Here is a 243,793-nt window from a genome sequence, read left to right on the forward strand (position 1 = left end):
AGAAGGAAAATACCTACAATAATAAACCGAAAACAATTAAGAAAATGGTAATAGGAACATACATATTGATAATTACCTTAAATGTAAATGGATTAAATGCTCCAACCAAAAGACATAGATTGGCTGAATGGATACAAAAACAAGACCCGTATATGTGCTGTCTAAAAGAGACCCACTTCAGACCTAGGGACACATACAGATGGAAAGTGAGGGGATGGAAAAAGATATTCCATGCAAATGGAAATCAAAAGAAAGCTGGAGTAGCAATTCTCATATCAGTCAAAATAGGCTTTAAAACAAAGACTATTACAAGAGACAAAGAAGAAGGACACTACATATGATCAAGGGATCGATCCAAGAAGAAATACAACAATTGGAAATATTTATGCACTCAACATAGGAGCACCTCAATACATAAGGCAAATACTAACAGCCATAAAGGGGAAATCGACAATAACACAATCATAGTAGGGAACTTTAACACCCCACTTTCACCAATGGACAGATCATCCAAAATGAAAATGAATAAGGAAACACAAGCTTTAAATGATACATTAAACAAGATGGACTTAATTGACATTTATAGGACATTCTATCCAAAAACAACAGAATACACATTTTTCTCAAGTGCTCATGGAACATTCTCCAGGATAGATCATATCTTGGGTCACAAATCAAGCCTTGGTAAATTTAAGAAAATTAAAATAGTATGAAGTATCTTTTCCGACCACAACGCTATGAGACTAGATATCAATTACAGGAAAAAAATCTGTAAGAGGTACAAATACATGGAGGCTAAACAACACAGTACTTAATAACCAAGAGATCACTGAAGAAATCAAAGAGGAAATAAAAAAATATTTAGAAACAAATGACAATGAAAACACAACGACCCAAAACTTATGGGATGCAGCAAAAGCAGTTCTAAGAGGGAATTTTGTAGCAATACAATCCTACCTTAAGAAGCAAGAAACATCTCAAATAAACAACCTAACCTTATACCTAAAGAAATTAGAAAAAGAAGAACAAAAAACCCCCAAAGTTAGCAGAAGGAAAGAATCATATAGATCAGATCGCAAATACATGAAATAGAAATGAAGGAAACGATAGCAAAGCTCAGTAAAACTAAAAGCTGGTTCTTTGAGAAGATAAACAAAATTGATAAACCATTAGCCAGACTCATCAAGAAAAAAAGGGAGAAGACTCAATAGAATTAGAAATGAAAAAGGAGAAGTAACAACTGACACTGCAGAAATACAAAGGATCATGAGAGATTACTACAAGCAACTCTATGCCAATAAAATGGACAGCTTGTAAGAAATGGACAAATTCTTAGAAAGGTATAACCTTCCAAGCCTGAGCCAGGAAGAAATAGAAAATATGAACAGACCAACCACAAGCACTGAAATTGAAACTGTGATTAAAAATCTTCCAACAAACAAAAGCCCAGGACCAGATGGCTTCACAGGCGAATTCTATCAAACATTTAGAGAAGAGCTAACACCTTTCCTTCTCAAACTATTCCAAAATATAGCAGAGGGAGGAACGCTCCCAAACTCATTCTACAAGGCCACCATCACTCTGATACCAAAACCAGACAGAGATGTCACAAAGATAGAAAACTACAGGCCAATATCATTGATGAACATAGATGCAAAAATCCTCAACAAAATACTAGCAAACAGAATCCAACAGCACATTAAAAGGATCATACACTATGATCAACTGGGGTTTATCCCTGGAATGCACGGATTCTTCACTATATGCAAATCAATCAACGTGATACACCATATTAACAAAATGAAGGAGAAAAACCATATGATCATCTCAATAGATGCAGAGAAAGCGTTCAACAAAATTCAACACCCATTTATGATAAAAACCCTGCAGAAAGTAGGCATAGAGGGAACTTTCCTCAGCATAATAAAGGCCATATATGACAAACCCACAGCCAACATTGTCCTCAGTGGTGAACAACTGAAACCATTTCCACTAAGATCAGGAACAAGACAAGGCTGCCCACTCTCACCACTCTTATTCAACCTAGTTTTGGAAGTTTTAGCCACAGCAATCAGAGAAGAAAAGGAAATACAAGGAATCCAAAATGGAAAAGAGAAGTAAAGCTGTCACTGTTTGCAGATGAGATGATACTATACATAGAGAATCCTAAAGATGCTACCAGAAAACTACTAGAGCTAATCAATGAATTTGGTAAAGTAGCAGGATACAAAATTAATGCACAGAAATCTCTGGCATTCCTATACACTAATGATGAAAAATCTGAAAGTGAAATCAAGAGGACACTCCCATTTACCATTGCAACAAAAAGAATAAAATATCTAGGAATAAACCTACCCAAGGAGACAAAAGACCTGTATGCTGAATATTATAAGATACTGATGAAAAAAATTAAAGAAAGATGTTACAAAAAATGGAGAGACATACTATGTTCTTGGATTGGAAGAATCAACATTGTGAAAATGATTCTACTACCCAAAGCAATCTACAGATTCAATGCAATCCCTATCAAACTACCACTGGAGTTTTTCACAGAACTAGAACAGGAAATTTCACAATTTGTATGGAAACACAAAAGACCCTGAATAACCAAAGCAATCTTGAGAAAGAAAAACGGAGCTGGAGAAATCAGGCTCTGTGACTTCAGACTATACTACAAAGCTACAGTAATCAAGACAATATGGTACTGGCACAGAAACAGAAAGATAGATCAATGGAACAGGATAGAAAGCCCAGAGATAAACCCATGCACATATGGTCACCTTATCTTTATTAAAGGAGGCAAGAATATACAGTGGAGAAAAGGCAGCCTCTTCAATAAGTGGTGCTGGGAAAACTGGACAAGGACATGTAAAAGTATGAGATTAGATCACTCCCTAACACCATACACAAAAATAAGCTCAAAATGGATTAAAGACCTAAATGTAAGGCCAGACACTATCAAACTCTTAGAGGAAAACATAGGCAGAACACTCTGTGGCATAAATCATAGCAAGATGCTTTTTGACCCACCTCCTAGAGAAATGGAAATAAAAACAAAGATAAACAAATGGGACCTAATGAAACTTCAAAGCTTTTGCACAGCAAAGGAAACCATAAACAAGACCAAAAGACCACCCTCAGAATGGGAGAAAATATTTGCAAATGAAGCAACTGACAAAGGATTAATCTCCAAAATGTATAAGCAGCTCATGCAGCTCAACATTAAAAAGTGAACAACCTAATCCACAAATGGGCAGAAAACCTAAATAGACATTTCTCCACAGAGGGTATACAGATTGCCAACAGACACATGAAAGAATGCTCAACATCATTAATCATTAGAGAAATGCAAATCAAAACTACAATGAGATATCATCTCACACCGGTCAGAATGGCCATCATCAAAAAATCTACAAACAATAAATGCTGGAGACGGTGTGGAGAAAAGGGAACCCTCTTGCACTGTTGGTGTTAATGTAAACTGATACAGCCACTATGGAGAACAGTATGGAGGTTCCTTAAAAAACTAAAAATAGAACTACCATATGACCCAGCAATTCCACTACTGGGCATATACCCTGAAAAACCATAATTCAAAAAGAGTTGTGTACCACAATGTTCATTGCAGTTCTCTTTATAATAGCCAGGACGTGGAAGCTGCTGAAGTGTCCATCAACAGATAAATGGATAAAGAAGATCTGGCACAGATGTACAGTGGAATATTACTCAGCCATAAAAAGGAACGAAACTGTGTTATTTGTTGTGAGGTGGATGGACATAGAGACTGTCAAACAGAGTGAAGTAAGTCAGAAAGAGTAAAACACATACCGTGTACTACCACATAGATACGGAAACAAACAAACAAAATGGTCATGAAGAACCTAGGCGCAAGATGGTAATAAAGATGCAGACCTACTAGAGAATGGACTTGAGGATACGGGGAGGGGGAAGGGTAAGCTGGGACGAAGTGAGAGAGTGGCATGGACATATATACACTACGAAACGTAAAATAGATAGCTAGTGGGAAGCAGCCGCATAGCACAGGGAGGTCAGCTCGGTGGTTTGTGACCACCTAGAAGGGTGGGATAGGGAGGTTGGGAGGGAGGGAGATGCAAGAGGGAAGAAATATGGGGAGATATGTATATGTATAACTGATTCACTTTGTTATAATGCAGAAACTAACATTGTAAAGCAATTATATTCCAATAAAGATGTTAAAAAAAAGACTACATTTATTAGTCTCCATTGCAGCAAGGGGTGACCATGTGACTACATTCTGCCAGTTGCATGAGAGTGGAAATGAGGCATGCAAATTGGGGTCTGGCCTTTCAAGCAGTGGATTTTATTTTATTTTTTCCATAGGCCCTTTTGACAGCGTGGAGTAGACTAAAGGCTCCTTTTTAAAATATTATTTTTATATGCATCAAGTAAATACTTAGAATTATGAAGGAGACCAATTATATGACATACTGATATCAAAATATTAAAAGAATAAATTTGTGATACAGTGATATAGATGTTTATCAACACATTCAAGAACAAGTTTTAGCAGCAGGTTCATGGCAGAATTATGAACATTAGGGTTGCTTTGGGTGAAGGTGGGAGAGATATTTCAGAGTAGGGTAATGCTTGGATTCAAAGCACTTAGGCTTCTCTGGGTTCTAAGAGTAAATGGACTCTATTCTCATGTTTTCTGGACTCTAGAAACTTCTAAGTTTGTCCCAATCCTACCCAAAGTCCTAATTCTCAAGCATCACTTAAAGGAAAATTATAGATGCATAATGGACATGGCTTTTCTATGAATTAGGAAGGTAAAGAACAGGTTCAGGAATGTTTTTAAGTAAGACGGGGACCTTTTAAAGTATTCTCACTCTGGTTTACTTGATTTTGTAAACCCAGCTAAAAGAAGTAGTATTTCCTTTATTGGGCTCCTCAGTACTTAATTCATTTATCCATCCATCCATCCGTCCATTCATCTAACAAATATTTTTTGAGAAAAATGAATCTGCTATAGTCCAGACACTATACTGGGTTATCTAAAAAATGTTGGCGACTCATAAACTTGCCAGATGTTGTGTAGTGGGTGTGACCTGTAGTGACAGGCCAACGGCACCTCAGCCTTAAGTCTGATCACATCTGCCTGTCCAGTTAGAACAAGATAGGAATTAGGTTTACAAAGCACTCTTAAAGGGATAGTGAGGAACTAGATAGTTTTTGGCTCCCTGTTTCAAGTTTGTCGTATAACTGCCTGATCTTTTCTGTGAGTATCTGGGTCTCTCTTTGAGCAAACTGCTGGCTTGTAATAGGTCAGTTCAGGGAGAGCATACAGTCATTCCTAGGAAATTTCCATAATAAGAAATTCTCTGTGACCCTAATGATTCAAACTGGCCATCTGAGTTGCTCAAAATCACTGGGAAATATGTTGCATCCTAAATTTCCATTTATTTATGTCTGACTTAGCCTGATCTTTTAAAAACTGCATGGCACTTGCTATATTGAGTATTGCTATATTTAATGCTCACCTTGGAGTAAAGTAGAAATTATGTCCTTTTTAAAAAAAACAAAAAACATTTGAACCAGGTTGAATCAAAATCAGTTTTTAAATTTTAATTGGTTGATGGGAAAATAAATCTTTCTGAAATGAGCACAAAAAATATATGAAAGTAAATCTTTCCTGGGAGAATCTACAATATGTCTGTAGGTTTAGTTTTTCTTTCCTTTCGGGCTCATCCTTGGACATTTTCTCAGGTTTCCTGCCTATATCAGATCAAATGAAATGATGTATGAGACTGGCCTTGTAAGCACCACTGTTCCATGCAAAAAGAAGGCATTGCCACTGTCAACTAATGGCCTAAGAAGTCATTTCCTCCAAAAGAAAATAGGTGGTTTTCCCCATTATGTATCTGTTTATCTTTTACTTTTGGCTTGTTTATTCTTTTTTGTATCTGTGTGTAACTGTAAACCATTTATTAGAGAGGACTTTGAATCCTGTCTCTCAATTCTATCAAGTATTTTTCTTGGTGGATTCACTTGAGCCAAAGACTTCTAGATTTTCTGTTTAGTGGTTTACTGGATTTTTGTTACTTGTTACCCACATTCCCACAGAGAAGGGACTTCTGATAAATGGAAAATAATTTCATATCAGAAGGAGATAAATGTAACTGGCAAAGAAATGAATAGGTAAGATAAATGAGAGTTGTATGGCTGCTTCTGGACCTGCCTATTACCACCATATTATCCTTGATGTATTTAAAAGCTATCTCTATAATTAAGTAAATGGAAAATGGCAAATGGTTTATTTACCATTCTATGTTCTCTTAAATAAGGGGTTCAGATATTGGAGTGGTAAAATGTGGTAGGGTGGGAGTGTGTTGGATGGCTTTCTTGACATTCTTTTGAAAAATTTGCTTTACATTGGCAGTCTCTTTGCTAATCGTAATAGTAATAATGATAATTAAAAGCTACTATCATTTTAGAGCACTTACTATGTGCTAAGCATTTTATATAAATTATCTTCACAACAAAAGGGGAAAATAGATGCTATTATTTGCTTGCCAATGCCTATATATGTGTGTATATATATTTTTATATATAGATATATAAAGTAGTAAGCATATAATGTTGATATAATTAGAGTGGATTAGTTATTTGCATTAGGATTTTGACAACTTGTAGGAGTTCTTTACCAGATTTCAAGCCTCATAAAAGTCTTGTGAGACAGGCTGGCAGCCAGCATCTTTATATAGGCAGGGCTTGAGCCTGATTCAGTTTTTTGCCTAGCACCTAACTTATTTTTAGAATGCAATACATAGTAATAAAAATAAAATAGTGAACAACAATATAATCAAAGTAATACAAATTTACTTCTCAGATTAGATGGGCTCTCACTGGAATTTCTTTTACGGTGTCTGAGGTATTCCTTGTCTGGCAATAGAGATGGAATAAAATTACACCAATTTTAGATTTCTTTTAATAAAAATTATTCAAGCTTTCAACAGAATAGGTCAGCAGCCTCTCCCTGTGAGTAAGCCAGGCAGAGCTGGAGTCTCCACTGACTGCTTCACTCCTCCTGGCACATTTGCCTTGCCACAGTGAGCTTGTGTGTGCCCTCCACACCTGTGGGCATCCTCCAGCTGCGTCCACAATCCCCGGGTAACATTAATCACCACCCCTCTGCTTCCAGACCAAGTTAGGACTTGTTGGCACATGGGATGTAGTCAGGGTGTCACTGAAGAAAAATTACTTTTTGGGACCCACACAGGGCTCATGGCATCTGCTGCAGTATATTCTTCACAATTCCATATTCTGGGCTTCAGTCTTACAGCTCCACTGATGTGATATTGCTAGGAGCCTGGAATTCCTCAGATACAGGGAGACAGATTACTTTATCTGGCTCACAACAGACTCCATGTAAAAACACAATGTTAGGGTATTTAACTGACAATGAGAAATGTAACTGCCAAAAAGAATTTCTCTTAGTGAAATCTATATGAGAAACTAAATCTTAATCAGAGGGTTGCTTGGTTAGCATTAAAGCAGGGCAGGGAAGTTAGCATAATGAGTTGAATATTTAAAGACCCCAGGGTCATGTTAGTCTGGGACAAGGAATCTTGTGGCCACCAAGATGGGAAACGGTAAATTCTTAAGCCAGAGCATTTCTACCCGTGGAAGTTCCCTGTCCTGGAGATAACTAGTGCCTGCTGGAGACTGTTGGATGATGCTGGAAATATTTTCCCTGGCTACTGGCACCTCCCCAGTGCACTGCACTGAGTAGGCACTAAGAGAAAGATAGTTAAACAACAAGCCCCTATAGCACATAGACGTAAATGCCTTTATTCTAATCCTACATTCACATTGGGAAGTGATCATATTTCTGAACTAAGATGCCAGGTAGTTAAAAAAAAATTCATCTAGCTAGAGGATAAATGTGGTAGATTAAAATAAGCCAAAAAGGGCTTCCCTGGTGGCGCAGTGGTTGAGAGTCCACCTGCCGATGCAGGGGACATGGGTTTGTGCCCTGGTCCGGGAAGATCCCACATGCCGCGGAGCGGCTGGGCCCGTGAGCCACGGCCGCTGAGCCTGTGCATCCGGAGCCTGTGCTCCGCAATAGGACAGGCCACAACAGTGAGAGGCCCGCGTACCGCAAAAAAAAAAAAAAAAAAAGCCCCCCCCAAAAAGTGGGTGGGGTGCAAATCCCATATAGATGTTTCAATTTCATTTAATGGCTTATTTATGTAGATAAGAGCATTTTAAAAAACAGACACTTCCAGGAAGTTTAAATCTACCTAATATTCATAACTTAGTACACTTAAATGAATAATTTTTGGTGACATATAATGCTTGACTTACAGAAAATGACAAGATACAGAGAACAAACTAGTGATTACCAGTGGGAAGAGAGAAGTGAGGAGGGGCAAGATAGGATAGAGGGTTAAGAGGTACAAACTACTCTGTATAAAATACATAAGTACAAGAATATATTGTATAGCACAGGTAATATAGCTTATATTTTATAATAACTTTAAATGGAGTATAATCTATAAAAATAATGAATCATTATGTTGTACACCTGAAATTAATATAATATTGTAAATCAACTATACTTCAGTTTTAAAAAATGACAATCAAGAACTTTACACAAGGGCCTCCCTGGTGGCGCAGTGGTTAAGAGTCCACCTGCTGATGCAGGGGACACGGGTTCGTGCCCCGGTCCGGGAAGATCCCACATGCCGCGGAGCGGCTGGGCCCGTGAGCCATGGCCGCTGAGCCTGCGTGTCCGGAGCCTGTGCTTCACAACGGGAGAGGCCACAACAGTGAGACGCCCACGTACCGCAAAAAAAAAAAAAAAAGAACTTTACACAAGAAGAGGCAGAGACCCACAGAGTTGAAGACATACAAACTGTTAGAGGTAGAAGCAAAATATACACTTGCTTAACTTTCAGTCCAAAGTTGTTTGCGTAATTAAGTACAGCTTATTTTTCTTCTATCACCCAGTTGATATGCACCAAATAAAGAATGGAATTTGGGTTTGAGAGAGAGGGAGGGGGTAAGGGGTAATTATTTTGAAAATGACACAATGTTAGGGGCCAGGGAACCTAAGTAGAGCCCCAGTGGAAGGTCCCAGGGTGCAGAGAGGACCATAATGGACATCTTCAATTCTGCAGTTTTTTTAGAACTGGTCAGCGGCTCTCATGACAGATTTTGGATAACTTTATGTTCTATTACTTCAACTACATTAGTTTTGTAATATACAAAACACTCATCATCAAGTACATGAGGGGAAAACAGAGCTGTGGGAAGATGATGACACTAAGACCTGGAGATCCTGATTAATGGATAACTTATGAGAATGTAGCAAACTCATTTTTTTTCATTCTATATTTATTGAGTACCTCTGCCCAGATATGCCCTGGGCGTAACCCAGAGGACACAAAGATGAATAGCATATGGTCCCTGCACTCAAGAAGCCACAGTCCAGTGAAGTCTTTCACTTAATCAATTACAGTTACTGCATAATATACCCGATGATCCAAAGCTATATAAGACATGGTGATAATATAGAGATAGGAGAACATAATTCTATTGGGAGTGGTCAAAGAAGGCTTTCCAGAAAAGGTGACCTATGAAGTGGGTTTTGAGTAATGAATAGCCTTAACCATGGCCTTAAGCTGTTACCTCATCCCACCACACCCCTGCTTCATGAACCCTGTGCTACCCAGTTTGCCACTCTTAACTGCACCATGGATTTTTCCTTAATTGCAGTGCCTTTTCTCTATTACTTAAAAAATAAAAAAGCTTACTTGTCTTTCAAGGCCTATCTCTAGCACCCTCTAAACCAGAGATCAGAAAACTATGGCTTGTGAATCAAATTTGGCCCACTATTTGTTTTGTAAATAAAGTTTTATTGGAACATGGCCATATTCATTCAAGTATCACCTTATAGCTACTTTGGTGTTACAATAGCAGAATTAAGCAGTTGTTTCAGAGATGGCATGGCCTCCAAAATTATGTATCCTTGAGATAATAGTTATTTAACTTTCATGTTTCAATTTCCTTATGAGTCACATGGCAGTAATTATTAAAGCTGCAGCATGTTTTTGTAATGATTAAATGAACTGTTGTGTATTTGATGGATGCTGTGATGTGGCACCCTCATCCCTCTTCTGAATGAGGATCTGTTTCCTCAGTTGTCAAAAGATAGCACTTAACTGTCAACCTTCTGCTGTGTTGGAAGAAAACTTCACCTCAGGTCATGACTCTTTTCTGGGGCAGCGCCCATCTAATGACTAATTACTCTGGCAAGTATGGACTTACCCCCCTACCCCCCAACTCAGATCTGTACCAGCACCAGAGGTCCCCATGGATCATGGAAATTCAGGCTTTTCCTGTGCCTGATCCTGCTATTTTCCTCACTCTTCCATAGGTGTTGATCTCAAGAGCATTCCCGAAACTCCTTCTCAGGGTCTACACCCAATGATCCCCACCTGGGATAGTAGATACCAGGATTGGTCTCCAAGCATAGGCACTAAGGTGGCATTTTGGAGCTGATCACCATCTCCTGGCTGCCAATGTGAGTGCTGTCACTGGTGGGTAGAACATGCATAGCCCAGGCACCTGTGCAGTTGTTTCACCAGTCATGACCTACTAGTGGAAGGGGATGTGCTGGCTGATGCTCTGTGTCAGGCATTTGAGAAGTGAGAAGGAAATAGTAATCTTAAGGGCAGTGAATTGGCTGGCTGTGGTCAAGTTCCACTGATGCCCTGGAAAAGGGTAGCAAAAGAGCTGAGGTGGATTAATCAGCAATTAAATCCTAATTGTGAAGACCAGATGGCCTCCCTCAAAACATTAAAAAAAACAGCTCTTATATCATAAATTGAGGATAAGGGGTTCAAATACGAGGACCAAGGCCAGGATTTAATGGTAAGAGTAGCTGAGGCAGGTTTGTTATGCCAAGGTTGGGAAAAATGGGCCCCTGACACAAGGGATGGGTGTATCTGTGTGGGTCCCCCCCACCCTCCAAGAATCTTTAATTTCCAGATTACCCTGAGCCCTCTGAGCCTGCACAAATGGCCCACTCTTCCTCTCTGTTAAGGGCTAGATACACACACACACACACACACACACACACACACTTTCTCTCTCTCTCTCTCTCTCTCTCTTTCTCTCTCTCTCTCTCTCCATGCTTGAAGTTAATCCTCTGTACTCATTCAGGATCTCCGCCATCTCCCCTCCCAATCACCAGGTCAATAACTAGGATTAAATCACAATATACCTCTGCCAAGGACCTACTGGAACTGCTAAGGGAGGAAAAGGACTATCCCCCTATAGTCTAACTTCAAGACTAGCCAACTGGGGAAGTATGCATGGGACTGGGTTCTGAGTGTGCCCGGCCAAGGTGGGTGGACAATAAATTTAGATATGAGAGTTTGCCAATATGAGAGCATTTGCCCACAGTACAGGATGTAATAATATCCTGGCAAGGACCCAAGAGAAAGGATGTGAATGTGTTGCAGGCTGGCTCCCAGAGCATGGAGAAAGCAATGCCCCATACTAAGTGAGGTAGAAATGATGGGATTGATGTGCCAGACAGATGGAGAAAGGAAAGAACATGTTTACATGTTCTTTACACAATGGAGAAAGGAAAGAACGTGTTCAACAGCTCTCCTCCCTTGCCCAGTTTGACAGTAAATGACATGTGCAGCAGTCTCAGCCTAGTTTTATTATTGCTGTATCATTCTGAAGATGTCCAAATCGGTCAAGAGGATGCAGATTTGTGTCAAGAAGAGTACTCCAAGAATGTCCCATAGGGACACAGTAGTCCAGACACACTGGGAGATACACAGACCATTGAGGGTTCTGCTGGATCCAAACAGTTATAGTTTCTGGAATCCTCTTACCTCCCACCACCACATCCTCAACCAGATATCCCTGTATCTGTCCTAGGTGTGCAGATTTGTGGCTCTGGCTTATGGGACCCCATTATGCAGGGCCGCCTTGTATAGTTGTGTCTGGCTATGAGATGGGGCCATCATTTCCAAGGACAAAGTGTAACAGAGGAAGAAAAGGAGGCAGCTGGGTGCCCTTTGTGTGATTATCAATTTCAGGAGAACTGTTCTTCTCTAATAACAAGAAGTAATTTTTGCTTAGGAAGCAATCTCTGAGCTTTCTCTTTTCTGGTCTCCATCTATATTATTTATTGATTTGCAGGTTCCAGCATGTCAGCTATTTTACATGAATTCTTTTCTATTTTAAAAATCAGTAATGTATATAGTTTAGATACTATTCGGACATCCCTTGTGTATTGTTCTTTGGGAACGTTGAGCTGAGAATGCTTGCTTTTATATTAGCCAAGTGACCTTAGCACACAAAGAAATTATTACTCATCATTTTTTTAACATCTTTATTGGAGTATAATTGCTTTACAATGTTGTATTAGTTTCTGCTGTATAATAAAGTGAGTCCCCTATACCTGTATCCTCATATCCCCTCCCTCTTGCGTCTCCCTCCCACCCTCCCTATCCCACCCCTCTAGGTGGTCACAAAGCACCAAGCTGATCTCCCTGTGCTATGCGGCTGCTTCCCACTCATCCATAAAAAGAAACAAAATTAGGTTATTTTTAGTGAGGTGGATGGACCTAGAGTCTGTCATACAGATTGAAGTAAGTCAGAAAGAGAAAAACAAATACCGTATGCTAACACATATATATGGAATCTAAAAAAAAAAAAAGGTTCTGAAGAACCATCATTTGTTTTTAAACTCCGTGGCCTTACATCGTCCTATTTTCCATGGGTAGAATACATATTCACGTTGGTTGCAGTTTAAGGAGAGTTAAGAAAGCTCCCTTATTTTCTCTTAGACTGACTTTCTAGAAATATTCTCCCCCAAAGTGTTTTAAATTCCACTATAATCAACACTGTTGTACAATAATGCTATGAATGGGTCCAAAGTAGTCACTCTGCATAATCCAGTGCTGCTTTAATGCAAGGTTCAAGACATAAGCCCAGGGAGCCTGCTGGAAAGACTGAAGCCAATGCCAAATCCCATTACATTGGAATCTGAGCTATCACAGGACTGTGTTATCATCGTTTCATTCCATGTTTAGCAAACTGGTCTCTGGTTACTCGTTGAACGCTCCCTGTGTTTCTCATTTACTGCAGAAGAACCAATCGGATTCTCTCTTTACTCTTTGTCTAAAGAGTGGAAATCACTGATATAATGGGGAGCAGGAAGACCATGAAAAAGGGAACAATAGGAGAACAAAGGGAAGGGATTCAGCAAATAGGTATAAACACCAGTTTGGGGCTGAAACAGTTTGCTCAAATAAAAGACCAAATAGGGTGATGGAAAGAATTTTGAGTTAATTGCCAGAGTTCTGAGGCTCTTAGAGAACCAGTGTTGCAATGTTGGATATAGCAGTTAATGTTTGTTTATCTCAGTTACTTCATCTATAAAATGCAAAGTACTATGCTTGCCTTGCCCGTCTCCCTGGCTGATTGTGAAACCCAAGTTTATATTTCTGATGACTCCCTGTGAAACATACTGTGCTCTAGGAAGGCACTTGGTTTTTGTTATGGATTTCTGAGTGTGTATAAATCATGCCTCAAAATCTACTGGGGGGCTTCCCTGGTGGCTCAGTGTTTGGGGGTCCGCCTGCCGATGCAGGGGATGCGGGTTCGTGCCCTGGTCCGGGAGGATCCCACATGCCGCGGAGCGGCTGGGCCCGTGAGCCATGGCGGTTGGGCCTGCGCGTCCGGAGCCTGTGCTCCGCGGCGGGAGGGGCCACAACAGTGAGAGGCCCACATACCGCAAAAAAAAAAAAAAAAAAAAAAAAATCTATTGGGAAAGTAGTTGGGTATAAAAGAGTACATAGAACTGAATTAATATTTATGAGACATATCAAGAATAGAGGAGCGTCTACTTGACAGTTTTGCCTGGTTGCAATCCTGGTACTGCTATTATAGAGCTGAGGATGTCCCAGTTGACCAGCTTCCATTGGGGGAACTGTGGTTTTGGCGAAGAAGGTGGCTGGTCCAGATCACATCCAACTATGATATCCAGTAACTTGGGTTTATTGTTGGTTACTTCTCAGTTGAGTGATATTTCTCTGGAAGCACAAGATTCTACAGTTTAAGGAAGACAGTGTCAGCTAAAAAAGAATTCCTGCTCCATTTGCTTTGTTTTGTTTTTCTGTATCAGTATCCACAGTTAGCTATTCATTGGCAAGGCTGACCCATTGACAGGACTGACCCATTGGCAGACTGACCCAAAACTACCCAGCATATCAAGTTCCATTTGATGTTTGAATGAGCATTATAAAAGCTATTATTGAGAGGCCCACAAGACTGAAATGATTACCATAATAGTTTTTCATAAAAAATAATAAATTTTTACAATTTGAGGGGAAAATATTCCATTTTTAAGCAGTAAAAATGATAGCACAATGTGTGTTATATCTTGACGTCAGCAAGGCGCCAGACAGTATTTCATAACATTTTTGAGGGAGAATTGTAGAAGTATCATGTAAATGACAGTGTAATATGGAGAATTCAGAGCTGATTAAACCCATACATCAAAATGTATTGACTAATACAGTCAAGGTCAAGCTGGAGTGAGGTTCTGGAGGTGAGCCATTGGGCTCTGTCTTTACTCATGACCTACTCATCTCTTTTAACAGTGCCTTAGGTCATTGATTTGTTTAGCACATAACAAATCTGTGGATGGCATAAGACTTTGAGAAATAATTGACACATTGAATTAAACCAGGTCATTATCATTAAGGATAATGTAAAGCCTTTGATTTAGGTTCAGGAAGTCAACTACATTTGTATAGAATGATACTAATAATGGGCTAGAAAGATTTAAATATGTAGTGTGTCTAAATAACAAAATATGTATGCTAATGGAGCAGGTGTTACCTGAGACTGAAATAATAGAAGTCTTATGTCCAGATCAATGAAGATAAGTTTCAGCGTATTTATTTCTGTACTTTAAAAAAATATTCTGACAGTTCCAGGTGTCTTCCTTGAAATGAGATATTGACCAGATAGAGGCAACAGAGACATTTATTGAGGACCTACTATGTACCAGATTATGTGCTAGGTGTCATCCAAATCTCACATCTCTGTGAAACACTTTTAAAGAAGACGTAACAACTGAACCTCAGAGAGGTTAATAAATTGTTTGCAGTGAAGCTGAGATTTGATGTCAGGTTGATGTAACTCCAAAACTCATAGCCACACCACCACATCAGGCTCCCAGAGGGCTCTAACCTCTGAAGGGAGCAACCTGGGGGTGGGAATGAACGGAGGTAGCTACGAGTAGAGGAGAAGTGAATTAACATTTATTAGGCATCTACTATTTGCTAGACATTTTACATGCATAGTCTCAATTAATATAGTAACTCAACAAAATAGGTGTTATCACATACCCATTTTAATATGAGAAAACTGAGGATCAAATGGCTAAATATGACCTAGGCATTTTGAATGTATAGAAATATTGAACCACTATGTTGTATAACAGGAACCAACATAGTGTTATAGGTCAGTTATATCAATACTTCAAAAACAAGCAAGCATGCAAACTCATAGAAAAAGAGATCAGATTTGTTATTAACAGAGGCAGGGGGTTAGGGTGGGAATTGGATGAAGGCAGTCAAAAGGTACACATTTCCAGTTTAAAATAAATAAGTACTAGGGATATAATGTACCTGATAAATTAACACTGCTGAATGTTATCCATGAAAATTGTTGAGCATAAATCCTAAGAATTCTCACTGCAATGACAAAATACTTTTTTTCTATTTCTTTAATTTTATATCTATATGAAATAATGGATGTTCACTAAACTTATTGTGGTAATCATTTCATGATGTATGTAAGTGAAATTATGTTGTATACCTTAAACTTATACAGTGTTGTATGTCAGTTATATCAAAATAAAACTGGAAGAAAAAAATAACTTACCTAAGGTCACCTAATAAATAAGTGGTAGAGTCAGGATCAGGCTACTCATCTGTTCGATTCTATGACCATGGTTTGCCATTAGTTCCCCAGTTTCAGATATAACACATATATTGATTTTGCCCAGTCTGTAAATCTGTGTTGTAATTAACTTTTTAGAAAAAAAATCTCAATTTTTAAAACTTAAATTCAACTATTTAAAAAATATATTTATTTATTTATTTATTTATGGCTGCGTTGGGTCTTTGTTGCTGCACGTGGGCTTTCTCTAGTTGCGGCGAGTGGGGGCTACTCTTCGTCGCGGTGCGCGGGCTTCTCATTGCGGTGGCTTCTCGTTGTCGAGCACGGGCTCTAGGTGCGTGGGCTTCAGTAGTTGTGGCACATGGGCTTCAGTAGTTGTGGCGCACTGGCTTAGTTGCTCCACAGCATGTGGGATCTTCCCAGACCAGGGCTCAAACCCGTATCCCCTGCATTGGCAGGCGGATTCTTAACCATTGTGCCACCAGGGAAGTCCCTAAACTCAACTATTTAACTGGAAAATTGTATACAGAACCATAAATGAGAAGCCAGTTATGCCAAATCTATAAAAGAGAAACTAACACCCCTTTGCTATAAACAAGAAGAGACCATAAACATAAGAATGTTATAAGCAAAAGGATGTTGGATACTAGCTAGATATTGTTGCCTGCAGAAGGTTCTAACTCTGAGGTTCCCTTTCTCTTTGTTAGAAAGCGAAATTAGCATGGTTACTAAGCCGTTTAGGTCCTGACCTGTAAAGAACTGAAGAATTCAAACAGAAGTAATTTTCTCACAATAATTATATGTAATTCAATGCTGTTTAATGCAGTGTCTGTGAGATAGCTGAAATCATCTCCTGAACCATCTGAAGACATCTCAGCTTTCACCAGTTGTTCACATCCAATATTTTTGAATATACTCTTTACCGTTCTTCTTAACTGCCTTGAAGAATAGTAGGATGATGAATCTGGTAGGGGGAAAAAAAGGCTTAGGACAATCACCACCATTTCAAATTCTGGAGGGCTGATATGTGGGAGATAGTACTTATTTCTTATTTTATCCTCAAGAAAGTCAAACAAGGACAAATTGTGTGACACCTTGAAATACAACTTTCAGTTCAATGTAATATACAATATGAACATTAAAACTAACAAAATAAATGGCTATTGCTCAAAGAACTGAGTTCTTTGCTCATGAAAATTGATAGTGGACCATCTTCCAAGATTGATATAAAAGAAATGATTCTTTTGTTTGGGGGATTGAAGTCAAATTAAAGATCATTTAGAACTTTAAGATCATTTTCAACTCCCATCATTCTCTGTGATTCCATGATGCTGCTAGGAGCTCAAAGATCACTGGACATTTAAGATCCTATAGCTGATGATCTTACCTAGACAAAGATTTTTCAACCTCAGCACTACTGACATTTTTTGACTAGAAAATTCTTTGTCCTCTGACTTGTAGGATGTTTATCAGCATTTCTGGCCTCTACCCACTAGATACTAGTAACATCCCCCCCCCCAGTTGTGACAACCAAAAATGTCTCCAGGCATTACCAAATTTCCCTTAGGGAGCAGACCACTCTTGGTTGAGGATCACTGTTCGAGACCCACTTCTCTCTGTGCATATTTGCTCTTCTGAGATAGTAATCAGTAAGAAGCTTCTTAAATATTTATATCTTACACATACCTTTACCATTGCAATTAATGCATTTAACAAACATCTACAACATGCCAGATGCTGTGTTAAGCACTGTGGCTACAGTGGTAAAGGAGACAGAGCCAGTCCACACAGAGCTCTGTGGTGGGTGGATGGGATTGCAGGGGTCGAGGGGAGAAGTGACAGACCTGTATATGGTTTATCACAGTTAACCTGTGTTACTGTCTGTTTCCACCATTATCTTGGGAGCTTCCTAAGGGTGAGAACCACGTCTTTGAAATCTTTGGGTTCCCAGGGCCTAGCTGAATGCCTGGAATATATAGTAGGTGCTCGACAAACATTTGCTGACTAAATGAATGAGAGGGTAGAAGATTGGGTAAGGGCAGGAAATGGTAACATACCCAGCACATTAAACCACCACCACAACAAAATCAACCATGTTTAGTTGATTGGGGAAGGAGGAAAATTTATATAGTTTTTGTTAGGTCTTGTGGAAGATTAATATCATTGCATCTTTCCATAGTTTCATTTTTTTTAATCATAGAGTTTTACTAAAAGCCAGGAATAGAGAAATCTCAGAATGAGGGAAGTATACTTATAGGGGTATGGGTAGGGGGGAGGGAGGGGAACTTTGGCTCAGAGGATTTCCATACTTTCATTGTATATTGTTTTTATGAGCATTGTCCCTTATCCTAACACATCTAGGAATATAAAAGAAAGATGAATCAGGCATGACCGGCCACCCCTCTTTCTAGCACTTTACCTTAAGGTTGACAAGTAAAAATTTGACCCAGAGAAATAATCAAAGCAGTGCTTTTTGTTGTGGCTCATTTGAATTAGGCATTTTGGTGTATTTGGTCTAAGTGCAGATTTACTGAATTTCATTACCAATTTCAAGATGGCATGAGGGATAAGTAAGGATTGGGAAGATTAATGATCAAATTGACATTACAATGCTATATGTTTTAAGTCATTAAACTATCTCTCCATTGAAATAACCACATCAATATGTCCCATATCTGGAAATGACATAATTTACATAAAGTAAGTACATGGCAAATAGAGAAATTCCTTATGGCACCAAAAATGTTAAATATCTTTCTTCTAAGTCATAATGGCTGAATCTCTGACCCAGATCTATGTATTTATGTCCTTCTAAGGGAAGAGCAGTCTGTAAATAAAAATTAAAAGAGTAGTTCACTCTGCACTTTATTTTTTAAAAGGTCCCTTACACTTGTGATTCTTAGTGTGAGGACAGGAACTATTTCACACTTATTTTTATATCCCACACAACACACAGCACATTGTCTTACTCATAGGAGGCACAAAACAAAGTTTATTGAAGGAAAAAAGAAAGAATGTCACAATATAATTATTTCATGTACCTCACGGATTCTGTCATACTTCACCAATATTTATACCTGTTATATAGTTGACCCTTGAACAATATGGGTTTGAACTGCTCAGGTCCACTTATTGTATATATATATATTTTTTTTCAATAAATATATTGGAAAATTTTAATGGAGATTTGAGACAATTTGATAAACTCTCAGATGAACCATGTAGCCTAGAAATATCAAAGAAATTAAGAAAAAGTTAAGTATGTGAAGAATGCATAAAATATATGTAGATGTTAATTGATCCTTACATAGGCATAAGGTGAATGATATTTAATATAAAACTAATAATGTGTTAGTTTTCTTACTGTTTCATAATTTTGCTTTCAGAGAATTACATTACTGTTCACTATGCCTCCCTCTTTCATAATTGGTGAAACTGCATGCACATCAGTCTGTCATCACAGGTAAGTGATTTTTTTAAAAAAATGAAGTTTCCAATACTGTATTATGAATATGATTGTAATACTGTATGCCATAAAAATTTTATAATGATTCATTCATTAGTGTATAGGGTAGGCTATACAATCGATATGTGAAGGAATTGTATTGATTACACTAGGCTACCATATTGCTGCTGCTTTATTATCATTGCATGAATCGTTACACCTGTAAATAAATATTAATTTCTTTTTCACATTATCTTTTCATTTTTGATGTCTAGTGTTAATAATAACCTCTACAGTATTTTACATCATATAAGACAATTTTGATATAGGTACTAACAGATGATTCATCTTGTAAACAGGCAATTCAAACTTACTGTAATGATAAATACAATACCGTACTGTAAATGTATTTTTGCTTACTTATGGTTTGCTTAATAACATTTTCTTTTCTCTAGCTTACTTTATTGTAAGAATACAGTATATAACACATATAACATACCAACTATGTTTTAACTGTTTATGTTATCAGTAAGGCTTCTGGTCAACAGTGGGCTATTAGTAGTTAACTTTTGGGGGAGTCAGAAGTCAAACACAGATTTTTAACTGCTTGGGGGTCTGCACCCCTAACCCCCAAGTTGTTCAAGGCATCACATCTCACATTGCCCTCTATGGTGATTGTTGTGGGACTGGGCATTGGTCCAGTTGGGGCAAATAAGGCAAAGAGCTGTCTGTTCTTGTTTTCCTGGAAATTTGGAGGAAGGTTGTTTGGTGCTTCCCTCAGTTGAATTTGAGAGACTATGAAGTCTAGAGCTGTTGCTGCCATGTTGTAGCCATAAGGAGAGATATGCTAGAGAATTAAGTCTGTGTGAAGGAGGGATGGAGGAGGGGGGAGAGAGGGGGAGAGAGGGAGAGAGGGAGAGAGGGAGAGAGGGAGAGAGGGAGAGGAGAGGAACAACCGGGTGCTGTAGACATTGACGGAACCTGCAACCAAGCTGTGCCAGAAGCCAGTGAGATTATGTTTTTGGTTTCGTGAGACAGTATATTCTCCTTTGGCTTAAAAAGTTTGAACTGATCTTCTGCCACTTTCAACTCATAGTCTTTACTTACACATGCCCTAAACTCAAATTACATTTTCTTCATTTCACAGCATATTATAGTATTATACACACTATGGCAATTTTAATGCTGCGAGGGGGAGATGAGGGTGTCTGAGTCGGGGGTTTAGGGTATATAATGTAACATTAATTCATCTAATATTTACTGAGTCCCTATTATATTCCATTGCACAAAGAATTCTGAAAAACAAACTAAACTTATAAAAGCAATTAGAAAAACTGCTTTTCTTAGATGTTTTTATTCTCCGATTAGGGCTAGATTTTTGTTCTAAATATAATCAATCGTTTTGCATTTCATAAGGAAGAGTCTTCTGTAAATGGTAGGTTCCTTCATTTATACATAATATTAAAAATGATCCCTTTAGAAATATGCAGAGAGGAATTTTTGACATTTATAGTTTCCCAAATAAATTTAATTTTATGCATTCAAATAATACTATAAGAATTCCTCAGAACTCTTTTTTTCCCTTTAAAAACATCATTATTTTATCATTTAATTTGAGTTTCAGTTAGCCTTTAATTTCCATATCTGAAGAGGCTCTAATTGTATAGCTTTTCTAAGGATGGTAATATTTGGCTTTCTGCTGGCGTGGAGTCCAACCTTGACATGGCTTCTAGAAGCATGGACTCTATAGGCATGCAGTAGCTGTTATAATATATTGACTATCATGTCATTAGCTGGCACCAGCATTTTCCCAACTTTGGAACCATGATTGCTCAAGCCACTTGAGTTGTGCATTGATATCCTTGAGGAAAACCAACCTTTCTCTGTGATCTCAAGAATTAACACCTAAGTAGTATTCACTTAATCCTCTAGGTCTCAGTCATTGATGTGGCATGATGGATATGTGTAAAATATACTCTTTTAGTTCAAGGCAGAAAATTAACAACTAATTCTCCAAAATGTGTGCAATCAGGTCAGTGATTCCCTATCCTAGTTTGGTTTTTATCGATCTAGAGTCCCAGGATACTAAGGAGGATTATTCAACAAATTTAAAAACATATTCCTTAAGCTATTTCTAACATTTCACAAAGCCTAACAGAATTTGTCCAACTTGAGATAGATTGTATGGGCTACATGAAATGTTAGATCTGCTTTTGTTTTGAATTATGTTAACTCAGCCTACTGATACTAGACAGTTCATGTTGATCAGCAAAATTTGATTGGTAGTTAATTTGGTCTTTAATCAAAGATAGGGAAGTAATTTATTCAACAAAAATTTATGTCAAGGGCCTCCCTGGTGGCGCAGTGGTTGAGAGTCCGCCTGCCGATGCAGGGGACGTGGGTTCGTGCCCCGGTCTGGGAGGATCCCACATGCTGCGGAGCGGCTGGGCCCGTGAGCCATGGCCGCTGCGCCTGTGCGTCCGGAGCCTGTGCTCCACGACGGGAGAGGCCACAACAGTGAGAGGCCTGCGTACAGAAAAAAAAAAAAAAAAAAAAAAAAAAAATTATGTCAAGCATCTATCTTATCTTCTTGATGGATAAAGTGTTTTAAAACTTAAGATCTTAGCAGTCCTTGAGAGTAAAGAAGTATGGAGCCAGTGATAGTATGTGACCTTCCATCTTATAGATGGAGAAACCAAGCCAAAGAGGTGGAATGCCTTTCTCAAGGCACCACTGGCTAGTGGCTAAGCTGGAACAGGAGTCTATAGATATTGATTCTATCTGGTGCTTATCCTTTGATATTAAACATAGGAAAATATCTATGTTAGGGCAGAAATGTAGACAGAGTAACATCAGGTCAATAGTATTTGCTTTGAGCTTGCTGTCATGACATGGAAAGTGGCATAAGGTAATCTCTGCTCAGGTGCTACGTGATTCTAAGCATCAGTAGTGTGAGCAGGTGGAGATAGCTACTCACATGGTACTGAAAGCTTTCCAGCCAGGAAAAATATCTTCCTGCACCAGCCTGGCATAAAACCTAATTCAAGTTGAAACACAATCCTCTCATTTTCCATTCTTCATTAAAATTCAAGTGAAATATATGCCTTTTCCCAAATTTCTCTAAATTTAATTGCCATTCTACAAAGTAGAGGTAGCTTCTCTCTAGCTTAGTTTTCCTTTCTACAAACTTCTAGGCTGTCTATTTTTTGTCTTTTCTATACTTGAACTTTTCTAAGAAAATCTCAAGGGTGCTAATGGCAATGATATATCTGCGTAGTGAGATATGAGTATTTTTTAAAATAGTCAAATCTTGAAAAATGAACATATATCAGTTTTACAAAAGTAATAAAGTAGCTACTTAAAAATACAGACTTCTTTAAAACAAATCACATAACCTCTGCATTGTTATCAACATGTGTCACTTCAGCCTTAGTCTTAAGTGCCTTTTATTATATTCATATAATTTACAATTTGATATGTAGTATATATGATAATATGCTATTTGCCAGTCATGCTAGGGAAATGTTATAATAACACTATGAAAACTAATCCTACTCCTAGAGGTGATGGAGAGAAAGAAGATTAGTATAAATTGCATATGGACAAGATAATATGTTTCATACACTGTTACATCCACAGAGCCTGGCAGAGTGCCTATCATAATATAGATTTCCAATAAATATTGGCTGAATGAACAAACAGAAGAAAATATAGAGGGACTAGTACCATATTCTCATAAAAATCGGCTCAGTGAGGCTTGAGCCATTTCTCTGTTGCCAGTAAATGCAGAAGTGAGATATTCACAGACATAACTACTGCTACACAGATAATTTTCGGGAGCCAAGGGTGCTCCTTTGATGGGTATGCAATCCTGTGTTCCCACTTAAGAAGCGGAAAAATCATGATCATTATGATTTGCCATCTATCAAGGCTTCCTACTCAGGAGCACACAGTTTTAAAAGAAATCAATTTATCCCATCTCAGATTTTTGGTGTGTGTGTTTTTTTCCCTAAAGCATAACGAGCTTGTCAGAGTTTCCATGGTGAACGTGGGGCACCATGGAAACTGATAGATTTAGCTACACGAAAAGAATAAATAAAATAGGCAGGCATTTATTTCACTATGCAATGACAACTTCTCTGCCAGATAGGAGAGGAAAGTGGCTTCTCATTTAACCCGCCTGACCTTCACTCTCCGTGTCTCTTGAAAGTGTGAGTTATTCTCACTGGATCATTTTACTGACTTATGTTGATTGGATTGTTCTTCTCCTCGAGGTCCATCAGTCTTACTTTGGTTTTTCTTCAGGGTAGATCTGTATGTCACTGGCAACTGTTGAAAAACCATGTACAATGTGAAAGCTGTAGATGACAACCCACAATGCGGTGACCAAATGAGTCATGGCAAAATTGAATGGAAATTCTTCACAGTCTACTGTGATGAGACAATGAGTGAGAATAACTGGAGTTAAAACCCAGGTCTATCCTATACTAATTGGATAGGCAAGCCAGCTGCCCTGAACCTCAGTTTCCCCATCTCTGAAATGGTTAAAATACATCCTCTTCCTACTTTATAGGGTTGTTGTGAGGTTCAAAATGAGATAGTAAAAGAGAAAGTTTTTTAAACAGTCAAGTTCTATCTAGCAGGAGAGATTGACCAGCTGCAGGTATAGTTACACTGATAAGGTGATCAAAATGTCAAAACTGGTCATGCTGTGGTCCTGTTCCTTGCTTCACACAATTAGAGGTTCAGCTTCTATGGGTCCCATCCAGTTGTTGTTGAGTTTGAGATCATGTGGCTCCATCTGAAGAACGGAAAAATGTGATCTTAAGAAATGAAGCTTTTCGGGCTTCCCTGGTGGCGCAGAGGTTGGGAGTCCGCCTGCCGATGCAGGGGATGCGGGTTCGTGCCCCGGTCCGGGAGGATCCCGCATGCTGCGGAGCGGCTGGGCCCGTGAGCCGTGGCCTCTGGGCCTGCGCGTCCGGAGCCTGTGCTCTGTAGCGGGACAGGCCACAGCAGTGAGAGGCCCGCGTACCGCAAAAAACAAAACAAAAAAATAACAAAAAAAAGAAATGAAGCTTTTCAACTTTTCTGCATGTTTGAAAATTTTCACAATAAAATGTTAGAAAACTAAATAAATGAAATAAAACTCTTCCTTAAGTTCTAGTCCCAGTGAATTGCTCACCATTAGCACACACCCGCTATTCTCTTCTTTTTTATTACTAAAATATAGACAATAGAGTCATCTCTTGAAATCCAGCATTTATATGTTTATTGAGCAGCTCCTACTGCTCAGACGCTGTGTTAAGGCGGTACAGAGAAAGAAGGGAAGGAAGAAAACATGGTCCTTAAGGAAACAGCAATCTTCTCAGGGAGACAGACTGATAAGGAATACTTATAGCAACCCCACAAACTCAGAGGAGGAGCACTTAACACCTGAGAGAGAGAGGAGGTGTAAAGATTTCCTGGAGGTGGGCGGGAGTGCACAATTAAGATGAGGGATTTAGCCAGGGGAGAGTGGGCAGTAAAATGAGGCAGGCGCAGTATAAAGTGGTATAAGAGCGCTGCAGGCAGAGAGATCGTGAGCAAAGCAGATGCATGGTATGTGGGATACTGGAAGAAAAGCCTGAAGAAGCAGCCAGGGCTTCAGGAAGCCTCCGTGACAAGGAGAGTCTCTTTTCTTCGGTAGGAAGTGATACGTAGGGGTAGGGCACTGAAAGTGCATACCACCGTTGGATTTCCTCTAGAGAAACTGAGTTGGTGAGGGTTGAAAGGAGCCATTATTGGCAGGGAACAGTGATCCTAGAAAATAGCAGTGAAATGCACATTGAATAATAATCTCTATGGCTCTTTCAGTTCTAATATTGCATGAATTTAAAATGGGCTACAGAAAGAGCTGATGAATACGAACAGGTATTTCCTTGAGACTTCGGAGGCACGATAAGCACCACTTGTCACATACTTTGCCCTGGTCAGAATAATTACACTAAACCAGAGGCTGGCTTGCGGTGTGCTTGAGCTGTGTTTCAAAGGTAAATATTAAAGCTCTGCACTCCTTTCTTCCTCCAAACCTCAGTAGCCTCCAGAACGTTTCCCTAGAGATAACAGGATGGGAGTCAAAATTGCAGGAGGACTAGGAATTTAACGGAGTCTCCACCGCTGAGGGTGGAGAACAGGTGAGAATAGTTGGGAAGCCAAGGTTTCTTGACATGTGGCTGAGCGGAGGGTACTGGATCCTGAGCGAGGTGCCTACACCTTGGCTGGGAATGGAAGTGAAATTGTGCCCTGCTTGGAAGAGCTGACACTTACCTGAGAAGTGCTAATGCCATGTCGCCTGGAGGCCCATGGCCATATCTTCTGTTTAAGAAGATCAGCTTTATTCAAAGCTACACAATGATTAGTCATTCCATAAGGCCACATGAAACAATGTCAATAAACATCAAAACACAATTCCCCAGCAATTCTACTACCTCAACAGAATGACTGCCATTGTTTGGTACACTTTTTAAATTCTAGCCATTATGCCCTAGGCTTTTCCTGATTTTAACCATAGCATAAATGCCATTAAAAAAAAACAAAAAAAAACCTTGCCATTTTATTATACGTAATTCCTACAAGGTTACATATATCCTGTATTGTTTTCAATAGCTGCATAATATTCTACTAAGTAAACAGATTCTAATTCACTGAACTAGACTGAATTGTTGGACATTTAGGTGGCTTTCATTAAAAAATCTATTAGCTGTATTTATGCTAGGAAACCAATATATCTTTTAGAAATATTTAATTGATTCCTCTTTTACAGTGACAGCCAGACATTTTCTTCACTTTTCTTTCTGAGGTTTGTGTGTATACAAGCCTAGATCAAGAGGATGTTTTCAGTGTTCTGTCTCTTGCGACTGCAAGCAGGGAGTGTGGTCTGCATAATCAGAAGTAAGCAACAGGGAGAAAGGGCTGATGTCTCCCAGAGGCAAGTGCAAAGCTCTCAGTTTCCTAATCTCAGGGCTTCCTAATCTGAGTTCTTGGCAGGTGATCAACCAGCTTGGTGTGCCTGGGACTGAGGAGTTTCCTGCATTGTGAGACTTCCAGTGTTACAGCAAGGAAAGTCCCCATGAGTTGGTCACCCTACACCTTGTTAAGGGGGAGGTGAAGGAACTGAGAAGGGAATGAATCATTTATATAAGCTACCCTTGTGTCATAAAAGCAGCAATTCAGAGAAAGCTTGCTCATGCACGGCAATGTGAAACCCTTATCCTTTATGTAGGAGCCAAAATAGATATTTATCTCAGGTTACTGCTCTGCTCCCAGAAAAACCATTCATTCATTCATTCAATATGTATGAAACACCAGGCCCTGTTCTAGGTATAAGACTCCTGTTCTTGTGGTGCTTCTATTACTCTGTGTGTGTGTATACTGGGGGAAGGGAAGCAGAAGTAAATGAAAAAGCATAAAATAAATGAGAATGGATATGATGAATGCAATAGCAGAAACAAAATAGTCTAATGCGATAGAAACTGCCAGGGATGGGGACGTGCTCTTAGCTTGCTGTTGGAGGGAGGTTACTCCGAAGAGCTGACACTTGAGGCAAACCAGTGATGAGAACAGCCAGTCACGTGAGTATCCACAGGAGGCGTTAGGGGCAGAAGGAGCAGCATGCGCAAAGGCCCTGAGTGGAAACCGTTTTTTCTTCCTGGAGGCACTTAGTAAAGTACTTTGTGCACATACTGTAGGGAAGGAATGCTGGCCTAGAATCAATCTTAGCAACCACCCAGTCCCAGTTCCATTTTCACAAACAAGGATAAGGATGCTGAGTCCCACCTGCATTGACCATAGTCTCTTGATTCCTAACCCAGGACTCTTTCCACCAAGCCATGCCACACTGCCATTTCTAGCTACTTGGCTTGAGTACTTAATTTTCTCCCCCTGTACAACTGGAAGTAAATCAAAGAGATTCATTTATTTTAGGTATGAGAAAAACTGGAATTGGAGTTGTTTGTGGGTGGACACAAGGGCCAAAACATTGGCCTCAGGTGAAGAGAGGAGCTTTGAGGTCGAGATTAGCCTCCACTGGTGGGGCCCCCATAATTCTGTAAGACATGCTTTCAGAACATCAGGTTAGGACAAATTCTGCAGCCCACAGAAAATGAAAATGAAACTGGTTGGTAAAGTAGGCAGCCCTAACAGACCTGTCACCATGGCACTGAACTTGTGCCCGTTCAGACCTTGTGGTTACTACAGGTTGAAGAGGTCCAGGGTTTGGCCACAAATAGTCCTAAGAGTTTAAAGGGCAGAGAAAGCAGATAGATGCAACTCTGGGCGTGCCAACTAAAGGAAGGTGGAGGAAGTTGGGGCCCGCCCGCGGCAAAAGCAAATTTAATGACCAGTTAAAGGTACAGGGATGGAATCCTGAATCCTCCAGCTCCTTCCTTCATCTCCCACTCCCTGGGTGGGTGACAACAACCAAGGCTTAAAAGAACCGCAGCGTGAACGGTGATTTTGGAAACTCAAAGCGTTAACGTATCAAAAACTAAAGCAGGGGAGGAGAGACTGGAACCAACTCACGGGAGAAAAAATCCTATTGGCATCGAGGAGGCAGGGAGCCAGCCCCTGGGCGCGGTCTGCAGGGGGCAGGCGATCGCGCGGGGAAGCGGGGGCAGGACGAGGCCGGCGCTGGTGCCGGCTCGGCAGCTGCCCGCAGCCGCAGGGAGTCCTCGCCGCGCCTCCGCCCGGTGCGCCCTCCTTGGGCCGCGAACTCCGCACTGCGCTCCACCGCTGACATGTGTGCTGCCCGGATGCCGCCCCTGGCGCACATCTTCCGAGGGACGTTCGTCCACTCCACCTGGACCTGCCCCATGGAGGTGCTGCGGGATCACCTCCTTGGTGTGAGCGACAGCGGCAAAGTAAGCGGGTGCGGGGTCTGGCGCACCCTGACGGGCGGGCGGACAGGTGGAAGGAAGCTCGCCGCGTGAGCCGCGGAGCCCGGAGTTAGCTTCGTGTGGAGCGGGCGCCGAGGCGCTGGAGTTGAACTTGAGCGTTTTGGCTTTGGGAGAACGCCGGGAGAGCCCTGGAACTGGGTTCGTGGGCTGGATTGGGAGTAAAGTGTTCCCAGGTGCTGGGGAGCCGTGGAGTACGCACACCCACGATTGGTTCGACAGCCGTGCAGGCTGTGGTGGCAGGGAGCGAGGCTGTGCCCTGCCAAATCTTAAGAGATCATTAATAAACTAGCACCGCGCTTCATTCATTTTTGTATCTCAGGAGCCTGACACAGTGCCTGGCACCGCCTAGGCGCTCCGTAAATTTGATTGAATTTATTGTGAAAGAAATAACAGAAGGGTCATTTGACCAGTGTTGTTGAGCCCTTTCAGTGCATTGGAATAAGTAAAGAACTGAGTTAATTCACCTGATCATTCAGCAAACAATATATGAATGATTCAGACTAGACAACTTGTAATACTGGAAAGGATAGTCTGAGATAAATTACCCACCCAACCCCACCCCCCAGCTATTTGCATCAAAGCAAGCAGTTCCATTTTAAGCTTCAAAATGTCTTCTATGAGAGTATCTTTCACACTTACATTTCCAAAATCAGGATTTCTGCAAACGACATAGGTAACTTGACTGTTCCATACACACCAGTGCTAACTCTATTGGCAGTGGCCTGGCCAGTTTCAGTGAAAGCCATTCCATTTTTAGGAGAAAAATTAAAGATAGAGATGGGTTATTTTTGAGCTTTTCCCCAGCTACCGGTTTAGTTAGCATAAGTACACATATTTGGAACTTGTCAGCTTGAAGATACTATTCCTGACTAAAGATGCTTCCGAGTCAGTGACAGTTTTGAATCGTGACTCTTACATTTGGGGATAACTAAACCCTGTTTTCTTTTGGTGCTTAAAAATCTATACTCCCTGTGTATATTCAGGGAGCCTGCTGTTGTGTTTCCAAGGTGATGAAACTCTCAGAGCTCTCCCAAATGGGGAGACTCAAGTAAACCCTGAGACTGATGAATTGTTGCCTTGGGTACTTGACCCTCAAGTTTCAGGGACGCCTTAGGCTTGGGACAAGTCCCAAGAAGCAAAGGAAGAGAGACTGCTAAACCAGGGAAAGATTAGAGGTATTTGCTTAATCACAAGGAATTGTTCAACAATTAGGTTTCTTTTTACAATTTAAATTTTCGTTTCCAAAATTTGAATTGGTAGGATAGCAGGTGAGAGAATTGACTAGGGGACTGGCTTTAACCAGTGGAGAGGAGGAAGAAAAGGAAGTAATTTATCTAAAAATTTACCTTTTCTGGGGGTTGTACAGAAGAAGAATAAAAGAGTGTCCTGAACATGAAATTAGTAGTTGAGTCAGGGAGTCTGTTCATAACTAAGGAGCATATTGAAGTTATAAATTTAGAAAAATGCCATTCCCCCACAAGATAAAAGTAACTAGGAATCAGATACAAAGGTGAGTTAATCAACTGGATTAGATTTACAGTATACAATGTCCTAATCAGTGAAATGGTAACTGTTTTATCGCTCTCCTCCTAAGTGCAAGGCAGTTGATTCCTGACTGTGTGTAAAGGGTGGACATGTCATATATATTTTAAGACTTGACTTCTTTCATTTTGAAAATGGGACTGCCTCACCTTTAGAGTTGCTGGGATAAATATATTATTAATTTAAAAATTTTCAAGGTCCTTACAGAAAATTATATTCCCATGAAGTAAATAAATATGCAGTTGATCTTTATATTTTTACTGAGCTCCCAAAGCTGTTCTCAAACCTTGGGATGAATCAGAAACATCTGGGGTGCTTGTTAAAATTCCAGTTCCTGGGTGTCATCTTCAGAGAATCTGAATCTGTAGGCCTGGAGTAGGTCCTAGGAAGTGGCATTCCAACAAAGGTCCCAGGAGATTCGGACACAGGTAGTGGATGGATTACATTTTGGGTAACCTCAGTATATAGGTTATGTGATGCAACCAGTTATGTGGGGTCTTGGGTGCTCAGTTCTCCGTTTCAAGCCCTGGGCTGGGGTAGCATCTCAGAGAGACAGGACATGATTTCCTCTGTCCTCTCTCTCCCTTCTAGACCTAATCTTTCATTTCATTTAGGCCCAGAGAATGGTAATGATGAACTGCTTTTAGTTCATTAATTAAAACTCATGCAAAATTAGGTTAATTAAAAAAAAATTCTCTAGTCAATATTTTAGTATTGGGCATTTTGAATTCAGGGTTATTTTTTCTACTCAAGTGGCGTGTAGCTTTTTGAAAGAAAAACTCCAGCATGTGTAATTCATTTGCAGATAGGTAATTAATTGTGAGACACTGTGTGCTCAAAAATGACTAAATTATCTGATTCTTCCAGCAGGGTCAGGTTGACTTTAAAGATAGGTAAAGATGTCTTGGGTCTTTTAAGCACACTTAGCTGAAAGCAACAGCAAGGAAGAGAATCGTTTTGGAAGTAGTGCCCTGGGGTCGCAGGAGCAAGTCCTGTGGAGACCTGAGTTCAAGTCAGGTCTCCACCACCTACATATTCAAAGTCCATGGGTGAGACCTTAACCTCTCTGAGCCTCAGTTTCCTCACTTGTAGAATCAGATACTTTTGCTAAGTATTAAATGAGATAATGTATGAAAATGCCTGTCACTTAGTGGATACGCAACACATACCATGTTCATTTTGCCCCCTTCCTTCCCTCTGTGCCTAGCAAATCCTTAACCTCTTGTTCACTGTAGCATTTTTGCATATTTCCACATGGTGGCACCCATGCAGGCCAACAGGTAGAGAAGGAAGCCATGGCCTGGGATGAAATATGTGTGTTGGGGGGAGGTCACTGGACCTCTGGTGTGCAGCCTCACTGCTCATGCCATTGACCCTCTGGGACACAAAGATGCATCTAGGAAGAAAGATCTAAACAGCATTTGCTGCCAGTTCGCTAGCACATCATTTTCAGTGTCTCTTTTAGTCTTCAGTGTGATTATTTCGTCTTAAAGTTGGGAAAGTTGAGACTTGAAAAATCATGCATCCAGAGATGGATTTTGAATTAACATGGCCAAAGCCCATATTCCCTCCCTCCCTCCCTCTCTCGCTCTCTCTCTCTCTCTCTCTCTCTCTCTCTCTCTCTCTCTCTCTAATTGGGGTATAGTTGCTTTACAATGCTGTGTCATATTCTGCTGTGGTCAACGCAGAGGATGGAGCTGAGCTCCCTGTGCTATACAGCAGGTTCCCACTAGCTATCTACTTTACACATGGTAGTGTATATATGTCAATCCTAATTTCCCAATTCATCCCACCCCCTTCCCCACCAGTGTCCACACATCCGTTTTCTACGTCTGCATCTCTGTTCCTGCCCTGCAAATTGGTTCACCTGTACCATTTTTCTAGAGTCCACATATATGCGTTAATATAAGATATTTGTTTTTCTCTTTCTGACTTACTTCACTCTGTATGACAGACTGTAGGTCCATCCACATCTCTACAAATGACCCAATTTTGTTCCTTTTTCAAAATGGCCATCATGAAAAAATCTACAAACAATAAACGCTGGAGGGTGTGGAGAAAAGGGAACCCTCTCTCACTGTTGGTGGGAATGTAAATTGATACAGCTGCTATGGAGAAGAGTGTGGCGGTTCCTTAAAAAACTAAAAATAGAACTACCATACGACCCAGCAATCCCACTACTGAGCATATACCCTGAGAGAACCATAATTCGAAAAGACACATGCACCCCAATGTTCATTGCAGCTCTATTTACAGTAGCTAGGACATGGAAGCCCATATTCTCTTTACTAGAGTAGCCCACCTCCCTGAGGCACAGTCCCTGACCTCAGTGAACTTGCACTTTTAGCAGGGAGGCTTAGAATTGTACCTGTAATAAAAGTGGATTGATTCCTGAACCAAAGACTGGGCTCATTGCTGGAGATACACTGATGAGTGAAATATGCAAACTCTGCCCTGCTCTTGTGAGGTTGATCATCTCATGATTAACAGAATCTGCTGTGACCTGACAGAAGTTGAACTAATCTGGGAGGTAGGGAAGAGCCTTCTAGGTAGAGGGAATAACCTGTGCAAAGGCCCTGGGGTAGGAAGGAATGAAAACATCAAGGTGGTTAGAATCCAAAGTTCTAGGAGAGGATAACACAGTGTAAGTCTTGAGAGGTAGGCAGGGCATAGGGAGTTGGGGGAGGGATTGTGCCATGACCAAATTTTGCATTTTTTTTTAAAGATCATTTTAGCTTCAGGATATAAAGAATGCATTGGAGAGGAGTTAACTGCAGGCAAGGAGATCAGATAGGATCCTGTTGCAGTAGTTTAGGTGAAATGGGATGAGGCTTAGAAGAGAGAGGCAGTGTAATGTATCAATTAAGAAATGAACTCTCAAGAGTACTTCTATCACTTATTACCTATGTGAATTTGAATAAGTTACTTAACAATTCTATTTCCAAGTTTCCTCATGTATCAAATGATTACTATAATCTACCTCACTGGGCTATTGAAAAGACTAAATGAATTAATAATTGTAAAGTGCATAGAATAATGCCTTGCAGCGTAGCACATGCCCAGTAAACATCGGCAGTTACTATCAGCAGTGAAGGTGGAAAGAGGTGGACAGAATTGGTAACTATTTAGGTCAAATTAATTGGATTTGATGATAGGATTAGAAAGATGTTTGTGAATGTATTAAATAGTATGGTGGGATACAAATTGGTTGGTGGTAGGAAAAACTTGATGAAGGAAGCCAAAATTGAACTGGACATTAAAGAACACATAGGACTTGAACATGCAGACGAGGGTTAAATAGCCCTGGTTAAGGGAAATAAGTCAATGTTCTGTAATTTCTAAAACTGCTAGGAGGAGCAAGAGTTGTGTTTCATCTGTGACTGCATCATCATCTTGCTTTACCAGGAGTTCTCATAGTCTGAATCACAAATCTTAGTGGTTGTGTGTCATCTTTTCCTTCTGCTTGGGCAGGTGAAGACCCATCTTCCTATAAGCTCAAGACCTCAGAATATCTTATCATTTTGAAGAGGGGATTTGGGATAAGCTATCCCTTCTGAGGCTGCTGAATCAGGGCTTCACTTTCATCAGAAACGTGTTCATGCCCAAGGATCACATTATCATCCTGTAAATTCCCATTTTCTGGAAGGCAGATTGCTTTGTTCAAAATGCTCATGGCAGACCCTGTTGGTTACCCACTCACTAGCCATAACCACTTCTTTGTTATTAACACTTTCTGAGTTTGATAGCCTGCAATATACTTGGCTCATGGATAGATCATGGTGTAAGCCAGTCATAGTAATCATAATCCTGTTTGCTGGATACTTATTTTTCCAGTTTCCTGGTAGCTAAGGGTGGCCAGTGATGACATTCCAGCATTCAGGAAGTCATCTTAGAGGCTTCTGGGAAATATTTTTTTCCCTAATAAATAGACACAGATGTGGGAAGAGAAGTCCTTCCTTTTTTGGATACTTTCATGCGAGGAGTGGAGCTGCTGCTGGAAAAAGTTAAGAGGTTTTCAGAGGCATCAATCTAGTCCCTCTTTGAACATTATTGAATACATACGTGAATTACATCATTGAGTAGTTAACGGTCCCTGGAGCTGCCTACTACGTTGACTTCTTTTGCGAGATAATGAAATGTCTTTATTATCTACCCTTCTGTCAATTGCAGCTCAAAGCACCTCTGACAATTATGCCACTTTGTCAAAGAATCATATTATTTTTCAAAGGACTGCTAGCTGCCTTCTCCTTTTTCCATTTCTGTCTTCTCCTTATTTGCCAAAAATGTCAGTGTCTTTCCAGGCACCCATATCAGTATTCAGGTCCCCCCAGTTATCCCCTGGGGTATCTTTGTGCACACCCCTTTCCAGTGTCATTGGCGCTGTCCAGCCTTCCATTGTCTCTTGCCTGAAGTATTACAGGAACCTCCTAACCGTTTTCTCTTCCCCCATTCTAATATCTCTTCCACATTACTGACAGTTACTTTCCTGGAGCAGTGTCATGTACCTTCTCTTTTGTAACTACCTATGGCTCTCTATTGCCTCTAAGATCCACATGCCCCAGGAAGATATTTTAGACACGACATTTGGCCCTAACCTGCTTTCCTAATACTTCCTCCTGTTCCATCCTTCTCTCTTGCGAATAGCAGTAGGATTACCATGAGGTATCCACAAGCTGAGGGATATCTATCCATGCCAATTTCTCACTGTTTCCCAGCACATCATATCTTTTTACACCTCCACTTCGTTGGTGCCAATCCCTCAGCTTGGAATAGTCCTCTTTTATATAATCCCTTTTCCATTCCATCTCTGTCAAAATGAAATCTTGCTTTTCCTCCAAGGCCCAGTTCTGATGTCCCCTTCTTCCCAAAAGCTTCTCTGGCGACCATCCCCCAGTTGAAATAAATTACCTTTTGTTTTTCCATAAAATTTGCATATATATTCAAACCAGTGTTTTCCTGGTGGTCAAGAGCATGGCTTCTGGAGTCAGATTATGTGGATTCAAATCTCAGCTCTGCCACTTACTTGGAAACATTTCCTAACATATTTGAGCCTTGGTACCCTCACTTATAAAATGTGGACAACAGCACCCTGAAGAAGAGGTAAGGCAGATGAGATAGTGTGTGTAAAGCACTTGGCACATAGTAATTGCTCAATAAATACTGGCCATTGTTATTATTTTTCTCTCGCTAAAGTGATTATTTCACTTTTGCCTTTGATTATACTTAGGTTTATAGAATGTTCTCACTCACTGAACTGATTTAAAGTTCTTTGACAAATGGGAGGTGAACTGGAGAGAAGGTAACATTTATTAAGTCATAATTTGTGTCAGACACTCTGCCAGATTCTTTATACGTCAACAGTTCTGAGATGAGACCACACCATCATCATCATCATCTTCCTCTTCATTATCCCTACTCTACAAATGAGCAAATGGAGGGTCAGCTAGTTAGTTGACTTGACTGCAGTCACGGTGAGTAAGTGGCAAAACCAAGAACCACACCCAAGTCTGTCTAATTTCCAAGGTTCGTGCTCTTTCCAGGAGTTCCGGCTGCCTCCTGTCATGAGGAGGGCTGACACTCTATTGTCTTTAAGGGTCCTCAACATTGTCTTATTGTTTTAACACAAAGTAGGTGATCAGAATAGTGTTTTGGGGGCTTCCCTGGTGGCGCAGCGGTTGAGAGTCTGCCTGCCGATGCAGGGGACATGGGTTCGTGCCCCGGTCTGGGAAGATCCCGCATGCCGCGGAGCGACTGGGCCCGTGAGCCAAAATTGCTGAGCCTGCGCGTCTGGAGCCTGTGCTCCGCAACAAGAGAGGCCGCGATAGTGAGAGGACCGCGCACCGCGATGAAGAGTGGCCCCCCGCTCGCCACAACTAGAGAAAGCCCTCGCACAGAAACGAAGACCCAACACAGCCAAAAATAAATAAATAAACAAAGACATCATATAAAATGATGATAAAAAAAAAAGTGTTTTGAAAGTGATGTATAGTACAAAGACATTTGTGTGTGACGATTAAAAAAAAAGACATTTCTAATTCCAGAGAGGTTTTTTTTTTTTTTTTTTTTTTTTTTTAAAGCACTATTTGACTTATTCTTCGAGGCCTTGAAGCAACACTGCTGGGCATGACTGGAGTTTGCCGCCCTTCTGGTTGTGTAAAGTTGTTTTTTAATTCCTGGAATTTCTTGGCAGTCTGGTTGATTCAGCGCTGTGGCTGTGAGGCAGCATAGGTGTTGGTGTATCTGACACATGGCTGACTGTCCGGGAGCTTCTGACAGGTGCAGAGGTGGTGGGCAGGATCTCCTGCAGGCCTATGGCATGCCCATTCACTTAATGGGCATTGATCTGACTATTTAGGGATAAAGGCCAGGTGGACATCCCTTACCTGCAAGAAGAGAATCCAATCGGTCATGTGTTTACAACCCCCTTTTTGTAGAAAAGATTTAAGGCAGCTCTAGAGGGCACAGGCTAGTGGTGATGCTTTTATACATTTAAGGGAGAAGAGTCAGTTGTTGGCATAAAACAAAGCTAGGAATTAGATTTAAAATGCATCGTGAAATGCCCTACACTCTTATTGGCCTCTAACTTTCCTAGGTGCCAGCCATTAAAAGGACACGTGTTACCTAGTTGGCAATATCAGTACTAAAAGCAGTTGCTCAAGAGGAACACCCCTGTTCTTGATGCTGAGTTCAGATAGAAATTTCTCCTAGATGGACACTGTCTCTTATAATTATGCTTAACAACTTTCCAGTGCAAGGTAGCATTTCATAGGATTGCCTCTCTCTTTTTTTTTTTTTTTTTTTTTTTTTTTTTTTTTTGTGCGGAATGCGGGCCTCTTACTGTCGTGGCCTCTTGCATTGCGGAGCACAGGCTCCGGACGCGCAGGCTCAGTGGCCATGGCTCACGGGCCCAGCTGCTCCGTGGCATGTGGGATCCTCCTGGACCGGGGCACGAACCTGTGTCCCCTGCATCGGCAGGCGGACTCTCAACCCCTGTGCCACCAGGGAAGCCCAGGATTGCCTCTCTTGAGCTGAAGATGTGAGGGGAAGAAGGGGGTCCATAAAACTATTCTGTAGGGCTGAAGCTGTGGGGAGGGGACAGTGGGAGGTGGTCCAGGTACCCAGGTCTTGGCCGATCTGAAATGTCCTAGAGATAGACTTCAGGATGTCAGAGGGGTGGCAGGACCCCATGTCTTCCAGGTACTCCTAAGAGTGGTCCTTTTGATGGGGTTTTGATGAACACCGGGTGGGGGGGAGCCTCGTAGTTATTGGCATAGCCTGGAGTGCAGTTTGTTTTGTGTTGCCAGTAAAATGCAGAACCACCTACCTTTACTGCTAATCTAGCTTTGTGGATGTTGAGGAGCCTCACAAGAGACTATTCAACAATTTCAAACCCGTTTACATCGGTTAGAAATCCATTTCCATGGTGGCCATGGCTGCCCTTTGTGACCACACGATGCTACACTTGGGTGCTAATCCCAGCCATCTGTCTGCCATTAATTACTATGCTGTTCTGTCCAGGCTGGAAAGGGCTTTCCTGTAGGTCAGCTCAGTGGCAACTCCACAACCCTGTGCTCTGTTTGTTCTAGAACAACTCATACAGACTGCTGTGGTCACACTGGTCTTAATATTTAGCTTCCCCTCTAGGAGAACAATGTGTTCTTCTTTCCTGGTGCATCCAAGGCACTAAGAAAACAAAATACAAGAGAAATTCTCAGTTGGTCCCTCAACTACAATGGTAGGTTTTAAAAATGAGTTCCATGGTATATTTAAATTATGATTTTAAAAGTTTGATCAATAAAGATATAAGTAGCACATTTGTTATATTAAGCAGATGTGCATTAAAATACTATAACATGAATAAAAAGGAAATAAATTTTGTGTGTAAGTCATCTTCTTACATTGCATTGGGTTTCTAGCCCATGACACTGGGTTATAAACTCGTAGACAGGAGGTACATGGATGGTGCTATTGCTCACGTTAACAACTACAATAATATTGAACATTTATTTATTTATTTATTTATTTATTTATTTTTTTGCGGTATGCGGGCCCCACACTGTTGTGGCCTCTCCCGTTGCGGAGCACAGGCTCCAGACGCGCAGGCTCAGCGGCCATGGCTCACGGGCCCAGCCGCTCCGCGGCATATGGGATCCTCCCGGACCGGGGCACGAACCCGTATCCCCTGCATCGGCAGGCAGACTCTCAACCACTGCACCACCAGGGAGGCCCCTTGAACATTTATTAGACACTTGCTAGATTCTGTACTCAGTGCTTTGCAAAGCATAATTCTCCTGACTACTTTATAAGGTGAAACTATTACCGATTCCTGATTAGGTTCTTTCCTTACCTGGTTATTGTTCACATCAATAAGGTGAAATTACTTTTTTAGCAGCAAACAGAAACATCATTCATTGGCCAAAGAATGGAGAAGGAGGAGCTCATGCTCTAAAATCACCTTCTCCCCATTACAGGCAAGGCGAAATTCCTATAGAAAAAGGTGAAGGAGGCTACGGGGCACGGGGATCTTTTATTATTCTGACTTGTGGAAAGGAGTGGTGATATTCCAGAATGCAGCTCACGCCTATTTTCAGCCCTTGTATGGTCCTTCAGTGTCTGGGTCAGAAGTGGGTTTAACCAGTATGGCGCAGGTGGGAAGAGATCTTATTACAATGAGATGGTAATGAGCTGTAGAGAGACCTTTGTCCCAATTTTTAATTTGGCTAGCTTATGCCAGTTTCTTGTGGTTAAGCCCTCTTGTTCTAATTATGTAAAAACAACTAGAAGATACAGTCAGTTTTTGGTTTTCTGCAAGTTTGCCTGGAGTAGAGAGTTTACCGGAAGTGGGGCACTTCTTTGCCTCCTTGCCTAAGACAGGTGCACTTGTGCTTTACAGAGACAGTTTAGGTACAGATGAAGGACCCTTGACTTGATCCCCTGGGTGACAAAACTTTTCCTTATTTTATTGACAAAGAAACTGAGTGTTAATCCTAACTCTGAAATAAATATCTGATTACTATACATCGGATGACTTCTCTGTCCTAAAGCCACTGTGTAGCTCTTTGTTTTCAGATAGTCAAATGGCAAAGTTATAATAGCGTTCTGTACTTAAATTGTTAATACCAATTTAATCCCTAAGATTAAAGGTGAAGACAGATTCATCTCTTCTGATACATTTTTTAAGACTGAGCAATAGGGAATTTACTGGCAGTCCGGTGGTTAGCACTCTGCACTCTCACTGCCGAGGGCCCAGATTCATTCCCTGGTTGGGGATCTAAGATCCCACAGCCACAAGGCGTGGACAAAAAAAAAAAAAAAAAAAAGATTGAGCAATAAATGTTGATCATCTCCCTCAAAATCTTACTTTGACATTATTTCCTACCTTCTAAAAAGCCTCACCCTTTTCCTTTATGAAAGCATTGTTTCATTGATGTTATTACACTAAATTATTGACTCTAAAGGATAAATTACATTAACTTTATTTTTTTTCTTTTTTAAAGTATCTCATATATTTTAAGCATCAAACAGTATACTACATGCTGTGTTAGATATTTTATCTTTTATCACATTAATACTCTACAATCATATGAGGTAGATTTTTTTTCTCTTATATTGGAGTAGAGTTGATTAACATTAACATTAACTTCTAATTGAGATCTGTTTTTCAAAATCTTTTGACTGTTGAAGTTGGTGCCTTTGCTTGTGAAATGGTGATTTGTTTTTCATGAATTAGTTATTCATGCACTGTTACCTGAAACCGTTTCATAATAAATACCCTTAATGCCTTCTTTTCTCATCATGGTTCTGCTCAGGTTGGCATCACCATGAGACCTGCTTCTATAGTCACAATGCTTTTGCTCTTCTCAGCCTGTTACTGGGTTTTAAAAAATTATTTTGACAGAATGAACTTTCCTCAGTAACCTCCACCTGAAAACCCAGCTGTGTTGACCTCAATTGATCAACCAGCTATTGATTCGTGAGTTAAAAAAAACTTTGAAGGCTAAACAATTATAAGGTAATTCTAATTTAAAGTGAGTCCTTCTAGGCTTACATATACTGATACAGGAATTTTAAGAACCCAAAGATTTCCCAATAGTTTAAATGGACAAAAAAGTGTATCGCATGACCATGCAACACTCTCCATTCACCCACACACTTATATACACACATATAAAACATATTTCTGGAAGGCAGTATTAAAATTAAAAACCTAAGTAACATTTAGTTTTGTAGAGTAGGAGTGGAGAGGTGGGGACGTGGAGAAGAATTTTCACGTTCCACTTTATAACTTTCTGCATTATTAGTTTTTGTTTTATAATTTTCCATAAAATTCACCATTTTAAAGTGTACAGTTCAGTGTCATTTATCACATTCACAATGTTGTACAACCATCACCACTAACTAGTTCCAGAATATGTTCATCACCCCCAAAGGGAAACCCATTAACCATGAAGCAGTCACTCCCTATTCCTCCCCTCCTTCCCCTGAGCAACCACTAATTTGCTTTCTGTTTCTATAAATTTGCCTATTCTGGATACTTTATGTAGATGGATACATATAATGTGTAACCTTTGTGTCTGGCTTTTTTCACTTAATGTTTTCAGGGTTCACTCATGTTGTGGCATGTGTCAGAACTCCTTTCCTTTTTATGGCTGATTAATCATTGTATAGATATACAACATTGTGTTTATTCATTCATCAGTTGATGGACATTTGAATTGTTTCCACCTTTTGCCTATTGTCAGCAGTGCTACTCTGAACATTCACGTGCAAGTTTTTAAAACCAATTTATTGTTTAAAGTTGTTTTATGGTTCCACATTGCTTAACTGTGGGATAATTCCTGGCCTAGCCTTACTAACTGATTGCCCCACCTTTCTTATTGTTTATGCCCTTGTGTCTTTGTTTATGCTCCTCCTTCACCTTCCTTCTGCTGGTTGAATGTACCTTAGAAACTAGTTTAAACGTTACTTCCTCAATGAGGTCATTGCTGACATTGCTCCCTGCCTTCTGTTTGCACGCAGAGCTGAACCTGGCTCCTTTGTGCCTCAGTTTCTGCTTGGCACCTCTTTGTGGCTCTTTATTTTGTGAGTCTCTCCTATAACCCAACCTTGAAGGCAGGGGCCATGACTTGATCACTTTTGTATTCACGACTCCTAGCACATGGTAGGTAGGCACTCAGATGAATATTTGTTAGATAAACGGTGCTTAGATTTTTTTTACTGCAGGATAACCAGGTTGGAGAAGTTCACTTTAGGATCACCAAAATGTACAGCCAACTAAAAATATCTTCCAACTAATTGTTTGAATAAGAACTCTGGGTTTTTCTAATCTGGATGTTTGATACAATGTACTTGGCCACTGGGAGCTATAATTAGTTTCATGGCCTAGTGAGTAATTAAGAACCCTGGAAGAGTAGATTCTGAATGGAACTCTGAGACCTCATAAAGTTTTCAAATGCCTTTAACTTGGACTGTGTTAAGGATCTGGAATAATGTAGATTATTTAGGCCTGCTTACTCCCTTTGGTTTTATATTATGGTTTAAGTGTTCACTTCTTCATAAAATGGTAATTTACTTGAAATGTTGCTTGTAAATTGCCACTTACAATTTACAGTCCTGGAACATGGTAGACCCTCCAAACACAATAGCTCTTATTATCCATCTCCTGCCCCTCACAGTACTTGGTGCTTTAGCACAAAATCAGCATTCAATAAATGCTTCTGAGCAAAAGAATGAACAGAATGGGCTGCTATACTCTGAGAGTACACTATTCCTTTTGACCCTCAGATAGACCTGGCTGTGTAGGCAGGAAATAGTTATCAACATGCTGATCTGATTGTAGCCAATATCTGTGAAGGTGCAACAGAAGAAGTAACATTGTTAATGCCTTCCAAGAGTGGGACAGATTTTTTTCTTTGTGCTCTTTAACCTGGAAGCTGTTTCCCTCCTGCCATGTGGAGGGTGGTCTTATGTAAGCCCTAACTAGTTTTTGAAGTGCAAAACACAGGGAGAAGCTGTTCCAGCTCCCTGGGACATGAACCTTCAGCTCCAGCATGTGGACTCACTAGCCTGTGGAGTTAGTGCCCTTGGAGCTCGTAACAACTGATAATGGCTGATGAAGAGCAAAGACTTAAAGGGGTTCAGGATAAAATGGTGAGCAAAAGGAATGCAGATACTGCCTTATTTGTACTCATAGTCAATAATCAAATGAGCATGAATAAGTACATGATCTCTACAAAGGAAAAATGTAGAGTGCTATGGAGGTATGAAGCCAGAGGACCTGGCTTATTTTGAGGAGGTGTTTCAAGATGCATCCCTAGAGAAGTGACATTTGGTTGAGTCTGAAGTCTAAATGGAAGTTAACTAGGCAAAGGAAAGGAGGGGAAAGGCAGTGCAAAGACCCAGTGGGGTGGAGGAATTAGGAACCTGTGATGGAGGATGGGGATGGAAATAGATGAAGCCAGAGAGATAAGCAGTAGCCATGGCAGTGTCTTTGTTGGCCTTTCCCTTTCTTTATTCCAAGGGCAATGGGAAGGCAATGAAGACTGTTAGAATGAAGAAGATAGATCAGATTTGCATTTTAAAAATATATAAACAGTCACACCTGTCAGAATGGCTATCATAAAAAACCCCAAAAATAACAAATGTTGGCAAGGATGTGGAGAAAAGGGAAACCTAGTACACTGTTGGTGGGAATGTAAATTGGTGCAGCCACTATGGAAAACAGTATGGAGGTTCCTCAAAAAACTAGAAATAGAACTACCAGCAATTCCACCCTTAGGTCTATATCTGAAGAAAACGAAAACAGTAATTCGAAAAAAGGCATGCACCCCAATGTTCATGGCATCATTATTTATAATAGCCAAGATATGGAAGCAACCTAAGTGTCCATCAACAGATAAATGGATAAAGAAGATATATATAAATGAAAACAAACAAACCTACATATATGTGTGTGTGTATATATATATATATATATATATATATATATATATGAATTGCAGGGTGGAGAACAGACTAGAGCAGAGCAGGAGTGGTTGCTGTAGGAGATGTGTTGGAAGGAATTGCAGTGAACCACGAAAGAGAGGTAGGTGGTGGTAGACTTGGAGAGAAGTAGGTCCATCTGTGAGACAATAAGGATGCAAAAAACTCAATGGGATTGGGTGACAGGTTGGATATGGGGTGGGGACAAGCCTCCCCTAGATTTCAGGCTTATACAACTGGATGGATGTGGTGGACATCACTGAGTTAGGGAACAGAGAAAGAGGTCAGACCCTGAGGTCTGTTTTGGTCATGCTGAGTTGAGGTGCCCTTGAGATATCTGAGTAGGAGATAGTGGAGTAAGGATTGAGCACCAGAAGGTGATGTCATAGAAGGCAAAAATGGGGATACTTGAAGATGGAGGGAGCAGAGCAAATGTCACATGTTACTGAGAAGTAGAGGAGGAAAAATACTGGAAAAATGTCCAATGGATTTAGCAACATGAGATTATTGTTGAACTTACAAAGACTTATTTTGGTGGAGAGAGAGGGTGACAGTCATCTTGGTTTGGGTTTGAAATGGGTGAAAGATAGGGAAATACAGATAGTGATCATAGACAACTCTTCTGAGATAAGTGTGTAATATCTTTATTTATCATAAAGTGCCTCCAATAGTAATAAAATACAAATAAATTATGTATGTTTTATTCCCCCAGTTAAGTTATTTGAGGGCTTTTCTACAAATGTTTTATGCTTGTAAAAGTTACATAAGCACTAATATTGCCCATTTACAAATATTTGAGTGGACGCTAAAGCATTGGCAAACGTATATGTGCCAGAGTTTAGAATTAGTTACAGCCTTCTTAATAATCATTTTACTATTTTATCTCAGAAATGTAATTTAGCACCTCAGAGTCACTGGAAATCTTGATATTCAGTCAGTATTTTTGTTTCAAAGTGTGGGATGCTACTAGTGAAGCTATTTTCATTTTATTAAGACCAAACAGGGAAGGCATAATTTTTCTATACATTTAAGGTTGTTTTGAAATTAAAACAAACAAAAGCAGGTAAGACAATCGAAGCAGATGTTTCCTGTATTTTAAATGTGCTTTGATCCTGGGGAAGCACTTTTGGACTCCTCCCTTCTCTAAGGGAATTAAGAAAACCTCACCTCCTCCCTCTCTCCCAGGTGGATGACTGTGCAAGAAAGATTTAATCCAGTTAAAAAAAACCACGTATAAATGACTCACATTAGGAAGGAAAACTGCAACCGTTATGTGTATGAATGGAGGCCTAAACAATCATTCTTTTTTTCCTTCTCTGTCCAGACAATCAAGTAGGAAGGAGGAAAACAAGACTTATGCTAGATTTATGACAATTGAAATTAGAATAAGGAAAACTATCCGTGTAATCTAGACAGGATTGGATTCTTCAAAAATGCCAAATCATTGGGTACGTAGAGTGAGAAGACAGTTAAGAGGAAAATATGTGGAAAAGCAATGATGTGACAATTATGATAATATAAATACATCAGTTTACATATTTTTCATGTCTTTGGGCCTCCCCATCTTTGTGTCTTTCCCTGAATGCCCTAACCCCTCACTCTTCCCTACTTATAACTTATCCATCACTTCCTCCAAAACACAACCTGATTTTTCTTGTCCTCACTGATTTCTCCTTTCTATGAGTTTTCACAGCTCAGTTCATAATGCCAATTTGGCTCTTAGAAACATGCCACTGTGCACTGTTCTCAGTTTCCTATCTGCACATAAATTTTATTTCCTCTTCCAGAAAATAAACTTTCAAAAGGCCAGAATTATTTCTTATACATTTATCTGAATCCTTAACAGTTTGATGGGCATATGATGTACATTTAAACAATATGTGTTGCCTTGAATCATTACCAGGTAAAATGCGTTACTGAACATGACAAAAGGTAGGCCAAGGAGTATATTTTATACAACTTCCAGCCAAATCTTGGCATTTTTCCTCCTAGCCTCTGTACCTAATGATTTGTTTGCCATGCACCCTGTACCAGGCCCTTGGTGAGCACAGGTGTGACTTTCTCAGATGAATTTGGAAGGTGTTTGTAATTTAGTGGAGGTGTATGTCTGAATCCCTAAAGCTGCATGGTGGTGTACTGGTCAGTATCACTTAACCAGCCATTGAGCCCATCTTGTCCTCCAGCGTCAGCACCTCAGTATCATTTCTTGTCCTTTTTGTATATGCAGTAACTCTCACGAAGAAGGTGAAAAGCAACCCACACTTAGCATATTTATAAAATGTTTCTATGTTCTTGAAAAATTGATGACCTCAGTTTTTGTAACAGTATTATTTACCATAGCCAAGATATGGAAGCAACCTAAGTGCCCATCAACAGATGAATGGATAAAGAGGATGTGGAAAAATATATACAGTGGACTATTATTTAGCTATAAAAAGAGTAAAATCTTGCCATTTGTGACAACTTGGATGGACCTGGAGGGTATTACGCCTAGTGAAGTAAGTCAAACAGAGAAAGACAAATACTGTATGTTTTCATTTATATGTGGAATCTAAAAAAGCAAAACAAAGAAATATAACAAAACAGAAACAGACTCACAGACATGAGAACAAGCTAGTAGCTGCCAGAAAAAGGGGAGTGGAGAGAGGGGGGTGAAATAGGTGAAGGGGATTAAGAGGTATAAGCTACCAGTTATAACATAAATAAGTCACAGGGATATGATCAATATGTTATAGTCAATATGTTACAGTAACTTTGGTGCATAATCTATAAAAATATCGAATCACTACTTGTACACTGCAAACTCATATAATATTGCAAGTCATCTATACTTCAGTTATTTAAAAAATGAGCAAGTGAAGATGTACTGCTATCAAAGCAGTTTCCTTTTACTAGCATTGCTGCTGCTGTAGATTATTAATTTCTTGAGGGCAAGGATTTATGTCTTACTCCTATCACATTCTCCAGGCTGGGCACATCATCTGGTAGACAGAATGTGCTCAGCAAATATTTGACGAATGAATAAGTAAGCAAATGATTAATTTCTAAAAAAGATAAAAGATTGTATAGCATTTATTGTGTGCCAGGCACTAGTCTGAGTCTTTTACGTATATTAACTCATTTAATCATTACAACAACTCTGTGAATTAAGTACCATTATATCTCCATTTTGCAGATGAGGAAACTGAGTCACCAACAGTTTGAGTGCCTTGTTCAAGGTCACATAGCTGGAAACTGATGGAGTTAGGGTTTAAATCTACATGGTCTGGTTCTAAAATCTGTACTTTTAGCAGCTCTGATTTGGGAGAAATTAAATGCTGTATGGTAATCAAATATTTGGGGATATATGAAAACCTTAGGATATAGTCACCAGTCTCTGTTATAAAATTTTTGTTTGCTTTTGGCTTTTTGTCTTACCAGAGAAAACTCATAAGACATTTTGGCAGTTTGTCAGTAAACTTTCTAAAGCAATTATGTGTCCTTTCCAAGATCACTAATTTGCTAATTCTTACTCAGGTTTTCAGGGACGCTGTTATGTCGTTACAGGTCAGAGCTTTGGAACTGGGGGCGTAGGCACTGGCCTTGGGAGTGGGGAAAAGTAAACTAGTGTCAGTGCTTGGCTTTGGCATCCTCATACAGGAGAGGGATTTGCAAGGCCAGTAGCGGGGCTTGTTCTGAATTTCTTTTATTAGCTTCAAGAGTTGAGTTTGTTGAGCTAATAAGCAGGCAGTTCGGTGAAACTCACAGTATGTTGGCTGTGTGAAATCTAATGTCAGGTCTATCTAGAGCCACCACAAAGAAAAGAGAGACAAACAAGAGGGAGTATCAATCACATGGAATATTTCTGATTGGACTCAGATTTTATTTATTTTTTATTTTTATCTTTTTCACACACACACTGTATTTTATTTTTACAAGAGATAAATAAACTGGCACCAAGCATTGTAAATAGATGACCACAACATAAACAACAATGATTGCAATTACCAAACACGGAACACACTCACGCTATGTCATAATATTGACATTTAGTCCAGTAATCCTCCACTGTAACAGCTCCTTTACTTTGCAGTGAAAATTGATTTGTATATTTTTTGCCTCTGAGTCCTTGTGGGATTTTTTTTTAAATTCAAACAGAAAGTCACAAAAATTATAATCATCCTCATCAGTTCACTCAGTCCCATGTAATTAATTTTTTTTATCTTGATCTTTTGTTAGCACTTTTATGAATTCATCAGTTTTCCATTAGAGTTCTGAAAATGCTTATTCATTCAGTTCAGCAGTATAGTCAGTTACCAGAAACCTGTACTTGTCAGAGTCTTTTCCATGAATTCCTTGAAGATGAAACCCTTTTATAGGAACATATTTGCAAAAGCATCAGAGTACACCCAGAACTGTCTGTAAATGACAAAAGACTTAAAAATGACCACGGTTAAAGATTTGATGAAAGTTAATAATAATGCAATTGACAAGGAAAGATTTTATTTTATTTTATTTATTTTTTTTTTGTTTTTTTTGGTTTTTTTTTTGTGGTATGTGGGCCTCTCACTGTTGTGGCCTCTCCCGTTGCGAAGCACAGGCTCCGGACGCGCAGGCTCAGCAGCCATGGTTCACGGGCCCAGCCGCTCCGCGGCATGTGGGATCTTACCAGACCGGGGCACGAACCCGTGTCCCCTGCATCAGCAGGCGGACTCTCAACCACTGCGCCACCAGGGAAGCTCTATTTTATTTATTTTTAATAAATTAATTTTATTTATTTATTTTTGGCTGTGTTGGGTCTTCGTTGCTGCACACGGCATTTCTCTAGTGTGGCGAGCGGGGGCTATTCTTTGTTGTGGTGCGCGGGCTCCTCATTACGGTGGCTTCTCTGTTGTGGAGCACGGGCTCTAGGCATGCAGCCTCAGTAGTTGTGGCACACAGGCTCAGTAGTTGTGGCACACGGGCTCTAGAGCACAGGCTCACTAGTTGTGGAGCAAGAGCCCAGTTGCTCCGTGGCATGTGGGATCTTCCTGGACCAGGGCTTGAACCTGTGTCCCCTGTATTGGCAGGTGGATTCTTAACCACTGCGCCACCAGGGAAGTCCCAAGATTTTATTTTTAAAATCTACTCTTTTGGACATAGAGCCGCAATTTGACAAACCTTGGCTGCTCTGCATGCATATTCTCTAGATGGCCACCATGATTTCCATACATGTTCATATCTACTTTTAAGTAGGCTTTGTAAATCAAACCTTGGACTAATTGTCCTGATGTAACTTACTTAAAGAGCTACTCCCAGTCGCAGGTACAAAGTCTTGGGAGTTCTGTTTGGCAGAAACAAATGGAACCAAAATTTTGCTTTTCTACTTTCATCCAACTCCCTATATGTAGTCAATCTGATTAAAACAAACAAACAAACAAAAACCCAAAAAACAAACCTGGCTACTGAGCTCACACTGGAATTGGAAATTGTGAAACATTTGGTTTTCCAGGGGCACTAGGAAGGTCTTTGTAATTAATGTGATAGAAACAAAGAGGTTTTCAATTTCACCACATATGATAGAAAAAATAGTAATTAAAAAAATGTATCTTCGGGCTTCCCTGGTGGCGCAGTGGTTGAGAGCCCGCCTGCCGATGCAGGGGACCACGGGTTTGTGCCCCGGTCCAGGAAGATCCCACATGCCGCGGAGCGGCTGGGCCCGTGAGCCATGGCCGCTGAGCCTGCGCATCCGGAGCCTGTGCTCTGTAACGGGAGAGGCCACAACAGTGAGAGGCCCACGCACCGCTAAAAAAAAAAAAAAAAAAAAAAGTATCTTCAAGCTCTGAGAGCAGGTAAAGGTCCCCTGAACCTCCAGTAGGAGGTGCTCTTGCTAATTCATACAGCTGTGTCCCAATGACCAAATGGGATGAAGAGAGATGAACTGTAAATTAAACAAACACAATGATGCATAATGTTTTTTTCCTCCTTTAAAATTAGGGAATATGACATCAAATAGCATTCTCTGGTTGCCATAAAAATACAGCAGGAAAGTTGGATTAGAACCACAGTTTTTACTAATGAATGCTGTGCTCATGAAAACACATAATTGTCCCTGAGCTCTTTTTTTTTTTTTTTTTTTTTTTTTTTCTTTTTGCGGTATGCGGGCCTCTCACTGCCGTGGCCTCCCCCGTTGCGGAGCACAGGCTCCGGACGCGCAGGCCCAGCGGCCATGGCTCACGGGCCCAGCCGCTCGGCGGCATATGGGATCCTCCCAGACCGGGGCACGAACCCGTATCCCCTGCATCGGCAGGCGGACTCTCAACCACTGCGCCACCAGGGAGGCCCAGTCCCTGAGCTCTTGATGTGAACCAATTGCAGTAGCTTGGGTGAGGGGGCATTTGCACATATTAATTTTAAAGATAGAATACTGGTTGGCAAAAATGACTCTCCTAGTACTATATTAAAGGATACAGCAAGAAGCAAGGAATATACATAAAGACTGAAAGCAAAATAAAGCTCATTGCTGTTTTCATTGAGTACAGATTTCTTAGAACTTAATAACTGGATTTCTGTGGAACTGTATTTAAAGGAAATTTTATAGATTAAATATTGTGAAAAAATGTATTAGGCCATAAGTTGGGATACCTGAACTAGAGAAGGGATTCTGCTACTCATAGGATTGTGTGATCATGGGCTAGTCTGGATCCTTTGTATGTCTTTCTTCCTCATCTGTGATGTGGGTTTGGGGATATGGTCCCCCAGAAAGGATTTTTATTTTCTTCTGTTGGGAGCTTGGGACCGTTGGGGTCACCGGGCACTTTGAGCTTACTGCTCATTGTTCCTCTTTCACCCTAGAGCCTCTTTTTAGTCTCTCTCTCTCTCTCTCTCTCTCTTTTTTTTTTTTTTAAACCTTGATACTTCCCCTGTGTCCTGCAAGCATTACCTAAAAAGTCTTATGCAGCATAGAGTTATTTGTACCTTTAGAGTATCTCACCCCTTATTTATGGAAGCAGAAATTGCTGGTGTTATTGAATACTTACTCTATGCCAGGCATTCTTTTGAGCATTTTACTTGTGCCATCTCATTTAATGCCAACAACAACTTTATGAGGAAGGTAGTATTTTTATTCTCATTTTATGAGCGAGGAGACAGAGGTCTAGTGAGATTAAGTAATGATTTGCCAATGTTACACAGCTGATAAATGCTGGAACTGGGATTTTAAAAAATACACCAAAAAAAAAAAATCCATGCACATGATAGGAAATTCCAAGTTTACAAAAGGATATATGTAGTGGCTAGCAGGTCCTGTTTCTGTTCCTGTCTCCTAGACATGACAGTGCCCCTCCCAAAAGACAACCACTATTACCAGTTTCTTATATATTTTTCTAGAGATAATGTACAACATATAGAAGCTAATATATATAGTACGTATTCAAATACTTATATATTTTTATATATTCATTTTTTTCCCACAAATGATGGTCTACTAAATGTTTAATGCTTTGCTGTATACTTTAAGCCCTCCATATGTTCAGGTTCTGCATCTGGGGGTACAAAGGGTCAACTCTGGGACTTGAGCATCCCTGGAGTTTGGTACCCTCACAAGTCCTGGAACCAATACCCCGTGGATACTGAGGGATGACTCTTTGACATCCTTGCTTAACAGTAGATAAAGATTTGCCTCATTTTCTCACTTTTCCACAATTTTCCATTGCAGTGATGGGCCAGAATTTATTTCAGCATTCCCTATTGATGAGTATGTAAATTATTTCATCTGTTTTGTTATTACAAACAGCGTGCTGCTGGGATGTAAACTCAGATAATCTGACTCCTGATCCCTACTTCTTTGCCAACCTTCTCATGTGCTTTCTGCTAAGGAGTTTCCTCTGTACTCTGAAAATGATGATGAGAAACATTTTAAAATAGGGGAGTGACATGTCACCAGTGCTCTGTTGTTGAAAGAGACCTCTGGTGGCTGCAGGGAGGAGAGTCTAGATAGAGAGGAGTTTGGAAGCAAGGGTATTCTTTTTTCAGTAATTAACACCACTTTCCCCTTCACCATGTGGACAATGTGATCTCATATTCTTCCATCTCCAGAGACCTCCATCCTCCTTCCACTCCAGCCACCAGCATGGCCTCATGTGGAATCTTCGCAGCTCTGACCACGACCTGTCCCTTGCCTCGTTCCCAGCCCTCAATTTTCATGGGAGTGGGCCTTACCCTGTTCTCCTCTGTCTGGATTTGATAGAAAAATAGAAATAACAAAACTAGAAAGTAACGTTTCTTGAATTCTTACTCCATCCCTGGCATTTCTCATTCATTACCTCTTATAATCTGAAGAATTATTAGTTTTATTTTAAAGGTGAGAAATTGAGCCTTAGGAAAGTTAAGTAACTTGTCCAAGGATTTTCAGATAGTAAGAAGCAGAGCTTAGATGCAAACCCAGGTCTTCATGGTTCCTGAACCTGCACTCTCAGCCCTCAGATGATGCTATCTATGTTTTTTTCAGAGGGTTGGATGCCCTTAGCCCCCCTGTACTGGGTTAGGCTGAGGGTTAGAGTTAAGGCTGGAGCTAGGGTTCACCTTAGGATCGCCCCTCTATCTCTGATGCCCAGCCTGGATGTGGCCTGCCCCAGGCTGTTTGGGGATTGCTGGCTCCTGGGGGACATGGGGGCTGGCACGAAGCTCAGCCCTGCCCAGTTTCTCTACATTCATATTGTCAGTTTCATGTTTAAGGATAAGCCTTTATCGGCCACTCTCTCTATTTTGAAACTCCCTCCCTCTTTTTTCTTCTTGTTCTGATTCTTTTCTTTCAACCTTTCTATATTTGAGTTCCTTTGTATGTCTACCACTTCGGTGCCAGAAATACCAAGGACCAAGAGCATCACTGTCTTTTGAGGAGGTTATACTTTAGTGGGGAGACAAATAGATGAACTCTAGATTATACTGCAGTGAGTTTAGTGCTTGTATCAATATTAGCTTCCTATGGTGTTACCACAGACTTGGTGGCTTATAACAACACACATTGATTCTCTTACATTTCTGGAGGTCCAAAGTCTGAAATCCATTCCCCTGAGCCAAAATCAAGGTGTCAGTAGGGCCCTGCTCCCTCTGCAAGTTCTAAGGGCGAATCTATTTCCTTGCATTTTCCAGTTTCTAGAGCTACATGTCTTGCATCCTTGATTCCTGGGCCTTCCCTCCATCTTCAAAACCAGCATCTCTCTCCAGCGGTCACATTGCCTTCTGCTTCTGTGTCAAATCTCCCTCTCCCTCTGTCCACTAAGGACACTTATCATTGCATTTAGGGTCCACCCCGCTAGTCCAGAATAATCTCTCCATATCAAGATACTTAATTTAGCCACATCTGCAAAATGCCACATAAGGTAACATTCGCAGGTTCCAGGGATTAGGAACTGGATGTTTTTGGTGGCCATTATTCAGCCTACCACATTGCTGATGGCAGGTGCATGCAGACATTGCCAAAGAGCAATTTCTTTAGCTTGAGGGGTCAGGTCAAAAAAGGGCACCTGAGGAAGTGGTTGACTCTTCAGTGGAATTCTTAAATAGATAGGAGTGAGCTTCCATTCATTCCATTCATTACTCCCCAGGCCTGTCTCCCTGACTTTACCTTTTCCAATTCCTTTCCTGGCTCCTCTCACCCTTCTAGACTTTAAAAATCAGCCACAAAACCCCAGGCTTCCCCTGTCAGCGCTTCTCACTCCATCTTCTCTTCCCCAGAAATGTCAGCCTCTTGTAGGGGTTCACATTCACCTCTGCACAGATGACTCCAATATCCATCTCCAGACCTGTGAGTTTCAGTCCTCTGCCCACACCTGCTGTTGGACAGCTCTGTCTGCAAGTCCTGCTCCCGTGCGTCATCTCCCCTCTACACCTCCAACTCACATCTCCTTTGGTTGTCATAGTTCTGTCATTTCATCCTCTTCTCTCATTCAGAGACTTAGTATTTATATATATCCTCACTGTTTCCTCTGGATCCAGTGCACTACCAAGTTGTGTGTGTCCTTCCTTAACATTCTGCTCCCATGATACTTCTTCTCTGTCTGCTCCTTTCTACACTGGCCATTGCCTCTACCCAGATGAACCATTCAAATGGTTGGCTAAGGGTTCTTCCTGTCTCTGAACTCTCCTCCTAACTTACCTTACGATCATTGCTCCGTTAATTTTCATCTGCGACCCTTGTTTAAAAACTTCTAGAGGAAAAATTCTAAACTCCTTTGTGTGACACTTCAAGGTTCTTCAGAGGCCAGCCCTACATCACATTCATTTATTCATTCATCAGATGTTTAGTAGGCATCTCTCATGTGTTCCCCTCATGCCAGGAAGTGGAGGTATGATAATAAGTAAAAATAGACATCTCCACCTTTGTGGAATTTGTCATCTAATGGTAAAGACAGATATGAATAAAACAATAATTATGAATATGTGTGAAGTTGCAGCTGTCGTAAAACAGTAGTTCAGACTTATGTAATGTCTGTGATGTGTCTGTCACCAATCTAAGCATTTTACCTATGTTTCATTTAATCTTCACAACATGTTCATAACTATTATTCCCACATTACAGATGAGAACACAGGCACAGAGAGTTTAAGTAACTTGCCCAAATTTATACAACCGGAAAGGACTGAAGTCAAGCATCCTGCTTCTAGATTTGTGTATAGAATAACCACGATGTTGTATTTTCATAAAGAATAGGTGCCTGGTGCTTAGAGAATTGTTAATTGGGGGTGGGATATGAATGAGGGGTGTTATGAGGAATTTGAGCTCATCAGGAAAGGCTTCCTAAGGAAGGACAGCTAAACTGAAATAGGAAAAATCAGTTGGGATTAATTGGGCAAGAGGAAAGAAAGGTGTTCCATGCAGAGGGGGGGAAAAAGGCCCGATGGTGGGGAGAGCAGGCTGCTTACAGAGTCTGAAATGGGACCAGTGTGGTGGAGCAGAGAGAGAGGGGGAGGGAGGAACAAAGAGTGGGATTTGGCTGAGGTGGGATTAGGCTGGGAGGCAGGTAGATGCCAAACCACCCAGCACCCTACAGACCATGTTATGAATGTTTTTCTTGACCCTAAACACGGTGGGAAGCCATTGAGGTTTTAAGCAGGGGGTAAGAGAGATGTGACAAAGGTTTCTGGATTGTGCCCTGAAATGATGTGGTCTCATTTTCTAGAACAGAAACTCTGGAAAGGGACTCAGTTCAGGAATAAGATCATGGACTTTGTTTGGACATGTTGACTTTGAAGTGCTTTGTGAGAAATACTAATGAGATATCAAGGACAATGTCAGATATAGGAATCTGGAGTCCATATAGAAGTCTGGGCTGGACCTTTAAGTTTGGGTGAGCAGATGGTGCCACACTGAAGGAAATGGTTCCTTCATTATATGAAGCATGGAAGGACGCAGCCTTATTTCATTGACCATTTGTGACAGAGAGATGAACTTGCTGAAGGAATTCTCTCCTGCTAAAGAGCACATTAAGACCTATTTGTGAGGTCTGTGTTAATCTTTTGCAGCAGATTTGAATGTGGGTTGATAATCAGCCAGAGTGGGAGGAATTAATTTTAGATTCCTTCTCTACTTTCTGCTTTTTACAACAGAATACTATTGGTAATCATTTATCCTTCAATGATAGGAACTAGTTTTTGGAAATTGTGGTTTGAGTGTATTAAAAGGAGACTGGCAGGAAAAAAAGAAAGAATAAAAAAGCTCTGTGAGCAGGCTTCTTAAGATTACAATGTACCCTTAGTGTTCACATCAAAATGGATTGTATTTGTTAGCTATTGCTGCATAACAAATTACCCCAAAGCTTAGGGGCTTAAAGCAACAATTTATTATCCTTACAGATTCTTTGGGTCAGGGATTCAGGAGCAGTTTAGCTCAGGATGTCTCATGAGGTCTCAGTCAAGATGTTGGCCAGGGCTGAAGTCATCTGAAGGCTTGACTGGGGCTGAGGGATCCACTTCCAAGGTTCAAGTTCATTCACATGACAGTAAGCTGGTGCTTACAGTTGTGGACATCAATCCTTGGTTTCCCCCCATGAGAGCTTCTCCTAGGTCTTTTTAAGTATCCTCATGGCAAAACTGGAGGCTTCCTCCCATAATAATAATCCAAGAGTGAAAGAGCCAGATGGAAGCTGTCCTTTTTATCAGCTAGCCCAAGAAGTCACATAGCATCATGAGTTCTTTATTCCAAGCACATTATGAAGTTTGGTACACCTCAAGGCACCTTTTGAAGAGAGGAGTGTCGAAGAATTTGTGGACATGTTTTAAAGCTACCACATGGATGTTTAGAATCTGAACTGTGGATGGAGCCTCCATTCTCATCCTGTATAGGAACTAAATTCTGCTACAACATCCTTGACAGATGGTCACTCAGCCTCTGCTTAACACTTCCAACTATGAGGAGTTCACTACGTTGTACGTCAGTGAGTTCCATTTATATCCAGTTTTAATTGTTAGAAGCTTCTTCTGTTCATGAACTTGAAAACACTATTGCTGACTATTTCATTATTGAAGCTAGTTTTGCTGCTCTAGAATGGCACTTTTATGTCATGACTTTTCCATTATTTGCAATGATGGTAATCTTCTTGACTTCTCTCTTCCTCAGACAAAATACTGTCAGTTTCATTCAGAGTTTACTCTCATGTTTTGATTTCAGGGTCTTTCCACATTCTGGTCACTTTCCTATAAAAACATTTCAATTCAGTTCATCCCTCCACAACTGAAGATCAATTAGTCCTGTACCCCAAGCTAAGTGTAAAAGAACACCACAAGGTAGTCTTCACTTTGCATAATAATGAAGGACGAGAAAAAGGACACTGAAAGCTGAAATCATGCAAGTAATTTTAAGAATCAATGGGAAAAATTATGATTACTCTGAGACCTTTTAAAACTGTTAAAACATTAAAAACTTTCAGATCTAAATGCATGGGGAAATGAAATAAACAGTGAAAGTAGTGTTCATTTAGTATACTGTAATTTAAAACATTAGAAACATAGATAAAGTGTTTCATTTCTTTGTTTCAAGAAAACTTAGCAAGAGTAGTTTGAACAGTGCTTGCCTTTTTCTTCTTATCATAAAACTGATAATACAGAGTAAGCATCTTTTGTTTGCCTTGCAAATTGTCATCCTGCTTTATAAATTTGGATCAGCTTCCAATATTTTATCTTTTGAGCTCTGAATGTCGTGTGAATATCTCTGAGACACATCTCAATGAATGAAGCTTTCTGCTGCTGTTGTTTCTTTTGAGACATCTTCAATCACTATCCTCGTTTGTGTCAATAAGTTCACCTCCACTAAGTTCCTGGGGCCATAGATCTAGAGTATCTTGAATGTGGGCAGTGCCAACATTCCCAACGATAAGCTGTTTTTTCCATAACTCCATTTATGTTAGATTCAACTTTCACTGTTTGTGCTATCATTTTTCATTCCTTTGCTGCACTTTCATCTTCGTTGAGCAGTTTGCTCTTTCAATTATTCATTTTGTAAAATGCTGTGTGAGTTCATTGCTGGAAGACAAGGAGGCAACACAACTACATGCTGTTTTGTCTGTGTATTGAACTGATGCACAGTGACCAGTCACCACAGACTTTGGAAGAAGTGATGTGATTGGCTACTGATCATGATACACATCTGTTTATGTATATAATGATTTGTGGAATGGAGAGTGAGGAGCCACGTTTGCACTTCATTCAGTCACTCACAGTTAATGTACCATGGTAACTGATATTTGAACCATGTTGTTGGGGGCTGGTTTTATTTAACTGTCTCCATGAGATTTATGTACATGAGAATCATGCAAAGCGAGGACTGCCTATATTTATACAAATTCGACCTTAGAATCCGTTTCTATAGGCAACTATTCCATACTGCTAATTTTGAACTCACCATTCTTGCTCTTACCAGGTCTCATAATCTTTACCTCGTGCATTTGATTTTCCTTAAATATAAATGTTGGATTTTTACTTGTATTCCTGTTCAGCTTTGTCTTATTAGTCTTAGCCCGTGGCTATCTTTTAAAAACTTGATTGTGCTACCTAGGGAGCAAACTGTCCCTTCCAAATTGTCCTTTTCACATTTAAGCCATTGATAAGAACAGGGCTGGGGCAGAGCTCGGTGATAAGTCTCTAGAGCTCTCCAGCCACGCTTCCCTCATCCTATTAATCAACCCTTTGAGTAGGAGTAGACAACCAGATATGAATTTCTCCAAATCTGCCTATTTTGAGCTTGTTCAACAAAGTTAACTTTCTGGTGCCTTTCTGAAATCAAAGCACACTGTGTCAGCAGTTGCCTCCTGAAATAACCCCTCCGGTTACCATGTCAAAAATCAACACTACTCATAATACCTTACGTTTATGGAGAACTTTTACAGTTCACAGTTACAGTTACAGTTCTCCATTAAAAAATATTTTGCCTTGATAGCATTGAAAGGAGATGTGGCAGATATTCTTACCATATTTTCAAACATGATGAGTCAGAAAGGTTAAGGGATTTGCTTTGTTCACAGAGATAGTAAATCCTGATTCTACCTAGATTTACTAGGTAGAATCTTGATTCTTTAGTTAAGTCTAGTGTATTTTTTGCCACCTCGGACTTCTCAGATGAAGTGCCTACAGTAAATACAACAAGAGAGTTTCTGTAATGTTTTTTCTTTGTTGATTTATTAGACCAGTCTTATAATCCCCTGTCCCACAGAGTCTTGTATTGGTTTGCTAGGGTCGCCATAACAAAGCACCACAAGCTGGGTGGCTTAAACAATAGAAATTTATTGTCTTCCAGTTATGGAGGATAGAAGTCCAAGATCATAGTGTTGGCAGGGCTGGTTCTTTGTGAAAGCCGTGAGGGAAGGATCTTTTCCAGGTCTCTTTTCCTTGGCTTGTTGATGGCCATTTTCTCCAGGTGTTTCTTCACATCATCTCTCTATTCACGTCTCTGTGTTGACATTTCCCCTTTTTGTATGGACACCGGTCATACTAAATTAGGGCGCACCCTAATGACTTCATTTTAACTTGATTCCTTCTGTAAAAACCTCATCTCTAAATATTCTGAGGTACTGAGCATTTAGGACTTCAACGTATGACTTTTGGGGAGACAGTTCAACTTATAGCAGGTCTCTAAGGCAGATTTTGTATTTGAAAATAATGATCAAAGGAGCAGGCTTGTGTAGCCAGTGTAGGTAGTACATGCCTGTATTTTCTTATCCATATCTATGCAGTCTGATGAGATAAACTTTACCATCAGTTGATATCCCCTTTCAGGTTCCAAAAGAGAGAGTGGGTGTTTTTCCTAAAGTCATTCTCAGTTGTCCACTTGCTGAATTTAGTCTCTGAAGATGTCTTTTGTAAGGCAGCTGCTGAAATTATTAGCTTGTTTAATGACTTCAGGATTCAGACGTGTCATTTAACCTTGGCTCTGAGATTTGTGGTGAACTTGGCTCAGTGCTTAGTTATGATTATACTCCCATCTAAGTAGATTCCTTATTCCACAAATTGGTTAAGGCGTCAAGGGATTCTTAATTTAGGGGACAAATAAATTAGAGAGTAACAATTTGTACCCCCAAAACATTCACAGCTATCAGGTGCATGTAAAGATTGTTTAGCACATTACTGACCTTTTGTAAGAAGAAGGGACAAATATAATATCCTTTTAGATTACTAGCATCAGCATCAGAATACTATAAATGTTTCACCTGTGTCACTCTGTTTTCGCATTGCCTCTACCCTCCTGTAGTTTTACTTCTTGGTCATTTGGGCGTTCCACAGAGCATTAATGCTCATACCAACGTGAGCATTTGATATGACACAGATTTTGCTGTTTAAAAAAAATTACATTTAGTGTGAGTGGAGAAATTTTTTTGCTCATATATTGGCTCACATAAAAAAAAACAGTTATAATGTTTCTGTAAGGTGTAATGAATGAAGACATGGTGAACCCTTCTGTTATCTTTGACGCCTCCTATATCCCATTTTCTTCCCTTCTACTCTGGTGAAATCATTATCCTAAATTTTATGTTTATCATGTCCTTAACTTTTCCTTATACTTTAAGTATTTGCATTTCTAAACAAATATACTGTTTAAGTTTTGTAGTTAAAAATTTTAACTCCCCATCCCATTTTTTTCCCTTCTACTCTGGCAAACTCATTATCCTAAATTTTATGTTTATCATGTTCTTAACTTTTCCTTATACTTTAAGTATTTGTGTTTGTAAACAAATATACTGTTTAAGTTTTGTAGTTAAAAATTTTAAACTTTTTAAGTCATTGAGAAATTACTTAAATAGTTACAAGAGTAATATAAATAACTCTCATATAGCCTTCACCCATGTTCCCCAGTGTTAACATTTTACCATATTTGATTCACAGTTCTTCCCTACTCTCTCCAGATATATGTTTTTTCTGAGTAAGTTACACATATCCTTTTCCAGTTTAAATATTTCAGTTTGTATTTCCTAAACATAAGGATGCTGTCTTACGTAGTCATATGCAAAAATCTAGATCAGGAAATTAACATAGATATAATTCTACCACGTAATCCACAGATCCATTCAAACCTTGCCCATTGGTCCTATAATATCCTTGGTACCTTTTCTCCCCCTTCTGGTTCAGGATCCTCTCCAGAGTCACAACTGCATTTAATTGTCATGTTTCTTTAGTTGCCTTCCATCTGGAACAGGGCTTCAGTCTTTCTTTCTCTTTCATGTCCTGGTTAATTTTCAAGAATACAGAATAGTTTTTTTTTAGGAGTATATCTCAATTTGGGTTCATCTGATGTTCCCTCATGTTATGCATTTTTTGGCAGAAATGATGCTATGTTCTTCTCAGTGCATTATACCAAGAGACACATGACCTTGATTTATCCCATTATTCTTTTTTTTAACATCTTTATTGGAGTATAATTGGAGTATATACTCTAACTTATTGGAGTATAAAAGGCTTGTTGCTGTGGAACAGAGTAAACTGCTCCTTGGGCCATTGTGAAATAGCTTGGCCATCTAACAAAATAAGGTAATATATATTGCAACACAAAATCCACTCAGGCACAGTAATGGGAGATAAATCAGATAAAAATGTGAGGTCTCAATGATTTTTGAAGCTTTTGGACAGAGATGAAAATTGCCATATTAGCTCAATTCATATCAAACAGATTAATGGAAAAGATGAAGTGAGACTGCTTTTTAAAGGATAACTGTCAGCCTATAAAAGTAGAATCGGGCCTCCCTGGTGGCGCAGTGGTTGAGAGTCCGCCTGCCGATGCAGGGGATACGGGTTCGTGCCCCGGTCTGGGAGGATCCCATATGCCGCGGAGCGGCTGGGCCCGTGAGCCATGGCCGCTGAGCCTGTGCTCCGCAACAGGAGAGGCCACAACAGTGAGAGGCCCGCGTACAGCAAAAAAAAAAAAAAAAAAAAAAAAGTAGAATCAAGTGAACTCATGTTACGAAGGCACCAAAGGGTAGCATGAAGGACTTAGATCTTCAGGTCCAATATTCTCATTTCACAGATGAAGAAAGAGACCAGGATATGTGACTTGTCCAGGGTCACCAGGCAAGGCAGGAGTATCTGCTGGACTTGACCGATCTTCCCTGAGATTCTTCCAGACCTCTGTGACTGCTTCTCTAACCGTATAAACCAAGAGTCAGCACACTTTCTTTTTTTTTAACATCTTTATTGGAGTATAATTGCTTTACAGTGGTGTGTTAGTTTCTGCTTTATAACAAAGTGAACGAGTTATATATATACATATAACCCCATATCTCTTCCCTCTTGCATCTCCCTCCCTCCCACCCTCCCTATCCCACCCCTCTAGGTGGTCACAAAGCACTGAGCTGATCTCCCTGTGCTCTGCAGCTGCTTCCCACTAGCTAGCTATTTTACATTTGGTAGTGTATATATGTCCATGCCACTCTATCGCTTTGTCACAGCTTACCCTTCCCCCTCCCCATATCCTTTCTCTAGTAGGTCTGCATCTTTATTACTGTCTTGCCCCTAGGTTCTTCATGACCTTTTTTTTTTTCTTAGATTCCATATATATGTGTTAGCATATGGTATTTGTTTTTCTCTTTCTGACTTACTTCACTCTGTATGACAGTCTCTAGATCCATCCACCTCACTACAAATAACTCAGTTTCGTTTCTTTTTATGGCTGAGTAATATTCCATTGTATATATGTGCCACGTCTTCTTTATCTATCCATCTGTTGATGGACACTTAGGTTGCTTCCGTGTCCTGGCTACTGTAAATACAGCCGCAACGAACATTGTGGTACATGATTCTTTTTTTTTTTTGCAGTACGCAGGCCTCTCACTGTTGTGGCCTCTCCTGCTGTGGAGCACAGGCTCCGGACACACAGGCCCAGCAGCCACAGCTCACGGGCCCAGCTGCTCCACGGCACGTGGGATCCTCCTGGACCGGGGCATGAACCAACGTCCCCTGCATCGGCAGGCAGACTCCCAACCACTGCACCACCAGGGAAGCCCCATGACTCTTTTTGAATTATGGTTTTCTCAGGGTATATGCCCAGTAGTGGGATTGCTGGGTCGTATGGTAGTTCTATTTTTAGTTTTTTAAGGAACCTCCGTACTGTTCTCCATAGTGGCTGTATCAATTTACATTCCCACCAACAGTGCAAGAGGGTTCCCTTTTATCCACACCCTCTCCAGCATTTACTGTTTGTAGATTTTTTGATGATGGCCATTCTGACTGGTGTGAGATGATATCTCATTGTAGTTTTGATTTGCATTTCTCTAATGATTAATGATGTTGAGCATCCTTTCATGTGTTTGTTGGCAATCTGTGTATCTTCTTTGGAGAAATGTCTATTTAGGTCTTCTGCCCATTTTTGGATTGGGTTGTTTGTTTTTTTAATATTGAGCTGCATGAGCTGCTTGTATATTTTGGAGATTAATCCCTTGTCAGTTGCTTCATTTGCAAATATTTTCTCCCATTCTGAGGGTTGTCTTTTGGTCTTGTTTATGGTTTCCTTTGCTGTGCAAAAGCTTTTAAGTTTCATTAGGTCCCATTTGTTTATTGTTGCTTTTATTTTCATTTATCTAGGAGGTGGGTCAACATGGATCTTGCTGTGATTTGTGTCATAGAGTGTTCTGCCTATGTTTTCCTCTAAGAGTTTTATAGTGTCTGGCTTTACATATAGGTCTTTAATCCATTTTGGGTTTACTTTTGTGTATGGTGTTATCGAGTGTTCTAATTTCATTCTTTTACATGTAGCTGTCCAGTTTTCCCAGCACCATTTATTGAAGAGACTGTCTTTTCTCCATTGTATATTCTTGCCTCCTTTATCAAAGATAAGGTGACGATATGTGTGTGGGTTTATCGCTGGGCTTTCTATCCTGTTCCATTGATCTATATTTCTGTTTTTGTGCCAGTACCATGTTGTCTTGATTACTGTAGCTTTGTAGTATAGTCTGAAGTCAGGGAGCCTGATTCCTCCAGCTCCGTTTTTCGTTCTCAAGATTGCTTTGGCTATTCAAGGTCTTTTGTGTTCCCATACAAATTGTGAAATTTTTTGTTCTAATTCTGTGAAAAATGCCATTGGTAGTTTGATAGGGATTGCACTGAACCTGTAGATTGCTTTGGGTAGTATAGTCATTTTCACAACGTTGATTCTTCCAGTCCAAGAACATGGCATATCTCTCCACCTGTTGGTATCATCTTTAATTTCTTTCATCAGTGTCTTATAGTTTTCTGCATACAGGTCTTTTGTCTCCTTAGGTTGGTTTTTTCCTAGGTATTTTATTCTTTTTGTTGCAGTGGTAAATGGGAGTGTTTCATTAATTTCTCTTTCAGATTTTTCATCATTAGTGTATAGTAATGCAAGAGTTTTCTGTGCATTAATTTTGTATCCTGTTACTTTACCAAATTCATTGATTATCTCTAGTAGGTTTCTGGTAGCATCTTTAAGAGTCTCTATGTATAGAGAATATACATATTCTCTATGTATATATCATCTGCAAACATTGACAGTTTTACTTCTTCTTTTCCAATTTGGATTCCTTTTATTTCTTCTTCTTCTCTGATAGCTCTGGCTAAAACATCCAAAACTATGTTGAATAATAATGGTGAGAGTGGCCAGCCTTATCTTGTTCCTGATCTTAGTGGTTTCAATTTTTCACCATTGAGAATGATGTTGGCTCTGGGTTTGTCATATGGCCTTTTTTATGTTGAGGTAAGTTCCCTCTATGCCTACTTTCTGGAGGGTTTTTATCATAAATAGGTCTTGAATTTTGTTGAAAGCTTTTTCTGCATCTGTTGACATTATCATATTGTTTTTATCCTTCAATTTGTTAATATGGTTTATCACATTGATTGATTTGCATATATTGAAGAATCCTTGCATTCATGTGATAAACCCCACTTGATCATGGTATATGGCCCCTTTAATGTGCTGTTAGATTCTGTTTGCTAGTATTTTGTTGAGGATTTTTTTTTTTGCTTTATAACAAATTTAATCAGTTATACATATACATATGTTTCCATATCCCCTCCCTTTTGCGTCTCCCTCCCACCCTCCCTATCCCACCCCTCCAGGCGGTCACAAAGCACTGAGCTGATCTCCCTGTGCTATGCGGCTGCTTCCCACTAGCTATCTACCTTACGTTTGGTAGTGTATATATATCCATGCCGCTCTTTCACTTTGTCACAGCTTACCCTTCCCCCTCCCCATATCCTCAAGTCCAGTCTCTAGTAGGTCTGTGTCTTTATTCCTGTCTTGCCCCTATGCTCTTCATGACATTTTTTTTTCTTAAATTCCATATATATGTGTTAGCATACAGTATTTGTCTTTCTCTTTCTGACTTACTTCACTCTGTATGACAGACTCTAGGTCTATCCACCTCGTTACAAATAGCTCAATTTCATTTCTTTTTATGGCTGAGTAATATTCCATTGTATATATGTGCCACATCTTCTTTATCCATTCATCCGATGATGGACACTTAGGTTGTTTCCATCTCCGGGCTATTGTAAATAGGGCTGCTATGAACATTTTGGTACATGTCTCTTTTTGAATTCTGGTTTTCTCAGGGTATATGCCCAGTAGTGGGATTGCAGGGTCATATGGTAGTTCTATTTGTAGTTTTTTAAGGAACCTCCATACCGTTCTCCATAGCGGCTGTACCAATTCACATTCCCACCAGCAGTGCAAGAGCGTTCCCTTTTTTCCACACCCTTTCCAGCATTTATTGTTTCTAGATTTTTTGATGATGGCCATTCTGACTGGTGTGAGATGATATCTCATTGTAGTTTTGATTTGCATTTCTCTAATGAGTAAAGATGTGGAGCATCCTTTCATGTGTTTGTTGGCAGTCTGTATATCTTCTGTGAAGAAATGTCTATTTAGGTCTTCTGCCCATTTTTGGATTGGGTTGTTTGTTTTTTTGTTATTGAGCTGCATGAGCTGCTTATAAATTTTGGAAATTAATCCTTTGTCAGTTGCTTCATTTGCAAATATTTTCTCCCATTCTGAGGGTTGTCTTTTGGTCTTGTTTATGGTTTCCTTTGCTGTGCAAAAGCTTCTAAGTTTCATTCGGTCACATGTGTTTATTTTTGTCTTTATTTCCATTTCTCTAGGAGGTGGGTCAAAAAGGATCTTGCTGTGATTTATGTCATAGAGTGTTCTGCCTATGTTTTCCTCTAAGAGTTTGATAGTGTCTGGCCTTACATTTAGGTCTTTAATCCATTTTGAGCTTATTTTTGTGTATGGTGTTAGGGAGTGATCTAATCTCATACTTTTACATGTCCCTGTCCAGTTTTCCCAGCACCACTTATTGAAGAGACTGTCCTTTCTCCACTGTACATTCCTGCCTCCTTTATCAAAGATATGGTGACCATATGCCCGTGGGTTTATCTCTGGGCTTTCTATCCTGTTCCATTGATCTATCTTTCTGTTTTTGTGCCAGTACCATACTGTCTTGATTACTGTAGCTTTGTAGTATAGTCTGAAGTCAGGGAGCCTGATTCCTCCAGCTCCATTTTTCGTTCTCAAGATTGCTTTGGCTATTCGGGGTCTTTTGTGTTTCCATACAAATTGTGAAACTTTTTGTTCTAGTTCTGTGAAAAATGCCAGTGGTAGTTTGATAGGGATTGCATTGAATCTGTAGATTGCTTTGGGTAGTAGAGTCATTTTCACAATGTTGATTCTTCCAATCCAAGAACATGGTACATCTCTCCATCTATTTGTATCATCTTTAATTTCTTTCATCAGTGTCTTATAATTTTCTGCATACAGGTCTTTTGTCTCCTTAGGTATGTTTATTCCTAGATATTTTATTCTTTTTGTTGCAGTGGTAAATGGGAGTGTTTCCTTGATTTCACTTTCAGATTTTTCATCATTAGTATATAGGAATGCCAGAGATTTCTGTGCATTAATTTTGTATCCTGCAACTTTACCAAATTCATTGATTAGCTCTAGTAGTTTTCTGGTAGCATCTTTAGGATTCTCTATGTATAGTATCATCTCATCTGCAAACAGTGACAGCTTTACTTCTTCTTTTCCAATTTGGATTCCGTTTATTTCCTTTTCTTCTCTGATTGCTGTGGCTAAAACTTCCAAAACTAGGTTGAATAAGAGTGGTGAGAGTGGGCAACCTTGTCTTGTTCCTGATCTTAGTGGAAATGGTTTCAGTTTTTCACCATTGAGGACGATGCTGGCTGTGGGTTTGTCATATATGGCCTTTATTATGTTGAGGAAAGTTCCCTCTATGCCTACTTTCTGCAGGGTTTTTATCATAAATGGGTGTTGAATTTTGTCGAAAGCTTTCTCTGCATCTATTGAGATGATCATATGGTTTTTCTCCTTCAGTTTGTTAATATGGTGTATCACGTTGATTGATTTGCGTATATTGAAGAATCCTTGCATTCCTGGAATAAACCCCACTTGATCATGGTGTATGATCCTTTTAATGTGCTGTTGGATTCTGTTTGCTAGTATTTTGTTGAGGATTTTTGCATCTATGTTCATCAGTGATATTGACCTGTAGTTTTCTTTCTTTGTGACATCCTTGTCTGGTTTTGGTATCAAGGTGATGGTGGCCTCGTAGAATGAGTTTGGGAGTGTTCCTCCCTCTGCTATATTTTGGAAGAGTTTCAGAAGGATAGGTGTTAGCTCTTCTCTAAATGCTTGATAGAATTCGCCTGTGAAGCCATCTGGTCCTGGGCTTTTGTTTGTTGGAAGATTTTTTATCACAGTTTCAATTTCAGTGCTTGTGATTGGTCTGGTCATATTTTCTATTTCTTCCTGATTCAGTCTTGGCAGGCTGTGCATTTCTAAGAATTTGTCCATTTCTTCCAGGTTGTCCATTTTATTGGCATAGAGTTGCTTATAGTAATCTCTTATGATCTTTTGTATTTCTGCAGTGTCAGTTGTTACTTCTCCTTTTTCATTTCTAATTCTATTGATTTGAGTCTTCTCCCTTTTTTTCTTGATGAGTCTGGCTAATGGTTTATCAATTTTGTTTATCTTCTCAAAGAACCAGCTTTTAGTTTTATTGATCTTTGCTATCGTTTCCTTCATTTCTTTTTCATTTATTTCTGATCTGATTTTTATGATTTCTTTCCTTCTGCTAACTTTGGGATGTTTTCCTTCTTCTTTCTCTAATTGCTTTAGGTGCAAGGTTAGGTTGTTTATTCGAGATGTTTCCTGTTTCTTAAGGTGGGATTGTATTGCTATAAACTTCCCTCTTAGAACTGCTTTTGCTGCATCCCATAGGTTTTGGGTCGTCGTGTCTCCATTGTCATTTGTTTCTAGGTATTTTTTAATTTCCTCTTTGATTTCTTCAGTGATCACTTCGTTATTAAGTAGTGTATTGTTTAGCCTCCATGTGTTTATATTTTTTACAGATCTTTTCCTGTAATTGATATCTAGTCTCATAGCATTGTGGTTGGAAAAGATACTTGATACAATTTCAATTTTCTTAAATTTACCAAGGCTTGATTTGTGACCCAAGATATGATCTATCCTGGAGAATGTTCCATGAGCACTTGAGAAAAATGTGTATTCTGTTGTTTTTGGATGGAATGTCCTATAAATATCAATTAAGTCCATCTTGTTTAATGTATCATTTAAAGCTTGTGCTTCCTTATTTATTTTCATTTTGGATGATCTGTCCATTGGTGAAAGTGGGGTGTTAAAGTCCCCTACTGTGATTGTGTTACTGTCCATTTCCCCTTTTATGGCTGTTAGCATTTGCCTTATGTATTGAGGTGCTCCTATGTTGGGTGCATAAATATTTACAATTGTTATATATTCTTGGATCGATCCCTTGATCAGTAGTGTCCTTCTTTGTCTCTTGTAGTAGGCTTTATTTTTAACTCTCTTTTGTCTGATATGAGATCGCTACTCCAACTTTCCTTTGATTTCCATTGGCATGGAATACCTTTTTCCATCCCCTCACTTTCAGTCTGTATGTCTCCCTAGGTCTGAAGTGGGTCTCTTGTAGACTGCATATATACGGGTCTTGTTTTTGAATCCATTCAGCCAGTCTGTGTCTTTTGGTTGGCGCATTTAATCCATTTACATTTAAGGTAATTATTGACATGTATGTTCCTATTACCATTTTCTTAATTGTTTTGGGTTTGTTATTGTAGGTGTTTTCCTTCTCTTGTGTTTTCTGCCTAGAGAAGTTCCTTTAGCATTTCTTGTAAAGCTGGTTTGGTGGTGCTGAATTCTCTTAGCTTTTGCTTGTCTGTAAAGGTTTTAATTTCTCCATTGAATCTGAATGAGATCCTTGCTGGGTAGAGTAATCTTGGTTGTAGGTTTTTCCCTTTCATCACTTTAAATATGTCCTGCAACACTGTACTGGCTTTCAGAGTTTCTGCTGAGAAATCAGATGTTAACCTTATGGGGATTCCCTTGTATGTTATTTATTCCTATCCTCTTGCTGCTTTTAATATTTTTTCTTTTATTTAATTTTTGATAGTTTGATTAATATGTGTCTTGGCATGTTTCTCCTTGGATTTATCCTGTATGGGACTCTCTGCACTTCCTGGACTTGCTTGACTATTTCTTTTCCCATATTAGGTAAGTTTCCAACTATAATCTCTTCAAATATTTTCTCAGTCCCTTTCTTTGTCTCTTCTTCTTCTCGGACCCCTATAATTCGAATGTTGGTGCATTTAATGTTGTTCCAGACTTCTCTGAGACTGTCCTCAATTCTTTTCATTCTTTTTTCTTTATTCTGCTCTGCAATTGTTATTTCCACTATTTTATCTTGCAGGTCACTTATCTGTTCTTCTGCCTCAGTTATTCTGCTCTTGATTCCTTCTAGAGAATTTTAAAATTTCATTTACTGTGTTGTTCATCATTGTTTGTTTGCTCTTTAGTTCTTCTAGGTCTTTGTTAAACGTTTCTTGTATTTTCTACATTCTATTTCCCAGATTTTGGATCATCTTTACTATCATTACTCTGAATTCTTTTTCAGGTAGACTGCCTGTTTCCTCTCATTTGTTTGGTCTGGTGGGTTTTTACCTTGCTTCTTCATCTGCTGTGTACTTCTCTGTCTTCTCATTTTGCTTAACTAACTGCGTTTGGGGTTTCCTTTTTACAGGCTGCAGGTTTGTAGTTCCCGTTGTTTTTGGTGTCTGCCCTCAGTGAGTAAGGTTGTTTCAGTGGGTTGTGGTTGGTCCCCTTCCTGGTGGAGGGGACTGGTGCCTGTGTTCTGGTGGATGAGGCTGGATCTTGTCTTTCTGTTGGTCAGGACCACATCTGGTGGTGTATTTTGGGGTGTCTGTGAACTTATTGCGATTTTAGGCAGGCTCTCAGCTAATGGGTGGGGCTGTGTTCCTGTCTTGCTGATTGTTTGTTACGGGGTGTCAAGCACTATAGCTTGCTGGTCGTTGGGTGGAGCTGGGCCTTAGCATTGAGATGGAGATCTCTGTGAGAGCTTTTGCCATTTGATATTACATGGGGCTGGGGAATCTCTGGTGGTCCAGTGTCCTGAGCTTGGCTCTCCCACCTCAGAGGCTCAGGCCTGACACCCAGTCTGAGCACCAAGACCCTGTCAGCCACATGGATCAGAAGAAAAGGGAGAAAAAAAAAGAAAGAAAAATCAATAAATAAAATTCTTGAAATAAAAAATATTATTAAAGGGCTTCCCTGGTGGCGCAGTGGTTGAGAGTCCGCCTGCCGATGCAGGGGACATAGGTTCATGCCCCGGTCCGGGAAGATCCCACATGCCGTGGAGCGGCTAGGCCCATGAGCCATGGCCGCTGAGCCTGCGCGTCCGGAGACTGTGCTCCACAACGGGAGAGGCCACAACAGTGAGAGGCCCGCGTACTGCAAAATATATATATATATATATATATATATATATATATATATATATATATATATATATATAATATATATATATTATTAAAAATAAAAAAAATTAAAAGTAATTTAAAAAAAGAAAGAAGAGAGCAACCAAACCAATAAACAAATCTACCAATGATAACAAGTGCTAAATAGTATACCAAAAAAACCCAAAATGCACAGACAGAATCCTAGGACAAATGGTAAAAGCAAAGCTATATAGACAAAATCACACAAAGAAGCATACACATACACACTCACAAAAAGAGAAAAAGGAAAAATATATATATACACACAAAACGAAGAGAGCAACCAACTCAATAAACAATCTGCCATTGATAATAAGTTGTAAATACTAAACTAAGATAAACATAAAACCAGAAACAAATTAGATGCAGAAAGCAAACCCCAAGTGTACAGTTGCTCCCAAAGTCCACCGCCTCAATTTTGGTATGATTCGTTGTCTATTCAGGTATTCCACAGATGCAGGGTACATCAAGTTGATTGTAGAGATTTAATCCGCTGCTCCTGAGGCTGCTGGGAGGAATTTCCCTTTCTGTTCTTTGTTCACACAGCTCCTGGGGTTCAGCTTTAGATTTGGCCCTGCCTCTGCATGTGGGTTGTCTGAGGGCATCTGTTCTTCACTCAGACAGGACGGGGTTAAAGTAGCAGCTGATAAGGGGGCTCTGGCTCACTCAGGCCGGGGGGAGGGTGGGGTATGGAATGTGGGGCGAGCTTGTGGCAGCAGAGGCTGGTGTGACGTTGCACCAGCCTGAGGCGCACCATGTGTTCTTCCGGGGAAGTCGTCCCTGGATCACGGGACCCTGGCAGTGGTGGGCTGCACAGGCTCCTGGGAGGGGAGGTGTGGATAGTGACCTGTGCTCGCACACAGGCTTCTTGGTGGCTGCAGCAACAGCCTTAGCATCTCATGCCCGTCTCTGGTGTCCGCGCTTTTAGCCGCGGCTCACGCCCGTCTCTGGAGCTCCTTTAAGCAGCGCTCTTAATCCCCTCTCCTCGCACACCAGGAAACAAAGAGGGAAGAAAAAGTCTCTTGCCTCTTCGGCAGGTCCAGACTTTTTCCCGGACTCCCTCCCGGCTAGCCGTGGTGCACTAACCCCCTGCAGGCTGTGTACACGCCGCCAACCCCAGTCCTCTCCCTGCGCTCCGACCGAAGCCCGAGCCTCAGCTCCCAGCCCCGCCCGCCCCAGCGGGTGAGCAGACAAGCCTCTCGGGCTGGTGAGTGCTGTTCGGCACCGATCCTCTGTGCGGGAATCTCTCCGCTTTGCCCTCCACTCCCCTGTTGCTGTGCTCTCCTCCGCTACTCCGAAGCTTTCCCCCTTTGCCACCCACGGTCTCCGCCCGTGAAGGGGCTTCTAGTGTGTGGAAACTTTTCCTCCTTCACGGCTCCCTCCCACTGGTGCAGGTCCCGTCCCTATTCTTTTGTCTCTGTTTTTCCTTTTTTCTTTTGCCCTACCCAGGTTCGTGGGGAGTTTCTTGCCTTTCGGGAAGATTGAGGTCTTCTGCCAGCGTTCAGTAGTTGTTCTGTAGGAGCTGTTCCACATGTAGATGTATTTTTGATGTATTTGTGGGGAGGAAGGTGATCTCCACATCTTACTCCTCTGCCATCTTGAAGGTCCCCTGTCTCATTATTCTTGATGTTAACTTTGTTCACTTGGTTAAGGTGGTATTTACTAGGTTTCTCCAACATAAAGTTACTGTTTTTCTCTGTAAGCTAAATTTTGTGAGAGATATTTTGAAATTATGTAAATATCCTGTTCCTTAACAAATTTTCACCCACTAGTTTTAACATTCATTGATGATTTTTTGCATGAATCATTTATTACAATGATGGTTGCCAAATGCTCATTTTCTAATTTTGTCATTCCATCCACATGTATTAAGTGGTATTCTACTGTAGGGAAGAACACTCTGTTATTCATTCATTCATTTATTTAGACTCAAGGATTCCTATTTTATTTACTGGGGTTTAATTCATTATTATTATTATTATTTATTTTCATGCTCAAATTGGCCTATATTTGGGTAGCAGGAGCGTCTCCAAGAGGGTTCCTAGGTGTTTTTTACCACTTTCCAATCGCATCTTTAGCATTTCCTCACTTTTGACACTTCTATTCCAGACTTATGTTGTACTTTCTGTGCTCCACCTGTAGTGTCATTCTGGTTCTTTCTAGTGGAGAATGATATGTAGAAACCAAGATCTGAGCATTAGGGGTGCTGATTAATACAGGGTGTCATTGTTTCTAGGCCCTTTTAGCAAATAGAGCTAGGAAGGATAGACATAGACACACACACACATATATTTTTCTTCTTGGTCATTTGGGTGTTCCACAGATTACCAGTGTGAGCATTTCCTATAATATGGATTGTGATGTTTTTAAAAAATAACATTTACCGTAAGCAGAGCCCACGTGTATGTGCACATGCATACACCTGTGCACGTATATGTATGTGTATATCCTTCTTAGCTCTATCTGCATATGTGTGTGCATACATGCACTTACTCGTTTATTTATTGATCTACCTAAGTTAAAAGCCATGAGTTGACACAAATACCTCCAATTCAAATCCAGTGTGACAGAGTTTGTTTTAGCCTTTCCCCTTTCCATTTTTGAAACTCCTTTCTGAGAAGCCTGGCTCTCATTATTCACAATATATTTACATACTTGCCTGTTACCCTCATGTGTAATCACCATGGTGGCTGTCTCCTTAGCCACATCTCTGCACATTTAACTTGCCTCTTTGACTCTGTACTTCTCCAGTCCCAGTGCCCTTGGCACTATTAGCCTTCTCAGTCTTGACCATCCCCTTTCCCCAACTGTCTCCATATGCCTGGCCCTAGCAGGCCCACCAACCTGGGCTGTATTAAGGGAAGGGAAGGAAGAGGAAAGACACTAAGAAATATATTATAAAGAAAAAGAAACAAAAGGGGAGAGCTGTTTTATTTATTTCTGTGTGAAATGCTGTTTTAAAAATATATAATAGTGTTTAGTAGCCCTTACGTTGAGGCTGACTGTGGTTCAAATTCTAAATTTACCACCTACCAGGTGTGTAATCTTGGGCAAGGTACTTAATATCTCTGTGCCTCAGTTTTCTCACATGTAAAATGGGGCTAGTAATAATACCTGTCTCATAGGGTTCTGGTGAGGTTTAAGTGAATTAATATGTTTAAAGTGTACAGGACAGTGTCTTGCACACAGTATTTTTTTTTTTTTTTTTGCCTTATAACAAATTTAATCAGTTATACATATACATATGTTTCCATATCCCCTCCCTTTTGCATCTCCCTCCCACCCTCCCTATCCCACCCCTCCAGGCGGTCACAAAGCACCGAGCTGATCTCCCTGTGCTATGCGGCTGCTTCCCACTAGCTATCTATCTTACGTTTGGTAGTGTATATATGTCCATGCCGCTCTTTCACTTTGTCACAGCTTACCCTTCCCCCTCCCCATATCCTCAAGTCCATTCTCTAGTAGGTCTGTGTCTTTATTCCTGTTTTACCCCTAGGTTCTTCATGACATTTTTTTTTCTTAAATTCCATATATATGTGTTAGCATACAGTATTTGTCTTTCTCTTTCTGACTTACTTCACTCTGTATGACAGACTCTAGGTCTATCCACCTCATTACAAATAGCTCAATTTCATTTCTTTTTATGGCTGAGTAATATTCCATTGTATATATGTGCCACATCTTCTTTATCCATTCATCCGATGATGGACACTTAGGTTGTTTCCATCTCCGGGCTATTGTAAATAGGGCTGCTATGAACATTTTGGTACATGTCTCTTTTTGAATTCTGGTTTTCTCAGGGTATATGCCCAGTAGTGGGATTGCTGGGTCATATGGTAGTTCTATTTGTAGTTTTTTAAGGAACCTCCATACCGTTCTCCATAGCGGCTGTACCAATTCACATTCCCACCAGCAGTGCAAGAGTGTTCCCTTTTTTCCACACCCTCTCCAGCATTTATTGTTTCTAGATTTTTTGATGATGGCCATTCTGACTGGTGTGAGATGATATCTCATTGTAGTTTTCATTTGCATTTCTCTAATGAGTAAAGATGTTGAGCATCCTTTCATGTGTTTGTTGGCAGTCTGTATATCTTCTGTGGAGAAATGTCTATTTAGGTCTTCTGCCCATTTTTGGATTGGGTTCTTTGTTTTTTTGTTATTGAGCTGCATGAGCTGCTTATAAATTTTGGAGATTAATCCTTTGTCAGTTGCTTCATTTGCAAATATTTTCTCCCATTCTGAGGGTTGTCTTTTGGTCTTGTTTATGGTTTCCTTTGCTGTGCAAAAGCTTTGAAGTTTCATTAGGTCCCATGTGTTTATTTTTGTCTTTATTTCCATTTCTCTAGGAGGTGGGTCAAAAAGGATCTTGCTGTGATTTATGTCATAGAGTGTTCTGCCTATGTTTTCCTCTAAGAGTTTGATAGTGTCTGGCCTTACATTTAGGTCTTTAATCCATTTTGAGCTTATTTTTGTGTATGGTGTTAGGGAGTGATCTAATCTCATACTTTTACATGTACCTGTCCAGTTTTCCCAACACCACTTATTGAAGAGACTGTCCTTTCTCCACTGTACATTCCTGCCTCCTTTATCAAAGATAAGGTGACCATATGTGCGTGGGTTTATCTCTGGGCTTTCTATCCTGTTCCATTGATCTATCTTTCTGTTTTTGTGCCAGTACCATACTGTCTTGATTACTGTAGCTTTGTAGTATAGTCTGAAGTCAGGGAGCCTGATTCCTCCAGCTCCATTTTTCGTTCTCAAGATTGCTTTGGCTATTCGGGGTCTTTTGTGTTTCCATACAAATTGTGAAAGTTTTTGTTCTAGTTCTGTGAAAAATGCCAGTGGTAGTTTGATAGGGATTGCATTGAACCTGTAGATTGCTTTGGGTAGTAGAGTCATTTTCACAATGTTGATTCTTCCAATCCAAGAACATGGTACATCTCTCCATCTATTTGTATCATCTTTAATTTCTTTCATCAGTGTCTTATAATTTTCTGCATACAGGTCTTTTGTCTCCTTAGGTAGGTTTATTCCTAGATATTTTATTCTTTTTGTTGCAATGGTAAATGGGAGTGTTTCCTTGATTTCACTTTCAGATTTTTCATCATTAGTATATAGGAATGCCAGAGATTTCTGTGCATTAATTTTGTATCCTGCAACTTTACCAAATTCATTGATTAGCTCTAGTAGTTTTCTGGTAGCATCTTTAGGATTCTCTATGTATAGTATCATGTCATCTGCAAACAGTGACAGCTTTACTTCTTCTTTTCCGATTTGGATTCCTTTTATTTCCTTTTCTTCTCTGATTGCTGTGGCTAAAACTTCCAAAACTAGGTTGAATAAGAGTGGTGAGAGTGGGCAACCTTGTCTTGTTCCTGATCTTAGTGGAAATGGTTTCAGTTTTTCACCATTGAGGACGATGCTGGCCGTGGGTTTGTCATATATGGCCTTTATTATGTTGAGGAAAGTTCCCTCTATGCCTACTTTCTGCAGGGTTTTTATCATAAATGGGTGTTGAATTTTGTCGAAAGCTTTCTCTGCATCTATTGAGATGATCATATGGTTTTTCTCCTTCAGTTTGTTAATATGGTGTATCACGTTGATTGATTTGCGTATATTGAAGAATCCTTGCATTCCTGGAATAAACCCCACTTGATCATGGTGTATGATCCTTTTAATGTGCTGTTGGATTCTGTTTGCTAGTATTTTGTTGAGGATTTTTGCATCTATGTTCATCAGTGATATTGGCCTGTAGTTTTCTTTCTTTGTGACATCCTTGTCTGGTTTTGGTATCAAGGTGATGGTGGCCTCGTAGAATGAGTTTGGGAGTGTTCCTCCCTCTGCTATATTTTGGAAGAGTTTCAGAAGGATAGGTGTTAGCTCTTCTCTAAATGCTTGATAGAATTCGCCTGTGAAGCCATCTGGTCCTGGGCTTTTGTTTGTTGGAAGATTTTTTATCACAGTTTCAATTTCAGTGCTTGTGATTGGTCTGTTCATATTTTCTATTTCTTCCTGATTCAGTCTTGGCAGGTTGTGCATTTCTAAGAATTTGTCCATTTCTTCCAGGTTGTCCATTTTATTGGGATAGAGTTGCTTATAGTAATCTCTCATGATCTTTTGTATTTCTGCAGTGTCACTTGTTACTTCTCCTTTTTCATTTCTAATTCTATTGATTTGAGTCTTCTCCCATTTTTTCTTGATGAGTCTGGCTAATGGTTTATCAATTTTGTTTATCTTCTCAAAGAACCAGCTTTTAGTTTTATTGATCTTTGCTATCGTTTCCTTCATTTCTTTTTCATTTATTTCTGATCTGATTTTTATGATTTCTTTCCTTCTGCTAACTTTGGGATGTTTTTGTTCTTCTTTCTCTAATTGCTTTAGGTGCAAGGTTAGGTTGTTTATTCGAGATGTTTCCTGTTTCTTAAGGTGGGATTGTATTGCTATAAACTTCCCTCTTAGAACTGCTTTTGCTGCATCCCATAGGTTTTGGGTCGTCGTGTCTCCATTGTCATTTGTTTCTAGGTATTTTTTAATTTCCTCTTTGATTTCTTCAGTGATCACTTCGTTATTAAGTAGTGTATTGTTTAGCCTCCATGTGTTTGTATTTTTTACAGATCTTTTCCTGTAATTGATATCTAGTCTCATAGCATTGTGGTCGGAAAAGATACTTGATACAATTTCAATTTTCTTAAATTTACCAAGGCTTGATTTGTGACCCAAGATATGATCTATCCTGGAGAATGTTCCATGAGCACTTGAGAAAAATGTGTATTCTGTTGTTTTTGGATGGAATGTCCTATAAATATCAATTAAGTCCATCTTGTTTAATGTATCATTTAAAGCTTGTGTTTCCTTATTTATTTTCATTTTGGATGATCTGTCCATTGGTGAAAGTGGGGTGTTAAAGTCCCCTACTATGAGTGTGTTACTGTCAATTTCTCCTTTTATGGCTGTTAGTATTTGCCTTATGTATTGAGGTGCTCCTATGTTGGGTGCATAAATATTTACAATTGTTATATCTTCTTCTTGGATCGATCCCTTGATCATTAGGTAGTGTCCTTCTTTGTCTCTTCTAGTAGTCTTTATTTTAAAGTCTATTTTGTCTGATATGAGAATTGCTACTCCAGCTTTCTTTTGGTTTCCATTTGCATGGAATATCTTTTTCCATCCCCTTACTTTCAGTCTGTATGTGTCTCTAGGTCTGAAGTGGGTCTCTTGTAGACAGCATATATATGGGTCTTGTTTTTGTATCCATTCAGCCAATCTGTGTCTTTTGGTGGGAGCATTTAGTCCATTTACATTTAAGGTAATTATTGATATGTATGTTCCTGTTCCCATTTTCTTAATTGTTTTGGGTTCGTTATTGTAGGTCTTTTACTTCTGTTGTGTTTCTTGCCTAGAGAAGTTCCTTTAGCATTTGTTGTAAAGCTGGTTTGGTGGTGCTGAATTCTCTCAGCTTTTGCTTGTCTGTAAACGTTTTAATTTCTCCATCAAATCTGAATGAGATCCTTGCTGGGTAGAGTAATCTTGGTTGCAGGTTTTTCTCCTTCATCACTTTAAGTATGTCCTGCCACTCCCTTCTGGCTTGTAGAGTTTCTGCTGAGAGATCAGCTGTTATCCTGATGGGGATTCCCTTGTGTGTTATTTGTTGTTTTTGCCTTGCTGCTTTTAATATGATTTCTTTGTGTTTAATTTTTGACAGTTTGATTAATATGTGTCTTGGCGTATTTCTCCTTGGATTTATTCTGTATGGGACTCTCTGTGCCTCCTGGACTTGATTAACTATTTCCTTTCCCATATTAGGGAAGTTTTCAACTATAATCTCTTCAAATATTTTCTCAGTCCCTTTCTTTTTCTCTTCTTCTTCTGGAACCCCTATAATTCGAATGTTGGTGCGTTTAATGTTGTCCCAGAGGTCTCTGAGACTGTCCTCTGTTCGTTTCATTCTTTTTTCTTTATTTTGCTCTGCAGCAGTTATTTCCACTATTTTATCTTCCACCTCACTTATCCGTTCTTCTGCCTCAGTTATTCTGCTATTGATCCCATCTAGAGTATTTTTTATTTCATGTATTGTGTTTTTAATCGATGCTTGATTCATCTTTAGTTCTTCTAGGTCCTTGTTAACTGTTTCTTGCATTTTGTCTATTCTATTTCCAAGATTTTGGATCTGGGAAATAGAATCTTGGATCATCTTTACCATCATTATTCTGAATTCTTTTTCAGGTAGACTGCCTATTACCTCTTCATTTGTTAGATCTGGTGGGTTTTTATCTTGCTCCTTCTCCTGCTGTGTGTTTTTCTGTCTTCTCATTTTGCTTATGTTACTGTGTTTGGGGTCTCCTTTTTGCAGGCTGCAGGTTTGTAGTTCCCGTTGTTTTTGGTGTCTGACCCCAGTGGCTAAGGTTGGTTTAGTGGGTTGTGTAGGCTTCCTGGTGGAGGGGACTAGTGCCTGTGTTCTGGTGGATGAGGCTGGATCTTGTCTTTCTGGTGGGCAGGTCCACGTCTGGTGGTGTGTTTTGGGGTGTCTGCAGACTTTTTATGAGTTTAGGCCACCTCTCTGCTAATGGGTGGCGTTGTGTTCCTGTCTTGCTAGTTGTTTGGCTTAGGGTGTCCAGCACTGTAGCCTGCTGGTCGTTGAGTGAAGCTGGGTGCTGGTGTTGAGATGGAGATCTCTGGAAGATTTTTGCCGTTTGATATTATGTGGAGCTGGGAGGTCTCTTGTGGACCAGTGTCCTGAAGTTGGCTCTCCCACCTCAGAGGCACAGCACTGACTCCTGGCTCCTCAATTTGGGATGATGTGTTGTCTATTCATGTATTCCACAGATGCAGGGTACATCAAGTTGATTGTGGAGCTTTAATCCGCTGCTTCTGAGGCTGCTGGGAGAGGTTTCCCTTTCTCTTCTTTGTTCTCACAGCTCCTGGGTCTCAGCTTTGGATTTGGCCCCGCCTCTGCGTGTAGGTCGCCGGAGGGCGTCTGTTCTTCGCTCAGGCAGGACAGGGTTAAAGGAGCAGCCTCTTCGGGGACTCTGGCTCACTCAGGCCGGGCGGGAGGGAGGGGCACGGAGTGCGGGGCGAGCCTGCAGCGGCAAAGGTCGGCGTGACGTTGCACCAGCCCGAGGCGCGCCGTGCGTTCTCCCAGGGAAGCCGCCCCTGGATCCCGGGACCCCGGCAGTGGCGGGCTGCACAGGCTCCCGGAAGGGCGGTGTGGGCAGTGACCTGCGGTCGCACACAGGCTTCTTGGCGGCGGCAGCAGCAGCCCCAGCGTCCCACGCCCGTCTCTGGGCTCCGCGCTTTCAGTCGCGACTCGCGCCCGATTGCGGAGCCCTTTTAAGCAGCGCTCTTAATCCCCTCTCCTCGCGCACCAGGAAACCAAGAGGGAAGAAAAAGTCTCTTGCCTCTTCGGCAGCTCCAGAGTTTTCCCGGACTCCCTCCCGGCTAGCTGTGGCACATTAGCCCCCTTCAGGCTGAGTTCTCGCCGCCAGCCCCAGTCCTCTCCCTGCGCTCTGACCGAAGCCCGAGCCTCAGCTTCCAGCGCTGCGCGCCCCGGCGGGTGAGCAGACAAGCCTCTCGGGCTGGTGAGTGCCGCTCGGCACTGATCCTCTGTGTGGGGATCTCTCCGCTTTGCCCTACCCAGGTATGTGGGGAGTTTCTTGCCTTTTGGGAGGTCTGGGGTCTTCTGCCAGCGTTCAGTAGGTGTTCTGTAGGAGTTGTTCCACGTGTAGCTGTATTTCTGGTGTATCCGTGGGGAGGAAGGTGATCTCCGCGTCTTACTCTTCCGCCATCTTACCCGGAAGTCGCACACAGTATTTTTATTATCAGACAACCTATCATTGTGAAATATGTTGTTTTTTTCTAATAAAAAATTACTAAATACCAATGAATCATTAGTGATGTCTTCAGTAGAGATAAGAAAAATTACTATGGTTACTTTTTCATATATCAAAAAGTATATGTTTTCTACAGGAAAATAAGGCAGCCAGAATTGGTACTTTTCCAAGAGTTTTTTTTTTTTTTTTTAATCAGGCTCTGAAGTTAAAGGAAAAATCATTAAAAGTTATTGCCAATTAGAGATATTAGTGTAAGCCACTGGGATGGTTTTCAGATTATACAGTTTTAATTGCATGCATCTTTTTAGGAGTGTGCATCAGAAGTTGGCAGTCTGTGGCCCACAGGTCAAATCTAGCCCACTGCCTGGTTTTTATATGGCCAGTGAGCTAAGTGTGGTTTTTACATTTTTTAAAAACTTGTTTATTTTTATTGAAGTACTGTTGATTTACAGTGATGTGTCAGTTTCTGGTGTACAGCAAAGTGATTCAGTTTCATATATATATATATTTTTTTTTTTTTCATATTCTTTTCCACCATGGCTTATTATATGATATTGAATATTTCCTATGCTATATAGTAGGACCTTGTTTTTTAAACCTATTTTATATGTAGTAGTTTGTATCTTCTAATCCCAAACTCCTAATTTTTCCCTCCCCCACCCCCTTTCCCCTTTAGTAACCATAAGTTTGTGTTCTATGTCTGTGAATCTGTTTCAAAAGTAAGTTCATTTGTGTCATATTTTAGATTCTACATATAAGTGATATCATATGGTATTTGTCTTTCTCTTTCTGACTTACTTCACTTAGTATGATAACCTCTAGGTCCATTCATGTTGCTGCAAATGGCATTATTTCATTCTTTTTTATGGCTGAGTAGTATTCCATTGTACATATATACTACATCTTCTTTATCCATTCATCTGTCAGTGGACATTTAGGTTGCTTCCATGTCTTGGCTATTGTAAATAGTGCTGCAGTGAACACTGGGATGCATGTATCTTTTCTAATTATAGTTTTGTCTGGATATATGCGTAGAGGTGAAATTGCTGGATCATATGGCAACTCTATTTTTAGTTTTGTAAGGAGGCTCCACACTGTTTCCACAGCGGCTGCACCAATTTACATTCCCAACAATTCCCAACACCCTCTCCAGCATTTGTTATTTGTAGCCTTTTTAATAATGGCCATTCTGACTGGTGTGAGGTGGTCCTTCACTGTAGTTTTGACTTGTATTTCTCTAATAATTAGCAATGTTGAGCATTTTTTTCATGTGCCTATTGGTCATCTGTGTGTCTTCTTTGGAGAAATGTCTATTTAGGTCTTCTGCCCATTTTTACATTTTTAAATGGTTTTAAAAATAAGAATATTTTATGAAAAGTGAAAATTATGTAAAATGCAAATTTCATTTTCTATAAGTAAAGTTTATTGGAGCATAGCCACACCTATTTGTGTATATCTTATCTATGGCTGATCTTGCTCTACAGTGACAGGATTGAATAGTTACAACAGAGACAATATGATCCACAAAGTCTAAAATACTTAATTTAATGTATGGCCCACTCTCACCACTATTATTCAACATAGTTTTGGAAGTTTTAGCCACAGCATTCAGAGCAGAAAAAGAAATAAAAGGAATCCAAATCGGAAAAGAAGAAGTAAAGCTGTCACTGTTTGCAGATGACGTGATACTATACATAGAGAATCCTAAAGATGCCACCAGAAAACTACTAGAGCTAATCAATGAATGTGGTAAAGTAGCAGGATACAAAATTAATGCACAGAAATCTCTTGCATTCCTATACACTAATGATGAAAAATCTGAAAGTGAAATTAAGAAAACACTCCCATTTACCACTGCAACAAAAAGAATAAAATATCTAGGAAAAAAACTACCTAAGGAGACAAAAGACCTGTATGCAGAAAATTATAAGACACCGATGAAAGAAATTAAAGATGATACAAATAGATGTAGAGATATACCATGTTCTTGGGTTGGAAGAATCAACACTGTGAAAATGACTCTACTACCCAAAGCAATCTACAGATTCAGTGCAATCCCTATCAAATTACCAATGGCAGTTTTTACGGAACTAGAGCAAAAAATCTTAAAATTTGTATGGAGACACAAAAGACCCCGAATAGCCAAAGCAGTCTTGAGGGAAAAAAACAGAGCTGGAGGAATCAGGCTCCCTGACTTCAGACTATACTACAAAGCTACAGTAATCAAGACAATATGGTACTGGCACAAAAACAGAAACATAGATCAATGGAACAAGATAGAAAGCCCAGAGATAAACCCAGGCACCTTTGGTCAACTAATCTATGACAAAGGAGGCAAGGATATACAATGGAGAAAAGACAGTCTCTTCAATAAGTGGTGCTGGGAAAACTGGACAGCTACATGTAAAAGAAGGAAATCAGAACACTCCCTAACACCATACACAAAAATAAACTCAAAATGGAATAAAGACCTAAATGTAAGGCCAGACACTATTAAACTGTTAGAGGAAAACATAGGCAGAACACTCCATGACATAAATCACAGCAAGATCCTTTTTGACCCACCTCCTAGAGAAATGGAAATAAAAACAAAAATAAACACATGGGACCTAATGAAACTTAAAAGCTTTTGCACAGCAGAGGAAACCATAAACAAGACAAAAAGACAACCCTCAGAATGGGAGAAAATATTTGCAAACGAAGCAACTGACAAAGGATAAATCTCCAAAATTTACAAGCAGCTCATGCAGCTCAATATCAAAAAAACAAACCACCCTATCCAAAAATGGCCAGAAGACCTAAATAGACATTTCTCTGAAGAAGATATACAGATTGCCAACAAACACCTGAAAGAATGCTCAACATCATAATCATTAGAGAAATGCAAATCAAAACTACAATGAGATATCATCTCACACCAGTCAGAATGGCCATCATCAAAAAATCTACAAACAATAAATGCTGGAGAGGGTGAGGAGAAAAGGGAACCCTCTTGCACTGTTGGTGGGAATGTAAATTGATACAGCCACTATGGAGAACAGTATAGAGGTTCCTTAAAAAACTAAAAATAGAACTACCATATGACCCAGCAATCCCACTACTGGGCATATACCCTGAGAAAACCATAATTCAAAAAAGAGTCATGTACCACAATGTTCATTGCAGCTTATTTACAGTAGCCAGGACAGGGAAGCAACCTAAGTGTCCATCAACAGATGGTGGATAAAGAAGATGTGGCACATATATACAATAGAATATTACTCAGTCATAAAAAGAAATGAAATTGAGTTATTTGTAATGAGGTGGATGGACCTAGAGACTGTCATACAGAGTGAAGTAAGTCAGAAAGTGAAAAACAAATACCGTATGCTAACACATATATATAGAATCTAAGAAAAAAAAAAGTCATGAAGAACCTAGGGGCAAGATGGGAATAAAGACACAGACCTACTAGAGAATGGACTTGAGGATATGGGGAGGGGAAAGGGTAAGCTGTGACAAAGCGACAGAGTGGCATGGACATACATACACTACCAAATGTAAAATAGCTAGCTAGTGGGAAGCAGCTGCAGAGCACAGGGAGATCAGCTCAGTGCTTTGTGACCACCTAGAGGGGTGGGATAGGGAGGGTGGGAGGGAGACTCAAGAGGGAAGAGATATAGGGATATATGTATATGTATAACTGGTTCACTTTGTTATAAAGCAGAAACTAACACAGCATTGTAAAGCAATTACACTCCAATAAAGATGTTAAAAAAAAAAAAGAAAGTGTGCTGACTCTTTGTTTATACTGTTAGAGAAGCAGTCACAGAGGTCTGGAAGAATCTCAGGGAAGATCGGTCAAGTCCAGCAGATACTCCTGCCTTGCCTGGTGACCCTGGACAAGTCACATATCCTGTTCTGTTTCCTCATCTGTGAAATGAGAACATTGGACCTCAAGATCTAAGTCCTTCATGCTACCCTTTGGTGCCTTTGTAACATGAATTCACTGGATTCTACTTTTATAGGCTGACAGTTTATTTTAAAAAGCAGTCTCACTTTATCTTTTCTATTAATCTGTTTGATATGAATTGAGCTAATATAGCAATTTTCATCTCCATCCAGAAGCTTCAGAAATCATTGAGAGCTCACATTTTTATCTGTTTATCTCCCATTACTGTGCCTGAGTGGATTTTGTGTTGCAATATATATTACCTTATTTTGTTAGATGGCCAAGCTATTTCACCATGGCCCAAAGAGCAGTTTATTCTGTTCCATAGCAACAAGCCTTTTGCCCACATTTGCCATCTGGTGTTTGAAGCTGTATCTTGTGGAGATTTTTTTTCATTAGCTGACAGTCATTACTCATCTGCTTTTGGCTTTAGTATATTTGACATTCTCATTATTTCTCATCCTAAATAGTCTCTGTTTTAAGTAAGAGAGCACTTGGAGTTGTTTGCTTAATAGAAGGGATTCAGTTTCCTCATCTGGAAAACAAGGGCGTTGAATGAGGTTCCTGCCAGTTGGCACCATCTATGATTTTATGAAACTTGGGTTTTAATGACTTATGTATGTGATTGACAGCCCACCTAGACTGTGGTCTGTGAAGAGGAAGGCCATGCCATAATAGGCTCTCTTGATGATGAATAACTGAGTAAGTGAATGAATGGCCACATAAGCCCAGGTAACATCAAGATGAGAGAGCCATTGCCCCATAAAGGCAATATCAATGGTATTTTGTAATTTTCCACATTCATTTTCCACAGTATTTTTAGAGGTTTCCTAAAAATAAATCTCAAGGCCATGACCTACAAAGCCCCTTGCTACCTCCTCCATCTGATTTTTTACTACACTTTCTTCTAGTCTTTATACTATATCCCCACTGGTCGTCCTGGTATTTCAAAACATGCCAAGCATCTAATTTAAGTTTAATTTAAATATACGTATCAGGGTCCTTGTACTGGCTCTTTCCTCTGCCTGGAATGCTCTTCCAAGAATATGCAAGTGGTTTATTCCCTTCATGCAAATCTGTGCTCAAACATCATCTCTCAGAGAGACTATCACATCCCACATCTTATTGTATCCATTTACTTTGCTTTATTTTTCATCATAGCACTCACTAATATATGCAATGTGTCTTATATTCATCTATCAATTTATTGTTCCTAGCCCCTGGAATAGTGCTTTGCACACAGGAGTCACTCAAGCAGTAATTGTTGAGTGAATACATGAATGAGAAGAAGAAAAAAATATCAAGTACTTGATTTGTGAATTAAGGTTCTCTCCAACTCCACTGTTAACGTACACACCTGTCTATAACACAACTTGTAGTTTTTTTGCCTCTATGCCTCTGCACCTATCATTATTTACCCCTTCTATCCCTTTCCCTCTAATTCTGGATACTTGTAAGTCCCAAATCCTACCCATCATTGTCTGAGTTCTGTCTTTTCTTTGAAACCTTCACTGACCAGGCCCACTATCTCTTCATCTGAACTGGTGGGACCAATGGCACTCTGTCATCATGCCCTCCCCCATCTGATTCATTATCTGTCTCTGCGTATCTTAACTCCCCAACCATAGGTCTATGAGTAGAGATTATTTTTATGTATTTCTATTTTGTTTTACTTTACATTTTCATGTATATTTTAAATGGAATTGACTTTATTGTTTTAGATAGAATAAAACATTTACTCTTAACAATTTTGAATCTGCAAAGATATAAAGATGAAAGCAAAAATTACCCCCAAATTCTACTGTAAAGAGAAAATAACCACTGTGAACATTTAGACACAGCAACCCCCTCACACACACCATATTCTTATAAAAAATTGGATACCATATATGTTATCTAGTACCTTAATTTTTTTTTGCATTTTTTAAAAAAAACCTTAAGATTATATCGAGGATAATTCAGTAAATTTGTCTTCACTGATACTTTTAATTGCTGCAGTTTCATCATATTTAACCAATCCCTTATTTGACTGACTCTGAAATTATCTGCAATTTTTAGCTATTGCAAATGTTTGATGTATATTTTTGGGGTAAGCGGGATGAGAGATTTGAAGAGAGGGTAGACTTGAAATCATCATGGTGGAGGGATGGAACATGAATTGACTAGAGAAATACTCTTCACATTTGTTTTTACTAATGTGCCCCCTAAAAGAATTTTGAAAAATTCTGTTTGCTTTTGCATTTTTAGAAGTTGGTATGTATAGTTTTTATTAAATTTTAAAATGTTTAAAGCTTATAATTTCCGGCAAATTGTAAATATATACATGTTAAAATTAAGCTATGCTATTACTTTTTAAAAGATGTCTGATGGAATCAAAATATAGTGGTTTGATATCTACCTTAATCTATTTTTCAAAAAATCATGAACTAGCTCCTTATTAATGATCTGATATGGTATACAGTTCCTTTTTCTTCTAGAATTACTAATTCTATTCTCCTTTTCTTACAGAGTTTGTGCTAATACAGTATAGTTTTACACTTCAAAGCCTTTTACTGGTCAACAATTGCAATGAAATTTGTGTGCATAAATTTAAATATTTAAAATTTCCTGGGACCACAAGGAAATTTTAAAATGTGTATTACACATTTTGAAAAGTAATTTGTTAAATGTATTAATAAAATAAAAAAGCTGTTTTTCTCTTCCAACTAGGTAATGTATCTATGGATGAGTGTTACTTGTTAGTAGAATTAAATAGGAGCAGTATCAGTTTTTTTCTTATTTTTCATTTTTATAGATGTAAGTGCTGAGAAACATTTTCACATTAATCAAGTAGATGGGAAAGGGCAGAGTTTTGTTATAGCGATTTTCCTCAATCCTTTGAACTCCTTTTGAGTTACTTGATAAAAAAAATTGTGTATAAATTTATTACTAAAAAATACTTCTAATGATCTGTCAGTGGATAAGCAATTAGGCCTCCTGTCAATTTTATTGACAGTAAAGACAGGGCTGGAGAAATGTCTTAGGGGGCCAGGCACAGACGTTGGCTGGAGCATCTTTGAACTTGATGACTATGGATATTCTGTCTACTGTGTGGTGTGCTTGCCCCAGTGCTGCCTGGCTCCTCAGGTGCAGCCCAGAGAAGCAGGGCTGGGTTTCATCAGGGTTGAAAATTCAGCACATGTGTGTTAACTAAAAGATATAAGAAATATGAAAAAATAGCTGGTGGAATCCAGGCTGGACAAGGAAAGTGGTGAAAGATGGACTGGGGGAAAGCAGAGAGGAGAAAGTAAAGGAAGGGCTCTTTAAGGTGTGGCAAACAGGAAAAAGAAGAAATGGTGGTCAGTTGTGTGATTCCGTAGTTTTAGAGGTAGAACAGTTATGGGTCGTGAACATGCCCAAGGTGTGGCCATGACGTGAAGTTCATAAACTTCATTTGTTCATAAACAGATCACATGAAGATGAGTTCATGGAAGTAGGTGCTATGATCTCAAAAGGGTTGTCCATGTTTATATGATAAGGAGTGAAGGCAGGGCTTGCAGTGGAGAGATAGAGTGTGGGGCAGGCGTCAACAGATTTGAACAATGAGAGAAGGGTGGTAAAGCAGAACAACAAAGAAAGAGGAAGAATGCCTTGAAAGCTGAAAGGAGTGGGTCTTAAGGGAGCTTTCCATGTTTACAAGAAGCTGCAGGAAAAATGGTTTAGAAATGGCCATGGTGGGTATGGAAACTCATTGCCTGACCCTGATGTATGAATACCTGTCATTTGAGAAGGGTAGGGAAGGCCATGTCCTCAGGGAAGAGCCCCAGTTATCAGGAGGGAGAAACTCAGAGCAGATATTGAAGACACAGGGAAATTTGCTGTTGACGGATGGGCAGTAACAAGAGGTCACAGTGAAGTGGAGAGTGGTAGGAGCAGGTCAGGAACAAGAAAGTAGCACAGAGCTTTTTGAAGAGAATGTTACAGATCAAGATCCCTGCTGTGTATTTGAGGAGCAGGTGAATTCTAGTTTTCATGTTGACTGAAGAAAACAGAAAGAGGGCAGGTAGATTTAGTCCAGTGGTCTCTGAGGAGTAGGGCCTTTGCCCAACTACTCAACATCAGCTTTAAGTTCATTTAAGATGTGTCTTGCTTGGTTGAAATAATTGAGGCTTACATGCTGCAGACATGCTGAATTATTATTTTAACATATTTTTGCTTTTTATTGCCAGTATATCATTGGGATTATTTTTGCGCCTGTATTTATTATTAATTATTTATTTAATAATTACATTACAAAAGGCATTGGCTTATATTATAATTTTTATTCTCTGTATATCTGTGTTTATGTATATTGTATATTTTGTCAGGTTTTGGTATGAGGATTATGGTAGTTTTAAGAAACAGAGAGGTGTCCATTGTTTTCCATGCTCTGGAGCTCTTAGCACAGACATTTTCTGTTCTTTGTAAGCTAGAAAGAACTTTGCTATAAAATTCTCTGAATGTGTGCTATCTAATATGGCATAATAAGCACCTGAAATGCAGCTAATATGACTGAGGAACTGAATTTTTAAATTTATTATTTTTATTTTAAATTTAATTTCTCATTTAAAAATTGATACTCATCTCAGTGTTTCAGTGTTTTGGGGACAAACTGGTTATGTGAGTCTATGTTTTGTAGATTATGTAAAGTCTAAATATACAGATGAAGTATTTCTAATGAAAATTTACCAGCCAGATTGAAATGTACTTTAAATGCAAAATATACCCTGGATTTTAAAGACTAAGAAAAAGTAAAATTAATAACTTTTACATTGATTTTATGTTGACATGATAATTTTTTGTCATAGCCACCTATGTTGTTAAATAAAAGATGTTATTGAAATTAATTTTACTGTTCCTTTTTACACTTTTAGTGTGGCTATTAGAAAATTTAAAATTATAAATGTGGCTTGCATTTGTGACAGGCATTATATTTCTATTAGACAGCATGGTTCTGAACCATGAGCTTTTCTAAAAGGTAGTAAAACTTCCTCAGTTTCTTTTTTTTTAATTTTCATATCTGCTTTTATTTATTTTTAATTAATTTTTATTGGAGTATAGTTGATTTACAATGTTGTGTTAGTTTCTACTGTACAGCAAAGTGAATCAGTTATACATATACATATATCCACTCTTTTCTAGATTCTTTTTCCATTTAGGTTATTACAGAGTATTGAGTAGAGTTCCCTGTGCTATGCAGCAGTTCCTTATTAGTTATATACAGTAGTGTGTATTTGTCAATCCCAATCTCCCAATTTATCCCTCTCCTCATTTTCTTATAGAGTTACTGGTTCATTCAGTTTTCCTATCTCTCCAGAGTAAATTTTGATCATTTATATTTTCCTCAAAAGTATTTATTTCAAATGTATGAATCTAGTACTTTACAAATATTTCCTTTCTTCCTCCCTCCCTCCCTCCCTCCCTTCCTTTCGGTAATGGTAAATGTTAAATCAGCTCTAAGATACATTGATAAAATTCTGTTTTTGTGATTTTCAATTAATTTTGTATCTGCTTTGACATTTATTGATTCAAATATATTTTTAGAATCATCCAATTACTTTTCTTTTTTTTTTTTTTTTTGCGGTATGCGGGCCTCTCACTGTTGTGGCCTCTCCCGTTGCAGAGCACAGGCTCCGGATGCACAGGCCCAGCGGCCATGGCTCACGGGCCCAGCCGCTCCACGGCATATGGGATCCTCCCAGACCGGGGCACGAACCCGTATCCCCTGCATCGGCAGGCGGACTCTCAACCACTGCGCCACCAGGGAGGCCCTACTTTTCTTTATTTGTAGGAATTACATTTTTATTTTCTCTTCTGATAAAAATTGCTGTTTTTAAAAAAGGATATCAATGAATAGAGAAGTCAATATTTATTTTATTTTATTTTCTGTTCCACAAACTATTTTTCCTGCAGTATATTGCCTTCTAATTGTTTAGATAAATTTTATATAAAAGTTTTCTTTCAATATTTCATGTTCCATGAAACATTTATTTTTACAATATTGCATTTAAAAATGAAACAGGATATGTCCTGCACATATATTTCATTTTTCTTTGTCCTTTCTTGCTTTGCAATCCACTTTTACAGAGAAAGCAATCACACTGAACTTAAAAAGAATCAACAATAGATGCAATGTATCTACCATTTAAATGTTCCAGGGATGTGCTAACTTCTTAATTGAAATTACTATATTTAGCCTTCACAGTAGCTCTGTGAAGTATGTACTGATGGTATCCTCAGTTTGCAGATGAGGAAACCAGACCAAGAGGGATTGGAACCCATCCAGGGTTTCCCACCTATTGCCCACGGACTCACACTCTCCATGGGAGAGATCATTCTGTTAGTTTCTCATGCACACTACTAGAAAAATATAGCAGACCTCTTTATAGCAGATGTCTAGCATCAGAACATCAACATAGTTCATGCTAAGATTCCACTGTCAGGCAATTATTACATGCAGTTATGTTCAGTGTTAATAAATTGTCCCGTGGTATACTACTACTGTGTTCTGGACTTGGGATCCTATAACAGCCTAACAAAAATCTTTCATTCATCTGCAGTGAGGTACACTTTCTATAAACAATTGTTTCCTTTAATCATTTGGGGGGCGGGGAGAAATAGATACCAATTAGCCATTTTTAATACTGTGTATCTTCAAATTAGAATTTTTGAAGTCTTACTTATATCTATAGAATGGCAGAAAAGGAGAAACTTCATACAGTTTACTTCTTTGGGCAAGCAAAGGCAAATCCCTGTCTTTTTGCCTCTGAACTCTATCCCATTTGCTGTCAAATACCTTTTAAAATTAATTTAGCTATGGTATAGTCTCTTTTAAGATTTAGATATTTAATAACAACAAATGACTATGGTTCATTAATTTGTGATTCTTTTCTTTCTTTTTTTTTAAAGATAGTGTTTTTGGAAGGAGCGTCCCAACAAGAAAAGCTGGCCAAAGAATGGTGTTTCAAGCCATGTGAAATAAGAGAACTGAGCCACCAGTAAGTCAGAGCCAACATTTTTCCCTTTTACTTGATGCTGTTAAATAGCCTCAGATGATAAGAACCTGTCTTGAGAGACAGAGAGGCTTTTTTTTTTTTAAGGATGAGGTGGGAAAGAGAAGGTAAATAGAGAACATGGAGCTGAAAGACAGAAACTTTGAAAACTAGAGGCTGCCATCACTCATTTACTTCTTCAGCAAATATTTGTTGAGCTTATTATGTGTTGTGTAGGAATAGGATCTGGAGGTGAAAATGATCTACAGAGCCTTGGTCCTCACTGGGTTTACGGCCCATGGGAGACAGTGAGCATAAACAAGTGCACAGATATGTAAGCATGACAGTGATGCCTTCTATAAAGGAAGTAACGAGGGAGCATGATAGAGATAAACTAGTGCTGTGGAGGGGAGTTTGGGGAGGAATAACTCTGACAGTGTGCTTAGGGAAGACCTATCTCCAAAAGTAGCATTTGAGCTACAATTTTATGTTCCAGCTACTTTAGTGGTTAATATTTGTGCCAAATGTGTTTCCTGTTGATTGGTCTACTCTCTTCATAGCCTGGGTGATTTGTCTTATAGAAATGGGCATACTTCTTTTAAACTCAAAGATTTTGTCTGGTTTCAGGCCAAGTATGTTTCCAAAGTCAATGAAAGTTCCAAAGTCAACCGAAATCGTTTTCATTCTAAAAACACTTTTATAACTTGGGAAGTGGCTTTAGAGTAATGTAGTGAGAACACTGAATTAGGAATTAGAACACCTGCCATGAATCCTCACCCTACAGCTCTGTAGCTGTTAGATGGAAAGCAAGCCACTTCCCCTGTTTGACCTCATCTCCTGGGCTGTTGGCAAAGGATTGTCCTAGATTGTGGTAGACACCTTGTCCACTGCAGGAGGACTTTGAATTGTGTTCCCCCTTAGTCTTTGAGGCAGAGGAGCTGGCCACAGTCCAGAGAGATGGGGTGACTGACCCTAAAGTTTTGTTGCATTTATACTCACATCTCCTCCTCCTTCCCTTTCTGTGCTGCCTCCCTGTTGGCTTAGAAGCATGTGGCCAATGGGCACGCAGATGAGTCCAATGGGCATGGAGATCATTTTAGGCGCCTCTGCTGTTGCCATCTGTTTCCTCTGCTAGATTTTCTTGAGAATATAGGTTGAGGAATAACTGACATTTATAAGTCACCTTCTTGCATTGCTTTGTCATGAAAGATTAGAAGGTGGCTTGCGAGTGGATGAGATGGAGGTTGGGAGAGGGTGGGAGGATGGTGGAGTGGCTGGAGGATGGGCAGTGAGGTGAACACATCTGTGGGTCTTCATATCCTTTTGTCCCTCTTTATGAGGCTGCTTTTGGAGTTAAATACATCTAACAAATGCATATTCCAGGAGACCTATAAGCACTACACACAGAAAAGTGAGAAGGTAAGAAAAATTGTGAACTTTGGTGGAAGACTAAAATCTTTGAAGAAAAATTATATTTAAAATGCAAAGTAATTTTTATATCAAACCTATAAGATAGGTACAGTTGTATTTCTTCAAGTCAGGATTAAAATACATGATGTCTCTGACAGACTGTTTAATAGAATCAATGTACCTACAGGTATCTCAGCACCGTGTGGATTTTTTTTTAAATGAAAATTACAGCTGGAGCACTCTGAGCTGTGCTTTGATAGGAGTGGATCAGACTATGACCATGGACCAGAGAGAGATTGACAGGGCCAGGATTAGGGTGAGGCAAGTGAGGCATTCACCTTGAGCACAGAATTTAAGGATTTTGGGGAGGGCAAAAAACTTACTAATCAAGATAAATAATACTTTAATGCAGTTTAATGCAGTATTTTTAAAAATCAAAATTAATGCAAAAACCCCACAATGAACAAAATACCAAAATTTTTAATAAGGACAAGATGTTGTTTGTTTCACACCCTTGCATTTTTGTGCAATGAAAGAGTGGTTTTCAAACAGCCCAGGATTCCCAGGCCCTTGGGACCATTGCATCCCCAGCAGTGCATGTTGATGAGGGTTGCCAATAGTGTGCAAGCAGCCTGAGTAACTTAGGCTGTTCTATAGAAGTTCATGTATTTTGATTGTAGGGCTTTTTCTAGCATTTTCCACTTGGTTAAAAGACAGGTGGGTGTTCTGACAAGTGTATACAGGGGCACATATTGTTCTTTCTCTTTTTTTACCAGGTTCTGGTACAGCCTAGGCAGCACTGCAAGTTTGGGATGTGAAGTTGATGGTTTTTATCCGGGGAAAGTTGAGATTTTCTGAGGAAGTTAGGATAGTGATTAAGTAAAGTGAAAAGAGCAAAGTGGAAAAGCAGAAGGAGAAAGGAGAGCATTTTCACCTTCTCCTGCTTCAGCCTTCAAGCCCCCCTGCTTTGCCTGCAGTTTGACTTTTGATAGCAACCATTTAGCTGCAAGTGGTATCTTTTTTTTTTTTAATTTTTTTTTTTTTTTTTTTTTTGCGGTACGCGGGCCTCTCACTATTGTGGCCTCTCCCATTGCAGAGCACACGCTCCAGACGCGCAGGCCCAGCGGCTGTGGCCCACGGGCCCAGCCACTCCGCAGCATGTGGGATCTTCCCGGACCGGGGCACGAACCTGTGTCCCCTGCATCGGCAGGCAGACTCTCAACCACTGCGCCACCAGGGAAGCCCTGCAAATGATATCTTGAGGGGAGTTCTAAGCCTGGCTGGGCCACTAATCATCCTCAAGCTTCCTTTGATCTTTCCATAGAATGAGTAGCTGGGCCAGTGACCGCTAATCTCACGTGCAGCTCTGACAGTCCACACACTCCTGCATGTACTGCTATCTGTAGTAATCCTGGAATATAACTTTCATTATGTGAATGTTTCTATTAATAAGCATTTCATAATACTTCCTGTTTCCTAAAAAGGATTACTAGGCTTTCTGGGTGAAAGTTAAACTTCTGATACAGTAAATCCTTGCTCCCTGTCGCCTCTGAAGACTTTGTACCTGTGTTATCTCCTTGAGTTCTTTCATCTCTGGTACCTTCAGAATATGCTCAGGTTTCTCCTACATGGAAAACAAAAAGTGACTTTCACTCTTCCCCTACATTACCATTCTAACTTTCACTACCGAATAGTTTTTGCCCAGTACTTTCTCTACACCTGTCTTTCCTGTTCATGGCTCTCTCCTCAGCACCTAGGACAGTAACTAAAACATACTAGGACTGGGTAAGTACTTAGATAATAAAGGACTGCATCCATGTGAAATCAGGTGTCATTGTATGGAAATGAAAGCTCGCAGGGTCTGGACTCTTGCAGTTTTTAACACTGGTCACTGTCCTGCACTCCTTCCCCAAATTGCTGTCCTCAGCAACTCTCTGTCATAGGTGTCTATCTTCCTGACAATGATTCTGTCTAGATTGAGCATGACCTCTTCCTCAATCCTACTCTTTAAGTGGAGGCTACTGCTCAAGGTTTAGTTTCATTCTTTCTTCCACAGAAATCTCCGGCACCACCAACTTCTAGGGTTACCTAATCAGGGGAGACTGTCAAATCTGAATGCCATCTTTAACTCTGTGACCTCTTATCCCATGTGTTCAATTGCTTTTTGGAGACTTGCAGGTCATACTTTGACTGTAGGCTTAGTATGACATTGTCCCTCCCTCAAAATGGACTTTCCTTTTAAATTCTCTGTACTTCATGTCATTTATTCAGCATCACATGCTCAGAAACTTACTCTGACTCTTTCCTCTGCTAACTAGAGCTAATAAAAATCAAGTTCTTTCTCTCGTATTTATCCTTTTCCTTTATTCAGAAGTGCTCTCATGCTTGAGAGATTGAAAGAGTGTCCCCACACGTGCCTGCCACCACCAGATTCAACTTCCTAAACCTGGGGTTCAATATGTCACAGTTCTGCCAAAGAAGATAAAAAACAAAGGATCAAATATTCTCATGATCCCCTCCTTCTTGGCTACAGAATAACAAATACATGTTAATTCACTAAATTGAGTATTCAAGACCCTTTCTTAAAAAAAATTTTTTGTAGTTGTTTTTTAGGAAACATTTTTTATATAGTAAAGTGCACAGATCTTATATAATTTGATAAACTTTGACAAATATATATTTGTCAAACATACCAATCAAGATATAAAACATTCCTGTCATCCTAGAAAGTTCCCCTGTGCTGCTTCCAGTCACTGTCCAGCCCCTTATCAGCAGCTACTGTTTGATTTCTATCACTTAGATTTAATTTTGCCTGTTTTTGAACATCACATAAATGTAATAACTCAATATGTACTCTTCTGTGTCTGGATTCTTCCATTCAAAATAATGTTTTTGAGATTCACCCATATTGTTATGTATACTAGTAGTCCAATCTTTTTCATTGCGAATAGTGTTTCATTGTATCAATAGACCAGTTTGTTTATCTATGTTCCTGTGGCATTTGGATTGTTCCCCCCCCCCCAGCCCTTTTGTTATTGGTGTATAATTGCTTTACAATGTTGTGTTAGTTTCTGCTGTACTAACTAATGAAGTGAATCGGCTATATGTGTATATCTGTCCTCTCCCTCTTGGATACCTCCCTCCCACCCCACCCACCATCCCACCCGTCTAGGTCATCACAGAGCACCGAGCTGAGCTTCCTGTGCTTTACAGCAGGTTCCCACTAGCTATCTATTTTACACACGGTAGTGTACATAATCTCCCTAATCTCCCAATCTCAATCATAATTTCCCAGTTCTTCCCACCCTCCCCTTCCCTCCATGTCCACATGTCCATTCTCTACATTTACGTCTCTATTCCTGCCCTGGAAGTGGGTTCATCTGTACCATTTTTCTGGATTCCACATATATGCATTAGTATACAATATTTTTTCTTCTCTTTCTGACTTACTTCACTCTGTATGACAGACTCTAGGTCCATCCACATCTCTACAAATGACCCAATTTCATTCATTTGTATGGCTGAGTAATATTCCATTGTATATATGTACCACATCTTCCTTATCCATTCATCTGTCATTGGACATTTAGGTTGTTTCCATGTCCTGGCTATTGTAAATTTGAGGTTAGTATGAATAAATCCCCCATAAAGTCTTATATGATCCTTTTTGTAAACATATGTTTTATTTCACTTGGGTAAATTACTAGGAGTGAAATTGTTCCTTCTGTCTCTCTGTGTTTGTCTCTCTTACACACACACATACACACGTACACACATCCTCTCTCACCCCTGATGTCCTCAACTAGATTATAATCTCTTTGAGGACAAGAAGATGTCTTATTTTTCTTTGGACTCAAGGTGTAGCACAGTTTCTTAAACATAGTAGATACTTGGGAAATATTATTTGATTGAACAATTCAACTACATGAAGAAGTCACACTGCCATTCCATGTTATGATGATGGGGACAGTAAAAGCCCCCAGGACTGAAGTGTTCTGAAGAGGTCAGTGACTGACGCCAAACAGGAATCTGTATTTCCTTCTCCCTCTCTGCACGCCCCCTCGTTGTAGGCCCACTTACTGCAGCCTTCTTGAAGTGCTTGTAGGTTGCCACTGCTTTTCATTTCCAGAGTGAATGAAAAATTCAGAGTGTAGTGACGAAGAATACTGAGGCTACTGCCTGGGTTTGAGTCTAGGCTCTAGAGCTGAAGTTGAATGATTACTCTTTTCAAGCTATTTAAATTTCCTGAGCTTGAGTTTACTCTTGTGAAGATGGGGATTACAATACTACTTCTTAAGTTTGTTGTGAGCATTACATCATCATCACAACTAATTTTTTTGGTGCTTTCCGTTATCTAGGCACTGTTTTTGCAAATATTAACTCAATCCTCACAACAGCCCTACGGTGAAACTCTATCTCTGTTTTACGTAAGGGGAAACTGAGTCACAGAACAGTTAAAGAATATCCCACTGCTGGTTTATGGTGGGGCATAAATTCAAAATCAGGCAGTATCAGTCAAGAATGTGTATACTCAAACCTTATAATAAACTGCCTTCCACAAATAAGATGATGTACGTAGAATGCTGTGCCCAGTGCCCAGTACATGTCCGACTTCAGTAAACATTACCTGCTGTCACCATCATCCTTATCATCATCACCACCATTCCTAGTTCTCATTTTAAAAAAATAAAGCATTTATAGATACCCGTGGCTTTATTTGTCTTCCATTTAAGTGGTATACATTTTGAATTGGTACCATATGGGATTCTTTATTATGTCCAATTCTGAGTTCGAGTTCCTTATGTATATAAAAATGTAACTAATATTTCCTTGCGGTGATGGTGGTGGTGGTGGTGCATACTGTATTTTAACAAATATCTGCTTGGATGCAATTAGACAATAGACACCAGTGAACCAGATTATTTCTTTAGAAAAGCTTTAAGTGTCTATTAGCATTGGGCTGCCTCAATTCTGTGGGCAGTGCCTCTGAAAACTCTAAAAAACATCGTTCTAGGACTCGCTGTTATAAGAGTTAATAGAAATAGGAAAATTGATGGGTGGAACAGTGGAGTGATCAGAAACATGTGGAGCATGGTTGTCATAGCATTGCACCTGTATCTTCACTTAACTGTTTATACCACTCACCCACTGACACTCTCGTCTTCTCAGATTGCCCTTCCCTAACCAGCCTCAGTTGGCTTTTGTTGCTTCTCTTTCAGAACTCAGCCCCTCCATCACATGGGACAGGACTAGATTTCTTGCAGTCAGCCAAGGTCAAGGTGACCATTGGGACTAAAATTGTGGCCATTCTGTTTCTCATCATCAGTCATCCTTAGTGACTTGTGTGTAATTCCTCATCATGGCTCTAGAAGTTTTGACCTCCTCTCTCATCTTTGCCCTCTGTCCTACAACCCCCAATTGTGAGAACAAAGTCATACAATTAAACTGTAGCTTCACACATTTCTTGTGCAACGACTGCTTTGCTTCTGCTCAGTGCTGTGCTTTTTCCTCCTTTCATGATCTCTGGTAAACTTTATACCAAGACATTCCAATTTAGGACTGTTACCTCTCCTAGCAGAGTTTCATTTTTATTTTCTGATCTCTAAATAATAGAATAATTTACATTCATCTGATTGCACTGACTCTAAACCTGGGTGGAGTAAACAGTTAAATCACTGTATAGAGAAAATGTGATTTAAAGATATGGAAAATGACTAAAGATGTTATTAAATTCTTTTCTCCTTATCTTAATTTCCAGTGAGTTCTTCATGCCTGGGCTGGTTGATACACACATCCATGCCCCTCAGTACTGTTTGGCTGGGAGTAACGTAGACCTCCCACTTTTGGAGTGGCTGACCAAGTACACATTTCCTACAGAACACAAATTCCAGAGCATCGACTTTGCTGAAGAAGTATATACCAGAGTTGTTGTAAGTATCCTGCTTATGAGTATTGGTGCATTGTGTTCAGTCATCTATAGAAACATCCATTTCTTGGGGGCAGATTTAAGTTATTAAAAATAGGCAGTTAAGGCTATAATAGACTGTACAGACTTTTTTAGTTCTTTCACAGCTCAGTGAGTTTCTGACCACTTCACCTGCATAGCTAGCCACTAGCAAAGAGACAGCTTGAATCTAAATCCTCAAATCCCCTGGGTTCTCATCACTCTCACTTCTCATTTTACTTTACTAAATTTGGGTTTAATGCATATGTGTGTCCCTTTACTCTTGCCAATCCACAGTGCTGTTCTAGGTACCATATGGAATAGCTGTGTAACCTTTAGAAAGTTTTGTGACTCATTTTCCCCATTTGTAAAAAAACAGAGATAATGATAGTACCTACTTGTTAGGATTGTTATGATAATTAAGGGAGTTAATATTTGTTAAGCTCTTAAAATAGTGCCTGACATATGTATTTGCTTTACAAAATTCCCAAGGAAATCTAAAATTAAACTTTCAAGTTATAGTGAGAAGGGTATCACATTATTTTGGTAGCTTGGAAAGGAAGGAAAATAGGATGGTCCCCTCTTGCAGGGCCTGCGGGAATGTGATGAGCATTAACCCAGTAGAGGGAGCTATGGAGCTAGTTCAGTCAGAGAACAGTGGCTGTGGTGTGTGCCAACTAAAGGCCCTGAAATGTCCTTCCTTCCACTCTATCAGGAAAATCAGTTCCCTTTATTCTACTCCAACCCTATGCCCAGTCCACTCAGCAGCCAGAAATAACTTCTGCAGCTGAGAATTAAAGCTGCAAATACCCTATCTGACCGCTAACTCTTGTTATCTAGCATACTTAGTCTGAACATTCCTGCATTTTTATTGGACCCACTGATGGTTTTTCTCTTAAAGTAATGGTGTGAGGGTGATAATATTATAAGCCTTATACAGTGACCTAGCCACCCTGCCAGTTTCCCAGATCTTGCATCATCCAAGCCTTAAAGAGTAAAAGCAAGTGCTATCATTTATATACTTGCCTTGCTTAGTTATAAATTCAGTGTAATTGTGGACTTTACATATTTAGCACGGATCCACATGACACCAGGAAAACTGAGAAGGACTAAGCCTGTGTTGGAAGTTGCTAGTGCATTGTGTTAATGAATTGTGTTAACCACATCAAATCTTTTTATTCTCAAAATTTATTTATACCTTGCATTGTTCTGAAAAGGGTTAGAGATATCTTAAAATTGCATTGTATACAAGAGAAGAAAATGAGTCATGAAATCACAGCAAAGGAAAAAAAAGGAGGAGGAAAAATAAAATAAAGCCAAGAGGTAAATGTATACCATGGGGGTCCATGCACTTGTTAGGATTTGTCACACATTTGGCTTTAACTGACCCAGAGAGGGAAATCAAAGTATTTGATGTCAGTGAGTACAAAATAGGTGTTATTCTCTACAAGTATTTTCGGTGTACACATCCTCTGTTTCTGATTATGAGCAGGCCCATAGACTTTAAGAGCTGGATGAGCTGAGAGTATAATTGACATTTGTTTAAGAAAGTTGAGATTTGTTAACTAGAACCTGTCCCTAAGGCTGAAGACTGCCTGTGGCAATGCAAAGGGGGTGCCAAGGCAGTACCCATGAACCAAGACATTTTTTGTTTTGTTTTTTATTTTCTGCCTCAGAAAACAGTCCTGGATCTATTCTTCAAGAAATGGGCAAGCCAGACCCCAGAGTTTTGCACCACAGATTTTGACAGTGATTATTTAATCTGAAAGTAATTTAAAGTATATATTAGCAAACATCTCCTAAGATTGTTAAGAAAAAAATCCCAGTAAGTCAGTCCTGGAATATCACCCTTTAAACATTGCAAACTGGGTGAGAGATTGCAGTTTCAAATTGGACTTTGGACTGGAATGAACCAAAAAGACTCGAAAGTTCAGGAATCTGTATATTATATAGATTATAGTCAAGGGACTGGAGAGTGAGATTCTTGGTAAATATGCCAAGACAAACTGGTTGCAAATATTCTCCTGGATAATAGAATGAATATGCTTACTCTATGGGGTTGTCAAATTCAGCAGATAAATTCAACTAATTCCAAAGAGGTGTCAGGTCATTAAAGTACAGGTGAAAAGACAAGGATTCAGGCCACTCTTTTCCCCTGTTTTAGCTCATGGAAATTGTTAAGGGGCCTGTTGATACTGGCGCTGAAGCTCAGTAGTAGTTTGCAATCTATTTTGAGCTCAAAAGGCTTGGTCTCAAGAATTGACAATTCTTATCAAGAATTGAAAGCAGGGGAAAGGTTGGGAAGCACAGCCAATATTTTGATGTTATTCCTGATAGATTTCTTTATAAATTGGAAAGTCATCATTAATGGAAAAGCCCTCTCAAAAGCTTATGAGAAACTAGGGTGGAACAGATGCCCGGGAACCCAAACATATAACATGCGAAGAAGAAAAGTAGCTGCATTTTAGACGGCTTACCTAGTAAGATTTTTCAGCCAAATTCTTTCCTTACTTTTTATTTATTTATTTATTTATTTATTTACGGTACGCGGGCCTCTCCCTGTTGTGGCCTCTCCCGTTGTGGAACACAGGCTCCGGACTCACAGGCTCAGCGGCCATGGCTCACGGGCCCATCCGCTCCGCGGCATGTGGGATCCTCCCGGACCGGGGCACGAACCCACATCCCCTGCATGGGCAGGCGGACTCCCAACCACCACGCCACCAGGGAAGCCCCTTTCCTTACTTTTTTAACTACATAAGTCACACACATGTGGCTGAACGCAGTGGGAACCAACAGGAGTAGCTTTGGGGTTCTTTCTTCTCCCCCTCCTTCCCTCTCTTCCTTCCTTTTTTTCCCCTCCTCTATGGGCTCTCCCTGTCCTGTCCCTTAAATGTAATTTGGGCCGATTCTTGAACTTTCTATTCTTTTAGTTTGTTCCAGTCCAATTTGAAACTGCAGTTTCTCATCTAGAAGCTTTTCTGTATGAGAAGTGTTTTCCCCACTGACTCAGAGGAAGGACTTGCTGTTGGTGGCTGGGTAGTACTTCCATTGTCATTGTTGCTAATTAGCTGAAATTTTCCATTTTGATCTCCTTCTTCAAGCCCCTGTTTTAGAAAGGTGTTTAAAGTGTTGAGAATTTAGAAAATGTCAGATTACACTTCTGTTTTAATTTTGAGTTTCATTTTATTTTGCTTAGTAAATGTAATGTGTGTGGTTATTTTTCTTGGGAATTAGTTTACTGTTATTTTATGACCCAATAAAAGGTCAATTTTTATGATTATTCTACACATTTTTAAACAGACTGTGTTTTCTCTGTCAATATGACTTTTAAAAATATCTGCTAGATTAGGTTGTTAAAAGTGTTAAACAAGTCTTGTATCATTTTCCTCTATAGTCTCCCACATAATAAGACAAGAAACTTAAATAGTCTTCCCTTCAAGATGCAGCCCCCTCACCATGTCCTGTGTTACATCACGTGAGATTTTAGTTCCTGGTTTTTTTTCTTTGCCATCTACATACATTTAATTTAAAATGTTTTTTTTTAATTTAATTTTTTTTATACAGCAGGTTCTTATTAGTTATCAGTTTTATACACTTCAGTGTATACATATCAATCCCAATCTCCCAATTCATCACACCACCACCCCCTGGCCACTTCCCCCCCTTGGTGTCCATATGTTTGTCCTCTACTTCTGTGTCTCAATTTCTGCCCTGCAAACCGGTTCATCTGTACCATTTTTCTAGGTTCCACATATATGCGTTAATATACGATATTTGTTTTTCTCTTTCTGACTTACTTCACTCTGTATGACAGTTTCTAGATCCATCCATGTCTCAACACATGACCCAGTTCCGTTCCTTTCTATGGCTGAGTAATATTCCACTGTATATATGTACCACTTCTTCTTTATCCATTCGTCTGTTGATGGGCATTTAGATTGCCTCCATGACCTGGCTATTGTAAATAGTGCTGCAGTGAACATTGGGGTGCATGTGTCTTTTTGAATTATGGTTTGCTCTGGGTATATGCCCAGTAGTGGAATTGCTGGATCATATGGTATTTTTATTTTTATTTTTTTAAGGAACCTCCATACTGTTCTCCATAATGGCTGTATCAATTTACATTCCCACCAGCAGTGCAAGAGGGTTCCCTTTTCTCCACACCCTCTCCAGCATTTGTTGCTTGTAGATTCTCTGATGATGCCCATTCTAACTGGTGTGAGGTGGTACCTCATTGTAGTTTTGATTTGCATTTCGCTAATAATTAGTGATGTTGAGCAGCTTTTCATGTGCCTCTTGGCCATCTGTATGTCTTCTTCGGAGAAATGTCTATTTAGGTCTTCTGCCCATTTTTGGATTGGGTTGTTTTTTTAATATTGAGCTGCATGAGCTGTTTATATATTTTGAAGATTAATCCTTTGTCCGTTGATTCATTTGCAAATATTTTCTCCCATTTTGAGGATTGTCTTTTCGTCTTGTTTATGGTTTCCTTTGCTGTGCAAAAGCTTTGGAGTTTCATTAGGTCCCATTTGTTTATTTTTGTTTTTATCTCCATTTCTCTAGGAGGTGGATCAAAAAAGATCTTGCTCTGATTTATGTCAAAGAGTGTTCTTCCTATGTTTTCCTGTAAGAGTTTTAGTGTCCTGTCTTACATTTAGGTCTCTAATCCACTTTGAGTTGATTTTTGTGTATGGTGTTAGGGAGTGTTCTAATTTCCTTCTTTTACATGTAGCTGTCCAGTTTTCCCAGCACCACTTATTGAAGAGACTGTCTTTTCTCCATTGTATATCCTTGCCTCCTTTGTCATAGATTAGTTGACCATAGGTGTGTGGGTTTGTTTCTGGGCTTTCTAACTTGTTCCATTGATCTATGTTTCTGTTTTTGTGCCGGTATCATATTGTCTTGATTACTGTAGCTTTGTAGCATAGTCTGAAGTCAGGGAGTCTGATTCCTCCAGCTCTGTTTTTTTCCCCTCAAGACTACTTTGGCTGTTCAGGGTCTTTTGTGTCTCCATACAAATTTTAAGATTTTTTGCTCTAGTTCCGTAAAAGATGCCATTGGTAATTTGATAGGGATTGCATTGAATCTGTAGATTGCTTTGGGTAGTATAGTCATTTTCACAATATTGATTCTTCCAATCCAAGAACATGGTATATCTCTCCATCTGTTGGTATCATCTTTAATTTCTTTCATCAGTGTCTTATAATTTTCTGCATACAGGTCTTTTGTCTCCTTAGGTAGGTTTATTCCTAGGTATTTTATTCTTTTTGTTGCAGTGGTAAATGGGAGTGTTTCCTTAATTTCTCTTTCAGATTTTTCATCATTAGTGTATAGGAATGCAACAGATTTCTGTGCATTAATTTTGTATCCTGCTACTTTACCAAATTCATTGATTAGCTCTAGTAGTTTTCTGGTGGCATCTTTAGGATTCTCTATGTATAGTATCATGTTATCTGCAAAGAGTGACAGTTTTACTTCTTCTTTTCCAATTTGTATTCCTTTTATTTCTTTTTCTTCTCTGATTGCCGTGGCTAGGACTTCCAAAACTATGTTGAATAATAGTGGTGAGAGTGGACATCCTTGTCTTGTTCCTGATTTAGAGGAAATTTTTCAATTTTTCACCATTGAGAATGATGTTTGCTGTGGGTTTGTTGTATATGGCCTTTATTATGTTGAGGTAGGTTCCCTCTGTGCCCACTTTCTGGAGAGTTTTTATCATAAATGGGTGTTGAATTTTGTCAAAAGCTTTTTCTGCATCTACTGAGATGATCATATGGTTTTTATTCTTCAATTTGTTAATATGGTGTATCACATTGACTGATTTGCATATATTGAAGAATCCTTGCATTCCTGGGATAAATTCCACTTGATCATGTTGTATGATCCTTTTAATGTGTTGTTAGATTCTGTTTGCTAGTGTTTTGTTGAGGATTTTTGCATCTATATTCATCAGTGATATTGGTCTGTAATTTTCTTTTTTTGTAGTATCTTTGTCTGGTTTTGGTATCAGGGTTATGGTGGCCTTATAGAATGAGTTTGGGAGTGTTTCTTCCTCCGCAATTTTTTGGAAGAGTTTGAGAAGGATGGGTGTTAAGTCTTCTCTAAATGTTTCATAGAGTTCACCTGTGAAGCCATCTGGTCCTGGACTTTTGTTTGTTGGAAGATTTTTTTTTTTGGAAGATTTTTAATCAGTTTCAATTTCATTACTTGTGATTAGTCTGTTCATATTTTCTATTTCTTCCTGGTTCAGTCTTGGAAGTTTATACCTTTCTAAGAATCTGTCCATTTCTTCCAGGTTGTCCATTTTATTGGCATAGAGTTGCTTGTAGTAGTCTCTTAGGATGCTTTATATTTCTGCAGTGTCTGTTGTAACTTCTCCTTTTTCATTTCTAATTTTATGGATTTGAATCCTCTCCCTCTTTTTCTTGATGAGTCTGGCTAATGGTTTATCAATTTTGTTTATCTTCTCAAAGAACGAGCTTTTAGTTTTATTGATCTTTGCTATTGTTTTCTTTGTTTCTATATCATTTATTTCTGCTCTGATCTTTATGATTTCTTTCCTTCTGCTAACTTTGGGTTTTGCTTGTTCTCCTTTCTCTAGTTCCTTCAGGTGTAAGGTTAGATTGTTTATTTGAGATTTTTCTTGTTTCTTGAGGTAGGCTTGTATAGCTATAAACTTCCCTCTTAGAACTGCTTTTGCTGCATTGCATAGGTTTTGGATCATCTTGTTTTCATTGTCATTTGTCTCTAGGTATTTTTTGATTTCCTCTTTGATTTCTTCAGTGATCTCTTCGTTATTTAGTAACGTATTTTTTAGCCTCCTTGTGTTTGTGTTTTTTATGTTTTTTTCCCTGTAATTGTTTTCTAATCTCATAGTGTTGTGGTCAGAAAAGATGCTTGATATGATTTCAATTTTCTTAATTTACTGAGGCTTGATTTGTGACCCAAGACGTGATCTATCCTGAAGAATGTTCCATACGCATTTGAGAAGAAAGTGTAATCTGCTGTTTTTGGATGGAATGTCCTATAAATATCAATTAAATCTATCTGGTCTATTGTGTCATTTAAAGCTTCTGTTTCCTTATTTATTTTCATTTTGGATGATCTGTCGATTGGGGTAAGTGAGGTGTTAAAAGTCCCCCACTATTATTATGTTACTGTCAATTTCCTTTTATAGCTGTTAGCAGTTGCCTTATGTATTGAGGTGCTCCTATGTTGGGTACATAAATGTTTATAATTGTTATATCTTCTTGGATTGATCCCTTGATCATTATGTAGTGTCCTTCCTTGTCTCTTGTAACATTCTTTATTTTAAAGTCTATTTTATCTGATATGAGTATTGCTACTCCAGCTTTGATTTCCATTTGCATGGAATATCTTTTTCCATCCCCTCACTTTCAGTCTGTATGTGTCCCTAGGTCTAAAGTGGGTCTCTTGTAGACAGCATATATATGGGTCTTGTTTTTATATCCATTCAGCAAGCTTGTGTCTTTTAGTTGGAGCATTTAATCCGTTCACGTTTAAGGTAATTATCGATATGTATGTTCCTATGACCATCTTCTTAATTGTTTTGGGTTTGTTTTTGTAGGTCATTTTCTTCTCTTGTGTTTCCTACTTAGAGAAGTTCCTTTAGCATTTGTTGTAGAGCTGGTTTGGTGGTGGTGAATTCTCTTAGCTTTTGCTTGTCTGTAAAGCTTTTGATTTCTCCATCGAATCTGAATGAGATCCTTGCTGGGTAGAGTAATCTTGGTTGTAGGTTCTTCCCTTTCATCACTTTACCATGCTACTCCCTTCTGGCTTGTAGAGTTTGTGGTGAGAAACCAGCTGTTAACCTTATGGGAGTTCCCTTGTATGTTATTTGTCATTTTTCCCTTGCTGCTTTCAGTAATTTTTCTTTGTCTTTAATTTTTGCCAATTTGATTACTATGTGTCTCGGTGTGTTCCTCCTTGGGTTTATCCTGTGTGGGACTCTCTGCGTGTCCTAGACTTGGGTGGCTATTTTCTTTCCCACGTTAGGGAAGTTTTTGACTATAATCTCTTCAGATATTTTCTCGGGTCCTTTCTCTCTCTCTTCTCCTTCTGGGACCACTATAATGCGAATGGTGTTGCGTTTAATGTTGTCCCAGAGGTCTCTTAGGCTGTCTTCATTTCTTTTCCTTCTTTTTTCTTTATTCTGTTCTGCAGGAGTGAATTCCACCATTCTGTCTTCCAGGTCACTTATCCATTCTTCTGCCTCAGTTATTCTGCTATTGATTCCTTCTAGTGTATTTTTCATTTCAGTTATTGTATTGTTCATCTCTGTTTGTTTGTTCTTTAATTCTTCTAGGTCTGTGTTAAAAATTTCTTGCATCTTCTCGATCTTTGCCTCCATTCTTTTTCCAAGGTCCTGGATCATCTTCACTATCATTATTCTGAATTCCTTTTCTGAAAGGTTGCCTATCTCCACTTCATTTAGTTGTTTTTGGGGGTTTTATCTTGTTTCTTCATCTGGTACATAGCCCTCTGCCTTTTCATCTTGTCTATCTTTCTGTGAATGTGATTTTTGTTCCACAGGCTGCAGGATTGTAGTTCTTCTTGCTTCTGCTGTCTGCCCTCTGGTGGATGTCTAAAATGTTTTCAATTTGGATCCTCTTTGTTTTGGATTTATTTTCTTAGATGATGATAATCTTTTCCAATAAGGTGGGTGACAAACAACCCAAATCCTTGAACTACCAAAAATGGTTTTAGTTTTTTCTGACTCTTGAATGATGCACTTCAGCTACAGAGAGAATTCTTTTTAAAATGATTTTCCCACCAGCATCCAGTGTGCTGATGTCAATCTCATTCTCATTCCCTTCTAGCTAATTTGCTGGCCTTCAGGATTTTCTTCATTGTTGAGGTTCTGAAATTTCACTTATAGATATGTTTTTGTTTTTTTCAGTCCATTTTCTTTAATATAGTATTACTTCTGTTCTGGAAAATGAATTTCTTTCTCTCTCTCTCTTTCTTGTGCATGCATGCTCATTTATTTTCTCTGCCACCCCCCCACCCCATTTCCCATGCTCTTAGTATATTCTTCCCTCCAATCTGTTCTTTCTTTCAGCAACTCTTCTTAGAAAAATAGTGAAACTTCTGTGTATACTTTTGCACTACATTCTTAGAGAATGCCAGTGGCCCAAATTGGCAAGTTATTAATTCACTCTCACTGTTACAGTAGCCTGTTCCTCTGTCAAGGATACAATGTCCTATTCTATGCACATAACAATGCTTATTTTAGATCATTTTATGCCTCTTGTTGCTTTAGTAAGTCTGATTCCTCATGTTTTCATTCAACAATATTTACTAGGCACACATGAGGATCCAGGCACTTTTCTGGTTGCTGGAGATTGAATTTGATGCCTCTGTCATGGTGTTAACTTTTCTCTTGGGTGTGTGATTATGGTAGCAAGCTAGCACATCCTTTTCTATAGGTGACAGGCTATATAAACATCCTTTACTTGCAGCCAGAAATATTTTTTTTTCATGTGCAAAGTGTCTTAACATTTGAAAAGATTGACATAAAAATCCAGTTTTCCTAATTCTCTTGCCCTTCATTACTAATTGAAATCACTGGTCTCTCTTTTTTGTTGTTGTTTTTTTAACAGTTGGCTGAAGCTGAATAGAGGCTGCTAGGATACGGCATGTTCTTCCCTATTACTTTAAGTCCAAATTATTTTCCTTCTGCAGATGTTTACGTTTCTAATACAACCCCATTCTAGTCAAGAGTCCTCTTATTTCACAAATGAGGAAACTGATGTTGAGAATGTAAAGCAACTTTCTCAAGGTCACACAGGTCATAATATGCAAGAAGCAAGAACTCCAGTGCAGTTTTTCCTCTGCACATTAAAAAGCTTCTGCTGTGTGTGGGGGCTGGGGGCATATGGGAAATCTCTGTACCTTCCTCTCAATTTTGCTGTGAACCTAAAACTGCTCTTTAAAAATGTCTTAAAATTTTAAAAGAGAAGAAGAAGAAGAAGCTTCTGCTTAAGACAGACCCCGCTCAGGTCAATCAGTACTCTTCCAAGTGCTCAGAGAAGTCAGGCAATATCAGTTCTGATTTCTTTCTCAAAATCTTCCCACTGCCTTCTATTCCTTTGTTTCACTCTGGTCGGGATTGTCTCTGGCACTGCTATAATCTGGGCATTCCCTTTGGTTCTCCTCTGTGTTTAATTCCCATTTTCTGGACCTAAGAAGTTCTTTTTCTTTGCATTACTCTCACATTTTTAAAAACACATCTTCTAGGAGCTTACTAAGCTCTTAAAGGAGAAAAACATTCAAGATTTTGTGTATCTAATCATATCTCTATTCTATTTTCACACTTGACTGATAATTTACCAGGGTATAAAATTCTACTTTAAAATAACTTCCCTCCTTAAATCAACTATACTTCAATAAAATAAATTTTTTAAAAATTAAAAAAAACTTTCCTCCAGAATTTTAAAGCCATTGTTCTGTTTTCAGCATCACTGGTGATAACACCAGTGCTATTGTGATTCCTGCCATTTGTCTATGACTGGTTTTCTTTCTCTGGAACCTTTCAGAATCTTCACTTTACTTGTAGACTTAATATCTCACAATTATATGCCTTACTTGGCTTCTGTTTTTCATGCACTGAACTGAGCGTTCTATGAGGATTTTCAGTTTGGAGAGACTAGTATTATTTCTCAGACAATTTCACCCTCTCCATGTCCTTTAAAAAAAAAATTTTTTTTAGAACTTTAATTCTAAATGTTAGATCTCTTAGATTGAGCATAATTTTCTTATCTTTTCATCCTTGACTTTCACCTTTCTTCTCTGAGAAATTGTCTTCTAATTTAACCTTCTGTTGACTCCCATATTTCATTTTTAACATTTTTACTTTTGGAGAGCTCTTTTTTTTTTTTTTTTTTTTTGCGGTATGCAGGCCTCTCACTGTTGTGACCTTTCCGGTTGAGGAGCACAGGCTCAGGATGCGCAGGCTCAGCGGCCATGGCTCATGGGCCTAGCCACTCCGTGGCATGTGGGATCTTCCTGGACCAGGGCATGAACCTGTGTCCCCTGCATCGGCAGGCTGACTCCCAACCACTGCGGCACCAGGGGAGCCCATGGAGAGCTCTTATTCTCTGATTTCCACAGCATTCTGTTCTTTTTTTGTGGATACAATATCTTCTTTTATTTCTTTGAGATTGTTAATCATAGTGTTGTTTTTTTTTTTAAATCAAGCTTCCTTCTGACCTACAGATTGCCTGTTTCTTCCAATATTTTATCCATATTCTTTCTTCCTTCCCCTCTCCCCTTTTTTATAGTAGCTTTCCTCCAGTGTCTGTTGAACCTTAAATGTACATTCATATTTAAGTGTGATGCTCCAAGATGCTGATTAGAAGATCTGGGTGGGGTAGCATTTGTTGACTGGTAAACTTCATTATATGATGAACAGTGAAGGTAGTAAACAGCCCTTTAAATTTTGGGTCCCAAAAGTCATTGTGAGGACATCTTCCTTCTAGAGCCATTCACCTTCTCTCGGAAGAAGTCCTTCAGTCCTGCCAGGACTGGTGGAAACAGTACATGTGGCATTTTGGGGAAGATGACCAAGGGTCCCAGAGGTCAGCCAGATGTCCACTTAAACCTCTTCTTTTCAGCCTATGCCTCACCTTGTCCTTTTGGACTTGTACCCTCTAAATACTATCCAATTTCTATAGAGGGTAAATCTGTTCTGCAAGAAGCAGGTTAGGGGTGGTTGGCTGATTTCAGCAGGAAAAAGAGTCCTGCCAAGGTTTAATTATCTGTATACAGACTTTCAGCCAATTCCCTGTTAACAACCACATGCTCCTCTCTCTTTCCAAGTTGCCTCCGGGTTCTTATACTTGTTTTTTCTTCTGAGAAGATGTTGAAATACTTCCGCTGCTCATGTCTCCTCTCTGCTTATGGTTTAATAAATGTTATACTCCTTTACTGTATTTTAGTAGAGATTTGCTGAGGAAGAGAGATGGATACATGTTATCAATCTGCTAGGATGAACTAAAAATCTGGCTGAATAACTGTATCCTGTAATCGCTAGAAAAATCTCATTTATTCACTCCCAGATGCAATAAAGTTTGCATATTCTTAAACAGTCCTAAAAAAATAAGGAATTAATTAGTATCACATTTTATAAATTCTGCAACACAGAACTGTGTGAATCTAGGAAATCGAAAGCATCAACTTCTCTAGCTAACACTTTTAAAATATAAATACTTTTACCATTTGCCTTAACTACATTTCATATTGAGATGGCATGCCTTTAAATAAAACATCTTAAAATTGAAAACTAAAATTCCATTTTCATCTGTATATACCATGTGACTCTTCTGGGCACAGGCGATTCATGGTTTTTGTGATTTATTTTTAGAGGAGAACACTAAAGAATGGAACAACCACAGCTTGTTACTTTGCAACAATTCATACTGACTCATCGCTGCTCCTTGCCGAAATTACAGGTGAGGAGATGAAAGGATGATTTACGGGCACGTGAAGTATGTCCAGACCATGCTGGCAGTGACTTATACTTGTGAGCAGTCCTGCCTTTTAATTGCTAGAATTTATCACTGCATTTCTTGCAAGTAATTAGGTATTTGTGTATCACTGTGGCCCTTGAACTTTTTCTGTTGTTTAAGTAATTTGATTATTTACTTTTAGTTTTTGGCTGCAGAATGATGTAAATGGGTCTGAATTTTGTGTATTAATTTAGGGCTTTTTGGAACAGGTTTACTAATTCTAGCAATAGCAACAGTTTATCTATCAGCAGATAGATCTTAGCTGTTGGCTAGACTCAGGGCACTATGCTAGATGCTGGGAACAGAGTAAAACGGAAAATAGTCTCTGCCCTTGAGGAACCAGACAGGATTAACTGATTAATAGGTACGTGCACTGATTAATGACTTTAATAATAGCTGTACTGCTTTTACTAGATGCCTGGTATTGTGCAAAGAACTCTACGTGGATTAGTTCAGCTCAGTTGCAAACAGCCTTCTGGCGCAGTTATTCAGGTCCTTGTGTTACAGATGGATAAACTGATCCTCAGAGAGGTTATGTAACATGCCCAAGTCACACAGCTAGTAAGCAGAGCTGAGACTGGATTTACACTGATGATTCCAAAACTTGTACACAGTACAGTGCCTAGCACATAGCAGGTGCTCAGTAAATACTGTTGACTGATGTGCTGACACTACTGCTTGCTGGCCAAGGTAGTTTATACCAAAGACCTCAAGGGTGACACTGAAAGTAAATATTGCAAATTTTGGAGGAGACAGAATGAACCCAGAATTGGATCACCTGGGAAGATTTCATTGAAGGGATCTTTAAATTGGGTTTTGAAGGGAAGATAAAATGAGGAGAGAGGAAAATGCCTTTCAGATAGGAAAGATGACATGGGGGTATGGGGACAGGAACGTTCATAATGGATATACAGGAGGCAGGGAACAGAGTAGCTGAACTAAAGGGAAGGATTCATGGCATGGTGGGATGGGAGAGGTTGGGCAGAGGGGATGGTTCAGTCTCTGGAGAGATTCAAATATGCATCAGACTCAAAAAAGTTTTCAGCGAGATGAGGTATGTGATGAAGGTGGTGTTTTAAGTAAGAATAATCTAATGGCCAGGTATTACAGTGAATTACAGGGGAAAGAGAGAGATAGAAAGACTTCTGAAAGACCCAAGACAGAGGTGGAGACATTGTTGAAAAAATGAACATTGCCTCATGTAGCATCAACTTTCTAGCTGAAATAGAATTCCTCTAGAACCTTTGATAAGCACGAGGTTCTTCAGTGCCGAGAACTGCTGGTAGGAGTAAGTAAAATCCCCCACAGATAATGATATTGGCACTGCTACACTTAAGAATAGCGACAGTATCTTTTCTAAGCCCACGTGCCAGCCACTTTACATACATTATTGGGTATAGTCCTCATAACCCTGCACATAGCGGAGGACACTGGGCACATCTGGGTTTAGACCTTAAGCAAATAATATCCTTCATTCTGGGAGTAATCAGAGGAGTAAGGTGCTAATGGGAGAACCTTTACTACTTACACAATTGATCGAGTTCTTGTTATTGTTCTTAAATGGTGTGATGATCTTTTACATTCTCACTTATGTTTTTAAAACGATTTTAATTTAAGATGTTTTAAAGAGGCTTAGTAAAGGTACAGTTTGGGAAAGAAACATGACTTTAGATTCTTTTTGTGTGTGTCTCACAGATAAATTCGGGCAGCGGGCATTTGTGGGCAAAGTCTGCATGGATTTGAATGACACTGTTCCAGAATACAAGGAAACCACTGAGGAATCAATCAAGGAAACAGAGAGGTATGTTTGTCTTGATTTGTCTTATGGAGTTGGAGATGGGAAAAAGAAACCTCTTTAACCCAGGCAGAATGTGCACATATATCACTGCCTGGGTTTGCCTAACTTCATGAAATTGATCTGATCCTAAGGAAAATGTTGCATGTCAGTACTATTTTTGTATATCAAATCGTATGTTAAAGCCTCTGGGAACTTGTTATAGGACTCCTAGGGCAAATCCCTTTATAAAATGAAGGATTTTTTAAAAAGTAAATGATTTACCCACTCCTTGTCCTTCGTTATAGACTGGGGCTTCTCCTGTAGCTTAAACTTATTTTACATGGGGATATGCTAGTGATACCATAGGTACTTTTTCTATATTTCTTTAATGGCTTTTCCATGGTGCCTTGAGGATTTGACAAGGAATTCTGTTGTATGACACTCAACATCAAAGAGATATAGAAGAAAATTCTTTAGGTTTAAATCTTGCCTAAGACCAAACATATCCTGATGCACGTGTGAGAAGTCCAGCTTTTCTCCATTCCCCAGGCCTCCTTCACCTTAAGTGTGTCCTCTGTAAAGCGTGGCTTAGGTGCTGCTATGTTCCCATAGAGAGAAGGAAGCACACACTTTCCCTTTAGCATTTGGCCATATGCTCAACTTTTCTATGAATCTGTGTTTGTGGGAATAGTGAACCCTGATTCACATTTTATTCTTAAAGAAAGGATTACCAGAAAGCAGGAAGCTATAGCTCACAAATATTTCCAGCCAGGGCAGAAACAGTTATTTCATAGGCCCTACAGATACCACCATCCCTGCAGATATATTTGGTAAGATCACCATCCCTGTCACTACCCATTTCACAACCATGTCTGGCCTATTCCTTCTGCTTTACTCCAACATCCATGCCCAGTAGCACTCAGCCTTTGAAAATAAATGATGCTATTGTGATTTTGTGAGCAAGCAGCTTCCACTTTAGGGAAACTGGGAGTAGAGAGCCCCATGGCTTCTAAACACCTCCAGATACACAGGACTCCATGACTCTGATATCCATGGAACATAACATACTGCAGTATTCCCCCAAACAGAGCTTAAGCTGGGAATACTTGTGAACAGCCTGGCTGATGTTAGATGATAAAATTGCATTTCCCTGTGATTTTGCACTCCATCGCTCTGGCTGCAAATGAGAAAGCAGGGTAATTACTACTTGTTAATCCTTAATTAGTGGTGGTGAAACATGTGCAGCATTAGAAATGTTTACATGGAAATCAGGACATGTAAGGGTCATGTTTTCGTGCTTTTAAAAATTTAATTTGAAAAATGCCTAAATTTTCTAACTTCCCGTTTGTTGCTTTATTTCAGATTTGTGTCAGAAGTGCTCCAAAGGAATGTAAGTAAACTTGTTCCCAGCTCGTTTTTTAATTGCCTTCCTGTTAGTTGTAGGATTTGTTATTAAGCTGTTTGGTAGAGGTTAGCCTGTATACGTTTGGCTTATTCCATGCATGCAGAAGTATTTTCCTAAAGCCTTAAATTGTTTTCATGGTGGATGCATCAACTCAGCTCAGGAAGGTCGGGCGTTTTTTACTTTCTCAGTGGTTTTCCCTCCCTCTCCTCTGGGACCTTCTAATTTCATAGGACAGGCCAGTGGGGAGGCAGGAGAGGGCTTCATGCATGTAGACAGATTGGTGGCAACTGGATGTTGTGGCATGGTTTGTTGGCTACATCACCATTGGCTCTGGCCTCTTGTACCCCCTGATCTGGTCTGAAACACAGGTGGTGTCCAGCCCTGATGCCCCAGCCAGACTGCCTTGGTCCATAGATGTGTGCATGTCGTGTGGCCTGCAGGCACTCAGCCAGGCACCCCGTTCCACAGTGCCCTGGTGTTGGTGATCCTGTGAAGACAGTGCTGTTTTCTGTCCCACCCCCAGCAGGCTGGTCTATGGCTCTGCTGTGCAGTGTCTTAGATTTGCAAACCAGACTCGAGGCCTCACCATTTTTTAAGGTCTGATTGGAAGCCATAGAAAACCTCAGTATTTCTTTCAGTCTAATCTTGGGAGACCTAGGTGCAGCTTTGTGGATCGTTATCCTTGCCGCTCTTCTATGAATCCTTCTCTACTGCTCAGCCTCAAAGGTGACATCAGAGCCATGCCTGCAACTAATTAACAGTCCTCAGGGAGGCCATGGCCAGCATACCACCCCAAGATGTCGAAAGGGGAACAGGCCACCACTTCATTCTTAGTCTTCCCAGCACTCTCCCTTAAAACGTCTCCTCTGCCTCCTAATCCTCTTCATAAAAGCCACCCAGTCTAGGCCTGGTCTGAGCCTTCATGTGCCTTGCATTTGAGATGGGATCTTCTTCTACTGAACTTGGTGCTACAGAATATACCCTTCCTTGTTCTCATCCATGAGCCATTTCCATGAAACCCAGCGCTTCTATCCACTCCTGGAATGAAGGACTATCCCTAGAGATGAAGACATAAAATCATTTTGTGGTATGATATGCATTTCCTTACCAAGTGTTTTTGATTATTTCCAGTATTCTAGAGTGCAGCCCATAGTGACACCACGTTTTTCCCTTTCCTGCTCTGAGACTTTGTTGGGTGAACTTGGAAACATCGCGAAGACCCGTGATTTGCACATTCAGGTGGGCACTTTTCTCCTATTTGCCTCTGTCTAGACCTGCAAGACTTCTCTGTACCCTAAATTCTGGCAGTAATCTCGTAATCTCCAATTCTTTTACTGAGGTTATGGAGGAGGTGGGTTTCCCCTTTTCTCTTTTAGTTCTTTTGGTTGGCAATTAACATGACATAAAGCAGATTAACAGGAGAAAATCAAATTTATTATGTGCATACAGGAAATCCAAGTAAGTATGAAGAATTCCAAAGACAGAAAGGCAAGGTGAGGTATATATATATTCTGGACTAAGTAGAAGGAAGCAGGGGTCTGAGGTTTCAAGGGGAAATAAGGTAATTCACTGGAAGATAAAAAGAGTTAATATTTGGTAAACAAAAGTTTGCTGAACCATTCAAAGACAATGGGACACAGACAAGTTTGTTCAAATGGGCTTTGCTAGGTCCCTCTTGTCTACCATGCCTAATACCTTACTACGGTTATCTATGGTAATAGCTCCTTCCTGGGACAGGCCTCCTATCTTAAATTCTTTTAGGTGGTAAGGAGGGAGTTCAAAGGTTCTTCCTAAGTCTTTTGGACCTTGATTGGTTTTTAACTCAAAATAATCTACATGGGCTTCCCTGGTGGCACAGTGGTTGGGAGTCTGCCTGCCGATGAGGGGGGCGCGGGTTCGTGCCCCGGTCCGGGAGGATCCCACGTGCCGCGGAGCGGCTGGGCCCGTGAGCCATGGCCGCTGGGCCTGCGCGTCCGGAGCCTGTGCTCCGCGGCAGGAGAGGCCACAGCGGTGGGAGGCCCACGTACCGCAAATAATAATAATAATAATGTAAGGTCGGATCTTAACAAACGGCATCGCGAAACAGAGGAAAGCTTCAAGTGAGCTTTATTAGGGGGCGCTCCCGGGCGAGGTTCACTGGTCTGAGAGAAAAGGGCCAGAGAAGTCGCACCTGGGCGAGGGTTGGGCAAGATTTTATAGGGGAAGAAGGGAAAGGGGTGTGGTGAATCTGGGGGGGCGCAGGGTATTCCTTATTTGGTGGTCTCTTTGGGTATCGTGGCAATATCTGGTGCCGGTTGCATCAGTCTTGGGACCGTTAGTCCCGCCCCTCGAAAGGCGGGAAGGTTGGGCTGGGTGGAAAGTCCCCAGGTCAGTACCTGGAACTGGGTGGTCCGGAATGTCTCCAGGTCAGTTTCTGGAACTGGGTGGTCCGGAGAGTTTCGGTCTGATGCAACCTGTGAATCTGATTGCGTTCCCCTGCCTCGGGCCAGTTGGCCTTACAAATAATAATCTACATGCCAGAGTGGCACATCTTGGGGGCGGCCTGCCTTTAGCCCCATAAGATCTCAAGATACAGCATCATAGGACATAAGGTCCCTTACAGATATCACCTAAATCTAGTTCTTTAATTTTTTAGTTAAAAAAAGTTAAGAAACCTGAAGTTCCTTTTGCCTTCAATCTTCTCTGATCTGGCTCCGAGAGATGAGGACATCTTAAGTAACCAAGCAAGATCAATGGCAAACTGGTTACCTGGTCTCTGTAGGATACATTTAATGCATTTCTTTCCTGCTCTCTTTTATTTGATACTTTCTCAGTGTTCTAGTCCTTCCTTTTTGGAGGAACCGTCTATTATTTGAAAAGCAAAAAGAACCTAATTTCCACCTTACCCAAACGGATTTAAAAGCCCTTTTGTTCCAAGTTTCTTAATTTAAAATCAGGAACAAAACAGTATATCTTACTTTGTCATTAAGCGGTTGCAATTTAGGAATAAAACACTTTCTAAATCTTCCAGCTGGGTTAAAATTGGGAGCTCCCCTGCCCCCATACTGCACTAAAATTCTCCCTCTTAAGAGCTATCTTAAAACAAAGGGCATATCGGGGAAAGGCAACACATAGATCCTTTATCATTTTTTAGGGTGGAAGTGTTTTTTTTTTTTTAAGTTTATCTTGTTAGGACTCATTACTATTTTCATTCCCCCCCCTTTTTTTGATGGGCTATGATATTCAATCCCACACAATTACAGGGGAGGAAAAAGTTATCCTTGACCTATTTAGGGTCCCTGGCTGGGCCTGAAAGCTAAACTGACAAAGCTAAACAGGAGAAAAGCATACAAATTTATTTCATATAAGGTTTACATGGCACAGGAGCCTTTATAAGGAAACAAAGACACAAAGAAACAGACCTGAGTATTTTTATGTTAGGTGTGGTGACAAATGTACAGTCCTGGAGGAACATAAGTTAAGGAGTACGAGGTAAGTATAGTAAACTGGGGGAAACTTAGCAAGGCCTTTATCTTCTTGGTTCCCTTTGTCTTCAGAGATAAAGATGCTCCTTTCCTCTATGTATAGGGCAGGCGCCTCTCATTTACAAGTTTTTTGACCCGTTTCAGGGGAAAAGGGTGGGGGCAAAATCAGAGTGACCTTCCTGCTTCTGCCATTTTCTCAAACTCCTTTGGCATAAAGTATTCAGTATTCCAAGGTGGCACATTTTGGGTTCGTGTGTCCTGAATCCCAGAAACACACAACAAAATCAAGTATATACTTACTGGCGTTGTATATATGTGTATAACTGCATATACTCAAATCTACCAAAATGACACAAATCTCTTCTGATGCCCATGCCCATTTCTTCAGTGGTCTGGAGTTCCTCAAGGCCAAGGATAGAACTCATTCTGCAGGTAGAACATTCTGTTTTTAGTCCATTGCTGTTGTTTTATTTATTTGGTTATGCATACTCTACCTCAAGGAGAAAGGGAAATGGCATTGCTGTTCTTGGAAGTGGTAACTTGCTCATGAGTTATTTCCCATTAATATATGGTCATCACCAGTTGGTCAGAAATGATTTTTGTTTTAAGTGAGGGGTTGGGATGGTTACACTTACGTTGTGTCTCCAAAACACTTTATGCTGTCTCAGGTTTGTGATGCCCTGGAGAAAGGACAGTGCGGGGGCCAGGACTCACTTGTTTTGCTTGCGTGTGGATTCTTATAGGCTCTTTCTTGACGACCGCAGGACTGCCTAGCTCTGTTATTTTCAAACTGTTTCCTGCAGAAGAACTCATCCTGGAAGCTGACAAAGGGGATAGAATGGGGACAGGGTCCCAGAGTCCTAACCCTGCTTCATCCTGCGTAGCAACTTGTTTATGCTGTTTACATATTGAATTTCTATGATTTTTTAAAATAAGAATAACACATCTAAAGCTAAAAGAATTTGGAAAATCACTCATCTATCCCAACCCTTTTATTTGAGAGGTGAGAAAATGGAGGCCCAAAGAAAACAATGGGCTCAACCCTAAGACACATAACTAGGGTCAGAACTTGGGCTAAAATTCAGCTTTTTAATTCAAATTTCAGCTTTCTATGAGTGAACCATGATCTGTCCTTTTGATGGCCAATGAACTCTTCTTAAACGGCCAACACCAGAAGAAGTAGGTGACCATGAGTAGCTAGGCTCTTGACTCTCTTCAAGGAGTAGTTTTTATTTTTACTTATTCTTGCTATAGTTTGGAATTTGAAAAGACTTTGTCAGAAAAACATTACATGGGTTAGGGTTAGGATATTACATGTTCATATAATTACATTTTCATAGTTTCTTTGTCATATATATCTTATATAATAAGAATTGTTTCAAATAAAATACACAAGAATCATTTTTTTTACATAGGCAAGTAGGAACCATCCATATCATTTGGGGGTAGGAAGTATAATTTCTAATGGTATTTTACATTAAAAAATTGAAAATACTTCTTTTCTTTTAGAGCCATATAAGTGAAAATCGTGATGAAGTTAAAGCTGTGAAAAACTTATACCCTGGTTATAAAAACTACACAGATGTGTATGATAAAAACAACCTTCTGACAAATAAGGTAAGTTGTACATCATGATATAATCTATATGAAGCAGGGCATATTTATCTAAATTTTAAAATCTCAGTAGTAATCTTCAGACTTCTATAATACACGTGCTTTTGCCAAACTAAAGTACAGAGTGTGCTTATGCATGTGTGCGCAGAATTAAAAATGGGCCTGAAGTTTCATCCCTAATGAATAAATCATTAAATTTATTGGTAAATAAATCTAAAAGCTTCTTTGAGGTGGGAATGTCATGTGGTCCAAGGACATTTTGTCAGTATCCATTAGAATGTAAATGTGCATTCCTTTGAGTTAGAAAATGTATTTCTGAAGATCCATTCTGTAAGGACTATGAATAGGGATGTTAATTACATATGAAAGTTAAAAAATGGCTATCAGTGGGAAAGTGTTTAAATTACAGAACATAATTAGAATTTTATCCAACATTCACAAAGAATGAAGTATACAGACTTACTTACAAGGAAGAGTGTACAGTATTGTTTGATATGTGTGTATACGTGCGGGTGCGTGCTCACTTAGTAAACACTGTCTGGAAGACACACATTGAACGTTAAAAGTGATTCTTCCTGAGGGAGAAAGCAGAGGACTTTTTACATTTTATTTTTAAACACTCTAAGATTGCTTTGTAAAAGAAATGAGTATTACTACATTTATAATTAAACAATTTTAAGTTAAAAAAATTAATACGAGTGAGGAGAGACCTCATTACAACAATATACCCCCTGGCCTTGGCATTTAATGAAATGTATGAACTGCATGGAGAGTTTAACTATTACAGCAAATAAATTCTTAGGGACTTTGTGCTCAGAGATCTGAATGTGACTGATTTGAAAGGTTAATACTCTGCATAGATCTTATTTATGCTACATCATAATTTTCATCCTTCTCTACATATATTTCTATATAATTAATAAATTAGCCTTCAATTTGCATGTTAATTTTACTTGCATAGAGGTCAACTGGACCAACCCTCATTTATTTTATAGATTAAAAAAGAGAGAAAAAGATCCACAAATGGGTGGGACTTTCATAATCCAATGTTTTCACAGGCCTTTTCTGAGGTGTAATTTGTACACAGTGATTTTATACATACAGGTAATCATCAATGTTCTTGTGAAGATGATAACAGATAAGTCACAGCTTTTATGTGCACCTATATCTTGTTGTGAGTGAGGACTGACTTAAGCATTTTTGAGTGGTAGACTCCATATAGGATGCTCTTCTCTCCAGACAGTGATGGCACATGGCTGCTACCTTTCTGAAGAAGAACTGGATGTATTCAGGGAACGAGGAGCATCCATCTCGCATTGTCCCAATTCTAACTTATCGTAAGTAGGCAATTATTGATTAGTAGATTATGAACGTTTGGGTTGCAAAGTAGCAGCCAAATACCTTTGTTTTCTCAGTCATTCCTCCAGTATCTCTCTTCCGTAGTTATGTTCAATTGGGATGTGAACTAGATAGAAGGATACCTACCTATACTGTACTGGGGAGACAGCACTTAAAAGAGGCTATTTTTTGCAGAGTATGCATTTGAAGAGCACCACATCTCTTAAAATTTCTGAGTTTGCACAAAACAGAACAATAGGAAACAGAGTTCAAAACCAATAGCACTGAGAACTTAGAGCTAAGGACCGAAAGAGTGGATGTGCCAACCAGGTGTTCCAGAGAGAGTGTACTGACCTCATACTACTTTGTGTTGTACAAACTACTAGAAATGTGCACATTATCAGAAATGGTGCAATGCTACTAGAAGCCAGCACCCTTCAGTAAATGTCATGCATGCTGCTATATCTGACGAGGTGCACTTAGGAGGGGCCTTGTCCTACTGTAATTCGCCCAAACAAAATATTTATACCTGGTTCTTAACCTTTGAAAGGTTATAGATGCATAAGGGAATCAGATGAAACTTGTGGTCTGGATCTTCAGAAAAAAAAGCCCATAGACACAAAAATGCTGCATCTAATGGCAGGTAATTCAAAGATTCCATAATGCCAATCCTTGGACGCTAGGCTAAGAATTCATGCTCCCTGATTAGATACAGAAAGGATTTCTCATTTCTTGTGTTAGTTGGCCCAGAACAGAGCTAGAGGCAGGTTGGGGTGGATTATTCATATATTCATTCAATAAATTTATTAGCTTCTGCTAGATTTTTTTTTAAACATCTTTATTGGAGTATAATTGCTTTACAATGGTGTGTTAGTTTCTGCTGTAAGACAAAGTGAATCAGCTATATGTATGCATATATCCCCATATCTCTTCCCTCTTGCATCTCCCTCCTTCCCACCTTCCCTATCCCACCCCTCTAGGTGGTCATAAAGCACCAAGCTGATCTCCCTGTGCTGTGCGGCTGCTTCCCACTAGCTATCTGTTTTACGTTTGGTAGTGTATATATGTCCATGCCACTCTCTCACTTTGTCACAGCTTACCCTTCCCCCTCCCCATATCCTCAAGTCCATTCTCTAGTAGGTCTGCATCTTTATTCCCATATTGCCTTTAGGTTCTTCATGACCTTTTTTTTTTCTTCTTAGATTCCATATATATGTGTTAGCATACGGTATTTTTTATTTTACATCTTTATTGGAGTATAATTGCTTTACAATGGTGTTAGTTTCTGTTTTATAACAAAGCGAATCAGTTATACATATACATATGTTCCCATATCTCCTCCCTCTTGCATCTCCCTCCCTCCCACCCTCCCTATCCCACCCATCCAGGTGGTCACAAAGCACCGAGCTGATCTCTATGTGCTATGCGGCTGCTTCCCACTAGCTATCTATTTTATGTTTGGTAGTGTATATATGTCCATGCCACTCTCTCACTTTGTCACAGCTTACCCTTCCCCCTCCCCATATCCTCATGTCCATTCTCTAGTAGGTCTGTGTCTTTACTCCTGTCTTACCCCTAGGTTCTTCATGACATTTTTTTATTTCTTAGATTCCATATATATGTGTTAGCATATGGTATTTGTCTTTCTCTTTCTGACTTACTTCACTCTGTATGACAGACTCTAGGTCCATCCACCTCATTACAAATAGCTCAATTTCGTTTCTTTTTATGGCTGAGTAATATTCCATTGTATACACGTGCCACATCTTTATCCATTCATCTGTCGATGGACACTTAGGTTGCTTCCATGTCCTGGCTGTTGTAAAGAGTGCTGCAATGAACATTGTGGTATGTGACTCTTTTTGAATTATAGTTTTCTCAGGGTATATGCCCAGTAGTGGGATTGCTGGGTCATATGGTAGTTCTATTTTTAGTTTTTTAAGGAACCTCCATACTGTTCTCCATAGTGGCTGTATCAATTTACATTCCCACCAACAGTGCAAGAGGGTTCCCTTTTCCCAACACCCTCTCCAGCATTTATTGTTTGTAGATTTTTTGATGATGGCCATTCTGACCAGTGTGAGATGATACCTCATTGTAGTTTTGATTTGCATTTCTCTAATGATTAAAGAGGTTGAGCATTCTTTCATGTGTTTGTTGGCAATCTGTATATCTTCTTTGGAGAAATGTCTATTTAGGTCTTCTGCCCATTTTTGGATTGGGTTGTTTTGGGTTTTTTTTATATTGAGCTGCATGAGCTGCTTGTAAATTTTGGAGATTAATCTTTTGTCAGTTGCTTCATTTGCAAATATTTTCTCCCATTCTGAGGGTTGTCTTTTCATCTTGTTTATGGTTTCCTCTGCTGTGCAAAAGCTTTTAAGTTTCATTAGGTCCCATTTGTTTCTTTTTGTTTTTATTTCCATTTCGTTAGGAGGTGGGTCAAAAAGGACCTTGCTGTGATTTATGTCATGGAGTGTTCTGCCTATGTTTTCCTCTAAGAGTTTAATAGTGTCTGGCCTTACATTTAGGTCTTTAATCCATTTTCAGTTTATTTTTGTGTATGGTGTTAGAGAGTGTTCTAATTTCATTCTTTTACATGTAGCTACCCAGTTTTCCCAGCACCACTTATCAAAGAGGCTGTCTTTTCTCCACTGTATATTCTTGTCTCCTTTATCAAAGATAAGGTGACCATATGTTTGTGGGTTTATCTCTGGGCTTTCTATCCTGTTCCATTGATCTATCTTCCTGTTTCTGTGCCAGTACCATACAGTCTTGATTACTGTAGCTTTTAGTATAGTCTGAAGTCAGGGAGCCTAATTCCTCCAGCTCCGTTTTTCTTTCTCAAGATGGCTTTGGCTATTCGGGGTCTTTTGTGTTTCCATACAAATTGTGAAATTTTTTGTTCTAGTTCTGTGAAAAATGCCAGTGGTAGTTTGATAGGGATTGCATTGAATCTGTAGATTGCTTTGGGTAGTAGAGTCATTTTCACAATGTTGATTCTTCCAATCCAACAACATGGTATATCTCTCCATCTATTTGTATCATCTTTAATTTCTTTCATCGGTGTCTTATAATTTTCTGCATACAGGTCTTTTGTCTCCTTAGGTAGGTTTATTCCTAGGTATTTTATTCTTTTTGTTGCCGTGGTAAATGGGAGTGTTTTCTTAATTTCACTTTCAGATTTTTCATCATTAGTGTATAGGAATGCAAGAGATTTCTGTGCATTAATTTTGTATTCTGCTACTTTACCAAATTCATTGATTAGCTCTAGTAGTTTTCTGGTAGTATCTTTAGGATTCTCTATGTATAGTATCATGTCATCTGCAAACAGTGACAGCTTTACTTCTTTTCCAGTTTGGATTCCTCTTATTTCTTTTTCTTCTCTGATTGCTGTGGCTAAAAGTTCCAAAACTATGTTGAATAACAGTGGTGAGAGTGGACAACCTTGTCTTGTTCCTGATCTTAGAGGAAATGTTTTCAGTTTTTCCCCGTTGAGGATGATGTTGGCTGTGGGTGTGTCATATATGGCCTTTATTATGTTGAGGAAAGTTCCCTCTATGCCTACTTTCTGGAGGGTTTTTATCATAAATGGGTGTTTAATTTTGTCAAAAGTTTTCTCTGCATCTATTGAGATGATCATATGGTTTTTATCCTTCAATTTGTTAATATGGTGTATCACATTGATTGTGTATATTGAAGAATCCTTGCCTTCGTGGGATAAACTCCACTTGATCATGGTGTATGATCCTTTTAATGTGTGGTTGGATTCTGTTTGCCAGTATTTTGTTAAGGATTTTTGCATCTATGTTCATCAGTGATATTGGCCTGTAGTTTTTAGATTTTCATATTTTGAGGATTACTTCATATCCTTACTTGTTTTAGAGTTCTTGCAGAAGCAGAACATGATGTGAGGATTTATGTACAAGTAATTTATTTGGGAGGTGATCCTAGAAGCACCTTTATGGGGTGAGACAGAGAAGGGAAGGAAGACAGTAAAGAGCACGTCACCAAGCTAGTTACCACCATGGGTTCCTGGAATTTAATCCTTCCGGAAAACTCAGGGAGCCAGTGTACAAAGCAGACCTCAAAGACAACCTGCCCAAGGGGTGGGGGAGCTGGAGTAATTATACCTAAACTTATCAGTTATTGGTGGAGGGCTGCTGGGTGGGTACGCAGTGGCATGAAGTCCCTGCAACTTTGGACCTTCCCCAATCAAGGGCAAGCGGGCTCTAGCCGAGTGAAAGAGCCTCCAGGCAAAGAGCAGGAGGTGCCAGCAGTCAGAAGTCTAGGAACTTTGCAAATGAAAATGTTCTACATCAGTGGCAGTATGGGAAAGGCATGAGAGCCACAGCAATGTGTTTCTGGAGTGTTTTGAGAGGTTCCAGAGGCTTTTAGTTTTCAGACATAAAGTGGCCATACGTAACAGGGAATCTTGCCTGTGTACAGCTTAGTGACCATAATTATGGTCTAGTGACCAGTTAGGGGAAGGGTTTAACATCCTGTGGGTTTAGTTACACAACATCTAAATTAAAACATGACCCAGTTTTGCAAACTGAGGTTTGAAGTAAAATTTCTTTATGGCTAATATTTTGGTTTGAATGGTCACTGTTATTCTTTCTCCAACCACTTTGAGAGATTTATTGCATGTGCACTGGCAGTTTGAAAATGATAATTATGTGGATTTTCAAGCAGACTTTGACCTTTGCATCTTCTCAGACTTTTAAGGATTGCTTTAGCTTTTCTTTGTCTCTTTAGAAAGGCAGCACATCTACTGAGTCAGGGTCACGAGCTCCGGAATTCAGTCCAGGAACCATCTCTCCTAGTTGCTGCTGTCCTCAGAAGTAGCATTTGAACCACCAGGCCCTGACTTACAACCTGCACCCCCTCTTCCAGCTATACCCCTCTTTCTTTGATCTTGCAAGTCGCTACTCATTCAGGGCAACAAATGTTCCCAGGAAGAAGAGGAAAGGCAACACTTTATAATTTCCACTTCCTAGCATAGAAGGATGGGTTGGTTAAAAAAAAAAATAAAGACCTATAGTTGATAACACCATATTGTATAACTGAAATTTGCTAAGAGAGTAGAACTTGTATGTTCTCAAAAATAAAAAAGGTAAATATGTGAGGTGATAGATGTGTTGGTCGACTCAGCGGGGGGAAATCCTCTCGCAATGTATACATATATCAACTCATCATGTTGTACACTTTAAATATCTTACAATTTTGTCATTTGTATCTTAAGCTGAAAACATATTTAAAATTGCAAAAATTTTTGAACTAGTTGCAAGATTTAATTTCTTCATTTATTTTTCCTTACAAATGATCCCCTGCTCTCCCTTCTAATTCTTGCTGCTTTGTACCCTCCTGATATTAACCTCTGCTCAATGGTTCAAACTCCTTCATGATCCTTTTTTACTCCAGGACTCGGATGGTCTGATTTGACTAAGTGTTTGTGTCAGCATTAGAGCTGAGATGGGAATCATAATTTTCAGTGATATCACCATCATTTTTGTTAGTGCCCTTCTCTTGTTGGACCCACGTGGGTCTCCTTGTTCTGACTGTCTCCTCTCTCTACAGGCTCAGCAGTGGCCTTCTCAATGTGCCAGAGGTCCTGAAACATGGAGTGAAGATAGGGCTGGGTACAGGTTAGTAGTTTCCCATGAGGAACCATGGCAAAGTGGTTAAGTGCATAACTTTCAAATGTGACTAATTTTCAAGTAATAGTTCTGTGTTTTAAAAGACTTAGTTTTATTTTCTGGTAGTCATATCCAGAGCTAATAAAATAATGAGGTTGGAAGCAGTAAGAAAGTGTATGCGAAGGGAAAAGTTTTGATGACATTAACCTCTTGAAAGCCATTAACCATGTTTACTATTCAGACATGGGGCTAAAAAGGATAAGTCCTTCTCAAGTGTTTTAGAGATTCTTTTTGAAAAGTCCTTGTTTTTTTTTGTTGTTTTGTCCTTCCTGCTAAATTTCAATGGTTTGGATTTGTATGTTTTTGGTTTTCAATAGTTGTGTCATCACAAATACTGTCTCAAAAGAAAATTATTCAACTTTGCCAGTAGTGAGCACAAATTCAGTCTATGCCATAACGGAGAACTCTAAGATATAGATATGTTAAAAAGCATGCTTTGCTTTTAAGCAGTTTTTAACAAAATGAGATTCTAATTCCCACAGGCAGTCTGATGTTTGCTAGGCTGAAGGACAGTCTAGGTGGCTGATGAATTAGTGATGTCTCCTTTTTTTTCACAGTACATTTGAATTGTTTTTCTTGAGTGTGTATAGTGCTGCTCACTTTAGAAGTGTCAGTCAGGCCCAAATGTTTAGGCATCCACTGTGAACCTTTCTTTTTAATCACTGTGTGTGAATGAACTAAAAAAAAATTTTTTTTAAATGGCTGTGGGGCACAAGGTCTTATTTTTCATTCTTGATGCATTTGTCTTCCTGATATGTAAGAGCACCAGAATGTCTGCATATTGACAATAATGGTTTTTATCATTTTCTGCAATAACTCAAGTCTCAGTTAATTTTTATACCAAGCAATATTGGTAAGACATACAATAATACAAAGTGATTTATCTATAATTTTAAAGAGGTGTGCTAGATTAGAAGTTTTTCTCAATTTTACATGAATCAGAGCAATTAAAATTCTTAAAATTTTGAATTTAAGCCTTGAATCATTGAGATTGTGTAGTACCTGGATATAGTCTCAGGTATTAAGGCAGGAAACCAGTTATTTTTAACTTCACAGAAAAGCTTTAATCAATAAGAAAAAAGTGGCCAAAAGTTTTTGTCAATTAATGGAAAATTTGGTAGAAATGCAAAAATCAGATGTACTGCTTTCAAATTTTCTAGGATTTTGGTCTCCATGATTTAAGTTCATCACATGTTTCCAGTTCTTGATTTTGGGTTGTATAGTGTTGGTCTAAAATGATTAGGTAAAGCTATGTCACTTATTAGCTGTAAGACCTTGAGCAAATTACCTTAATTTTCTAAGGCTTTGTTTCCTAATTTCTATAACAAGAACAACAATAATTATAATAATGTCTATGTTACAACCTTGTTTTGAGGCTTAAGTGAAAAAAAAATGTGTGTGAGGTGGTTAGCACATACCTGGCATGTTGCAGTGGTTAACAAAGATTGGCTTAAAGGGAAAAAGTAATGTTGGTTTCCTGATTAAAGGTTTGATTAAATATGATATATTATCATATTAACTTGGAGAATGTTGTTGCATTTTACATAGTCTCTGTTGTAACAGCCATCCTATGCACCAGTATTACCTAAACATGACCTTTATGTATAAACTTGTCCTTCTGCTTTGGACTTCAGTAGATTATTTAACTTATACTGTGGACAGAGAGCAGGTCCAAGAATGGATCATTCACCATGTCTATAAGAAATAGAGGCAGATCTGGACTTTCTCAAATATTAAATAGCAGAAACCCTCATGAAGCTTCACAAAAATATTGCAAAACAAGAGAAAGAAGTATCAAAAAGAATAAGATGAACATACCTCTGAAAAGCATCTACTTCAGGATCCAGAATGAGTTCAGAAAATTGCTATCATCCGTAGAGTGCAAGAAGACATGGCAGTATGAAAAGACCATGAGTTTTGATGGAAAATTTGAAAATGAAAGAAGAAAACTGAAAAAGAAAAGAAAAAAAGAATAAGAAGCATGTAGATAGACCCTCATACACTACTGCAGGGAGATTAAATGGTACAACCGATGTAGAGGACTGTTTGGCAGTCTCTTATAAAATTAAATATATATCAGTAATTCCATGTTGGGTATTTACCCTAGAGAAATGGACACACATATTTGCACAAATAGTTGTACAAGAATATTTATAATATCTTTATTCATAATAGCCCCAAACTGGAAATAGTCCAAACACCTTCCAACAGGAGGACAGACAGACAAATGTGGCATATTTATACAATTAAATATTATTCAGCATTCTAAAAACAGAATGCAGAATATGGATAAATCTCAAAAATATTTTGTTAAAAATGCTGGAGAGGGTGTGAAGAAAAGGGAATGCTCCTACCCTATTGGTGGGAATGTAAATTAGTGCAGTCACTATGGAAAACTGGAGCTTCCTCAACTGAAAACAGAGTTGCCATATAATCCAGCAATCCTACTCCTAGGCATATATTTGGACAAAACTGTAATTCAAAAAGATACATGCACCCCTGTGTTCACAGCAGCATTATTTACAATAGCCAAGACATGGAAGCAACCTAAATGTCCATCAACAGAGGAATGGAAAAAGAAGATGTGGTATAGAAGATTTAGATGCCTAGAGGAGACAAGATGGCAGAATGGAAAGACTAGAGCTCACCTCCTCTCACGAAAACACCACAATCACAACTGATTGCTGAACAACCATTGACAAAAAAGACTTGAACCTACCAAAAAAGATATTCTGCATCCAAAGACAAAGAAGGAGCCACAACGAGATGGCAGGACGGGTGCTTTCACCATATAATAAAATCTCATACTTGCCAGGTAGGTGACCCGCAAACTGGAAAATAATTATATCGCAGAGGTTCTCCCACAGGAGTGAGAGTTCTGAGCCCCATGTCATGCTCCCCAGCCTGGGGGTCTGGCATCAGGAGGAGGAGCCCCCAGAGCATTTGGCTTTGAAGGCCAGTGGGGCTTGAATGCAGGAGCTCCACAGGACAGGGGGAAATTTGAGGAAGCACACAAGATTTCACAGGAACTGGAACCCAGAGCAAAGCAGTGACTCCATAAGAGGCTGGGCCAGACCTATCTTCAAGTCTTGGAGGGTCTTCTGGGGAGGTAGGGGTTGGCTGTGGCTCACTCTGGGGGCAAGGACATTGGTGGCGGATGCCCCAGAGAATACTCATAGGCATTAACTCTCCTGGAGATAGCTATTTTGGCACTGAGAACTGGTCTCACCCAACAGGTTGCAGGCTTCAGTGCTGGAATGCCTCAGGCCAAACAACAGACAGGGTGGGAACACAGCCCCACCCATCAGCAGACAGGCTGCCTAAAGTCATCCTGAGCCAAAAGCTGCCTATAAACACACCCCTTGACATAGCCCTGCCCACCAGAGGGACAAGACCCAGCTCCACCCACCAGTGGGCAGGCACCAGTTCCTCCCACCAGGAAGCCAGCAGAAGCCCCCAGACCAATCTCACCCACTACGGGGCACACACCAGAACCAAGAAGAATTACAGTCCTGCAGCCTGATGAATGGAGACGGCAAACACAGAAAGTTAGACAAAATGAGACAGCAGAAAAATAGGAAGGAACAAGATAAAAACCCAAAAGAACAACTAAGTGAAGTTGAGATAGGCAATCTACATGAAAAAGAATTCATAGTAATGATAGTAAATACGATTCAAGATCTTGGAAAAAGAATGGAGGCACAGACTGAGAGGATACAAGAAATGTTTAATAAAGAGCTAGAATCTTTAGAACAAACAGATGAACAATAAAATCACTGAAATGAAAAACATACTAGAAGGAATCAATAGCAGAATAAATTAGGCAGAAAAACGAATAAGTGAGCTGGAAGACAGATTGGTGGAAACCACTGCTGCAGAACAAAGAAAGAAGAATGAAAAGAAATGAGGACAGTCTAAGAGACCTCTGGGACAACATTAAACACACCAACATTTGCATTATAGGGGTCCCAGAAGGAGAAGAGAGAGAGAAAGGGCCTGAGGAAATACGTGAAGAGATAGTAGTCGAAAATGTCCCTAACATGGGAAGGAAACACTCACTCAAGTACAGGAAGCACAGAGTCCCATACAGGATAAACCCAAGGAGGAACACATCAAGACACATATTAATCAAACTGACAAAAATTAAAGATAAGGAGAAAACATTAAAAGCAACAAGAGAAAAGCAATAAGTAACCTTACGGGAGTTCCCTTGTATGCTGTCAGCTGATTTTTCAGCAGAAACTATGCAGGACAGAAGGCAGTGACATGATATATTTAAAGTGATGAAAGGGAAAAACCTATAACCAAGAATACTCTACCTAGCATGGCTCTCATTCAAATTTGACAGAGAAATCAAAAGCTTTACAGACAAGCAAAAGCTAACAGAATTCAGGACCACCAAACCAGCTTTACAGTAAATGCTAAAGGAACTTTTCTAGGCAGGAAAGAAAAGGCCACAACTAGAAACAAGAAAATTATGAAATGGGAAAGCTCACCAGTAAAGGCAAACATATAGTAAACATAGGAAATCATCCACACACAAATATATCAAAACCAGCAAACATGAGGAGAGTACAAGTGCAGGATATTGGAAATGCATTTGAAATTGAGACCAACAGCTTAAAACAAACTTGCATATGTATATAGACTAATCTATCAAAACCTCATGGTAACTGCAAACCAAAAATCTACAATAGATACACACACAAAAGAAAAGAGAATTCAAACACAACATTAAAGTTAGACATCAAATCACAAAACAAAAGAGGAAGGGAAGAAAAAAGATCTGCAAAAACAAACCCAAAACAATTAACAAAATGGCAATAAGAACATACATGTCGATAATTACCTTAAATGTAAATGGATTAAATGCTCCAACCAAAAGACATAGAATGGCAGAATAGATACAAAAATAAGACCCATATATATGCTATCTACAAGCAACCCACTTCAGATCTAGGGACACATACAGACTGAAAATGAGGGGATGGAAAAAGGTATCCCCTGCAAATGGAAATCAAAAGAAAGCTGGAATAGGAATACTCATATCAGACAAAATGAACTTTAAAATAAACACTGTTACAAAAGACAAAGAAGGACACTGAATAATGATAAAGGGATCAATCCAAGAAGATGTAACAATTGTAAATATATAGGCACCCAACATAGGAGCACCTCAATAATATTAAGGTAAATGCTAACAGCCATAAAAGGAGAAATTGACAGTAACAGGGTAATAATGGGGGCCTTTAACACCCAACTTTCATCAATGGACAGACCATCCAGAAATAAAATCAATAAGGAAATACAGACCTTAAATGACACATGAGAGCAGATGGACTTAATTGATATTTATGAAGCATTCCATCCAAAGGCAGCAGAAAAAACACATTCTTCTGAAGTGCACATGCAACATTCTCTAGGATAGAACACATGCTGGGCCACAATGCAAACCTCAGTAAACTTAAGAAAACTGAAATCAAGCATTTTCTCCAACCACAACACTATGAGATTAGAAATCAACTACAAGAAAAAAATGGAAAAAAACACCAACACGTGCAGGCTAAACTATATGTTACTAAACAACTGATGGATCACTGAAGAAATCAAAGAGGAAATAAAAGAATACCTAGAGACAAATGAAAATGAAAACACAACAATCCAAAACCTATGGGACACAGCAAAAGCAGTTCTAAGAGGAAAGTTTATAGCTATACAATCTTATCTCAGGAAACAAGAAAAATCTCAATCTAAACTTATACCCAAAGAACCGAGAGAAAGAAGAACAAAGAAAATCCAAAGTTAGTAGAAGGAAAGAAGTCATAAAGATCAGAGCAGAAATAAATGAAAGAGAAATGAAAAAAAGAAAAGATCAATGAACATAAAAGCTGGTTCTTTGGGGAAAATAAACAAAAGTGATAAACCTTTAGCCAGACTCATCAAGAAAAAAAGGGAGAGGGCTCAAATCAATAAAATTAGAAATGAAAAAGGTGAAGTTACAGTTGACACTACAGAAATACAAAGGATCATAAGAGACTACTACAAGCAACTATATGCCAATGAAATGGAAAACCAGAAGAAATGGACTAATTCTTAGAAAGGTACAACCTTCCAAGACTGAACCAGAAAGAAATAGAAAATATGAAGAGACCAATCACAAGTACTGAAATTGAAACTGTGATGAAAAAGCTTCCAACAAACCAAAGTCCAGGACTAGATAGCTTCCAGGCGAATTCTATCAAACATTTAGAGAAGAGTTAATAACTATCCTTTTGCAGAGGAAGGAACACTCCCAAATTCATTCTAGGAAGCCACCAACACCCTGATACGAAAACCAGCCGATACCATGAGAAAAGTGAATTACAGGCCAATATCACTGATGAACATAGACTCAAAAATCCTCAACCAAATACTAGCAAACCAAATCCAACAATACATTAAAAGGATGACACACCATGATCAACTAGGATTTATCCCAGGGATGCAAGGACTTTTCAGTATCTGCAAATCAATCACTGTGATACACTACATTAACACTGAAGAATAAAAACCATATGATCATCTCAATAGATGCAGAAAAAGCTTTTGACCAAATTCAACAACCATCTATGATAAAAACTCTCCAGAAAGTGGGCATAGAGGGAACCTACCTCAATATAATAAAGGCCATATATGACAAACCCACAGCTAACATCATACTCAGTGGGGAAAAGCTGAAACCATTTCCTCTATGATCAGGAACAAGATAAGGATGTCTGCAATCACCTTTTTTTTTTTTTTTTTTTTGCAGTACACGGGCTTCTCACTGTTCTGGCCTCTCCCATCGCGGAGCACAGGCTCCAGACGCGCAGGCCCAGTGGCCATGGCTCACGTGCCTAGCCACTTCGCAGCATGTGGGATCTTCCCGGACTGGGGCGTGAACCCGTGTCCCCTGCGTTGGCAGACGGACTCTCAACCACTGCGCCACCAGGGAAGCCCCAAGCAATCACCACTTTTATTCAACATAGTTTTAGAAGTCCTAGCCATGGCAATCAGAGAAGAAGAAAAGGAATCCAAATTGGAAAAGAAATAAAACTGTCATTGTTTTCATATGACATGATACTATACATAGAAAATCCTAAAGATGCTACAGAAAAGTACTAGAGCTCATCAATGAATTCAGTAAGGCTGCAGGATACAAAATTAATACAGAGAAATCTATTGCATTTCTATACACTAACAACGAAAGATCAGAAAGAGAAATTATAGAAACAATCCCATTTACCATCGCATAAAAAAGAATAAAATACCTAGGAATAAATGTACCTAAGGAGGTTAAAGACCTGTATTGTGAAAGCTATAAGATGCTGATGAAAGAAATAAAAGATAACACAAACAGATAGAAAGATATTCCATGTTCTTGTATTGGAAGTATCAATATTGTCAAAATGACTGTACTACCCAAGGCAATCTACAGATTCAATGCAATCCCTGTTATTACCAATGACATTTTTCACAGAAATAGAACAAAAAATTTTTTAATTTATGTGGAAACACAAAAGACAACAGAGCCAAAGCAAACCTGAGAAAGAAAAATGGAGCTGGAGGAATCAGGCTCCCTGACTTCAGACTATATACTACAAAGCTACAGTAATCAAAACAGTATGGTACTGGAACAAAAACAGAAATATAGATCAATGGAACAGGATAGAAAGCCCAGAAATAAACCCATGCACCTATGGTCAATCAGTCTATTATAAAGGAGGCAAGAATATAGAATAGAGAAAAGACAGTCTCCTCAGTAAGTGTCGCTGGGAAAACTGGACAGCTACACATAAAAGACTCAAATTAGAACATTCTCTAGCTCCATTCACAAAAATAAACTCAAAATGGATTAAAGACCTCAATGTAAGACCAGATACTATAAAATTCTTAGAGGAAAAACACAGGCAGAACACTCTTTGACATAAATTGTAGCAAGATCTTTTTGGATCCACCTCCTAGAGTAACGAAAATAAAACAAAAATAAACAAATGGGACCTCATGAAACTTAAAAGCTTCTGCACAGCAAACCATAAACAAATGAAAAGACAACCCATAGAATGGGAGAAAAATATTTGCAAATCAATCTCCAAAATAAACAAACAGCTCATGCAGCTCAATATCAAAAAAACCCACAACCCAATCAAAAAATGGGCAGAAGATCTAAATAGACATTTCTCCAAAGAAGACATACAGAGGGAATTCCCTGGCAGTCCAGTGGTTAGGACTGAGCGCTTTCACTGCCATGGCCCAGGTTCAATCCCTAGTCAGGGAACCTGCAAGCTGCGTGGTACAGCTAAAAAAAAAAAAAACGAAAAGATAAAGACCAAAAAAGCACATGAAAAGATGCTCAACATCACTAGTTATTAGGGAAATTCAAATCAAAACTACAGTGAGGGGCTTCCCTGATGGCGCGGTGGTTGAGCGTCCACCTGCCGATGCAGGGGACATGGGTTCGTGTCCTGGTCCGGTAGGATCCCACATGCCGCGGAGCGGCTTGGTCCGTGAGTCATGGCCGCTGGGCCTGCGCGTCCGGAGCCTGTGTTCCGCAACGGGAGAGGCCCCGACAGTGAGAGGCCCGCATACTGCAAAAAAAAAAAACCAAAAAAACCCCCCAAAAAACTACAGTGAGGTATCACTTTACATCAGTCAGAATGGCCATCATCAAAAAGCCTACAAACAATAAATGCTGGAGGGGGTGTGGAGAAAAGGGAACCCTCTTATACTGTTGGTGGGAATGTAAACTGGTACAGCCATTGTGGAGAAGAGTATGGAGGATCCTTAGAAAACTAAAAATAGAACTACCATATGATCCAGGGATCCTACTCCTGGGCATGTATCCACAGAATAACATACTTTGAAAAGATACGTGCACCCCAATGTTCATTGTAGCACTATATACAATAAAGACTTAGAAGCAACCTAAATGTCCACTGACAGAGGAATGGATAAAGAAGATGTGGTACATATATATATACAAGGGAACATTATTCAGCCATTAAAATGAGTGAAATACTGCCATTGGCAGCAACATGGATGGACTTAGAGATTATCACACTAAATGAAGTAAATCAGACAGAGAAAAACAAATATCATATGATATCACTTATATGTGGAATCTAAAAAATGATACAAATGAACTTATTTACAAAACAGAAATAGACCCACAGACATAGAAACCAAACTTATGGTTACCAAAGGGGATAGGGGGAGGAAGAAATTAGGAATTTGGGATTAACAGGTACACATTACTATATATAAAATAAACAAACAAGGATCTACTGTATAGCACAGGGAACTATATTCAACATCTTGTAATAATATATTCAATATCTTCTAATACCCTCCAATGGAAAAGAATCTGAAAAAGAATTATATATATATATATATATATATATATAAAACTTTTTAATAGAGTTTTATATATGTAACTGAATCACTTTGCTTTATACCTGAAACATGTAAATCAACTATACTTCAATTAAAAAAAAATCCTTAAGCATTCCCTCCCATTACCAACAGTGTCAAGTCTAAATTCCTTAGGGAAGTACAGATATCAGGCACCACCTGGTCCTCCTGTCCTTCCCACTCATCTCTTCCTGTATCTACGGAACAGAAACAAACTCACAGACATAGAGAACAGACTTATGGTTGCCAAGGGGGAGGAAGTTTGGGGGAGGGATGGATTGGGAGTTTGGGGTTAGCAGATGCAAACTATTATATATAGGATGAATAAACAACAAGGTCCTACTGTATAGCACAGGAGACTATGTTCAATATCCTGTGATAAACCATAATGTAAAAGAATATGAAAAAGAATATATATATATAATATAGTTTATATATATATATAACTAAATTACTTTGCTCTACAGCAGAAACTAACACAACAATATAAATCAACTATACTTCAATAAAATAAATTTTAAAAAGGGGTCCAATCAAGACAGCAGAGCAGAAGGACGTGGAGCTCACCTCCCACAAATACAGCAAACAATTCTTACAGAATACCTACTGAACGCTGGCAGAAGACCTCAGATAACAGAAAACTATCTGAGAAATTTCTCCACCTTAACTGGGTAGGATGAAAGAAGAAGGAAAAAAAGGAAGCAGGCTGGGACCTGTGTCCCTGGGAGGGAGCTGAAAAAGAGGAAAGGTTCCTGCAACCCAGGAAGCCCTCTCTCTGGTGGGGGACAGAAAGCAAGCTTCAGAGGCTTGGAGGAAAGCACAACATTTGGTTTGTGGCTGGCAGAACAGAGAAAGAGCTTCCCAGAAGGTCTGTGCCACTGCCCTGCACTCCCCAGCCTGAGACGTGTCTGCTGTTGCAGGTGGGGGCTGGGGGCTGAAACTTGAGCTTTAGAGGACAGACTTAGGGAGAGACCTGGGGTTGGCTGTGGGGACACAGCCTGAAGGGGCTGGAGTGTGGTACGGCCACAACCTGGGATGTACATAGAAGAAGCCCAGGCCCACCACAGAAGTGGAGCACCATTAAGGGGCACGAGAAGGGAGTGGCAGGGCCCATCATAGCAGCCTTTTTCTCCGTGCTCGCTCAGGCGGCACAGCACCGCCTCTGTGAGCTCTGGGAGCACGCAAGCCAGTGGGTTGCCCACACACAGGTGGGGCTGAAATCAGAGCTGAGCCCCAGGGGTTGCACAACTTAGGAAGCAGGGCTGAAATCTCTCCCTGTGGCTGCACAATACACGGATTTACGCCACTGCCACTGGCTTTGTAAACTCAGTGCCTGTGAGTCATCAGAGTGGATGGCGGGTTCTCCCGTGGCTGGGACAGGTCTGGCCTTAGCAGCTGTGGGCTTTTTGGGTATGTTCATGTGGAGGCTGGGCCAGGCCAGGGTCTGGGCTGTCTCCATAGCTTCCATGGTGAGCCCAGGTGTGAGACTGCTGCAGTCCTGGGATCTGACTTCAGTGGATCTGTGCCTACAGATCTCTGCTGGTGGCTTTGTGATAACAATGCCTGAGGGACACCAGCAATTGCTGGCATTCCCACAGTGGAGGCAGAGCCAAGGGCAGTGCTAACCTCAGTGTACTTTGTGAGCCTGTACAATGGGTGACAGGTGACACACCAAAGCACACTCCCAGGTGGACAGCTTTGGTGAAGGAATACTCCGTGGCTCCTCTCCCAGTGGGAGTGCTCCAACCCTGCTTACCTCACACCACAGCTCAGAAATGGATAAGGGGCTTCTACTCCAACCACTAGGGAGCAGACCCTGCCCCCACAAGGCTGTGACAACCACAGAGCAAAGAGGAGGCCCCACTCAACATCCAGTACCAGCTCTGATCACCACAACACCAGTCAAACCCCCCATCAAGAGGATAATGGCCAGCACACACTGAGGAAAGAGGCAGCAGGCATCCATATTAAAAATAGCACTTGTACCAAATATATTAAACCTACACAGGCTAATTAGGGATGCTCCCACATAAAAATAGCCCTGCAAGACCACAGTAGATAATTGTTTCTCCTAAACTCATAGAGTAAGATAAACATAAGAAAAATGAAGAAGCAGAGGAACCACTCCCAGTTAAAAGATCAAGAGAATTCCCCTGAAAGAACAATTAACCAGACCTCTCCAGCCTAACAGACACTGAATTCAAAAAGGAGAAAATCAAAATCCTGAAGGAATTTAAAAAGGCTATCAATAGAAAGGCAGATTACTGTAAAAGGGAAGTAGAAACTATAAAGAGGAACCAAGAAAAATAAGAAAACTCATTTGTTGAGATGAAAGCTGAGCCAAAGGCAATGTATAGCAGATTGAATAATGCAGTAGAACGAATAAGTGATCTGGAAGACAGAATAATGCTAATCACTCAAACAGAACAGCAGACAGAAAGCCAAATGAAACAAAAATGAAAGCAATATAAGAGACCTATGGAATTATATGAAGCATGTCAATCTATGCATAATAGGGATTCCAGAAGAAGAAGAAAGATAAAAGGGGATCGAAAGTGTATTTGAATAAATTATGGCTGGAAACTTCCCAAACCTAAAGAAGGAAACAGATATGCAGGTACAAGAAGCACAGGGCGCCCCCAACAAGATGAACTCAAACAGATTACACCAAGACATATTATAATTGAAATGGCAAAAGTTAAAGATAGGGCTTCCCCGGTGGCGCAGTGGTTGAGAGTCCGCCTGCTGATGCAGGGGACACGGGTTCGTGCCCTGGTCCGGGAAGATCCCACATGCCACGGAATGGCTGGGCCCGTGAGCCATGGCCACTGAGCCTGTGCATCCGGAGCCTGTGCTCCGCAACGGGAGAGGCCACAACAGTGAGAGGCCCACGTACCACAAAAAAAAAAAAAAAAAAAAAAAGGTTAAAGATAAAGAGGGGGATTCTAAAGACAGCAAGAGAAAAACAGAGTTAATTATAAAGAAACCCCCATAAGACTATCAGCTAACTTCTCGACAGAAATGTTGCAGGCCAGAAGGGAGTGGCAAGATATATTCAAAGTCCTAAAAGGGAAAAATCTGCAAACTGGGTTACTCTACCCAGCAAGATTATCATTTAGAATAGAAGGAGAGAAAAAGAATTTCTCAAGACAAGCAAAAGCTAAAAAAAAAACCCCACAGCAATACTAAACCTATCCTAAAAGAAATATTGAAAGGTCTTCTCTAAATAGAAAAGAAGCAAGAATCTATAGGAAAGAGAAAATCACAACTGGAAATAAGTCACTTAAATAAGCCAGTATACAGATTAAAAAAAAATCAAAAAATGTTTGTGAAAGTGATGATAACCACAATGAACAGTAAAAAGATAAACATGGGGCTTCCCTGGTGGCTCAGTGGTTGAGAATCTGCCTGCCAATGCAGGGGACACGGGTTTGAGCCCTGGTCTGGGAAGATCCCACATTCCGTGGAGCAACTGGGCCCGTGAGCCACAGTTACTGAGCCTGAGTGTCTGGAGCCTGTGCTACACAACAAGGGAGGCTGTGACAGTGAGAGGCCCGTGCACCACGATGAAGAGTGGCTCCCGCTCGCCGCAACTAGAGAAAGCCCTTGCACAGAAACGAAGACCCAACACAGCCCAAAATAAATAAATAAATAAATAAATTTTTTAAAAAGATAAACATGAAGATGTAAAAGAGGGCATCAAAATCATAAAATGTGGAGTAGGAGAGTAAGAAAATGTAGATTCTTTTTTTTTTAGAATGTGTTTGATCCTATATGACTATCAGTCTAAAGCAAGTATATATAGGAAGGGGTTAACATACTTGAACAACGTGGTAACAACAAATAAAAAACATACAATAGATTCACAAAAACCAAAGAAAACAGAACACAAGTGTAATATAAAAGGAAATCATCAAACCATAAAAGGAAAAACAAAAAATATAAAAATAAAAGGGACAAAGAAGATATACAAAATCAACTGGAAAACAAGGTTTAAAATAGCAATGAATATCTATCAATAATTATGTTAAATGTCAGTGGATTAAATGCTCCAATCAAAAGACACAGAGTGGCAGATTAGTTAAAAAAAACAAGTGCCTACAATATGCTGCTTACAAGAGACCCACTTTAGGGCAAAGAACACACATAGATAGAAAGTGAGGGGATGGAAAAAGATATTTCATCTTTTGGGGACTGCAATACTAATATCATACAAAATAGACTTTAAAACAAAGGCCATAAAGAAAAAGAAGGACACTATATAATGATAAACGGATCAATACAAGATCAATACACTTATCAACATATACGCACCCCACATAGGAGCACCCAACTACATAAAACAAATAGTAACAGACATAAAGGGAAAAACTGATGGGAATCCAATAATAGTATGAGACTCTAACACTCTATTCACATCAATGGACAGATCTTCTAGACAGAAAATCAATAAGGCATATTGAGATCCTAAATGATACAACAGAATAGACTTAATTGATATCTTCAGGACATTACATCCAAAAAAAAAAACCCACAATACATATTCTTTTCAAGTGCACATGGAACATTCTCTAGGATTTACCACATACTAGGACACAAAACAAGCCACAATAAATTTAAGAGTGTAGAAATTATTTCAAGCATCTTTTCTGACCACAATGACATGAAACTAGGAATCAACCAGAGGAAAGAAATGAGAATAAAACGATTACATGGAGACTAAACAACATGCTACTAAAAAACCAGTGGGTCAACAGTGAATACAAAGAGGAAATTTAAAAATACCTTGAGGCAAATGACAATGAAAACATAACCATATAAAATCTACGGGATGCTGCAAAAGCAGTTATTAGAGGGTAGTTCATAGCAATACAGACATTCCTCAGAAAACAAGAAAAGTCTCAAACAACCTAACCTACCGCCTAAAAGAACTAGAAAAAGAAGAACAAAAGCTAAAGTCAACAGAAGGAAGGAAATAATAAAGATCAGAGAGGAAATAAATAAAATAGAGATTAAAAATTAGGAAAAAAAGATCAATAAAACCAAGAGCTGGTTCTTCAAAAGGGTAAATAAAATTGACAAACCTTTGGCCAGGCTCACCAAGAAGAAAAGGGAACCCAAATAAACAAAATAAGAAATGAAAAAGGAGAAGTAAAATCCAATACCACAGAAATACAAAAAACCATAAGAGAATACTATGAGTAATTATATGCCAACAAATTCAACAACCTGGAAGAATGGACTGGTTTCTAGAAACATAGAGCCCACCAAAACTGAAAAAAGAAGGAATAGATAATTTGAACAGACCGATCACTAGAAGTGAAATAGAATCTGTAATTTTAAAAAACTCCCTATAATACAAAAGTCTAGGACCAGATGGCTTCACAGGCGAAATCTACCAAACATACAAAGAACTTATACCAATCCTTCTCAAACTCTTCCAAAAGATTGAAGAGGAGGGAACACTCTCAAAGACATTCTATGAAGCCATCTGATAGCAAAACCAGACAAAGACACCAGCAAAAAGAAAATTACAGGCCAATATCTTTGATGAATATAGACGCAAAAATTCTCAGCAAAATATTAGTAAACCGAATCCAACAACACATAAAAGAGATCATACATCACAACCAAGTTGTATTTATCCCAGGGTCACAAGGATGGTTCAACATACGCAAATCAATCAAAGTGATACACCACATCTACAAAAGTAAAGACAAAAATCACAAGATGATCTCAATAGATGCAGAAAAAGCATTTCATAAAATTCAACATCCATTCATGATAAAAACTCTTACCAAAGTGGGTAGAGAGGGAACATATCTCAACATAGTAAAAGCTATTTATGACAAACCCACAGCCAGTATAATACTCGATGGTGAAATGCTGAAAGCGTTCCCACTAAAATCTGGAACAAGACAGGATGCCTACTCTCACCACTTCTATTCAACACAGTATTGGAAGTCCTAGCCACAGCAATCAGACAAGAAAAAGAAGTAAAATGTATCCAAATTATAAGGAAAGAGGTAAAATTGTCATTACATGCAGATGACAAGATATTATATATAGAAAACCCTTAAGACTCCACACAAAAACTAATAGAACTGATAAATTCAGCAAGGTAGCAGGATACAAGATCAACTTAAAGAAATCAGTTGCATTTCTTCATACTCAAAATAAGAGAAAGGGAATGTAAAAAAACAATCCCTTTTAAAATTCCATCAAAAAAATAAAATACTTAGGAATAAACCTGACCAAGAAGGTGAAAGACTTACATGCTGAGAATGATAAAACATTAGTAAAGGAAATTGAAGATGATTCAAAGAAATGGAAATATATCCCATGCTCTTGGATTGGAAGAATTAATATTGTTAAAATGGCCATACTACCCAAAGCAATCTACAGATTTAATGTGATCCCTATCAAATTACCCATGACATTTTTCACATAACAAATAATCCTAAAATTTATATGGAACCATAAAAGACCCAGAATTGCCAAAGCAATCCTGAGGAAGAAGAACAAAAGAGGAGGCATAACCCTCCCAGACTTCAGACAATACTACAAAGTTACAGTAATCAAAACAGCACAGCATTGGCACAAAAACAGACATATGTATCAATGGAACAGAAAAGAGAGCACAGAAATAAACCCACAGACCTGCAGTCAATTAATCTTTGACAGAGGGGGCAAGAATATACAATGGAAAAAATACAGTCTCTTCACCAAGTAGTACTGGGAAAGTTGGACAGCCACATGTAACCCAATGAAGTTAGAACACACCCTTACACCATACACAAAAATAAACTCAAAATGGCTTAAAGACTTAAATATAAGACATGACACCATAAAACTTCTAGGAGAGAACATAGGCAAAACATTCTCTGACATAAGTTGTACCAATGTTTTCTTAGTCAATAGAAATAGAAAGCAAATATTAATAGAAATAAAAACAAGGCCAATAAAAATAAAAGGCAATAGGAATAAAAGCAAAATAAAAATAAAAGCAAAAATAAACAAATGGGACCTAATCAAACTTACAAGCTTTTGTACAGCAATGGAAACCATGAACACAATGAAAAGACAACCTACAGACTGGGAGAAAACATTTGCAAATGATGCTACCAACAAGGGCTTAATTTCCAAAATATATAAACAGCTCATATAACTCAACAACACACACACAAACAACCCAATCAAAAAATGGGCAGAAGACCTTAATAGACATTTCTCCAAAGAAGACATACAGATGACCAACAGGCACATGAAAAGATACTCAACATCACTAATTATTAGAGAAATGCAAATCAAAACTACAATGAGGTACCACCTCACACCAGTTAGAATGGGCATCATCAGAAAATATACAAACAACAAATGCTGGAGAGGGTATGGAGAAAAGGGAACCTTCCTTCACTATTGGTAGGGATGTAAAGTGCAGCCACTATGGAGAACAGTATGGAGGTTTCTCAAAAAACTAAAAATAGAGTTGGCATATGATACAGCAGTCCCACTCCTGGGCATATATCCAGGTAAAACTATAATTCAAAAAGATACATGCACCCCTATGTTCATAGCAGCGCTGTTTGCAATAGCCAAGACATGGAAGCAACCTAAAAGTCCATCGACAGATGAATGGATAAAGAAGATGTGGTACATATATACAATGGAATACAATTCAGCCATAAAAAAGACTGAAATAATGCCATTTGGCATTGCCTAGAGATTATCATACCAAGTGAAGTAAGTCAGAAGGAGAAAGACAAATACCATATGATATCACTTATGTGTGGAATCTAAAATATGATACAAATGAACCTATCTACAAAACAGAAACAGACTCACAGACATAGAGAACAGACTTGTGGTTGCTGAGGAGGGTGGGAGGGAGAGGGATGGACTGGGAGTTTGGGGTTAGTAGATGCAAACTATTACATTTAGAATGGATAAACAACAAGGTTGTAGTGTATAGCACAGGGAACTCTATTCAATATCCTGTGATAAACCATAATAGAAAAGAATATGAAAAACAATGTGTATATATATATATATATATAAACTGAATTACTTTGCTGTATAGCAGAAATTAACATATTGTGAATCAACTATACTTCAATAAAATAATTTTTTTAATTAATTTAATTTAATTTAATTTAATTAATTTAAAATTAATTTTGTTAAGTGAAAAAAGCCAGGCACAAAAGAGCACACAACTGTATGGTTTGTTCCCTATGTATGAAATCCACAGATCAACAGAGCTAACCTACATTGACAGAAATCAGAAAGTGGTTGCCAAGGCTTGGGGGTGGGTGTGGGGAGGGGAATTGACTGGAAAGGGCCATAAGGGACCTTGCTGGAGTGATGGAAATGTTTAATATCTTGTTTTCTTGAAAGGTAGTTAAATGCCTATATACAATTGTTAACATTCATCAAACTGAACACAAGTTCTGTGCATTTTATGATATCTTAATTATCCTTCAGTTAAAAAACAAGAAACAAGCCATATAGAAAGCTATGAGATGTAGAATTATTGTTGCAGAAAATTAAACCAGTGGTGTGGAGAACAAAGTTGACCAAAGATCAAAGGGGGTGTTTGAGCATGATCCACATGGAGGGCAGAGAGCACAGCACCAGCACATGGGATTTTCCTGACCAAGGTTCCAGAACTAATGGAACAGAAACAATAATAAGAGCTCTGAAGGATAAATCTTTTCTGAGGTTAAGAAAGAACCAAGTATCATATTGCAAGAACTTACCCTGTTCTAGGCTAAACCATAATTGAACTCATTATGGCAAAATATTTGAATTATAAAGAAAAAGAAAAAAAGTTCTAAAACATTGAGGCAGGGGGAAAAGTCAGTTATCAATAAAACAAAAACCAATTTGGTTGCAGTTGTTTTTGTTGGCCCACAAAATATCAAGAACAGGAGTTTGGAGACAACGTGGTTGTTATTCAAGAATATTATACTGGACCACATTCTCCCTCATGTGTGAAGGCAACAAAATTCTCAGATGTACAAAGGTTTGGAAAATATTCTCCCCATGAACCCTTTGAAGAAATTAGTTGAAAATCTTTCTCATTCAATGAGTAATGAGGCAAAATGAAGGATCATGGTATAGAGGAGTAATGGTACAACAGGATGTCAGGGAAGGCTAAAATCATTTAAAACAGGAATAAGAAAAAAATTGTAAAGGAGTTTAAAAAATGATAGTAAAAGTCAATGTATTTCAAGAGAGAATACACACAATGTTAAAAGTAATATCCTTGGGCTTCCCTGGTAACGCAGTGGTTGAGAGTCCGCCTGCCGATGTAGGGGACATGGGTTCGTGCCCCAGTCTGGGAAGATCCCACATGCCACGGAGCGGCTAGGCCCGTGAGCCATGGCTGCTGAGCCTGCACTCCGCAACGGGAGAGGCCACAACAGTGAGAGGCCCACGTACCGCAAAAAAAAAAAAAAAAAAAAAAAAGTAATATCCTTTTAAAAAAACTATCAGACTGTGAGTCTTAAACTGCTCTAAAAACAAAGTCTTAATAAACAACAACAACAAAACATTTAAATAAATCAAAATGGCAACATAAATCAAGGTGTTTCCCTCTGTTTGGGCAGAGGTTCCTGGGACCTGAATATATGATGCTTTTTAAAAAAAATTTTTATTGGAGTATAGTTGATTTATAATGTTGTGCTGGTTTCAGGTGTACAGCAAAGTGAATCAGTTTTACATATATCCACTTTTTCAGATTCTTTTCCCATATAGGCTATTAGAGCATTGAGTAGAGTTCCCTTTGCTATACAGTAGGTCCTTATTAGTTATCTATTTTATATATAGTACTGTGTATGTATGATGCTATTTTTGAAACTGCATGTCAGGTCCTTCCGTTTTGGTATTTTCCCTATATCATCTGAACATCTTCAATATTTTATCATAAAATTTTAAAATAATATACGGGCTACAAGAAGAACCTTCCAAGTACTAAAAATTATTCTACTTTCTGATTTTCTTAACAGAAACTGAGAAGTTGTGGTTTATGTGTAAGGTTGAGAGGATGAAGATATATTTGGCAAGTGGGAGCAAAATTATAAGTGTATAAAATTCTTTGTCTCAGAAAAAAAAAAGGACATAACAAATTACCAAAAAAACAGTAACCTGAAAAAAAAAATGCAACAAGTCTACCAAACGTAAGGTAGATAGCTAGTGGGAAGCAGCCGCATAGCACAGGGAGATCAGCTCTGTGCTTTGTGACCGCCTGGAGGGGTGGGATAGGGAGGGTGGGAGGGAGGGAGATGCAAGAGGGAAGAGATATGGGAACATATGTATATGTATAACTGATTCACTTTGTTATAAAGCAGAAACTGACACACCATTGTGAAGCAATTATACTCCAATAAAGATGTAAAAAAAAAAGGACCTACAAATTCATCAAAACAACATACATGGAGCCAGGATTCCACTTGCTAGGGACAAATTCCTATCCTTCTAACTTACTTCAATTAATCCCAAAGCAACATTCTTTGATGAACTTGTAGACTCCAATCCAATGTTTACCTGCGATTTCACAATCCATTATTCCCTTCCTAATTTAAGTATCTTAGATGCCAGAGTACTCACTATAATCATTCCCTTGGAACTTCCTCGTTTCTCATGCCCCCCTTGTTTTCTTTGTATTTACTTTCGAAAAGTCCAACCCCCTTAGTTGTCTCAACTATTTCCCTTCTCAGTGTTTACAGCTGAGCAGCTGGATGTGGCTGGAAAAAAATTTTCTAGTGGTTTCATTTTAAATGTTGCTCTCAAATCTTAAGTGGCCCTTAGCCCTACCCAAATAGACAATCATGTTCCTCTAATATGTCCCCATATTCCAAGACAGACTTATCTCATTTCTTCCTAAACATTTAATCCCAAATCATACCCTCCTCACTTCCAGCTAATGGCCTTATCTCATAAGTCTGAGAAAATAGAAACAATCAGAAGCCCTACCTACATGTTCCCCACCACCGAATTTACATACCTTCCTCCATCTGCTTCCATTTTCTCTTCTTTTCCTTGCTATAGCTGAAAAAATTTCTCTTCAAATCTAAGGCAAAAACTAAAATACTCTGAGGTGTGTTCTGTACTTTCTCCTCTCCCATGATCTCAATAAATTAATTCCACTGGTCACTAACTCTCCTGCATCATTGTTATCTCCTCCCTACCGGATCATTCCTTCAGGATACAAACATTCTCTAGTATCTCCTGATCTTTTAAGCAAAGACATGAAGAAAACCACTCTCTTAATTAGACATCCTCTTCTGGCTCCTGCCCCACCTCTCTATTCCCCTTCACAGCAAAACCTCTTCGATGAGTGGGTACCCACACTGCTACCACTTCCTAGGCACTCTTTCATTCCTCCACCCACTTCAGCCTGGCTTCTTACCACCCTCCATCATAACGAACCTTGTCCTTTCTCCCCTGAGCTGTTACCACTGTGATCTCTTTTGCTGCCAACTCCAAAGGACACCAGTCTGTCCTTAACACACTGGACTTCTCCTTGTCCCAACAATCTTACCTTGGATTCAGTGAAACCACACTGTTTAGGTTCTCTTCTTCCTCTCTTGCCTGCCCTTCTTCATCTTCTCTAAAAGCCCCTTCTCTTCCTGGCTATTCAAAAGCTTTCCTCAAGACTCAGTCCTAGGCTCTCTCCTGTTTTCACTTTCTTCTTAGGAGTTATCATCTGCAACCATGGCTTTACATGATTACATATATGCAGATGACTCAGATTTTTATATCCAGCCCAGACTCCTCTTTGAATTCCAAACCTGTATTTTCAATTGCTTACTTTCTCCTTTATCTTTGACCCCTCCTCATAGAATCCCCAAACTTCATTATACCCTCGAACGCATTTAAGCCTGGTTCTCTTAAATACGTCTCTGTCTCAGAGAACTCAATTTCTCAAAGTAAAACCTTGGGCATTGTTTTGGGGACCTTCTCCCTCACCCCTTCCCCATGTTTAAGCCAGTACAATATCCAGCCTCATGACTTCTTAATATCTCCTGAATCCATCCTCTTTTCCCATATTAGCTACCACCACCTGATGCAAGCTGCCATTACTTCCTGAACTCCTGCATTAGCTTCCTAATCAGTCTCATATTCATCCTGGGCCCTTCTAATCCAGTCTCCTGTCTTCAAAAGTATCGCAATGAAAATATGACCATTTCACTCCCTCCTGATTACCACCTTCAGTGGGATTTTGAATATGCAAACCTCTTTACAAGGCCACAAAGTCTTGCATGCTGTGACACCTCTCCATCTCCCAGCCTCACCTCGCACTACTCTTTCCTCCCTACAGTGCTATCTTTTAATCCCCTGCATGAATCACACTCCCTTCTGCGAAAAGACCTTTGTACCTTCTGTTCCTCAGCCAGGAATACCCTTTACGTCTCTCTAAACATGGCTGAGTTCTCATTTTCGTCCAGGTTTAAATGTCATTGACTTAACAAGGTCTTCTCTGACCATCCTGACTAAATGAGCTTTCTGGAGGACCTTCAAGATGGTGGAGGAGTAAGACGTGGAGATCACCTTCCTCCCCACAAATACATCAAAAATATATCTACATGTGGAACAACTTCTACAGAACACTTTCTGAATGCTGGCAGAAGACCTCAGACCTCCCAAAAGGCAAGAAGCTCCCCACGTACCTGGATAGGGCAAAAAAAAAAAGAAACACCAGAGACAAAAGAATAGGGATGGGACCTGCACCTCTGGGAGAGAGCTGTGAAGGAGGAAAAGTTTCCACACACTAGGAAGCCCCTTCACTGGAGGAGACGGGGGGTGGGTGGGCAGGGGGAAGCTTCGGAGCTGCGGAGGAGAGCGCAGCAACAGGGGTGCGGAGGGCAAAGTAGAGAGATTCCCACACAGAGGATCAGTGCTGACCAGCACTCACCAGCACGAGGGCTTGTCTGCTCACCCACCGGGGTGGGTGGGGCTTGGGCTTTGGAGGTCAGAGCCCAGGGAGAGGACTGGGGTTGGCTGTGTGAACACAGCCTGAGGTGGGGGCTAGTGCGACACAGCTAGCCAGGAGGGAGTCGGGGAAAATGTCTGGACCTGCCTAAGAGGCAAGAGACTGTTGTTTTGGGGTGTGTGAGGAGAGGGGATTCCTTCCCTGTCTGCCCACAGAAGGCAGAGCACCCCCTAAATGAGCTCCAGAGATGGGTGCAAGCTGCGGCTATCAGCATGGACACCAGCGATGGGCATGAAATGCGAAGGCTGCTGCTGCAGCCACCAGGAATCCTGTGTGCAAGCACAGGTCACTGTCCACACCTCCCCTCCTGGGAGCCTGTGCAGCTTGCCACTGCCAGGTTCCTGTGATCCAGGGACAACTTCCCCGGGAGAACACACGGCGCGCCTCAGGCTGGTGCAACGTCATGCTGGCCTCTGCCGCCACAGGCTCGCCCCACATTCCGTACCCCTCCCTCCCCTGGCCTGAGTGAGCCAGAGCCCCCCAGTGAGCCGCTCCTTTAACCCCCTCCTGTCTGGGTGAAGAACAGATACCAGAGGGTGACATACATGCAGAGGCGGGGCCAAATCCAAAGCTGAATGCCAGGAGCTGTGCGAACAAACAAGAGAAAGGGAAATCTCTCCCAGCAGCCTCAGGAACAGCGGATTAAATCTCCACAGTCAACTTGATGTACCCTGCACCTGAGCAATGCCAGAATAGACAACAAATCATCCCAACACTGAGGCAGTGGACTTTGGGAGCAACTGTAGACTTGGGGTTTGCTGTATGAGTCAGACTAATTTCTGATTTTTATGTTTATCTTAGTATAATTTTTAGTGCTTGTTATCATCGGTGGACTTGTTTACTGGTTTGGTTGCTCTTTTTTATTACGTTAAAACTTTTTAAATTTTAATATATTTTTATTTTAATAACTTTCTTTTCTTCTCTTCTTCTCTCTCGCACGCTCCCTCTCTCTCCCTCTCTCTCTCTCTCTCTCTTTTCTCACTTTTCTTCTGAACTGTGTACCTAGCAGGGTCATGGTGCTCCAGCCAGGTGTCAGGCCTGGGCCTCTGAGGTGGGAGAGCTGAGTTCAGCACACTGGACCACCAGAGGCCTCACAGCTCCACATAATATCAATTGACAAGAGCTCTCCCAGAGCTCTGTCTCAATGTTAAGACCCAGCTCCACTCAACAACCAGCAAGCTCCAGTGCCGGACACTCCATGCAAAACAACTAGTAAGACAGGAACACAACACAACCCATTAGCATAGAGGCTGCCTAAAATCATAATAAGGTCACAAACACCCCAAAACACACCACCGGACACAGTCCTGCCCACCAGAAAGACAAGATCCAGCCTCATTGACTGGAACACAGGCACCAGTCCCCTCCACCAGGAAGCACAGACAACCAACAGAACCAACCTTACCAACTGGGTGCAGGCACCAAAAAACGGGGAACTACGAACCTGTAGCCTGCGAAAAGGAGACCCCAAACATAGTTAAGCAAAATGAGAAGACAGAGAAATACGTAGAAGATGAAGGAGCAAGGTAAAAACCCACCAAACCAAACAAATGATGAGGAAATAGGCAGTCTACCTGAAAAAGAATTCAGAGTAATGATAGTAAAGATGATCAAAAATCCTGCAAATAGAATGGAGAAAATACAAGAAACATTTAACAAGAACCTAGAAGAACTAAAGAACAAACAAACATTGTGTTGTGATGAACAACACAATAAATGAAATTTAAAATTCTCTAGAAGGAATCAATAGCTGAATAACTGAGGAAGAGAAACGGATAAGTGACCTGGAAGATAAAATAGTGGAAATAACTACCGCAGAGCAGAATAAAGAAAAAAGAATGAAAAGAATTGTGGACAGTCTCAGAGACCTCTGGGACAACACTAAATGCACCAACATTCGAATTATAGGGGTCCCAGAAAAAGAGGAGAAAAAGAAAGGGACTGAGAAAATATATGAAAAGATTACAGTTGAAAACTTCCCTAATACGGGAAAAGAAATAGTCAACTCCAGGAAGTGCAGAGAGTCCCATACAGGATAAATCCAAGGAGAAACATGCCAAGACACATACTAATCAAACTATCAAAAATTAAACACAAAGAAAAAATATTAAAAGCAGCAAGGGAAAAGCAAAAAAATAATATACAAGGGAATCCCATAAGCTTAACAGCTGATTTTTCAGCAGAAACTCTGCAAGCCAGAAGGGAGTGGCAGGACATATTTAAAGTGATGAAAAGGGAAAATCTACAACCAGTATTACCCAGAAAGGATCTCATTCAGATTTGACGGAGAAATTAAAACCTTTACAGACAAGCAAAAGCTAAGAGAATTCAGCACCACCAAACCAGCTTTACAACAAATGCTAAAGGAACTTCTCTAGGCAGGAAACACAAGAGAAGGAAAAGACCTACAAAAACAAACCTAAAACAATTAAGAAAGTGGTAATAGGAACATACATATTGAAAATTACCATAAATGTAAATGGATTAAATGCTCCAACCAAAAGACACAGACTGGCTGAATGGATACAAAAACAAGACCCATATATATGCTGTCTAAAAGAGACCCACTTCAAACCTAGGGACACATACACACTGAAAATGAGGGGATGGAAAAAGATATTCTATGCAAATGGAAATCAAAAGAAAACTGAAGTAGCAATTCTCATATCAGACATAACAGACTTCAAAATAAAGACTATTACAAGAGACAAAGAAAAACACTATATAATGATCAAAAGATCAATCCAAGAAGAAGATATAACAATTGTAAATATTTACACACCCAACATAGGAGCACCTCAATACTTAAGGCAAATGCTAACAGCCATAAAAGGGGAAATCAACAGTAACACAAACATAGTTGGGGACTTTAACATCCCACTTTCACCAATGAACAGATCATCCAAGATTAAATAAGGAAACACAAGTTTTTAATGATACATTAAACAAGATGGACTTACTTGATATTTATAGGACATTCCATCCCCAAACAACAGAATACACTTTCTTCTCAATTGCTCATGGAACATTCTCCAGGATAGATCATATCCTGGTCGCAAATCAAGCCTTGGCAAATTAAATGAAATTGAAAGTGTATCAAGTATCTTTTCTGACCACAATGCTACTAGACTAGATATGAATTACAGGAAAAAATCTGTAAAAAATACAAACACATGGAGGCTAAACATTACACTAGTAAATAACCAAGTGATCACTGAATAAACCAAAGAGGAAATTAAAAAAAACCTAGAAACAAATGACAATGAAAACACAATGACCCAAAACCTATGGGATGCAGCAAAAGCAGTTCTAAGAAGGAAGTTTTTAGCAATATATCCCTACCTTAAGAGACAAGAAATATCTCAAATAAACAACCTAACCTTACACCTAAAGCAATTAGAGAAAGAAGAACAAAAGAAAACCCCAAGTTAGCAGAAGGAAAAAAATCATAAAGATCATATCAGAAATAAATGAAAAAGAAGGAAACAATAGCAAAATGACTAATGATAAGCCATTAGTCATACTCATCAAGAAAAAAAGGGAGAAGACTCAAATCAACAGAACTAGAAATGAAAAAGCAGAAGTAACACCTGACACTGCAGAAATAGAAAGGATCATGAGAGATTACTACAATGAACTATATGCCAATAAAGTAGACAACCTGGAGGAAATGGACAATTTCTTAGAAGAGCACAACTTTTGGAGACTGTACCGGGAAGAAATAGAAAATATAAACAGACTAATCGCAAGCACTGAAATTGAAACTGTGATTAAAAATCTTCCAACAAACAAAAGCCCAGGACCAGATGGCTTCCTTCACAGGCAAATTCTATCAAACATTTAGAGAAGAGCTAACACCTATCCTTCTCAAACTCTTCCAAAATATAGCAGAGGGAGGAAACTCTCAAACTCATTCTACGAGGCCACCATCACCCTGATACAAAACTGGACAAAGATCACAAAAAAAGAAAAATGCAGGCCAATATCACTGATGAACATAGATGCAAAAATCCTCAACAAAATACTAGCAAACAGAATCCAGCAGCACATTAAAAGGATCATACACCATGATCAAGTGGGGTTTATCCCAGGATTGCAAGGATTCTTCAATATACGCAAATCAATCAATGTAATACACCATATTAACTAATTGAAGAAAAACCATATGATCATCTCAATAGATGCAGAAAAAGCTTTCAACAAAATTCAACACCCATTTATGATAAAAATCCTCAAGAAAGTAGGCATAGAGGGAACTTACCTCAATGTAATAAAGGCCATACATGACAAACCCACAGCCAACATGGTTCTCAATGGTGAAAAACTGAAACCATGTCCACTAAGATCAGTAACAAGACAAGGTTGCCCAGTCTCACCACTGTTATTCAACATAGTTTTGGAAGTTTTAGACACAGCAATCAGAGAAGAAAAAGAAATAAAAGGAGTCCAAATCAGAAAAGGAGTAAAGCTGTCACTGTTTGCAGATGACATGATACTATACATAGGGAATCCTAAAGATGCTACCAGAAAACTACTAGAGCTAATCAATGAATTTGGTAAAGTAGCAGGATACAAAATTAATGCACAGAAATGTCTTGCATTCTATACACTAATGATGAAAACTCTGAAAAAGAAATTTAAAAAACACTCCCATTGGGCTTCCCTGGTGGCGCAGTGGTTGAGAGTCCGCCTGCCGATGCAGGGGACATGGGTTCGTGTCCCAGTCCAGGAGGATCCCACATGCCACGGAGCAGCTGGGCCCGTGAGCCATGGCTGCTGGGCCTGCGCGTCCGGAGCCTGTGCTCCGCAACGGGAGAGGTCACAGCACGGAGAGGCCTGCGTACTGCAAAAAAAAAAAAAAAAAACAAACAAACTCCCATTTACCATTGCAACAAGAACAATAAAATACCTAGGAATAAACCTACCTAGGCAGACAAAAGACCTGTATGCAGAAAACTATAAGACACTGATGAAAGAAATTAAAGATGATACAAACAGATGGAGAGATATACCAAGTTCTTGGATTGCAAGAATCAATATTGTGAAAATGACTACAGTATCCAAAGCAATCTACAGATTCAGTGCAATCCCTATCAAATTACTAATGGCATTTTTCACAGAACTAGAACAAAAATTTTCACAATTTGTATGGAAACACAAAAGACCCAAATAGCCAAAGCAATCTTGAGAAACAAATTGAAGCTGGAGGAATCAGGCTCCCGGACTTCAGACTATACTACAAAGCTACAGTAATCAAGATAGTATGGTACTGGCACAAAAACAGAAATACAGATCAATGGAACAGGATACAAAGATAAATCCACACACATGTGGTCACCTTATCTTGGATAAAAGAGAATATACAATGGAGAAAATACGGTCTCTTCAGTAAGTGGTGCTGGGAAAAGTGGACAGCTACATGTAAAAGAAGGAAATTAGAATACTTCCTAACACTATACACAAAAATAAACTCAAAATGGATGAAAGACCTAAATGTAAGGCCAGAGAGTATAAAATTCTTAGAGGAAAACACAGGCAGAACACGCTATGACATAAATCACAGCAAGAATCTTTTTGACCCACCACCTAGAGAAATGGAAATAAAAACAAACAAATGGGACCTAATGAAACCTAAAAGCTTTTGTACAGCAAAGGAAACCATAAACAAGACAAAAAGACAACCCTCAGAATGGGAGAAAGTTTTTGCAAATGAAGCAACTGACAAGGGATTAATCTCCAAAATATACAAGCAGCTCATGCAGCTCAATATAAAAAAAACCCAAACAACTCAATCCAAAAATGGGCAGAAGACCTAAATAGACATTTCTCCAAAAAAGATATACAGATTGCCAAGAAACACATGAAAGGATGCTCAACATCACTAATCATTCAAGAAATGCAAATCAAAACCACAATGAGGTATCACCTCACATTTGTCAGAATGGACATCATCAAAAAATCTACAAACCATGAATGCTGGAGAAGGTGTGGAGAAAAGTAAACCCTCTTACACTGTTGGTGGGAATGTAAATTGATACAGCCACTGTGGAGAACAGTATGGAGGGTCCTTAAAAAAACTAAAATAGAACTACTGTATGACCCAGCAATCCCACTATTGGGCATATACCCTGAGAAAACCATAATTCAAAAAGAGTCATGTACCACAATGTTCATTGCAGCTCTATTTACAATAGCCAGGACATGGAAGCAACCTAAGTGTTTGTCGACAGATGAATGGATAAAGAAGATGTGGGACATATATACAATGGAATATTACCCAGCCATAAAAAGAAATGAAATTGCGTTATTTGTAGTGAGGTGGATGGACCTAGAGTCTGTCATACAGTGTGAAGTAAGTCAGAAAGAGAAAAATACCGTATGCTAACACATATATATGGAATCTAAAAAAAAAAAAAAAAAAGGTTCTGAAGAACCTAGGGGCAGGACAGGAATAAAGACGCAGATGTAGAGAATGGACTTGAGGACATGGGGAGGGGGAAGGGTAAGCTGGGACAAAGTGAGAGAGTAGCATTGATATATATATACTACCAAGTGTAAAACAGACAGCTAGTGGGAAGCAGCTGCATGGCACAGGGAGATCAGCTCGGTGCTTTGTGACCACCTAGAGGGGTGGGATAGGGAGGGTGGGAGGGAGGCTCAAGAGGGAGGAGATATGGGGACATGTGTATGCATATAGCTGATTCACTTTGTTGTACAGCAGAAACTAATACAACATTGTATAGCAATTATACTCCAATAAAGATGTTGAAGAAAAAAAAAGAATTACTCTAGAAAATAAAATTTGTTTATTTACCTATTTGACAATAAGTAAATAAATGGGCTTTCTACCTCCATTTTCTTTATCACTAACTGAACACAGTTTATAGTTAATATTTGTTTGTTTATGTCTCTTTTCCTTCTCCACTAGATAGTAAGCTCATGTGGAACCTGTAACTTTCATTTATGAGTGCTTAAATAAATCAGGCACATAGAAGGTGCTTAGTAAATTTGTCAGTAAATGGATGAATGCATAAGATGAACACACACATATAAAATTACTTCCTTTTATTTTTCTATTGCCCTGTTGCTCAAGTTTTTACTCTTATACAGTTTTCTTAGCTTCTTCTTGTAATAAATAATATCCTTATATTGACTCTGGCAAGGACGTGATAGTGCCACTCTTTTTCATGATAGTAGAGGTGGCATGGGGTTAGGGAACAGATTTTCTGAGAAAAAGCACCCATTTTCTTCCCTCCACCATTCTCCCATGCAATTTCTACCCTTTGGTCCTCATTCCCCAGCACTTACGTTATTTAACTGGATTTTCTCAGCAACTGTTAAGATAAATGATGTTATTTCTATTTTCTGAGAAAATTGAGGGTCATAAGTACTGAGTAACAATCAAAGGTCAACAAAGCAAAAAACAGTCCAAATCCACAGTTTAAAACCAGGTCGGTAAAATGTGGAAGTTCACCGTTTCTTTTTCCAGCCTATCACTCTGTCTCTTGTTATGGATAAAGTGCGGATTCTACCTACATTACATGTGCTGTAGAGGGAAGAAGAAGCCTCCCAGGCTTAGCTCACTGGGCAGGGCAGGGATCGGGAAGTTAGTATCATGCTGGAAATTCTTCGAAGAAAAGCTTGACTCTTACACATATGGTTCTGACTAAATATCGTTTGTGTGGTCCAGGGTTCATTCTTTCATCTGCCCAGTATTGTTCCATGTTGGAAGCTACTTCATTAACAACATCCAGAAGAATAAAGGATGATTAAGTCATCTTATAAGTCAGCAACATAAGATGGCTCTCAAAATTTTCTCAATAAATTACATAGCATTATTTCCTAATCTATCCTTATTCTTTCTAAATGGATAGTTCTGGTTAGATACTGAGGAAAAGACTACTTTCTGTCATATTTTATAAAACCTGTTTTTATAACTGCAAGTATTTAAATCTTCCATGTTCACACCATCCTAACAGCATTGCTTTTGTTTTTCTGTTTCATTCCACTCTTCACCCACATATTTTGAAATATATATTCAATCTTTACATATTTCCATACCATGTAGTGATAGCATTTTATTCTGCTTTTAGACTGAACATTTTCTTTGTTCTGGTAATAAAGAATCAGTAGACAAAGTATTTCAAAGCTTAATGTGCATTATTCCCAAATTGTATTTGTTTTCTTAGTTTGATGCTATGATAAAATGAAAGGCTAATTGATGGTTACTGTATACTAAAGTGGACAAACTAAGTAGATGAATAAAAGTTGTCAAGGAACTGGATGATCTTCTGGCAATACTATTCTGGCTAAAGAAAAGTATTAAAAAAAAAAAATCATACGGCCTTCCCTGCTGGCACAGTGGTTGAGAGTCCGCCTGCCGATGCAGGGGACATGGGTTCGTACCCCGGTCCAGGAAGATCCTACATGCCGCAGAGCGGCTGGGCCCGTGAGCCATGGCTGCTGAGCCTGCGCGTCTGGAGCCTGTGCTCTGCAACGGGAGAGGCCACAACAGTGAGAGGCCCGCGTACCAAAAAAATAATAATAATAATAATACAAGTTTATCTAAAGACATGTAAGACAGTTGAACATAAAATTAAACTGCAATCTAGGATTATTAATAGGCTATTATTTTTTATCTTTGCAATATATATAGGCACTAACAATTATATATGTCTTCCTAGACATGACAGAAGGAACCCTTGAAATATAAAGTGTATTTTATAAGCTATAGATGTACTTTTCCTCTAATAAAACATGTAAACTTACTTGACATTTATTTATACAAACTCATTAAATAACTTCTATATTCATTCTTGTCAAAGGTAGTATTTCAATTTAATTATTAGGGACTTATTTAAATCACTATAAAAATCTCATTCCTCATCTAATGATGCCAGTGACAAATATAAAGCTGTCTATATCAGCATTGCTCATTTATTACACCAATTTTCCAGAATATATAGGTCATTCTAAAAGCTCTCCCTGAAAAAAATATAAAGTAGCTTTTTAATTCTCAAAGTTCTCATCAGAATTAAAATAGAGTTAGGTCAAGTTTTTAGAGCACAGAGCTGTGAGATTATCTTACATTATTTTTATTTATTTGAGTTTAGGGAATATTCTGAGATGTTTTTTCTCTTAACTTTATTAAACATTTGGGCATTGTACTGGGTTGAACTGTGCTCCCCCTACCACCTCCCCAAAAAAGAGATGTCTACCAGGAACATGTAAATGTAGCCTTATTTGGAATAAAGGTCTTTGCAGATGTAATTAAGGTAAGGATCTCAAGATGAAGTCATTCTGAATTAAGGTGAGTCCAGTAACAAATGTCCTTATAAAAGACAGACAATGAGAGGTACATAAAGACACAGAGGGAAGAAGGCCATTTAAAGATGGAGGCAGACATTGGAGTTATACTGCCACAAGCCGAGGAACGCCAGGAGCTGCCAGAAACTGGACGAAACTAGGAAAGATTCTTCCCTAGAGCCTTTGTAGGGTTGGTGGCCCTGCCAACACTTTAAGACTTCTGCCCTCCAAAACTGTGTGAGAATGAATTTCTGCTGTTTTAAACTACCACATCTCTGGTAATTTGTTGCAGCAGCCCTAGAAAACTAATAAAAGTATACATTTGATACTAACTACAGGTTTTGAATTCCTTTAAATGTTAGTCTGTGTATATTCTGTGTTTATATATAAGATCTTTTCTTTGAAGTATATTAAAGAATGAATGTCATTAAAAATAGAAAAAATCCTATACACCTAACATTCCATTTATCTCATAAAGTTACTGTTTTGGCTTTATTTTATCTACCACAGATGTGGCTGGTGGTTATTCATCTTCCATGCTTGATGCAATCAGAAGAGCAGTGATGGTTTCCAACATGCTTTCAATTAATAAGATAAATGAGAAAAGCCTCACCCTCAAAGAGGTCTTCAGACTAGCTACTCTTGGAGGCAGCCAAGGTAATGAGCATTTTATTTCTCACACGATGTACAACCATGCCAATCTGTGTCCTTCGCTGCAGTGTGAAGGCTCGTGATAGTGGCATCAGCAGGCACCCCCATATTCATGACTGTTGCATCTCATATAATATAACCAAAACTTAGCAAGTACACATTCAAGCATGTGATGGAGGCATCATTCTTTTAGCAAGTTCCCTGTTTTTGGCAGAAGAGATGTTCAGTATGCAATTATCATATTAATTGTTTTAACGGATACTTGCATGTGAGTTCTTTAAAATAATCAGTTTTTTTCCATTGAGTCAAGTAACATGCTCTCTATTGGCCTAATTAGTAATAATAATAATAATAATAACCAAGACTTATTGGGCCCTTACCATGTGATAGACACTATGCAACATGCTTTATGGATGCTGCTATTTAATCCTCAGAACCACTATTAATTCCATTTTACCAACAAGGTACCTGAGTGAGACTTACAACTGTCAAGCTACAGTGTGCCATGATTTGAATCCAGAAAATCTGATGCGAGAGTGCAGGATGTTACCCACTGCCTTCCACTGCAATATCTTCCTGTATAAATCTTAGCTTAGACTATGTATTTTGTTTATATACTTAAGTACACTAATTACCCAAGCCTCTTTCAAAGGAGAAAGATGGAGAAGTATAGTTGATTGATATGCAAATATTGTTCATCTCCTTTTCCCAGTTCTCATATGTAACTGTATTTTTACTGAAAAAATAGAAATTGGTTACTGTATTGCTTTCTGTCACTTTAAGTATTATAGTATAATCTGGATGGATGATAGTGAACATATCATGAAACCTTAGGTAGCTAGTGAGAAAAACACAGATCTTGAGACAGGTGTATATTTTTAATATATTTTAATATTTTTATATTTATGACATGTACCCTAGATCTTATAAATGAAGTATGATGGAGGCCAGGGTATCCTGGGAAGAGAAACTTCCTGGCTCTTCTCTGAATGTTCTGGGCTATGATGAATGCCATAAAGAACATTTCAAGAAAGAAAGCAAAGGTCATGCACTTTGCATTTCCCCCAGTCTGATGATTTCATTTTCTAAAGTTCCAAGTTTTAAAAGTTCTGTTCTTTTAACAAGTGTGACACTCCCTACCCCACCCCCGTTTTCACATCTGAGTTGTCCTACCATCTGATTTTCATGGTGCAAATGACTTGTATTTAAATAGTTCTTTTTTTATTCTAGGCTCTCTGTGAGTTGTTTCATCAGGATCCTGTATGCAACCAGGGCGGCATGGGGTGCTTACCAAATCATTTCTACCTTACTGTATAGCTTTCAAATCTATTTTCTGGGCCGCTGTTATGAAATTTCTTCTCCTTAGCTTGTGTCTCTACAAGAGTCTGAGTGAATGAGATGAATGCATCCGTGTTTAAAGTTGGCATCTTCCCCGCTTTACATTCACTCTCAAGATCAAGATGTGCATAAATCACCTTCACAGAGCCAACATTTGCTCCAAAGACAGTAAAACTGCATTTCCTAAAATGCATTTGAGTTGCTTACCAGCCCAGCTAGGCCTCTCTGAAATAATGTGAATTTAGATCAATTTACAATTCACTGACAGTAGTTGTGTTGTTTTTGGTTAGTTCATACCTGAACTCCCCAGGTTCTAACAAGTAGTCCAGTTAATTTATATATATATATATATATATATATACATACATAATACCATCAATTCCTGGCAAATGAACCTGGTTATCTGGCCTATTAAACACACAGTTTTATGTTGAATACAGTCAAAAACTCATGTTCGTCATGCTGTTTGTCAAGGGAAAAACGAAGTAGAGTGTAATCGATGAAGGAGGAGAAAATTTCCAGTGATTTTCTATTACGTTCAGTTCTTCCCCCCACAATCAGTGGAAGTCACCTAACCACTTTTAACGTTTCTAATTATGTTTGCACCTGTTTAAGAACTCTTTAGCTAAAAAAATCTTTTTCTTTTCTGAGAATAAAAGAGTTGCCCTTTAACCATTTAAGAACAAGCAAGATTTCTAAATCTGTGCTTAGAGCATTGCCAGAAGACTTCTGGATATCCATACTTAGAAACATAACGTAGTGGGTATTGTCTAATAGGAATATGGTGTCTAATATTTTCACATAGGACTGTATTCTGACAGTGACAGAATACAGCAAATACATGTAAAAATTCAAATAAGTAATGCTGCACTCCAGTTGACCTTTCTTTCATGCATGCTTCTATTTGGAACACTCTATCCAGATTCTGGCTTTAAGGAGCTTTAAATTCAATACCTTCATTGACCAGGAAAACCAACTACCCTCATCTTCTGAAACTAAACCATAAAAATGAGAGATGTTCTTCCTCGACATCCACTATTCATGGAATAAGAATTCTAGCTGGGAGATGGATCAAGTCAATAGACATTATTGACCTATGCCCTATTTTAGAGAACCATTCTTCTCTGGCAACGAGAAAATCTTTAAGGTTACAGAGAAATTAGTCTGCTTTCAAAAGCATTGGGACTCTTGAGTTATGAAAATCTATTTACTTTCAGAAGTGAATTTTTTCTATTCAAAGGATTTAAACTAAGGAACTTAGAATAAATATGCCTGCATTGAAAAATATGCAAAAAGATAATTATTTTTTTACTTACTTGAAGTTCATTTCACTGCCACAAAAATAGATCTTGTCAGCTATTTCATAGAACAAAAAGGGCAAGGAAAGGAGTTGGAATGTTGGAAGGAGAATAGGAGGGAAACAGAAAGATATTATGTCCATCATCATGTTTCTTAGAGAGGTGAATGGAAATCACAGACCAGTTCGACTGTGAAGGGAACTGATAGAGCTGAAACAGAGAGACAACATCAGAATTATGATCATGGTGTTGAAGAGAACTCTTTTTATTCTCAGATTTTGCTTTCCCTGTGCTTACTCTGCCTTCTGTAAGTCAAAGTCTTGTGACCTATTGGAATGCTTCACTATTAAGATACTAATTTTTTTCTAGTGACACACTGGGAGATTCTGTCCTTGCAAATTGGGATATTTGCATGGTCCGATGGCTAAAAATACTAACTGTTTATTAATTTATTCCATCCTGTAGCCCTGGGGCTGGATAGACAGATTGGAAACTTTGAAGTGGGCAAGGAATTTGATGCCCTCCTGATCAACCCCAAAGCATCTGACTCTCCCATTGACCTGTTTTATGGGGATTTTGTTGGTGATATTTCTGAGGTACGTAAAAGGAAGTTGATCAAAAAGCATTAATTTCATGAACTAGTCAGTCACAACAGCTTCCCTATAGAAAAAAAATAGACACTGAAACATTTATTGGAATGCAGGAGAATCTTATAAGGGAAGCTAGATCCTTTTTTTTAACATATTAATTCGAGTATAATTGCTTTACATTGATGTGTTAGTTGCTGCTGTATAACAAAGTGAATCAGCTATACGTATACATATATCCCCATATCCCCTCCCTCTTGCGTCTCCCTCCCACCGTACCCATCCCACCCCTCCAGGTGGTCACAAAGCATGAGCTGATCTCCCTGTGCTATGCGGCAGCTTCCCACTACCTATCTATCCCACGCCTGGTAGTGTACACAAGTCACTGCCACTCTCTCACTTCGTCTCATCTTACCCCTCCCATCCCCGTGTCCTCAAGTCCATTCTCTACATCTGCGTCTCTGTTTCTGTCCTGCCCCTAGGTTCTTCAGAACCGTTTTTTTTTTTTTTTAGATTCCATATATATGTGTTAGCATATGGTATTTGTTTTTCTCTTTCTGACTTACTTCACTCTGTATGACCACCTCACTACTAATAACTCAATTACTAATTGAGTACTAATTGAGTAATTAGTAATTACTACTAATAAACCTCACTACTAATAACCTCACTACTACTAGTAATTACTACTAATAACCTCACTGCTAATAACTCAATTTCGTTTCTTTTTATGGCTGAGTAATATTCCATTGTATACATGTGCCACATCTTCTTTATCCATTCATCTGTCGATGGATACGTAGGTTGCTACCCTGTCCTGGCTGTTTTATTTATTTTTTTTTTCCTTTTTTTTTTTTTAAATTAGTTTCTGCTTTATAACAAAGTGAATCAGTCATACATATACATCTGTTTCCACATCCCTTCCCTCATGCATCTCCCTCCCTCCCACCCTCCCCACCCCACCCCTCCAGGCGGTCACAAAGCACCGAGCTGATCTCCCTGCTGGCTGTTTTAAATAGTGCTGCAGTGAACATTGTGGTACATGACTCCTTTTGAATTATGGTTTTCTCAGGGTATATGCCCAGTAGTGGGATTGCTGGGTCATATGGTAGCTCTATTTTTAGCTTTTTGAGGAACCTCCACACTGTTCTCCGTAGTGGCTGTATCAATTTACATTCCCATCAACAGTGCAAGAGGGTTCCCTTATCTCCACACCCTCTCCACCATTTATTGTTTGTAGATTTTTTGATGATGCCCATTCTAGCGGGTGTGAAGTGATACCACATTGTAGTTTTGATTTGCGTTTCTCTAATGATTAGTGATGTGGAGCATCCTTTCAAATGTTTCTTGGCAATCTGTATATCTTCTTTGGAGAAATGTCTATTTAGATCTTCTGCCCATTTTTGGATGGTTGTTTTTTTGATATTGAACTGCATGAGCTGCTTGTATATTTTGGAGATTAATCCTTTGTCAGTTGCTTTGTTTGCAAATATTTTCTCCCACTGTGCGGGCTGTCTTTTTGTCTTGGTTATGGTTTCCTTTGTTGTGCAAAAGCTTTTAAGTTTCATTAGGTCCCATTTGTTTATCTTTGCTTTTATTTCCATCTCTCTAGGAGGTGGGTCAAAAAGGATCTTGCTGTGATTTATGTCATAGAGTATTCTGCCTGTGTTTTCCTCTAAGAGTTTTATAGTGTCTGGCCTTAAATTTAGGTCTTTAATCTATTTTGAGTTTATTTTTGTGTATGGTGTTAGGGAGTGTTCTAATTTCATTCTTTTACATGTAGCTGTCCAGTTTTCCCAGCACCACTTATTGAAGAGGCTGTCTTTACTCCATTGTATATTCTCCTTTATCAGAGATAAGGTGACCATATGTGCGTGGATTTATCTCTGGGATTTCTGTCCTGTTCCATTGATCTGTATTTCTGTTTTTGTGCCAGTACCATACTATCTTGATTACTGTAGCTTTGTAGTATAGTCTGAAATCAGAGAGTCTGATTCCTCCAGCTCCGTTTTTCTTTCTCAAGATTCTGTTGGCTATTCCGGGTCTCTTGTGTTTCCATACAAATTGTGAAATTTTTTGTTCTAGTTCTGTGGAAAATGAAATAGGTAGTTTGATAGGGATTGCAATGAATCTGTAGATTGCTTTGGGTAGTATAATCATTTTCACAATGTTGGTTCTTCCAATCCAAGAACATGGGGTATCTCTCCATCTGTTTGTATCATCTTTAATTTCTTTCATCAGTGTATTATAGTTTTCTGCATACAGGTCTTTTGTCTCCTTAGGTAGGTTTATTCCTAGGTATTTTATTCTTTTTGTTGCAGTGGTAAATGGGAGTGTTTCCTTAACTTCTCTCTCAGATTTTTCATCATTAGTGTATAGGAATGCAAGAGACTTCTGTGCATTAATTTTGTATCCTGCTACTTTACCAAATTCATTGATTAGCTCTAGTAGTTTTCTGGTAGCATCTTTAGGATTCTCTATGATAGTATCATGTCGTCTGCAAACAGTGACCGTTTTACTTCTGTTCTGATTTGGATTCCTTTTATTTTTCTTTTCTGATTGCTATGGCTAAAACTTCCAAAACTATGTTGAATAATAGTGGTGAGAATGGGCAACCTTGTCTTGTTCCTCATCTTAGTGGACATGGTTTCAGTTTTTCGCCATTGAGAATGATGTTGGCTGTGGGTTTGTCATATATGGCCTTTATTATATTGAGGTAAGTTCCCTCTATGCCTACTTTCTGGAGGGTTTTTATCATAAATGGGTGTTGAATTTTGTTGAAAACTTTTTCTGCATCTATTATCATATGGTTTTTATCCTTCAATTTGTTAATATGGTGTATCACACTGATTGATTTGCATATATTGAGGAATCCTTGCATTCCTGGGATAAACCCCACTTGATCATGGTGTATGATCCTTTTAATATGCTGCTGGATTCTGTTTGCTAGTATTTTGTTGAGGATTTTTGCATCTGCGTTCATCAGTGATACTGGCCTGTAGTTTTCTTTTTTTGTGACATATTTGTCTGGTTTTGTATCAGGGTGTTGGTGGCCTCGTAGAATGAGTTTGGGAGTGTTCCTCCCTCTGCTATATTTTGGAAGAGTTTGAGAAGTAAGGGTGTTAGCTCTTCTCTAAATGTTTGATAGAATTTGCCTGTGAAGCCATCTGGTCCTGGGCTTTTGTTTGTTGGAAGATTTTTAATCACAGCTGCAATTTCAGTGCTTGTGATTGGTCTGTTTATATTTTCTATTTCTTCCTGGTTCAGTCTTGGAAAGTTGTGCTTTTCTAAGAAATTGTCCATTTCTTCCAGGTTGTCCAGTTTATTGGCATATAGTTGCTTGTAGTAATCTCTCATGATCCTTTGTATTTCTGCAGTGTCAGTTGTTACTTCTGCTTTTTCATTTCTAATCCTGTTGATTTGAGTTTTCTCCCTTTTTTTCTTGAAGAATCTGGCTAATGGTTTATCAATTTTGTTTATCTTCTCAAAGAACCAGGTTTTAGTTTTATTGATCTTTGCTATTGTTTCCTTCCTTTCTTTTCCATTTATTTCTGATCTGATCTTTATGATTTCTTTCCTTCTGCTAACTTTGGGGGTTTTTTGTTCTTCTAATTGCTTTAGATGTAAGGTTAGGTTGTTAAATATTTGAGATTTTTTTGTTTCCTGAGGTAGGACTGTATTGCTAAAAACTTCGCTCTTAGAACGGCTTTTGCTGCATCCCATAGGTTTTGGGTCGTCGTGTTTTCATTGTCATTTGTTTCTAGGTCTTTTTTTGTTTCCTCTTTGATTTATTCAGTGATCTCTTGGTTATTTAGTAGTGTATTGTTTAGCTTCCATGTGTTTGTATTTTTTACATTTTTTTCCTTGATATCTAGTCTTATAGCGTTGTGGTTGGAGAAAATACTTGATACTATTTCAATTTTCTTAAATTTACCAAAGCTTAATTTGCGGCCCAGGATATGATCTATCCTGGAGAATGTTCCATGAGCACTTGAGAAGAAAATGTATTCTGGTTTTTTTGGATGGAATGTCATATAAATATCAATTAAGTCCATCTTGTTCAATGTGTCATTTAAAGCTTGTGTTTCCTTGTTTATTTTCATTTTGGATGAATTGTCCATTGGTGAAAGTGAGGTGTTACAGTCCCCTACTATTATTGTGTTACTGTTGATTTCCCCTTTTATGGCTGTTAGCATTTGCCTTAAGTGTTGAGGTGCTCCTCTGTTGGGTACATAAATATTTACAATCGCTGTATCTTCTTCTTGGATTGATCCCTTGTTTATTATATAGTGTTCTTCCTTGTCTCTTGTAATAGACTTTAGTTTAAAGTCTCTTTTGTCTGATATGAGAATTGCTACTCCAGCTTTCTTTTGATTTCCATTTGCATGGAATATCTTTTTCCATCCCCTCACTTTCAGTGTGTATGTGTTCCTAGGTCTGAAGTGGGTCTCTCGTAGACAGCATATATACGAGTCTTGTTTTTGTATCCATTCAGCCAGTCTGTGTCTTTTGGTTGGAGCATTTAATCCATTTACATTTAAGGTAATTATCGATATGTATGTTCCTATTACCATTTTTCTTAATTGTTTTGGGTTTGTTATTGTAGGTCTTTTCCTTCTCTTGTGTTTCCTGCCTACAGAGGTTCCTTTAGCATTTGTTGTAAAGCTGGTTTGGTGGTGCTGAACTCTTAGCTTCTGCTTGTCTCTAAAGGTTTTAATTTCTGTGTCAAATCTGAATGAGATCCTTGCTGGGTAGAGTAATCTTGGTTGTAGGTTTTCCCCTTTCATCACTTTAAATATGTCCTGCCAGTCCCTTCTGGCTTGCAGAGTTTCTGCTGAAAAATCAGCTGTTAAGCTTATGGGTTTCCCTTGTATATTATTTGTTGCTTTTCCCTTGCTGTTTTTAATATTTTTTCTTTGTATTTAATTTTTGATAGTTTGATTAATTTGTGTCTTGGCATGTTTCTCTTTGGATTTATCCTGTATGGGACTGTCTGCACTTCCTGGACTTGATTATTTCCTTTCCCATATTAGGGAAGTTTTCAACTATAATCTCTTCAAATATTTTCTCAGTTCCTTTCTCTTTCTCTGGGACCCCTAGAATTCAAATGTTGGTGCATTTAGTGTTGTCCCAGAGGTCTCTGAGACTGTCCTCGATTCTTATCATTCTTTTTTCTTTACTCTGCTCTGTGGTAGTTATTTCCACTGTTTCATCTTCCAGGTCACTTATCCGTTCTTCTGCCTCAGTTATTCTGCTATTGATTCCTTCTAGAGAATTTTTAATTTAATTTATTGTGTTGTTCATCATTGTGTATTTGCTCTTTAGTTCTTCTAGTTCCTTGTTAAATGTTTCTTGTACTTTCTCCATTCTATTTCCAAGATTTTGGATCATCTTTACTATCATTACTCTGAATTCTTTTTCAGGTAGACTGCCTATTTCCTCTTCATTTCTTTGGTCTCGTGGGTTTTTACTTTGCTCCTTCATCTGCTGCGTATTTCTCTGTCTTCTCATTTTGCTTAACTTACTGTATTTGGGGTCTCCTTTTCTCAGGCTACAGGTTCATAGTTCTTGTTGTTTTTGATGTCTGCCCCCAGTGGGTAAGGTTTGTTCTGTGGTTTGTGTAGGCTTCCTGGTGGAGGGCACTGGTGCCTGTGTTCTGGTGGATGAGGCTGCATCTTGTCTTTCTGGTGGGCAGGACTGTGTCCGGTGGTGTGTTTTGGGTTGTCTGTGACCTTATTATGATTTTAGGCAGCCTCTCTGCTGATGGGTGGGGTTGTGTTCCTTTCTTGCTACTTGTTTGGCATAGGGTGTCCAGCACTGGAGCTTGCTGGTTGTTGAATGGAGCTGGGTCTTAGCGGTGAGATGGTGATCTCTGGGAGAGCTCTTGCTGATTGATTATTATATGAGGCCAGGAGGTCTCTGGTGGTCCAATGTCCTGAACTCGGCTCTCCCACCTCAGAGACTCAGGCCTGACACCCGGCTGGAGCACCAGACCCTGTCAGCCACACGGCTGGAGTGCCTTCAGAGTTAGAGAAGCTGGCCTGCAGTGGCTCTCTTTCTGCGCTGCACATTAGAATCACCTGCTTCTTCCTTGTTTTGCCCCAAAGGCAGTGTTCCACAGAGAAAAATAGTCCCCTTGAAAATAGTCACAGCTCTGAGATGGCTTTTTTTTTTTTTTACTTTGTGCTTAGTCAGGTTTCACTTGCTCACAGGGGGTCATGTGCAGAGGCCTCGCACCCGGTTTTTCCTACTGGGGTTTCTAGTTTGGAATCTGGATCCTTTTCAGTTATTATAATTTCATGACAATAATGGTATTAAAGAAACATTTGTATTTTGAATATATTTGTATATTTGAAGGTATTTGGCTATAAGAAGCCATAATATAGCTACCACTTATTGAACACACTTGCTGTGTGCTAGATGGCATGGGATTAATACATCATTTTTGTTTAATTATCAAAACAACTATTATGAGAGCCAGATGCTATTAATATTACCATGTTGTTTATGGGGCAGTGAGGCTTAAGGGAGGCTAAATGGTTTACCTAAAAACTCATGGCTAGTAATTAGTAGACAGAGTTTGGATTCCATCCCAGGACTTTCTGACTTCTGGAGTCTGGGCTCTTGATCACAATGCTACATGGATTCTCTTAATTATAAGAAAATGTGTTTTATTACTTTGTTCCTCTTATCATGTTTTTCTATGTATAAAATAAACTAGTTCTTCTTACTTTAATAACAATTCTTTTTGAGACAGTTTTTCTTTAAAAATTAACTATTGCCATTTATAAATTGATCCATTTATGAGAGTAAATGTGATACTAAATGTAACATACTGAGGTTTTTTGAAGAAAGGTGCTGGATTATTTGAAGTTGATACCATTAGTTATTTACATATTACTTATTCTTTTACTTTTTTATTAGAGTGAGTTTCTGGGCATAGGGCTCAGACCCATTCATCCAGTCATTCTTCTTGTATTATACACCTCTTGAAATCTTTAAATTACTATATTAAATTAAATTTTTTTTTTTTTTTTTTTTTTTTTTTGCGGTACGTGGGCTTCTCACTGTTGTGGCCTCTCCCATTGCGGAGCACAGGCTCCGGATGTGCAGGCCCAGCGGCCATGGCTCATGGGCCCAGCCGCTCTGCAGCACGTGGGACCTTCCTGGACCGGGGCACGAACCCGTGTCCCCTGCATCGGCAGGCGGACTCTCAACCACTACGCCACCAGGGAAGCCCTAAATTAAATTTTTTATTTTTGTTAACACTTTCCTCTGAAGATTTCAAGGTTCTATGTTAAGAACTTTCAGGCAATGGGAAACATTTGTTAATAGTCAGTACTTTCTTTTTTAGGCAAAAGACCATTTCTTTTTCATTAATAAAAGTAGATTTTGGGATGTTCAGTTGATGCCAGCTTAGGTGAGACAGTGATTGTTAGCCATAGAAGCCAACTCCTATGAGTAGAGTTAGGTCTTTTGGGCCATAGTTTAGCATTTTGACTTGGGATACTGGATTGTTGGTGACAAATAATGCTTCCCCTTTACGCTTCCTGCCTAACTCTGTTATTGGAATAGCCATCAGTGTATCCATTTCCGGGACCAAGTTCCAGCCAGGCTAATGTACACAACAGAGAGAAATACCTTTTAAATGGATGGATTACGTGTCTTATCTCAAGACCTTTTTCAGGTTTAAATTCAAAATATTTTCACTGTAACTCTTTGATATGGAATGCAAGACTAAAGAAATTCACATGTGGAAATGTAAACAGACATTGATTAATCAAGGTAGCATCCTTTATGTAAATATATAAATAAGTTTCGGCACTGAAATGTACAACTAACACATTTTTCTCCTCTGTGGGTTTAGCCATAATTTTGGTAATATATATATTTACGAAAGAAAAAAGTCTGTGTTTAGAAAAAAATAAAAACAGATTTTTGCCATTGAGAAATAAATTTATATTTCTAGATTTTGCCAACCACTGTTGGCTGTGAATTTGCTTTTCTAAATGCACAAAATATTCTTTTTTCTTCTTATTATTATTTTTCATTTTAGGCTATTATCCAGAAGTTCCTCTATCTAGGTAGGTATATATGTCTCTATGCTAAATAAAATCTTTCTTTGTCTCTTGGGTATGCTCTCTGCATTTATTGTACCATATGTTAAGCCTTATGTGTGATCATTTGCTTTGATTCATTATATTTTTTAACATTCCTTGGCATTGAGCCCATTTATGGCACAATCTTTAAAGGCACTATTTGAAATGAATACGCTCCTCTAGAACACAGTCATAAATCCTAAACTGAGGAATGGCAGGCCAAGGAGAAGAGATGATCCTGTACCTTCTTCCTACACTCGTTCTGTGACCCCAAGTCTGCCCTAGCACATTGTATTTGTGATTGTGGTGGAGTCTTGCCACACATGCTTTTTAACATACTCACGTTCAATTCTATTCACTGAGAGAGAGAAATAAATAGTGCAGAAGATTATACTCTTCCTCCCACTCCATTGAGTGAGCTCTGAGTTCTGAGTGAATTTGGGGTGGGAGAGACACATGTGGTATTTCTTTAAAAAGCTCAGTTCTTGCAGGCCCTTCATCTCACCATACTGCGTATGATTCTGGGGTGTAAAGATAAGTATTTCTTTTACACTTGGGGCTGGAAAAGGAAACCACTCACTTCAGCTGAAAGAACGGTGATTGGGGGTTGATTCAATTTTATGTGAATTCTGCTTTAGGCGTGTATTTCAGACTCTAATCCTCAGATTAGGTACAGCGTCTTCTTTTGGTCATATCTACCTGTTCAGATTATAAACAATGATTCCTTGATTTTTCTTTCAGGAGATGACCGAAATATTGAAGAGGTGTATGTGGGTGGAAAGCAGGTGGTTCCCTTTTCAAGCTCAGTGTAAGACCCTCTGCATCTAAGAGTTCTCCTGGCGTAACACAGTTCTGTGTTTTCTTGTGCCCAGGTGGAGTTAGGAAGTCAAAAACCAGTACCTTGTTCTTGGGATGACTATCTCCTTCTGTGTCTAGTTGCAGTATTCACTTGACAAATCATTCAAAGGAAGTTGCACTAATTCTTAACTCTCTGGTGGGGAGGATTAAAAATTTCGCCTTTTTGAGCTGTTTAGATTTACTTTAAAGCTCAAACATAAGGGAATGTTATTACTGGTGGTGTTCTTATTATGAGATTTAAATAAAATCTATTTCACATTTGGACATGTGGAGAGAAAAGATATTCTTATAAGGTTAGATATTTTGAGCTAGTAAATGTGAAAATTAGAAAACAGAAAATGAAACAATGAGTATATTTTTGAGGGAGAAAAAATTAGACTATGAACACGCGTTGGAAAATGACTTCAGATTGTGTATGAAAATTATATACTGAGCATACTAATTTAAAAAAGAGAACTTGTTGAATTTTAAAATGTGCTTCTCGACTGACCTTGTGTTCTGGAAATATGCACTTAATGGAATTTGCATTTTAGAGATATGTTATTGTTGTGCTTTGCCTTCTTTGGGGATGAAATGTCAGAAATTGAATGCCACATACTTTCTTAATATAGTTCTGTGCTTCAAAGTGTTTGACAGAAGTTGGGTATTAAAGATTTAAAGTTTCTTAGGAATATTATTCATATAACTACATGGCATAAATAGCTATACTTTTGTGTACTTTAAAATCACCTTAATGTATAATTGTGTGATGCTATTATTGCTTCATTTTTATTAGAAGAGAAACAAATTTCATACTCCACTGTTGTGTAGATTGGAGTCTTTCATATATTGGGGCAAGTGCTGGGCATCCAGGAGCTGTCAGTACTAAAAGGAAGGGTTTCATTGCAATGACCCGTTCTCCCAAAGAACTATTCCATAGTTGCTGGAAATTTCATACTCAGATATCAATCTGTTAGAACTTTAAATGAAGGGCAAATCCTACTAGATAAATATTATTAAAAATCTTTAAACCTTGCATATTGAAAGTACTCTATTTTTCAATTTTATCTTGTCTTTTTCATTCCTAATAATTTTCAGGACATTAGAATTTTAGGATAATGAGAAATATTTAGATGTCCCACTACTGTTTATATATTAATAGGACTTAATCTGTACTAGACATCTAGAAACATTAAAGAAAGCAAAGAGTGTTTTTATGCTTCCTAATAGTGTGCTTTCCCATAACCTGGAATTAAAAACAAATTATGACTTCATGATAAATCCTTAAGAAATATTGATATGAATATTATTTAAATATTATGGTTTTCTCAGTTAACTCCAAATCCTATAAACCAACAAGGAAAAGGAGTAGTTTTCTTAATATATCATAACACTCATACCTAGGTCTTAAGGCTTAGTGCTTAGGGCTGACTCCTTATTATCACCTTATAGTAAAGAACTTTATGTAATATAGCTAACTCCATATCTGCAGAATGAAGAAGAAAATTTGTTCTCTGGTACTATAAATTTTATTCTTATATACTCATGCTAATTCAGCAGTAATTTGCTCAGTCTCTGGCCCCTCACCCCTGGAGAAACACTTCTAGACTTGGGTATACCCTACACCTAAAAATAGAACAAATATTTGGTCTTATTTAAAAAGCAGAAACAAAAAATAGAGTTTGTGTTGTGAGGTATTAAGTAATTCAGTAAACCCAGTTTCCAGTCTCAGTCTCTGTATTTCTAGAATTCCTAGTTCCTGAGCCATGTCAAAGATGCCCCACCAAATTTCTTTCCATTTCTGTATAGTGCCGGTAGGTATTTTCTGCTCTATCCCCCAGTCCCTGCCAAAGGAACTTGGTTACCTAGTTTCTAACCCACATGAGTGGGCTTAGGAATCTGGAATGACATGTGCAAGATCCAGTAATAGGCAGAAGCTGTTCTTAGGCTTTGCAAGATCCTACACTTTTACCTTCCGTAAGGGTGTACATTTTGATGTTGAACATCAACTTTCATTTAGATTTAGGGCTTACAAGCAGTAAATATAAATAAGTGTGGCATCAGAAGCAGGAATAATGGCCATATACAACCAATCTGTCAAATATTAAGTTTAGCCCTGATAATATGTTAAGACCTGAATATCTTTTCTAGTACGAATAGAATGTGTTGAAATGTTTACATGTACTTTGATCTCCCTGCATTACTTATAACTTATGTGTTTTATTTCCCAGAGTGCAGTGTTGCTGAATGTTGCACATGCTTTTTGCGGTACTGCAGGCATTAGCCATACACGTGCCCAGATGTTCTGCACTTTGAAATGTTGCCTTTGCTTAATGTGGGTTGACTTTCTGAATTGCGGGAAGGCAGTATTCCAAGCCAATCCTATTTGTCACTTTATGTTTGAATATTTTGCTCTCTGACAGGAAAGGAAGAATTAAAACATCTTCTCAGCCCCCTCACCCTACTCTGCACTATTTGCTTCAGGTTTCGTGACATTTTTAATGGAATACACTTTAACAGGTAAAAACATATTCAATAGTAGTGACTATCATACATTTTAAATTATTTTTGCAACCAGAACACAAAAGCAGGCTAATCAGCCAACATTAATTTAATTTTCAAAAAAGACTAAAATGTAGGATTAGAACAGGAAAGGTTGTCCTAGTAATTGTAAACTGAGACCAAGGAAACTCTGTCCCCTTACTTATTCTCCCAGCTTCTTCTGATTTAATTGTCAAAGGTTTTAGAATCCAAGAGAATATCTTGGAATAAGCTTCCTTCATGCTAGGAGGAGGTCTTTCTAAATTAATATTATGAGCATTGAACCCCATTGCATCTCTTTTAATTTTTGTGAGAATTCTGCACGGTCAAGAAAGGAAGGCAGTGGGGAAACACTCCTGTTATGCTTAGCTGATTTGAAGTGCACCCTTGAATATCCCTGTTGGCAGCTACAGTTGAGATCTCAGAAGGGAAACAATGGCTGTGAGATCCAGCAATGTATTTTGAATCTTCATTCCCTTCCAGACTCTTCCTATTTTTAATTTTTTCACCTCAGAACCAGACATATGGAAAGCTTTAAAGACAAGCTGGAAGGCACATTGTATCAATTCTACATGTGTGCTATACATGGAAGATATCCCGAGTTGGATGCTCCTGTAGCCTGCTGGACAGAGGTGATGATGCCGGAAGCAATCACATGCTTTTTTTTTTTCTTTTCTTTTAAAGAGTGTTCTGAGTTATTAAAAGGTAGACTACAAAATATGTTACGGGCAATGTCTTGAAGAAATTTTTAAACTGGTGGATTTTTTTGAATTTTTAAGTTTTTTTTTTTCTTTGCAATTTCAGATCTACTTAGCCACTTTAGGTATGACTTTGGACCCTGACACTTTTTTAATGTCTCTAAAGCATGGAAAGAAGTGCAGAAATGAACAGACACGTATTAGAAACCCTGGCATTGGTCCCATGCATGTTTTCACACCCAGTCCCTCCTTCCTTTCCCTCCTACAGTCCTGAGTGTGAGAGATCAAGAGGGTGAGGAGTTAATCTGTAAATCTGGTACAAATTGAGTGAAATGCAAAAGTTGAACAGGCCAATGGTGAAACTAAATGTAAATTCCAAGATGGTTTCCACAGTCCACCGGATTCAAGTGACTTGAGTAACAGCCATTATGTGGCAGTGATTGATGTGTTCACTTCCTACTCAAAAGCCTGTCAGAAAGCATTCTTTATTGAAAACCACCTTACATTGTGTTAAACTTCTGATCGCTGCTCTTAAGAATATATATACATATGTATTCATGGGAACATTTTTTCTCAATATTTGTATGATTTGCTTATTGTTCCTGTGCTGAGCTCCTTTGTGCTTCAGACAAAAATAAACGAGATTTTGTGTTTATGTGTTTTTGTTGTTGTGAGTTCTATCAATCTGATAGAAGGGGGATTAATCTTAAAGTGGTTTCTCCTTTTAACGTGAATTTTAAGATTGAAGAGGGTCAAGTGTCTGGTGATGGATGGAAACTAAAATTTTTGGTGGTGAGCATGCTGTAGTGTATACAGAAGTAGAAATATAATGTTGTACACATGAAACATATAATGTTATAAACCAATGCTATCTCAATAAGAAAAAAAGAAATATCATAAGACTGGAAAAAATAGAATATTTAGCTGTGGGCCAACATGTATCTTCTATCCTATAATAGTCACTATACACAACTTTTAAAAATTAAGCTATAGCTATAATGTTCAGCTCTTTAGAATCAGATTACTGTTGCCTTTGATTTAAGCAGAGTTGATATTTCTTATTTTTTAAGCCACAACCCAGAGTGAGACATGCACTTTAACATCAAGAATTAGTTCACACATACACATGTGCATGAGCATTTAAAACAAACGTCTCACAAAATGATATTTTCCCTATCTGTGATACCCTGGGCTATTTCTCATTCTGTTCTATTCTCTATAATTTTTTAAATGCTGATAGCGAATTTCCCACTTGATTTCTTGAACCTCTAATGGGTTATCACCAGCAGTGAGGAAGCAGTTTCCAGTGTCATTTGAGCTGTATACTTTAAGTCTCCATGACTTCATTCTGTGATTTGGCCATGACATGAGGGCCTGCCTTAGAATCATGAGGATTAAATAAAATAATACATAGCCAGCACTTAAGATAGCAGCTGGGGGGCTTCCCTGGTGGCGCAGTGGTTGAGAATCTGCCTGCCAATGCGGGGGATGTGGGTTCGTGCCCTGGTCCGGGAGGATCCCACATGCCGCTGAGCGGCTGGGCCCGTGAGCCATGGCCGCTGGGCCTGTGCGTCTGGAGCCTGTGCTCTGCAATGGGAGAGGCCACAACAGTGAGATGCCCGTGAACCGCAAAAAAAAAAACAACAAAAAAAACCAAACAGATAGCAGCTGGAACAAAGTGAGTGCTCACTGTATGGTAGTTATTATTTTTAAAATGAATACAAACTGAACAGAAATAAAAATAATTTAAAATGTGTTTTTCTCAGTTTAGTTTTTAGAATTGAAATCAAGTGGTGTTAAGGATCTCTCTGTACATAAAAATATTCTGTAAGGATTAAATCTGATTTTTTCTGGCACTATTCAGCACTATGTTCATTATTTTTTATTTATAACAAGAAGCCTATGAGAGTAGTAGATTTGGTCTATAAATTCTCCCTCAATGTTCTGAGCAACTTACTAAGCATCTTTTTTTTTTCTCCTAAGGAACAACTTAGTCAAAATACCCAGAAGAGAATGTTCATGTGCACTGTGTATAGCAATAAAGTCTGCCTAATTTAATTTGCACATTGTAGGCCAGAGTTCTGTAATGGGTACTTAACAGACAAAAACAAATTACTCCATGGTACTCAATTCAGGATTTAAATAAAATTATACATGAAATATATATAACTGCCATTTAGACATGAAATATATATAACTGCCAGTAGCAAAAAGGGCCTGTAGTAGGGTATTTTAAGACTCCATGAAAAGGCACTCAAAGGAACTGGGCCCACAAGCAGTTAGTTGTCACTAACAAGGAGTAGGGTTATTTTTTCAAACCCTGTTTTTAAATGGGATAAGTGAAATATTCTCTGTTCTTTGAAATGACAGAACATTATTTTAAAGTATAATTAACTTTTTTTCACTAATTCAGACTCATCTCCTTTTACCATCAAGGCTGCCTACACTATCATTGTAAAGTTACATTACATTAAATTTGTCATACTCCTTGAATTTTTTCATGCTTCTATATTAGTAAGATCTATATTTCAGCCTGGAAAGAGAGAGAGAGGTGGCTAAAAAAGCATTCTCTAGGGCTTCCCTGATGGCACAGTGGTTTGGAGTCCTCCTGCCGAGGCAGGGGGCACGGGTTCATGCCCTGGTCCGGGAGGATCCCACGTGCCTCAGAGCGGCTGGGCCTGTGGGCCATGGCCACTGGGCCTGTGCGTCCGGAGCCTGTGCTCCATGGCAGGAGGGGCCACGGCAGTGAGAGGCCCGTGTACTGCAAAAAAAAAAAAAAAGAAAAGCATTCTCTATGGCAAAAACTTTGTAGAGAAATTTTTCAGTGGTAACTCAGAAAAAATAAAACATTTTTGCCCCAAGGTAAAAAGTGCTAAAATATGAACAGATATCATGGAACTTCTCAAGTCACTGGGGCCCTCCCCAATTGCCTAGATTCTGCTCACCCTGTAGGGAATTAAACAAACATTTGTTTCCCTATTTGTAGAAAGAAAGCTCAAAGTCATAGCAGTAAAATCTAACATAAGAGAAATAAAGGCCCTAGAAAGATTACCATTTATTCAGATGATAAGAGGTTCTCATGCACTTGATTAAAAACCTAAACTTGAAGCTTCACTGTGAAGTTAATTTCTGTCCTTTTAATCCTGGATAGTCTCCACATCACACTTTTGTTTTACTGCTGTCAAATAAAGCCACGATCCATAAATGAGTAAACCAAGGAAGAATTTTACTCTTGATTTTTTTCATGACTAAATTTGCTTCCTGGAGCACTTGAGAGACCTTAAAGAGCTTTGATGTTTTCTTTCTCTTTCTGCAAGAGTTGATTCCATCCACACCTGAGCTGGGGAATAAATGCAGAGATGTCTTTGTGCTTGGAAAGCACTTTGAAAACACTGACTGAAGCACATGAACAGATAAAGACATGAGAGGCTTTTGTTATTTCAAAGGATAACTTAAGAGGCTCAGAAAAAGCAGCACACATACTTCTTTCAATTCATGAACACTTTCCTCCTGGCTGAACTATGAAAGATGAATCAGGCTTTGAAAATTATGTATTCTGGATTAATTCATATAACCACAACAAACCCTTCAGTATCACAAACATGTCCCAGCCTGGTGCAATGGCACAGTATGCACTCAGTAAAATCTCATGGCAAAGTTTTCGTAGTGTGCATGTAAAAGAGAAGCTATGGAGTTTGGGTTGTTTGTGGTTGCTGTTTTAAGCTCAGTGATAGATCTGTTGATGTCCAGGACAATTGCACAATCTCTTTTGAGTGGATTATTTACTGTAACTTATAGAGGGAAAAAGACACCATTATGAAAAAAACCTATACAATATCTTCATGTTCCCTATAAAATTAATGCCCAGGTAAGAAACAAGTCAACATAAATGCATATACAACCTTCATTTAATGTCATTTGTGGTACTGTAGACCATTTAACATGGCATAATTGATTCTAAAGGAAATCAGAATTGGCTCACCTCCTCTCATGAGCACACCAAAATCACAACTACTGAACAACCATCAATAAAAAAAGACTGGAACCTACTAAAAAAAGATATTCTACATCCAAAGACATAAAGAAGAAACCACAGGAGACGCAATATGATCAAATCCCATACCACCCGGGTGGGTGACCCACAAACTGGGGAATAATTATATTGCAGAATATCTCCCACAGGACTGACAGCTCTGAGTCCCACATTAGGATCCCCAGCCGAGGGGTCCAGCATTGGGAGGAGGAGCCCCCAGAGCATTTGGCTTTGAAGGCCAGTGGGGCTTGATTATAGGAGCTCCACAGGACTGGGGGAAACAGAGACTCCACTCAAGGAGGGTGCACACAAGGTCTCGTGCACATCAGGACCCAGAGCAAAAGCAGTTACTTCATAGGAGCCTGGGCCAGACTTATCTGCTGGTCTTGCAGGGCCTGCTGGGGAGGTGGGGTCGGGGGGCGGCCGTGGATCTCTCTGGGGTCATAAAATATGGTGGTGGAAATAGCAGGGAGTGCACATCTACTTGAACTCTTCCTAGAGGCAGACATACTGCTTGGATCTTTAGCAACAAGACCTGGCCTCATGCAATGGCCTGTAGGCTCCAGTGCTGGGACGCCTCAGGCCAAACAATCAACAGGACAGGAACACAGACCCACCCATCAGCAGACAGGCTGCCTAACACTAAAGACAGTCATCAAATCACAAGAGAACAAAAGAGGAAAGGGAAAAAATGACCTACAGAAACAAACAGCAATAAGAACATACATATCAATAATTACCTTAAACATAAACGGATTAAATGCTCCAATGAAAAGACACAGACTGGCTGAATAGATACAAGAACAAGACCCATATATATACTGTCTACAAGAAACCCACTTCAGAGCTAGGGACACATACAGACTGAAAGTGAGGGGATGGAAAAGGTATTCCATGCAAATGGAAACCAAAAGAAAGCTGGAATAGCAATACACATATCAGACAAAATAGACTTTAAACACTGTTAACAAAAGACAAAGAAGGACATTACATAATGATCAAGGAATCAATCTAAGAAGAAGATATAACAATTGTAATTATACACGCACCCAACATAGGAGCACCTCAATACATAAGGCAAATGCTAACAGCCATAAAAGGAGAAACTGAGAGTAAGACAATAATAGTGAGGGACTTTAACACCCCACTTTCAAAATGGACAGATCATCCAGACAGAATATCAATAAGGAAACACAGGCCTCAAATGACACATTAGATCAGATGGACTTAATTGATATTTACAGAGCATTCCATCCAAAAACAGCAGAATACACATTCTTTTCAATTGCACATGGAACACTCTCCAGGACAAATCACAGGCTGGGCCACAAAACAAGTCTTGGTAATTTAAGAAAATTGAAATCATATCAAGCATATTTTCCAAACACAACAGTATGAAATTAGAAATCAACTACAAGAAAAAAACACTGTAAACACACACACACAGAGAAACGTGGAGGCTAAAGAACATGCTACTAAACAACCAGTGAATCATTGAAGAAATCAAAGAGAAAATCAAAAAATACCTAGAGACAAATGAAAATGAAAACAGGACAATCCAAAACCTACGGGATGCAGCAAAATCAGTTCTAAGAGGAAAGTTTATAGTAATACAAGCTTGCCTCAGGAAACAAGAAAAATCTCAAATAAATGACCTAACCTTACATCTAAAGAACAAACAAAACCCAAAGTTAGTAGAAAGAAATAATAAAAAATCAGAGCAGAAATAAATGAAATAGAGATGAAGAAAACAAGAGAAAAGATCAATGAAACTAAAATCTGGGTCTTTGAAAAGATAAACAAAATTGATAAACCTCTAGCCAGACTCATCAAGAAAAAAAAGGGAGAGGGCCCAAATCAATAAAATTAGAAATGAAAAAAAGTTACAACCAACACCACAGAAATACAAAGGACCGTAAGAGACTACTACAAGTAACTATATGCCAATAAAATGGACAACCTAGAAGAAATGGACAAATTCTTAGAAAGGTACAATCTCCCAAGACTGAACCAGGAAGAAACAGAAAATATGAATAGACCAATCACAAGTACTGAAATTGAGTCTGTGATTTAAAAACTCCCAACAAAAGTCCAGGACCAGAGGCTTCACAGGTGAATGCTACCAAACATTTAAGAAGAGTTAACACCTATCATTCTGAAACTATTCCAAAAAATTGCAGAGGAAGGAACACTTGCGAACTCATTCTATGAGGCCATCATCACTTTGATGCCAAAACCTGACAAAGATACCACAAAAAAAGAAAAATACAGGCCAATATCAGTGATGAATATAGACGCAAAAATCCTCAACAAAATACTCGCAAATCGAATCCAAGAATACATTAAAAGGATCATACACCATGATCAAGTGGGATTTATCTCAGGGTTGCGAGAATTTTTCAATATCCACAGATCAATCAGTGTGATACACCACATTAACAAATTAAAGAATAAAAACCAGGGCTTCCCTGGTGGCGCAGTGGTTGAGAGTCCGCCTGCCGATGCAGGGGACACGGGTTCCTGCCCCGGTCCTGGAGGATCCCACACGCTGCGGAGCGGCTGGGCCCGTGAGCCATGGCCGCTGAGCCTACGCGTCTGGAGCCTGTGCTTCGCAACGGGAAAGGCCACAACGGTGAGAGGCCCGCATACAGCAAAAAAAAAAAAAGAATAAAAACCATAAGATCATCTCAATAGATGCAGAAAAAGCCACTGATAAAATTTCACATCCATTTATGATAAAAACTCTCTAGAGTGGGAACAGAGGGAACATACCTCAACATAATAAAGGCCATATATGACAAACCTACAGCCAACATCGTTCTCAATGGTGAAAAGCTGAAAGCATTTCCTCTAAGATCAGGAACAAGACAAGGACATCCACTCTCACCAGTTTTATTCAACATAGTTTTGGAAGTCCTAGCTACAGCAATCAGAGAAGAAAAAGGAATAAAAGGAATCCAAATTGGAAAAGAAGACATAAAACTGTCACTATTTGCAGATGACATGACACTATACAGAGAAAATCCTAAAGATGCTACCAGAAAACTACTAGAGCTCATCAATGAATTTGGTAAGGTTGCAGGATACAAAATTAATATGCAGAAATCTGTTGCATTTCTATATACTAACAATGAAAGATCAGAAAGAGAAATTAAGGAAATAATCCCATTTACCACTGCATCAAAAAGAATAAAATACCTCTGAATAAATCTCCCTAAGGAGCCACTTTGAAAACTACACAATGCTGAGGAAGAAATCGAAGATGACACAAACAGATGGAAAGATATACCGTGTTCTTGGATTGGAAGAGTCAATACTGTCAAAATGACTATACTACCCAAAACAATCTACAGATTTAATGCAATCCCTGTCAAACTGCCAAAGACATTTTTCACAGAACTAGAACAAAAAAATTTTTAATGTGTATGGAGACACAAACGACCCTAAGTAGCCAAAGCAATCCTGAGAAAGAAAAACAGAGCTGGAGGAATCAGGCTCCCTGACTTCAGACTATACTACAATGCTGTAGCCATCAAAACAGTATGGTGCTGGCACAAAAACAAATACCGATCAATGGAACAGGATAGAAAGCCCAGAAATAAACCCACACCCCCACCGTAAATTAATGTATGACAAAGGTGGCAAGAATACAGAATGGAGAAAAGACAGCCTCTTCAATAAGTGTTGCTGGGAAAACTGGACAGCTACATGTAAAAGAATGAAATTAGAACACTCTCTAACCCCATGCACAAAAATAAACTCAAAATGGATTAAAGACCTCAATGTAAGGCCAGATACTATAAAACTCTCAGAGGAAAACATAGGCAGAACACTCTTTGACATAAATTGCAGCAATATCTTTTTGGATCCACCTCCTAGAGTAATGAAAATAAAAACAAAAATAAACAAATAGGACCTAATAAAATGTAAAAGCTTTTGCACAGCAAAGGAAGCCAAAAACAAAATGAAAAGACAACCCACAGAATAGGAGAAAATATTTGCAAATGGTGCAACTGACAAAGGATTAATTTCCCAAATATGCAAACAGCGCATGCAGCTCAATATCAAAAATAAATAAATAAACAACCCAATCAAAAAATAGGCAGAAGACCTAAATAGACATTTCTCCAAAGAAGATATACAGATTGCCAAAAAGCTCATGAAAAGATGCTCAACATCATTAATTATTAGAGAAATGCAAATCAAAACTGCAATGAGGTATCACCTCACACTGGTCAGAATCGCCATCATTAAAAAGTCTACAAACAATAAATGCTGGAGAGGGTGCAGAGAAAAGGGAACCCTCCTACACTGTTGGTGGGAATGTAAATTGGTACAGCCACTACGTAGAACAGAATGAAGGTTCCTTAAAAAACTAAAAATACAAAAAAAAAAAAAAACCCAAAACTAAAAATACAGCTGGGCGTATATCCAGAGAAAACCATAATTTGAAAGGATGCATGCACCCTGATGTTCATTGCAGCACTATTTACAATAGCCAGGACATGGAAACAACCTAAATGCCCATCGACAGATGAACGGATAAAGAAGGTGTACATATATACAATGGAATATTACTCAGCCATTACAAAGAATGAAATAATGCCATTTGCAGCAACATGGATGGACCTAGAGATTATCATACTAAGTGAAGTAAAACAAAGAAAGACAAATATCATATGATATTGCTTATATGTGGAATCTAAAGAGATGGTATTAATGGACTGACTTACACAACAGTAACAGACTCCCAGACTTCGATAACAAACTTATTGTTACCAAAGGAGAAAGGTGTGTGTGTATGGGGGGAATAAATTAGCAGTTTGGGATTACAAGATACACAACCCTATATATAAAATAGATAATCAACAAGGACCTACTGTATAGCACAGGGAACTCCACTCAATATTCTGTAATAACCTATATGGGAAAAGAATCTGAAAAAGAATCATTGTATGCATATGTATAACTGAGCCACTTTGCTGTACACCTGAAACTAACAACATTGTAAATCAACTATACCCCAATATAAAATAAAAATTCAATTAAAAAAAATAAGTGAATGGTGGCACATTCCTCCCAAAGAAGGACCTGCTCCCTCTGCAGAGGCAGCCACACTTTGATTCCATGGATTGGAGACTAACTGCAGGACAACCTTGGGAGCCATGAGCTGAATATGGCAGGGTCATGTGACAGAATGAGCCTGGGTCACAAGTCAGCAGTGGAAGAGAGTGTCCCCAGTCTGGGAGTACATGGATTGAAAGAGGACGAACTGGCCCCACAGAAAATCCATGAAGTGTTAAGACACTGCCATTCAGATAGTGAAATCCAGATCTGTTAGTTTATACCTTGGCTGAGTCCTTTCAGTGCTCTCCCCTCTGCGCTACTGGACAGACCAGACACCAAGCAGGGGCAGCAGGAGGGGGGCCTCCAGGCGAGAAAGAGCCCTGTGACCTTTGCAGGCAGGATCAGGCTTCCCTGCTGCTGAAGGAAACTTAAACTTAGGAGAATGAGTCGAGTCCTCTACCACAGCGTGCATTACTCCCTGACCTGCTCATGGGCAGAGAATAGGTAGTGGCATGGCACTGCTTTGATCTCCTAGTCTTCCTGGCACCGGGTCAGAGTGGTCAGAGCTCAGGCTGGTTTCCTCTGACTGCAATCAGTGTTTCCACTTGCCCAATGCACTGGATACATAATTAAACTTTCTGTTTGTGCAGAATCATGAGCAGAGCCAAGTTAGAGACACTGTTTTATAGAACCCAACCCCCAGCCTACTGATGATCTGTCTTGTTTGCCAGGCACTTGTTTGGATTAGCAGGGAGACACTCCACAGGGTTCCTTGTGGTCAGTTGTGGCCCACAGGTATTGGCAACTGGAGAACGAGTGGTGGTCCCTTTGGAGTCATGGAAGGCCTGATGACGGCCACAAAAATGTCTGCCCAGCCTGTTCTGGAGGTGCTGTTCAGTGCTCTGGTGATGGTATATGAATGCTTGAGCCAAGGCCCGGGTCTCTGTGGGTCTCTGGAAGATTCTGGTATATGCTATCCTGATTGTTGTTATAAAAAAAGAGTCAACATACTTTAAGGAGCTAGTAAAAAGAGCTAACAAAAGATTTTTTGCTCGTGTTGAAGAATGTTGTAACGTCCATGAGAGGATCAGACTGATTCCACAAACCGATGGAGCCCTCAAGTCACCTGGAGAGGAGGCCAGTCCTCTGAATCACACACTGAATTTGGCAGCATTTAGTAAATATCCAAACAGGTTCACGTCTTTATTTGAGGACACTGTAGACCTTCTCCAAAAAGAACAGAAAAGCGAACCCCCTAAACTTCCATTTCATGGAGTAATGATGGCTGGACTTCAAGGACAGACAAAACCACTTGAAGATGCATTAAAATCCTGTCGCTCCCTGGTGACTGATGCCAAAAACATCTTAAAAGCATCTCAGAAGAATGCAGAGCAATTTCGGAGGGAAATCATGGATGGTCTGGATAAAAATACTAATTTTCAGGAAGGCCTGTAACTGCTTTTCCAAAGAGCTGCCAGGTGGAAGGAAAGAGTGCAAGAATTGAAGGAACAGGAAAAAAATATATATGAGGACTCGAATACATGAATGAAACAAGTTTTAAACGATAAGGAGAGCCAGTCAAAATATCTAAAACTACACACAGAAAGCATTTTATGTTGGCAACTTGATATTAGACTAAAACAGTAAATCAGAAAATGGAGATCACCTAGACTATGAATCAGTTGATTTGAAGAAACTCATTGATGCTATTTACTTAAAAAGGCTTGAAAGACAAAGTCAAGGACACATTTTTGAATTCTGTGAAGATAATCAATTGAATAAAGAGCACATGGTCAAATTAAAAGTCATCAGCTTGAGGAAGCAAATTTACAGCTTAAAAATTCACACCTTCGAAATGAAATCTAAAAGCTTCAGCTGAAACTTCAAATACTCCTTGAACTACCCCAAGAACGTAATGTAACTTCACAGAAAATCAACTGAGGAGGGAGTTTAACACTTAATAGAGAAGAAACTTCCCAAAGTGAATGAAAACATCAGCTATCTACATCAGAAGTGTGACTCCTACAGGCAGACAGCAGCAGACTTGGAGAACGAATCAAAAAGAACCATTTCCTTCCATCAAAGATGGATTATTAATCATGAGGAAAAAAAGCACAAGGAGGTTGGTTGGTAGCTCTGTCGACTGAGAGAAAGTTCAATGAGCTAAGCAAAGAATATGGTCACAAGGGACAAAAATTGGCTGATGCCGAGTTTAGATCCCAGCTTTTGCCCAGTGGCTCCCCCACTGTTCCACATGCAGCCCTGGACAGAGGCCTGAGAGGGTCAGAGAATCCCCTGGACCATCAGGTCCCTGAAAAGGAGAATTAAGCTGTGAGGACTCAGGGATCTGGGTCACCTGCAGATTTGATTCAGGTTTGCAGCAGGTGATCCCCAAATATCTACAACCACAATCTGACTGTTTCCTCTCTTTGAGAAGAATTTTGATTTACCTTTTTAGTTTAACTGCTGTTAATTTAATTAATGCTACATTTGTTCTTACTGCCGAAAACAGTGTTTTCCAAATATAGACAGTTTAAATATAATTCTTATGGATACTGTATTCCCACTTCAATTTTATTTCCCCTAGAATCAGATGGTGTAAGTATTTTATTTTGATTGAAATTAAAAGTCCACTATACTAAACCATAATTGAGGGAGGTCTGACATCACTGGATGAAGACATTTGAAACAATAAAGATCACTTCTATATGCTATGAGTTTTTAATAAATATAAAAGTTACTTAATATTTATTTCAATAAGTTTTAATTGGTTTTAAAAACAATGAAAAAAAACCCCACAAAATACCTAAATAACAACACCCCCAGCTAAACTTAGCAATATTTTTATTAGTTTAATCCTAAATTTACTGGTTATTTTAGGGGAGTTAACATTTTGCAACCATTTGTTTCTCTTGTAACTTTTCTAACTTTTCCTAGCCTTTATTTTGCTTAAGGTATTCTTTGCTGTTTAAATACTTCTAAATTTTATGCAGTCAAAAAAGTCTTCATTTACGAAAAAAAAAATTGCATGTGCTCTCCTGCCAGCAGGCAGTCATTGTTGAACTGTCCCTTACAAAAGATGACAGTCCTTTCCTCCACACAGGATGCTCTACTGTGATACCCCATCCCCACCATCACAGATGATTGGCCAAGTATTTGTATTTGATCCAACCTATACCAATCCAATGATCTCTCCCTAGAATTAGAATTCAAGACCTAAATAAGCTAAGTGGGTTTGTCACTGGAACCATAATGGCATTATATTCAGAGGCTGAGTATATATTCCCATTTGGGAACGGATGTTTAAAGCCATCAATGAGCCAGATGAGTAAGCAGGTTCAGCCTGTAGAGAGAAGCAGAGCAGGGCAGACCTGTGCAGAGAAGCAAAGACAAGAGACCACATGGCCCCAGAAGACAGCAGCTGTGTTGGCCCCTTGATATCTTTTTTTCAACCTCAATTAAGGCTCCCAAAACGCCTGTGTACACTTCCTTGTCATTGTATTAAATCCTCTTTGGCTTTTTTTTTTTTTTGGTAATCACACAACTTTTTTTTTTTTTTTTGGCATAAACAAGAAGCATTTATTTCTTACAGTTCTGGACACTGGAAGTCCAAGATCAGAGTGCCATCACAGTCGGGTTCTGGTGAGAACCCTTCTGAGTTACAGACAGTTAATTTCTCATTGTATCTTTTTTTAACATCTTTATTGGAGTATAATTGCTTTACGATGGTGTGTTAGTTTCTCCTGTATAACAAAGTGAATCACCTATACGTATACATATATCCCCATATCTCCTCCCTCTTGCGTCTCCCTCCCACCCTCCCTATCCCACCCATCTAGGTGGTCACAAAGCACCAAGCTGATCTCCCTGTGCTATGCGGCTGCTTCCCACTAGCTATCTGTTTTACATTTGGTAGTATATATATGTGCATGTCACTCTCTCACTTCGTCCCAGCTTACCCTTCCCCCTCCCCGTGTCCTCAAGTCCATTCTCTACGTCTGCATCTTTATTCCTGTCCTACACCTAGGTTCATCAGAACTTTTTTTTTTTTTTAGATTCCATATATATGTGTTAGAATAGGGTATTTGTTTTTCCCTTTCTGACTTACATCACTCTGTATGACAGACGCTAGGTCCATCCACCTCACTACAAATAACTCAATTTCGTTTCTTTTTATGGTTGAGTAATATTCATTGTATATATGTGCCACATCTTCTTTATCCATTCATCTGTCGATGGACACTTAGGTTGCTTCCATGTCCTGGCTATTGTAAACAGAGCTGCAACGAACAATGTGGTACATGATTCTTTTTGAATTATGGTTTTCTCAGGGTATATGCCCAGTAGTGGGATTGCTGGGTCATATGGTAGTTCTACTTTTAGGTTTTTAAGGAACCGCCATACTGTTCTCCACAGTGGCTGTATCAATTTACATTCCCACCAACAGTGCAAGAGGGTTCCCTTTTCTCCACACCCTCTCCAGCATTTATTGTTTGTAGATTTTTTGATGATGGCCATTCTGACTGGTGTGAGGGGATACTTCATTGTAGTTTTGATTTGCATTTCTCTAGTGATTAGTGATGTTGAGTATCCTTTCATGTGTTTGTTGGCAAACTGTATATCTTCTTTGGAAAAATGTCTATTTAGATCTTCTGCCCATTTTTGGATTGGGTTGTTGTATCTTTACACAGCACAAAAAGCAAGAGAGTTCTTTGGGGTCCTTTTTTTTTTTTTAAAGAGTATTAATTCCATTCATGAGGTTGGCACCCTCATGACCCCTAATCATCTCCCAAAGGCCCCACCTCCTAATACCATCACACTGGAGAGTAGGATTTCAACATATGAAATTTGAGGAATGCAAAATTTCAGTCAATAACAATATGGTTGATCAGTCTGACTCAAAATATCAACTTTTTGTGGTAAATGATTACAAGGTAGCTCAAAAGTCCAGCTTTAGTATAAAAGAAGATCTAACACTGTAGCCCAGAGGTTATCTCTTTTCAATCATTTTTTTTGAATTTTATTTTATTTATTTACTTTTTATACAGCAGGTTCTTATTAGTCATCTGTTTTATACATATTAGTGTATATATACAACTCTTGAATAAAGACCTGCCTGCCATTACAATGGGCTTTTTAAATTCCTTCTGAGGCAACTGTTATGCTGGCACACATTTCTTAAGGCCAGTGAGGGGGTTGAGGGGTGGGGGTGGGGTGTAATCAGGGGTTTCTTCTGCCATTTTGGCAAGTTAGAGTTAACAGTCTTCACTGTTAAGGTGAAATAAGCTTCTGTTACCACAGTCAGTCGGTCTGATTACCCTATTAGTATTCTTTATGTTTCCACCTATGAAATAAGCCTCTGCACTTAAATAGCTGCCACCTCTTGCCTACTTCTCAGTTACACAACAATAGTAGCTGAATATCTCTTAACAGTTTATAAGGGGAGGGAACAAGTGACTTATGCAGTGGACTCTGCAGTCCTTGATAGGGTGGCACCAGTTGCCCAGAGGTAGGACACCCCAACCAGATATACTCCCCGCTCTGAGGAGGAACAGATTTTTCTGACTTCCTCTCCTACTTTTCTTTTAAAAGTGAAAAGTAAAACTAATATTGAGTTAACAGCAATAGCAAACAGTGTTTGCTTTGCCGGGAAGGAAGAAATTTTCCTCTACTGTTCTGGCTGGTCTAGGAATTAAATTGATATGAGAGAGATTAACAGGAGAAAATCAAACAAAAATTCAATAACACGTATACATGGGAGAGAGCCAGAAAAACTGAGTAACTCACCAAAATGCAAGAATACATACGATTATTTCAAAGTGAATGAAACTGGCTTTTTGGTACAAGATGTAAATTGGTATTTTTCGAGTACAAGTTGAGACTGCAAGTGATCCAGGAAGATGGAGATACTGTTTAAGCAGTGTACCATCTAGTGGCCAAAGCTTGAACAGATTGCTCTGTGAAACAATCAAGGTCTCCCTCCAAAAGGGCCAAGGTGCAGAGGAAAAAAGAGGCTAAATTAATTTTATCGTGATACCCAGAAGAATAGAAATTCATAATTTTAATAAAGGCTTAAAACAATAAAAGAAAATTTAGAGTATTATTTTTCTAGTAGGAAGTTAGACTTTCTTTTTTCCTATACAAAGAAATTAATAAATAATTTCTTAGGTTGAACCCAGACTCTATAATAGACCATGCATAAAGAAAATTATATTCTTTTTTTTTTTTTTTTTTTTTTGCGGTATGCGAGACTCTCACTGCTGTGGCCTCTCCCGCTGCAGAGCACAGGCTTCTGATGCGCAGGCTCAGCGGCCATGACTCACGGGCCCAGCCGCTCTGTGGCATGTGGGATCTTCCTGGACCAGGGCACGAACCCGTGTCCCCTGCATCAGCAGGCAGACTCTCAACCACTGCGCCACCAGGGAAGCCGAAAATTATATTCTTGATGCAAACAAATATCATTTACTTACTGTCCTTAATGAAGACAATTTCACAAGGAAAAAAAAGGAAACAAAATCATGATATCCCAAATTGCTTGCCTGAATCACTTTAGTACTTAGAAGATAAAAGGCAAAGATTTGTCCATCAAAAGGAATCTTCCTTGTGGAAATACTGCAAAATGATGAACTTCCATGGTCATCTTGAAGTTGGCTTAGGAAGTAAGGATGTAGTAAAAACTGTTTTACACATTCACGATAATAAAATTCAAAAACACTGCCTAGAATTTGCTCAATTATTTTAGATACACGATTCAAACCATAACGTTTCTCCTAGCTTATGCAAACCAACTACCAGTTAAAGACATCAGCCTTTCAGGCAGGATTACACAGTCAAATGAAATAATGATCAGGGAAATGGGGAAATGGTGCTATAAGGCTCCCAAGAAGGATGTTAAGAATCAAGTCTTAGAAACTTAGAATCTCAGATTTGGAAGGAAACTTTAAAGATCATCTTGTCTGAGCTAAGGACATTGGTCCACCAGAGACCTCCCGGCTCCACGTAATATCAAACAGCAAAAGCTCTCCCAGAGATCTCCATCTCAATGCTAAGACCCAGCTCCACTCAACGACCAGCAAGCTACAGTGCTGGACACCCCACGCCAAACAACTGGCAAGACAGGAACACAACCCCACCCATTAGCAGAGAGGCTGCCTAAAATCATAATAAGGTCACAGACACCCCAAAACACACCACCAGATGCAGTCCTGCCCACCAGAAAGACAGGATCCAGCCTCATCCACCAAAACACAGGCACTAGTCCCCTCCACCAGGAAGCCTACACAACCCACTGAACGAACCTTAGCCACTGGGGGCAGACACCAAAAACAATGGGAACTACAAACCTGCAGCATGTGAAAAGGAGACCCCAAACACAGTAAGTGAGGCAAAATGGGAAGACAGAGAAGCACACAGAGATGAAGAAGCAAGGTAAAAACCCACCAGGCCAAACAAATGAAGAGAAAATAGGCAGGCTACCCGAAAAAGAATTCAGAGTAATGACAGTGAAGATGATCCAAAATCTTGGAAATCAAATGGAGAAACACAAGAAACGTTTAAAAAGTACCTAGAAGAACTAAAGAGCAAACAAACAATGATGAACAACAGAATAAATGAAATTTAAAATTCTCTAGAAGGAATCAATAGCAGAATAACTGAGGCAGAAGAACGGATCAGTGACCTGGAAGATAAAATAGTGGAAATAACCACTGTAGAGCAGAATAAAGAAAAAAGAATGAAAAGAACTGAGGACAGTCTCAGAGACCTCTGGGACAACATTAAATGCACCAACATTTGAATTATAGGGGTTCCAGAAGAAGAAGAGACAAAGAAAGGAACTGAGAAAATATTTGAAGAGATTATAGTTGAAAACTTCCCTAATATGTGAAAGGAAATAGTTAATCAAGTTCAGGAAGCACAGAGAGTCCCATACAGGATAAATTCAAGGAGAAACACGCCAAGACACATACTAATCAAACTGTCAAAAATTAAATACAAAGAAAACATATTAAAAGCAGCAAGGGAAAAACAACAAATAACATACAAGGAAATCCCCATAAGGTTAACAGCTGATCTTTCAGCAGAAACTCTGCAAGCCAGAAGGGAGTGGCAGCATATATTTAAAACGATGAAAGGCAAAACCCTACAACCAAGATTACTCTACCCAGCAAGGATCTCATTTAGATTCGATGAAGAAATTACAACCTTTATAGACAAGCAAAAGCTAAGAGAATTCAGCACCACCAAACCAGCTTTACAACAAATGCTAAAGGAACTTCTCTAGGCAGGAAAAACAAGAAAAGGAAAAGACCTACAATAACAAACCCAAAACGATTAAGAAAGTGGTAACAGGAACATACATATCAATAATTAGCTTAAATGTAAATGGATTAAATGCTCCCACCAAAAGACACAGACTGGCTGAATGGATACAGAAACAAGACCCGTACATATGCTGTCTACAAGAGACCCACTTCCGACCTAGGGACACTTACAGACTGCAAGTGAGGGGATGGAAAAAGATATTCCATGCAAGTGGAAATCAAAAGAAAGCTAAGTAGCAATTCTCGTATCAGGCAAAAGAGACTTTAAAATAAACACTATTACAAGAGAAAAAGAAGGACACTATATAATAATCAAGGGATCAATCCAAGAAGAAGATATAACAATTGTAAATATTTACGCACCCAACATAGGAGCAGCTCATTACATAAGGCAAATGCTAACAGCCATGAGAGGGGAAATCAACAGTAACACAATCATAGTAGGGGACTTTAACACTCCACTTTCACCAATGGACAGATCACCCAAAATGAAAATAAATAAGGAAACACAAGCTTTAAATGATACATTAAACAAGATAGACTTAATTGATATTTATAGGACATTCCATCCAAAAACAACAGAATACACTTTCTTCTCAAGTGCTCATGGAACATTCCCCAGGATAGATCGTATCTTGGGTCACAAATCAACCCTTGGTAAATTTAAGAAAATTGAAATCTTCTCAAGTATCTTTTCCCACCACAACACTATGAGACTAGATATCAATTACAGGAAAAAATCTGTAAAAAAAAAACAAACACATGGAGGCTAAACAATACACTACTTAATAACCAAAACATCACTGAAGAAATCAAAAAGGAAATCAAAAAATACCTTGAAACAAATGACAAAACAAAACGACCCAAAACCGATGGGATGCAGCAAAAGCAGTTCTAAGAGGGAAGTTTACAGAAATACAATCCAACATCAGGAAACAAGAAAAATTTCAAACAACCTAACCTTACACCTAAAGCAATTAGAGAAAGAAGGACAAAAAAGACCCAAATTTAGCAGAAGGAAAGAAATCATAAATATCAGATCTGAAATAAAGGAAACAATAGCAAAGATCAATAAAACGAAAAGCTGGTTCTTTGAGAAGATAAACAAAATTGATAAACCATTAGCCAGACTCATCAAGAAAAAAAGGGAGAAGACTCAAATCAACAGAATTAGAAATGAAAGAGGAGAAGAAACAAATGACACTGCAGAAATACAAGGATCATGAGAGATTACCAGAAGCAACTATATGTCAATAAAATGGAAAACCTGGAAGAAATGGACACATTCTTAGAAAAGCACAACCTCCCAAGACTGAACCAGGAAGAAATAGAAAATATGAAGAGAACATCACAGGCACTGAAATTGAGACTGTGATTAAAAACTTTACAACAAACCAAAGCCCAGGACCAGATGGCTTCACAGGCGAATTCCATCAAACATTTAGAGAAGAGCTAACACCTATCCTTCTCAAACTCCTCCAAAATATAGCAGAAGGAGGAACACTCCCAAACTCATTCTACGAGGCCACCGTCACCCTGATACCAAAACCACAGATGTCACAAAAAAAGAAAACTACAGGCCAATATCACTGATGAACATAGATGCAAAAATCCTCAACAAAATACTAGCAAACAGAATCCAACAGCACATTAAAAGGATCATACACCATGATCAAGTGCAGTTTATCCCAGGAATGCAAGGATTCTTCAATATATGCAAATCAATCAATGTGATAAACCATATTGACAAAATGAAGCAGAAAAAACATATGATCATCTCAATAGATGCAGAAAAAGCTTTCGACAAAATTCAACACCCATTTATGATATAAACCCTCCAGGAAGCAGGCATAGAGGGAACTTACCTCAACATAATAAAGGCTATATATAACAAACCCACAGCCAACATCGTCCTCAATGGTGAAAAACTGAAACCATGTTCACTAAGACCAGGAATAAGACAAGCGTGCCCACTCTCACCACTATTATTCAACATAGTTTGGAAGTTTTAGCCACGGCATTCAGAGCAGAAAAAGAAATAAAAGGAATTCAAATTGGAAAAGAAGAAGTAAAGCTGTCACTGTTTGCAGATGACATGATACTATACATAAAGAATCCTAAAGATGTTACCAGAAAACTACTAGAGCTAATCAAGAATTTGGTAAAGTAGCAGGATACAAAATTAACGCACAGAAATCTCTTGCATTCCTATACACTAATGATGAAAAATTTGAGAGAGAAATTAAGGAAACACTCTCATTTACCATTGCAACAAAGAGAATAAAATACCTAGGAATAAACCTACCTAAGGAGACAAAAGGCCTGTTTGCAGAAAACGATAAGACACTGATGAAAGAAATTAAAGACGATACAAACAGATGGAGAGATATACCATGTTCTTGGATTGGAAAAATCAACATTGTGCAAATGATTATACTACCCAAAGCAATCTACAGATTCAATGCAATCCCTATCAAACTACCACTGGCATTTTTCACAGAACTAGAACAAAAATTTCACAATTTGTATGGAAACACAAAGACCCCGAATAGCCAAAGCAATCTTGAGAACGAAAAACGGAGCTGGAGGTATCAGGCTCCTGGACTTCAGACTCTACTACAAAGCTACAGTAATCAAGAGAGTATGGTACTGGCACAAAAACAGAAATATAGACCAATGGAACAGGATAGAAAGCCCAGAGATGAACCACGAACATATGGTCACGTAATTTTTGATAAAGGAGGCAAGAATATACAACGGAGAAAAGACAGCCTCTTTGATAAGTGGTGCTGGGAAAACTGGACAGCTACATGTAAAAGAATGAAATTAGAACACTCCCTAACACCATACATAAAAATAAACTCAAAATGGATGAAAGACCTAAATGTAAGGCCAGACACTATAAAACTCTTAGAGGAAAACGTAGGCAGAACACTCTATGACATAAATCACAGCAAGATCCTTTTTTACCCACCTCCTAGCAAAATGGAAATAAAAACAAAAATAAACAAATGGGACCTAATGAAATTTAAAAGCTTTTGCACAGCAAAGGAAACCATAAACAAGACGAAAAGACAACCCTCAGAATGGGAGAAAATATTTGCAAATGAAGCAACTGACAAAGGATTAATCTCCAAAATTTACAAGCAGCTCATGCAGCTCAATATCAAAAAAACAAACAACCGAATCCAAAAATGGGCAGAAAACCTAAATAGACATTTTTCCAAAGAAGATATACAGATTGCCAACAAACATTTGAAAGGATACTCAACATCACTAATCATTAGAGAAGTGCAAATTAAAACTACAATGAGGTATCACCTCATACCATTCAGAATGGTCATCATGAAAAAATCTACAAACAATAAACGCTGGAGAGGGTGTGGAGAAAAGGGAACCCCTTTGCACTGTTGGTGGGAATGTAAATTGATACAGCCACTACGGAGAACTGTATGGAGGTTCCTTAAAAAACTACAAATAGAACTACCATACGACCCAGCAATCCCACTACTGGGCATATACCCTGAGAAAACCATAATTCAAAAAGAGTCATGTATCACAATGTTCATTGCAGCTCTATTTACAATAACCAGGACATGGAAGCAACCTAAGTGTCCATCGACAGACAAATGGATAAAAAAGTTATGGCATGTATATACAATGGAATATTACTCAGCCATAAAAAGAAACGAAATTGAGTTATTTGTAGTGAGGTGGATGGACCTAGAGTTTGTCATACAGAGTGAAGTAAATCAGAAAGAGAAAAACAAATACCGTATACTAACACATACATATGGAATCTTAAGGGAAAAAAAAAGGTTCTGAAGAACCTAGGGGCTGTACAGGAATAAAGACGCAGATGTAGAGAATGGACTTGAGGACACGGGGAGGGGGAAGGGTAAGCTGGGACAAAGTGAGAGAGTGGCATGAACTTATATATACTACCAAATGTAAAATAGATAGCTAGTGGGAAGCAGCTGCATAGCACAGGGAGATCAGCTCGCTGCTTTGTGACCAGCTAGAGGGGTGGGATAGGAAGGCTGGGAGAGAGACAAAGAGGGAGGAGATATGGGGATATATGTATATGTATAGGTGATTCACTTTGTTATAAAGCAGAAACTAACACACCATTGTAAAGCAATTATACTCCCAAAAGATGTTTAAAAAAATTAAAAAATAAAGATCTTGTCTGGCCAGATGGCTGATGCCTGAATCCCTTCTTTAACATTTCCAACAATGAATACCCAACTTTGTTTAAGTCCTGAGAGTGATGGGGAGCTCAAGGCTATGTCTCAAAGCTCTTTCCATTCTTGAACCACCAAACTGGAAAATCCTTTCTTGAAGAGACAAAATCTTACAACCTCTTACCCTATCCCATCCCATTGTTAACCCTTACAAGAACAAGTCTACTCCATCTGCATGTGACAGTCTTCACATATTTGAAGATACCTACTATGTCCCACTGAAGCACTTTCTTCTCCAGATGAAGCATCCCCAGTACTTTATATCTCATTGTTCTTCATCTTTTCATCATTAAGACCTCTTCTCCCCGAACAATACCCAGATAGTCCATTACTCCCTTTAAATATGTTGCCATGGATTAAAGGTAAGTTTTTAAACTTGGGTGGCCAGCAAAGAAAGATACAAATCCTTAATTCTGGACCAATGTTTCTCAAAGTATGTTCCCCAGAATATAGGTTCTGGGAGACGTCTCATGAAAAAAAAAGAGTTTCTATGGCCAAAAAAATTTGGGAAATATTGCATCCTTTTTCCATATCCCCCTTTCCCTGAAGATTCACTATTTATAGTAGCACACTATTGATTTTGAGGAGTTCTTCAACATGGTTGGAAGGTGATTCTGTGGCCTAATAATTTTGTCTAGCTTTGTTTTACACATTGTTTCCAAAATTATTAGGCTCCAGAACCACCTTCCAGTCATTTTCCACCAAAAGATACCTATTAATATCCCACTAATATTTGGGGACTTTTTGCAAAAAAGTTTTTTAGATACAGGACTTTAATCCATGGGGGCTGACCACTTTTTGGTATTTGACCACATGACACTATACATGCATATTGAGCTTTATTATCTACCCACACTTTTCATTCTCTTTCAAACTGCTCTGTTACATCATATGTCTTCTCATCATCAATTTTTTTTTTTCCACTGGAGTTTTAGATCCAGCTGCTGGACTTTTCCTCAACCCCTACTGAACTGCATGGTGCTTGAGTCAGTACACCTTTTCAACCTTTTAGTCTTTGGATCCAGAATTTACTATGCATACCAGTTTTATACCGTCTTCAAACTGATGAGCCTGCTTCCTTTCATCCAGAGCAGGCAGTCACCAGAGATTTTCCCATGACTTATTTCATCTTTACAACCTTGTTACTAGGTGATGATGCTTCGAAAGTGATGATAATTGAGAGTCAGGCAATATTAATCTCATTTATAAAAAAAAAAAAATAAGGTGGCCAAGCTAGCTTCCAAAGGTGGACCTTAATGAACCATGCCTCCCTGTATTCATGCCTTTGTATAGTACTCTTATATACCGTCTGGGCTGGACCTTTGACTCACTTCGATCAACAAAATTCAGCAGAAGTGATGGTGTGCTCGTTCTGGGCATAAGCCTTATGGAAGCCTGGAAACTTCCGCTTCTGTGCTTTTTGGGAGCTCTGTGCCACAATTTAAGAAGTCTGCTAAAGCAGCCATTTGGAATGACCACACAGAGAGGGCACATGGAGATAAAGAAGTCCTAAGATTACATGGAGAGAGTAAGAGAGAGAGACTTCGCTTTTCCAGCATCCCAGTTGAGCCTTCCAGTCATCTCTGCCAGATGCCAAAAACATGTAAGCAAACCACCTTGGCTGTTCTAGCCCAGGTGAGCCTCCAGATGACCATAGCCCAGATGCCATCACAGAATAGGAGAACTCCCCAGCTGAGCCTCATTAACCCTCAGAATCATGAGAGAAAATAAAAAGATGGTTCTTTTAAGCCATTCTATCTGGGAATATTTTTTTACAGTCCAACAGATAACTCAAATAGGCAGGGTAATACGTACAGTGTCATGGCAGTTATCAATTTGTTGCCTGTCAACCTTAAATTCATCTTGTGTTGCCTGATCTATAAGAATGCAACTGGCCCTTTAAACATTCTTCCTTTGGCAGCTGACATAATATTAAGCTTCATCGGTAGAGGGCACTGGAGAGACATTCTAAGAGGGAGGGTTCCCCAGTTCCTCACTAGAGGAATTTCTTTCCAGAGCTAGACGCCTGTGGGGCACAACTCTCCCCACAGTTGGGACCAATTATTTTCTCCAGCTCTTGACTCAGGCTGTGGTGATGTGGCTAGCAGTCCCAGACAGTGCAGATCTACATCCCAGCCTGGGCTGCTTCCCACATGCTTTCCTCAGACCCACAGCTTATGTATATATACATATATACATATATGTATATATATATAGAGAGAGAGACACACACACACACATGCTGTGAATATTTGCTTACTTCAAGGAAGGAAGATCGGAGGGCAGACAGGTTGGTTACTGAATTTTACTTTATATGCTTCTGTATTGTTTGAATTGCTGGTAGGCAGCAGTGAACACCCTGATTTGGGCTTCAAACTGATCCAAAATTTCAAGGCCTCTCTTTGGCTTATCACTGACACATGTTTCTGTAGATTTTTGTTTTTATGATCACATATAAGCTGTTCATTAGAGATCATACACAAATCCATATTCTATTACTAAATCAGATATACATAATCCTCCATACATACTAATTTAACAGAGAGAACGCAGAGTGACACTTCCCAATGTGTCTTATACTGTGTTCCCTGAAAGGAAGGAACAATTAGAATAACTACGACCAAGGGTCTTTTGCCCAAGCTAAGTAGGCCACAGTTAAAAATTCTGATATTTCAATTGTCTAAGTTGAGCATGATTCATTATTACCCTTTGGGTCAAATTATTCAGCTGATAATGAATGTAACTAATGTCCTCCTGTCTAAGAAACAATTGACACAAAACTAAATAGTGATGTGAATGAGGTAGAATTGGAAAGTATGTTGTGGGCAAAAATGCAAATCAGAGCACATCAGATGTTTTATTCAATTGGGATATAATCCAATGCTCAACCCAGAAAGTGAATAAAGCGTATTAAGTTGATTTGTCTCTGTGAATTTTAAAGTGTATGACTAGCTTTGTACATATCTCAAGTGTCATTAACAGTGTTACTCAGTCTAATTATAAGAATTTCACAGGCATCTGTTGTGACAATAACTGAAAACAATGTCAACTACTTCACTTTCCTAAGATTACTGTACCTTCAGTTCAATAAAAATGTTTTCACATTCGCTAATTCATATTTTTTTTCCATCCATGAAGAGAAGACTTTGATACATATAGTCAGCCCTTTGTATCTGAGGATGTGGAACCCCAGGGATACAGGGAGCCAAATGTACTAGCCATTTTATATAAGCGACTTGAGCATCCATGAGTTTTGGTATCTGTGGGGGTCATGGAACCAATACCTTTAGATACAAGGGACAACTGTATACTATTTACTTATTGTAATGGAAACTGCTCAATACATTTCGAGGCTTGATAATCTCGGAAAGGATTTGTCTTTAAGGGAAAAAAGAAAATGTACCTGATCTGTGTTTTAAGACTTTGAGGACAGATGTGGGTTTGCCTAGAGATGTAGACATTTACAACTTCTGGATCAAAAAGAGACTATGACATTTGTATCGATCAGGATTCTTTGTTGTGAGCAACAGAAACTGACCTGGGCTAATTTAAGAATGGCTGCTTAAAAAATCATCGTGGAGGCTGAAGAATCAGGCTTAGAAATCAGGCACTGTCCTATGTGAGTCTGAGTTGCTGGAATCACAATCAAATAGGAGCGGTCTGTTCAGGGCCCTGCTGACACCACTTTCAGTGGACAATGCCAATGCTGAACACTACTGGGTGCTTTTGCCATTGTGGAACACCACCAAGGTGAATGATGCTAACTGCCCTTCTACTTTGTTCCTGGGCATTTGATGGGCCAGCTTGGGTCATGTGCCCCTACCTCTCCAAGGGGCATAAGTAGGAAGACTTCATCCTGAGTTTCCTCAGTGAGGTTGGGGTACACCACACCGAATGAAGGATTCTTGCAAATAAAAATGGGAGTTAGATGTGGGGACAGTCTGGATAAAGTAAAAACTGCCTACAATATTTATTTCTATGGTACAGGCAAGTTCTGACTACAAGTCCCACTAAAGTTCTTATCTCCCAGAGCAATATTTTTATTCCTCATATCAAAAGCCCTGCCTCAGTTCCTGCTTTCTGCCTAAGCCTCAGAACTCCTGATCCACCAGTAGTTTTATGTCCCCCCCCCACCAAAATCACTATCATTTCCTTCCATTTTATGTTAGATCTTTCTTCCCAGGTCACGAGAGACACTCCTCACTAGTGTTTGAAGAAGGATAAACAAAAATGGGAGGAGGCAGAGGCAGAAGGTCATTTGCCCAGGACGGTCCTTGTTCTCACTGTCAGAGCTGCAGCAGGAGTGATGTGTGTTCTGATACCCATTGTTAGAAATCTGAATGCATGTGTTATACAAATGGGCTAAAGGTGAGCTCTGCACATTGGCCCTGTGTTTACTTCTTCACAGCAGTTTAGGACTATTAGCCCAAAGCCCACCAGCACCAAACTCAAACATTTACACATCCAATTGCTTTAAATATAGCCCAACTAAGAATGGAGACAAGATGGCAGTGTAGAAGGACGTGAGCTCAACTTTTCTTACAAAAACACCAAAATCACAATTAACTGCTGAACAAACATTGATTTAAAAAAATGCTGAAACCTACCAAAAAAGACACCCTACAACCAGAGACAAAGAAGAAGCCATGATGAGATAGTTGGAGGGGCGCAATGCAACAAAATCAAATCCCATACCCCTCAGGTGGGCAATCCACAAACTGGTAAGTAATTATACCACAGAAGTTCTCCCACAGGAGTGAATGTTCTGAGCCCTGTGGCAGGCTCCCCAGCCCGGGGAGTCTGGAACAGGAGGAGGAGCCCCCAGAGAATCAGACTTTGAAAGCCAGTAGGTTTTGATTACAGGAATTCCACAGGACTGGGGGAAACAGAGATTCTACTCTTAAAGGGCACACACAAGGTCTTGTGTACACCAGGACCCAGGGGAAAAAGCAGTGACCTCATAAGAACCTGGGCCAGACCTACCTGCTAGTATTGGAGGGTCTCCTGTGGAGGTGGGGGGCAGCTGTGGCTTACTGCAGGGACAAAGACACTGGCAGCGGTAGTTCTGGGGAGTGCTCATTGGCATGAGCCCTCCTGGAGGCCACCATCTTCTCATCAAGACCTGGCCCCACCCAACAGCCTGTAGGCTCCAGTGCTGGGATGCTTCAGGCCAAACAACCACAAGGCAGGAACACAGCCCCATGCATCAGCAGACAGGCTGCTTAAAGTCTTCCTGAGCACACAGTGGCCTGGTAAACACAATCCTTGTCACTGCCCTGCCCACCAGAGGGACAAAACCCAGCTCCACCCACCAGTGGGCAGACACCAGTCCCTCCCACCAGGAAGCCTGCACAAGTTTCTTAGACAGCCTCATCCACCAGGGAGCAGAGAGAAGAAGCAAGAAGAACTACAACTCTACAGCCTGTGGAATGGAAACTGCAACCACAGAAAGTCAGACAAAATGAGACAGCAAAGGAATATGTCCCCAATGAAGGAACAAGATGAAACCCCAGAAGAACAACTAAGTGAAGTGAAGACAGGCAATCTACCTGAAAAAGAATTCAGAGTAATGATAGTAAAGATGATCCAAGACCTCAGAAAAAAGAATGGAGGCACAGATTGAGAAGATAGAAGAAATGTTTAACAAAGACTTAGAAGAACTAAAGAAAAAACAAACAGAGATGAACAATACAATAACTGAAATGAAAAATATACTAGAAGGAATCAATAGCAGAATAACTGAGGCAGAAGAATGGATAAGTGAGCTGGAAGACAGCATGGTGGAAATCACTGCCATGGAACAGAATAAAAAAGAAGAATGAAAAGAAATGAGGACAGCCTAAGAGACCTCTGGGACAACATTAAATGCACCAACATTCACATTACAGGGGTCCCAGAAGGAGAAGAGAGAGGGAAAGGACCTGAGAAAAGATTTGAAGAGATAATAGCTGACAACTTCCTTAACATGAGAAAGGAAATAGTCACCCAAGTCCAGGAAGCACAGAGAGTCCCAGTCAGGATAAACCCAAGGAGGAACATGCCTAGACACATAGTAATAAAACTGAAAAGAATTAAAGACAAAGAGAAAATATTCAAAGCAACAAGGGAAAAGCTATAAATAACATATAAAGGAATTCCCATAAGGTTATTAGCTGATGTCTCAGCAGAAACTCTGCAGGCCAGCAGGGAGTGGTATGATATATTTAAAGTGATGAAAGGGAATAACCTACAACCAAGAATACTCTACCCAGCAAGGCTCTCATTTATATTCAACAGAGAAATCAAAAGCTTTGAAAAGTTAGACATCAAATCACAAGAGAAAACAAAAAATGAGGAAGAAAAAAGACCTACAAAAACAAATCTTAAACAATTAACAAAATGGCAATAAGAACATACACAACAATAATTACCTTAAACATGAATGGATTAAGTGCTCCAACAAAGACACAGATTGGCTGAACGGACACAAAAACGAGACCCATATATATATGCTGTCTACAAGAGACCCACTTCAGATCTAGGGACACATACAGACTGAAAGTGAGAGGATGGAAAAAGATATTCCATGCAAATGGAAATCAAAAGAAAGCTAGAGTAGCAATACTCATATCAGACAAAATAGACTTCAAAATAAAGATGGTTACAAGAGACAAAGAAGGGGCTTCCCTGGTGGCGCAGTGGTTGAGAGTCCGCCTGCCGATGCAGGGGACACGGGTTCGTGCCCCGATCCCGGAGGATCCCACATGCCGCGGAGCGGCTGGGCCCGCGAGCCATGGCCGCGGAGCCTGTGTGTCCGAAGCCTGTGCTCCGCAACGGGAGAGGCCACAACAGTGAGAGGCCCGCGTACAGCAAAAAAAAAAAAAAAAAAAAAAAAAAAAAAAAAAGAGACAAAGAAGGACACTACATAATGATGAAGGGAGCAATCCAATAAGAAGATGTAGCAATTGTACACATATATGCACCCAATATAAGGCAAATGCTAACAGCCATAAAAGGAGAAACTGACAGTAACACAATAATAGTGGGGGACTTTAACACCCCACTTTCATCAATGGACAGATCGTCCAGGCAGAAAATCAAGGAAACAGAGGCCTTAAATGACACATTAGACCACATGAACTTACTTGATATTTATAGAGCATTCCATCCAAAAGCAGCAGAATACACATTCTTTTCAAGTGCACATGGAACATTCTCCAGGACAGATCATATCCTGGGCCACAAAGCAAAGCTCAGTAAATTTAAGAAAACTGAAATTATATCAAGCATCTTTTCTGACACAAAGCTATAAGATTCGAAATCAACTACAAGAAAAAAAAACTGTAAAAAAAAAAAAAAAAACATTTGGAGGCTAAACAGTATGCTACTAAGCAACCAATGGATCAATGAAAAAAATCAAAGAGAAAGTCAAAAAATACCTAGAGACAAATGAAAATGAAAGCACAATGATCCTAAATCTATGGGATGCAGCAAAAACAGTTCTAAGACAGAAGTTTATAGTGACACAATCTTACCTCAGAAAACAAGAAAAATCTCAAAAAAACCTTACCAAGGAGGGCAGAGTCAAGATGGCATACTAGGAGGATGCACAATTCGCGACTCCTCACAACTAGAGCACCTACCAGGCACCTGTGGGGGACCACGGACACCTAAGGGGACGGAAGGAACCCCTAGTCACCGGGTAGGACGTGGGGTGTGGGGAGAGTGAATGGGGAAGAGAAGTGGAGGCGGGATGGGACTGGCGACCCTGAGGGGTGGCTAGGGGATGGGAAGGGATCCCACGTCTGAAGGGGTAACTTGGGGATCCACTGGGAGAGCAGAGGATCAAAAGGGAGCATGGCCAGGATTCCCCTGCCCACTTGGGCACCCAGGAACCTGCTGAGGTCCCGGGCCTGATCCTCTGCCCACCTAGGCCCCCTCCAGCCGTGCAGGTCCTGAGGGAGTGGGAAGGAGGGAAGGGGGAGCAAAAGTAAAGGCCAGACTTCTGGGACTGGAGAGGGGAGGAATTCCTACACCCAGCGGGACCCACCCATGGTTAGGGGTCCAGCGGCGATGGGGGAGACCATGGGAGAGATGGTGGGGGAGTGGCACAAAGGAATGGAAGGGAACAGGGCCAGTGCTTTCCCTGTCCACTTAGGCACTGGGAAGCCTGCTGGGCTCCCGGGCCTAATTCTCTGCCCTCAGAGCCTCCCTCCTGCCATGCAGAGCCCAAGCCCCGCACCTACCCCACACCCAGGGCCCTACCTCTACACTCGGAGACCCTCTCCAATGAGCTGGACCTAAACCCCACCCATACACCCTCACTCAGGGCCCTACCTCCAAACTCCAGAACTCCACACTCCAGAGGCCCTCCTTTCAATGTGCTGCCTCTCCCCTTCCATGCAGGTCCTAAGCAGGGGCCCCACCCCATGCTTGAACGTCACCCCGCCTTGGTCCCGCCCGAAGCTCAAACATCACCCCCAACCTGCCTAGGTCCCACCCTACACCTCCTAAGTTCCACCCCTGCCTAAATTCCATCCACATAGCCAAGGCTTGTTTTTTTTTCCCTTTTCCTCTTTGAGATGGGGGTTCTGTTTTACCTTGTTGATTCATTGTTGTTGATTCTTTTATATTTTTATTATTCCTAATAAATCTTTTATTTTTCTAATTTTATTTTATTATTTATACTTTGTTATTCTCTCCTTTAGTCTTGGCCCACCCTACTTCTTTTCCTTTTTTCTGTTGTGGTTTTATTTTACCTTGTTGAAGTTGTCTCAATTATAGTTTTATTTTTCCTAACATATTTTTTATCTTTCCAATTTTATTTTGTTTTTTATTCTTTGATATTGTACTTCTTTTTTTTTTCATTTTTTTTCATTTTTTCATTTTTTTTACCGTGCCACAAGGCTTTCGGGATCCTGGTTCCCAGGCCGTAGGTGTGGCCCAAGATCCTGTGGTGGGAGCTCTGAGTCCAAACCTCTAGACTAACAGAGAACCTCAGACACCAGGGAATATCAATCAGAGTAAAGTCTCCCAGAGTTCCTCACCTCAGCCACAAGACCCAGCTCTATCCAACTGCCTGCAAACTCTAGTGCTGGACATCCCAAGCCAAACAACCAGTAAGACAGGAATACAGCTCCACCTTTACAGACAAAGGAGTAAAGTAAAAACTTACAAGACCAAATAAATGAAGACGAAGTACGCAACCTACCTGAAAAAGAACTCAGAGTAATGATAGTAAAGATGATCCAAAAATCTCGGAAACAGAATGGAGAAAACACAAGAAACATTCAACAAGGATCCAGAAGAATTAAAGAGCAAACAAACAGTGAAGAATAGCACAAATACTGAAATTAAAAATACTCTACAAGGAATCAATAAGAGAATAACTGAGGCAGAAAAATGGATAAGTGACCTGGAAGATAAAATGGTGGAAATAACTGTCAGAGAGCAGAAGAAAAAAAATGAAAAGAATTGAGGACAGTCTCAGAGACCTCTGGGACAACATTAAATGCACCAACATTCGAATTATAGGGGTCCCAGAAGAAGAGAAAAAGAAAGGGACTGAGAAAATACCTGAAGAGATTATAGTTGAAAACTTCCCTAACATGGGAAAGGAAAGAGTCATTCAAGTCCAGGAAGCACAGAGAGTACCACACAGGATAAACCCAAAGAGAAACACACCGAGACACACATTAATCAAACTATCAAAAATTAAATACAAAGAAAAAATATTAAAAGCAGCAAGGGAAAAGCAACAAATAACATACAATGGAATCCCCATAAGGTTAACAGCTGATCTTTCAAGAGAAACTCTGCAAGCCAGAAGGGAGTGGAAGCACATATTTAAAATGATGAAAAAGAAAAAACAACAACCAAGATTACTCTACCCAGCAAGGATCTCATTCGGATTCGATGAAGAAATTAAAACCTTTACAGATAAGCAAAAGTTAAGATAATTCAGCACCAATAAACGAGCTTTAAAACAAATGCTAAAGGAACTTCTCTAGGCAGGAAACACAAGAGAAGGAAAAAACCTACAAAAACAAACGCGAAACAATGAAGAAAATGGTAACAGGAACATACATATCGACAATTATCTTAAATGTAAATGGATTAAATGTTCCAACCAAAAGACATAGACTGTCAGAATGGATCCAAAAACAAGACCCATACATATGCTGTCTACAAGAGACCCACTTCAAACCGAGGGACACGTACAGACTGAAAGTGAGGGGATAGAAAAAGATATTCCATGCAAATGAAACCAAAAGAAAGCTGGAGTAGCAATTCTCATATCAGACAAAAGAGACTTTAAAATAAAGACCATTACAAGAGACAAAGAAGCACACTACATTATGATCAAGGGATCAATCCAAGAAGAAGATATAACAATTGTAAATATTTATGCACCCAACAGAGGAGCACCTCAATACATAAGGCAAATGCTAAAAGCCATAAAAGGGGAAATCAACAGTAACAGAATCATAGTAGGGGACTTTAACACCCCACTTTCACCAATGAACAGATCAAACAAAATGAAAATAAATAAGGAAACACAAGCTTTAAATGACACATTAAACAAGATGGACTTAATTGATATTTATAGGACATTCCATCCAAAAACAACAGAATACACTTTCTTCACAAGTGCTCATGGAACATTCTCCAGGATAGACTATATCTTGGGTCACAAATCAAGTCTTGGTAAATTTAAGAAAACTGAAACTTTATCAAGTATCTTTTCCGACCAGAACACTATGAGACTAGATATCAATTACAGGAAAAAAAATGTAAAAAATACAAACACATGGAGGCTAAACAATACACTACTAAATAATCAAGAGATCACTGTAGAAATCAAAGAGGAAATCAATAAATACCTAGAAACAAATGACAGTGAAAACATGACGACCCAAAACCTATGGGATGCAGCAGAAACAGTTCTAAGGGGGAAGTTTATAGCAATACATTCCTATGTTAAGAAACAAGAAACATCTCAAATAAACAACCTAACCTTAAACCTAAAGCAATTAGAGAAAGAGGAACAAAAAAAACGCAGAGAGAAGAAAATAAATCATAAAGATGAGATCAGAAATAAAAGAAAAAGAAATGAAGCAAACAATAGCAAAGATAAATAAAACTAAAAGCCAGTTCTTTGAGAAGATAAACAAAATTGATAAACCATTAGACAGACTCATCAAGGAAAAAAAGGAGAAGACTCAAATCAACAGAATTAGGAATGAAAAAGCAGAAGTAACAACTGACACTGCAGAAATACATAGGATCATGAGAGATTACTACAAGCAACTATATGCCAATAAAATGGACAACCTGGAAGAAATGGACAAATTCTTACACAAATACAACCGTCCAAGGCTGAACCAGGAAAAAGTAGAAAATATGAACAATCACAAACTTGAAATTGAGACTGTGATAAAAAATCTTCCAACAAAAAAAGCCCAGGACCAGATGGCTTCACAGGCGAATTCTATCAAACATTTAGAGAAGAGCTAAAACCTATCCTTCTCAAACTCTTCCAAAATATAGCAGAGTCATGAACACTCCCAAACTCATTATAAGAAGTCACCATCACCCTGATACCAAAACCAGAGAAAGATGTCACAAAGAAAGAAAACTACAGGCCAATATCTCTGATGAACATAGATGCAAAACTCCTCAATAAAATACTAGCAAGCAGAATCCAACAGCATATTAAAAGGATCATACACCATGAATAAGTGGGGTTTATCCCAGGAATGCAAGGATTCTTCAATATATGCAGTGTGATACACCATATTAACAAACTGAAGGACAAAAACCATATGATAATCTCAATAGATGCAGAAAAAGCTTCTGACAAAATTCAACACCAATTTATGATAAAACTCTCCAGAAGTAGGCATAGAGGGAACCGACCTCAACATAATGAAGGCCATATATGACAAACCACAGCCAACATTGTTCTCAATGGTGAAAAACTGGAACCATTTCCTCTATGATCAGGAACAATACAAGGGTGCCCACTCTCACCACTATTATTCAACATAGTTTTGGAAGTCCTAGCCATGGCAATCAGAGAAGAAAAAGAAATAAAAGGAATCCAAATCAGAAAAGAAGAAGTAAAGCTGTTTGCAGATGACATGATACTATACATAGAGAATCCTAAAGATGCTACCAGAAAAATACTAGAGCTAATCAATGAATCTGGTAAAGCAGCAGGATACAAAACTAATGCACAGAAATCTCTTGCATCCCTATACACTAATGAGGAAAAGTCTGAAAGAGAAATTAAGAAAACACTCCCATTTACCATTGCAACAAAAAGAATAAAATACCTATGAATAAACCTACCTAGGGAGACAAAAGACCTGTAGGCAGAAAACTATAATACACTGATGAATAAAATTAAAGATGATACAAACAGATGGACAGATATACCATGTTCTTGGACTGGAAGAATCAACATTGTGAAACTGATTATACTACCCAAAGCAATCTACAGATTCAATGCAATCCCTATCAACAACCAATGGCATTTTTCACAGAAGTAGAACAAAAAATTTCACAATTTGTATGGAAACACAAGAGACCCCGAACAGCCAAAGCAATCTTGAGAAAGAAAAACGGAGCTGGAGGAATCAGGCTCCCAGACTTCAGACTATACTACAAAGCTACAGTAATGAAGATAGTATGGTACTGGCACAAAAATAGAAACACAGATTAATGGAACAGGACAGAAATCCCAGAGGTAAATCCACACACATATGGTCACCTTATCTCAGATAAAGGAGAATATACGATGGAGTAAAGACAGCCCCCTCAATAAGCGGTGCTGGGAAAACTGGACAGCTCCATGTAAAAGAATGAAATTAGAACACTCCCTAACCATACACAAAAATAAACTCAAAATGGATTAAAGACCTAAATGTAAGGCCGGACACTATAAAACTCTTGGAGGAAAACATAGGCAGAACACTCTATGACATAAATCACAGCAAGATCCTTTCTCCCCACCTTCTCGAGAAATGGAATTTGAAAAAAAAAAGGGGGGGACCTAATGAAAGTTAAAAGCTTTTGCACAGGAAAGGAAACCATAAACAAGACAAAAAGACACCCCTCAGAATGGGAGAAAATATTTGCAAATGAAGCAGCTGACAAAGGATTAATCTCCAAAATATACAAGTAGCTCATGCAGCTCAATATCAAAAAGCTAAACAACCCAATCCAAAAATGGGCAGAAGACCTAAATAGACATTTCTCCAAAGAAGATATACAGATTGCCAAAAAACACATGAAAAGATGCTTAACATGGGACTTCACTGGTGGCGCAGTGGTTAAGAATATGCCTGCCAATGCAGGGGACACAGGTTCGAGCCCTGGTCCGGGAAGATCCCACATGCCGCGGAGCAACTAATCCCGTGCACCACAACTACTGAGCCTGTGTTCTAGAGCCTGCGAGTCACAACTACTGAAGCCCATGTGCCACAACTACTGAAGTCCATGCACCTAGAGCCCGTGCTCTGCAACAAGGGAAGCCACCACAATGAAAAGCCCCGTGCACCACAAAGAAGAGTAGCCCCCACTCACCACAACTAGAGAAAGCCCGCGTGTAGCAATGAAGACCCAATGCAACCATAAATAAATAAACAAACAGATAGATAGATAGATAGATACCAAAAAAAAGAAGATGCTCAACATCACTAATCATTAGAGAAATGCAAATCAAAACTACAATGAAGTATCACCTCACAACGGTCAGAATGGCCATCATCAAAAAATCTACAAAAAATAAATGCTGGAGAGGGTGTGGAGAAAAGGGAACCCTCTTGCACTGTTGGTGGAAATGTAAATTGATACAGCCACTATGGAGAACAGTATGGAGTTTCCTTAAAAAACTAAAAATAGTACTACCATATTACCCAGCAATCCCACTACTGGGCATATACCCTGAAAAAACCATAATTCAAAAAGAGTCATGTACCTCAACTGTTCACTTCAGCACTATTTACAATAGCCAGGACATGGAAGCAACCTAAGTGTCCATCAAGACATGAATGGATAAAGAAGATGTGGCACATATATACAATGGAATATTACTCAGCCATAAAAAGAAATGAAATTGAGTTGTTTGTAGTGAGGTGGATGGACCTAGAGACTGTCACACAGAGTGAAGTTAGTCAGAAAGAGAAAAACAAATACCGTATGTTAACACATATATATGGAATCAAAAAAAAAAGTTTCTGATGAACCTAGGGGCAGGACAGGAATAAAGATGTAGACGTAGAAAATGGACTTGAGGACATGGAGACGGGGAAGGGTAAGCTGGGATGAAGTGAAAAAGTAGCATTAACATTTATACACTTCCAAATGTAAAATAGATAGCTAGTGGGAAGCAGCTGCATAGCAGAGGGAGATCAGCTCGGTGCTTTGCGATCACCTGGAGGGGTGGGATAAGGAGGGTGGGAGGGAGATGCAAGAGGGAGGGGATTTGGGAATATACGTATGCATATAGCTGATTCACTTTGTTATACAGGAGAAACTAACACAAAAATGTAAAGCAATTATACTCCGTTAAAGCTGTGGAAGGAAGGAAGGGAGGGAGGGAGGGAGGGAGGAAGGAAGACACACAAAAAAAACCTTAGCTTACACCTAAAGCAACTAGAAAAAGAACAAACAAAACCCAAAGTTAGTACAAGGAAAGAAATCATAAAGATCAGAGCAGCAACAAATGACATAGAGATGAAGAAAAGAGAAGAAGAGAAAAGATTAATGAAACTAAAAGCTGGTTCTTTGAAAAGTTAAACAAAATTGATAAACCTTTAGTCAGAGTCATCAAGAAAAAGAGAGGGCTGAAATCAATAAAATTAGAAATGAAAAAGAAGTTATAATGGACACCACAGAAATACAAAGGATCATTAGAGACTACTACAAGCAACTATATCCCAAATAAAATGGACAACCTGGAAGAAATGGACAAATTCTTAGAAAGGTACAGTCTCCCAAGTCTGAACCAGAAAGAAACAGAAAATATGAGCAGACCAATCACAAGCACTGAAATTGAATCTGTGATTTAAAAACTCCCAACAAACAAAAGTCCAGGACCAGATGGCTTCACAGGTGAATTCTATCAAATATTTTGAGAGGAGTTAACACCTATCCTTCTGAAACTATTCCAAAAAACTGTAGAGAAAGGACCACTCCTGAACCCACTCTATTAAGCCACCACCACGTTGATACCAAAACCCGACAGATACCACAAAAAAAAGAAAATTATAGGCTAATATCACTGATGAACATAGACGTAAAAATCCTCAACAAAAATTTGCACAAACCAAACCCAACAATACATTAGAAGGATCATACCTCATGATCAAGTGGGATTTATCCCAGGGATGCAAGTATTTTTCAACATCCACAAATCAATCAGTGTGATATACCATGTCAACAAATTGAAGAATAAAAACCATATTATCATCTTAATAGATGCAGAAAAAGCTTTTGACCAAATTCAATACACATTCATGATAAAATCTCTCCAGAAAGTGGGCATAGAGGGAACAAAACTCAACATAATAAAGATCATAGATGACAAACCTACAGCTAGCATCATACTCAATACGGAAAGCTGAAAGTATTTCCTCTAAGGTCAGGAGCAAGTCAAGGATGTCCACTCTCACCACTTTTATTCAACATAGTTTTGAAAGTCCTAGCTATGGCAATCAGAGAAGAAAAATAAATAAAAGGAATCCAAATTGGAAATGAAGCAGTAAAATTGGCACTATTTGCAGATGACATAACACTATACATAAAAAATCGTAAAGATGCTACCAGAAAACTATTAGAGCTCATCAATGAATTCAGTAAAGTTGCAGGATAAAAATTAATACACAGAAATCTGTTGCATTTCTATACAATAACAACAAAAGATCAGAAGGAGAAATTAAGGAAACAATCCCATTTACCATCCCATCAAAACCAATAAAATACCTAGGAATAAACCTCCCTAAGGAGGCAAAAGACCTGTACTCTGAAAACTGTTAAGATGCTGATGATAGAAATTGAAGATGACACAAAGAGACACAAAGATATACCATGTTCGTGGACTGGAAGAATCAATAGTGTCAAAATGACTATGCTACCCAAGGTGATCCACAGATTCAGTACAATCCCTATCAAATTACCAATGAGATTTTTCACAGAACTAGAACAGAAAAATTTTAAATTTGTATGGAAACACAAAGGACTCCAAATAGCCAAAACAATCCCGAGAAAGAAAAACAGAGCTGGAGGAATCAGGCTCCCTGACTTCAGACTATACTACAAAGCTGCAGTCATCAAAACAGTATGGTACTGGCACAAAAACAGACATTTAGATCAGTGGAACAGGACAGAAAGCCCAGAAATAAACCCACGTACCTCTGGTGAATTATTCTATGACAAAGGAGGCAAGACTATACAATGGAGAAAACATAGTCTCTTCAATAAATGGTGCTGGGAAAACTGGACAGCTACATGTTAAAAAAATGAAATTAGAACATTTTTTAATGTCATACACAAAAATAAACTCAAAATGGCTTGAAGACCTAAATGTAAGACCAGATACTATTAAACTTTTAGAGGAAAACATAGGCAGAACACACTTTGACATTAATCGCAGCAATATCTTTTCCAATCCACCTCCTACAGTAATGGAAATAAAGCAAAAATAAACAAATGGGACCTAATTAAACTCAAAAGCTTTTGCACAGCAAAGAAAATCATAAAAAAATGAAAAGACAACCCATAGAATGGGAGAAAATATTTGGAAACGAAGCGGCTGACAAGGGATTAATCTCCAAAATTTACAAACAGCTCATGTGGCTCAATATAAAAAAACCCAACAACCCAATCAAAAAATGGGCAGAAAACCTAAATAGACTTTTCCCCAAACAAGATATACAGATGGCCAAGAGGCCCATGAAAGATGCTCGACCTCACTAATTATTAGAGAAATGCAAATCAAAACTACAATGAGATATCACTTCACACCAGTCAGAAAGGCCATCATCAAAAAGTCTACAAACAATAAATGCTGGAGAGGGTGTGGAGAAAAGGTAACCCTCCTACACTGTTGGTGGGAATTTAAATTGGTATAGCCACTATGGGGAACAGTATGGAGGTTCCTTAAAAAACTAAAAATAGAACTACCATATGATTCAGCAATCCCACTCCTGGCATATATCTGGAGAAAACCATGGTTCCAAAGGATACATTCACCCCAATGTTCACTGCAGTGCTGTTTACAATAGCCAAGACATGGAAGCAACTTAAATGTCTCCATCAACAGATGAATGGATAAAGAAGGTGTGGTACATATATACAATGGAATATTACTCAGCCATTAAAAAGAATGAAATAATGCCATTTGCAGCACCATGGATGGACCTGGAGATTATCAGACTAAGTAAAGTAAGTCAGACAGAGAAAGACAAATTTCATATATATCACTTATACGCAGAATTTTTAAAAAATGATACAGATGAACTTTACAAAACAGAAAAAGACTCACAGACTTAGGGAACGAACTTATGGTTACCAGGGGGAAAGGTGCAGGGGATAGATTGGGAGGTTGGGATTGACATGTACACACTGCTATATTTAAAACAGATAACCAACAAGGGCCTACTCTATAGCACAAGGAACTCTGCTCAAGATTCTGTAATAATCTAAATAGGAAAAGAACTTGAAAAAGAATAGATACATGTATACGTATAACTGAATCACTTTGCTGTACACCTGAAACTAACAGAACATTGTTAATCAACTATACTCCAATATAAAATAAAAAAGTTTTAAAAGTCACATAGTTAAGAAAACATAAGTTTTAAAAAGTGTGTGTGTGTGTGTGTGTGTGTGTGTATAGCCCAACTAAGCCTATTTTTGCAATCTAGAACCTGCCTGCTTTGCATACCTCATGAAACTGCACCATACACAGTGCTAACCACATAGAGGATAAAACCCACAGCTATAAAAGATTCCAAACGGTGTTGGTCTCTGCTGCCCTTCAGAGCTCTCTGACCCAGAGATCCCTGCCTTGCTGCTGAGTGACACAGCCTAGACACATAGCCCCTTCTCCAATTCCCTTCTCCCTGAGAGTTCCCTGGTCCTTTCCCCTTCTGGGTGGTGGCCCTGCACCAGTGTCTCTGGAAGATCTTCTACTGTTAGGGACGTCCTCTCTCATGTAGCCCTGTCCTATAACTGCCCAACAAGCATATTTTCCAATACTACCATCTCCTGGTCTTGGCTTTTCCTTGATCAGCCCTGAAATTTTCGGACACACAATAGCACCTTACCTTATCTTATCCATTATTCAGAACTCCTCTAAGATCAGGACTAAATTTCAACTCTACCAAGGGTTAAATAGGCTTCTGTGTACTAATCTGGAATCATAACCATCAGAAATAAGTAACCAGTTGTCTTGGTTTCCCAGGACTGAGAGTGTTCCTAGGATGTGGAACTATCAGTGCTAAAACTGGAAAAGCCCTCAGCTAACCTCAATTAGTGGATCACCCTAAGAATAGCTGTTTCTATGGGAAAATACATTCTACACTCCAAACAAGTAACTTCAAATTACCTTAGTGAATACAATCTCTGGTACCAGCCTGTTGGAAACTATTTGGTTCATCTATACAGTGTGATCTGGCTTGTAAATAGGGCAGACATGGATATTTTAATATGATTTTCTGACAGCTTTCGCTGGAAGTCTTAATGTTCAGGAATATTTTATAGAGGCCAAACCTAGGGTACCAAGGATATAAGAGAATATCCATGACTTGGCTGAGTCAAAGGAATATTTTATAGTGGCTTAAGAAAAGAGCCAACAAATGGTTCGTGTCTTTCTTTAGAAATTTTTCACTAAAAGTTTAATTATTTCTGGGGACTTCCCTGGTGGCACAGTGGTTAAGAATCCACCTGCCAATGCAGGGGACATGGGTTCGATCCCTGGTCTGGGAAGATCCCACATGCCGCGGAGCAACTAAGCCCGTGCGCCACAACTACTGGGCCTGCGCTCTAGAGCCTGTGAGCCACAGCTACTGAAGCCCGCACACCTAGAGCCCGTGCTCTGCAACAAGAGAAGCCACCACAATGAGAAGCCCCGCAACAAAGAGTAGCCCCCACTCACCACAACTAGAGAAAGCCTGCATGCAGCAGTGAAGACACAATGCAGCCAAAAATAAATAAATTAATTAAATAAATTTATTTTTTTTTAAGTTTGATTATTTCTGGTTCCTGGTCAAAATTCATTGCAAGCAGGCTGGTGAGACAATACTGGCCAAGAGCCTGGTTGGCAGGGCAGCTGCCCTTAAAGTCTTGTGGGAAATTTTGTCACCAACAAAATTTCAAGGTCAGCTCTGCAGGTGGGAAAGACTCATGGCTGGAAACTGCTAACACTAATGAAATCAAACTCAAAGCCTTCTGAGTCATGCAAATCAATTTGGGGGAAGGTTCATATTTTCAGGAATTCCTGAATCTATTTTCTTTCTGACTAGAAAAAATAAAAACAAAACCCAAAAACCCCAGCTCTATGAGCGAAGAGTACTTCTTCCCTACATTCCTACATTTAAACTCCTTGCTTAATATGTTTTTAATAGAACATCATTTGAATCTGTAGAAGCCAAGCTCATCATGATGTTTGTGTACGTTTGGGTTTTCCCTAAAAACAGAGCCTGAGAAAAGAACATGGGTATAAGAAGTTTATTGAAAAGTGACCCAGGAAGCAGAAGGAACTAGAAGTGTGAGTGTGAGAGGGAAGGGAGAAAAGCAAATAAAAGGGTGCATTATCAAGGTTACTATCATGAGCAGTGTGGGCTCAGTCCTGTTGGGAACACTGAAAAGCATCCAGTTTCTGTGGATAGGGAAGCTGGGAGCAGCTTGCCTGGGCTGTTCTGGCTGGCAGTCTTTTGTAAGGTTGCCATTAGATGTCAGTTGAGGCTCTCCACAGGGCTGCTTGAGCATCCCCACAGCATGGCAGCTGGCTTCTCCAAAGCAAGTGATCCAAGAGACCAAAATGGAATGTGCGGTATGTTTCATGATGTAGCCTTGAGAGTCACACATGGTCTCTTCCTCCATATGCTACTGGTCACACAGACCAGCTCTGATTCAATACGGAAGAGACTACATGAGGGCATGAATTCCAGGAAGAGAGGATTACTGGGGTCATCTTGGAGGTTGGCTTCCGCTTAGCCTCAGTTTCCTTATCACTGGGAATAATTATAGGACAATCTCATAGGGTTAAGAAGATTAAATGAGATAATGCATATGAAGTTCTTAAAACATTGCTTGGTATAGTAAATGCTTAATAAATATTAGTTATTATTATTGTTACAAGCCTCTTCTCTTCCTTCTACTCGGTGGTAAACCATCCTCACAGAAGCCATACACTAATTTACAATCATTACTGACCACATTACCAAAAGAGCTTGAGATTGCTCTCTATCTGAATTAAATAACCTAGTGTAAAATTTACATTTTTGAAGAGCAGCAGGTTACCTGAAGGCTTGAGAGCTCTCTCAGCTCAAGAGCTGTGGTACGATTATCACTGCATTCATAGCTCTGCATCCAGTTCAAACCATCCTTGCTTGGAGGGCTTAGCTACACTTTTCTCCTCTCCTGGCACCACCCTGGTCATGCTAAGTAATGATCACCTGAGAGCTGCTGGAGCTTGTACCAACTCACCTGTGTTCATCCCACAGGGTCAGGGGGTGGCAAAGAGAGTGCTTCCTTGTGGGCTTGAATCCCTCTCTCGATCCCCACTCCCATGGCTGTAACCTGGCTTCTTTGGAATCAGAATAGCACCCTGCTGACTTCTTTGGTTTGATTCCTATTCTTTGGGGACAGCTCTGTGGATAGATTTTATTACTTTATGTCCCCGAAAGCTGCTCAAATCCTCACCAGGTCACATGTTAATGTATTCTCCTTTGTCCCATTCTTGGCAAGAGAAAAAGCTTTTTGTCTGATTGCTAGAGGTGCAAAATATCCCCCTTGTCCTGTTGTACTTTTGGGGATAATGTGATGGAGAGATTGCTTGTTGCTTTTCTCCCGCCACTCACTATTAGGAATTATATTTACTTTCCCATTATTTGGCCATGGCTGTGCTTGTTTTGACATCCAGTAAAAGCCTTTAGCCTAGAGCAGTGGTTCTCAACCCTGTCTGTTCATTAGAATTGTCTGAAAGCGTTTAGAAATCCCAATACCTTGGCTGTACCCCAGACCAATTACATAAGGATCTCTGGGCATGGAACCCAGGCATCAGTATTTTTTCCAGGTTCCTAGGTTGACTCCAATATGCAGCCAAGGTTAAGAGCATTGATTCTCAAACTTTTTAACCTCAGAACCTTATCATTCTTCACCATTACTGGGACCCCTGAAGTGTCTTGTTTATGTGGATTTTTATCTGTAGATATTTGTTGTGTTAGAAATTAAAATATAAAAATTTTATGTATTAATTTACTAAAAAATAACAGCAGTAATAAGCCCATTATATGTTAACATAAATAACATTTTTATGAAAAATAGCTGTATTTTCAAAAATAAAAAAAATTAGAAGAGTAGCACATGTTTGCAGATCTTTTTAATGTCCAGCTTAATAGAAGACAGTAAGATTCTCAAATCTGCTTCTGTATTCAATCTGTTGAGACTTCAGTATGTCATGCAGCCCCTGGAAATTTCCTCTCTATGCTCATACAAGAACGAGAGTAAAAAAGGCAAATTTTTATGAAAACAGTTTTGACTTCATGGACCCCCTCAGGGTCGCCAAGCCACACTTCGAGAACTGCTGCTCTAGAAGCCTATAGAGTATGTGACACCCCCCCCCCCGCGGGTTAGTTAACAAGCCCTTTCTACCACTTCACCCTCTTTCCTCTTCACTTTCAATTACCAATCTGTTCTCTTTGCCTTTATTACTATTGGCCTCTAGAGGGTGCCCAAGCCCGTTTACTCCAATACGATCAGGTGTGCTCGTCAAGTTGAAGAACATGTTGGAGCTTATAAGATTAGGGCAGGGAGATCTTGGTGGGCTGTGAAAGAAAAAAAGTAAACATTTTGACTTCTATCACAGTCTTTCTCATGTTTCATTCATGGTGACTGTGACAGACCTCGGATGTAAGTTAAGCCAGAACCGTATACGTGGTTGGATTTGCAGGCAGTGAGTATCCTCCATGGTGAGAGTTCAAGCGTTTGCTGGGCATGCTGCACTATCTTCCATCCCTATGCCTGCACAGTCTTTAGAGCCTTGTGCTCAGAGTGTGGTCCCAGGACCAGCAGCTGGGAGCTTCCTGAAAATGCAGAATCTCAGGCTTCTTCTGTTAGGAGAAGGATAGGGGTTTATTCATCTTTGCGGGCCTTGCACATGGCAAACCCTCAGTATATGCTGACTTGAAGTAGTTTACAGAACTAGTTAAAGAAAGGAGGAGCAGTGATTGTAGCAGGAGACAGTAAGCTGAGATGTCAGGATGGGGATCTTGGAGGAGCGATAAAACAGTAGAAGACTCAAAACAGTTTTGGAAATAAACTTGATCTACTTCTCTCTTTTGCCTTGAGCTCATCAGGGTCTCCATCCAATACTACTGCTTACAGCTGGCCCCACAGGCCCCACCAGGTAAGGTCAAATTACCAGTTTGTCAAGATGTGGACTGATGAATAGCCACCCGGTGGCAGGGTCAGGACCCAGTCCCTCTGCTCTCAGGTATCTCTCCTATACTCAGAACTGTTGCCCTTCCTTATCCTGGATTAGTTAGCTACTGCTGCATAACAAATTAGTTAAAAGTTTAATGGCCTAAAACAATAACAAACATTTATTATCTCACATACTTTCTACGGATCAGGAATCCAAGAGCAGCTTAGCTGGGTGATTTTGGTTCAGATCTCTTCAAAATGTCTCCTTGGGCTTTCATCATCTTGACTGGTTAGAGAATCTGCTTCCAAGATTTTCACTCACATGGTTGTTGGCAGGAGGCCTCAGTTCCTCACCACATGGACAGCTTCATAAGCTGCTTGAGTATCTTCATGATACAGCAGTAAGTTTCCCTCAGAGCCAGGGATGCAAGAGAGAGTAATGCAGAAGCTGCAATGTCTCCTATGACGTAGTTTCAGAAGTCACACTCCATAATTTCTACAATATCCTATTGGTTACACAAATCAGCCCTATTCAATGTGTGAGAAGACTACACAAGGGCATGAATACAGAGAGGTGGGACCACTGAGGGCCATCTTGAGGGCTGGCGACCACATGCCCTTAGACTCCGATGTTCCACTTTCGCCATTAAGACAGACTTCTTCTCCAACACGTGTCTACATATGTAAACAGTATGCTGAACAAGCCTGGGTCATGGCACAATCAAAACACAACTTTATTTAACTCGCCTGCATTCCTGCAAGATTATTCCATGGGGGTGATTGTCCCTAGTTCCTGCCAGGACCATGCCTTCACAGCTCACTCTTAAGCAACAATTAGACCCACTGTCATTCAGAAGCCAAACCTACTCTTGATTCAGAAATTAGAATATCTAGTTCAAAGTATAAATTTGAATACTGAACTTGATTTAACTTTGAGGTATTATATGTAACCTGAGTTGATAAAATCTTCATCAACTCTCAGCGAATTCTCAGGCCCATGCAAGTGGAAAACCACATGTAAAAGAATGAAGTTGAACCCCTTAACTTACACAACATACAACAATTAACTCAAATTGGATCCTAGACTGAAATGAAAGTGCTAAAACTATAAATTGTCCTTTTTCAATACTGTTTTGCCTATACTGGGTCCCCTGATTTCCATACAAATTTTAGGATCAGTTCATCAATTTCTGCAAAAAATGCAGCTAGGATTTTGATGGGGATTGCATTGAATCTGTAGATCAGTTTGGAAAGCATTGCCATCTTAACAGTAAGTCTTCCAATCTAAGAACATGGGATATGTTTACATTTATTTCCATTTATTGGGACCTATTAATACTTTAATTCCTCTCAACAATATTTTGTAGTTTTCAGTGTACAAGTCTTGCAACTTTTTGGTTAAATTTATCCCTATATATTTTATTCTTTTTGGTGCTATTGTAAATGAAGTTATTTTTTTCAGATTGTTCATTGCTAATATTTAGGAATACAACTTCATTTTGCATATGGATCTCATATCCTGCAACCTTGATGAACTTGTTGATTAGGTCTAATAGTTTTGTGTGTGTGTCTATTACTCATGATTTTTAATATAAAAGATCATTTCTTTTGCAAATTGAGATAGTTTTATTTTTTCCTTTCCAAACTAGATGCCCTTTATTTCTTTCTCTTGGCTAGAACTGCAAGTACAATGTTAAAAAATTGGTGATACAGGACAGCATTGTCATGTTCCTGATCTTAGGAGGAAAACATCTACTCTTTCCCCATTGAGTGTGATGTTAACTGTAAGCTTTTCACAGATGCCTTTTATCAGGTTTAGGAGTTCCCTTGTATTTCTAGTCTGTGGAATGTTCTTATCATGAAGTGGTGTTGAATTTTGTCAAATACTTTTTCTGTATCTATTGAGATGATTGTGTGATTTTTGTCCTTTATTATATCAATATGGTATATTACAAGATTGATTTTCAGATGTTACATCAATGTTGCATTCCTGGGGGAAAAAATCACAATTAGTCATGGTGTATAATCCTTTTTATATGTTGCTGGTTTCAGTTTGTATTTTTCTGAGCATTGCACATAGTGCCTTTGATAAATATGTGTTGAATGAATGCATGCATGCATAAGTGAATGAATGTTTAGACAGGGAAGGCATACCTCATAGAGGCAGGCCCTAAAATACATGCACACAAATTTTGCACATGATTTTAGGAAATTAAAGGATACAAAATCAGCACCTCTAAGAGTTTGGCAGGATATATTATTGCAGGATCACCGTGTGGAAAGGAGATGGTAATACTGGAATCAAAAGACAGGGATAATGGAGGCAAGAATATAAAATGGGAAAAAAGTATCTTCAGCAAGTGGTGCTAGTAAAGTTGGACAGCTGCACATAAATCAATGAAGTTAGAACACACCCTCACACCATACACAAAAATAAACTCAAAATGGCTTAAAGACTTAAACATAAGACATGGCGCCATAAAATTCCTATCAGAGATCACAGGCAAAACATTCTCTGACATAAATCGTACCAATGTTTTCATAGGTCTGTCTCCCAAGGCAATAGAAATAAAAACAAAAATAAACAAATGGGACCTAATCAAACTTATAAGCTTTTGCACAGCAAAGGAAACCATTAAAAAAAAAAAAAAGACAACCTGTGGAATGGGGGAAAATATTTGCAAATGATGCAACAGACAAGGGCTTAATCTCCAAAATACATAAATAGCTCATACAACTCAACAACAACAAAAAAACTAAACAACCCAATCAAAAAATGGGCAGAAGACCTTAATAGACATTTCTCCAAAGAAGACATACAGATGGCCAGTAGGCATATGAAAAGATGCTCAACATCACTAATTATTAGAGAAATGTAAATCAAAACTACAGTGAGGTATCACCTCACACTGGTCAGAAGGGCCATCATTAAAAAAGTCTACAAATAACAAATGCTGGAGAGAGTGTAAAGAAAAGGGAACCCTCCTACACTGTTGGTGGGAATGTAAGTTGGTGCAGCCACTATGGAAAACAGTATGGATGTTCCTCAGAAAACTAAAAATAGAACTACCATATGATCCAGCAATCCCACTCCTGGGCATATACCCAGACAAAACTGTAATTCAAAAAGATACATGCATCCGTATGTTCATAGCAGCACAATAGCGAAGACATGGAAACAACCTAAATGTCCACTGACAGATGAATGGATAAAGAAGATGTGGTACATATATACAATGGAATACTACTCAGCCATAAAAAAGAAAAAAATAATGCCATTTGCAGCAACATGGATGCAACTAGAGATTATCATGATAAGTGAAGTAAGTCACAAAAAGAGAGACAGGACTTCCCTGGTGGCGCAGTGGTTAAGAATCCGCCTGCTAGTGCAAGGGACATGAGTTCAAGCCCTGGTCCGGGAAGATCCCACATGCCGCGAAGCAACTAAGCCCATGTGCCACAACTATTGAGCTGGCGCTCTAGAGCCTGCGAGCCACAACTACTGAGCCAGCGAGCCACAACTACTGAGCCCACGTGCCACAACTACTGAAGCCCACACGCCTAGAGCCTGTGCTCCATAAGAGAAGCCACCACAATGTAAAGCCCATGCACTGCAACAAAGAGTAGCCCGCATTCACCGCAACTAGAGAAAGCCTGTGCTCAGCAACAAAGACCCAATGCAGCCAAAAATAAATGATTAAAAAAAAAGAGAGAGAAAGACAAATACCGTATGATATCACTTATATGTGGAATCTAAAATATGGCACAAATGAACCTATCTACAAGACAAAAATAGACTCACAGACATAGAGAACAGACTTGTGGTTGCCAAGGGGGAGGGGGGAAGGGAGAGGGATGGACTAGGAGTTTGGGGTTAGCAGATGCAAACTATTACATTTAGAATGGATAAACAACAAGGTCTTACTGTATAGCACAGGGAACTGTATCCAATCTCCTGGGATAAACCATAATGGAAAAGAATATTAAAAAAGAATGTATATATTCTGAGTATAACTGAGTCACTTAGCTGTATAACAGAAATTAGCATAACACTGTAAATCAAGTATAGGTCAATAAAAAAAATTGAAAAAAAAGATAGGGATGATAGCTTTACTTTAATAATTCCTGGATGAGAGAACTTGTATCATTATCTTATTTAGATAGGCTCTGTTTCTTCATCTATATAATGGAAGTTGGTTGGGGGAGAAAGCTTGGGGAAGGGGTATATTTGAACGAATAATCTCTCAGATACCTTTTAATTCTAATAATCTATGATTCTCTAAAATACCATGTGAAATTCATTTTTAAGGAGAACATTTTGGGGACTCCCTGGCTGTCTGGTGGTTAGGACTCGGCACTTTCACTGCCAGGACCCAGGTTTAATCCCTGGTCAGGGAACTAAGATTCCACAAGCTGCCTGGTGCAGCCAAAGAAAAAAAAGGAGAACATTTTACATGTTTTTGTAGTTCTCATTTGATGTCTCTGGAGCTTTGGGGGAGAAAAATATATCGATGATTTCAATATAGTATGATAAACGCAAAACTTATTTACAGTAGCACAGAAAAGAAAATAGCTAATCGTCTTTAAGGGAGTATGATTAAGCTTAAAGGAAAGAAGCCATTTGAGCTGGGTCCTGTGAATAGGAGTTTGTCAGCTACAGAAGGCAGGGTAAAAAGAGATAGTTTTCTCTATTTCTGCTACTGTGTTTGTCTGAGTTTTTATTTTAAAATTTTCAAGAGGTAATTTTTAAAATTTGCTTCTAAAGTGTTCTCATAAATAATTTATGAGAGAAAATCCCTTAGTCTAAGATAGAATTTTATATAGAGAGAGAACTCAGTAGTGTGGTCTTATCTTATTCCTGAACTCTGAATTTTCTGGACTGAGTATGTGATTGAAGTTAATCTGAACAGGCAGCAAGACCTGTAATTTTAGGGTCTTTAAAAGATAACTGAAGTCTTATGGGTGTCAGTCAGATTGGGCCTTCAACGTAACTGCACAGTTCCTCCCTATTTTATTTCCAGTTGTTATGTCAACACTACTCCAGCAGGGGGCAAGCTTTTAAGATTAAGCTCCTTCACAAATAAGATCCCATAACCTTTTTACTTTGGGTTCACGGACTTTAATTTTTGTGCATTTATCTCTACCATAATTTGCTTAGGGTACAGGAACAGAAGTTATTTAAAATGAGATTAATCCTTAAATCACAAAACAACAAGAAGTCAAAGAACACTTTAAAACAATGAAAATAGGTGATAATGAGCACTTAGCTTTATGGAACCAGCAACAAAGACTGTTCAACCATGCAGGATAAAATGAAGACAAAGCAACTACCCAGAAAGCAGAGACAAAAAGAATGCCTTCTGAAAACATTTTGGGAACATTTATGTTCAACTGAAGGTGCTTTAACTTAGTCCAAACAATTGTTTACATTTTTTGCCTTTAAACATCTTTGCGTTGATAAACAACAAATGAGCAGTCTATTAATTATGACTGCATGCATACATCATGCTGGGTTAAGTAGGTCATTAGACAAGGACTCAAGGGACCCAACTTCTATTTTTATCTCCCACACCCCCCTTGCTAGTCTAATCACTTCCCTTCTTTAGGTCTCATTTTGCACTAAATAGAGACTATCATTTGCCTGCCTCAGTGTGTTGTTGAGCTAATCAAGGATAACACATATAAAAGAGCCTTTTAAAACAATTAAGCTGCATGCAAGTTAATTTTTAAAACAAGAAACACTTGTTTTTACAACTCTCCTCCTGACTGTAGAAGACCATACATTCAAAGGCAAAAAGCCTGTGTGAGTTCCAGAGCCTTACCTTTTACGGAGAGAGGCCAGCTTCACTCACAATTTTCATGTAAAAACCTTAATCATTGAGGCACAGGGTCTGATGCTAACAAAAGACTTTTTCTCATTGGAATGGTAAGCATGGGCCTCAGTGATTGTCCTAAAAGTAAATTATCTGTGGAAACTAGCTCACACATTGCAGCACTGATTTAGATATACATATTAATTCAGTTTATTTAACAAATATATATTGAGCACTTGCTCTGTGCCATGCACTGGGTTAGACACAGGGGATCCGTCAGTGAATAAAATAGACAAAAATTTCTGTTGTGTTGGAGCTTCCATTTCTGTGTGGGGCAATAGTTACTAAGGTTTTTGTTTGCTCATTTAATAAGATATAGAAATATTTTAGGGGAAGCTGGCATTTTCATTTATCTAGAAATGATGACCAAATTTCTGGGTCCTAAAAATAAAATTAATGTTTTTATTTAATTTCATCTTACTCTTTTTTTTTTTTTTTTTTTTTTTTTTTTTGCAGTACGTGGGCCTCTCACTGTTGTGGCCTCTCCCGTTGCGGAGCACAGGCTCCGGATGCGCAGGCTCAGCGGCCATGGCTCACGGGCCCAGCCGCTCCGCGGCATGTGGGATATTCCCGGACCGGGGCACGAACCCGTGTCCCCTGCATTGGCAGGCGGACTCTCAACCACTGCGCCACCAGGGAAGCCCTAATTTCATCTTACTCTTGAGGGAAATTTCATGAAGAATTCAGTTTTATCCAGCAATCCCACTCCTGGGCATATATCGGGAGAAAACCATAACTGAAAAGATACAGGCACCCCAGTGTTCACTGCAGCACTATTTACAATAGCCAAGACATGGAAGCAACCTAAATGTCCACTGACAGATGAATGGATAAAGAAGATGTGGTACATATATACAATGGAATATTACTCAGCCATAAAAAAGAATGAAATAATGCCATTTGCGGCAACATGGATGGATTATCATACCAAGTGAAGTAAATCAGACAAGGACAAAAACCATATGATATCAGTTACATGTGGAATCTAAGATATGATACAAATGAACTTATATACAAAACAGAAATACTCACAGACATAGAAAACAAGCTTATGGTTACCAAAGGGGAAAGGGGGTGGGGGAGGGATTAATTAGGCATTTGGGATTAGCAGATACAAACTACTATATATAAAATAGATAAACAACAAGGTCCTACTGTATACCACAGGGAACTATATTCAAAATCTTTTAATAAACCATAATGGAAAAAAATATGAAAAAGAATACATATATATATGAATCACTTTGCTGTACACCAGAAACTAACATAACATTGTAAATCAACTATACTTCAATAAAAAAATTAAAAATTCAGGGCTTCCCTGGTGGCGCAGTGGTTGAGAGTCCGCCTGCCGATGCAGGGGACACAGGTTCGTGCCCCGATCCCGGAAGATCCCACATGCCGCGGAGCGGCTGGGCCCGCGAGCCATGGCCGCGGAGCCTGTGTGTCCGGAGCCTGTGCTCCGCAACGGGAGAGGCCACAGCAGTGAGAGGCCCGCGTACAGCAAAAAAAAAAAAAAAAAAAAAAAAAAAAAAAAAATTAAAAATTCAGTTTTGTTTATGGTCAATAAACAAAAAAAAATTCAGTTTTGTTTATGGTCAATACTATTTATTCAGCACCCACTGCAAACACAGTCTAACAGGTAGAAACTAAATACTTAAAGTGGTTTCTGGTTTAGTCTGTATCATTTTTCCCATATATTTTTCTCTATTTTTTCTGAAACTTCTTCCCTATCCTCTTCTTACAGAGATTTGAAAGCAAGCAGCCTTGTAACGGGCATTTAATAATAACTAATATTTTTACAGTGATTTTTAGTTTACAAAAAATTTTATCATACATAGTCTCTTTTGAGACAACCAGCAATCCCACCCATAGATGCTACTTCTGCTTGGCAATTGAGGAAACTAAGATTCAGAGACAGTAAGTAACCTACTCAAAGTTGTGCAGCTAATGAGAGGCACTGCTGGGATTCAAATTCACATTTTCTGTATTCAGATCTCTAGACCTTTCCTCAAGGCAATCTCTTTCCTTTCTCTTTTTCTAAAGAGAAAATCAGACAATATCACCTGACTTTGGTGTTCAATACCTCCTTGTTAATAAGCATGCCCAAAGTCAGCCTGTCAAGAAAATTTTTACAGTTATTAGGCAGATGAAGGCAACTAGAATATTTTCTCCTTTAAGTTTGTGTAAATTCCTGAATCCTAGAGCCTAAAGGTTAATGAAATCAATAATTAGCACCTCTGGTACAAACTACACTCAAAGTCTACTTTGAGTGATTTACCTTCATTTCTAACTTAAGCTACAAAAACGCATTAATATAAGAAGGATAGGAATGGGAATTTCTTCCAGACACTCTACAATGAAAGCTATGTTAAGGTGAAGAACTTTTAACACTGATTTTGGCTTAATTTCTATTTAAAGGAGATATTAATATGGACTGAGGTAGCAGATATGATCTGAAAGCAAACAAAAGCATTGATAATCCATTAAAATAAAACATTAAGCAAACTACTCCAAAAGGCTAGGAATGGCCAGCTTTAGGAAAAGAGAACTAGAACAATGCATGGGCTGGTTTTGAATGTGACACAGAGCTAGGCATTTATGCCCATGGGGGGATGTGTTGCTGGGTAAGTAATTCATATTTTTCTAATTCTGAGTGACTGTGTTTTATCTTCATGTACCTATTGGTGATCACCTATGTGGTGCCCAAGGTGGACACTGGCTGATCTTCCAGTTTGTGCAAGGGACACATTGGATCACGAGGAAGAAAGTAAAAAAAAGAAAAGAAAGAGAACAGAAAGACATGGAGTTGGTAGTACACACAGCACCCACAGGCCAAATTTATGCCACGGACTTCCTAGCCCTGGAATAAGAGGAGATGGGACTCCGAATTTCTATGTCCTTGTCCTGTTGTGCTTTTTGTCAGACTCTTGTGTGTCCTGGGTCCACCACAAGCATTTGTGGGTCCATGGTAAGAATACAAAGGAGATCCACATACCTTATGTCTAAGTATTTAAAAGGTATAAGTGGACAATCAGATAAATGGCATACCTTGACAAATGTACCTTTATAATGACCTAGAGGGCCAGGCTGGAATTTAGAATTTTCAGACTCCCCAGACCTCCTCGTTGGAATACAGTGGCATAGGGAGAGCTGGGCCCTGACACTTGCCCAATTCTCCCACCCACCCTGGCCCTGTCCTCGACTCTGAGGGACTTGGTTACCCTATGGCCAGGGGTTTTCCCACCAGTGGTGCCATTTACTCCCCCAAGGAGAGACTTGGGGATGAGGTCTGCAGAAGCCCTCAAAAGTGGCAGGAAGCCATTGGTCAAGGTGGGGAGGGGACTGCTGGATTCCAGATGGGCACAGTCGTTTGGTCCCATGGATCCCTCGCCCCATAAGCAGGGATGCCTCATGTGGCAAGCCAGAGCAGAACCGTCTAAATTATGCGTCCCAGGTCAGGGCCCCTCTTGTCTGGGTCTAAGAGTGATACTTATGTGTCCTGGTGTCCACTCCAATTTACTAATCATGCAAAATGCACAGAATGTTCTCTTTCAACCAGCCTTGGAGGCAGGAACTGATGGGCCACCACCTAAAATGTGCAACCATGCATGTATTATCCTGCTGTTTCGGGTGGACTAAATAAATAAAGCCAGTTCCCAGCATTCTGTGTGGTCAGACATCACCTAATAAAAATGTGCTTTTTAATTGTCATTTTTATTGTTTGACTTTTGCTGGTGGAGTGTTTAAACTCAGAAAGCACTAGGTCTTAATTTGTTTTCATCTATCATGGCTGGCTTCCTTTCTCCTGTCTCATTTTGAAACTTTTGGACTAGCTTCACCATTGGGTTAATGTAAAATTAATTGCATATTTCTCTGTTTGCTTTGGTAATGTGTAGCTTATTGTTTTAGACACTATCAGGTGGTAATTATGTAAAAACACACTAAGAAATACTGGTACATTTCTATTCTCCCCGACTATTTTTTTAAGCTGTTTAGAACGGGGCCTAGAACCAAGACACTGATTCCCTTCAGCCCTCAGGCAGCTGGTGAGGCCTGGCGGCTAGAGCCTGGCCTAGCCTGTGACTGCTGGTTCCATTTTCTAGAAGCCTCATTCATTTACCCCAATGTGTCATCAATATCTTACCATTTTCTAAATATGCCCTGAAGTTAAAAAGGTTTGGTAGCTTTACAAAAGTTGTTTCACTTTGAATGTATCTGGGGACACATGTATTCAGGGTCACTCTAAGTTACTAATCTAAACAATACTGGTATTTCCTCCAATTTAGCAGTTTACTCACTCAACTTAATCTTCTGAAATGCTTTTCCTTCCTCCTCCTCTTAATTTCTCCCAGTCCCACTTATTCCTCAATGTCTTCCTAAGTTACTCAATCATCAAACAGTTACCAAGCTCATAGTTCCAGCTCCTCCATGAAGCCTTCCTTGACCACACTGGTCAGCCACAAACTCTCCCTCTCCCTCTTTGAGACTCAAAATGTATATTATCTCCACTATTTATTTACACACAGCACCTTGTTATTTCACTTCTGCTTTTACATACATAGATCCAGCCTTCCCAGTGAGATTATAGATCCTTGAAAGAAAATATTAAAGTTTTGTATTTTCACTCCACCTACTGAAGTGCATTCAGCATCTATATAAAATCTGTTGACTAACTAATCATGACTACAGTAATAATAAATATCACTTACTGAGCACAGTGCTTAGAGCAGAGTCTTGAAGAGTCCAAATGAACTGGACTGAATCCTTATTAACTGTGCCACCTCGGGCTACTGACAACTGTTTCCTCATCTGTAAAATCAAGATCAGAAGGGGACTTCCCTTGTTGGATTGTTTGAGAATGAAATGTCATAATGCCTGAAAGCAGTACCTAGAATTAGTATTCAGAGAATATTAGATGACAATGATAAGAATCATAGTGTTCGAGGCATGGGGATGAATTCTTTACATGTCTTACCAATTTAATTCTTACTATAATCCTATGAAGTAAGAACTGTTACTATACCTATTTTACAGATAGGAAAACTGAGGCTTAAGGAACATAAGTTTCCAGCCCAAGGTCACAGAAGAGGATTTGAAGTCCAGGCAATCTGACTGCAGAGCCCACCTTCTTCTTTTTTTCTTTTTTTTTTTGCGGTATGCAGGCCTCTCACTGTTGTGGCCTCTCCCATTGCGGAGCACAGGCTCCGGACGCTCAGGCTCAGCGGCCATGGCTCATGGGCCCAGGCGCTCTGCGGCCACGTGGGATCCTCGCGGACCGGGGCATGAACCTGTGTCCCCTGCATCGGCAGGCGGACTCTCAACCACTGCGCCACCAAGGAAGCCCTGCAGAGCCCACCTTCTTAATCACTATAGGATGCCAATGGCAAAGACAGCAGAATCAGAAACCAATGGCATTACCCCCTTTAAGCCACTTGCTGAAAAACGTGTTGGGGAAAGTGCAAGAGTTTACATGTAAAGCAGTCCTGTGCCCTAAACTGGAATTGGGATTCAGATTTGTCTGAGCCTGTGAACAACCTGGTAGGGAGGGTCGCCAGAAGTCAACGTCAATGAGGTTTTTGGCTGAACCTGGAGTGGGAGGGGTGGCGTGACTTGGTGCCTGATGTTGAGAGACTAGGGAAGGGAACAGAGCGTGGCATTTGATTCCATACTGTCTGAAGCATCTTGGGCAAGAGGCTGCAGACAGATGATGAACCAGATGTTTTCACAAGGGAAGCTGAGACACAGAAGTATAAGCAACCTGGCTGCAGGCCTGGTGACAGGCCGTGATGCAGAGCCGGGTGAGCGGTGTTCTCCCCACAGTTAGGGCCTGGCTGTGCTGCAGTGCAGGCTGCAAAGGGGGCTGTGCTGCCCAGGCATCCTCAGCACCAGGCAGGGCACCTTGGGGGCAGACATCTTGTCCTCACTGAGGTCTCAGGCAGGAGTGGTGGTGGAGAGGTTCCTCAAAGTGGCTTCCTGGGCAGAGCAAGAGTGGAAGAACTGGAAAGCCATGAACACCTATAAGGTACCTTCTGGGATTTATATTGAGCTACACTCCAGCATTACATAGATGAATGCAACACAGTAAAATCCAAGTTACTACCTCTTATGGGCTGAATTGTATCCCCGTAGATTGGTATGTTGAAGTCCAACTCCCAGGACCTCAAAATTTGGAGATAAGGCCTTTAAAAGAGGTGATTAAGTTAAAATGAATCTGTTAGGGTGGAACTTAATCCAACATGACTGGTGACCTTACAAGAAGAGGAAGAGACGCCAGGGGTGCATTTGCATAAAGAGGCAGCCACGTGAAGAGGCAGCAAGAAGATGGCCATCCACAAGCCAAGGAGAGAGGCCCTGAGGAAACCAACCCTGCCAGCACCTTGATCTTGGATTTCCAGCTTCCAGAACTTTGAGAAAGTAAATTTCCACTGTTTAAGCTACCCAGTCTGTGGTATTTTGTTATGGCAGCCCAAGCAAACTCATACACGATCCCTAAGACGATCAGTTTCATACCCTCAGGCTGGCAAGACCTGGAGCAACTTGAAGTAGACCCACATTTAACTCTCACCATAGGTGAGGCGGGCAGTATCACTCATTTTTACAAAGTAGGAAACAAAGGTTCAGAAAAGGTAAATAGCCTGCCCAGGATCACAGAGCTCCTAAGTGATGGAGCCTGGATTCAGATCCAGGTCTTTGTGACTCCCCAATTCGTACTCTATGTGACATTGCTCTCAACCTTGATGTGTTTTACGCACATACTGATCACTAAGTGATTAGCAGGACTGGCACATCTCCTACTGCCCCGATGATGCAAAGAAAACTGGTTCTTCATTTATGAATTCACTGCAATTGACTGTGTGGTAACATAAAATCCAGAAAGATCTGCTAGCAAAGGAATAGTTGATTTTTCAAAACCACTAAAAAGAAAAAAAATCCTAAGTAATTGCTGCTCCCTGCCATAAAATGATTCTACTAAAATGATGTCGAGTGGAGCCTGAGGGGGTACTAGATCCACAGGCCTATCCCCAAGTATGTGTGTATTGGGCAACCAGGGGAAATAAAGCAAATGGGACAGGGAGGAGAGAAGATAGGGATTTCCCTCCATTTCTCAAAGCCTATGCTCTCATCGTTGTACCCGTAGGGCCTTACGGGGCTTGGAATACACGACTTTCAATGTATGCTTGTTGATTGACTGAACAAATGAGCAAACAAATGAATGAACTTGACCCCTTAATAAGAAGAAAAAAATCCTTAGGCCTTTTCAATGACCTAAATTTGTCAAAGTATTTTGGGCTTTTCCTAATTTACTTTCTGTTTCACTTAATCAAATAAGATGTAACTTAAAAGGGAAGTAAAGATTAGACAGAAGAATTAAGCCATAGACCAAAGCAGGGCAAAAAAGGGGCTCCTGCCTGCATATTTGAATAGTATAAATGAAAATGTGTCTCCCTGTCACCCTTTACAGTCATCTTAGAAATCAGCTTCACCCCACTGCCTCAGTGGGTAAGCTCGGATATATTTGTTACAGGTGGATGTTTTTGGCCTGTGTATGGTGAACTATAATCAGAGATGCTGATAGCTCAGAAAATGGAATACAATGGTAAATATAGGCCACAGTCATCCAAATCTTGTGAGCCGCATAGAATTTCTTCAGGCTGATGATTTTTAAGAGCTGTCTTCAGAGCTTGCTGTTATTATAATTATGTTATTAAAAATAATTATCTAATAGGCAGAGCACAGAGGATTTTTAGGGCAGTGAAACTATTCTGTATGATACTATAGTGGTGGGTACATGTCATTATACATTTGTCCAAACCCACAGAATGTACAACACCAAGAGTGAACTCTAATATAAACTCTGAACTCTAGGATAATGACATGTCAATGTGGATTCATCAGATATTACAAATGTACCACTCTGGCGGGTGACGCTGATAATGAGGGGGTCTGTGCATGTATGGGGGCAGAGGGTGTATGGAAAATCTCTGTACCTTCCTCTCAGTTTTTCTGTGAACCTAAAACTGCTCAAAAACACTAAGTCTATTAAAAAAAACTATCTGCTAAAAAAATAAATAATATAAAAGATAACCCCTCTTCCACACGCTAATCAAAAAAAGTGGCTAGAAAGCTTATAAACAGGGGAAAACAAAGCAAGATGTCCTTAAAGTTTTTAGGTACTATTCTAAAACCAACACTTTACTTTAGTACCCTTTACTATAATAAAATGCAAAAATTCCTGTGTACTCTATTCAGATTTTGATAACATCTGAATGTTATCAACATTTGCAGGACAAAAGAAGTGTTTTTTCACCCTACCTTGGCATATTACAATTATTAGTGTGGTAGCTAAAATAATCTTGTTTTTTCTTGGATGTTATTTATCTATTAGTATGAAGAATGTAATACATTAGGGTGAGTTACTTTGTGTTGCTACCCGCCCAATGTTCACTGGGGACAGAGATGCTTCTAGCAACTCAAAAAGTTTAACAAATAGTTTTTCCTCTTTTTTCAGTAAAGTCATCGAGTTATTATTAATTTTTAACTATCTGGAAAAATTTTAATGAGCTTTCAATTACAATGTTTCTATTTAACTTGCAAATGGATGATACCTCCATCCTACTATCTGCTATTATTATAAACACAGCTTTGAGTCTGAACAATCCAATGCTGATTAGAGGTTTTCAGCATTAAGCCTTGGTCTCATTTCTAAAGTTTAACAAATAACACAATACATAATTCTCTGGCATGTCCAGTCCTTTTGTGTCAGGCAGTTGAAGCTCTCTCTACTCACATGACAAGCAAACAGAAAGCATACTATAATCAACTGAGCAGGCTATGATCAACTTTGCTCAGAGCTGTCCCTAAACTCCCTGTAACTCCGTAGTGGTTCTCAGACAAAAATATGGCAAGGCATATTTCTCTAATGAAGAGAAAACCTCTGATTAAGAGCATCTGATGTTTCTTATTTTTTAAGTGATTATGAATTGAATTAGCACAGGGCCTAGCCACAACTGTCTCTCCTGTATTATTTTCACTCGCTTCTGCTACACAAAGCCAATCATTTGTGAGGTGCTGGCCTTTATAATGTGACCATTATAATACATAATGGGACCATTATGTTAATTAATTAATTGAGCAATAATGCAGACAGCCCATTCCCATTATCCTGAAATGGGACACATTCCAGCCACGTCCGTGAAATCAGTAGATGCAGCAGTTATTTCCATGTTTCTTGCGTGTCTGCAGATAGTCAACAAAACATTAATAATGCACTTGAAAATATGAAGTCACAGCTGGTAGCTAACAGCTCTGAACTCAGGGCATCTTCACAAGCTTGGTTACTTTCTTTCTTCATTGACAGCACATGTTTAAGTTGCAAATAGTAGCAACTGAGCAGCATCTCAGCTGCCTTCCCATGACAGACATTATCAACCATTTGGTGCCCCCATACACGCAAAGATCTAAGTAAGTTAACAGTATGCAAAGCTTTTAGACCACTCCAGTGACAGGACTATCACTCTGTCTGACTCCAGAATCAACTCCAAACCACTTTGCTCTAATGTCAGTAATTTCTTTCTTATCCCAAGCAAGGTTATCTTGTGGCTAACATGTTCCCCCCTCTGGGAAAATGTTCTTATTAGATGGATTAATAAGGTGGCTAAGAATGAAGAAGCTTACTGCTCAAGGTGAATCTGTCCAGGAGAGTCGCTCTGACCCCCCAAAAGCCCTGGGGGGTTAATATGTCTAGAGCATAACCAGATTAATTGAATTTCAAAACCTTAAATAATTTCTGGTGGTATGGATGCTGTGTGCCATGGCACAGATCCCCCTTCTAGGACTGAAGGATTTATTCCTCTAGCTGTTTCTGGGAAGGATGTCAACTGACGGTCCTCAGGGCTGTTCCACCCAATGTCACATCCCTTCCTGGGGCAGCCAGCATCCAATGATTGGTTCATGCTTCCTCCTCTCAAATAAGAACAACTCTGAAAAGCCATCCCGGATTCAGTGCTCCCCGTGGGGTCCCCTAGACCTTGATTTAGACGACATTACAACACTAATGATTTCCCTTCCTAATCCCTCTTCCTTCCCGTTCCCTTCCTTCCACAAGTTTTGATCCTTAAAGCACTCCCTAATAAACAATTTGCATACTAATTTCCACCTCAGAGTCCATTTCCTGGAGAGCCAACATGCAATATCTGGCTTTCCCATTTCCTTACCTTATACGACATACTATCACTTTCCTGCAGTTGTAATTAGCCAGTGGAGGATGTGTTAATCATATATTTGTATGATTTCCACATGGAATTTCTGAGGGTGTAGATCCTGCCTACTTTACACTACTTATACTACTCTATACTCGCTGAAAATCAAATACAGTTACAAGTTAATGAATGTTCACTGAACAGAAGCAGCCAGGGTAGGGTGGGGTGGTAAGTATTATTACTCAAAATAAGTGGTAAATATCCTATTTGGGGCTAACTAGTAACTTCAAGAGACTGCAACTGAGTTAAAGTCATTTGGGTCTAGCATTATGCACAGGCAGCTACATTAAACACTGGGAAGTGCCTGCATATTGTTTCCCTTTGGGTATGTTTGGGGCTGGGGAAACTGACTTTTTGAAAAGCAGTAAAGTGAATAGTTTGTTGATTTTAAAATTCCTTATTTCAAGAGATTTTTGGAAAATGTCTTCCCATTATCTGTTTTTCACTCTGCACACAGAATTTTATATGTTAGCTTTTTGGATTTGTTTAGTTGATCCAAAGTTAGAATTAGTTAAGAAAATTATTACTAGTAAGTAATGTTATTGTCAAACAAATAGACTTAGGAATAATGTAAGCCATAATTAGTTGGTGTCATCTTACCCCTTAAGATCCAGGGGAGATAGGCTCAACCCTTTATCCCCTGTGGAAAGTCCAAGGCATTCCTCAACAATTCTACGAATTTCTGGAGGGCTTATATTCTCAGTGTCAGCTCTGACTCCAAGTTCCTATTCTGTTGAATTTGTTGAGTTTGGAGCTGATCTTTTCATCACCTCTTGTTTTCCTTATTTCGTATTATGTCAATACAATGTAGAATCCAGTCTTTCTTCCTCCCTCCCTCCCTCTCTCTCACACACATACAGTCCACACAAGGCATTCTTGTATGTAGCCAACTTTACTAGAGTTTTGAAAAGATGAAAGTTACTTTGCAAAGACTGCAAAAACATGCATATGATATTCGTCATCCTTGCTTTTTAAAAACGTCTTCCATCCTTTTCTGCAACAATTGGCACTCCAGCCTCCCTCTCTTCATTCCTCCCTCCCTGTGTGTGTACTCTCTTTTAAAAGAAGAAAAAAAATCCCCTCATTCTGTTATAGAGAATAATTCAGCCCTAAGAGACACATATTAGGTCATTTTGACTGCAAGTGACAGAAAACCCAATTCAAACTGGTTTATGCAAGAGAATCTGTTGAGTCTTATAATAAAAGTTCAGGACTAGATCTTGTTTCAGGTATGGTTGGATATGGGAACTCTGCCCTGCTTGCAGATCAGCTTTCCTTCTTTCAGTCCGACGGCTCCATTCTCCCTAGTACTGACTCTCTCTCAGATATCTTTTGCTCATTGTTGCAAGATTACTGTACTAACTTTTCACATCTTTCAGCATTCAACACCAACTTAAAGCGTGAGCCTGCCTCAATCCCAGAAGTCTCAGCAGTCTCACTGCATTGCACTGGCGCCAGTGAATCACGTGTCGATCCCTCAGCCTACTATTGTGGGTAGGGGAATGCAGTGTACTCATTGGCTTAAGCCTACTTCCTCTCATCCAACCCGGGAGCTCCAGGGGTAGGATTAGTCTGATTCAAACCACGTGGAATGGGAATTCCCTGGCAGTCCAATGGTTAGGACTACTGTCACTGCTGAGGGTCCAGCTTCGATCCCTGATTGGGGGAACTAAGATCCCACAAGCCCCACAGCTCGGCCAAAAAAAAGGAAAGAAATGTCCAAACCACATGGAAGGAGTGACTGGCTCCTCAGAAGGAAACCAGTTACAAGAGACATGGAAGGGTGAAATATCACAGAGCAACAGCCGGAAACATCAAGATGCAGTAAATGCCTGATGCACCCACACAGTCAGCTTAGGCATCCCTCTGAATATCTAAGGACTCCCTGCAGTTTTAAAATAATTACCTGCTCAATTAAGTCTGTAGACAAAGGCCATCTTTCTACTCACTGATAGTTTAGAGAAGGAGAGTTCATTTTTACAGATACTCTAAAAAGGGCTGCAGGCGCCAGAAATGTTCCATGTCTTGATGGCAGTAATTTACATGGGTGTATACAAATGTAAAACTTCATCAAGAAGTACACTCAAGGTTTGTGCATTTTACCATATACGTGTTATTACACTTCAGTTAATTTTATTTTCTAATTTTATGCAAGATGACCAACAAATGTCCAGTGTGATTTGGAGTGCAATCAAGCCTCTTATCTTCGGTCTGCCTTTATACTAAGCCTTGTTCACCCAAGGTGAAGACATAGCTTAGCTGAGGTCACCAGGATAGAAAATCCAACATGGGTTTGGGCTTAAGTCTTAGTTGGTATTAATACAGTTGTGTTTGTCTGAAGTCTCTTTTGGGACATATATATCCCTCAGAAACTTAATATAGTTACATAAACATTTAGAGGCTGAAGATAACCTGAAAGATAATGTCTATAATTAAGACTTCTAAATATTTTCCTAAATTATTCAGGTTAACATATTCAAGGCAGAAAAATAGTTTGCCTTCTATCAGAAATAGAGTTAATCAAAGTCATTAGTCCTTAGTGAAACAACCACATCAGATTTTCCCTCAGAGCAGATTAAAATGGACTTTGAATCCTGTACTACCTATATGACTTTGGGCAAGTCACTTGCTTGTGCCTGAGCTTCAGTTCCACATCTGTAAAATAATAAGTGAGGTTCCCCTCTTCAAAGGCTGCTCTGAGAAACAGAGATGGCATGCACAAAAGGTCTTTGTGAAATGGTTAAGTCTTATTATTATTCTGATCCCCCCTACCAACTGTTTTTGATAGGATTAATCACATTTTTTTCAGTGCCTCTTTTGAACTTATCTCCTTCGAATGGACTTTTCCTTCATAATTACTTCTAAGTTTAAGTGATTCAAGGGGTTGGTCCAGCAACCCCTTCCATTTTCCAATACATTAGAACACCTTGCTTGAATTTCATCTTACATTTTTCAGATGCTGTATCTATATGGCTTCTTATCTTTCTAGATCTTTTGCAGTTCAATCTTCTAATTCATTCTGCTTACAATATTATTCCTCTTTGAAATTTCATTGTCAACTGTGGCCAACCTGAGTAAGGACAGTTCTTGATTTCTCTTCATCTGTTTCAATCATTGTATACTTCTCTGACTGAACAAGTACGATGAATAAGAAATAATTGTTGGTACAGAGAAAGTGACAATTTTCTTTTTGAAAGGTGGGATTATTCTTACATAAGGAAAAGCTTACTGTTTTTCATAAGCTTCTGCAGAGAATTATGAGAAAGGAGATTTAATGAGAGTCATAAGAACATTTTACCGATTAGTTCACTACCTCAGGTCTAGGTACAGAGTGTCTAGCAAGTAGAAAGCATTATTTTAGGTACTTAACTTATACTTTTATCTAATTTAATCCTTCTACAAGTTTGCTATTGTTTTCTTCCTTTTACACGTGTGTTAACTTGTCCAAGGTCACATGGTAAGTTACATGGAAGAGACATATTTGGATAGAGATCCATCTAAATCTAGTGCTTGTGCTTTTTCCAAAAGATATTCTTCAGAGGCCCTTATCTGGTAGAGTTAGGTGGATCTCCAACCAGGTAAAGATAAGACATAAGCTTTGGTAATAGAATACTGACTTGCTAGCCACATGGTTTCTGTACAGGATTCATATATTTCCTTTTAACTAGAGTGTAAATCAGGAAGGAAGGAACAAAGGAAGAAAAACGGTCACTTTACTTCTACTGAGGCCTGCTCAATAATAATGTATAAAATGCCAGTCTTAGATTGCTTCAATAGGAACTTCTATTACTTATAAAGAAGGTATCCTAGAAAGTGGGCTATTCAGTGTAAGGATGGATCACCAAGCAATTAACAGAATTAGCCTTAATGAAAATTACAGTGTCTAAGATCCAAGACCAATAACTGCCACCTTCCAGGATAGTAAGAACCTGAACTCAAAAGCCTTTTGGGAAACTGTAATTTTATAATGTAATTACTTCTTTTAATATTAATTTAAGTGTAAAATTGAAAAATTTGAGAAGACCATCTCAGTATGTCCTCATGGGGGCACATCTGTATTCTAAGTCTGCAAACCCAAATGGCTAGAATGATACAGTTATCAACATTTAAACATGCTAACATGCACATGACTAATATTATTGACATGTTGAGCTATAGTCAGGTATTTGTTTATTAAATTAGCATATTGCTAGGAAAAATGTATAATTAAAAGTAGATAAGAGTGCCTTCCCCTTCCATCCTTCATCATTCTTTTGGAAAAGCAGACACCGTTAGTCACTATAAAGTCAAAGATGATCCTTATCCTAGACTCAGAGGCCCAGAAAGTATTACTGGGTCAGGGAGTTACTCAGATTTACAGTCCAAACAAGTTCCTACTCTGAGTGGCTGTGTGCATCACAGCTTTCACATCCCTGCTGTTGAACCATAGCAGCTACTACTGCATTTCTGGGACCTTTTTTTGTTGTTACTGCTTCTCATCTGTGGTTCTCCAGATCCATTGCCCAAGATTAACCAAACATAACACACAAAGATCAATGTTCAGCTTTGAAATATAAAAGCATTATGTCCAAATGTTAAAAACAAGGTCACCAATAAATCATGTTGGAAAGAAGCAGAATGTCATAAACACAAGACAAGAGATTATAAATCATAATTCACAACATGGGGCTCCACCATCCGAAGAAGTTCGGAAGAAAAAGGGCAGAGGGTTCAGAGGGAAAGGCAAAGGGGAAAGGTCACAAGCCCAGACAGACTAATTAGGTGTCATAGTAACGTTGGTTTGCTCGTTTATTGTTTTTCATCCTGGTGAATGCGGTGCTGATAATACTCAACTTTTTGTTTGTTTGTTTGGCTGGTTTTCAAAGGTCACTATAGGAAGTGTGATATCAGTTATTTAGAGGACCCTAAATTTCATGTGCTCAGTTAAAGATGTTCCTAACATCTTAAGGGCAAAACACTGAAAATCTTATAGTAGAAAGAGTAAACTTACATTGAGTTCTTCTGGTATCCCTTGGGAATGTGGCATCATCCTGACTTCTTTCAATACAGGGTAGCAAATCACTGACACAAAGAGAAGAATGATTTACTATAAGTTAGAAAGAAGCCACAACCACAAATCTAAATGTCAGCTTTCTAGGTCAACTACAAAGCTAATAATAGTATGAAACTACTAATGACTGTACATCATATTTTCCTTGTGATGAAACGTAATTACAATATGTTAATATTTACAAATCACATTGAGGCTCACAGATGAAGTGATAAGTAAATAAATATTACATAAATAAGCGATTACACAAGCAAGTAATGCCTCTGAAATTGTGTACTGTAAATTTGAAAACACTAATTGCTTTACAGGACCCAGGCCCATAGACAACATGGGAAGCGATGTTGTTTAGAATGAAATCAACTCCTCCCTACCAAAGAAGAAAATAAGGTTCCAATCTACCTAATTTTTTATATACCACTGGAGACATTCTGAACACACAGTATCAGTTCAGGATAGTTGATCTGAGAACATGTATAAGTAAAGGGCCTGATCTTTTTCTATTATGTGTTCATGTGCAGGCAGTGCCTAAAAATAACTTTTAAATATTTTAAAATATTTGATGGCCAGTAATAGTGAGAGAGAAATATATGTGGGGGTAACTCATTCTTTGACTCATATTCAGGTGAGATGTAAATATTAAGTACTGCAAATATCCAAATGTGATTATGGAAAACTTGATTTTCATGAATTTTCTTTTTTTAAGTATAGTGTTTTAATCTTTTATAAATAGGAAGGAAAATGGGGAGAAATGGGGAGCAGGAAATCACATTTCTAGTTAAATATTTTTAACTCACAGCTTTGGAAACTCAAGATTCCAGATCATTTTGTAAGTTTAAAGAAAGCAAGAATCCAGTCTGCCATATTATACACAGCATTTGGGGATGTGATAAGCTTACCTTCCCCCCCATTCAACAATTCTCTACAGACTCATCTGTAACAATGAGGAGCAGAGAAAATTGTCTTTTTTCTCACTTGATTGCTTTAAAATGACTTATGGTAAAATACCTTAAAATTGCCCTAGAATCAAAGGGCTCTTCTTTGTAGTTCTTCACAAAAATAACTCCACAGGTATTAACTAAACCCAAAAGAGCTTTGGTTCTGGGCCCAGATCACACACTAAGAAATTTAGCCCTATTTTACTGGCTTCTTTTTTTTTTTTTTATTTTTATTTTTTTTGCAGTACGCGGGCCTCTCACTGTTGTGGCCTCTCCCGTTGCGGAGCACAGGCTCCGGACGCACAGGCGCAGCGGCCATGGCTCACGGGCCCAGCCGCTCCGCGGCATATGGGATCCTCCCAGACCGGGGCACGAACCCGTATCCCCTGCATCGGCAGGCGGACTCTCAACCACTGCACCACCAGGGAGGCCCTTCTTTATTTTTTTATAACATCTTTATTGGAGTATAATTGCTTTACAATGGTGTGTTAGTTTCTGCTTTATAACAAAGTGAATCAGTTACACATATACATATGTCCTCATATCTCTTCCCTCTTTACTGGCTTCTTCCTTATTTTCTGAATTTCCTACAAGGGACATATAACACTTTTATAATCAGAAAAAGATCACAAAGAAATTTAGTTCATATCCAAAACTTGCTCAGGGTCAAAAAAAATGAGAGGATAAGCTGGAGATCGTGTTGTAAGTTCTATAAGCTCCACCACCTGAGTCTGTGTATAGCCTTAACAACTATTTCTTATGTTTAGTAGCAAACATTTTGCATGATATAAACAAACACTATTACTTCTTTGCCCCTTACTGATGAGCACTGAAGCATGTGTGCACTTACATAATTTTCTTCAGCATGGAGGTTAAAAAATAAATTATCCAGCAGCTTTACAAACAATGTGAAGGCTGCATTAATAAATCTGAAGCTCTGGACAGCGTTAAGCCATCTGAGATTTTTGCTAGGGGGAGACTGACAGCCCTATCAAAGAGAGCAAGGATGAACTTCTCAACTGAAAATCATTATTTTAGGGAGTGTAAGGCGAAGCAACACATTCTCATAAAAATTTGGAGAGACTGAAGCAGCAGGAGGCTGAAGATTTACCACCAGCTCTGATACTTACAAGCTCTGTGACCCTGGACCATTTACTTAACCTCTCTGAGCCTCTGTTTCCATTTATAAAATGATAATAGGACCTATTTGGAGTGTTATGGCAAGGATTAAACTAGTTAAAGTGCTTAGGACATCTACTAGGACATGGAAAGTGCTCAAATGTTAACTCTTATAGAAACCAGAATGGTCTTCTCCACTTACGTAACAATGGTGTAAAAATGAAAAGCAGAGTTTGAATGTTTTAAAATATATTTATTACACAGTAGACTTGGTTGGACCACTAAGTTCCCTTACCTTCACGCTAAGAGTACTATTTGGGATTCGAATCTTCAGCAGCCCCTAAAACGATGCCACCTGAGTAGTTGCTCATCCTAAGTGGCAAATGGAAATTCCCTGTGCGAAATTAGAGAACGCCTATGCTTGCGTTTAAGGCTCTAGAAGGCTGTTTCTAGAGAGAAAATCACGTTCCATTGGAGGATAAGAATCTGCCTGTAACATTAATGGTAAACCATTCCCAAATATTCACTTAGAGTGAGAGAATTGCTAATAACTTGCCCCATGTTGATTTTTCATGACTGCCCCATACAGCAGGTATTGTTTTAATCCCTGGAGAAAACTGAGGCTCAGGGAGGTTTTGCTCCCTGTTACACAACAAGTAAACGGCAGCCTGGGCACTCTGGTGTTTAACTGTAAGTGGGGACATCCATTTATCTGAGAAAAAAAATGTTAGTCTCACCCCTTAAAAAAAAAAAGTGCTGGTGGTGGGGAGGACACCACTGAGAAAGAGAAGTACAAGGAGGAAAAATTCAGTCAGCAGTTTCTTTCCCTGGAGGACAGAGCCAACCACAATTGCCCCAGAAGCAAAGCCGGAGCTGACAGACGCCAGGGTGAAAGGACAATCTTCCCGGGAATCTAAGGAGAAGGTGTGCCTTCAAAAGGTGTTCGCCGCGGTACTGCCCCCCTCCCCGACTCCCCACTAACCTGTGTTTCGCTAGTTTGGGTTTGCCAGCCGTCTCCAGGGAGTGGAGCAAGACTCTGTGCTATAAACAGGAGCAAGTGCCAGAGCCCCCGGCCAGCCTCTCCAAGGCCGGACTGCCAAGGAAACCTGGCGTTGTGACAGCAAGGGCAATGCCGCACGGCCAGTGGTCACCGAGGAGCCGCTCTGGGGAGGACAACCACCCCGCCCCTCAAGGCTCACCTCGGAGAAGCGTGAGGTCTCTCCCATTAGTGAGTTGTGTAGGCTCTTAAAATTCCTCCAGCCTGAGCGTTTCAGGAACCGCCGAGAAGTCAAATTGTGTGTGCGCGCGCGCTTGCGTGCGCGCACCGGTGTGAGCGTGCCCGTGTGTGCGTCCACGTGGGCGCGCGCGCACAAACGCCCACAGTTCTCTAGAGAAAAGGTCTAGAGCTTTCAGCAAATTCGAAGAGCTTTTGACTCTCATGGGAGAAACCATATTCGGGAGAAGAACATACCCCTGTCTTCCAGAAAAGAACACCGAGCTCACCACTTTTATTTCTGGAGCAAATGAGCCCAGGCTCTCAGCCCACTTTCCTCTTACAAAACCCTAAGGCACTTAAGAGAGACCACAGGGGAAAAAAATAACTCAACCCCTTTTCTAATCTAAACCTAATCCTCCTTAAACCTCGCCTGACCCGGGCTACCAGGAATGCTGCCAGTGCCAAATGATATGATGTTTATTCAGCTTAGGTTTTAGCCTGCTGCTCCTGAGCCACAAAATCAAAGGAGAATGTTCCAGCCACCACCTGCTGATGAATGGGTAAACAAGGGCCCGTCAAGAAAGAGGAGCCCCAGTGTTTGAAGACAATGCCTTTGTGTAGTTCTGGCTCAAATAAGGGCACAGCTCCTAAGGAACAGGCTTGAGACATGCATAAATGCCGTGCCAACTAGTTCAGAAGCCGGGGTGCAGCTGTTGCTAATGCACCCTTTGCCCCCTGCTACCCCTCAAACCACAAGAGAGTACCCGGGACACCATGTCCCCTCTCCCAGAAGAAGCTGGCAAGGTACAATTTGTGAATCAGGTTTATGTTGGAAGAGAATTTTCCACATCATTCTCTGAGAAGCCTCAGCTCTGTAAGAGTAGCGTAGAGCTCAGAACGCATGACCTGACCCCCATTTCACCAGAGCAATGCTTTTGATCTGTTTTAAATCTGGGGGACCTGCATGAGATTTGGGGGGTGGGGGAGTTCTGTTGCTAAAAACAGAATGTTCGAAAAACCTTCTTGTAGTATCAAGTTTGGTACATCCTTACACAAGAGGGGTTTAAATGAAATAAGTCTTATAGATCCTGAGATCCAGCAAGCTGGTTTTGTTCTCAGTTTTCTCTGCTTCCTTCCTCTGAACAAATGTCTCCTTATTACTCTTTAAATGTGTGATCGGATCAGCATCATCCTCTCAGGAATCATAACCCTGGGAAGAGTAGCTAACATTTATTCAGGGTCTGTTGTGTGTCACGTGACGTGCTGGGAGTTTTCGTGCATTATCTTACTGGAACCATTGCAGCTCTCTGGGTGGAGGATCACTGTCCTTGGCTCTCAGGTGAGGGCAGTGAAGCAGAAACACAACTACAGCAATAACAACATTAACAACAGCAGCTTGCCTCCATGCACTCAGGGCTCTTAAATGATGGACCAGAACTGTAACCCAGGTAGTAACTCAAAACCTGAGTTCTGACTCTGTATAATGTCACCTCTAATGTTTAACAAGCAAGAGGTGTAAGTATGTTTGTGCGTGTGTGAGCATGGGTGTGCGAGTGTGTGTAAATCAGATGTAAATTATTTTTACATCTTAAAAATAAATCTGCTCAATAGAGAAAGTCTGAAAGTAGAAATAGGAATAAAAAGATTACCCATCATTCCACCATTCCAAGACCACCAACTGGTAACATTTGGGCATATTTCCTCCCAGTGTTTTTTATGTATAATTTTTAGTTCTGCACATTTAAAACAGCTGTGATTGTCTATGCATATTTTATTTTGCATTTGCCACTTAATATGACAACAAAATATGATGATGTTTTTCATAACATTTCAAATTCTCTGCCGTTTTTACTGGCTAAATAATAGTCTTTTAGGTGGAGCAATTCAGTTTAACAAACATTTATTGAGCACATAATATATAATACTGTTCTTTTCTTCAAGGAACTAGCAGTCTAGTATAGGGAAAATAAGGCACATAGGTAACTATATGGTTATAATAGCTAACACTACTGAACATAGACTGTGTTCCAGGCACTATTCACATGAATGAACTCACTGAATTCTCTTAGCAACCTTATGAGTAGGGACAATCTCTCTACTCTTTCAATAGTTGTCAAAGACTGAGGCAC

The 243,793-nt window shown here is 39.3% G+C and overlaps 1 protein-coding gene and 1 long non-coding RNA gene across 4 annotated transcripts; one reads left to right on the forward strand and one right to left on the reverse strand.

Annotated features, from left to right (window-relative positions):
- Positions 1-28,203: 28,203 nt before the first annotated feature.
- GDA (guanine deaminase) lies at positions 28,204-173,518 on the forward strand (the record flags this gene model as incomplete). 3 transcript variants are annotated; one of them, XM_082615578.1, is made up of 14 exons in its annotated part: positions 28,204-28,326; positions 89,871-89,959; positions 97,122-97,293; positions 109,693-109,780; positions 111,533-111,638; positions 112,977-113,004; positions 114,151-114,258; positions 117,993-118,100; positions 119,337-119,434; positions 125,013-125,080; positions 157,371-157,517; positions 160,613-160,743; positions 168,791-168,818; positions 169,575-169,645. In XM_082615578.1, 14 exons carry the CDS (start codon positions 28,204-28,206, stop codon positions 169,643-169,645), a joined length of 1,365 nt encoding a protein of 454 aa, XP_082471704.1. The 3 variants fall into 3 exon arrangements, with proteins under 3 accessions (XP_082471704.1, XP_082471703.1, XP_082471702.1); XM_082615577.1 differs by lacking the exons at positions 28,204-28,326; positions 89,871-89,959 and adding exons at positions 172,094-172,190; positions 172,726-173,518 and having other exon boundaries at positions 96,926-97,293; positions 169,575-169,641; XM_082615576.1 differs by lacking the exons at positions 28,204-28,326; positions 89,871-89,959 and adding an exon at positions 172,094-173,518 and having other exon boundaries at positions 96,926-97,293; positions 169,575-169,641.
- LOC309801177 lies at positions 116,036-241,876 on the reverse strand. The gene is made up of 5 exons (XR_014293539.1): positions 241,648-241,876; positions 238,335-238,405; positions 126,950-127,080; positions 117,198-117,304; positions 116,036-116,909 (listed from the first exon to the last, which is right to left on the reverse strand). It is a non-coding gene; the product is annotated as an uncharacterized lncRNA (long non-coding RNA).
- Between the last annotated feature and the right edge of the window lie 1,917 nt (positions 241,877-243,793).

This window comes from Mesoplodon mirus (genome assembly GCF_964341445.2).
Source record: "Mesoplodon mirus genome assembly, chromosome: 1".
Taxonomy (NCBI): Eukaryota; Metazoa; Chordata; class Mammalia; order Artiodactyla; family Ziphiidae; genus Mesoplodon; species Mesoplodon mirus.